This window comes from Raphanus sativus, chromosome 8 (genome assembly GCF_000801105.2).
Source record: "Raphanus sativus cultivar WK10039 chromosome 8, ASM80110v3, whole genome shotgun sequence".
Taxonomy (NCBI): Eukaryota; Viridiplantae; Streptophyta; class Magnoliopsida; order Brassicales; family Brassicaceae; genus Raphanus; species Raphanus sativus.
The window spans coordinates 2,755,138-2,986,457 of NC_079518.1; the positions used below are offsets into that span (position 1 = coordinate 2,755,138).

Below are 231,320 nucleotides of genomic sequence, written 5' to 3' on the forward strand. Positions count from 1 at the left end.
TGCTTCCACTGTCTGAGGCTTACTCATGAAAGGACTAAATGCCCTGTCTTGAGAAAAGACAGTATCATGGAGAAAGAGGCCACTGCTGTTCCATCTAGACAAACGGGTGGTCAGATCATTACTGAACCTGCTGATGGCCCCCCTGGGTTTCCGGTCCTGTTTCCTGAACTATCAAAAGAGGAGCGTAGAAGAGCGACGCTGTATGTGTCTCATCCTGATGAAACCGAACGAAGGGCTCGAATTGAGCGAGTCAATCAGAGTATTGATGATTGTAGAATGGCTACATCTGCTGAGATTCCCACCAGATTCCCGGACCTCTTCCCTGAGCTTCCAAGGGAAGAACGTAATCAGGCGTTGCTTTACATTTCTCATGCGGACGAGAAGGAACGGAGAGCTCGCATTGAGCGTGTTAACAAAGGCATCATTGAAAGCAGAGAAGCTGCTTCTTTGCACTTAACTCGCATTACTAAGGAGCTTGACAAAGGAAAAGGACATGTTTCTTACACAGCACTCCTCGAAGCTCAACATTTTGATACGAGTGATCATCTAAAGGATCAAGTCTTGACCCGAAACGAGAAGAGTGATGATGATACAGAGTCTTCTGCTGCACAGTCTGTTGCTCACTCTATTCCTTTGTTTACGGCGGGTTCGGGTTTTCAGCTTGGCCCTTCTTCGGAAGGGCGAGTCCTTGGGAATGTTGGAGCGAGCAAATCGCAGAGAAGATACTCGTCGTCCTGGAAAAGAAGGAATACTGGGAACAAGGAGAGTGGTGGAGTACCTCAGCTGCCCTTACAGATAACAGATCAACCCCCGAGCTCAAAGAGGAAGGCTGTTGCTCCTATCAATGTCTCGGAGTCCAAAAACAAGAAACTTTCAGACCAATCGGTGGCTTCCGTATTGAAGCCGCTGCTTCCCCAATGAGCGTACTATCTTGGAACTGTCAAGGCGCAGGAAGTGCTGAGACAGTTCGCTTTCTCCGAGCCCTTCGTAGAAAGCACTATCCTGATTTTATTTTTCTAATGGAGACAAAGCAAAAGTCAGAGTATATAGTTGGGTTACAAAAGCAGTTGGGTTATGATCACGTTCTTACAGTGGAGCCAGAAGGTTTAAGTGGTGGTTTGGCTTTATTGTGGAAGGATTCGTATCAAGTTACAGTTCTGTCGAGTGACAAGAGAATTATTGACCTCAAGGTTTCTTATGGGTCAGTGTCTTTCTTCATGTCGTGTGTGTATGGAGATCCGGTTACGGCAAGACGTCAAGGCGTTTGGGATCGTTTAATCAGCATGGGTCTCTCTAGAGATGAAGCATGGGTTTTAGTTGGAGACTTCAATGAGCTCCTCTCAAACGATGATAAGAGTGGGGGTTCGGTTAGAGAGGAATCTTCTTTCTGGAACTTCAGAAGTATGGTGCAAAATTGCAAACTTCGTGAGCTACGGCACACGGGTGATTGCCTTTCATGGGCAGGGAAGCGTGAAAATGGATGGGTCAAATGCCGCCTTGATCGAGCGTTTGGGAACAGTGAGTGGCTATCTCTTTTTCCTCGTGCCAATTTGGAGTATCTTGACCTATGGGCTTCGGATCATCGTCCCATTAGGCTATGTTTCTCTTTGGAAAGAGATAATCCTACGAAGGGGAGGTTCGTTTTTGACAAACGAATGCTGTCTAGAGAAGGGTTTGAGGACATGGTTCGCTTGAGTTGGGAAGGTGGTGGAAGTAATCGGAGCAGTACGATGGATCGTATACGCAGATGTCGAGGTGCGATCATGAACTGGAAAAGAAAGTCAGACTTGAACTCTAGGAACCGCATTACTAGACTACGTGCAGCTCTTGAGGCAGAGATAGCAAAGGTGGCGCCATCTTATGATATCATGGACCGTCTGAAACGAGAGTTATCAGAAGCACTGCGCGAAGAAGAATTGTTCTGGCGACAGAAGTGTCGAGAAGAGTGGCTTAGAGCAGGGGATCGTAACACAAAATATTTTCATAATTGCGTTAAAGGGCGAAGGATACAGAATCGCATACTAATGCTTCTTGATGAGCTCGGCCAGGAACAATTCTCAGAAGGGGCTAAAGGGAATATAGCAGTGGATTTCTTTAGAGACTTGTTTACTAGTTCCAACCCTTTCGACTTGGAGTCTCTGTTTGTCGGCTTCCAGAACAGAGTAACACATGATATGAATCAACGCCTGACTCGTCCAGTGTCCAGTGAAGAGATCAGGAAGGCAGCTTTCGATGTCAAGGGTAGTAGTGCCCCGGGTGAAGATGGTCTGACTGGAGTGTTTTATCAGAGGTTCTGGCACATTGTTGGTCCTGGTCTCATCTCGGAAATTCAGGATTTCTTTCGATCATCTATTATGCCTGAAGGTTGGAACCACACGCAAATTAGCTTGTTGCCAAAAATCGCAAATCCTTCAAGGATGCAAGACATGAGGCCAATAAGCTTGTGCTCGGTTCAGTATAAAATCATATCTAAAATTCTCTGCAACCGTTTGAAGACTATTTTGCCAGAGATAGTATCAGAAACTCAAGGTGCCTTCGTTTCTGGCCGTATTATATCTGATAATATTCTCATTGCGCATGAGATGATTCACGGCTTACGCACGAACACGAAAGTGGCAGAGGGATGGATGGCGATCAAAACGGACATGTCAAAAGCATATGATCGTGTTGAATGGAACTTCTTAGAAGTTTTACTAGAACGCATGGGGTTTGATAGAGTATGGGTCAGGTGGATCATGGCTTGTGTGACTTCTGTCTCTTTCTCGGTTCTCCTTAATGGCAATTCTCATGGGCACTTTAAACCGGAGCGTGGAATAAGGCAGGGAGATCCCCTCTCTCCCTTCCTCTTCATTCTTTGTGCTGAGGCGCTGGTCAGTTGTCTTAACTCGGCTGAAGCTGCTGGCCGTTTGCATGGTATTAAGCTCACGGAACACTGCCCTTCTATCCACCATTTGTTATTTGCGGATGATAGCTTACTCTTATGTAAAGCTAATGTGGATGAGGCGCAGGAAATACTAGAGTGTATCAAACTTTATGGGGACGCTTCCGGTCAACGAGTTAACCAATTGAAGTCATCTGTAATATTTGGCTCGCGTGTACCAGAAGCAACTAAGATTGAGATCAAGGAGGTGTTGGGTATTGAGGCTGAAGGAGGTGAAGGATCTTATCTGGGTCTACCAGAGTGTTTCAGTGGCTCGAAAAGAAAACTTCTTAGTTTCATCCGTGAAAAGCTCCATGGCAGGCTACAAGGGTGGTTCTCGAAGTCACTGTCGCAAGGCGGTAAGGAGATTATGTTGAAATCAGTTGCAATGGCCCTCCCAGTCTTTGCTATGTCCTGTTTCAAACTCCCTAAGGATGTATGTGAAAAACTTACTAGTGCAATGATTGAATTCTGGTGGAGTAGTGGAAATAACAGGAAGAAGATCTCATGGGTTGCTTGGAAAAAACTCTGCACAGAGAAAGAACTTGGGGGTTTAGGCTTTAAGGACATTGAAAAATTCAATCAATCCTTATTAGCTAAACAGGCCTGGAGAATTTGGTCGTCTCCGAACTCTCTCCTTGCTCGCTTGTTGAAACATCGTTACTTTCATCGAGCAGATTTCTTGGAAAGTGGTATCGGTACTCGTCCTTCCTATGCGTGGCGCAGCATTCTGCACGGTCGGGAGCTATTACAAGAAGGCCTGTTAAAGAAAATAGGTAATGGTAGGCTCACGAAGGTTTGGACTGATAATTGGGTGTTTGACTCGTCTCCTAGGCCGCCGCGGTACCGTCAGGATGCAGTCGTTGATCTCACACTTACAGTGGATGAGCTCCTAGACCAGCACACAAGCTCCTGGAATGCCAACCTAGTGCGTGAACTGTTTGTAGATGAGGATGTGGAGCTGATTCTAAAAACGAAAGTTGCTCTGTCTCGAGACGACTCTGTTGTTTGGGGGCTCTCTAAATCTGGACGATACGACTCTAGAAGTGGTTATAAATTCCTTGAATCACTCACAAACAGCAGAGCGGGAGCTACTGTCAACCTCCCTCCTATTGAGAAACAACTTTGGTCCAGGCTATGGAAGACCAAAACGTCTCCGAAACTTCGTCACTTCATGTGGCGTGTTTTGTCCGGAGCTCTGGCTGTCAAAGATCAGCTTCGTACTCGCGGGATACAGATTGATCCTACTTGTCCAGTGTGCCATCAAGGCCCGGAAACTATCTGTCATATGCTCTTCCATTGTCAGGTGGCTAAAGACGTCTGGGCATTATCACAGTTCCCATTGCCTCCGGCGGGTTGGTCTCAGAACTCTGTGTTTCTGAACTTGCATCATTTGATTTCATATAGTCAAAGGCAAAACGTGGGAGTTTCAGTTCGACTGTCATTCCCTTGGCTTCTTTGGCATATATGGAAGTCAAGGAACAAACTCTGTTTTGATCAGGTCCAACCATTGGCATCAGAAGTGGTTAGGAAGGCCAAAGAAGAAGCTACGGTTTGGTTAAATCTTCAAGGAAACCTGCCACTGAGCAAAGAGAATACCTTAGCTGTCCCAATACCCTCCATTGGTTGGGTTAAACCTCCCTGGGCGTCTCTTAAATGTAATGTTGGATCATCTTGGAATTCTTCATCGCAGATTAGTGGAGCTGGTTGGCTCATTCGGAACTCAAGGGGTCAGGTTCTTCACCATAGTAGAAGAGCTTTCACGGGTGTTCTTTCGAAGGCTCAAGCGGCTCTATTAGCCTTATCTTGGGCGACTGCAGCGGTGATTGACCTCAAGCTGAAGAATATCCTTTTCGAATTCTCATCACCGGAAGCCGCAATGGCTCTTTCTAATCCCGTGGATATCCCTTCTTCTTATTACTTATGCTATGAGGTCCTCACGAATATTTACTCTGTTCCAAAGAGTGAGCTTCATGTTGCATTGGACTCTGGTAATATGGCAGCATCGGCAATTGCAGACAGTGTCACTAGGGACCATCGTTTGCAGTCGTACGTCGCCACTGGGGGTCCGTCATGGCTATCTGCGCTTCTCGCCAAGGAGGCTGCAATACGTTGACCCTCTGATTCATGTCCTAAAGCAAGCTAAAACTCTTTCTTGAGTGTCAAGGCATGCTCTTTTTTTTTTTTTTTTTTTTTTTTTTTTTTTTCATTTGGATCATGGAGCCTACTGGTTTCCAAGTTGTTTTCCTTTGGGTTTTTTTTTTCTAGCAGGCATTTGCCTGTTAATTCTGTGAACACATTTCCAGTGTACCTTTATGACAAAAAAAAAAAAATTGTGTCCCCACTCATCATGCAGCTGTGTCATTTGTTAGTATTGCAGCATAGGATAATAAACTGGATACTCGTTCTGTAAATTCATTACATTTCTAGGTAGCCTACTTTCTTTTTTTTGTAAATGGCTCTCTCCATCTGAAAATATAAAATAAAAAGAATATCATTATTATTTTTAAATAGATAAAACAACTCTCTTGATGGCTTATCAAGAGGATGGTTCGAGATGAAAAAAAAATGAAGATGGTGGACGCAAGTGATCATGCAACTAGAAAGTATAAACATGAAGCAAAAGCTGTAATAAGGGTGTGAAGTGGTTGATAACTTTGATATAAATACATGGACATTAAGATTCTCACACGTACACGTAACACGTGTGTGGTGTCATCCAATCACAATAAACATGTTCATAGTATTCTCTATAAAAACCGCAACCGTTGAAAAGGCACCATTAGTGTTGATAAATGGTAAGTAAGCAAGAAGATACTCTGTTTTCTTAATTATTCATCTAGAAAAGAATGCATAATATACTAGACCTTCTGGAAATCAATATGGTCGTCCATGTTAATTTGATCGGCCAATTCCTTCTCACTGTTTTTGTTAATATATATTCTTTCCATTCTCGAAAATAAGATTTTTTAGAGTTTTCACGTTTATTAAAAATTTAATAAGTATTTATATTTTAGTTTACTATTTATTTTTATACTTCTTCAATAACTATCTACTGATCAAATTTAATCAATTCAAATATTTACAATTAATATTTTTCAAAAGTATACAAAAATACTTTAAAAATATAGAAAAATTATTTTTGTAGAACAATAATAAAATTTAAAAGATCTTATTTTTGGGAATGGAGGGAATATATGGAAATGGTATACAAGAGAGGACATCAGAAATAGCTTAAGTAAATTAAACACCAACAAGGGTCATTCATGAGTATTTGGTAATTTTGGCTTTTGGCTGGAGCATTTCGGCTCTTATAGCATTTTTTTCTCATTCTTGAGTTTGCAGAGATTCAATCACGTGGTTTTCGTGATTCAAAAGATAAATACGTTTGTTCAAAGAAAAAGATAAATAAGTTTGTGTCAAAATAAATAAACTAAATGTTATTATCCCTACTTAGATGACTGGAATATAAATCACATGCAAGATGCCAAGATCCTATAGGAGAATTAATGAAGACACAATAATGACGACTCATGGAACTGGGGGCCCTGCTTATATACGATAAGTACGAGCAATCACCAAATTAGCACCAAAGAAACAAAGAAATATACGCAAACATTAGGTTAAAGATGTTCCCACGAAACTTAAAAGAGATTAACACCTAAACATTGGACCAACCCAGACGACAGGCAGTGGGTACTGTTTTTTTTGTTTACTTGGTACTTTAACTGACTAAATTTTTGGACAAAACCTTCTACTAATTGCACGATTTACCTATGGACCACCTATTTGTCCTTTCTTTTACTTTTAACCTTGTTTTATCGTTATTATATTAACTCTTTCCCCTATGTTTGTGATGTATGTCGCAAGTGTTATATTTGATTGCGAGTGAACAACCACTTTTCCCAGCGCTTATTACGTGTTTGCTTTATGTGGCAATCATTTTTTACGAGTGATTAAACTTCGAAAATACAACTTTAAGTTCACTCGCAGTTACGACCCAGCTAAGGCTTATAGCTTGGTGAGATCGATATATACATAAGATATTTAAAGGGATTATCGTGTTAAAATTAATTAACATAATCATATGTGTAGGAAGTCCATATATATAATGTAAGTAGGATCGGCTTAATGATGTTGATTTTGGACGATTTTGGTTGTTAGCCAACATACTACGTAACAGTATGTTTGCTAACAACCAAAATCATGATTCATTTTTTTCATAAATGAAACATTATAATGATGATGGGTCTGAATTGATCATAATATTTTGCAATTATTGATGAACAAAAAGGCTTATTTATTAAATATACGTACGTATGAAGTTATATATAAATATAAGCAAGCATCAATCAAATGAAAGCTATATGATGTGGACGATTGATTAGGATGTAGGTAAGTATGCTAAAAACAATGTACACGGCCATGTGATACTTTCGTACTACTTGTTCCTTTTCTACATATACATATACTATATACACCATCCAACCTTTGAAAATTTAAATCATTTAAAATTTTACCCTTAATTACAATCACCCGTTAACATTAGCAATCACTATACACCCATAACTCCAACTAAATTCTCACACTCTTTCTCTCTAATGGAACAGTAGTGATGAGCCCGAGTCGATGAGTACATCAAATGTAATAAAAGTAGGAACAAGTACAACCGTTTTCATCCACCAAAATTTAACCTATGTATATATAAATACATAACTTTTTTTTTTTTTTTTTTTTTTTTTTTAAACACTACCATATTATTTATTTTTGCCATGACAGGAGTCATGCATAGTTTTTAGAAACTGATTACAAGTGAATGGAACATGTAAAATGAACCATAAGACAATAGGAAAGTGTTCCTATTGAGTAAAAGGTTTAAAATCCAAAAAGGAATCTAGCCACGCCTCCCACGATTTCCACGCCCTCGGTTTCCCCGTCCCCGGCTTGAGTGTTGCGATTGCATCTCCCTAGCCTTTGTTGTCGGTTTGACCGGCCTTTCTCGAAGGATTCTTTTTCCCGAAGGTGTCAAGTAATCCATCGATTCCAATTCATTTTCAGATTCCAGTGTATCTTCCTCGTCATCCACATTGATCAAAGAAGCAAATTTATTAGAACCCAGGTCGGGCTCAACATTACCACTATCATCTCTTGTGCCTGTAGAAACTTCCTTAGGGACAGAGGTGGATGATAAATTTTGGGGAGGCTCCAGATGTAGAGTCTCAATTGAGTCATTGATACAGATAATTGAAGGTGAGTTACACATGTTCTCAAGTACTGTGACTGTCGCCAGAGAAGAAAACATGTCAATAGTAGGTGTAGAAGATGAAAACATAGTTGCAGAAGGGTCAGGCGTGAATTCCACCTCAGTAGACGCATCTTGAACAGAGGATCCAACTAGGCCATCCTCATTAGCCACACTTTTTACTGAAGAACCCACTTTGCTTATAACAATGTTTGTAGCTGAGACAACAGCCTCCTTAGAGATGGTATTGATCACATTCGTTGGTGGTACCTGGTCGTCCATAGAATGAGTGATAGGAATTTCTTTAAGAGAAGGAGCATCAACGATTGGAGGAGATGCAGAAACATTGACAACAACCGCTCCTTGATCCTTTGCTGGAGCCTTTTGCTGTGATATGGATAAACATCTCTTTGCCTTGTGTCCAAGATGACCACATTTCTCACACTTGGAAGGAAGCCAAGAGTATTCAACGTCAATCATAGCATAATTTTCTTGGTTATCCCATGCTGCGATTTTTTGAGCGAAAGGCTTATCAAGCTCAACTTCCACTAAAATCTTTGCTTCTCCAAGCATTGTAGGATCTAACCATGGCTTGTGGGACAGCATTGGTTCGCCTAGACCTGAAACAATCCACTCTAAGGCAAATATTGAATAGAGCTGTGCAGGGATGTTTTTAAGAGTAACCCACAGTGGAATCGAGGTGATTTCCGGTAGAGATAGTGATTCAGAAGAATTCCAGGCCGCTACAAACATCAAACAGTCATCCACATGCCACAGACCACGTTCCAGAACCCAATTTCGAGTATTTTCGTCCGGTATGTGAAAGATATAGGAGAAATCACTTATCTTCTTGACAAAGATGTTGCATTTCCTTCCCCAAATCTTATTCAGAACAGCATGAACCAACCCACCAGATGGTACTAAACATCTACTGAACTGACCAACCACGTACTCTTTCTGATTTTGCAATCCATTAAGAAGTACATGGTTTGGAATTGTTACCTTCGGTGTACCATCTTCCATGTACTCCGGGATAGTCACACGATGAAGATTCCTTGACAGCGGGTTCATACGTGCAGTCCAGGGAAAGCGCTTTTTATCTGTTGGGATTGCTCTAGGTGGTGGAGTTGCATTTTTTGGAGCTGTTGAAGTTCCAACAAAATCATGACGCTGAGCCTTTTTCCCCACCGTCTTTGTAAGAGCAGGCCAGTTGACTGATTCTTGGGGAGCAACGAACGGAGCCAATGATTTCTCAACCCAAGCTAAAGGTTTTGCCCATGCTCCAAGAGGAGCAATATTTGAATTAGGCGGCGGAGGAGGGTCAGCAGTACCCTGCGATGGTAGAGGAGCAATAGGATCAGTAGCTCGGACTTCCTGTGGCTGAATTGGAGAGAGATGTCTTGGTATTAGAAGTTCCATTCCTTCTGAAACAATGGCTTCAGACAATGGGGTCTGTACTTCCGAGCTCTCGACAACCTTGGTCGTTGCTTCCGGTTGCTGTAACTGAGCTGATGGGAGTTGGACAGAGGCATGAAGAGAAGCAATGTCTGAGCCTAGAGAATGATTAAAGGTCTGTACATGAGCCATTCCACTGTTCAACAGCTCCGACGACAATGAAGTCATCGAATCCATAGACACAGAGCCACCACAGACCTGATCAGTCTGAGCCGGTGATGCCGTAGCCGACGATGAAAGTAGGGACTGAGAGTTCACGACAGTCTCATCGACGTCAACATGTTCAATGACTTCTTTTGACGAAGGCAGAGGAGGATCAGACCCTGACTCCATGGAGAGAACAAGAGAGAGGATGGTGGAAAGGAGAAAAGAGGACGCCGGAGCTTCCCTATCAACGGCGATTCACCGCTGGATCGCCGAACTTCATATAAATACATAACTATTAACCAAACATCCATCGATCTTACATATGTTACTCATCACCAACCATTCTTATTTTCTCTCTAACAGAGTAAGTAAGCATGGTACAAACGAAGAAGTTCAGAGGTGTCAGGCAACGCCATTGGGGTTCTTGGGTCGCTGAGATTCGTCATCCTCTCTTGTACCATTCTTCTTTCTTTCCTTTTCTCTGCTTTGTTCATTTATTCCCTCTTGCTGATGCATTCAATTAAGCAAACCAACACACACGCACGCACGAATATATATATCATGAATGATCATTTTTACTCATTACGTTCTTTAGCTCACAAATGAAGTACTCCATTTTAACATTTCTATATTTTTGGCTACTTAATGCTGGTTAGTTTACGACTTATACGGACTATATTCTATAACATGCATGAAAGGAAACGGAGGATATGGCTTGGGACGTTCGAGACTGCGGAGGATGCAGCAAGAGCCTACGACGAGGCCGCCGTTTTAATGAGCGGCCGCAACGCCAAGACCAACTTCCCTCTCAACAACAACAACACCGGAGACACGTCCGAGAGAAAAACCGACATCTCAGCCTCCCCATCATCTTCATCACTTTCTTCCATCCTCAGCGCCAAACTGAGGAAATGCTGCAAGTCTCCTTCCCCTTCTCTCACCTGCCTCCGTCTTGACACGGCCAGCTCTCACATCGGCGTCTGGCAGAAACGTGCCGGTTCGAAATCTGATTCTGGTTGGGTCATGACGCTGGAGCTCGGTACGTCCGGCTCCTCTCAGGAGCCAACTAGTACAGTTTCAAAAGAAGTTGTTGGTCCAGCCACTGACGTTGGCGGCGGCGGAGAAGAGGGATTGATGGACGAGGAAGAGAAGGTTGCTTTGCAGATGATAGAGGAGCTTCTCAATACAAACTAAGTATCACTTGCTTATATATATATACTAATATACGTATTTTATTGCCGATATACACCCATAATTATCGTTTATACCCTCATATTTTATATATCGTGCTTATATTTGTTTCCCATATTTCCTCATGTTGTGACCAATATAGTATATAACTACTGTCCCGAAATAACCTTTTAAGTTTGTATTATCTATGTCCTATATAATATCATTCGTATTAAAAAAATAGCACATGATATATAAGTTTATTGCAAGAGGACATTATTCATAGCAAATTCCTAATATGGAGGTGAATTTGTCTCCTGATTGAAGCAGACAGTACTCTTTCTAATTAAAAGTGCATTTGAATCTATATATGGACGATGATTACTAAGTTTATCTTCCTCCTTTGTTTTATGAACCTAATAATAATACAGGGAAATTGAATAGTTGGTCAAATTAGGTCTGTAATGTATGCATGTACCCCCACAAAACACATGCATTCAGATTTTTGTAGTGGTGTTATCTAAATTTATTGTACGCATATGAGACGTGACAATAACATATATAATGGATACAGTTCAGATAATAATGAACTTTCCCAGGAATCCACCCCGGTAGAATCTTGTGTTTTTCCGTGTCTATAATCTCGAATGAAGATTACTGTTTGTTTTAGCCTAACTAGTACTCTAATTTAATAAATGCAATCATATGCTTAATTTAATTTATTTCATAACCTAGATAAGTTCACATGACCAGTATTTAATCTTTATTATGGGGTATAAAACCTAGCTACACTCGGTATATAGTACGTATGATTCATGATCACTAGACCATCGAATAAATCAAATACTCAGCTTGAGTATAATGGTAGCGTTATAAACTGCAATCGATATATTCACCAGCTGTAGAAAAAGATGCCTTTTGTCAAAGAGAAAAAGATGCTTACACAAACAAAAATAGACTACTCTAGCCTCTACAAATTACAAAAAAGTTCATTGTCTAACCGAGTGAGGATGGTGCATTAATTAAAACCAAGGATTTTTATTGATCATACTCCACATATCTTTCATTTTAATTTTTACTCTGTAAATCAATATAAGATAATTAAAATGAATCAGAAGAAATATCAAAATAATAAAATTATTTAAAACATGCTCAAAAAACAAATTGTCTTTTTTGACAATGCTCAAAAACAAAAGGTCAATAAGTTATTAGACGACCAAAAAATCAACATCTTATTATTATTTCAAATACATTTTAAACATTTTTTGTCAACCTTTAAAATATTTTAAACAAATCATTTTGACACACCCCAAAATATCGCAAACAAAAGTTTTTGCTAATTGGGACAGCCTAAAATGAGCTGGATTCGGCAGCGCAAGACCAAAATATTTTAAGTTCTCAAAACGACCAAAATCTTTTATACACAATACAAGATAAAGAGTTATGTTTAGTAATTGCGGACGCGTCCAGAATCATGTCTATCTTATAATAACATGTTTTTTTTTTGTTTTACGTGTCGAACTCATCCTGACAGCAACAAGATCACAACATTTTCCGAATGAGGTTGCCCAATTTCACAGATTTTCACCTTTCCTTTTTTTACAAACCACATAAACTTTTCAATTGTTTATATATATATGTCCTAGTAGTTATTGTGTATTAGTGTATAGTAGAGCTAGTTGTTGTTCATCACATTATTGATTACTTTCTATTAATTTCATTACGTAGTATATAACTATACCATCCTCATTTCGATCACGAATTGCATTGATTTCCTTTTCAACATCATACATTTTTTATTCATTTATACTACGTACTATTGTTAATCATGGTGATTAGTTTCTAATATCCAAATCCTGTAAAGGCTAAAACAGTTAATAAATTATGCAGTTATAGGCCTAATTTATGGAGATTAAATTTCGTAAGAATACATATACCATTTGCGTAGACTCCTTCTACAAATACACCAGCTTGGTCAAGTGGTTGATTATCAGATAAGTTTCGCAGTTATCCAATTAACTTCCTTCTACACGTCTATACTTACATATATATATATATATATATATACACGTGTATGTGCATCACCGTTGTATTTGGATTGTTTTCTTGTTGATCGGAGGCAGCGTTGCATTTTGTTTCTTAGGAGTTATCTCGGGAAGATGAAGGAGAACGCAGGAAACCCTCTCCATCTCACGTCACTGAACCATGTGTCTCTCTTGTGCCGATCCATCGAAGAATCTATGAACTTTTACCAGAAGGTCTTAGGGTTCTCCCCTATTCGAAGACCTGAATCTTTAAATTTTGAAGGCGCTTGGTACCCTCTCTTAGTTATATCTGAATTTTGAAAGAGTTTACAAAAAAACACTATTTAATGAGTTTTAAAAATGTTTTTAGGTTATTTGGACATGGAATTGGAATACACCTCTTGCGTGCCCTAGAACCTGAGAAACTTCCAAAGAAGACTGAAATAAACCCCAAAGATAATCATATCTCTTTCCAGGTTAATTTTTTACCCTTTTTTGTTTTTACTTTTGCCTTTTAAATCCAAAACATAATTTACAAGCTCTAAATATATATGCTCCCTTAAGATCAATAAAAAAATGTTCCTTATAATTGCGTAAGTAGAACTGTTACCGTGGATTAGACAACAAACCATTTGGTTGTGAGAATTGAAACATACATTGTGTGTTGAGAGAGAATGAGACTAACATCAGATATTATTCCAATACATATGGTTGTTACTCTGTTTTGGCATATATGTGGTGATTGTTGTAAGGTTTAGTGTAAAGAAGAAACTTGTTTAGCGTAGCTTAGAAGTCAAAGTTATACTTATTATTCTTTTGTAAATGTCAGTTCCCTTAAAGGATGAATAAATTTGAAATTTCATCAAAAAAAAAGAAGAAACTTGTTAATTGTGGAAATGCAGTGCGAGAGTATGGGAGCAGTGGAGAAGAAGCTTGAGGAAATGGAGATAGAGTATGTGAGGTCTAAAGTGGAAGAAGTAGGGATCCAAGTGGACCAGCTCTTTTTCCACGACCCTGATGGTTTCATGATCGAGATCTGCAACTGTGACAGCCTCCCCATCGTCCCTCTCGTAGAAGGAATGGCTCGGTCTTTCTCAAGAGTCAAACTCCATCAGATGGTGCAACCGCAAACTCAGATCCACCAAGTGGTCTACCCGTAACGATCTCTGTCTCTGTTGTCATTGTGTGTATATGTATTGTCTACTTGATTATAAATGTAACTAGATTTTAACCCGCGCACCTGCGCGGATGTATTTTTCAAAAGTATATTGCTATTTGTTTCTATGTCAATATTAGGGCTGGACAAAAGATCCAAATCCGAAGAATCGAACCGAAGCCGATCCGAAAAAATAGTATCAAACCCGAACCAAAATTGATCAAATATCTGAACTATTCAAAATTCTGGTATTCAGAGAACCAAAACCGAACCGAAATATTTTGAGTACCCAAATGTATTTGAAATAGAATTAATTTATATAAAACATCCATAATATACATGATTTTTTAATTTGGTTTTAATACTTGAAAATATACACAAATAGTAAAAAGTAAAAAATCCAAAATAGTTAAAGTATACTCAAAACACCAAAATACTTGAAAAAAATATTGATTTTCTATCCAAATATTTAAACCAAACCAATTTATATGTTAATTAAGGTATTCTTACATATGCTATTCGAATTATATGTAAAATATTATTTATTTATAAATTTTGAGAAAATTAAAGTATATAATGAATTTTAAAAATTTTAAAAATAATTTAAATGATTATCCGAACCTCAACTGAACCTGCAAAGATCAAAATCGAATTCGAACCAAAATTTAGAAATATTAGAATAGGACTGAAATTTTTGACCCCGGAAACCCAAAACCCAAACAGACCCGAATCAAACCTGAATTGGTACCCGAACATCCATCCTTAATCACTATTATATATCATATATGTGTCATCATATAATTAATCGTAAATTTAATAGTATTTTATATGTACCGTCGTATAAGTAATCATAAATTTAATAGTATTTTATACGTACCATCATATAAATAATCACATATATTATATTTTAAAACTTAATGTAAAGTATAAAACCCCTAATTTAAGTTGTTATATTAAATTGGGTTTTGTATTGTATTTTTCCATATATATATTGAAAATGATTTTTTAATAATGATTAGTGGAAAATATTTTAGTAAAATTTAATTTTTGAATATATGTATATTTCTCAATTTTTTATATAAATCAACATTAAATTATCTTCTTGTTTTGAAATATGTATATAAAGTTTAAATGTTGTTTTATGATTATTTTAAACAAAAAAAATTAAGTAATTAAATTGATCCATTTTTCGTATATTTTAGACGGGTTCAGATAGATATTTTCTGATAGTATAATGAACTTTCAATTTTTCTTAGTAGCATAGACTAATTACTTTTTTATAATATACTACTATCCAAAATAAAATATTTATGTAACTTAATACGTTATCCTTTTAAAATATTAGACATGTCTCTAAGCTTTATAATATTGACAATAAATTCCATTTCTATATTTATTTTGAATTTTTGGTTGTATTCTTATAATTCAAAATAACTTTATACGTTTTAATAAAACATGTATAGTTTATATTTTGCAGGTGAAATCAAATAATATATATATATATATATATATATATATATATATCATTTAAAGATTGTACTTTCATTTTAATAAATTTAAATAGAAGATTATCTGTGAATCATAATTATAAAATCTTCATTTTTTAGATATATAGAGATTTTAGGAATAAGTTAAAAATATGTTAGGAACTGTTAGGGAATATATGTTTCTTTTTATAAATCAAATCAATAGCAATATTCAAAACCTTTACGGTTTACAACAAAAATATTCAAAACCTTTATAAAAAGAAAGTTTATATTAAATGTATCTCGTCAATCGTAAAAGTTTGAATAATGGCAGATACATTTTTATTTAATACAGGTAGATACATATACAAAACAATCGGGTTTAGTATTACTGTGAAGGTTTGTAGCTACATACATCGTAACTTTGGTTTGTAATTTACATCAAGATTTATTATTATTGTGAAAGTTTATATAATTTTAGACACTGGTGTAAATCAACCGGTTTATTATCTCGAGGTTTGGAAAAAATACACATGATGTTCTTTTTTTGGTAAGTGAATAATATGACTATTTTGGTTAAATGTGTTAATTGATTTTTGGTTAATTAATGTAGTGGCATTCAGTGGTAAATATTTAGAAAAAGTAAGGGTTATTTTTTATTTGTACTTCACTTTTAATAGGATAGATGAATAAGAGACCGACGTGAATCAATGAATTTAAAAGAGCATATATTAAATAAAATATAATTTCTCTTATTGTTTTATTATGTTCTGTTGATGTTTGTGAATCAAGTGAATCACTGCATTCTCTACGGCTGTGACCTCCTCAAAGAGAACCTAGGAAGAGTTATAGGAAACGGTCAGACAACGAGAGTGTGGAAAGATTCATGGATTAGTCTTGACTCAAACAGCAAACCATTTGGCCCTGTCCATGAATCGGCTTTGGATTTTCGTGTCTCAGATCTCCTAACCTCTGATCTCCAATGGAATAAAAAGAGAATAGAGGAAATCTTACCAGATTTCTCGCAGCAAATCCAGTGTCTGAAGCCAAGCCTCACAGGAGCAGAAGACTCTTATGTGTGGCACCCACTCCAGTCGGGAGTATACTCAACGAAGTCGGGGTACAATTCCAAAGCAGCCTCTTTGCTGCCAATGCCTCTGGGCCATGCTGCCGAACCAAACCAGAACCTGGAGTTCAAATGGGTAAAAGATGTTTGGTCAGGGAAGTTCTCTCCTAAGCTCAGAGTTTTCTTATGGTCAATCATTCAAAATGCGTTACCTCTTGGAGAAAACTTACAACGTCGAGGAGTAACTGCTGATGCTCTATGCCCTCGTTGTAAAGAAACAGAGACAGCTATGCATACTTTCTTCCTCTGCCCTTTCGCTAAAGAAGTTTGGAGACAAATCCCCCTATCAACACCAGTTCACCTAGCTGAGGAGACAAACTTCAAACAAGTAGTGGTACTAGCCAGGAGCTTCAAATGCCTTCCGCCAACAGGAATCAAACACAGTATCCTCCCTTGGGTCTGTTGGATGATCTGGACGGCTCGCAACCGGCTCATCTTCGAAGATAAAACGGCGCAACCGATGGAAATCGCGACAAAAGCGCTAGTGGCAGCTCGTGAATGGGATATCGCTCAGGACACTAAGGAGAAACCCCTCGCACCAGATCAAGAACATCGAAGCCACCGACGCCCACAGCAACCCCCGCCATCGACGATCACTTGTAACATTGATGCCGCTTGGGATTCATCCACCAGGAGAGCTGGACTAGCGTGGCTGATTAAGGATACGGCCTCTAACATCCAGGAGTCAGGATCACAGACAATCGATAGCGTCGCCTCACCCCTAGTGGCAGAAGCACTAGCTCTTCGCCTAGGACTCCAGACCGCAGCATCGAAAGGAATCTCAGAGATTCTCTTTCTCTCCGACTGCTCAACGCTCATCAGAGCTATCTCAAGCAACTCCCAGATCAAGGAGATCTTTGGTATCCTCAAAGATATCAACCAAATCTCTTCTGCCTTTGCATGTTCTCGTTTCTCCCACATCTCTCGTTCTCAGAACAGAGACGCGGATTTCATCGCTAAACAGGCCCTTAGGGCTTTTCGTTTTTCTGCTTCTGTTGTAACCCAGTGATGGGCTAGCCCGTTCAGGACCCAGACTCTTTTGCTTTCTATTTAAATTTAAGCCGTTGCACAAAAAAAAAAGATTTTTCATGGAATGTTATTTTTTTTTTTTTTTTTTGAACAAATCATGGAATGTTATATTTATCATGAAATTTAGGATGAAACATAGCTACCCTCGGTATATAGTACCCGAATTCACAACAGACTAGTATATAAATAACATACATGAATTTATTCATTACCAACTAATTTGAAGTCAAAACCATATAAAACTGGCTGTTATTCTCTCTTGGTTAATGCATTCTAGACCGTAGTAGCTAGTCAGCGCATATAACAGAAGGAAATAATACATGAGGAGTAATACATACACACATACAAGTGTTTATTAACAAACTAGTCTTAAAGTCCCTTGGAGAGCATGTTTTCAATGGATTCCAGACGCTGGAGAAGAAGCTGCTTTCTGAAATTTGTGATGAAAGCTTCCGCGCACTGGTCCACGTCCATTGATGCATTCCTCTCTACCTTCTTATTCCTCGTCTCTGTAATAACGATGTTTGTAGTACTACTACCACTTTCTTGTGCTGAACAGCCTGAACTCATCTTTATATTGCTCTTTTTGTTGTTCTTCATTGCGTTTATGTAAGATTGTTTTTGTTTCCGGGTTTGGTTTTTTTCTTAGGATGCTCGCAAACCTATGTATTTATAGGGAGTGTTGATCATATATTTTCTTATGAGAGAAGGAAATAAAATTTAAATGTAAATACTCAAAACCACAGGTGCACTTGATGTAAAAAACGTTTTGGCTTGAATAAAATTTAACATTTATTCAAAAAAAAAATATATATATATATATATTTTCTTATGAGAGATGAGAAGGAAACGATTGACTTTTCCTCTCTATGGTAACCATGTTTGAATGTTGAAGGAATAAAAATGGAATCTTGAGTCTCCAGTTTATATACGCGACTCAGAAGCAGAAGAACCATCCACAAGCCACCGCATATACTTTATGCAATGATGTTGACCAAAGCAGAAATTAGTGATTTTAATTTTACAACTTCAGCTTATTTTTGAGCGATATCTCATCTCTTACACTGAACACAGAAATCAGAGAGGTAAATACAAAACGTATGAGAGTTATTTTATAAGTAAATAGTACATACATTGGCATGCATTATAATCATGTTTTAACTATTGAAAAACATCATTAAAATCTAAATATTCTGCTTGGACGAAATGCAAGAGATGTTGCCTAACTATTGAATTTGACTTTGTTAATAATGAGAAACAAGGAAGCAAAATTCCAAAAAGATAAATAAAATTGGGATTTGACCATTTTTCATAAAATTGTTTACACGGCAAGAATTACGGTTTAAGCGGAGATTAGCTTCCTTAACTCGCACGCTTTAACTTTCGTCGCTCCGGTAGCCCCTCCCGCTTTATTTTAAGTTTTAACCAAGAAAATAATAACATAACAAAGGTTAAGAAGATCACAGCTTAACTAACACTAGGTGATAACCTGCGCCATGCGCAGGATGAATGAACTAAAAAATTTATAAATTTTAATATATATGTATTGAAAATGTAAAAGTCATAGTCTCAATCCCCTAGACTATATTTGAGAAGTGATTTTGCCACATGTCTTCTCTACAATCATTCTCACAAAAATAATATGACATGGCTACTAAAATTGATGACATGTCTTATAGATTAATATGACATAGACAATTTTTGCCACATGTCTTCTCTACAATCATTCTCACAAAAATAATATGACATGACTAATAAAATTGATGACATGTCTTATAGATTAATATGACATGGATAATTATACTTAATGTTAATTTATATTTTTGGTAAACTTTTTAAAATATGGTAATAACTCATATATTACATTTATTTTCGATTTATATTTTTGGACTTTTTAAAAATATGATAATAACTCATAAATCATCATTAAAATAAATATATTCAATTATGGCATTTCAAATTTCAAAATATCATTTAAATTAAAAATATTTCAAAATATATACATATTTTTAGAAAATTACAAAAATTAAATCATAAAATCAAATTAAACCATAAAATCATTAGTTTCTTATATATCTACAGATTTTATAAATATTTTTTTATTTTAATTTTTGAAAATTATGAAATTTTCATCCCCTAGACTATATTTGAGAAGTGATTTTGCCACATGTCTTTTACAATCATTTTCACAAAAATAATATGACATGGCTACTAAAATTGATGACATGTCTTATAGATTAATATGACATGGAAAATTATATTTAATGTTAATTTATATTTTTGGTAAACTTTTTAAATATGGTAATAACTCATGTATTACATTTATTGTCGATTTATATTTTTGGACTTTTTAAAAATATGGTAATAACTCATAAATCATCATTAAAATAAATATATTCAATTATGGTATTTCAGATTTTGAAATATCATTTAAATTAAAAATATTTCAAAAATATATACATATTTTTAGAAAATTATAAAAATTAAATCATAAAATCAAATTAAATCGTAAAATCATTAGTTTCTTAGCGCCATGCGGATAAATACAAGATAAAAACAAATCTACTAAAATAATCCTGTAATATATGATTATGATTTTTTAGTTGAATTTAGTAAATATATAAATATGTCAACAAAAATAATCCTGCGCTTTCTAAGCGCAGATCAAAATCTAGATATATATATATATCTACAGATTTTATAAATATTGTTTAATTTTAATTTTTGACAATTATGCAATTTTACATATTTAATTAAAATAAATAGATTGAAAAATCTACCTAAGATTATAATTTTAAATATATACATGCACATTCTTAAATATATTTCAAAATAAACAAAATTGTTTTTATGTTAATTTTAATATTCAGTTAAATCAATTTAAATTAAAATATTAATAAGAAAAAGAAAATTTATAATATTAATAAAAAATAAATATAATTTATATTTATCTGTTAGAAAATATTTTTAAAAAAATTTACTGCACATGGTGCAGGAAAACACCTAGTACTATATATTTTATAATGAATGATTGGAGGAGATTGTGTATATCTATATAAGATAAGCTTCGCTTTTAAAAAAAAAACTTGTGTTATTGGTTGTGTGTACTTGAAGTATAGATCATGGGAGTGAATTTATATGAGTAATCAAAATTTATATAAAATTAGTTATTATTCTCAAAAATAAATAAAATGTATTTATATTTTACATCACTATGTCATTTATATTTTACATCTTTTTATTTTTGAGAATATATAAAAATAAAAAGAAGGAAAGTTTGACTAAAGCATGATAATAAAGTTTAACATTAAAAGTTATTCCTTATATGATAGCATTTCACATTTAATCTAATATACAATCACATTAAATACTAAAATAACTAATTTCTCGCATGATTGGATTCTCAAAAGATAAATGGTCAATCAGTGTCAATCACAAGTATTTTCTATATTTGTATGATTCGACGGTGCATATGAAATAATAATACTATGTCAAAATTATTTTTAAAATTTGAAATACAATCAATATGTAGTCATAACGGGTTTTACATTCCTAAAATATGATAAATAGAGGAGAATACAATTCCAAACCAGAAATATTCCTACGTGATTGACAAAGGATTGAAGATCTTTTATTTATTATAAACGAATCAAAGGCATAATTAAGCTATTAATGATATAATTAACATAGGAAGATTTTTCAAAATCATGTGGGTTTTACAGTAAAGAACTCTGTGATTGAGAATTCATAGTTCTAACTTTACGAAAATACATCAGGCTGAATAAATGACCGTAAACGTACGTTTTAATTTTTTCAGTAATCAGATTCTTTTAAAAATAACTTGCATCAAACTTGACTAATTTAAAATCAGCATTAAAACATAACTTACAATGATTTTGATGATTACATAAATGGATGGTTTGATTTCATCAAATCAAACCATCCAGTTTTATTACGATTTTATATTATGGTTTTAAGTTACAACATGTCATCATCATTGGTCCGAAATTGTATTTTATATACTTAGGGAAACCATATGATTCAGAGCCTCAAATATGAATGACTTAGTATATTAGAGCATCGAATCATACAAAATACATAATCGCTTAATATCACATGAAAATAATGATTCTGGATCGTTTGATGATAACAAAATATTCTACTCAATTATAATAATTTTAAACTATGCTTTTGAAATATTCTACTTAAGTGTAATGATTTTAAACTATGTTTTTAACGGTTGTATTGGTCGTATAGTGAAAAACATTGTAAACTTCATAAAAAGTCATTTAATAATCAAAATAGTATTTAACCACGTACGGTTTAATCATGAAAGCTAAAAACTGTATAATAGAATATGTTCCAGAGTATTTTTGGTCTCTGGTAAGACCGAAACAAACAATCGTATTTACCATATTTTTGGTTTGGTAAATAATAATGCGAAAACCATGTAAATAATAATGGAATGCATCATAATTAAACCGTGTAATAGCATATGGTAAATAATAACTGAAACCATAAATCGTAGACATGATTTATTTGGTTAGTCAATAAGTAAAAGTTTAGAGTATATTAGTTAAGTTTCAATATAATGACTAATGGCAAGTTATTGTAATTAGTCTAGTTAACTAAGGGGTTTTGAAAATAGATGGTGAGAGAGCTTGTGGTGATGACACCTAGGAAATGGCACATTTGTAAATCACACATGAGTTAAAGGTTACTTATTTCTAATGCTCATAAAATAATATATAAGGGATACGTGGACCACGTTACAGTAACGTGGTAGGTTTGTCTGTGAATCGTTATTGCATTTCCCGTATTTGACTGTTGATGAAGGAAATGTAAAAAGTAAAAATTAATAGTGGAAAAAACCAAAAAATTGGTTGTTCAGCTGGGTACGAGCCAGCAGGCCATGGTGGATCTGAGTGGCGTTGAGCCGTAATCCGTCCACTGCCGAGAGAGGGAGGTGATCGCTGCTCTGTGAAACCAGCCTCACGCATTGCCCACCACTTTAGGGACCGCCTGGGTCGAGCTTTCGCTCAACACACACGGACCACTCTCGGCTTGGACTGGGCAGCCCAGAACAATGCCACAACAGATCCGACCCGAGGACCGGGCCAGTGTTCAACCAACTTATTGTCCCCACATGGGTCACAAGCACTTGTTACTGAGCTCGACGTACATCTTTGGTTTAAGGACTTATTTAAACAACACAATTTTAAGTCAAGAAACCGATGTGGGACGAAAAAAGAAGTTTAGAAATTTTCCCTACTGGATCGGTTCTTACTACTCTACGTGTTTCTCCTTCACCAAAACAACTCTCCTTTTCCCTACTGGAGCTTTTCTCAGCTTTCATGTCTACCCTAAGCTGTTTATGCATTTTCCGTCCATTTCAGAAGATCATCATCATCATCCCCTGTTGCAGATCTTTGACAAACTGAAACGTCTCTGAGAATTCCTTTTATTGAGGGAATCATTTCACTGATGGAGCACAAGGTGATCCCATCAATAGAAGCGGTGCTTGAGATAGAAAGATCATTCCCAAGACTATAACCAAAGTCTCAATATTTCTTCTTTTTATTTTGAATTCCCAAGACTAAAGCCAAGTTTTGAACATGTGTTGGGTTGAATGTATTGTGTGGATCCCTTTATTTTTATTACAGATTGGTTAGTGGAATTAAAAAAGATGCGTTTTGTGAAGAAAACAAAGTTAAATATCGGAAGGAGGATGACCAGGCATGCTTGGACAGGTTGTGTTGTTAGGATTCTTGTTCTTATAATCATTGGCATTGTTCATCCCCAGTTTGTTCTTCACTGCATCTGTTGAGTAAAAGTTTGGTTCTTTACTCTGTTTTATGCTCTGTAAGTTCGCGATTTCACTCACCTCTCTCGTTTGTTCACTCGTGTGTATTACGTTATGAAAGTAAAGCAAAGACACACACAATTTCACCCAGTTCACGCCTCAGTGTAAGGTCGCTACGTCTAGGCCGAGGCTTGCTCGGAAATCCACTAGAAAGCTTGGTTACAAATAACCTTTAGAGATATAACGAAACGCTAGCCTTGCGGCCGTTATCTGCTTCTCTACTTCCTCTCTTAACTTTAATGTTTCAGCTCTTTGTCGGCTTTATAGCATTGCTATGACGGTGCAACGCTCCTCTCTCTCTCCTCTGTTCTCCTTTTGCTTTTCCCGTACAGAGGAAGAAGACAAAGGCCAACTCGCAGTGACTGAGGTTAATTACTCCTCTGTCTCTCTAAACCGTTAAAACATCACGTGAGCTCTGCATGCTTTCTTTTAGTCTTAATGGTAACTCTGAAACCTTCTTCTTGGGTTAGAGACTTCTCAACACTTAGGCAAATATCAACAGCATCTGATGCTCCCTGTGCCATGCTCTTCACCTTCTCCCCTTTCTGATAAAATCACCATTCTTAACCAAAAATATAAAAGCAACATGTATAGGGTTTATGTGTTAGTTAACCTGCTGGAGAAAGCCTGAAGTTTGAGAAGAGTTGGTGTTGTTGTCTACTTTGCAATCATCCCTCTTCACCTGATATCAAAAACATAAGAATTTTCATTTTTTCCACTTCTATTAAATAAAAAGTGACAAGTAATGGGGGGGGAAACTGAACTAAAAGACCACTGACTTGTGCTTGGCCCACGTTTTGGCCGGCCTTCACACTGAACTCAGAGGCAGACCCATGTGTTAGGAAGGGGTGTCACCTGACACAGGTTAAATACAAAACTTCCAAAGTTTGGTCTTTGGACATGAAGAAATTGTTGCCTCGTTGGCTAAAAGCTCCCTCTATTGACCCATCATTCCCGAGTTCAAGTCCATTATAGACCATCTTTTTACTAATTTTTATAAAAAATGTTTTATGCTAGACTGAAGCTTAAACTTCTGACACTCCTAAACAAATGGGCTGGGTCCGCCACTGACTGAACTCCTCCTTTTGTCCGCTCGCCAAATAGACAATATATTTTCTTCTATAATCAGCTGTGCTCTATTTTTCAAGGCTTTTCTCATTTTATGATCCATCGTACGTTTTCTATACCATGCTTGACGGTGACTACGCAAATCATGGATGGGCTGGCAGCATCGTGGCAAAAGTTCCCTATCTCCCAAAGCTACATCTGGCAGAAGCGTGTCATTCTGGAGTGAAGTGGTGGACGTGTGGCAAGGATATATAAATCGCCAGCCATCTAGGAGCACCTTATTGTGTCCAATGCTCTTTTGTCACTCCAGAGCAGAAGTCACTCTATTCAGCATGTGACTCACCATGCTCTCTCAATGGACCAAAGCAAACTTCATCAATATGAGTTTATTACTTTATCAAAGTTGTAAATGATTGGAAATGGATTTATTTAATTAAAGCTTATTGGAAAATGTAAATTCTATACCATGCTTAACTTTTCATATTGCCGTCAAACCTTTTTTAAGAAAAATAAACTCTCTCACAGGACAAAGTCGAAGAACTGATTCAACCATTGCGTATTACAAAATTCGTGCCGAGACTTGTACCTCACACAAATCAAAACTCTTTCCGTTTAAAGGAAGTCTTCTCAATCGCTCATGTCGTCAAAATCTTCAAAACTATTGACACCATCAGCAGCTTCTTCATCCTCTGATTCGTCTGCCTCTTCATCTGTCTCCATTGCTTCCTCTGCTCCTTCTCCTTCTTCTTCTTCATCACTGTCCTTGTCCTCATAGATCACAGGACCTTCATCTTCTTCTTCTTCATCCAAGTCGTCCACAATCTGCCATAATAACAACCAACAACGAATTAGTAACATACTCTACTGTCCAAATGTCAGCGTTATCCATAAAAAGCGACATCAGGACTCCCTATGCGTTATTCAAACAAACACCAAAACCTCCTAATGCTACCCCTAGGCTACATACTGAAATCAGATCATTCCCTCGTTTCAGGGGAAGACAATACATACCAAGTCCAATTCGCTTGAAACTTGTACAGCAGTGTGAAGAGTTGATATCCGTGATTCAATGAGCTGCATCCACAACCACAAACAATCAAATACCATATCAACCACTCCGCTATGGTGAGCACTGAGCATAGTCATACAAATAAACTAATGTAGTTCCTAACCTGGTACATGGAGTTTAACGCAAGCAACGATGACTCCTGGGACATAATCCCACTGGAATGAGTAAGTAACAGACACTTTATCCAAGGAATCGCACAAGCTAACACTGCACCCCTGGCAAACCAAGAAAGTATTTTTAAAAAAAAGTCAACACTTGAGATCAGAGTCAACAAACACAAAACATATAATATCTTCAAACTCTCACCTTGATTGTAATATTGGTAAAAGAGAATTCAAAAGGTTGAGTACTTCTGCTGAATTCAACTTAGCAACCGAATTAGCAATCACCTATACAAAAGCATACATACATACATAAACTGTAAGCATTAAGAAGAAACCAAAGAGCGAAGTAAAAAACAGACAGAGGAACCTGTTCATCTCGGTTGTACAAGCAATCAAGTAGAAGCGACCGATCATCAGCATGCAATGCTTGTCTCAGAAGAACATTAACGGAAGCTGCAGTAGGAGGCTTATTATCATCACTGATAACTTTCTCTCCGCCTAGTAAGTTAAGACTCTCGAACTTATCACCCATCGTTGGCTCGTCGTCTACTAACACTCCGTCTCTATCTTCATCAACAACACCTACATCAGATTAAGAACCCTAACTTTAAAAATGGAGCCTTTATAAACCACCTAGCTTGACAAGTACAGAGCTAAAGCTGTAAACTTTTTAATTATCTCTTACCGGAATCACGCGTTGAAGGTAAGTCTGGATCAGGTTCAGATCGCTTCTTGTTGTTCTTCTTCTTATGCTTCTTCTCTCGGGGAGGAGTCTCTGCGATTTCACCTGTTGAATTAACACAGAACAAAACGAGAGTAAGGTGTTTAAGCATGTGAAGGAGCTGCGCAGCGTTAGAATTGAGTAAAGCAAACCTCCATCAGAGGTGAGAAGAGGCTTCAGTTTTTCTTTAGCCATCGTCGGCGATGGAAGAGAGAAGAGAGAAGAGAGAAGCAGAAAGAGAAGGAGAGAGACGACGCGGGTTTAGGGTTCAAGTCTTCACTACTTCACAGTTAAAAGCTACGGGTCGGGTCGGGTTTGACTAGATTGGGTGGGTTGTATGGCCTTTTTCTATATTGGGCCGACATGACTCGATAGTTGGGCTGAGTTTATGATGTAATCTGTTCCCGATAATTTTTTTTTTTTGGGTTTAAATTTTATAAGAAAAATGGTATGGTTACATTTGCTCAATGATCAGACTAATTCCTTACACCTGTATACAAGGATTATGGTATGTACGTTTATACTGGACATGTATTTTGCATGAATGTAAGATAATCTTGTACACCTTACAGATGTCATAGATAATATGTATATACATTATACCTCACAAGAAGAAAAAGACTGTGTATATATATATATGTTAGCTAATTTGATTATATATCTTCCTTCATTCACCCAACTAAATAAGAAAGATGATATATGAAAGTTGGTTAGAATGAGATAATTGATTATCAACATCTATAGAGATCCCAACAGCTGTAGAATTGATATGAGAGTAGATAACCACATGACTTTAGATATTATGTTTGTTTTTATATAATATATATGGAAACAAATCATTGTCAAAAATAAATATATGGAAACAAATATGATGAATCTAAATAAAACATTCTAACAGATTTGAATGAAAAATACTTAGCATAGTAGCTTGTGTTTTACGTGCGACACGTACTGAATGTGGCAAAAACAAAAAAAGCACGAAAACTTTGAGAAGCCGTTTAAAAGGGAAAAGTAACGGAAAATAAGTCAAAAAGACAAATGTGGGTTTTAATGGGCAAAGGAAAGTAGAAGAAGAAGGTGGACTTACAGAACAGCAGGGCACTTTCGTCATGTCTGAAAAAACGTATCTACGACGCCTATAAAAAACCTGAACTCACAGGCAATCTCACATTCACGCACGCGCATCCATAATCTTTTTAATTGTTTCTCTCCTCATCTTCACCGTTTCATTACGTAACTCATTACGATAATACTTTTCTCTCTCAAAGCTTCTTTTCATTTCTCCGACCAGGTAATAATTTCTTTATTATATCTTTTGTTTCTGTGGGCGATGAATCTCTCGATCCGAGTGGTTTAGCGGTCTGCGGATGTGATCAAAAAATTCTGGCCATCCATTTCTCGTTTGCTTTGTTGTTTTGGTGAAGATTTCATCCAACCGTTGAATTGTAGTCGAATTGATCTGTTTCATGCTTAGAAATCTGCAACAGAATCGAATGTTAATGTGTTGATTTAGAGGATCCTCAACTCTTACAACTGTTTGTGATGAAATAAATAGCTTTCAACATTTAATTGAATATCATCTTTCTAGTTTTGATTTGAAAAAAAAAACATCATCTTACCTGCTGCTTTTGTTCATTATTTGTAGATAATGTAACGTTCACAGTAGGGGAACTGATTCATGTTTCTATGCCTTCTCTATAATAGATTTGAGTTTTAACTCTTTTTGTGTTGTTTTCAGACTGTGAGATGCTCAAGGAAAGACAGGTTTTACCGGTTTCAAGCACCAGGAAGAGGGCATCTCCTTACCCGCTTCGCTCATGTCGGAGCAAGAAACAAAAAGAAGCAGAGTCGTCACCACCTCTTGTGCCAGAGAGTAGTGTGAGTGAATGGGAAGATGTGAGGTGTGCCATCTGCTTGGAGCCGCCACACAATGCCGTCCTCTTGCAATGCTCTTCTTCCTCCAAAGGTTGTCGTGCTTACATGTGCGACACCAGCTCCCGTCACTCCAACTGCTTCAAGCAGTACAGCAACAACAACAAGAACAACAGAAGCAAGACTCTCAAGTGTCCTTACTGCAGAGGAGAGGTTCACGGGACGATGAAGTCCACTCCCGCACGGAGGTTCATGAACGCGAGACCTAGGTGCTGTTCTGTGGACGGGTGCCATTTCTCTGGGACCTATTCTCAGCTCAAGACTCATTTGAAAGCTGAGCACCCTGGTTTTATTTCGCCAATGTTGAGCCGTTTGGAGCAGTTGCGGAGAGATAGAGAAGCGGAGTACATTGATACGCTCAACGCTCTTCGTAGATGGGAAGTAGAAGAGACACCACCATTGTTGGATCGCCCTCTCTATCAGTTTCCTCCACACTACAACCAAAATCCCTTGAGCCATCTCACCTTTGATGCTTTCATCAATCCTTTTAATGGTACAAGGAGACAAGCAAGTGCTGTCGATTACCCCCATGGGACCATGTACCCCAGATGGTATCCGTGAAGACTCCAAGTGCCGAGTGTATAATGAATTCGATCAAAGTTTTGAATATTATATTGTACACTCAAAAGTCTTTAGGTTTTTATAGAGACATCTCAGCTCAGCCTCTAGGCACAATCATCTTTATATTGTTTGTATTTTAGCATATTAGATTTGCTGCAAGCTCATCTTAGCATATTCAATCAAAAGATTGTGTCTAAAATCATTTTTTCAAACTTTTGTTAAGGTTGCATTTTGTATTGAGCATTCAAAACTTATCTTAAAAGTGTTTCCCCGAAAAGGAAAGATGAAAATTTCCGAGGAGAACATACTCAGTGATTGTTAGGAACAGAACACAGGTAACGAAGCGTATACTCGTTGGAAGAACACATATCTGCAAGATCCTGGTGAGCTCTGGTGATCGCCTTCTGCAGCGACTTCAATGCAGGAAGTAGGTTTCTGTAGTTTCGCTGAATGTAGCTTCCGTGTACCTTGCAGATTTCCTGAACACACAAAAAGAGTCTGATCAGCTAAGAGCAGTTTGGGTAGAGACTAGAGATCAGTCATGGAACAAAATGAGCATACCTGACACCAGTGAAGTAAGAACTCAAGATGAGGGCAGTTCTCAAGCAGATCCACCAGAGCTTCCATAAGCCTTTCTAAGTATTTCTGGGGGACAGACATGGCAACAGCTTTTATGTCTGCAGGAGATACAGCAAAGATGCATTTCTTTATGAGGCTGTCTTCGTTCAAACGCATGCTAAGTGCAAGCGCTCTGCTCACTTCATCCTCCTTTATGGCATCCTCAACCGCCTACACAAAACAACACATTAATTTAGCTTTTGAAAACATATCATCAGAATTATAGAGATGCAAGAAACCTCACCTCTGGTGTCACGTCTATGTCAAGATCGGTGGGATCAAAGATGAAGGACTCGTCGATAGAAAATATGAGAACTCCTTCCGTTGTTGCAGCTGCAAAGCTCCTCCCAGTTGGGGCTATGCTGAGGCCTTTTGTCCGGATAATGGGTCTTCCCCGGTTAGGCTTGGAACCAGGCAGATCATAACCCAAATTCCCACGAGACTGTATATCAATGCCATCTTCTTCATCGCTGTTGTCGTCATCAATCAGATCCATTGGTCCTGCTTCTGTCATCTTCTTGGAGCTGAGGAAGTCAAGAACCCCATCTAACGAGAGATTATGTGATATTTGGAAACGACGCAACAGAACCTGAAAAAGTAATATTGCAGACCTTATGACTTCATTCATAAGCAAAGCACTAGCTTCATGCATAGGCAAAGAAGTACTGATTAGCTAACCTGATCAGAGATGTCATACATGCAAATATATCTGCTATTTCCCGCAGCTAGAATATAGCTTCCATCAGCGGAATAGCACAGTGTTGTAAAGCACTTTCCAGAGCTTGAATTAGCAGCGGACTGACGGTCAGTCATGTTGCGACCTCCAGCAATATCTCTCCTCCCCTCTATGGTGTACATCAACACACCGTCAACAGTGTCCCAGAAATGGATTTGCCCATCTAGCGTACACGAGGCTAACTGTTTGCCATCAGGACGGAAGGTGACTGTCAGAACATCGTGGTTGTGTTGAAACGTTTCCACTGTTCCTTTGCTAGCAAACACATCCCACAACCGAACCGTCTGGTCCCATGAAGATGAAGCTAAAATTTGCTGCAGAGATTGAAATATGGATATAGTTCTCAGTTTTTTTCACATCAATGTTTTGAGCCAAGAAACAAAATTATATTTGGACCATAACATAATATCCTTTATTTACCGTTAAGGGAGAAAACATTAACCCATGAACTGGAGCCTCATGCCCATTCAGAATATCCTTTATTTGCCCTGTCTTCTTGGACCATACAAAAATCTGCACATAGGCAAGTAAAAAAGTGATTCAATATTTATGAGCATGTGACTGGAAGCAGCAAAGGCCTAAGTTGAATTACCTCAAATGAGTCTAGAGTCCCAGCACAGACGACGTCACCACTCGGGTCAGCTGTTAAGGAAACAAACTGCCGAGGTGTAGGGGTTGTATATGTTTTGTAGTTCTTGTATCTTCGAAAATCCCACGCACGAACAGTGCCGTCCAGAGATGCGCTTAAGAGGGAGTGGTTGTCAGCCATAAAATGAAGAGCAGTAACTGCATTGGTGTGCTCTGTGAAGGTGATGAAACATGCTCCTGATGAAACGTTCCACACCTGTAAAATGCAACATTAAAAAAATCTGGTTAACGTAAGAAGCAGATGAGAAGCGTGGTATAGTCTTTGAGATTTTTTAAATACCTTGACTTTGTTATCATCAGCACCAGTTGCCAAGAACTGCGAATCAGATGAGTAAGTGACGCAGTTCACATCAAAATAATGTCCTTGCTGCTTCAGTATATAGCTTTCAGATCGCCACTCCCAGACCAACAGCTGCCCAAGCTTAGCGCAACCAAAAGTCAGCCAGTTACCACGCCCGTTAAAGACAGCTGTCGTCAGCTTCTCCCTAGAAATAGACAGCAGGTGAATACAGATAAAATCAGGCATCTGATAAAGCCCGAAAACACCGTTCGAGAACCCCACAACAACCATGTCTAGCCCCTGGTGATAGTCACAAGCTGTCACCTTCGCTGATCCCTGATTAAACCCATCTTTCCTCAACAAACTCCATTTCCCTCTATGCATATACTCCTCCCCTTCATCCTCTGAATCAATACCTCTACCGTCATACTCTTTTCGTTTCTTAATATCAGGAGACATAACCTCATCTGCCCTCTCAGGAGTATCAGGAGACATCGGCTCAGAGCGGCCCCCTTCTGATTCATAACCCCAACTAAACATGTAACCATCCCTTGCAACGGTGAAAGCCCTGTTGACCTCATTAGTCACTTTATCAACACCAAAGAAGCAACCCACAACAGAGTCTCTATGCCCGAGAAACAAATAAGGCTTATTCAACACACCCTTCAGCTTCCTAACGCAAAACAACCTAGCCGCCAAGTCCTTCGCGCCGACAAGCAAGTACTCAGAGTCCAAGCTCCACTCCAAGGTGACGACTTTATCATCAGAATTAGCGAAAGTCCTCACCTTCCTAAAGGCGAAAGCAGCTCGGCTGAAGCCAGGCGACTCCCATATCTCCACCAGCTTCCCTACCCCGACGGCGAAGAGCTTCCCGTCGGGGCTGAACTTCAAGGCGCCGACTTTGCCGTCGAACCTCATCCTGTGGAGCACCACGCGCCGAGGGACGTTGACGAAGAGGCACCTGTTGTTCTCGTCGACGGCGATCAGGAAAGTGCCGTCGGGAGAGGCGGCGAGGCGGCAGATGTTGGAAGAGGTGTTGAGGGGGAGAGTGACGGTGTGGTGCTTGGTGAGGTCGGTGACGGAGACGCGGTTGCCGACGGGGGAGATGAGCTGGGTGTTTTGGGTTATGACGGCGTTTCCGCCTCTGTAGGGTGCGCCGAGTAGGTTCTGGAAGCGGTAGTTCATGGCCTTTTTCGGAGGTGGAAGTGCCCGGCGGCGAAGTTTTGCGGCGATAGGGTTTAACGAGGGTTTCAAATTTCAATCAATTTTTTTCTGATTTAAATTGTTTTAACTACAAATTGTTTTGAACTTTTGACCAAAAAAAAAAAATGTTTTAACTACAAAAAGACAACCCAAAAAAAAAAAAAAGAACTTTTATTGTATGGACGGACAACTTCTGCAATGTGAAGGTCCAGTGGGCTTTGTATAAAAAGTTTTTGAAGGCCATAGAAGGTTAAACAGAAAAAAAGTAAGGACCAAGATTCGGGGGATTGAACCCGACGTGAATCGAACACGCAACCTTCTCATCTGGAGTCAGACGCGCTACCATTGCGCCACGGATCCTTGGTGCTCAATAACTCATCTATAATATATCTAAACGGAAGACTAATTCAGTGTGCCTCTTCATATGTGAGGGTTCGATGGCCGTTTCACGGTGATATAAGGCAAATAATCCATTTACAGAAAAGGTTTGGATCACCTGTCTTAACATTGAGGATAATATGTGTATGGGGTTTAGTAAGATAAAGCCCAGTTAGTGGAGTATATTACAAAGGGTAGCTGGGCTTCACGTGAATTTCCGAGCCCGACTGACATCACTGATTTTATATGCCACGCGGAGGCTCGGAAGACTACCACGTGGGCCCGTTTTGGAGTGTTGTTTAAATTGAGGGAAGGGTGAAGGATCCTTCGTCACAGTCTCCCAACAACCAATTGAGCCATTTACCAAGTTGGTGCACGTAAATCAAAGCCCCCTCGTTTTCTCCAAGCTTATCGATTTGATTTTTTTACTAGATCTTTTGTTTCCTTGGCTGATGTCCCATAGTGGCGAAAACACATGCTTTTCCCAATATATAATACTACTACAGTACAATCACCGAATTACGGGTGGGCGGTTGGTTCTTCGGTTCGGATCGGTTCTTTCAATTTTCAGTTTTTTTGGTTCTTGAAATTTAGTAACCACTAAAAAACCGTGAAAATTTCGGACCAGATTGGATCTGTTTTCGATTTTTTCGATTCGAAGTTTGATAAACATATTAGAACCAAAAAACAGTTCCAATCAAGTTCGTTTCTAATTACTTTGTAACAAAATATTATCCAAATTAATCTGATATAGTTACAAACAAATAAATCAAAACCAATACAAAGATAATATTCACAAGATTTTTTCATTAAGAAACCAAAATCTAAAGTTTAGACCGTGAAAGTAAAATAGTCAAAAACACACAACGTTTTTAGACAATCAAACACCAAACTGTTGAAAATAAAACATTTAAAAAGCTAGCTTGAATTATTAGTTGAACTTGAAATAGAAAATAAATTATAAGAAAAAAATGAGAAAGATAAAAGTAGAGAAACACTAATCGAGCAAAAAAAACATCAAGCATCTAAGTACATTTTACAATTTGTAAGGTAAATGTATACAGGTTTTTCATCCGATTCTATATGAGTATTATTCGGTTCTCGATTAGGTTCGGTTCTGGTTCTTTGGATATAAAATTTTAGTATCCAGTTGAATAATTCACATATTCATTCCAGTCCCATTCGGTTTTTTCGTGTATGTACAGTTTGGTTTTTCGGTTTCGGTTTTTTGTTTATCACTAGGTATAATGGTAAGAGGCCAAGAGGGACGCTCTTTAGCATGTTGCAAACTTGTTCATTCTCAAATTTTTCATAGTAGAAATAGTAAGTAATTAGCAAGCAGATTACCAAAAAAAAAAAAAGTTGGCACACCTAATAAAGGTACGTAACGGACAACACTCAAATTATGAGGGTCCGATGTATAAATTATTTTAAAGTATATGGGTCTGCAGTGCAATTACTGAAAAAAGAATCCGCCCTTTATTCTTTTGAGATATTTTAGGGACGACTGTCGTTAAATATTAAACAAACACTCTTTCTTCTCTACACAGAGCCTCCACCTTATCATCTCTCTATCCCCTCCTTCTCCTTTTACCTAGAGAGAGTGTGCGGGAGAGAGATAGATAGAGAGATGGAAGGTCTGATTCAACCCAGAGGAATCCTCTCTTTACCCACCAAACCCATCGGAGCCACCAGAAGCAGCCTCCTCCCACCGTCTCCCGCCTTAAAGCAACGCTTTTTCACCAGAAACCTACCTTCTTTATCGATTTCCTCCAATGGGCTCCCCAAAGTTCAATCCTTTCAGCGAAACCCACTCAGGATTTCGATTTCCCACAAGGAGAGAAACAGAGGCTTCATCTGCAAGGCGGAGGCCTCCGCCGCCGCCGCCGCCGGAGGAGACGGAGACTCGGCCCTGACGACGACGCCGAACATCTTCGGAGTTGAAGTCACGACTCTGAAGAAGATTATCCCTCTGGGTCTAATGTTCTTCTGCATTCTGTTCAACTACACGATCCTCCGAGACACCAAGGACGTCTTGGTCGTGACGGCGAAAGGAAGCTCCGCCGAGATCATCCCATTCCTCAAGACGTGGGTGAACCTCCCCATGGCTATTGGCTTCATGCTCCTCTACACCAAACTTTCCAACGTCCTCTCCAAAAAGGCCCTCTTCTACACCGTCATCATCCCTTTCATCGCCTACTTCGGAGCCTTCGGTTTCGTCATGTACCCTCTCAGCAACATGATTCACCCCGAGGCTCTCGCTGACAAGCTCCTCGCCACGCTCGGCCCTAGGTTCATGGGTCCTCTCGCCATCCTGAGGATTTGGAGTTTCTGTTTGTTCTATGTTATGGCTGAGCTTTGGGGTAGCGTTGTGGTCTCAGTTCTCTTCTGGGGATTTGCTAATCAGGTGAATTTAGACTCGATAGTATATTAGGATTTGGAACCCTTTTTGAATATTGACTCAATCCTTTTGGGTGTGGCAGATTACAACGGTTGATGAAGCCAAAAAGTTCTATCCTTTGTTTGGACTGGGTGCAAATGTTGCACTTATATTCTCAGGGAGAACTGTGAAGTATTTCTCTAACATGAGGAAGAATCTTGGTCCTGGAGTTGATGGTTGGGCTGTTTCGTTGAAAGCTATGATGAGTATTGTTGTGGGGATGGGTCTAGCCATCTGTTTCCTCTACTGGTGGGTCAATAGATACGTCCCTCTCCCAACTCGTAGCAAGAAGAAGAAGGTAAAATAATAATAACATACAAAGTACTAATGGTTCTATGTAATTTAATTGAATAGCTTTTGATTTTTTTATTTTTTGGTTACAGGTGAAACCACAGATGGGAATGATGGAGAGCTTGAAGTTCTTGGTGTCATCACCATACATCAGAGATCTCGCTACTTTGGTTGTCGCATATGGGATTAGTATCAACCTCGTTGAAGTCACATGGAAATCAAAGCTTAAAGCTCAGGTGAGTTACACTATTTACTACTAAGCTTTCATCTTTATCATCTAACGATCATTTCTTTTTTTAACGCAGTTCCCTAGTCCGAACGAGTACTCAGCGTTTATGGGTGACTTCTCTACCTGCACTGGTATTGCAACGTTCACAATGATGCTTCTCAGTCAATACGTATTCAACAAGTATGGTTGGGGAGTAGCTGCGAAGATCACCCCAACCGTTCTGTTACTGACCGGAGTCGCCTTCTTCTCTCTGATACTATTTGGTGGCCCGTTCGCTCCGCTGGTTGCGAAGCTCGGTATGACGCCGCTGCTCGCAGCTGTGTACGTTGGAGCCCTCCAGAACATTTTCAGCAAGAGCGCCAAGTACAGCCTGTTCGATCCTTGCAAAGAAATGGCTTATATCCCATTGGATGAGGACACCAAGGTTCTGTTTCGTGCCTTTTATCTCTTTCCTAAAAACAAGTCTTTTGATGTTTGTTCTAAGAGTTTGTGTCATTTGGTTTTGTAGGTTAAAGGCAAAGCTGCAATTGATGTTGTCTGCAACCCATTGGGGAAATCAGGAGGTGCACTGATCCAGCAGTTTATGATCCTCACGTTCGGTTCACTGGCCAGCTCCACTCCTTACCTTGGAGTCATCTTACTAGGTATAGTCACTGCTTGGCTAGCCGCGGCTAAGTCTCTGGAGGGACAGTTCAACACTCTGATGTCTGAGGAAGAGCTTGAGAAGGAGATGGAGAGAGCTGCATCGCTCAAGATTCCTGTTGTGTCTTCGGAAGAAGCGGCGGCGTCAGGAGAATCCGCGAGTCAATTACCGGAGACATCTTCCCCGACTAGCATTTAGATGATGATGATGACGGATAAAAGTGGATTTTGAGAGATTGCTTACGTGAGTTTGTGTTTTTTAAGGGTTTGGTCGGAACAAGATTTTGATAGTGAGAAGACTTTTAAGTCAAACCGTTTAGTCATGCATTTTTCTTTTGGTTCTCTTGATACCAAAAACATACTAAATTTATAAATTTGATAATGTTATCAATAATCTCCTCTGTTTTGACTCTACTTAATTTCATCAGTTCTTAATTATTTACACAAGATGTGTCATCTTTATCTTGTTAAGGTCACACCTACACTAAGCACTAGTGTCCGTCTGACCATCTCCTCGAGCTTCGCAGGTTTACTGGTTTAATTACTCTATCTTTTAGCTTAATTTTCTAATAATTTTTTTTTGAAATTTATGGTAATGATTCTCCAACCCCGTGCCTGCATTGTTGTCCTTAACTAGAACGTTAAGAAAAGGAAGTCAATCCATAAGGTTTCAGCTCTGATTCATGTGATTTGCTAAGGTTTCTCACCATCTGTTCGTTTTCCAAAGAAAATGCGTCTGCATTTGCCTCCCATTTTTTATTATTTTTTATGATATTTATAAAACCTAACAAAGAAAGAAATAAGATTCACGTATATTCGTATTCCCAAATATTTGTTTCTAAAATTTTTGGTGTAATATTTCCTATAAGATTACGCTATAAAAGTTGGGTATGTTCTCTGCATCACTGTTTGATATGGAAATGAAATAACTGTTGATCTTGATTCTACTACCATTGAATCTTTACCGGAGTTTGAAAAAAAAAAGACCAAACCTTGGAACTTGTTATGTATCTCTCTCTCTCTCCTTGATATTCTTGGTTCATTGCACCCATTCTATTTGAAAGTTTCCATAAAAGAGTCATGTGGTGATGATGAGTTTCTAATAGTTGACCATCCTTTTCTTCACACCATATTTATATGGATTGTTTGCAAGATGAGTAATCTCACCTTGTATAGTTATCTCTCTATTGCTTTAACAGTTTAAGTTGTGTTCTCATTGGCTTCAATCTCACAGACTGGACGAAGATGATGCTGTCTTAAGACTCAAGACTTCAAGGCTGTGTCTTCTAGTGGGTTGGGGGTTTAAAAATGGGTAAGGAAAATGCTGTCTCTCGTCCTTTCACTCGTGCCCTTGCCTCTGCTCTGCGCGCTTCAGAAGCCACTTCTGGTACACAGATTCAACAGAGAGCAAACACTAAAAGACCAGCCTCTGAGGATAAGGACGTCACTGCTGCACCCAATAAGAAGAAGAAGCGAGAGGTTCTAGAGGATATCTCAAATGTAACCTTCAATGCACCTAAACTTGAGGTTGTTCAAAAGTGCATAATGTTCATTTTTGTTTGTTAATGCTTTCCTTCCTCAGATATCTGTGAAGATCTTGTATAAGTAAAACATGCATATCTTTAACATGAGTTTTTGTCATTTTCAGGTCAAAAACATCAAACAGGTAAAGAAAGGACGGGGATTAGCGAGTAGATCCAAGTTGAAATCAGCTTGTATTACTTCAGAAACCGCTGATCTTCAGTTCAGGACCGATGCAAAAGCTGAAGCTGTATCAGTGACAGCAGGAAGCATGTCTCTTTGTAAAGGCACAAATGACACAGCTGTTAACTGTAATTTCAGATTGCCTCCAAGACCTCTTGGGAGATCAGCTTCTATAGGTGATGAATCTAATAAACACAAACCCTCATATGATTTTAGCTCCTATTCTTGAAAGGAGTGGTATTTAGTGATTTATAAATCTTTTTTAAATGGTTACAGTTGAGAAAAGTGCTGTTATTGGTAGTTCAACTGCACCTGATATCCAAAAATTCATAGACATTGATTCTGATGACAAGGATCCTTTGCTCTGCTGCCTCTATGCCCCTGAAATCTACTACAATTTGCGTGTTTCAGAGGTAATTTTTAAGCTTGGTGTAAGCCTAAGCCCTCAATAGTTTGATTCTGTATCACTTCCTATCCTAGCAGCTTAGGCGCAGACCGGTTCCGGACTATATGGAGACAATACAGAAGGATGTGACTCAGTCCATGCGGGGGATTCTGGTTGATTGGCTTGTGGAGGTTAGTGATTAGTTTCACTTATAATCCTAACTTTTGCAGTTTTTTATGCCTTTCCTGATCAGTTTTCACAAAAGTCCTCATCTTATTCACAGGTCTCTGATGAATACACGCTCGTACCAGACACTCTTTACCTCACAGTGTACCTCATAGACTGGTTCCTCAACGGAAACCACGTGGAAAGACAGAGACTTCAACTCCTCGGCATCACTTGCATGCTAATTTCCTCGTACGTAGTGTTCCCTCTCCAAATCTCACTAGTAAAAAAATCTCGTCTCAGATGATTTCAACTAAACCTTAAACTTTATACAGGAAGTATGAAGAAATATATGCGCCACGCATTGAAGAGTTCTGCTCCATCACGGATGACACCTACACAAAAGATCAGGTCCTGGAGATGGAGAAGCAAGTACTTGCGCATTTTAGCTTTCAAATATACACTCCCACTCCAAAAACGTTCCTAAGGAGATTTCTTAGAGCAGCACAAGCCTCTTACCCGGTATTAAAAATTAAAGATATAAACATTTTATAGGTAGGTACTTACTTTGATTGCTGCTTTTTGCAGCAGAGCATGTGCCTTGAACTAGAGTTTCTAGCCAGCTATCTAACGGAGTTGACCTTACTAGACTATCATTTCTTGAAGTTTCTTCCTTCCGTCATCGCTGCTTCAGCAGTTTTTCTTGCCAAGTGGACATTGGACCAGTCAAACCACCCATGGGTCTGTAATGTTTGCTTCTATATGCAAGACACAGTTTAGTTCCACAAATCTTTAACTTCTTTTTGTTTGTTTTTTTTATTTCCAGCAGAATCCAACACTTGAGCATTACACAACGTACAAAGCCTCAGAACTGAAAGCATCTGTTCATGCATTACAAGATCTGCAGCTTAACACCAAAGGTTGCACATTGAGCGCTGTACGCATGAAGTATAAGCAAGAGAAAGTAAGTTGATGTACAATTAGACCAAATACTAAACCGGGTTAGGTATCCCTGTTTTCTCCATTCTCATGAGACTTTTTTTTTTGGATTTGCAGTTCAAATCTGTGGCGGTTCTCACATCTCCTAAATTACTTGGCACACTATTCTGAAGGACCAAAACGAACGTTTCAAGTCTTAACCGAAAATAGATTTGTAACATTAATTGGTCGTCTGGTTCATCTTCGTTCATAATGTTACTCTTTTTGTTCATAAAACAAGTTTCCACAAGGCATTATTTAAATGTGTGTTGTTTAACCTTTTTACCATTTGCTTGTCTAATTTGTTGGTCAAAGGATTTGGCTTGTTCTGCTCTAGTCTTGGTGGAGTTAAAAGTTAAAACTCTTCTAATTACATTTGGTTTAACTTGGTCTAGTGTGATATATGGTTTCGTTCACCCAGAAACTAATCGATAACAAAAGGTTAATTTTGGCTTGGTTTGTTTCTCGTTTCGGTGATGACTGAATGTATATAAATAATTTTGTAACTTCTTGTTCATCAAAAAGTGGACGTGCCGGAGTGGTTATCGGGCATGACTAGAAATCATGTGGGCTTTGCCCGCGCAGGTTCGAATCCTGCCGTTCACGTATTTTTTTTTTGTTTTCTTTCTTTCCTTTTTTTCTTTGGCCTTTCAACAATGGCATTGGAAGCTGTAAATCCATGCTTCACCGTGTTTTGCCAAATTCTGGAACAACACCCACACGATTGTTTATATGTGTGTTGGTATATGCTTGTATTTTCATGGACCACAGAACTTTCTACAAACTAAGAGAATCCCACTAAAGCCCAATCATTTGGGCGTAAGCTTATAAATACTCTGATATAGAGACCCACATAAAATGATATTGAAGACAAGTTGCATAGTTTAGCAAAAAAAAAAAAGAAAGTCAAGTTGTATAATAAACGAAAAAAGTTTGGCGGGCATCTGTAAATGCCAACGGATCTCGAATATTCCATATATTATCTGTCATTTCCCTTTCTTTGATAAGCTATGAACGAAACAATACAAGAAGGACAACCATTTGAGGTTACACCAGAAAAACAAGCTATTACCATTCCAAATTTCATGAGCAATTGAATTTATGCGTCAATTTTGATTATAACAATGGCTTTTAAAACAAATGAACTAGTTATGTATGATTCTGTTAAGACAAATGAGAAAACAAGTTAGTCAGGACTAAGCCAGTTTACAAAAAAAAAAAAAAAAGTTAGTCAGGACTTTTGTCGGTGTGAGACCGAACTATAGGAATGGTTTAGAGAGATATTGAACGTTGGGTCAGGGTGAGGGGACCTATATATGCACCCACGAATCCAAGGGTCTGTCTATTTGAGGTGGTAATGGACCCGCAGGAATATCAGGGGACCGCTCCTTAACTCTTGCAAGGAGTTTTTTTTTTTTTTTTTTTTTTTTTTTTTTGCAAGGTCACTTGGGTTTGGTTGGTGTAGTACTACTGCACTAGTGCCCTGTGATGTATCCCTTCTCTCTTCAAGATAAAGCGATAACATACATTCAATTATTTTTATTTTAATACACAATTTCCCCAAGATTTACTATCTCCCGATACGCAGAAAAATATATAGATATTATACATTTTTCGATACCATCATACCAATAAGTATCTGACACTATGGAATGGATGAAATCTATAGAGAAGTACCCATATAAATTATCCCTAAGTTTTCAAAGTTATTTACACTATTATACCACTTAAAATTAAATTAAATTATCTAATTTAATGCTTGTCTTTTTCAGTTGAGTTAATGTGTTGTCCTAATATAAATTAAGTTCCCTATTTTAATGTTTGTTTTTTTAAGTTGAGTTAATGTGTTGTCCTAATATAAAATTTAACTTTCTTTCTCTATTAAATCAATTTCAAAATTATGTATAGTTTTATTAATGCTGTCTTTTCAGTTTAATAAACACATTTCATAATTCTAAATTTACCATATTTAATGATAATAAAAATCACATATGGTATGGTAGGAAAATTATTGTGCCCTCACTATCTTTTAGTATCGAACCAAACCAATTTTTATGTTAAGTTTAAGTTTTGGCATACATTATTCAAATTTATTTGTTATATATATTTTTACTTTTATATTTTAAGAATTTTAATTTTTTAAACAATTTAAATGAGTTATCCGAACCAGAACATGAACCGAAATTATAAATACCCAAATGAGGCTAAAACATTTCACCCCGAAAACCTAAAATCCAAAGAGACATGAATCAAACTGAATGAATATCCGAACGTACATCCCTACTACAAGATATAGAAATTGAATCAACTTATTTATTTTCGAAAAATTATTTTCCGTTGACTTTCTCATCAGTCTACAGTAATTATGAAAACTAATTGTCAAATCCAATCTGAAAATTATTGAACACGTAAGCCCATTTATAATAAATTAGCAGTTAGATCAAATATATATTATATTACATTTCATTTTCTTACAAATTTTAATCTTAATTTTTATATGTCACAAATTTGTTAAAAGTCTAACAATTATTTTTTCTTACAAATTTTATAAGTAATGTATCATGTTTAATAGCATACTAATCATATTTTCTATTTTTATATTTATCATCAAAAACTTTGTTTGCTATATATTTACACATACATCTAATCATATAAATGTTAGATTTGTTTAGGTGATCTCCAGTGTCGGTGATACAATTTACGTTAAATGCAAAAATATAAAATTACTTAATTTAATATGATTACATTTACAAATATAACATTTAGTACACAAACAAATTAAAATTTAAAATTAAATACCGAGTGAGATTATTTTTTAACAAATTTATATTAATAGAAATTCCAAATATTTGGAATTCGAAAGCATTATGACCCACACCTATACTATTTTAATTAGGACAATTTAATTTATATAAGAATATCTTATTAAAATTTTAATTTTAATTTTTGTTTCAACTGGAAAAATAGTTTTTGATCTAAATTTATGATCAATTATTACAAATATATTATTTAATACAAACTAAAAACTAAAAACAGAAAATAAATACCCGTACGGTCGCACGGATGAAGATATAGTAATAGATTAAAGGACCACATGCACTTAGACTTATAATTCACGTCAATAAATTAAACAATACAACATATCTATTTATATAAAGAAATGTTCACTCTCTCCTCACAGCGCCACGTCACTAATTAGCTTAACCTCGGATCGACACGTGTCTCATATCTCTATACGCTGCGTTTGATTTTTTTGGGCCTCAGTTATCAATTTTCCGGCCTTTGTGTTTTTCTGAAACTCAGCACGAAATGATTAGGGTTCATGTTCTTCTTCCTTCTCTGAAACTAACGATAGAGATTCAAGGTAACAACAATGGAGTTTAGAGATGTTAAATCAACATTAGGCGTCACTGTTTGAATCTTCAATCCCGACGTTAGGGTTCATACTATTTCTGAAACCAAAAGTGTTGATCTTCGTTCTCTGTATCAACAATGGAGATTCGAGATACCAACTATGGAGTTTCGAGCTGTTCAATTGGCATTAATCTTTGTGTAAATCTTCAATTCCAACGTTTTGGCTTCCGTTCTAATCAATTGAAACGGTACAAGCTATGGATTCATCGCATTTATCATACTTCTTTATTTCATCAACACAAGTCGACCACGATCTAACATTGAATGCGGCTTATCCCTTTCCAAGGCGGTGTCTGTACTCCTATAAAAGGTAAGCCTTCTTTCTTGAACATCATCCTCTCAACTAAGAAAACTTACTTTCTCTAAAATGGCCAACTCATCAATCCTTCTTTTCGGTTTGAATGGGGCCGATGTTCTTCCACTGAATTATGGCAAGCCAGGAACTTCAAACGCAGTGATGAGCTTATGATGGTGGATATATATGTTCTTACTGGATTCAAAGGTGATTGTGTTCTTAAACTCATGTAACATGTTCATATCAATATATAAAAGTATTTTGGCGTGTATTATTAACATTGTCAAGCTGTTTTACTCAGATCCTTATTAAGGTAAGACTCCTGTTCATCGTCTTCTTAATGTAGATGGAGAGGAAGATAAGGAGAAGCATTCGTCTGCAGTGCCAACAGGTGGAGATGACAGGTTTCAGGAGTTGTCTGCTGGCCGAAGCAGGTATACACTCTTTTGACTATGTTTTGCTTTTCCACAATCTTCTTCATTGTAATTGCTTTTATTGGAGAGGTGAATACAGCGAGAGGTGGAGTTTTTGCATTTGGGTTTACTGAGATTGATTTAGTCAAGTTCATGGTATTGGCGACAGGAAAAATAAAAAATTCTGAATACTATCTAGCTCTTACTGCTAACCTTCTGTCAATTCACAGTAATGTTGATTGATATACTCCTTATTTTGGTTTTCAAAGGTGAGGGCAGGGTGGAAGGAGATCATGGGGATCTGGAGATGAAAGAAAATGGGGACATGACAATTACGAGGAGATGAATACTGAGGAAAAAAACATCATGATGTACAGCTTCCCTTTGTACTTTTTAAGATCGTTTTAGATCCCTCTATCTATTTCTTTATGTATATGTGAATATGTTTTTTTTTTGTTATTTATATGTTTTATGGTTGCACTTTGTAAATTCAGCAGAAGGCTTCGAGAGGCGGATTCAGAGGCCGTGGTTGAGGTAGGGGACAAGGGCGTGGATACAGTAGAGGGAGAAAGAAGCTCTAACGCAGCATCCAGAAATGGACATCAAATTTTTTTCCTAAAGCTACCACTCGAGGGGGAGAGCCCAAAGAAGATGAGGTTCCTCTTAGCAAAGGCAGTCAAGCACATTGCAGCAAACCGTAAGTTCTGTCATTTGTTTTTAAATAGTTGAGTGAAGGTTTTATCTTTAATATGACACCACGACTCATCGCGTTCACCATCTGCCCCTGCTCAAACTGGGAATGAGGATGCCCATACCAAAAAGAACGTAGTTGTTTCTAGAGCAAAGCAGAGAAACGAAGAGATTTCACACTAGAAACATTGTTCAAGCTTTCATTTCATCCTTGGTAATTTGCCATCCTATTTTTAGCTGTCTTCCTCGCTCCGTTTGTGAGTATTAAGGTTAGTTCAGGGAGAATTGTGCATAAGCATGCTGAAGGATTCGTGACAGATTGAGTGAATTTTCATAAATGAGTTTTTACACAAGAAAATAAACAAATCGTGAGTACGTTTATAATGTCGAGATGCGATAAGATCATGAAATTGTTCTCATGACTCCTTATAAGTTTCAATATTTGTGTTCGCAGTTTTGTTCTTTATTATCATTTTGTTATACTACTTATTTTATTTATCTTTTCTTCTTCCAGTTTGTATTTTCAGTTTCTCTCGAGTTATAATGGTTTTCATATTTTTATAAAAGACTAATGTTGGATGGAAACAAAATAAAACAAGAAGGAAAATTTGCTAAAATTAGAATTGCATCCATACATCATTTCATGGAGTTATAATAACCAAACTTCACTTTTATTTGACAAATTATAAAAATATAATAACCAAATTTAAACGTTATTTGACAAATTATAATTAAGAGTATAAGAGAAACAAATATATGCCTTTGGTGCAACTTTGAAACCGGTATATACATTTTAATACTACAGATGAAAGATGACGTTTTTTCATAATTTAATCAAAAAAGGTGTAGCAAAATGATACTACTAAAAGTAAATGATAAAGTTTATTTTCATAATTACATCAAAATATGTTAGCTCATAGTGTGGGAGTACAATTTTTTTTTAAACAAAATTAATTGAATTTAACAAATACCAAAGTCGGATTACAAGTTCAGCATTAAAATTTAATAGTTGTACAGTTTGGAAGTATGCAATTAAACCAATAGCGCAAGAATTATGCAAAATTTGTTATGTACCAAAGAACATAATCCAATAAATTTAAAAATATATTTCAAAAATATATTTGAAAAACTATCAAATTGTGCGCGAAGTGCAGGTCTCCTCTACAATCATTAAAAGAAAATAAAATATATACAAATAACGATCTACAATATAGGTAAATACATTGTAAAATCAAGATGAACAAATGCTGGTGTTATATTTCCTGCTCGAGGTACATAAGAAGCTTCAAAGAACTGTCTCTTTTTTTTGTCAACGCTTCAAAGAACTATCTCATATTTTACTTGCATGTCCTACAACAATACAAGCGTTATTGGAGTGCTTTGGTAGATCGGATCATCTTTTTGAAAATTCTCACATATAATCATCATTTTTTACATCCCGCCCGTAGGGCGGGTCGGTCCTAGTCTATTACTATAAAGAAAAGGGGACTCCCTTCTCCTCTTGCCACGTAAGAAAATAAGGTAAAGAGTGGTCGACACGTGTCTTACTTTTATTTAAACGGTGCGTTTCTTTAGTTATTTCTGATTTCGTTTGGGCTTTTTTATCATTCCAGGCCCAGAATTATCCTAGGTTTCTCCGACACTTCGCATATGGAGTTTCAGCGCTCTCCTCTCCGTTGTGATTTTGTTATTGTTGATCGGCTTTATGTTCTCCTCTCCGTAACGGCGCATTGATTCATACAACAAAATTGATCTTGAAACTCCTTGAGCTCGAAGCTCCCATCAAGATCTACGGTAATCAATCTCTTTTTCTTTTGATCTTTTATCTGTGTTTTGTTTCGGAATCTTAGTTCGACATGATTGCTTTCATGGCTCTAAGTTTGTAAGTATTTTTTCTTAGATCAGCTCCTCCAAAGAAAGTTTTTATTTTTATCGGTTTTGAGTAGGTTTTGTGAAACGTGAATTGGTTCTAGCAGAATGTGATTGTATGTTTGGTGAAGTTATAGACAAGAAAGAACAAAAAAGGTTTTTTGGGTGGATATGTGGAGTAAGATATGTTTAATCAATCATCTGATTGCATCAGATTCATCTCAAAACAGAGAGAAGTTAAAGGAGTCATAAAGATCACTTGAATTAAGGATCTTAGACTATTGTTTTGCAAGGATTAGCTGAGTATCGTGATGTAACCTAGGATTGCTTTTCTTTGGTCCTTTTTTTTACAAAGAACAGATATGGTGATGTGTTTCATTGGTCTCTTAAATTCACACGGATCTGTAATGTTTTTTCTCAGGTGATATTCATGGACAGTACTCGGGTTTGTTGAGGCTGTTTAAATACGGAGGCTTCCCTCCTACAGCTAACTATTTATTCTTAGGAAATTAAATGGACCGAAGGTAGCATCTTTGATTTATTTACACATCCCTAATTTGAATCAGACTCCTATTTGATATCCCTTCTTCTGTCTGCAACATAATTTTAGCGTTGTGGTGTTTCCTTCCCATTGATCTTTATATTAAGCTTCTTTGATAATAAAAGCTATTATATTTCTATATATTTTGATTCAAAAACGAATTTGGATTGGTGCCATGATTCTAAGGAGATGCCGGCCAAGTAATAGGGTTCTAAAACCTTGGATCAATATTAACTTTATGTTTCATGTTGCCTATCCATAGCTGTCAGGGACTGTTCTTTACTTTATGTTTCATGTTGCCTATCCATAGCTGTTAGAGACTGTTATTTTTAATATTGTCCTTCACTAATCGTTTTATGCCTTGCGGGTTCTGGATATAGTATTTAAAGATATTTAGTGGTGAATATATGATCTTATTCCTTTTTCATTTTGCATTGCAGAACCAACCTGATGAAGTTGAAGCAAAGTTGTTCAAGGAGAGCTGGAAAAGACAGCTTAGAAGCTAAATATCAGAAGCTGTATCAGCCTTTGTATACTAAGTTATAAAAATGATCTTCAGTTCTGTAATCTCATGAGATCTTAACTGATAAAAGTTTGAATATTAAGTCTTCTCTCTGTTGCTTCTTACTTATAACATCAGTAGTATTGTGTGTTTCCTTCTTATGTATCATACATGCTTAGAAATTATATCGAAGGTATTCTGGGGTTGGATATTCAGAAATAGGATGGATAATGAGTAAGCAAGCTTCCGGGGAAGAGTTCCAAAAATCAAGACGATAGAAATTAATACACAGATAAAAAATGATAGTCTGAAAGGTTGGTGTGAAAATGGTGAAGATACTTATAAACGATTATTTGAAATGAAGGGTAACAAACTTGAGAAACATGTCGAGAAGTCCTAAGCTAAGTAAAGCTAAATCAGAAACTCTTCAGATGCCGACGGCGAGATAGAAAGAAAACGATGGAGGTTGCAGGCGGTCTGATAGTAGTTGAGAGAGTAGAAAACAATATGGCATTATGGATTTGATAGTGCAAAAGCAGAGTTAAAAATAGGTATAGATGATTATGAGCTCTACAATTGGTACAAGTGGAAAACGAAGAGGAGAAACAAGAGCAATAACAAACTTCTATAAATAATGAAAAGTGGCAGAAGATCCATATGTCAACGATGTTTTCACTTTTAATATGCAAACCATATGTTAATGATGCTTTGACTTTATAAAGATAGAAATGAGAAACCACATAAATGAGAGGATGGACACTAGAAGAAAAATTGGAATTAGGGGAATTTTGTTACCTACGACATTTTGATTCCAAGTTCTGTGCAAATATAGCAACGTCCACTACTCTACTGTATTTTTCTTTCTTCATGTAGTTTGAACAAAACCTGTTAAGGACTACAGACTGTTTTCAGTTTAAAGAATGGCAGGAAGGTTGAAGTACAATTTTCATTAAGAGAAAACTGTCACATTTTAATTAAAACAAACATAGACCAAGCTACTCACACTAGCAACACGTTGTTTTGTTTAGATAATATGTATAAGGTTTTCGTAACATATTTCTCTTGCATGATCATTGCAAAATTTTATTCACATGAAGGGCATAACTAATCCTATTATATTAGATTGTTCCTTGATATAATAACGAAGGTTACTGTCATTTTAATTCAATCCACAAAAAATATTAAAAATAATAACATGATCTCCAAATTCTATTCATTTTTGTTTGTTTTATAATTTCATTTTCAATTTACAATTTTTTTTTAAAATGCTTCACAAAACTAAAATAAATTCATATAAAATAGTTTTTTCTATAGTTTTCCATTCGTAGGACAGACCGACCTCTATAAAAATCTCCACTAAACCCAGTTCAAATAGAATTATTTAGCGTTTCCATAAAAAACTGTTTAAAAGTTCAGAATAAAATTACACAAATGGTAAAAGCATTAGTTTTTTTAATGAAAAATCTCTTTTAAAATAAAAAATAGTTTATTTCATTAAGTAAACATATAACTCCACTAAACCCAATTGACTGTAATTTTAATACATAGACCAAAGTAAACATTGAAATATTTTGAAATTATATAATAATTAGATAAGTATATAATCTCTAAATTTAATAGTAAAATAAATTTAAAATTGTTTTGAAAATATTATGAAATTTAATACAATTTTACTTAAATAAATAAAACATGTTAAAGTAAATTTACATTATTAATTTATTTATTCGTCCGCCCGTAGGGCGGGGTTACCCTAGTATATAATATTTTTTACAGTATTAAACTCCAATGGAGTCGCACAACAAAAAAAACTCCGATGGAATTTTCCACAATTTTACAATAAAGATAGACTGATACGTATCACCATTTTATGGCATTGTCAATATAAACACCGAATCTTGGTGAGCTAATTTACTTGCACTAATTAGATAAATCATTATAATCACGACAGTGACGATGATCACCTCTAAATCTCTAATCATATCTTGGATATTCCACAGTGTTATGTTACCACTTAAAATCATTCATAATCCAAGTTAATTATGCTACCGTATAAAATCATTCACTTCTCTTTTATTCGATGATTATAGTTAACTGGATTAGTTTGAATTCTACGTTTACATCTCAGATCCACAGCATATGGATAATGATTAATCAAGGAAACTAGATCGTGATTGAAAGATACAAGTCACAATGCCAGCCACATAACTAGGAAAGATTTTTATGATGTGGTAATTTTGAAGATTCATTGACAACATGCAAAAGGGAACAAAAGATAAACATGAGTGGTCACTACTCACTTACTGATAAAATCAAATAACTAACAAAATAAAATTTTAATCAAGATATTTTTTTAAAGAGTGTTTATCCGATTGGAGGGTTGCACACCATTCAAAACACATAAATACAAATACGTCATAGCCGATGGAAAAAACCTCTACTATTATATACTCTCACAAACTCGAATATTATTCTTGCTCTGCGGTATGCTGCATGGTGTCTTGTGATACGCCTTCCTCGTATGAAGATGAAATAAATTTAGTTTACAAAAAAAAAAGATGAAATAAATCATAAAAAAACGTCCTATAATCAAACTTTTTTTTGAGATAAATTTGCAAAAATTTAGTACAACGTGGAATCAAGTTTGTAAAAGTACAGTGTACTACTGTAGAATCGATTCCCGTTATACAAGTTTTATTCAACTTTTAAAATGAATCGAAAGCTGAAAAGTTTTTATTCTCTCAATGGTTTTTTATCTTCAATTATTGACACCTAGATATTAATCCCCCAACGCATATGTTTAGTTAAAAAACTGAAATAAGGACTGTATATCCATTGAATCCTAAATTACCAAATAATCATCAAATGATTTAACCATAACCATATCTGATAATGGTAAATACATTGAATCCTCTTTTGAAAATTATTATGTAATTGTTTCAATTATTATGGTGAGAATTTAATGATATAGTTTGGTGAATGTACAACCAATAAGGTGAATATACCATGACTAAGCATAATTAATTTCTAACTATTTTTTACACGTAGGAGATGACTAAGAGTGTTTATCCTGTGACTTCAAGATCGGACGGATGTTAACGTATCAATGCACACGTTACCCTAAAACCAACGGCGAGGATTGACCAACGGCGTTCGTGTCTGAAACAACTGACTTAAAACGAGATTCACTTTACTGACAACTTGCAGCGTCACACCCACGCGCCTTCTTATCAAAAAAAAAATCCTAGAAAGGGAGGGGGTGTATCGTAAAGTACAGTGTAACTAACCGCACTGGATTGCAACTTTCATTCTAGTCTCCGATAGAGGTAAGAGTGTTATAAAACGACACGACTTCATCATCTTTCCTCTCTCATCGAAACACTTCCCATCTCTCGCGTTATCTTTGTGTGTTCTTTTCATTTTGCTTAAGAGATGGTGGCGTCAGCTTTTCTCCCGGAGCTCTGGACGGAGATCCTCATTCCCGTCTGCGCGGTGGTCGGCATCGCTTTCTCCCTCTTCCAGTGGTTCATCGTCTCTCGCGTCAGAGTCTCCGCTTCTGACCAAGGCGCATCGTCCTCTTCTTCAGGAGGTGCGAAGAATGGCTACGGAGATTCCCTTATCGAGGAAGAGGAAGGTGTCAACGACCAGAGCGTCGTCGCCAAGTGCGCCGAGATTCAGACAGCTATCTCCGAAGGTAATAAGATCTTATAAAGACTTGGACTCAGATCTCACGGTTTGTTTTCTTAGATCTGGCTCTGTTCCATATTCTCCTAGGTCATGTACTGTGTTTTGTAATGTTTTTAGAACGTAACCGACACAAAGTGTTGTGTAATGGAATCTAGTCGTGTCGGAAAAAGTGAATAACTTTGGGATCTGATTGGTTTCTGTGTTTGTTTGGATACATCTGTTTGTGTTTTGTATTGTTTTAGAACACAACTGAATCTAGTCTTGTCGGAAAAGTGAGTAACTTTTGGGATCTGATTGGTGTGTGTGTGTTGTTTGGGAACAGGTGCAACTTCGTTCCTGTTCACGGAGTACAGATACGTCGGCGTATTCATGGTCATCTTCGCCGCTATAATCTTCGTCTTCCTCGGCTCCGTCGAAGGGTTCAGCACGGAGAACAAGCCTTGCACCTACGACGAGACCAAAACCTGCAAGCCCGCGTTAGCCACCGCGGCTTTCAGCACAATCGCTTTCGTCCTCGGCGCGGTCACCTCCGTTCTCTCTGGTTTCCTCGGCATGAAGATCGCCACCTACGCCAACGCGAGAACCACCTTGGAAGCGAGGAAAGGCGTTGGAAAGGCCTTCATCGTTGCCTTCAGGTCCGGCGCCGTGATGGGGTTCCTTCTCGCCGCGAGTGGTCTCTTGGTGCTTTACGTTACCATCAATGTGTTCAAGATCTATTACGGTGATGACTGGGAAGGTCTTTTCGAGGCGATTACTGGTTACGGTCTTGGTGGTTCTTCCATGGCTCTCTTTGGACGTGTTGGTGGTGGGATCTACACTAAGGCGGCTGATGTCGGTGCTGATCTCGTCGGTAAAATTGAGAGGAATATTCCGGAAGATGATCCAAGGAACCCAGCTGTAAGTACCATCTTATGACAAGAGACCATGCTTTTTGTTTCTTTAATCTTATGTTGTTCGGTTATGTTATTACAGGTCATTGCTGATAATGTGGGTGACAACGTTGGTGACATTGCTGGTATGGGATCTGATCTCTTTGGATCATACGCTGAAGCATCGTGTGCTGCTCTCGTTGTTGCTTCCATCTCTTCCTTTGGAATCAACCATGACTTCACCGCCATGTGTTACCCGTTGCTCGTCAGCTCGATGGGTATCTTGGTCTGTTTGATCACGACTCTATTCGCCACCGACTTCTTCGAGATCAAGGCTGTTAAGGAGATTGAGCCGGCGTTGAAGAACCAGCTCATCATCTCGACTGTTATCATGACTGTTGGTATTGCTGTTGTGTCATACGTCGGCTTGCCTACTTCATTCACCATCTTCAACTTTGGAACACAGAAAGTCGTTCAGAACTGGTAAGAACCACCCTTTCTCTTCCTGCATTTGTGGGTGAATAAAGGTTTGCATTAATTCTAATTGTGTTTGTCACAATTTTTTTGGATTTTTCCAGGCAGCTGTTCTTGTGTGTTTGTGTTGGTCTTTGGGCTGGACTCATCATTGGTTTCGTCACTGAGTACTACACTAGCAACGCCTACAGGTAAGAAACTAATTTCATCACATTTGATTACTACTCCCTCTTTAAGTGGTGTTTAAGGGTGGTGTTTAAGGTTGCAAGTGGATTAAAAAAATACAAACTTCTATCCAATTTATCTTGTTTACATAAAAATATCATTAATGAAACAAATTCAGCCAATAAAAAAACTCAATATTTTGTAGTTGGTCTTAAAGTTCAAATAATATTAAATTCTACCTAGAATAATGAGAACATTAATTATTTTGAAACAATTTTTTTTCCTGTAAACACCATTTAAAATGATAAACAAAATTTATTATTTTTAGGACAAACTCTAATGTCCTTGTTTTGTTCTTGCAGCCCTGTGCAGGATGTTGCAGATTCATGCAGAACTGGTGCAGCCACCAATGTTATATTCGGACTGGCTCTTGGTTACAAATCCGTCATTATTCCGATCTTTGCGATCGCCGTCAGTATATTCGTCAGCTTCAGCTTTGCTGCTATGTATGGTGTTGCTGTTGCTGCTCTTGGGATGCTCAGTACCATCGCCACCGGTTTGGCGATCGATGCTTACGGTCCCATCAGTGACAACGCTGGTGGTATTGCTGAAATGGCTGGGATGAGCCACCGTATCCGTGAGAGAACCGACGCTCTTGATGCAGCTGGAAACACCACTGCCGCTATTGGAAAAGGGTTTGCTATCGGCTCTGCAGCGTTGGTCTCCTTGGCTCTGTTCGGTGCCTTTGTGAGCCGTGCGGGAGTCCACACCGTAGATGTTTTGACACCTAAGGTTATCATTGGGCTGCTTGTTGGTGCCATGCTTCCTTACTGGTTCTCGGCCATGACGATGAAGAGTGTGGGAAGTGCAGCTCTTAAGATGGTTGAAGAAGTTCGTAGGCAGTTCAACACCATCCCTGGACTCATGGAAGGTACCGCGAAACCTGACTACGCAACATGCGTCAAGATCTCCACCGATGCTTCCATCAAGGAGATGATTCCTCCGGGTTGCCTTGTCATGCTCACTCCTCTCATTGTTGGTTTCTTCTTTGGTGTTGAGACTCTCTCTGGTGTTCTCGCCGGCTCTCTTGTTTCCGGTGTCCAGGTATAGTCTCTTCTCTGTTCTCTTGTGAATAACTTAAATGTCCTTTAAACACATTGCTCATCAACGTATGTAAACAGATTGCTATCTCTGCGTCTAACACTGGTGGTGCCTGGGACAACGCCAAGAAATACATCGAGGTACGTAACTGATTATTCCATATAAGCTTAAGTCTAATCATTTTAAGAGAAATCTTAAAGCATTGAGATTTGTTTTCAGGCTGGTGTATCAGAGCACGCAAAGAGTCTTGGACCAAAGGGTTCAGAGCCACACAAGGCAGCTGTTATTGGAGACACTATTGGAGACCCGTTGAAGGATACTTCAGGACCTTCGTTGAACATCCTGATCAAGCTCATGGCTGTTGAGTCTCTCGTCTTTGCTCCCTTCTTTGCCACTCACGGTGGCATCCTTTTCAAGTACCTCTAAACTCAACCCTGAGTGAAGAAGAAAGATGATGATGAAGATGGTTACAATGCCTCTTTTTACCATTCTTGTTTTCATTTTGCGTAGGTGGTTTTAAAACATTTAGTTTGGACTCATTCCAAAGAGCCAAACCGAAAGATGTTTCTCTCTCTTTTTGTGCTGTCTAGATTTTAGAAATCCACCAAGTACTTTGAGTTATGTTTTGGTCTTCTTCGAGACGAATGAGGTTTAAGTATCAGTCTTTTGTCGGCATTGGATGATTGAAACTGTTCTCATGATGTTTTAATTCTTTCAGTAACATATCACCCAAACAACAAATGGTTTTAACAAAATTATAGTTTTTTTTAACTAAGACTATAATTTTACCTCTTTTTTACCATTCTTGTTTTCGTTTTGCGTAGGTGGTTAAGTATTTTCCTTTAATTTGTCGATGAGGCGCTCATTTAAAGAACCAAACCAAATGATGTTTCTCACTTTTTGTGCTGTCTAGATTTTAGAAATCCACCAAGTACTTGAGTATTTGGTCTTCTTTCAGACAAATGAGTTTTAAGTATCAGTGTTTTGTCGATGTTTTTATTCTTTCATGACATTGTTACACAAACAACAAATGGTTTTAACAAAAATATAGTTTTCTCCTAACTAAGTCCCTCGAAGAGCTTCGGCTCCAGCCACAATCTCCAGCAACTCCCCAGTGATCTTAGCCTGCCTCTCCCGATTATAAGCAACCGTCAGACTCTTCTTCAACTCAACCGCATTATCCGTCGCATTGCTCATAGCACTCATCCTCGACGCCAGCTCACTCGCCAAAGACTCCTGCAACGCTCTCAGAATCTGACTGTTCAGATACAATGGCATCATCGCGTCAAGAATCTGAACAGGGTCTTGCTCAAACTGCATCAACGGCGAGATCATCTCCGGTCTCTCAACAACCTCAACTTTGGTCCTCTCCACAGCGAGCTTCCCGTCTTTGCTCGTCAGCCTAAACATCTCATCCTCCATAGCGTCAACACACTCTCCATTCACGTCGCGAGACTCTCCTTTGACAGACAACGGTAACAGAGTGTGGATCACAGGATCTGATTTCACTAAAGACACGAACTTTGTGTACACGAGCTCGACTTTATCAACCTCCTCGCTCACGAACAAGGAGAACACGTCGTCTGCGATTACCTGAGCTTCTTTCGCCGTCGGATAAACACCTCCTCCTTCGATACATTTATCGACTTCGACATCGTCTCTCCTACTAAAGTAAGCGTTCCCTTTCTTTCCTACGCTCACCACAACGCAGCTTACACCTCTCTGCTTCAACTCGTCGACCCTTAAATTAGCTTTCTTGATCACAGCGTTGTTGAAACCGCCGCACAAGCCTTTGTCACCGGTGACGACGACCAAAGCGACTCTCTTTACGGGTCTGACGTTGCTGAGAGGGAAGTCTACGTCTTCCGATTGAGCGCACTGGTTGATGGAATGGAGGATACCGACGAGGGTTTCGGTGAAAGGTCTGCAATTGATGACGGCTTCTTGAGCTCGGCGAACCCTAGCCGCCGCCACGAGTTTCATCGCCTCTGTGATCTTCTGGGTGTTTTTTACTGTGTCGATTCGCTCTCGTAGCTCGCGTATTCCGGCTCGGATCTGGGTTGTGGGTAACGGAGATCTCGGTGAGAGTCGAACTCGGGGCGGGAAAGAGATGGACTTTGAGATGGCGTTGGATTTTGAATTCGGAGGAGACGACAAAAGCCATGAGGTTGAGATCGAACCTGTCATTTTCGTTTGGGCAAGACTTCGAGATTTGAGAGGTTGATCCTCTTTGAGGAGATAAGTGTAGAGAAAGAGAACCTCAGGGTCTTTTTGTAATTATATTGTTTTACGAGGGCTTATTAATTAAAATATAGAGCTATCCTATGACTAACGTCTAACGGTCTACATGAACATTGAGGGAGATTGGACATGGCCTTTGAGTCCATCAAGAAAGGAGCTATTTGGGAGATTGCATCAGGTTTGCATGAAACAAAATGTTTGGTGGTGAGGAGGTTCACTCTACAGTGGTGTCTTTGTTCCCATGAAAGACTATCATCTTCATCATCATCATCTTAAACTATAAGTCGTACAGATTGGTGGATTTTGATACAGAACACAACATTCCCATGAAATACATTCATTAATAATACAGAACAACATACAGTATTTGAAAAGTATTCAGTTATACAGCATATAAATAAGCTTTGACTTATGGATAAAGCTCCCAATCATTATCGTGGAAGATTACAAACTTACACTATACAACAAACGGTGGGTAACGTGGGATTTTCTACAGTTTTGACATTGGTTTAAATACTTTTTGATAACAAGTATATCACAAAGTTTACCGTTTATGCCATATGATGATTCAGGAAGCGGCTACATATTTCTCCCAGGTACCGTACTTTGAGCTGAAAGTTCCACCACCAAACTGCTGTGCGTACTCGCAGATCACCGTCCGAGCGCAAGAGTCCCATGTCTTGGCTATGTCTTTGAGCGACATCGGCTGTGACAAACTTCTTAGCAATATGTTGAATCTTGCCATAGCTTTTGATGAGAGGTCCTCGTTCTCTTTGCTGTTCAAGAAAGAACCACACCATGTTTTACGTTAAGATCAGAAGATGATGCAGTTTCTTATAGACATGAGCTAGATAATTTTGGACCACGGTAAAAGTTTTGGCTTTATGCTCATATATACTAGAGACTAAAGGATTTTTGCTTGTACCTGGTTTCGACCGGGAGTTTGTCCAGGAGAGATGGAGAGCCGTTGGGGTAGCTACAAGGGACTAGCAGACGCAATGGTTGAATAGGAGACTGCGACAGAAGCACACAACATATTTGAGAAAAAGATAAACGAAATGATTTCTTTTCCACAGAATCTTAACCATGCTTACCATTTGGGTTGATGAGAGATGAGCCTTCAATGCTGGGCTGAGAGAAACAGCTATAAACGAAAATTTTACTGTTGTTCCTTCACACCCTTTCCTTGCTGTTGCTCCCTCACTCAGATCAGCACCATCTTCATCATCACTAATCTCAACAACTGTATCTATCAGCCGCTGGTTTATTTCCTTGATTTCCTCCAATAGGGCATGCTCGGTCTGCAGTCCAAGATTGAGTCTCTCAATATGAATAATAATTGAAACATTGTGCTTAACTAGCGGAAGTCTAACTGAAAACCATACCTCAGTTCTTGCCTTCTTGCCATCAGAAGTCGCAGTAGATTCCAGATCTGATGTTCCCGAACATGCAAACTGCTTGTAGTTGTCACCAACGCTTCCTTCTAACGAAGAAACGCTTAATGGCATCGCGGTTGTGTGACGCTTCATTTTCTTGGTCGCCATCATTCCCTCTTGCGTCATGAAGTTTCTTGCTTGGAGGCGACACTTAGTCATTGCAACCAAGTCCTCGCCAACTGAAGCTCTTGAACCGTTTCCTGGGGCTGAACCAGCTATTCTATCAACCATGCTTACAACAGATCCGATGTCGCTTACTGCAGAAGAAAGTGCTTGTGGTGAGATGGACTTCACCTGAAAACAACAGAAAACATACATCATGACCAGAACAATGTTTCTACTACAAAAGAGAGATGGCAGCAATAGCGCCATACTGTTGCAGTATACCCTTAAAAGTTAGTAATGTTACTTACGACTCTGATAAGGCGTTCCATAGGCAACTCAGTCCCACTTGGTTTTCCAGATGTACTTATCAAAGGATTTAAATTATTTCCATCAAACTCCTGAAGGAGAGGAGAGGCAGAGATCCCTGGAGTGCCAATTGCAAGGGACTGAACTACACCTTGCATGCCAGTTGCTTGGTGGCGTGCAGTATTTCCCATTGACAACGAAGAAGCTCCAGAAGGTTTCTCAGAGTTAACTTGCATAGGGGACGGTGCCAAGGGGGTTGAAGGAGATGGGACAATAAAAGGGGAGTTTGCAGGTTGCAATGGAGTTCCCATCTTGTTGACAGATGACATCACATTTTTCTGGTCGATCTGAGGAGACATATGTTGTTGTATCATCTGAGGAGATGCACCTTGCATAAGTTGAGGCGACGTAACAGGAAGCTGGGATCCTGGTTTTAACTGTTGAAGGGGATAATTAGCACGCTGACCCTGCAGAGAATGTTGCTGAAACATCCCACGGCCGACATTCATTCCCTGCCTCGCTGTCGAATCATTCATATCATTTTGCGCCCCTTGCTGTCTTGCTTGCAGCTGTTGCTGAATTATCTGCTGCTTCTGTAGCAGCTGCTGCTGCTGCTGCATCTGACGCTGTTGCAACTGCTGTTTGAACTGCTGCGTCATTTGTTGGTCTTGCTGTTGTTTCATGTGTTGTTGCTGAAGCAAACTAGAACTTAACTGGGTTTGATTAACATTAGACTGCAGTGTACTTAACCCACTTTGAGTAGATACAGAACTGTTATTTACTTGTTGAGGAGTATTTTGTTGCATGGATCCCAGGGCAATCTGCTGGCCATTGTTCAGTGCATTACCTTGGCCTGACTCTAGACTAGAAGCTGGTATGGAACTTGGAATGTTCTGCTGTGGAGCTGAAACTCCAGGACGAGATGATAGAAGACTGTTCTGCATATTTGTCAGACTACTCTGTTGTGCCCTTTGCCCAGAAGAACCCGGCATACTCATTGATTGCATCTGCGGATTTGTTTGACTATCATGAGACTGATCTTGAACGTTCTGCGACTGTTGTTGCTGCATAGGCTGCATCTGAGATTGCGGAAGCTGCCCTTGCTGTACTGGTTTCCTCGGTCTGTGCATATTTAAGAAAGTTATAATCTGCTTCTCATAAAAAGTCACCTTATCCTTTAATGCAGGCACGATATTGCTCTTTGAAACGGATAGGAATTGTATCATTCGTTCCAACATTGTCTTGAATTGTTTCAATTTCTCAAACTGCTCTGATCTTTGTTGCTGTGGAAGAGAATCCTGCTCAAGAAAAAAAAAGGAATATACTCAACAAGAAAAAAAAATCGTATAGACTCTGTGGGTTAGGAAAGAAACATAGATATCCGATATTTACTTTCTAGCGGACAGTGTAAGAATACGAGTCTCAAGGGCATTTTTGGTTAAATGGACAACAATATTCCAAAATTGTATGATTTTCTTTTTGCAATATAGAACCGACTGTGCAATGAATTCATTAGGTACTTGCTACTATTTCAAAGGACATATAAATGCAAACAATTCTCCAAGTAAAAAATCGTAACTTACTTGCTGCAACTTGGCTGTAACTCTCTGATAGATTTCATTAAGATCTGGCAAGTACGCCTCTTTCATTGTTTTGATCTGCAAAAGACGAGTAATATGGTCATACGATTACTCGTTACGGAGATATTTATGTTAGATTGCCTGCCTTGATGTTAACCCCCCAAGTACTTCTGGGTGCTGAGCAAGACTAAGAAGCCAGAAGAATTACCAACATAAGAAGAGAAAACTACCTTTTGGAAAGCCTCCTCTTGCCAATCAACTCCGTTTGCATTTTCCGTCTGTGCCGTCGAGTCAAGCGATGCTAAAATTAATAAAAATGGCGTTTCTCTAACGTCAGATCCTGCTGAGATATTATGTAAAATATGAGAACCTAAAGTATTCACAAGGATGCAAAAACATACACGATGGCATCTCTGGAAGGGCTCTTTGGGATTGATATAGTTGTCTCTGGTGGTCCACGACATTTTGAGGTGGAAGCAGGGAACCTGTGACTTGGCCTGAAGATTGTAGCCTTTGTTGCACATCCTGTTGTAGCAGATTAGGTTGCTGTTGCAAACCTAACTGATGATGCGACTGAAGGGGCATCATCTGCTGTTGGGATGGTTGATTCTGCGACTGTTGGCCCTGAGAAGGAAACATGCCATGGCCAGCCTGATGTGTTCGTTGCATCCCCGTTGGCTGTGATAACATGTGCACCGACTGCTGGTTAGCCTGCAAGTTCGAATTGCCAACCTGGGAATTGAGTAACTGTTGTTGTGGTTGCTGCAATCCGGTAACATTGCTTTGCTGCAATCCGGTAACATTGCTTTGAGTGCCCAGCGGTTGCTGATGCGTAGCCTGAAGGCTGTTTTGTTGATTAATCAATTGCTGGGCCGGTGGCTGTTGCTTCTGCTGCAGCGGTTGCTGCTGGGTCTGCTGCTGTTGCATGTTCATCATATTATTTTGTTGGTTCAATAACCTTTGCTGATGTTGCTGTTGCATATCCCCAACAAGATGCTGTCCCATCATCTGCTTCTGTTGGATCCCTGAGCTATTTGCAGCTTGTTGCCGTATCATTTGGGATTGCTGCTGTTGTAGAGGAGAAATTGACTGCTGCGGCAATGAAGTTTGCTGCTGATGGATTCCAGAGGCTTGTTGTGATTGCGGATGTTGCCTTAGCAGCGAAGATTGATGCTGACGAAGCATAGCCTGTGTCGTAGTCTGCTGCCCAGGTAATTGGGGACTTGATTGCTGATTTGTGTGGAGACCCTGTAGAGGAGCTGAGCTCACAGAGGAGGGCTGCGTCGCAGATGTTGGAATACCAGACTGCTGAGACGAATGCATTTGATTAGGCTGCAGCACATTTTGTTGTTGCTGCTGTTGTTGCATGTGTGATGGCAAAAGCGAACTGGGATTAGGAACATTCCCTGACTGAAAATTCTGCTTGAGAAGTTGCTGCTGTAGCTGTTGCTGATAAAGATATTGTGCACTCTGAGGCTGCTGTTGCTGCTGCTGCTGCTGCTGCTGCTGTGAAGACATATCATGCGGCCTGCCCATCATCTGCCTTTGGGATCCAGAATACATGTTGTTCGATGAAAGGCCATGTTGCCCAGATGAATCTTGCAACATTCCGGCTACATTTTGCATATTGGAATTCTGGTTCACAACGTTTGTGACGTTATTATTATGGGTTATGGAAGAAACCGGCGGCATGGAGGATGGTAAAGCAGAAGAACCCATCATTCCAGAGGCTGTATTGTTCTGCATGGTTTGGGGCAGCAACGGCTGAGGTGCTTGAGATTGATTGTTTGGTAACGTTCCTGGAAGAAGGTTCCCTTGATTGGTAGGCACTATTCAATGGAAGGATAGACAGCACAAAATTAGAGAAACGATCATCCAGAAAAACGGATGAACAGAGAGTTAAGCAGATACATAATTGGTGATTACTTGAATCCATAGATGTGCCATTATTAGCGGCAGGGATAGATGAGGAAGAGCCAGCTGCATTTTGCGATTTAGTCTCCATAGTCAGCATCTTCATGGATATTTTCCGAAGGTAATCAGTCTGAAAAGTCCAAATAAAAAGAAAATCAGGAATTTAGACTCCATAGTCAGCATCTTCATGGATTCTTTTCCAGGTTTATCTTTATATTTTACCAAACACTAACGAAACAAAAAAAAAAATGTTCAGGAGACGATTAAAATTACCTGGTTAACAGCGCCGCTGAAAATTTTCTCCTCGAATCTGGCAGCAATCCTCCTGAGCTCATTTATCCCTTCTGGTCCAGAATATGGAAGGTGCTTCTTTAGTGTTTCCATTCTACGCAAGTGGCAAGTAAATAAAACCGAATTACAAGTCAAGGAACTATAACACCATATCAACTTTGAGAGAGATCATAACACCAGGTAAGGTAATATTAAAAAGCTTACATCTTGTTCACAATCTTCTGGCGAGAATCAGGTGGAAGTTGAGCTCTCCAGTCACCAGTTTCCATGGCAGGATCTCCATTTGGAAGAGAAGGCCTCCAATTGTTATTATCCATTCAAGTGTCTTCCTACACGTTTTTACAAGCCCATGAAGAAGCAAAAAAATAGTAAGTAGACTTATAGATCAAAACCCATTTCAGGAAACCAGAAGCTTGCTCTGCTCCCATCATCAAACAAACCATATACAGATCAAAAACCAACTCTTTTTGTTTTGCTCTGTTCGTAGCTCAAAGCCACAGATTTGAAGCTCAAGTAGCATAATTACAAAAAACGCGAATCCAAGGAAAGCAAATAAGCATATACTCAATCACCACCAACAAAGATGATTCATTTATTTATTCTCTTAATCGTAAGAACTGAGAAAACTCAAAAAAAAAAAAGCGAGATTCGAAAATTTTCACCTCAAAATCAAGAGCCTATCGAGGCGATTTTTCGCGTTTTGGGCTACGGCGATTACGGGTTGATTTGAGGAATTGGTTTTTTTTTTTGTTGGGAGCTAGATTTAGGGTTTAGCTTGATTGAGAAATGAATTGGAGTGAAAATAAGATCTGGGGACCAAATGGTGAGGAAGGAAGGAAACTTCTTTGTCTCAACTCTTTAAAGCATACCAATTAGGAATATTTGCAAAATAAATACATTATTTTAATTGGCCGATGTTTCACCTTTTTCTTGCCGGTAAACAGTCGGGAAATTGGCCAATTCCTACATCAACAAGAACCAACGGTCCCGATCAGTACATCAACATGTTACATGTGCGAAAACATACATCAACTAGTACAAAATTTAATTTTCATACATGAACTTCAAAATTTTGGTTTTAGCATACATTAACATAATTTCCGTTAGTCAAACTTTAAGTTGTCGTTAACCTGTAATAGAAAATTGGCCAATTCATACATCAACAGGGGTCAATGGTCCCGATCAACACATTTACACTTCACCTGTGCGAAAACATACATTAAGAGGGATGTATTCAATTTAACATTTGATATGATTTTGTTTTTAATGGAGTTTCAGATGATTTTAATAAGTTGCAGAGATTTAGGTGATTTTTGTTAAACTACTCTAGAATATCACCTAAAACAATGGGATTTGAGTTTTATTTTTTTTAACTAAGAAACTCCACCCAAACACTCTAAAATCACTTCAAAACTTTAAAATCTCACAACTTAAAATATTTTCAATAACAGTGGATTTCAGAGTACTTTACGAAATGTCAAGTTTAATAACAGTGGATTTTAAATGAGTTTTTAAAATTCATGTTTGAATAACAGTGGATTTGCCATTTTAATACAAATCACCTGAAACTCTCGGTTGAATACACCCCCCTAACTAATTCAAAATTTAAATTCAATACATGAACTTTCGAAATCTGGTTTTAACATACACTCTAGTTTTTACTGTATTATGTGTTAATTAAACTGTATTACGTGATATTAACTGAGAAAAATAAATCATTTAGATAAAACTATTTCGTTCTCGTGTAATTTATTACTTAGTTTAGATGAAAGTGATAATTTGAAGAAAATTTATTTTGAATATTTATATTAGAACTTTAAAATAATATTTAATTTAATTTATATATGTATATATTTTATATACATTTATATATGTATAACTATATATGTGTATATATTAATGTTTACAAATGATATTGAATAGTTTTGATTTATTTTTTTTATAAAATAAAGTTATACTTTTAGTGAATTTAAATAAAAAATAAAATATTTATTATTTATAATATTTAAATTTAAAATATTTTTTAAAATATTTTTTAAAATATTTTTATATCTATGTATCCACTCACAACCGTAAACGCAAGTGAGAATCAACTTATGATTTTATGATGTTGGAGCGGTTTGAGGCGATTTGTAGCGTCTTGTGTGATTGTTACAAAACGTTAATAACCGCTACTAACCTAAAAATCTGCGTTTGCGGGTGGTAGCGGAAAAACTAGTCGCATCCTTAATCAACATGTGACAAACAATTTATCTTCAGTATTATTTGACTAGTGGAAATAAGATAAATCTATTTTATTAAAATTAACTTACAAAATAAAACTAACACTATTTTCAACAGATTTATAACATCTTTTATTTCCTTATTTTTGCTCATCTTAACTATTTTATTAATTGCATTTTTTCTAAATAATCTGACAGCTTTTATTAAGAAGTGTAAAACAAAAATTACCCATTTTCAAGTGTTTTATTATTTGACTTGTGAAAATTAAAGTGTACGTTAAAACCTGATTTCGAAAGTTCATGTATTGAATTTAAATTTTGAATGAATTGATGTATGTTTTCGCACATGTAAAGTGTTAATGTGTTAATTGGGACCATTGGCCGGTGTTGATGTATGAATTAGCCGATTTTTTGTTACAGGTTAACGACAACTCAACGTTTGACTAACGGAAATTAAGTCAATGTATGTTAAAACCAAAATTTTGAAGTTCATGTATGAAAATTAAATTTTGTACTAGTTGATGTATGTTTTCGCACAGGTAATATGTTGATGTACTGATCGGGACCGTCGATCCTCGTTGATATAGGAATTGGCCGATTTCCCGGTAAACAGTCTATGTTTTGTTTTCTTTTGGTCAAAAAAAGTCTATATATTAAAACGTTTCTGTAGGAGAATCTTCCACTAAAGATCAACTATGTAATACTATTAAATTGCATGTAATCTTTTTCATAAGCATAAAATCAAACTGTAAGGAGGGCAGTAGCAAAAAAAAAAACTATGTTAATACTTGCGAGTTGGACTCTGGACTTGATGGTAATGATACAAGAAGATGGGAAAAATAGATTTTACATTTCCCAGGCATTTCTTTTCACATTTGGATTGTGATCATAATCATGACTTGGTGACATTCTAAAGCAATGATATGATCTTTCCCGAAATGTCACGTTGACCAAGAGTAGAAACAAAAGTCTATCTACAGACACAACAACAAGCATTACATGCTCACAAACCAAGAGCACCTAGAGGCGTTTTACCCTGCCCGGCCTCGAAGTAAAAGATCAACACAGCAAGCATCGCCAACCTAGAGTGATTAATCTCCGCCACTTTCAACCTCTCCAGCTTCTCGAAATCTCAGATCTCTGACCAATTAGAAGTCAGAAGCAACTTCACCATAATCCACATCACTCGCACTTGTTGTCTTCTACTTGCCAACTCAATATTTTCATTTTTTTCTTAATTATCTAGTCTAATTTATGGAGGAAAAAAATGGAAATAATGCTTGGAGACTTTCTTTTAGAGGCAAGTGCAACTAGTAACCTTATCCTGATTATATAAACTTATTGAAATAGCAAAATCACAGCCAGAGATTTTGTAGTACTGTTGAAGCAGGAGAACATCTTCCAACACGGATCATGGAACCAAATCTGTCTAGGGCTTTTATGGGTAAGTATTATAGCTGAAAAATTACATTTGAAAAAATCACAAACATCAGCCTGTGATGGCTGCTGGTATAAGATTTTAGGGGTTTTCCATGTTTTATGTGTAATTATGCTTGGGGATGAACATGTATGATCTTTGTTTGAACCTACAATTGTGCTCATTCTACTTTGTGATCAGAGAATTTTAATTGCTGTTGCTCTTTGTTAACGTTTCTGGTTTTGTTATGACTTTTCTTTAACCAATTTTTCTTATTGGTTCAGTTTCGAGTAGGACTACGGCCGAACTTGAACTTGAACATGAACTTGAAGGAATAGTTGATGTGTTTCATCGGTATTCCATTACAGCTTCTAATCTCATCGGGTAACCATCATCTTTTCAAGCCAATGTATGTACCTTCCTCCTAGTATCCATTCAGCTTCTCTCCTAATATATGTTTTGGTATGTTACATTAACAAGCCCGGAAGGAAAAGAGGAACTTTGCTCCGATTTGGATGTCTCTCATATCGATATCAGAATCTTGATGCTTGCTTGGTAACCACTAGCTATCCCTCAAACTTGCGGAATTAATGTATTTAAACTAGAATGAACGCAGGAAAATGAAAGCTGAGAAACAAGGTTACTTCACACAGGAGGAGTGGACAAGAGGCCTTGTGGCTTTAAGAGCTGATACACTCGATAACCTGAAGAAAGCCCTTCCCGAGCTCGAGAAAGAGGTTCAGAGTTTTTATGCTTTCATATTCATTGTCATCTTCTCAGCACTCAACCATGCTATATAAGGCTTTTTTTTTCTTCTGCCTCTTACAGGTCAGGAGTCCATCAAATTTTGCAGATTTCTATGCTTACGCCTTTACCTATTCTTTAACAGGTAATATTAATCAACGCTTTATCTGCGTGAGGGAGATTTGTATGCCATGGATTATTTATCACCTTTATGTGTTTGTGTGATGTTTGTTTACTGTTCAATTCAGAGGAAAAACAGGGAAGCATTGACATAGAGACTATATGTCAACTCCTAGATATGGTCATGTGATCTACATTCCGACCCCAAGTTGATTAATTTGTCGAGTTTTTAAAGGTCTTTACATCGCTGATAAAATCTCCCATACTTTCTCATGAGCCAAAATGTTTTCTTACCCCATGATTGGGTTTTGTATGTTTGAAAAACAGATCCAAAACGAGTACAAAGTCATAAACATGGATCAATGGATGGGCTTTTACAGGTTCTGCAATGAGGTATCTTTCCTTAAATTCTTTTTTATTTCTCTGCTTGGTTGGCAGTTTCATCAACTAACTATATAATTGTTTATAACATTTACAGTTAAGTTTCCCGGAGATGACGGAATACAATCCAGAGCTTGCATGGCCATTGCTTCTCAACAATTTTGTTGAGTGGGTTCGCAAAAAACAAGCCTGAAAGGAGCTTATCATCTTTACGAGTACTTGAGTGAGTAATCTTTTCAGACCTGTATTTTCAGTCCGGTATTGAATGACTAAACTCTATGTATCCGTTTGGTTTGCAGGATCATTGGGCTCAAACAAACAGATTCAGCAAAAAAATTATTCCAGTTCTCATCCTTCAAAACCTTTTATCAGTAAAAACACAATATATGATTGTTGTTTGAAATATTATATCCAGTTGTATTATTATCCAGTGTTGAGAATTGGCTTAATGTGACAGGGAGAGAGTTTGCTTGCTGTACACAAAATACTATATTTTTCATCTTTAGATTCTTTTTTCTTGTAACATTAATGGATCACAGAACAAATTAACATCATGAGAAAACCAGACGTGGCCAAGAGATGAAATCAGACTTTTTTAACTTGGTTAACCAGTAGATGAATATGAGAAATGTGCATACAGCCGCAACGAGTGAAAGAATGATTGTATCCATGGACTTTTTCCTCTTTATAACTGACAGAATAGTGTTAACCTGAAATAGGAAAAAAAGAAGGGGTGACAGAAAAATTACTCAGTGAGATATGGAATGCTAGATCTGTACACCACTGATTTGAATAGATAGAACTTCCACTATGGAAATTTAACTCTAACATAAACACACACGATGTCTAAAGCATTACACACTACACACAATGCGCTGATAGTGCATAATTAAATCACACATTCTGCATCTCCTCATATGGTATATATGACTGTGTCGCCAGTACAATATGTTTTTGTACTTCTGCCCTCCATAACTGTGTTGAATGCAAACGTCTATGCACCATGTCCCATACAATCTGCATCGTTAGCTCAGACGTTTTTGAATCCCGCACTCCATAGTGGCGTCACTAGTCCAAACATCTCTGAATCCCTGACCTCGCACATAATTCTTACTTATAACTATATATATCATCACTTAATATCACACAATCCAATCAACAATTGAATTCTCTGAGTTGAAAGTCAAATTTTAGACTTTCATATTATTTTATTAGAGGGGACAGTAGATGATGAGAATCTATAAGATGAAATCTCAGAGGCTGTCGTGGATAGATATCTGACCAATTAGAAGTCAGAAACAACTTCACCATAATCCACATCATCACACTCCATTGGATCACACTTGTTTTCTTCTTGCCAACTCAATATTTTCATTTATAAAAAAAAAGAACTATATGTGACCCAATTCGGAGGGACAGTCGATGATGTTTTGTTTTATGGTTGGGTTATGTCTCCATGTAAGTTAGGGCTTTGTCTCTGGAGGTTTAGAACCTACCAGCTAATGTATTCCATCACCGAATCCTACTCTGTATCCAAACTATGTATCCATCCCTTTGAATGAATCAGTGAAATCTTTCGTGTGAAAAAAAAACTGACCTAATTTAATGGATGAGAAAACGAAAATAATAAGTGGACACTCTTATTTTTCACAATCTCTCTCGTTTTCTTTGAATGTGCTTCTAAGTGGGAAGTGACCCATAATGCAAGAAAAAAACGTGACTCGTAAAGTAATGCACTCAAATAATAAGTGGACACTTTTCTTTTTGCACTGATAATAAGTGGACTTTCTTAGTGGACACTCTACTTTTTGGAGGCAACTAGAAAACCTAATCATCATGACTATATATAATAGAACTTATTGAAATGCAAAATCACAGGCAACCATAGATTTTGTACTGTTAGTTGTAGCAGGAGAACATCTTCTTCCACCACGGAACATCGAACCAAATCCGTCTACGGCTTTTACGCGGGTACGTATTATGCTGAAATTTGGATTTGAAAAAATCGTAATCAGCCTCTTGGCTGCTGGTGGTGATAGAAAACATGTATGATCTTTGTTTGAACAGTTGAAGCTCACACTGTATGCAGGCCTGACTGTATGTAAATCAATATGCTTTGGATTAAACGTTTCTGCTTCGTTATGACTATCGTTTCTGCTGCTGCTCCGCTTACGGAATTGGAATCCGCCTTAAATTCGTTAATTGAAGTCTATCATAAGTATTCCAATACAAGTACCAACCTCATTGAGTAACTATCCCATTCACTCTGCTTTTCAACCTCGGTTTAGTATCTATCATCATTCAGCTTCTTTCTAATTATATATTAATTTTACCTGGACAGCCATCAAGGAATAGAGTTACTTTGCTCCGATTTGGATGTCTCTCCTACTGATGTCCGAATCTTGATGCTTGCTTGGTAACCCACTATTATCCATCAAAACTTTCGTAGCATATATATATATTTTTAATTGTTCCTTTAGCACAATATAAACTCTTTACATCGCAGGAAAATGAAAGCTGAGAAACAAGGTTACTTTACACAGGTAAGAGAGCTACAGATCCTTTATTCCTTTGATGCTTGGAATCAAGTTTGGTACTTTACCTTTTTCTTCTCATGTTACCTCACTGTGTGCATCTGTAGGAGGAGTGGACAAGAGGCCTTCTGGCTTTAAGAGCTTATACACTCAGTGAATTGAAGAATGCCCTTCCCGAGCTCGAGAAAGATGTTCTGAGTTTTCTTTCTTTCTTTCTTATATTAATTGTCATTTTCTCAGTACTCAGCCATTACTTAGGCTTTTTTATTTTATTTTTTGTCTCTTACAGGTCAGGATGCAATCAAATTTCGCAGATTTCTATGCTTATGCCTTTACCTATTTTTTAACAGGTAAACATTAATCAAAGCTTCATCTGCATGAGAGATATTTGTATTTCTTTATTATCATTTTTTAATGTTTGTATGATTTTTCCTTTGCTTTTTAATTCAGAGGAAAAACAGGGGAGCATTGACATAGAGACTATATGTCAACTCCTAGATACGGTCATGGGATCTACATTCCGACCCCAAGTTGACTACTTTATCGACTACTTAAAGGTGTCTGCATCACTCAATAATCTCTTACTTTCACATGTCCAGAATATTTAATAATCACATTCTAATTTCATGATTGGTTTTGTATGTTTGAAAAACAGATCCAAAACGAGTACAAAGTCATAAACATGGATCAATGGATGGGCTTTTATAGGTTCTGCAATGAGGTATATTTCCTAGTTCTTCTTTAGTTCCCGGCTCGGTTCAGCTAACTAGAAGGGTTTGTAACATTTACAGATAAGTTTCCCGGACATGACGGAGTACAACCCAGGGCTTGCATGGCCGTTGGTTCTCAACAGTTTTGTGGAGTGGATTCGTGAAAAACAAGCTTGAAAGCTTAACACACTGGTCCTCAGGTCTTTGCAGGATCGTTTGGCTCAACAAACAGATTCAGCAAAATTTTATTTCAGTTCTCATCCTTCAAAACTTTATTAGAAAGATACATAATATATGACACGTGTGTTACATGTGAATTGTGATCAACTTCGATAGAGGGGATACACTACACATTATTATTATTACGTTTGAAATATCGTATCCAACATTTGTATTTCTGATGGTTATCCAGAGCCACACCCCATAATAAACATCCTCCGTTCATCATCTCTAAGGACGGTGATGGCGCTCTGCTTGGCCTGATACTCATTATTTTCATTTTTTTAATTATCTAATCTAATTTATGGATGGAAAAATGGAAATAATACGTGGACACTCTTCAGTCATATCTCCAACCTCTGTTATCTTTTAAATATCAGGTGGGAGTATTATTGACAAAGCCTTCAGAATGTTGTAGCAGGAGAACATCTTCTACCATGGATCAGGATCAGGTTTCTCTCTCTCTCTTTCTCATATTTATTGAATCAATTCCGTCTATGGTCTATGTTTATTTATTATGCTGAAAGTTAGATTGAAAATCACGAGCAGCCTTTTATAGGAGCTGGTGATAGAAGAACATGTATGAAATTTGTTTGAACAATTGAAGCTCACACTGTAAATCACTAATTGACAATTTAATTGATTAGCCTCCCCTCCCCTGCTTTGTTTTAACGTTTCTACTTCGTCATGACTTTTCTGTAACTTTGTTTTTTTTTTTTTGTCATTCATTCAGCTAGAAAGAAGTATAGAAACTATAATTAATATTTTTCATCAGTATTCCAAAACAAGTTCCAAGCCCGGTTAGTACCATTCAGCTTTTTTTACGTGATCACAGACTCTTAAGTTCAAAGCACGTAGTCTTCACTTCAGTAACCAAAGCTTCTTCAGTGAGATATCTGTATTTCAGTACTGTATCACCTCTTTTATGTTTGTATGATCTTTTGTTTGCTTTTCAATTCAGAGGAAAAACAGGGGAGCATTGACATAGAGACTATATGTCAACTCCTAGATACCGTCATGGGATCTACATTCCGACCCCAAGTTGGCTACTTTGTCGAGTATTTAAAGGTGTCTTTACATCACTAACAAAGTCTTATACTCTCACATGACCAAAATGTTTTCTTATCCCAATGAATGGTTTTTTTGTGATGACAACAGGTCCAAAACGACTACAAAGTCATAAACATGGACCAATGGATGGGCTTTTACAGGTTCTGCAATGAGGTATGTTTCCTAGCTTTCGGCTTGGCTGGCAGTTTCACCAACTAACTATAGACGTGTTTATTACGTTTACAGATAAGTTTCCCGGACATGTCGGAATACAATCCAGGGCTTGCATGGCCATTGCTTCTCAACAATTTCGTGGAGTGGGTTCGTGAAAAACAAGCCTGAGAAAAGCTTAAAACATCTTTATGAATCCCCTCCAAGTCATTTACTTGGGTGAGTAATCTTCTCAGACCAGTCTTTTACAAGCTATCTTTAGGTCTTTGGTTTAGTCCGGTATTGACTGACTAAACTCTATGTATCGGTTTGGTTTGCAGGATTCTTGGGCTCAAACAAACAGATTCAGCAAAAAAAAATTATTTCAGTTCTCATCCTTAAAAACTTCATGAGAGAAAAAACACATTATATGATTTCTGTTAAGTGTGAATACGTGATTATTAACTTGAAAAGAGGGGAAACACATTTTAAGTTTTGAAACATTACACATCCTGTTGAATTATTAGCCAATGCTGAATTGGTCCAATGTGGCAACATACTACACAGATGAAAAAAATATCTAGAATACGATGAGAGAAACAGATGGTTGTTGTATAAGCTTCGTCTAAACTACAAAGATAGGGACAAAGTTTGCTTGGTGTACAGAAAATGTTTATGTTTTCGATCTGTACATGCTTTACTAGAGATTAGAGAACATCAATGATAACAAAATAGCAACACGGGAAAACCGGACGTGGCTCTCAACACAGAGAGATGAATCGAAAGAACAGAGCAGATTTTTTTTACTTGGTTAACCAGTAGATGAATATGAGAAATGTGCATACAGCGGCGACGAGTGAAAGAATGATTGTATCCATGGACTTTTTCCTCTTTATAGCTGACAGAATAGTGTTCACCTGCAGTTAGTTATTAACCATAGTAACGGAGAGTGAGGTATAGCCACACAAAAAGAAAAAGAAAAATAAAAAGAGAAAAAAAAGTTTGTTGTACCGTGGGTAGACGGCTAGTGACATTGCTAAGCTTTGAGTTGATTCTTCCAAAAGTTGAACGTTGAAACACAAGTGTACCGAGCGTTGCTTGAGCTTGTGAAATGACACCATCCATCTGTAGTACCGTTTTATACAATTGTCAGTTCACATAAGCCATGGGGGTGTGTCGTACGTGTGTGATGCAGCTGTGTAAATGACTAAAACAAACGGTACCTGCGCTGTATTGCGGTTAATCCCCACATGTTCGTTGAGCAGCGCTTGCTCTGTCGACCCATCCCCACCAGCTTCTAAGTCTAATCTAGTCCGATCAAATTCTTTAAAGTCTTCAAGAAGTGAAGCATGCTCTTGCTTTGTTCTAAGATTGGAGCGGTGTCGGTAAAACTCCTGCATTTTTGAATTGAGTCATACATACAAGGAACAAGACTGATTGTTGAAAATGTAATTAACCTAAGCTAAACAAAATGAAGTAAACTATTAAATGGATCATTATTTACCTGTGTGAGATCTTGAAGGATCTCCTGATGTCGAGTTAAAGTATGGGAGACCATCTCTGAGCCACCAGAAGAAACCCACGCTTGCATCTGAGCATTAACCTGTTGAAGTTGCCTTAATAGCAAGTCAATCCCAGCCTCGAGATCACTCTCTGCACCACCATCAGACTTTGCGGAAACAAGTCTGCGATATGAATGCATCTGCTCGTCAAGCTGAGCTTCAATCTTTCTAGCCTGTGGGATTCAGAACAGAGCATCTTTATTTTAAGTATGATAAGGTGATTGCATATTAAACATTGCAACTAGATCCAAAAACCAAACCCAATATTCAAATATCTCAGACACTACTATTTCTAGTTTCTAGTTCTGTCTTTCTTTTTTTTTTTGTAACATCTAGCTCTGTCTTAAAAGAATTATTCACTAGCTTCGAATTTCAAGAAAGATTACTTTACCTGTTTCCGTAAATCATCCCAAGAGCTAGGAACGTCCATGGAGTCCTATGAATCAATCAAAAAACTCTACTTTGGGTTCGTCTAGATATAAATCAGATCAAGGTTTATTCTTCCTCCTCTTCCTCTTGACCGAACCTTCGAGTTCCCCTGGAAGATGCGATCCAATTGATTGATTCGATTACGAGAGAAGTAAAACCGGGTCAGATCGAAAGAAGAGGGAGACAATTTGTTCGGAGTCGCAGACATAATTTTCTCTGTGTCGGTTCCATGTTACGTAACCTGTAAGTAACTCAAAGTTGACGAAGATTATGTGGGGGGGGGGGTTGCGATCAACTGTTTGTGGCCCATTTTTGGCTTCACAATGTTTGGGCCTTTAAGACAATACCTCCAATTACTAGTTATAATGCCTTCCGGAACATTCAAATGGACCAGTAAAAGCCCATATTACGTGGCCTAGCTCTGCAAACGACACGTAGAATATTTTGTTTTGGTGAAATTAGGGTTTTAGTTCACTGATTAGTTAAAAGTCTCTCTCTCTCCTCAACACTTTCCGTGCAGCCGTCTTCGTCTCTGAGGTACGCACCGATTCTAATCTGGGCAATGTAATTGATTTGCCTAATTTGTTCTTCCTACGCCGCTTTAGATACGTTACAGTTTCGTTGGAGACTGATCTGCTTTGGTTTTTTATTGACAGATAACAAAGACTTTTTTTTTTAAAAGGCATTTGAAAGAGACAAAACATGTCTGGGTAAGCTTCTCTTCCGTTGTGGTTACGGCTTTGTCTGAATATCCTTATATTAGCTCGTGTACTTTGTTTGTATGAGGATCTGTCTTTTGTAATGAAATGTCTACTTTTATATAGATATATATATATATATATATATATATATCTATATATATATATATATATCTTTTTTTTGGTTAGAACATGATGAGATACAATGGAAATGTGTTTGAATGTGGTTGGTTGTGTGTTTGGTTTAGGTTTGTCTGAATCCTGATTCTTTTTTTATTTATTTATTTATTCAGTGAAGAGGCTGCTGCTCCAGTTGTTGTTCCTCCCGTTGCTGAGCCAGCGGCCATCCCGGAGGACATGGATTTGTTGACCGCATTGGAGTTGACTCTCAGGAAATCACGTGCTCATGGTGGTGTTGTTCGTGGTCTCCACGAAAGCGCTAAGCTTATTGAGAAGCGTGTGGCCCAGCTCTGTGTATTGGCTGAAGACTGCAACCAGCCTGATTACGTCAAGCTTGTTAAGGCTCTCTGCGCTGATCACAACATCAACTTGCTTACTGTTCCAAGTGCCAAGACCCTCGGCGAATGGGCTGGTGTAAGTCCTTCCACTGTGGCCCTCCGTGTATATTCATGAGCTTACTAAAAGCTTCCTTATTTTTCTGAATGAAATGTTTGAACCCTGATGTTGTTTCAGCTCTGTAAGATTGACTCTGAGGGTAATGCTAGAAAGGTTGTTGGATGCTCCTGTCTTGTGGTCAAGGTACATACTTATCAATCCATACAATTAATTTCGTTTCTTTTGGTCATTTACTTAAATGAGTTTTCGTGCTTTGCTGTTTCTAGGACTACGGTGAGGACACGACTGCACTCAACATCGTCAAGAAGCACATCGAATCTAACTAAGTTTTAAGAAGGATTTGAAATCTCGATTTACAAATGTTTTCGTTCTCAAATTCTCTCAATGCTGTTTTCTACTGGTTTTGATATTTACTATGTTAGCAGACTCCTCTCCACATTTGTTTGGAATATAAACAAGTTTTGCTGTCATGTAGGATCTACTCTTCCAGTGAATCTACTTTCTTAGGTTTTCTCTACCCAATTTCATTAGAAGGTTGATAAGTTTTACAGAATAATTTTAATAAAGTTTGTGATAATTATATTTTGGTGATATACAGTGGGTAGATTCTTAACAAATATATAAAAAAAGATGTTGTATTATCAGTTTAGAAAATCGATTGTTTTGTCAGTTATATAACAGTCAATCCACTTAATTTTCATATCATATTTTTCTATTTGGATTTCATCTGTTTATGCTGTTACTATTTTCTTACACGAATGCAAATAAACATTCAAAATTTCAGTTTTTGTGAAGTGAAAAAAAAAAGTGAAGTGAAAAACTTCGAAAGAAGGGCGGAATAAGTCAAAGACGACCCCTAGCTTCGCACTGGTTAGCAATTCTTGTATTTTTTTTTCTTTTAGTAAAGAGTATATACTAATTTATGATTACAAAACAGAACACAAAATTGATTTACTTGTGATCAAGATGAGAAACACATGCTTTTAACTTTTGTCAGATATGTCTCCACAGCAGATATGTCTCCACATCCTTGACTTTTGTCAACAACATAATTGAATTTATAAAGACTTACGTTTTTTTTTAATTTTTTTATATCTTGGTACCGGTTAATAAAGCCAGTTCTTGCATGTTGATATAAAAAGCGCATCAGACTCGTTAAACTTGTGTTACCTTTTGTCTCTTTCTCCTCTGCTCGTACGACTTTGGATTTCGAGACGGCGAGGAGAATTCGTTTTCTAGGGTTTTTGAATCCCCCCGCACAAGGAACAAAAAAAGATGGGTCCTCTTGTCGGAGAGACCGAGCTTACCAAAGCACTCCTCCAAGCCGGAAACGATCTACACAACCCTCGTTCTTCTACTGATGCCATCTTCCACCTTCTCAATGTACGATTCCTTGTCACATTCTCTGTTCTTGTTGTAACACACTATACAAAACGGTATCTGTTGATTGCGTTTGGTGAAATTACTCTGTTCTTTTTTAGATTAGGGCACAAGAATCGATTAGGGTTTCTTCTTTCTTGCCGATAAGGGAAAAAATGTTAGATTTTTGCTTATTATCTCTGTTCAAAGTTTCGGAAAGTTGAAATCTTTTTAGGGGTTTTATGATTTGTTTCAATCAATCTGTTTTTTTTTGATGTCAGAATGTGGAGTCTCTGCTCCTCGCTGTTGAACAAGATCCTACTCTACAAGTGAGAAACGCCCTGAAACCGTCAACGCAGGCTTTGGTATCTCCTGGTCTCTTGAGAAACCCTGATTCTGATGTTAGGGTTTACGTCGTCTCCTGCTTAACCGAAATCATGAGGATCACTGCCCCAGAGGCCCCTTATAACGATGACCAAATGAAGGTTTGAGTTTCTTCACACTTTTGTTCAAATGTTTATTCTTTAAATTTTCTTTCACATGGCATTCTCTGGCTTTACAGGAGGTCTTTGAGGTGACTGTAGAGGCATTTGGAAAACTTGCGGATGCTTCCTGTGACAGTTATAAGAAAGCTGAGGCCGTGCTTGATACTGTTGCTAAAGTCAGATCATCCTTGGTGATGTTGGACTTGGAGTGCGATGACCTTATTCTTGAGATGTTTCGGCAGTTTTTGAAAATCATAAGGTAGAAACTGAACCTGAGTTGACAATTTCCCAGTGAACTCTTATTTGGTTTATGTACTGCTACTGATGGCTTTTCTTTTGTGTATAGTCTAAGACCGGATTGTCCTCAACCGGTACTTCTCTCAATTGAAACGATAATGGTCACTGTTATAGAAGAAAGTGAAGAAGTGTCCATGGATTTGCTCGAGATTCTCTTGGGTCCTGTCAAAAAAGAGAGCCTGGTGAGTTTTTTTTCTTTTCCTAATTCATATTTTAAGTCTACAAGCTTTTCAAGAGAGACTTGAGAACTGAGATTTGATTTTTTTCTCTCCCCATGGTGTAGGATGTCTCACCAGTGGCATCGAGGCTTGTGGAGAAGGTTCTCATTAGTTGCGCCTGTAAGCTTCGACCTGACATCATGGAAGCTTTGAAGTCCACAAGGATTAGCTTGGACATGTATTCTCCTGTAGTTTCTTCAATATGCCAAAGCGAAGCTCCCACTACTGAAGCACACATTGTTGGTAACCTCAAAGAAACCGAGGTATTATTAATGCCTTGAGCCTCTTGGGTTTTGACTGTTTGTTTATAAAGTAGTTTTGTGGTTGAATCTTAACTTTTTTCTTCATCATCGTTCGGTTTTCAGAGGGAAGAAAAGGTATCAGAAGAACAGGTAGTTCCAAGTAATTCATTGCAGGTAATATATTTGGGAAGGCTTTTTCATTGGCAGCTTTCATATTGTTTGTTGCTTAACCAAATGTCTTCAAAATATTTTGATTCAGGGAAAACTGGATTTGGGACTTTCTCCTAAGGGGATTAGGTCCAAGAGAACTGCAAGAGGTGGAGCTCGCGCCAATGGAGATGACAATGTCAAAAATGGAGACGGTTTGAAGAAAGGGCAATCTGAAAGTACAGACGGAGAGATTGAAACAGGGTCTACTAGGAAGAGAAAACCTAATTCTCTGATGAATCCTGAGGAAGGCTATTCATTCAAGACGTCATCATCAAGCAGAAAGAAGGTGCATGAAAAAGAACTTGGGGGCTCGTCGCTTGTAAAGCTGGCTGCCAAGAAAGCATCTGAGCCAAGTAAAGTTGGTCAAACGAATCAGTCAGTTGTTATTTCTCTCTCACCTTCTAGTAAGGCTGGGAAGGGATCACGGAAACGAAGCAGGAGCAAGATGGAAGAGACAGATCTTGATGCAGGCTCTTTAGCTACACCAGCGTCAAAGAAACAGATTGTGAAGAAAGATGATCCTGAAGAAAAAGAAGATTTTATGAAAACTAACCTTGAGAAGCCTGAAGAGAGCACTAAGCTTGCAAGTAAAAAGGAGAAAGCACAGAAGGGTTCAGCGAAAACAACTGCAAAGCAGCCATTAGCAGAATCTAAAAAGGAGAAAGCACAGGAGGGTTCAGCAAAAACAATTGCAAAGAAACTACTAGCAGAATCTAAAAAGGAGAAAACACAGAAGGGTTCAGCTATAACAGCTGCAAAGAAGCCACTTGTAGAATCTAAAAAGGAGACAGAACAGAATGGTTTAGCGAAAACATCTGCAAAGAAGCGACTTGATGAATCAGTCCACTCAGATTCTAAGAAAAAGAATTCAAAAGGTGCAAGCATGGATATGCAGACTCCTGAGTCATCAAAGAACAAGGTACTAGAACCATAAATTTTCTTGTCAGTATATGATAGTCTAGAACCCTATTGCTTGCTCGAACTACTTATAATTGGATAAACTGTTTCAGAAGAAGAGTTCTCGTGCAATGACGCCTCCGGCCAAAGAATCTGAACAAACTCTCAAGAGCCATCCCAAGAGGAAACGGACAGCTAGAGAGGAAGTGGTGCGAATTTTTTTTTCCTTCTCTGTCTTTTCTATGAGGCTTTGATTTGTCTTGTGTTTTCATACGGTCTGTTTTCCTCTTTTGCAGGAGTCCACTAAGAGTGAGCTTGGCGAAGAGTTGGAGTTGGTTGGGAAGAGAGTTAAAGTCTGGTGGCCACTTGACAAGAAGTAAAGTGTTTTCCGAAACATGCTAACTTTCGTTTTGGTTACTGTGTGGTGTGTGATCAACGATCTTTATCATTTATATATTTTCATAGGTTTTATGATGGCGTCATTAAGTCCTATTGTAGTCTTACGAAGATGCATAAGGTGACTTTCTCTTAACTGCTACTTCCAAATTCTCACTTTGTTGCATATTTGATTCGTTTATAATTTTCAATACTACTGCGTTCGTTTACAGGTGTCTTATTCGGATGGGGATTCTGAAGAGCTTAATCTTGAAAAAGAACGTTGGAAGATAATCAGTGAGGTGAAACTTTTCATACTTTGAGAAAAAAAAGTAAAGAAATCTAATTGACATGTGTACTAATTTGTCTCCAATATGTTTAAGCAGGAAAAGGAGGAGATTGATCTACCTGATTCTACTCCTTTATCTGAAATGTAAGTGAAACTTTCATGGGTTTATAACTTAGCCGTTTGGCATCTCTTTAGTCTTGAGGTTTTTGCTTTAAAATGCAGAATGCGAAGGCATAAAGCCAAGAAGAGGAAAATTGCGTCTATGAATGTGGAGCCGAAAAGTTCTTCAGAAGTCAGGTGTGAATTTTTTTTTTTACAATCGTTGTAAGATTATTAGTGTGGAAGTTATGATCCTTGAATGAATATTCTCACATTAATGGATACAGATTCTCGAAGAAGAAAGACCTTGTAGCAAACTCCACTAAACAAGGGAAAGTAACCAAAGAAGGGGTGAAGGGCGGAAGCAATGAACCAGAAAGGAGGGAAGAGATAGACCTAAAATTCTCAGAAGATTGTGATGAAAAGGAGGAATCTGAAACCAAGGTTGAAGACGGTCTTGAAATGGGGGAAGAATTAAATGCAGAGCCTGAATGTAAGAGAGATCACCAAGAACTGCCTGAGGATTCTAATGCAGAAGCCAAGTCTGATGGAGAAGAGCTGAAGTCTGCAGAGGCCGAAACTGATGGAAAAGAGCAGGAGGAGGTAGAGAATGAGCCAACTGCAGAACTCAACACTGATGGAGAAGAGCGAGAGTCAGCGATAGAGACAAATGAAGAACCTGAAACAGTGGTACAAGTGCGAGAATCAGCAAAAGAGCCAACTCCAGACGCAAAGTTGATTGAGGAGGATGTTTCTGAGGAGAAGGAGACTGGTAAAGTCGAAAATGAAGCTGAAGATGAGGAACAGAAAATAGTTGAGGAACAGGAAGAAAAGGCTGATAAAGGAGAAGGTTGTGGTACTATTCCTGTTTCAGGTTGATAGATCCAGGAGAAAAAGATGTCGTTTTTGTGGTGTACCTATTAACTTTCGTGTTTAGTAAAAGCTAGCTGCTAGTCTAGAGACGTAGTGTTACTGTTAGTAGAGTCTTCTGACATATTTCTTATTATGAAATCAGTTTGGTGACGTACATATATTTGAAATATATATTAAGACACGTCTGCATTACTATTTGCTATCATTCACACACAAACTTAACACTCAAGAGTATTGGTGCGGTCTACAAATACTTAGGCTTAGAGTTAACATCCACCAGGCAAAGTCTTTACGACACAGTTAAAAGCTTGCAAGAGAAGGGTCATCTTCTTCCTCCTTCGACAGCACAAGAATCCAGCCAAAACAAATGTTTGGTTATGTTTTGGTTACTTTCTCTGGTTATGTGAAACATTTGTGTTTACAGTGATCAAAGCTGTAGATTCATTTCAAAGAACTAAACACGTCCCGGTCTAAAGAAGAGACCCTCGCAACATTCTGCGCACAACCAAAAACATCTATACAACGCTAACACAAGAACACATCACGGTACGGTGGCAAAATCTCATTGCGTCAAACAACTTTGCAAGCAAATACATTGAACTACTCAAACACGTCAATTAGCTTTCACAATTTGCACTTAAAAACTTATTTATCACTCTCGTTCAGTCTTCTTGGCCTTGGTTATCGTTGTCTCTGCAACCACGCAACAGTCTTGGTGTCTGAAGCAGCCTATGAGGTGGTCGTTTGTAAGACCAGCTGCTTGCATGAAGGAGTAAATAACCGTTGGACTCACGCTGCGAAAGCCTCTGCGTACAAGATCTTTGCTTATAAACTCGGCCTTTGATGTCTTCACAGGGACTTGTCGCTGATACCTGAACTGGCTCTGTGTAGGCTTGTTGCTCACAAAGTTCCACATGTACTTCTTAAATGATCCATATTCAGCTATGATCTGGAAAAAAGAAGCAACGACTTAATCAGCTAGAATGATTTAATACAAGTTGTGTAAGATCAGAAGCTTATATTACCTTGCGCACCTGGCGTGCGTTATCGAGGATTGACCTTAGCTTGACCTCTGAGAGTAAGGAAATGGCAGAGGTTACCGTTTTCTCGTTGAGTTTGGAAACAGCAACAGGATCGAAGTCCATGAAAACTTCCCTGTTTTTAAGCAAAATTCGAGATCAGAGCTCGTATAAAATAGTTTATGGCTTGACATCAGAAGATTTAAAACGTCATCATTACAAAGAAGTTAATGTTTGGTTTACCTGAGTAATTGCCTTCTGGAGAGAATGTCAGTCCAAGAGAGTTCGGATAGAGCACCAGAGAGACATAATAACTCGAAAAGCTTCCTACACAAAGTTAACCAAAGTGGTAAGAGACTCTATTATAATTAATTAACAAAGTGCATCTCTCTCATAAAAGGAAAATAGTTTTTTTGAGTATGGCACGGCACTTACTTGTCTTCATGAACAGGAACTCCCCATTCTTCGTCGTGGAAAGCAACATAACACGGGTCTTTTGCAAGAACAAAAAGAAAAAACAACAACCTTATTAGCCAACAACCACTAGAGAAGCAAAGAGAAAAGATATGGCACATAAGAGTAGTAGAAACAGCTTCTTGGCATGAAAACTTTTTAAGTAACAGCAAAGTGACAAGAAAGCTAACAGATAACCTATCTTCACACCTCAGAAACAACATACAAGTGATTCAGATATGCACACGCTTTAACAAACAAATCACAGGGAAGACTGAAAGGTGAAAAAGAAGATTCTCACCAGACTTAGGAGTGATCCAAGCACATCTTCTCCGACCGTCAGCGAAGCAATCACCGTTACTAACACCACCACCAGCAGCAGCAGCTTTATCTTCTTTCTCATCAACCTGCTTCCTTCTCGCCACCACCACCGCAGACGTAGTACCAACAGAAGAGACAGACCCGCTTCGCCTCGCAACAGCCTTCTTACGGCAAGAAGAAGACGCCACGCTCAAATGCGACGACTCGCAAGAAGACGAGGCGTCAGAGGAATACGAAGCAGTCATGGAGGAGGCACCACTGTTCCGTCGTCTGAGTAGCGAAGAGCAGAGAGAGGAGCATTGCTTCAGAGTCGTCGTCGGCGAAGCAGGAGGATCTGGTTTCTTCTTCGTTTTCTCATCTTTTGACTCGATGGTGTTGGTCGTCGTCATCTTCTTACTATTCTCCAGCTTCATCCCCGGTGGTTTCCTCTGAAGCTTGTTCCCGGTCGGACCGAGAACCGATCGGAAGTCTCGCTCGTCGGAATTCACGGACCGGAATCGAGGTGGAACCGACATTGAACCGATTCTAAACCGAAAGAATAGCAGATCTAAACACTGAAAAGCTACAAACTTTGCTCGATTCAGAGAGATTAATATCGAAAGGTCTAACACTTTACAGCTGCATTAACAGCTAATGGAACTTTTTTGGAATCATCTAGCAAACCACGCTTACGGTGTTCACGAGAAAAGCGAGAAAAAAATCACAGAGGAAGTTTTGGAACAGTCTTTTGACTTCAGGAAAATAAAAGAAGAAGCTTTTCTGATGGAGGACGAAACGAATCAAAAGCCAAGAAGAGAGAGAGAGCGAGAAGAGAGCAAAGAATCGAGAAGAAAAGGTCGTTCGCCAATCACTGCTTAACACGTAAGCATTTGGTTCTTCTTTTGCTGATCATTTACTCCGACCCGACCCGGGAATGAGATGGGTTTGATTACTGTAAAGTTACTTGTGTTTAGTTTCATAATCATCATATTAATTAATGCCTTCTCAGATTAGGAATGTCTGCCTCGTGTAATCATGTCCGGATCAAGACAAAGTTTTGATTGGTCGATGAGGCAAATATTTACGAAACTGCCATAATTTATTTTACTATTAGCCTTTATTAAATGTATATTTTGTTCTAACGTTGAAAAATAGCCACAAAAGGGACCAACGCACCTCGTCTTCAATTTCTTCAAAGCGGCTCAGTTCAGCGTCTTTCCTTTTTGAACGATGACACCAAACAGCTTGGACTGAAGCAAGAAGCCTAAGTTCTCGCTAATGCTTTAATTAGTGTTTATCATTAACTATGCGTCGGATGATTCCTCGTGTGAGCAGAGGTGAAGAGCTTCACACGGCTTTGACACTCTCCACGATGTAACAGACACTGTTAAAAGATTCAGCAACTGGTAAACATATTGGTACTTGCGAACTAAATATTATGAGGAAAAGGCAGATAACGTTATTCTACTTCGAAACAAACTATCATAAGAGTACACCATACAACTACATTGCTTTCATCACTATCAAAACACCTATCGACACTCTTAAGATACTACAGACACAAAAGTACAACACAAAGACTCGCCACTTTCTTGTCTCAACACTCCCCACCGCTCTAATCAACCTCTTCTATCTTTGGACCTGCACCACCACTACCAGAGCCACCTGACCCACCGTCTCCTGGCACACCATCACTAGGAACTCCAGCACCACCACCTCCCTGATACATCTTCGATATAATCGGGCTGCAAATCCCCTCAAGCTCTTTCAACTTATACTCAAACTCATCAACCTCCGCAAGCTGGTTCCCTTCAATCCACTCAATCGTCTCATCAATCGCCTTCTCGATCTTCTGCTTATCTTCCTGATCCAGCTTCCCAGCCAGCTTCTCGTCCTTAACCGTGTTCCTCATGTTGTAAGCGTAATTCTCCAGCGAGTTCTTGGCCTCCACTCTCTTCTTCACCTGCTCATCCTCCGCCTTATACTTCTCAGCGTCCTGCACCATCTTCTCAATCTCCTCTTTACTCAACCTCCCCTTGTCGTTCGTGATCGTGATCTGGTTCTTCACTCCAGCTGTCTTATCCTCCGCCGACACGTTCAAGATCCCGTTTGCGTCAATATCAAAACAGACATTGATCTGAGGAACCCCACGCGGCGCAGGAGGAATCCCCTTGAGCTCAAAGGTACCAAGAAGGTTGTTGTCTCTCGTCCTCGCACGCTCTCCTTCATACACTTGAATCAAAACACCCGGCTGATTATCCGAATACGTGGAGAACACCTGCTCCTTCTTACAAGGAACCGTCGTGTTCCTCGGGATCAACACCGTCATCACCCCACCAGCCGTCTCGAGTCCAAGACTCAACGGCGCCACGTCAAGAAGCAGCAGATCCTGCACCTTATCACTCCCTTCACCAGTCAGAATCGCAGCCTGCACGGCAGCTCCATACGCAACGGCCTCGTCGGGGTTAATACTCTTACAAAGCTCCTTCCCGTTGAAGAAATCCTGCAAAAGCTGCTGGATCTTCGGAATCCTCGTCGATCCTCCAACAAGAACTACCTCGTGAACACGGTTCTTGTCAATCTTAGCATCTCTAAGAACCTTCTCCACGGGGTCCATACACTTCCTGAACAGATCCATGTTCATCTCCTCGAACCTCGCGCGGGAGATCGTCGCGTAGAAGTCAACCCCTTCGTGGAGAGAATCGATCTCTATAGTAGTCTGAGCCGTTGAAGAGAGCGTCCTCTTCGCTCTCTCGCAAGCCGTTCTCAGCCTCCTCAACGCCCTCGCGTTCCCGCTGATATCCTTCTTGTGCTTACGTCTAAACTCCGAGACGAAGTGGTTCACGAGCCTGTTGTCAAAGTCTTCACCTCCGAGGTGAGTATCACCAGCCGTGGCCTTCACCTCGAAGACGCCTTCTTCGATCGTTAACAAAGAAACATCAAACGTCCCGCCTCCTAGATCGAAAATCAAAACGTTCCTCTCACCGGTTTGCGTCCCCTTTTTATCTAAACCGTACGCAATAGCCGCGGCGGTCGGTTCGTTAATAATCCGTAAAACGTTTAAACCAGAGATCGAACCGGCGTCTTTAGTCGCCTGTCTCTGAGAGTCGTTAAAATAAGCAGGGACCGTTACGACGGCGTTTTTAACCGCGTGGCCTAAGAATGACTCAGCGACTTCCCTCATCTTGATCAGCACCATGGAAGATATCTCCTCGGGAGAGAACTGCTTCTCTTCGTTTTTGTATGAGACGACTATCATCGGTTTGTCTCCGGGTCCCGAGACGACTTTGAACGGCCAGTGAGTCATGTCGCTCTGGACGGAAGGATCGGAGAATCTTCTCCCGATGAGACGCTTCGCGTCGAAGACGGTGTTGTGAGGGTTCAGCGCGACTTGATTCTTCGCGGAGTCTCCGATTAGACGCTCGGTGTCTGTGAAGGCGACGTAAGAGGGAGTCGTGCGGTTTCCCTGGTCGTTTGGGATGATCTCGACGCGGTCGTTCATCCACACTCCGACGCAGCTGTAGGTTGTGCCGAGGTCGATTCCGACGGCTTTCTCCGATCGTGTAGTCATTGTTGCTTTGCTGTAAGTGAGATTTCGCTAAAATGAGAAAAGTTTGTTTGATTTGTTGTTCTTCGTTAGCCTGCTTGATGAGGGATGTGAACCGGTGGAAGTAGCTATATATATATATATATATGGATATGATCGGAGTAGCAAAGACATTTCGAGAGAGGACTCGACACGGAGATGTGGAAAGACGGAGAAGTCGCCACGCAAAAAGTACCAGAGACTTCTGGATTCGCCGGCGCATTTGAGATAATTATCAGGCAACCGCTTCGGATTGATTGTGGGCCTATAAGAGCCGGTTAATATTTTAAAAATGTAAGCCCATTTGTAAATAAAAAGGCCCAATAGCTTTTTTTCTACGTCTTCTTCCTAGTTTTGATCCCGAAGAAAAGAAAGCCATGAAAGAGGCTAAGAAGACAGAAACCTCCACTGGAGATGGTTCTGGGGGCGTTTTTTGTTTATTTGATCACTTGTTTGTTTCTGGGGGTTGGGTTCTGGGTGGCGCGAAACATATTTTCCGTCGATCTCGTCTCTGATCCATCTCTCACTCTGTTTCTCCTCTGGGTACTGTACTCTACTTATTTGCATTCATGACTTGTTTAATACTGCTCAAGTGTTAAATATTATAGTCTTGCTTTGGTGTTAATTCTCAGATTATTGAGTTTCCTGTCGTGGCAATCATCTACAGCTTTTTACGGAAAACCCCAGAGAAATGTTCGGTGAGTGTGAATCCTTTCTGATTTGTTGTGATCTCCGGCGACGTTGGAGGGGTCATAGAAGCTGACTTATGCAGAGAGAACGAAAAGCACAATGCTTTCGTCTCTTGTGCTTAACTCTCTATTAATCAATCATTTTGCTAATTTCTTCCCAGTGGTCTAAAGCTGTTGGGCGAAGCGTACAAGGACTAGTTTCCGGTTAGTATTCTACTTATCATAGTTGCTAATTCTTCATTCTTTTGCTGTACAATAACAGAACCAATCAACTTTAAATTCAAGTGATTTAGCATGTGAGTGATCTCCCCAGCCCTTCAAGTTAGCAATACGTATTAGCTTTTGTTGATAGTCAACCCCAAGAAGGATCGATGTCTGCTCATTTTACTGTTTTAGTGTCCCTTTATTGTGACTTGTGAGTTCTCTAAGCCTCTTGTTTTGTTTTGATCAATAGGGGCTTTTATGAATGCTTTGGGTGCACCTATTGGGATGCGGTATGTTTCAATAAGATCTTGTTTATCTAAGTATTCTGATATCTTTCTTTTGTGTGGAAGTATCATTTTTGTAGTCTGGACTTTTCAGATTGCTGACAAGGCTAATTATTGTTGATTGTGATCACCCTTCTGCTTGCTAACATTAGCACGACGTCTCATCTCATGCAGGTATCTACCAAAAACAATTCACTTGTCCTTTCTCATGTCTGTTTTCACGGTAAGCTGTCTCCTGCTGCAGTTCCTATGAATTAAAAAAAAGGTTGTACTATTGATTATACTGCGCATATGTATGTGTGTCTGCAGTTTGGAACACCCCTTTGATTGTCTCTAATAATGTTTAAATTCCATAGTTCGTACCACCAACTGCAGTTTTTGGTGCATCGTGGACAGATTGGCATCGAGCATTTGCTTCGATGAAGTAAGTTATATATTTTTATAACTTATATGATAGTTCGCACAATTCTGTACTTAATCCATCCTTTTTTCATTCTTTTAGACCAAGTGGAAATACAGAATATATGATTGTTATTCCAGCATATGGAGCAGTTGTTGGAGGATGGTTTGGAGCTTGGCCTATGCCGCTCGACTGGGAAAGGCCATGGCAGGTTATATAATCCAAGATATTGGTTCTTTGTATTGGTCATGGGGGTTTGAGTTTATGGAATGAATATATATATAACTAATCCTTATATTATTGGCCCTTTTGGCACAGGAGTGGCCTATATGTGTGTTTTATGGAGCTATAGGAGGCTACATTGCTGGACAGATTCTCTCCTTGAGTTTCATGTTCTTGTTTAGGAAACAAAAGAATTTGAAGGTGGCGTAGAAGACCTGGATCTGCAAAACGAGTTTCACAACAATAGGGCCAAATTTTTTTCGTTAGGTTAGAACATACGTTTTGTTATGTAGAGAATGAAGCAACTGTTTCAGATTAACAAAATTCTAAAGTCATCGATCGCAGACTTGAGAGATGAAATCCAACCATGTTTTGGCAAAATGCAAATGAAAGAAAACTTTGTATAGTGTAGTTGATCTTTTATGTCAGTCTGTATCATCAGACGTTGTCTATAAAAGTACTCCCCCACTGCATTTGGATAGTAGCATAGATTAGGAGCTATTATCACACAACGGAGTTAACCAGAAAAGGAAAAAAAGTTATTTTTCAAAAACAATTGCGCCCACCGTGGGGCTCGAACCCACGACCACAAGGTTAAGAGCCTTGCGCTCTACCAACTGAGCTAGACGGGCTTGGTACTTACCACCTATTTTATCGGAATCTTAGCTAAAAGCTACCAAATGTTTTCAGCCACTGTGACATCATAAAGTGAAAATGTTTCGATGTTTCAATTACAAATCTCTGGCTTATCACCATGTAATGGGAACAATACACACAAATGGCATTATACAATCAATAAAAGAACAAAGAATGTAGTAGTACAAGAACAAATAACTAAAACAGTTTGAGTTTCCCTTTAGAGATGGCTTGACAGATAGCCTTGTCGTTCCCAGTCAAGCCATAACACGAGGAGTTGTTCCTAGCACCCAAAGTGACTGCAAAGTAAAGATAAACAGTGCAGAGAAAGCCCAAAAGAAGCAATGCTGTTAAGAGATACCGATGCCTGTTAATAACCGTGGAGCAGCTTCCCAACTCTCCCCACTGCTTCTTTAGAGACTGGTGTCTCCTCAACGGTGAAGATACGATCCCATCAATAACCATTGCTTTTGATTTTAACAACCTGTAACAAAAAATGAGAAACACAGTGTAAAAAAACCATCTTAGATTTTTATCAATCAATCATACAGCAATTCAAATCTCGAGATCAATTATGTGAACATTTCGATCAATTAGTCTTTTATAATTGGCATCAAACATGGTCCATGGATCCCATCGTCAATGCACATTGGAGAAAGAGAGATTCGAGGAAACAGACGATGTCAATCGAAGGATTCTATAATCAGAATTTCATGTCGATAGCTGAGGAAATGGATCCCTGTTATGTAGAAAACGAACCGGTGAAACAGGAAGAGGTGAGAGAATCGGTTAGAGATCTGGAGAAGATAAAAATAGCAGCTGCTTCCAGCTCCGTCAACACGCAGATTAGTCCTTCGCTAAGCGTTGATTCTCCGGCAGCGTTTCCGATATATAGGTAGAGAGAGCTGAATCGATATCCTCCGTAGCTTCGAGCGGTGGCGATTTGCCGGATGACGCCGCGCGCGGTTTATTAACTCCGTTGCATACGACACGACGGGAATCTAGTGATTTTATATTAAATTTTTAAAAAGATAAATTAGAAAATCTATACTATAATGAGGCACTTGAATCACTCCTGATGCGACATGTCAGCGTTTTCTTGAAATCCACTTTTAAAAAATGTTAAAAATTGTCAAATCTATGATTTGAACCCAAATTACTAAAATACAACCTCCACCATTTATACCACTAAACTAATGGATAATTTATTCATTGATGGCCGAAACTAATATATATTTATGAAGGTTGGAAGCTATTACTTCATGGCTTTCTCTCAGAACGGGTCTGCAAATATATTATGGGATTCATTTTTAAATGAGCTTCATCACGTTATATTAAAAAATAGCTTAAGTTTGCAACAATTATAGTTTTCTCATATTGTAAATCATCATTGTTTAACATGAGTTAGAATTCTTTTCATCATTGTATCAGACTGAGTTATAGAGTTGCGCTGTTTTTCTGTTCGTAATTTTTTTTTACCGGTAAACTATTCATCTCCCCATCTTAAATCGCTTGATCATAAATATTTCAGATTTGTAGCCCCTCTGTAAACCATATATATATATATATATACTCGATCGGATCTCGGTTCGGGTCCGGGTCCTATCCGATACCCGCGGGTCTAAAAAAAAGACCCATATACCTATAATTTTTCGGATCGGTTCCGGGTCGGGTATTTTCGGGTCGGTTCCGGGTCGGATCCTCGGATCTGGGTAAAATGCCCATGCCTACCACGATTACTAAACTTTACAATAAAACATTAGGGAAAACAGTTTCAATATTATGATCAACAATTCAAATAATTAGAAAGACAACAAAAACAAAACTCCACAACTCAAATAAACTACTAAAATAAATATTTATATAACAATATGAATAGAATCCTCATTTTGTATTGAAGATATTTCTTCGATAAATTTGAAAATAAAGATATACGTTAAGCAATTGTGAAGGTCAACATTTTATGCAAATAAAAAATATTAATATTTTTTATGGATTATTAATGTTATGAGAAAAATTTACAATTATTCTTATTTGACCATTTTAAATATCATAACAAACAAAGAGAAAATTAGTCTTCATAACAAGAAGAATTCAATTAATCACCGTAATTAAATACTAAAACACTAATTTCAATATTTAACATCATAGTAAATGCACTATATAAACAAACGTAAAAATAAATAGGCAAAAATAACATCAATTCCTAACGACCTATAAACATATCTACAATGTGATAAACTTTCACAACCAAACACAAACATGAATAACAATTCACTTCTTACCCATCGACTCTCACACCAAACAACATCAACAAGAGCAAATCCTAGACAATTACTCCAGGTCTATATACAAAGACCAAACACACAACAATCATCGATTTCCAGGTACCATCAATTTTTGACAATCAAGGTAATTACAATAACTCAGTCGCCGAATCATTAGATTTCATGTTATCATATCATGACATTCATCATCACTACTCTAGATTCTTTATTGAGGAGACTAACCAATATGTGATGAATTTAATGAGGGAAAACCATAATATTATATTCCAACATCTTCAAGTTACTCTCGCCATTAGAGACTACAATCTAAATGCAACCGCAAGACTTGACGTTGATCTAATCATCACGGATCTAAAAGTAACCCGACAACCGAAGAGGAAAACCATATATGCACCATCTGCTTTGAGAATTATACCAATGTAATCAATATTTCGACATTCGCCTGCGGCATAAATTTCATTGTCTTTGCATTAATCATTGGCAACGTACAAATATAAGTTTTCCAATGTATCGGAAAAGTAATTTATGAGCCAAAACAAACTAATAATAAAAAACAATTTCATGTTTCAAACTCAAAATTCATTGTCTCATTCCTTAGTATTCCTGGTATAATCATCAAACAACATTCGGTAGATATTCAAGGGCATAATCAATGGATAAAATCACATACACAAAATTACTCGATACATCAACAACGTCACCGGCCCGGGGCTATGCAACTAGTAGATATAGAGATAGAGAGGGAAAAAATGATAATGCGTGTTTAGCTGCCACTTTGTTTTAAAAAAGATGATGATGGGTAATGGGCATGCATGTTTTTGGGTTGATTGGCATGTTCTACATGGCTTTTATTAAGGATGTTAAAAATATAAAACTCACCCCAATTAAACCCACCCCATTTAATTTTAAACCCATCCCATCTAAGACCCACTCCACTTATAACCCATATACATTTAGATTCATTTAAAAATAAGTTTATTAAAGGTATCTAAAAAACCTGTGCATTTACATGTACCCATTTAGACCTATTTAAACTATTATTGATTTAATTTTTAATTATTTTAATTTTATACTTTCTTAACAAAAAAATAAATAAAATAAATAAAAAAAATTAACTGATTTTTATTATATAAACGTAAATTAAATTGTCCTGGTAAAACCGTAAAATCATGTATTTCCGTCAAAACTGCAAAATCGAGTTTTTTGCTAAAACTGTAAAAACCATAAAATCGAGTTTTTTCGTCAAAACCTTAAAATCAAATTTTCTCGTCAAAACCGTAAAACCGAGTTTTACGCTAAAACTCGTAAGAAATGAGTTTCCCGTCAAAACCATAAAACCGAGTTTCCCGCCAAAATCAGAAAATAGAGTTTTCATGCCAAAACCGTAAAATGAAATTTTTCCGCCAAAACCGTAAAACTGAGTTTTTCTGTCAAAACCAGAAAACCAAATTTCTTGCCGAAACCATAAAAATCGAGTTTTCCGCCATAACTGTAATCCGACCTGATATCCATGATTATTCAAAAAATTATCCAATAGGTAAATTGATAAATACCAAAATCATACCGAACCGATCTATTTCGGATTGGATCCGGTTCGGGTAAACGGTTCCGGTTAAAAGTCGCAGGCCTAGCCTGGATACACTACAAAAGCAAAAGTTAAAGGAAGACACGGATTCTTCTTCTTTTTTTTATCATTCTGCATCACTGATTAGTTAGTTGGCATATTGGGTATGTGTTCGGTCATTAGTGGGCTTAATATTGGGTGATTTAGTAATGAGCATTCGTTGGGCTTTCAGTGGGCTTAATAAGAAAGGTCCATCAAATTTGAATCGATGGTTTATTACCAATCATTCCATGTTAGGTAGCGAGAATAAGGAAACATCGAGGTCTTATTATACTTTGAAGGAGAGAGGAAAGCTCAAGACTTTATCAATAGCCAAAAGGTATTTTCGATCTTCTATTTGCATGAATCAATTTGGGGTTTTCTTCCTTGAGCTCAATTTCGATCAGTAAAACTAGTTCCTCTGGGTAAAGCTTAGATCGGCAATCAAAATTAGTTTTTTTTTTCTGTGTGATAATGATTAGATGATGAATTTTAATGATGAGTGTTTGTGTGTGTGCAGCTGAATATTGAATCCAAACCTTTGATCCTCGAAGGATGTGGGCAGCTTCTTGTCTGGCATCGTGCTGTGCTGCTTGTGCATGCGATGCTTGCCGTACGGTGGTTTCAAGCATCAGCAGACGTTCTGCTAGAATTGCTTACTGTGGTCTCTTTGCACTTTCATTAATCGTTTCGTGGATTCTCCGTGAGGTTGCTGCTCCTCTCATGGAGAAGCTCCCTTGTAAGTCGTTTTCTCTTCTTCTTATGTTCTTTGTTTTGTTTTAGCTTATGGAGCTAATGATTTTGACATTTGTTTTTGGCCAGGGATTAACCATTTTCACAAGACACCTGATCGGGAATGGTTTGAGACTGATGCGGTCCTGCGTGTCAGCTTGGGGAATTTCGTGTTTTTCTCGATTCTGTCGGTTATGATGATTGGTGTGAAGACTCAGAAAGACCCTCGTGATGGTATTCACCACGGTGGCTGGATGATGAAAGTGATCTGCTGGTTCATTTTGGTCATCTTGATGTTCTTCGTTCCTAATGAAGTCATCAGCTTTTATGGTAATTGCCATCTAATATCAATGTTTTTAATGTTCCGATGAAGTTATTAACTTAAGACTTATCATCTTTTTCAGAGTCAATGTCGAAGTTTGGTGCTGGATTTTTTCTTCTCGTACAAGTTGTGCTTCTTTTGGATTTCGTTCATGGGTGGAATGACACATGGGTTGGCTACGACGAGCAGTTCTGGTTAGTATAAAAAAATCCATTATGTGACTTCAATAATCTTACTGCTAATCTAAGCAGTGGACTTTATATGTATGTAGGTATGCTGCGTTGCTAGTAGTTTCTCTTGTATGTTACTTGGCAACTTTCGTCTTCTCTGGACTTCTCTTCCATTGGTTTACTCCATCTGGACATGATTGTGGTCTCAACACTTTCTTCATCCTCATGACTTTGATACTTGTATTCGTCTTTGCTGTTGTAGTCTTGCATCCCGCAGTAAGTTTTTGACATTTTTAAAACCTTTTAATTTCTTGTTGCTCTCATCTTCAGACTCGATGAAGCCAAATTGTTTTGCAGGTCGGTGGAAGCATTTTACCAGCATCAGTTATATCCTTCTACTGCATGTACCTCTGTTACAGTGGTCTTGCAAGTGAACCCAGAGATTACGAATGCAATGGTCTACACAAACACTCCAAAGCTGTCTCAACAGGCACTATGACCATTGGGTTACTCACAACTGTTCTCTCTGTCGTTTATTCCGCTGTTCGTGCTGGTTCTTCCACTACCCTTCTCTCCCCTCCTGATTCTCCCCGCGCAGGTATATACTTCCACAACAATCATTTTCCCAGATTCGGTTTCTTACTTTGGTTTTTGCTTAGTTCTCAACATTGTTAAAAACATCTAGAGTAGACTGCTAGTGGAAAATTTGCTACTTGCAACTGAGATTGTTAAGGATTACCATAAGGATGACATCTCCCCTCGTTGTGCCATGAAGATTGATATTGCTAAGGCATTTGATTCAGTAAATTGGTCTTTTCTTCTTGGTACGTTGAAAGCTTTACACTTGCCGGATCAGTTTATAAGATGGATTGAGCTTTGTGTATGCACTCCATCTTTCTCTGTTCAAGTCAATGGGGAATTAGCGGGATTCTTTCAAAGTAAAAGGGGGTTGCGTCAGGGATGTGCACTTTCTCCTTATCTCTTTGTTGTTTGCATGAATGTTCTATCTCACATGATAGACAAGGCAGCTGCTGGAAACCAGATTGGATATCATCCTCGGTGTAAAAATATTCTCCTAACTCATCTATGCTTCGCTGACGACTTATTGGTTTTCACTGATGGAAGTAAACGATCCATAGAAGGGGTTCTTAAGATATTTGAAAAGTTTGCTATGATGTCGGGTCTTAAGATAAGCCTAGAAAAATCTACTCTCTACACTGCTGGGATTTCAAATAGCCAAGAGGAGGGCATTCTTGCAAGATTTCCTTTCGAATCAGGTAAATTACCTGTAAGGTACCTGGGTCTCCCTCTCCTTACTAGGAAAATGACTATAAATGACTACATGCCTCTAGTGGAGAAGATCAAGAAAAGAATGAAGTCTTGGACAGGTAGGTTTCTTTCTCATGGGGGTAGACTGCAGCTAATTAACTCAGTCATTACTAGTATGGCAAATTTCTGGCTCTCTGCTTTTAGTCTCCCAGGAAGTTGTTTAAAGGAAATTGAAAGGTTATGCTCTGCTTTCCTTTGGTCTGGGCCAGAACTTAATACAAGTAAGGCTAAAGTAAACTGGAAAGATATTTGTTTGCCAAAACAAGAAGGTGGCTTGGGGATTCGACCGCTTAAAGAAATCAACAATGTTCTATGCTTAAAGCTCATCTGGAGATTGTTTTCAAACAGATCGTCTCTTTGGGTGAGTTGGATTCATTGTTATCTTATTCGGAAAGGCTCTTTCTGGTCGGTTAAAAATAACTCTGTTGCTGGTTCTTGGATGTGGAAGAAGCTCTTGAAGTTGAGGGATTTGGCGAAGCTTTTTCATAAAATGGAAGTAAACAATGGCAAATTTACATCTTTCTGGTATGATATGTGGTCTGATCTGGGTTGTTTGAGAGATTATCTGAGAGATGGTGGAAGTATAGAAATGGGAATAAAGGAAAATGATTTAATGGTTGAGGCTTTTAGAAGACATCGGAGAAGAAGGCATCGATTTCAAATCTTCAATGATGTGGAAGAGGAGATAGAAAGAATCAGAAGAAGTGTTAACCAAGAAGATGATATTCCATTATGGAAACAACAAGACAATAAATTCTCCAAGCAGTTCTCTACAAAGAAAACTTGGCTTAGTCTTCGTCAACCTCAACCCGAGTGTACTTGGAGCCGAGGTATTTGGTTCCCTTATTCTACACCAAAATACTCCTTCCATATGTGGCTTGCTATAAAAAACAGGTTACAAACTATGGACCGAATATTACAGTGGAATAGTGCAGTCGATGGGGTTTGTGTGCTGTGTAAAGATGTGCAGGAAAGTTGTCATCATCTATTCTTCAGTTGTAGTTATTCTAGTAAAGTATGGAGCGAAGTTGTGGGAGGGATTTTGAAGGAAGATTTCACTACTCAATGGCAGGAGATAATTGAGATTGCATCCCAGGGTAGAAGGAACTCTACTGAAACTTTTCTTTTCCGTTATGCTCTACAAGTGTTAGCTCATTCTATATGGAGAGAACGCAACGCAAGAAAGCATGGTGAGCAAGAGGTGGACGCTAGAACACTTGCAAAGATAGTTGATAAGATGATTAGGCTGAAATTACTCCTAGTGAAAGGTAAAGGAAAGAAATATTTGGAGGAAAGTCTGTCTACTTGGTTCGCTACAAGAGGTTGAGTAGGGTCTGTTGGTTCTTGTTTTGGTCCACTCTCTGTGAGGAGAATCGTATTGATGATAAAAGGTAGCATGGAGAGCATTCAAATCTTTTGGTTCTGAGATTTTGTTTTCTCTGTTGTGGGGAAGAGAGGTAAAGTCTCGTCAGTAGCAGTAAGGTTTGAAGTTTCCAAGTTTGCTGAGTCGTTTGTTGAGTTGTTTGCGGGGGATTTCCGTAGGGAGTTTGAAGCTAGGAGTAGTTGATTCTATCCCCTTGCTATGATACTCTTGCTCTTTTTCCCCCACTAGAGTTTTGTCCCATTTGGGTTTTCTCTAGTGTGGGTTTTAATGAGGAGAATATCATAGATTCCCAAGTTTGACTTGTTTCACATGGTCAAGCTTGAGGGGGATTTGAATTTTGAGATTGTATTGCTTGTTTTGAATTGGATTTTGGAGCTTAGGTTTTTCCTCTTGCTTTGTTTCTATTCTTTAGTTTCAATTATGATGCACTTGATGTAAAGAAGTTTTGTTTGAATAAAATTTTACATTCATTCAAAGAAAAAAAAAAAACATCTAGAGTGGTTTTGAATCGAAACCAAACTGAACCTGTCTTCTGTTAAATTGCTTGCAACTATTTTAACTGATTTTGCTTTGTTGACATTGTTCAGGGAAGCCTCTGCTTCCGCTAGACGGGAAAGCAGAAGAGAAAGAAGAGAAAGAGGAGAAGAAGCCAGTGACATACTCGTACGCATTCTTCCACATCATCTTCTCCCTCGCGAGCATGTACTCTGCGATGCTCTTAACCGGTTGGTCAACTTCGGTTGGTGAAAGTGGCAAGCTGGTGGATGTAGGGTGGCCGTCTGTGTGGGTCCGTGTTATCACCAGCTGGGCCACCGCTGGTCTCTTCGTCTGGTCACTCGTTGCTCCGATTCTCTTTCCTGACCGTGAGTTCTGAGCTACATAAAATCCACCGGAGATTCTCGAAAAACTTTCCATGAATCTTCAGTATGTAAAAAAAAAAAAGAATCTATGTTTCGACTATAATACAGTCTCTCCTGTGCTGCTATCTTCTCACGCATGGCCTTTGTTGGTCTATTAGTAAAATAAATATAAATATAAATATTTGCTTTCTTCTAATGCAGTGAACATTCTTACTCTTGCTTAGATCCTATATCGCTATGTTGATCACAAAGAATAACCAGTTCTTCAATGTTCACGTCTCGCGCGTTCCCATTTGTCCTATTAATTATCTTCGAAAGTGAAACGACGTCGTTTTGTACAATACGTCGAATGTTAGGGGTTAATAACTATTTATGAAAGTAAGGTGCTACAAAACGAAAACATATATAAGTGAAGGACTAGATAAGTATTTCGACCCATTTTTAATGGATCTATCCATTTCGGTTGTCTTCTTCTTCCACAGTCTTCGTTTTCCAGAAACTTGATTTGCTCTCCGAGGTGTGCTTGGTTCGACCTCTAATAGATCAATCTGATTGTAGATTCCCTTTCGCTTATTCGTTCGGTACTGTTAATGGTGTTTTGATTCAGTAAAGTTGATAACTTTGGTTTTGTAAAGCAAGTTCGAGAAAGGGGATCGCAAAGTACATTCACAAAAATCTCTCGAACTCAAAATCATGTAAGCTATCTCTTTCATCAGTATTAATCCAAAGATGTATACTTTTTCTCGTATAACCGAATCGATTTATATATCCAAATATAATCGTTATGTCCTCAGGGACTCCATAGAACAGTCTATCATCCCAGGCTTACCCGACGATTTAGCTTTAAGATGCATAGCGAAGCTCTCTCACGGCTACCACGGAGCCCTCGAGTGCGTCTCCAGAGGGTGGAGAGACTTACTCCGCAGCGCCGATTACTCCTCCTTCAAATCCAGAAACGGATGGTCCGGCACTTGGCTGTTCGTTCTCACCGAACAGTCCAAGAACCAGTGGGTTGCTTACGACCCCGAAGCTGATCGGTGGCATCCTTTGCCTAGAACCAGAGCTGTTCAAGACGGATGGCATCACTCTGGCTTTGCCTGTGTCTGTGTTTCGAATTGTTTGCTTGTGATTGGGGGTTGCTACGCGCCGTCAGTGTCTTCGTTTCCTCATCAGAAGCCTGTTGTTACTCGAGATGTTATGAGGTTTGATCCGTTTAAGAAAGAGTGGAGGATGGTTGCTAGTATGAGGACGCCGAGGACTCACTTCGCTTGTTGTGCTGTCTCTGGCAAGGTTTATGTTGCTGGTGGTCGTAATCTAACGCATTCCAGAGGGATTTCATCTGCTGAGGTTTATGATCCTGTTGCTGATAGGTACTCTAATCTTGTTCTTTTTTACTTTTTTTTTGTATTTGGTAAGAAACTATCAAAATGGGGGCTGACGTGGCAGTGTTGTAGGTGGGAGGAGTTACCAGCGATGCCTAGACCACAGATGGATTGCTCGGGGTTATCTTACAGAGGGTCGTTTCATGTTTTGAGTGATCAGGTTGGGTTCGGAGAGCAAAGTTTCTCTGAAGTGTTTGATCCTTTAGAGATGAGCTGGTCAACCGTGGAGGATATCTGGCCTTTCTCCAGAGCCATGCAGTTTGCTGTTCAGGTGATGAGAAACGACAGAGTGTACACGATTGTGGATTGGGGAGAGAGTTTGATCAAGACGAGGGATACAGAGGAAGGACAATGGTACAATGTTGGTTCGGTTCCGTCTGTTGTTCTCTCTAATCACCCGAGAGAGTTAGAGGCCTTTGGATACGGCTTCGCGGCTCTGAGGGATGAGCTCTATGTTATAGGAGGGAAGGTACTTAAATGGGAAGAATCAGGGGCAGGGAGGTTTGACATTGTGAGATTGTCTGTCGTGAGGGTGTGTAACCCTTTGGATATGCCTCTGAATTGGAGAGAGACCAAACCGATGTGCAGTCCAGCCGGTGGGTCCATCACTGGTTGTGTATCCTTGGAAGAATCTTCTCCCCCTTAACCGAGGCGATAGAATCTCTCTGGATGCATTTATATAGTTACAGTGGATGCTTCAACTGTGGACATGGTTAGAAGAGAAATCTAGTAAAGGAGGGGCCATGGAAAAGACTTGGTTTTCACAAACAAGTATCTGCTTTAAGCTTTTTTTTCACAAACATGTAACTTTGCCATTCTATTTGGGCATTACTACTGCATAAGTCTTGCATCGCTTGTGGATAAGATAAGAAGAGCAAAATTAGCATATATTTATTTTCATGGCAGCTTGGATATTAAAATTATAGCCTTGCGTGCTGCTTTGCTGTCTATTATGGTGGTTGCTTATCTTCAAGAGGTGTATCATGTGTATGAACACGTTAAAGATTATATGAGAGTGATGCATATAGTTTGCTTCTTTTGTAGTCTCGTTTTTATTTCTTTGAATTTGCTGCATATTGTGCAGATAAGGGGAATCCCTTAGAGACATCCGGTAAAATAAATTATACACAGAGACTACAGTCACTGTGTCATCTCTTTGTTGATCTTGGAAGGTGAAGAGCATAGGTTCTCCAGTCACTGTGTTTTGTGAGGCATCAGTGGTTTTGAGTCCAGTGAGAATGAGCTGTTTTCAACGACTATGTCCGGAGAAGTGTAACTGAGCGACATGGACTCTGGTATTGCGATATGGATGATGTGGTCATGCTCTTCACTATTCTGTGCTTGGATTTGAGTGCCTTTTCCCTCTGTTTGCATCCTATCAAGCTCAATAAAGACGTCTCTCATGGTAGGCCGATGTTCTGAGTTCAAGCTCAAACACCTTTGTGCAAGTCTGGCTACCGCAAGGACTTCTTCTTGATCACATTCCTCCTTGATGCGAGCATCCAGAATATCGTGAAGTCTGTCACTCCTCATGGCTTCGAGGAAGTAAGCTCCCAACATCCTGACTTCTTGTGGCCTCAGAAGGGAGACAGGTTTTCCTCCAGTTACGAGCTCAATGAGCACAACTCCAAAGCTGTAGACGTCACTCTTCCCTGTGAAGTGGTTTGACTGGAGGTACTCTGGGTCTACATATCCAACTGTTCCTTGCACCACTGTCGTCAAGTGAGTATCATCTAGAGGAACAGATCTCGAAATCCCAAAATCAGATACTTTTGCACTGTGCTTTTCATCCAATAAGATGTTTGTTGACTTGACATCTCTGTGATAGATTGGTACAGAGGCTGCTGAATGCAGGTAGGAGAGAGCATCTGCAACTTCCCAGGCGATGCGGAGACGGACTTTCCAAGTCATTGGGAAGTCTTCTGATGGGTTATGTAGATGGTCGAAAAGGTTGCGGTTGGGAATGAACTCATACACCAACATAGGTACCTCTGTCTCAAGACAACATCCTAAGATCTTGACAACGTTTCTGTGGTTGATCTGTGATAAAAGGATGATCTCATTGATGAACTCTTCAAGATTCTCTTCTTCCAATGCTTTGGACTTCTTGACCGCAACAATCATCCCATCTTCCAACATCCCCTTGTAAACGGTACCTTGCCCGCCTTGCCCTAGTATCCTGCTGGGGTTGAATTTATCAGTTGCCTTCTCCAGGTCACCGGAGCTGAACAGCTTGGTTCTGTTGACACTGCATTGAAGGACGTGTGTTTGTTGCTGTAACAACAACCCTCCATTTCGTTTGAAGAACTTCCTCTTCTGCTTGGCTGCTTTCCGCTTTCTGTGAACCTTGCATAGCAGCCACATACCAACGGCCAGTAGAAACAGTCCAGAACTTAGAGTTACACCTGCATTGTAAGCTAGTTAAAACTTTTCACTTTCAACAAAGATTATGTCAAAAAATATGTTAAAAACTTACCTAAAATGGGTGTGAAAGTTTTCTCACATCTGTATGATCCAATAACATTCACACACTTGTTCCTTCCACAGTTATTTCCATGTGGGATTCTGCATTCATCAATGTCTATGGACAATACAAGTTCACAAGTTGCACACAAGTGACACAGTAATAAACCACACTTAAGCTCTTTATTCGATCTGAGAAGGAAGTAACATACCCTGACATCCACCAGGTATGTAAGGATTTCCTTTGTAACCATCTCTACATGAACACTGATAACCATCTTCAGCAAATGTATTGTTGTTGCAACGCACACCTTCTGAAGACGTCTTGGAAAGATCAAGACGCCATTCTAGCTCCATTGTCGTGTATGCATCGTACTCCGATAACTCATGGGACATGAACGAGGACCCTGACAAGGTCCACAGTGTCAAAAAGGCAACCTGACATCCTTCTTTACCTGGTTCCAGTTCTCCCACGGTTGCATCAAACACTTGAAGATCAGGTGGTATAGGCATCTGACAGCATTTATAACCAATACAGCGCTTGTTAGCATCTTTGTAAGACCGTATCTTATTGCCACAGGTCGCTTCACATCCCAGGATTTGTAACCCTGTAGCGTTCATAGACGCCTTGTTGTTACATCCAACAGCTGTGAACATATTACTCTCTGTTATGAAGAATGGACTCCCCGTCAGATTCATTGATGAATCAGCATCTCCAATGGAACAACCTGACTGTTTCAGTGGACTCTGAATGTAAAACTTGCTGAAGACCGATGTGGCAAAGAAGTTTCCAACGTTGAAGGAAGTAACTTGCCGTTTGATGCTTGGCAAGAAAAGTATTTTCCCTTGGTCTGATGTGCTGTTGCTGCAAACAATCTCGAACCATCTGTTCTTGTAACAGCCTTGGCCTATCCCAAAAGGGTAAGGAACACTAACAGCTCCACAGTGGTCTTTGCAGTTGCGTAGTGCGAGAGGGAAAGAAGTAGTAGAAGCAGCTGCGTGTTGGCAGATTCGAAACAGAATCAATGCTACAAAGGAACGTTTCAGACCACAACACATTTTCTCTTTCTCTCTCTGTTTGAGAACTCAAGAAGCTCAACAAGTTATTTTTCTGGTTCAGGCACACTTCTCTTTCTCTCTGTCTTGTTAGACAAAGATAAGTCAAAGATTCAACCTTTTTTTTAATTTGCTTCGTGTTTGCATCAACGAAGACCTTGACTCATAAAATTTAGCCTTACCATTTATTATGAGTGGGCTCGGCTTATTCATACAATATGATAAAACCATGGAAAAGACTAAAAGAGGATAATATACATCTCTAAATTGTCAAAAAAAAAAAAGCTCCCTCTTTATTACTTTGAAGATGTTTAAGTTTTTTATACAAATATTAAGAAAATACAATTTTTTATACAATTTATCTCGGTTACATAAAAATCACATTAAATAAAACTGATTTAACCAATAAAAATAGTATAATATTTTATAATTGGTCACAAATAATTTCAAATGTGATGTAAAGCTAGTTTGGTATTGATTGCTAAAACAGCAACACTAGTCGTAAACAGTTTTTTTTTGGTTGAATTAATTTAACATTCTTCAAAAAAAAAAATTGATCACAAATTTTGAATAACATTAAATTTTATTTAGGATAGTGAAAATATCACTTGTTATAAAACAAAATAAAAATTGTTAAAGATCTCTTAAATTGATAAGGAGAGAGTAATATTCTTTATGAAAAATGCAAACTTTCTTCTTGCTAAGCCTCTTCGAACAAAACAAAAGGCAGAGTTTTAGAGTGATAGTTCGTACCGTCACCATCAAACAGACGATCACGATGTACAGTTTTTCCTTTCGTAGTAGTAGTTGTTGACTTCCACGTGTCTACTAATGCAACTCAAACCTTTAAAACTGTAATACAAAACCGGTTCGAACCTTCCACCTCTTTCATCATTCATTCATATTCATGTCATAGTCACTAGCTTGACAGCTTGTACGTAAGAGTCACTGAACCAACTAATGGACTTGCGAATGTTTCTTACCTGACTATTCTGAAAATGTAGCCAATCAGTTTTCTTCTGCAACTAAGGATCCCTCTATCCGCAAGTGTCTTGGAATCCATCGTCTAGCATCTTCATCATTGCCACCCTTTAATTAGCTTTTGATACCTACAGGATTCAGAAACTTGCATAAGCCTCATTAGGCCATTGCTCGAAGTTAAGATGCATGGACAACATATCTCATGGCTAATAACTAATCTTCTTACTTTCCTCTTACACCAATTACCATGATGAACCGAAGCCTAATAATACTAGAACACCGTGGTGAAAGAAGCTAGTATGACTATTGTATAAAATTGAGCTAATTACACATAACAAGTACTTTAATGTATATCACAGAGCGAAAATATCAATGATTTCTAGTCGAACAGTTCCATCTGTTTTCCAACTTCCGCTTCTATTTCATGAATAAGGTTCACATCAGTCTGCAAAAGGAAACTTAAAGGTTAAAGTTCTAAGCAAACCGTAAACAAGCCATGTATATGAACGATTGAAAGATCGGTGTATTCAAAATCTTTGAACGTTCTTGTCCATGGGATGCACATTGTATGTTGTCTGAGTTCAAATGAAAAGCTCGCCGTCTATCGTCTGGGAAGTAAACTACGTGCTGTTTAGAGCTCGGTGCCGTTTTTGTTTCTCTTTTTTATTAAACCGCTCAAAAGAAAGAAAGAACTGGTTATCTCCGGTTATCGCGATCTTCCAACGAATTTCCATGTATCATTTGTCAGGGCTGTTCAATGTGTGTAAAATACCGAATCGGACCGAAATAGACAATATGGTTTTGTTTTGGTATATACCATTTAAACCGAATGGATATGATTTTTTAAAAAATAGTATGATCTGAATATAGTTTAGTTTATAAGAAACATGTATATATTTTACAACGACACATAAAAATCTATTTGCTATGCAAGTTACCTTTTTGTTAATAACTATTACCATATATTTATAGTAATAAAGAAGTAACATTTGAACTATAATTAAATAAAAATTAATCACAACTGGGATTTTTTATTTTCTTAGTTTTCTTTTTATAATTTTTTCCTTTATTTTAGAATTGAATAGAAAGAAACTTATAAACTTGATAGACAACAATTAGTGAAAATTCTTCACAGTTTTTTTCTTATATTCCTGTTCATTCAAAGAATGATGATTTTGATAAACAATAAATAAGGAAGAGTGGAAAAGAAATTTCTCTCATGCTTCTGTTTTGTTTTTCATTTTTTATTTTCTATATTTTGAGTTTTGATATTAATTCTAGATTTTTATTTTATTTGATGGTAAAAGCGTTTTACTTTTTGTTCTTTTATTTGACCATATTATATTTTTTAAATAAATGATCGTATTGACAAAATGACTCTAAAATTCATATAATATGATCCCAAACTAAATAATTGTGTTTTTGGTATAAAACCAAATAAATATAAAAAAATGACGCTATATAAATTGAACTGAACCGAAATAAATATAGATTTAGAATGGTAATTGTATTTTACTAACTGAAATACTAAAAAACCGAAAAAATCCGAACCGATATCCGAATTGAACAGCCGTAGCTCTTTTCAACCACACACACATTCTCTGCCTCAGAATCTTCGCCATGAAAACGTAAAGAAGAAACAGAAACAAGCTGAGAAATCTATCAGCTATGGCTTTTCTTATTTCCAACCTATTTGTAATGATCGTCTTATCCTCTGTAGAATTTATACCTCTTATCTTCACCAAGTACAAATATCATTTCATTTTGAAACATCAAAGCAATAAAAATAAGTTGTTAAGTTCGTAATTATTGAAAGCTTAAGCTATATGTTATGTGAAGCTAAACTGCACACAAAAAGCACTTAGAAGAAGAAAAAAACATCAGTTTTTTGAACTCACACTAATCATCATAACGAATAACATAAACAACTCCCAAAGTCTCATCGCAGAACACGTGGACGGAGCAGTTGCAGTGTACCACAAACGCTTGGAAGCTGTTACCCTCGAGAATACCCTTTACCACTGGCTGGATGGGAGAGCCCTCGATGTGAAATATTTATATTTGCTTCGCATAATCGTAGCTGTGATCTCAGAATGACAAACACAGTGGATAATCACATGTGTTAAAGTGGGATTACATGTAAAATGAGTGATGCGCGGAATTTGATCTGCCATTTTCCAAAATTTAAGGTAGAAAAACAATTGAGTCAAAAGGAGAATCGCTTTCATATTAATGTATACAAACCGATCAAACTTTTGTCAAATCTTAGGAACACAAAAAAGACAGACAACGAAGACCAACAAGTAAGGGTGTTAATGCTAGTAAAATAAAACTGAACCAAAATAAAGAAAATAATTTAGATTTGGTAATATCGAATACAACGAATGGATGTCATTTTAAGAAACCACAACATATGGATATGATTTAGTATATAAACCGATCAAACCGAATAAATCGATCAATTAAAATATAATAATATAACTATATGTAACTTTTATAAGATAATTAAGAATATATACATAACTAGATGTGTTGCCCTCATATGCAGACACAATTTTCTTACGAATATTTATTAGTTTATATATTTTATTAAAATATGTATGCTTATTATTGTATTAAATTTTTGAAAAGACTAACATATTAAAATTATTTTGATTTTGAAATCTTATATTTTTGTTATCACCTTTTGTATACTTATTTTTACTTATATTTTGCTCATATTTTCCATTTCTTTTCCATTATTTATATTTTTCATTACATATATTTTGCTCATTTATACTATTTAAACATAAACAATAAAAAAATAACTTACAAAAAGTAATAGTTGGATCAATATATTTATTGTTAGATTGAAATAAAAATAATATATATTTTTATTAAAATAGTATGATTAATATAAGTTCGTTTTATTTTAATATATTTTTATATTTTGGATAATTATTATTAATATTAATTTAAATATTTTATCTAATCAAAAAAAATTGTTTTCTACTTTGTGCTTTATTTATGTTTTATTCATTAAGGGTATAAATGATATTGACCACTCTAAAAATTTATTTTAAAATATATTTTTAGATTTTGGATAATTCTTATCATTATTAATTTTATTTACTTATGTAATAAAAAAATCGTTTTTATTTTGTAGGTAATTTATATATTTATCCATTAAGGATATAAACAATATTAATTACTCTAAATTTTTATTTTTTAATTTTTGATAATTCTGATCATTATTAATTTTAATCAGTTACCTAATCGTAAAATTAAAATTCGTTTTTATTTAGGGATAATTTATATGTTTATTTATTAAGGGTATAAACGATATTAACCAGTATAATTTTTAAAGTGAGAGCTCCGTTGCGAAAAATCACTTCGCAAATAATAGTATAGAAATCATTTCGCAAATAATATTATAGATTTATTTTATTGATATGATATTCATATTTAAGATGTTGATTTTAATAATTTAATATTTTATTTTAAGTTTGGAATTAATATTAAATTTTATTAAATAAAATAAAACATAAATTTTACCTCTTTGTTAACAAATATGTGTGCTAATATTTAGTTATTTATAATATTATGGATTTCTAATTGTTATCATTTTTATTCTATAAAAATATTAGAATTATTAACTTAATATGTTTACTAATTATTTTTTAATATTAAAAATAAAAATAAAAATAAGCTATTTAAAAAACAAAATATCTTTATGTTATATAAAAACCGATATCTAATCATACAAATCAAAATTCATAAAATATTTTATAATTGATAAATCTATAGTTTTTTGGTAATAAACCGAAAAAATAATTGAATACCAACGATATATAAACCGAACCGAACAAAATTAAATATGATTTTAATATGATACATATTTTTATAAATGAAAATACCGAATAAACCGAACCCAAACAATATCCAACTGAAACACCCTTACGACAAGCGATGAAGTTATAAAACGATAAGAGCTACTAATCAGGAACCTGAATCAACTAGTAATACAACTTTTTTATTAAACAAACCTTCGTCGAAGTTGTGGAAGAAGATATCTGTTTCTAAAAATCAACTTGAGAACAGAAAAATCAAAGAAGATAGTAAGAAGCTGTAGAAGGCATCCTCTGTGGAAAACGTGCTAGCAATAATGCAACTGTAGAATTGTCATAGGTTATCAGTGCTAAAAGATAATGGTGCATGGCTGTGAAAGAATCTCTAGAGTATATTCCTTTAGGTTAAAGCAATGTCGCCTCTTTGTTATATAAAAGAGACTCATCAATATGTATTTAGAGAGCTCAAAGGTTAATATGAACGAAAGTATAAGTATCTTTTACAGAACTGTTTTTTCTCATCTTCTACCCGTTTTTGTTTCTAGGTTTACGCATGACATACGAAGTTCACGATGCAACTAATTTAATATTCAACCCACATCCACGGTAAACACATCCAAAGAAAATATTTTAGTGGTCAAGTCCATCTCTTCCTCTGAGATTTTGAAACAACAACGTTGTTTAAGGGATGCGGATTGATCATAATTTAAGAGAGCTTTTGACTCGCGTTCATCTTCATGGATTGAGTTTTATCAAGCGGTGAGACGGACACTGGGCCAGACAGAGGATGTGCTTATGACAGACAGTTTAGTCACATGCTCATAGTGAAGTTGAGATACACATAGTCAAGGACACACTGTATATAGGTTTTAACATTTGAAGATTTTATATATACAAGTAGATATGGTTGACTTTTAGCTTCTGAGGAAACACAGAAGGGCAATGTTATTCCAGAAGCTTTATACTAATTTGTCAATACATTGAAGTTTTGTTTTTATGATCATTTGAACACTAAACATTGTTAAGCACACTAAAAACCAACACACCTAATCAAGAATCACCATTAGCCTTCTTAATATGTGGGCTAGAGTCCATGTAGATGCATCTCCCTGCAATTTCGGAGTAAGCATGAACAAGATCAGTCGCTAATAGAAAACAAGTTTCAAGCTACATGAACATACCCATTAGCTTGGCAAGGCGCGCCATGACTTTGGTAGAGTTCGACTTAGAGAGGAAGCTTGTCCAAGGGTTTCAAGAGTGCGATGTTACTTCGATCTGGACTCATGTACTTGTCATAAGTGACCCTCAGTTTTCCTGTCTTCGCAGCTTTATGGAACCCTAGGATCATGTCTGAACAATCCCTGTGATAAAAAAAAATTGTACACGAGGAGCTTAACCAATGCAAACAAGTCAAGTGATCTGCAAGATGGTGATATTAAAGAGATCCAACTTACTTCATTTGAGAGACATTGTAGTGGGTATGATTGTTTAGGAGCGGGGTCCAAACTGGAGTCATGCGCAAAGTGCAGCGGGCTACGTAGATGGCTGATGCGCAGAGCATTGACGGCTTGAACTTCAAGGCTTCATACTCAACCAAGCACAGCTCAATCAGGTAGAAGGCGAGTTGTTCAAGCTGATAAAATAGTAGTATTAAATGTCTGCCTAGACTTGCATGTTTGATTTTATAGGTTACATAGCTTATGCAAGTTTTGCACATACCTTCTTGTTTGATCGAGCAGCTTTTAGGAACCTCAACATGAAAACGTAAGGGGTCGCTTCATTCAAACGGAACTTTAACTGTTTAAGCATAATCCTCTCCTGAAAGAAAAAAAAAACGGTTAAACAGTAAATAACCAATTATTATCAAACTGGATTCAGAAGTGATAAACAGAGTTTATTTTTACCATTCCCAGGATTTGTTGTCTTGTGTATGCTTCCGCTGAGATGCTAATCAAGTCTTTGATCTGCAACATGAACATAGACCATAGATTCTCGAAAGTTAAGTTTGATGCCATATGGAGCTGAGGAAAGGCTTTGGCTTTCAGGATCATTGTCACTTACCCTAGGATGCCAATAGTCCTCGTATTTAGATGCTAGTAAGAGTGCAGTAAGACCAATCAACTGCATCTCATTTTTCTGTATTGGAACTTGTGAGAGGTAACGATCCAGTAAATTCATTGTGAGGTAGAGAGTCTCATGCATTAGATGAAATTTGAAATGAACCTGCAAACAAATAGTTAATAACGAGATTCAAAAACCCAGTAGGAACAATATCAAGTTGAAACCAAAACGATCAAAACTGCACTCACTTCGATAAGCCAGTTGATCAAAATTCCACGCGTCATTGGACTAACTTTTGTCTGAGTTGGCAAGTAGTATCCTAAAGCGGGATTTAACGCCTGCAGCAGCATTTCAAGTTAAAGCTATTGGAAAGCTCAAATTCCTCTTGTGGAATTTATTCAGTATTCAAGACTAAAGAAAATAGACTAATGTATATGGGAAAGCGATAGTTGCCTGTATGTGGAACAAGTGGATTACCTCAGCATTCCAATAGAACTGATATATGTCGTCCACGTATTCTGCAACTTCCAGCTGATTGGACTCATCATCAATGCTAGGAAGTTTTTCTTGCTGTTCAGTTTCATCACTTTTCCCATCGAACTGCAATTGAAGTTACCAAATTAGCAACAATAGAGAGAGAAGAAAAAAGTCACATGGAAGCCAATAGCTGGGAGATTTGTGAACCTTCGATCCAGCCACTAGTAGAGACGTGAAAGACTTTCTACGTTTTGATTTTGGCCTCGCTGTAACATCCAACACTTTCGTCACTTGGTCTGTTTTTTCATTGGATGAACTCCCTTCTTGAGTATCTTCTTTGAGACCTTTTGTTTCAACCTGTTCCGGAAGTGACAATGCCGAAGCAGCCTCTTCAGTAGAAGGGATTGAAGAAACAGATCCTGATTTACTTCTGCCGACCGGGGGCTTCTTAAGAGGACTACGGTTTTGCAGCGAGGTCTTCAGAGTTGTCTGGATCTCGAGTGACAGAGAAAACGTATCAGAAATTTACCAAACAAAACATCACAATATTTCTGTGACTATTGACACATGAAATGATCAGAATAACAAGAGAAAAAATTGTTCAGATAGCTTCAAATGGTGTTGGCTTGTTATGAGAAGGAACCACTTGCATTTGCATACATAGAAAAGAAAGGAGTTAAGGTATACAACCTTGATAGATTTCCTTCGGATACGAACGTTGTTCTTACTCTGGTTGTTGAGGTCCCTGACCAAGCAAACAAAATGAACTTAGCAGCGTATATCTCAGGCTGCTGCTCGCAAACAATTATAAAAAGAAAACAATATTCTGGTTCTCTCAGATGAGAAGCACCAGCTTCACTTCTATAATGATGACATCACAAACAAGCATAGTTACTTACGATGGTATAGAACCCACACTTGCCCGAGTTCTCCAAGTATAGCTTCTGACACTGCTTTGCTGCGGGAGGGATCTGTTTCCGACTTTACTGGCTGAAACAATGCAACCTCACTCATATGAGATACCGAACAACTCTCGTTCCAGCTTTAACATACACATTTCCCTCACACATGGGAAGTTTAGAAAAGAAATCCATGTTACCTGGACCTTGACCCAATTGTTTTGAATCTAAGCTTGAGGCATTTTCCTGCACGAAAAAGGAAGCAATCAGAATCAATGAAAGTGAGTAGAGTCGTGTCAAATTAAGTCAGATATTCTGACTGGAAGAAAATACCAATATCAAAGTATATTAATAACAACCTTCTTTGTGTTCTTGTTTGTGAGGCTTGTTCTTTTAAACACTGGTAAAGATTTTCTGCAAGAGCAAACAAATCAAGAAAGTTAACCAATGAAAGATGGTTTTGCTATGCTGAATGAAGAAGAGGTCACTCCTTTCTTTAATTTACATCTCGAAAATATTATACAAACTAGACTGGAAGGGGATATTCTATTAGGCATGCGATTAGCATAAATGTACCTTGTTCCACCAGCAGTTGATCCAAGGCTCAGAGTTCTGTTTCTGATGATTTTTTGATCTAACATGTAAATGAAATCGCCCAAAGTTTAGATAAATGGTAATACCAACTAAAGCTATAGACATGAAAACAAACATAACATTTACGAATTCACCTGTCTTATAAATGCCATTGTTTCCAACTTCAGTTATTCTTTTACTCTCGTTCACCTGTATCAGAAGAAAAACTAGAATCAAGGCTTGCAAGAAGGATGAAGGAAATAACAACATCAGGTATTTTGATTAATCAAACGTATATGCATACATGTTAACTATGATATTTTCTTGAACTCATGTGCATACATATTAACTGTGATACTCATCTAGTCATGGTAATTTGAAAGTATACGCCTATTTTCGAAAACAGTTGTTGTACCTTGGTAGAATTTTTCAGTGAAGTATCATTGACTCTGGTAGTACCAACTGAAATCCTACACACAGAAATTACAGTTAGAGCAGCATCTTAAACTCGTTGTCAAAAATGAGATAGTTTATACATGGAACTCTGCGGATTCTTTCTGCAAAAGATTATTGACCAAATTTATGAAAACGAAAATGGCTGAAAGAAAATGGAAGAGGACAATCTATTGACAAAAAGTCTTCAGAAGCAAAGGCTTTCATTTCTTAGAAAAATACACCTGATGCAGAGAAGCTACTAATCCAGATTCCAAATGTACAGGTTTAACGCTACTGTAGGTATGTGATGCTTATAGCAGCAGCTAACGATTATTGCATACCTTCGCGGATTTGAACATTTTACGCCCTTCCATTTCCTGCATTGTTGCATATTCAATAGAATAATTTTAGACCAGAATATAAAGTTAGTACAATCAAAGCCTATAAAAGATATTCTTCCTAGACATAGAATCAGTTTGATTAATTAAGAAGACAGTGGGAAATAACCACTCTGATCCACGAAAAAGCAGGAAAAGAAGCCCTTACAGTTAAGAAAACTTACACCGTATTGTTGCCAGACAGTGTTGGCCTTAAAGTGTTCCCACCAAGATTACTTAAATCAGCCAATACTTTTCTTGTGACCTTAGTATTTTTCTCTGGAAATGAGACAAAACTTGTGAGTGAACTTTCAAATCTACATCCCGGAAATGTAATGATAACTCTCTGCGATAAGATTACCGGAAATTTCATTACTGCTTTTCTCCTGGCCTGTGATTCTTGAATTTTCCTTCTTTTCAATCAGAACAAAAAACGCATTTACATGTTAAATAATTGCATAAGATCCTACAATCCATTGAACTCATAAAAAGAGAAAAGGAGAAACCTTCGTCTTGTTTGTGTTAGAAGTTGCTCCACTGCTAATTGTCACAGATTTTTTCCTAAACAATGTAAAAGCAGAAGATTTAGTTTCTCAACATTCGTAATGATCAAACCCAAACATGCACTAGTAAATTCATCAGTTAATAGATGTAAGAGGTAGGGAGAGAGAGAAAAATTGTGAAAACAAAGCCCACAAACCTTAAAGGAACACGAGTCTTGTTTGCAACACCACTGCATAAACAGCAATAGCATATTACTCAAATTGAAAGAAAAAAAAATGAAAAAAGAAAATAATGCTATAAGAGATGCATTTACACTTTACAAGCTGGATCAGTCTTTTGATTATCGGAATAGAATTTGAAACTCCTATTCACCGCTGTTTCAGAAGCAATGCACATATGTTTAGAACTGAACCATTGTTTCAAAAAGCAGAACATGATTCACCAAGAAACAGAGGATAAAAGATAACTCTCTCTCTCTTACCTCGATTTCCAAAAATATCATCATTACTTAGCCGTGGTGCCTACAAATAAAACCCATAGTTAACTGAAGTAAGAACGAAAACTTAAATCGATTCCTTTCAAATCAAGTCCCTCACTTCTTTTTACACCAATCTGAGAGGGAAAAAATCAAATAACCTAAATAGTCTCTTCTATCAGTGATTGCAGACCCTAATCTCATTTAACAGTAGCGGAAAAAACAAGGTTACATCAATGTGTAATCGATTGAAAACAGGAACATGACCTACATCTCAAACTCAATCTCCAATGAACGTAATATCAAACCCTAATTCGTTTTCTAAAACCAAAATCTCGACGAAGTTTACCTTAGCGAACGCCATTCTCCTTAAATCACCAGATCTTCCGCTCTCTCTTTCACGGGAGTCTCGACGAAGAGTGTTTTTGCCGTTGCAATTTCCCGAAAATCGAAAACAGCGAGCGAGTCCGCTTCTACTCAGATTTTGAAATTGAGCTTCGTGGAATTGACGGTAGTGTCCCTCTCGAGTGTATACTCATTTACTGCAACACTAGGCTACTACTCGTTATCCGATTGTATCGGACCTGGGACAAATCAGGCCCATTAACTAGGCCCACATCAACCTATAATTCTCAAATAAGTGAATAACAACCATTATTATTTGCTTTTTGGCTTGTTTCCATATACTATCAAGTGCACAGACAGTATATTCAGTGTATGTAGCTTATCAATTCTCCTGTTTGGCTGTTTATATGTTTTCAAATCGTGATGTATGTCTTGATGGAAAAAAAAAGAAGAACTAATAGAAATATTGTTGTGTAAAACTAAAGAATGTTTGCTAAATATCCACAAAGCTATCAAAAGAGTGTCTATGTCTTTGAACTACTAATACAGAAGCATTTACATCCATATTTGATGAAGCCAAGAAATCTCCGACCGTTCCTAGCTCCGGACACTCTTCCCAATCGTTCATCCCCGACGTCATTGGGCTATCGCCTCTGTTTTTTCCTACCACAAACAGTGAATACATATCTCCTATGTCTCTCAGAATCGTTAGTGTTTGTGTCCCGTTGCTTACTCGCTTCTCTATGAATCCAACTTGGCCCGTCGTTACAAATCTGTCAAAAACAAACCAAAACACAAGTCCGGTAAATGGAACATGCAAATGTTTCTGGTCTAGAAAAAATACATAAACCTAGTCATCATGAAAAACATGACCGGATCTGAGATTTAGGGCTACTAAAGAAAATGTCTACAATTTATCGAAGAGTAGCAAATTTATCGACACTAGAGAAGTTTCAAACCTGTTATAAAATTCTTCTAAGAACCTTCGATCAATTTCATCTTTGGTGTGATCTTCACCAACAATCTCCAGTAAAACATCGTTGTTTTCTTTAGTCGCCGCGTCTCCAACAAGTTTCTCTCCCTTTGAGCCATCCGGGACAAACTGTATGATAGTGAGATGAATCTGAGAGTTACTAGAAAGCCAATGGCACAAGGAAAGAGCCTCACGATCATCAGGACCACCAAAGAACAATGCAGCAACGTGTTGCACCGAATCAAACCCGTGAAGCTGGTGAAACCCGGTTATGTTTCTATCCACAAATATACCGACCGAACACTGTGCGTGCTTTAAAACCTTGCTGTTCATATCCCTAAACGCTTCCCCATCATTTGTAGTTTTCCCATCGATCCTCTGGTGTTTATGGAAGGGAAGAAACACTATCGAAACGCGGAGATCTTCAGTACCGTCGCAGATCTCTTCGTGCATGTTCTCCATGTGCGCCACGAGTTTCACTTGCCGGATCATGATCTTTCTGTCTCTAGTGAAAGAATCTATCGAGTCATTGATCTCTAGTCCTTCGTTGGTCCCAAACTCATCGTCTCCGCCGATGGCGTTCACTCCATCTTCGTCTAGTTCGTGGTACAGTAGCTCAGTTTTCCGCTTCTTCGGGAGCGGTATCAGGTGCATGAGATAAGGTGTGAAGAGTGAAGAAGAAGCTCCATGTAGAGCAGAGACTAAGGAGATTAGTCCACGGGCTTGACGCACACCGTAGACGCAAGTCAACACTCGTAGCTCGTCTTTGGTGTCGTGGTACTCAAGCGATGTTTTTTGGTGTGAGAAACCCTTTTCTTGCGACCAAAGTAATAATGACGATAGTACTCCGCTTAACAAAGTCGTGATCACCAATGACGCAACGAACATATCATGTATAATAGGAGTAAACCATTTCTACAGACAGAGATATAAAAAGAAAAGAAAATCAGTAAATAGAGAGTAAACATTTTTAGGTTAATCTTAATAATAAAATATAGACAATCTAAAGGTCATGCATGATAAGTTTTTTGAAATTTAGAGATCATAAACATTTTTAGGTTAATTTTAATTTAAAAAAAACTTAGACGATTTAAAGCAATGCAAAGCGAATGTTTCATCCGGTTATGTCTAGAACCGGCCATGTAATACCTTGTAAACCAAGTTAGAGTCGAGGAGAACCAGACCCATATGACCTTTGACTGAAAGAACAGTAGACAAGAAAAGCCAATACTTCTTTGGGATCTTAAGAAAAGAACAAGCAAATAAAACTCCAAGAAGCTTCCCTACGATGCTTAAAGCCACTGTCATACCAAGAACGAGGTAATGGCGTCTGGTTAACGAGCTGACGCTGAACCTAAACCCGATGTAACCGAAGTAAACCGGAAGAACAAACTCGTGAATCGGGTAACTCAGCCGGTTGATCAACGTTCTGTACGTTTTGCCTTCTCTCGGAAACAACAACCCGATGAAAAACACGAACACCGTGGAGTTTATGTTGCTGGACTCGATGGTCGACGCGAGTATCAAAATAAGGATAAAGAAGGCAAGCGTTTCAGCTTTGGAGAGGTACTTCTCTTTAGGGTTTCGTTTCGGGAGCCATGCAGCTAAAAATCTATTGATCATTATGATAACCCCTGTGGCGAATATGTAGCCGAAGATATCGCCACTCATCGTCCCTGATATGTAAGAGATGACGAAGGTGTAGAGGAAAATGTTGGTTATCTCGATGAATAATCCGCAGGAGATTGCTAACCGTCCGATCTCAGACGTGTGGAGTTTCCAATCGATGATCGAGCGGATGACTACAGGAGATGCCGTGTTGGATAAGGTAACGAGGAAGGCTAGGTAAAACGTTAAGAAGTCTTGTTTGATGTGAAGGAAGTGGACGAGGAACCAGAGGAAAGGGATCCAGATTATGCCACAAGAGAGTAAGGAGCCGAAGGTTATGAGAATGGAGTTCTTCAAGTTTCGTTTTACGAAGTCAAGATCGAGCTCGAGACCGATCAAGAACATGAAACATGTACGTAAAAGGAATGAGAAGAAGATGTAGTAGCTTGCTGACTCCTTTTGTAGAAAGAAGTCGTGAACTTTTTCGATTATTGTGAGCAAACTCAACACGATCCCTGCCTGATCATACAACAATCAAAACGTTAGTTTCTAAAATATATATGTTAATATATAAATGTTTCTTGTTGCACTTGGCGAATAAACTTACGAGAATCTGAGCAACGGGACCGGCTTGGCCACAGGGTTTAAGGAAGAGATAGAAGAACTGAGAGAAGACGAGAATGCACGCCATTTGAATAAACATGGTGTTGAGTGGATTAAACAAGGCATCTCCTTCTGGTAAACAAAACAACGTTTTTGGATCCATTTTCTTGATTCGGTTATGAGCATTCTTCAAGGATAAGCGCGGTAAAAAAAAAACAGAAATTCTGTAAAAGAAGCTTAGATTCTGTGAATCGAAGAATATATATTTTTTAGAAAATACTCTCAATTTTTTATTGATTTAGTTGATTTTGAGGGGTTTGCATTTACTGATTTTACGTGATTATCCTTTGATTACTCCATGCCATTAACTTTTTCCACTTTTTCTTCTCAAGATTCTAGTGTTCCTCATTAAAAGAGGATAAAATTACTAAAATCGAAAATGCATGTAATACATAACCTTTTGGTATTTTTACAGCTAGTGCGTCCATCTATATATTGGTATACAATAATGAAACAAAATTATATGCCTCCATGAATTTGTATATTTAATTAAAGATTACTTTAACATACGTAAGCTTCCAAATAAGCAGACCATATACATTCCAAAGACATTCTTCTCCCATGTTCTCTGTTATCAGTGGCGAATCCAACAATATAAAAAAAATTGAGGTTAGGACAACAGTCAAACGCTGGTTTTTAACTTTAACCAAAAATGCTTAGAGTGTATTTTGCATATACATCTGTAAGAGTTGTCATGTGATCCCGTCTTTCGTTAGTCAGTCCGCCACTACCTGTCAAGCAAAAGATTAAGCTTATCTTGTCCAGGTGCAGCAACTAGCGCAACTTGGTAATTATAGTAACATAAGAATATACAGTGGTGTTGACAAAAAAAAAAAAAAAAGAATATACGGTGGTTACACAATTTTGTACTCGTCTTACAAATAATTAAGATCCGTAGAAAATAATGAATATGTTTATATGATGATAATCAAATGAACTGGTGTTTTTTACACAGCCACATCAAAGATAAGTAATAAGAAATGGAGACAAAAATCCAGTAACTATAGTGTATGATCACAGCCAATTAGCGGCGAGGAGGTCCTGAAAAATTAAGCCATCTTCAACATCATATCGTTAAACAACGTACCGTGTGTAATTTGAGTTAAATACCATCCTACGTCATAGAAGTTTTGTTACTTTCTCTTTTGTTAGAGGTGGACAAACAAATTTTGTTCTTTTTTGGTTGGCCTGAGGAGCTAAGAGCATCTTCATTTTGGTGTGTTTAAGGAGTTTTTTTTTCTTTTGTTAACAACATTTATATATATAGCTATTCAAGAATTCAAACCGATAATGTAACTTTTCGTATAAAGTATTATAAGAAACGTTACGAATACTTCAAGCTAGTTTATCAGGATTTGTGTTATTTATAAGTGAAGTTGTGTGTGTGTTTTTTTTAAGTTAAAATCTTTTTTAGTTCTTCATAAGTTTTTTGTTAAATAGGAAAAGTAACCGGTGTCATTATCATTTCCAGTAACTGAGAATAATTCATTAAAATATTACCGACGTTTTATGTTATAGGTGATTCAGACCATAATCAAAATAATTTTTTTAACTCTTCATATAAAAATAATGTTTTATTGTAGATTTGTAGCTCCCATCAAAAATTCTTCTAAACTATCCTAATAACAAAGCTAACCTAAACCGAAACATTAGTTGGATTCTTTCATAAACTATTTATAGGACATTAAATATTTCGGGTCATCGTGACATCATGCCCATGATTAAAATGAGAGTAGAAGTTTCATTTTGGAAAAAAAAGTTTTCATTTGAAATCTTTTAAAACACTCATGAAAATCTGAAATACCATTTATCTATTTGATTTTTCATAAAAGTAAAGTTTAACAAGATAAACTTATTTTAAAATATGTTTAGTTTCGAGAAATTAGTTGAAATTCTTAGTTCTTACCAATAAAAAAGATGCATGAGTCATGACCCATTGCTCATATCTTAATGTAAAAATACTAATAAATGTGTTTTTGGTAAGTTAAATCATAACTGTTAGTTCTTAAAAAAGAGTTGATTATAAATTTCATATTAGTTTGCAAATTTATCTTTAGAAACACCTACAACATCGCAGACATATCCTGCTGGATCCTAGTCATGAACATATAGTGCATCCAAATATTACACGTTGTAATGTGTTATCAACACATCTCATTCTTTTTTATTAATAGCTTCTATGGAGCGACGTAATTGTATTCTTGTATATTAATATACACGCTCAAATTGCATCTTACCCTCTCCATATATAGATCACTTTCATGCAAATCAAATTACACATAAAAAGGAACAAAACAAAAACCCAAGCTTCTTCCATATGGCCGTCTCAACTCGGCCGCTTCTTACCGACTCCAACTCGTCCGAGTCAAATCTCACCCCACCAAGATCCCTCGACGAGACGATCGAGCAGTGCATCGGAAACTTCGGGTGGGCACAGTTTCTCCAAGCTGCTTTGGTCTCATTCGCATGGGTCTTTGACGCTCAGCAAACATTCATCACCGTCTTCACCGACTCACAGCCCACGTGGCACTGCGTCGACTCGGACCGATGCAACTCGTCCTCCAGCTTCTGCACCTTACCTAACCAAACCTGGTCTTGGGACTTCGACTCACACGTGTCAGTCATATCCGAGTGGGGTCTACAGTGTGCCGGCTCGATCGTCAAGGGCTTGCCCGCAAGCTCCTTCTTCCTCGGCTGTCTGATCGGTGGCTTAGCTCTGTCTACGCTAGCTGACTCATCCCTCGGTCGTAAGAACATGCTCTTGTTGTCATGTCTGATAATGTCTCTGTCTTCGATGCTAACAGCTTTCTCGACGAGCATTTGGGTTTACGCGTTCTTGAGATTCTTGAACGGGTTCGGTCGTGCCACGGTGGGGACTTGCGCGCTCGTTCTATCGACGGAGTTAGTCGGTAAAAAATGGCGAGGACAAGTCGGTGCGATGGGTTTCTTGTGTTTCACGTTAGGGTTTCTATCGCTTCCGTTATTAGGTTACATCAATAACGGAAACTCGTGGAGGTATCTCTACGTATGGACATCGGTTCCAACACTAATCTACTGCTGTCTAGTTCGGTTTTTCGTCTGGGAGTCTCCTAGGTGGCTAATCGTAAAGGGTCGTAAAGAGGAAGCAGTCTCTATTCTCCGAAGCATTGGTTCAAACGCAATCACTATGAGCTTCTCGGACTTATGTCTGGACGCACAAGAGTCGTCAAACCCTGACGTTTACGACGCGTTAAGGATCTTGGTGAAGAATCCGTGGTCGCTTAGGAGATTATTAGCGATTATGGCGGTTGGATTCGGTATTGGTATGGTTTACTACGGTATGCCGTTAGCATTATCGAATCTTAACTTTAATCTTTACTTAGGCGTTGTGCTCAACGCCTTGTCTGAGCTCCCAGCGTTTTTAATAACGTTTTTCTTCATGAATACAATCAAAAGAAGAGACGCTTTGATCGGGTTCACGGCTCTAAGCGGGATCTCTAGCGTCCTGATCGCGTCGCTAGGACAGCAAATAGGGTCGTTGCAGATCGTGTTAGAGCTGGTTTCGTTTTTCAGCGCGTGCACGGCGTTTAACATGACGCTTATTTACACGATCGAGCTGTTTCCGACGTGTGTGAGGAACTCGGCGCTTGCAATGGTGAGGCAAGCGTTGGTGTTTGGAGGTGTTTTTAGTCCGGTGATGGTTGCTGCTGGTCGGGAAAATCAGTTTTGGTCGTATGGAATGTTTGGTTTGGTCATAGGGTTGTTTGGATTGTTTGTGGTTGGATTGCCGGAGACTAGAGGAAGTGTTCTATGTGACACTATGGACGAGGAGGAGTCTAAAAATTTGACAAAGGAAGATATTATTGGTTGATGATGAATATAATGTTTTAGCTTCATTTGATGTAATATTAAAGGTTGCATTTGTTAACTGGTTGATCAGTCTTATTCAAATCATTCTAGTTTTAATAATACGTACTATGAATCTTGAATATTATAGGCTAGTTACACAATACAAAAAAAAATCCGCATATATATGCTATATAATGCGTGGTTAATTGCAGTCTAAACTAGTGTACACTAAGTACAACAACTTGACGTGATACAGGGCACATGACTCATTGCGATCCAAGTGAGCAACTCCAATAAGTTCTTAGTAGGTTTCTAGTGATTAAAAAAAAAGAATTAAGAGAGTACGAAAGAAAGTGTGAATATGAAGTTGCAATCAAAACGAAATTAGTAATTTTATAAAATTTAGTTATTTAAATATCAAAATGATAAGTTTAATTGTAAGCTTACATGTGTGCATAAAGTTTATATAGAGCATCTTTCCTCTTTTTTTAATTTTTCTTTTTTTTTCCTTTTCTTTAATTTTTAAAATATTCCAAACATATCACCACTGGAAATGCTCTAAAAGTTCTACTTTAAACATTTTTTTTTGTATACGGACTAAAACCTCATATAGCACATGTCACTTTATTATTGATTCAATTAATACTATAAAACTAGAATCTACTTGGGTAATTATAAGATTTATTTTTAAAAGAAAATATAGCTGTTTGTTACCCATAATGCTGCTCTAATTGCATTTGTTTATTCACTACCAACAAAAATAATAATAATAATTATAATTATAATTTTAAGTGTAATCATGCTTTGATAGTATATATAAATTAAAGGAAAATAATTGTTTATAATCATAAATAGAGAAGATGTGCTGTATTTGTTACACAGGTAATTGAGTGAGTAAAATTTATGTTTCACAAGTGAAACATAAATTTCAAAGTAGATGCCAAAATTAATATAAAATTTTAGAGGTAAAAGATTTAGTTATTTTTTTTGTCACAAAAGACAGTAACTGGTTATCAATTTAAGGAATATCTTGAATGAATGAAATTAGAAAAGTTAGAATGCAAAAAATGAACAAGGAAATTTATAGAATAAAAATGGATGTTTTATAATTACATTTCATTTTTTTCTATACATTCCATAAAAACCTATTGTAATGAGTTTTTCTTTATTCCAGTCAAAGGTTAGAAAATGAAATCAACATGAATATATAAGTCATTATGTACAATTTGATTTCAAAAATTTGTAATCAATCCAGTTGCATCTTTGGAGTATAATCGTTTATGGGAAATTGTGTTTTTTTCCATGTTTTGAACGGGCTAACCCAAAAAAATAGAACATTTCCATAAAAATTTTAAATCACAGAAAAAGTAAACCGTGTTATTACAAATTTACGACAAAAATGTAACATAATGAACTTCATGTGTCTAGCATATAAACGGCTCATTAACATAACGGTCATGACAATACAAACCTGGCCGTTGTCTAAACTTCCGTCTCTTGAGAATATCTCTAGCTTTCACAACTATGTCTCTGTTAGTAATCTTCTTATCCTTACCAGTCGCCGACAATATAGTCTGAATCGCGTCACTGAATGCTCCATAAGCTTTCCCAGTGCTTACCACATGAACATCCTCTGATTTTTGATCTGTTTGGCATCCACTTAACAAAATCCCGTTGTCCGGATGCTTACTTCCTGCACCATTTATCTTCATCGAACTGGAGAGCATCGCCACATCAGGGCTTGAGTCTTGGCCGAATACATCGGCAAGTGTTTGTCTGATTTTCCCAGGTTTAACATCGGTTTGTCCGGTTTGTTCCTTGAAAAGAGCAATGTAGCTATCTAGAGGTATAGATCTTGTCTTCCTATCGACTGTCTCACCGTCCTCTGATTTGAATTTGATATCTCTGGTTAATCTTTCAGGGCTGCCTCCACGCCCTCTCCGGGAACTTGAGGTTCCACAAGTCGCTAGCATGCAAGCAAATAAACTAGCAAACCAGGGTGGTTTCGGATGATTTACGTGGCTCTCCCCTATCTGTTCCTTTGCTTCCTCTATGAGTCCACCACTATGACAAGAGTCCGAGATTATCGTCAATCGACATCCTTCTTTGACCTCTGCCACCATATCTCTAAACTCATTGTCTACAAAAAAAACATAATCCGAAACATTATTATATATGCATGTTACATAAACAATTTGACGTAACGGTCAAGCTTAGAAAACAGAGTGCTCTGTTTTTATCATGAATCGAAAAACAGAGGATTATGGTTAGTCCATAACATTTTACATGCATCTATATAAAATTTTAGCTCAGGAAACGTTACACAACTCACATTAAATGATTACTTTTGAGCACATACCAGTTATCAGATTCATATCGCAAGGAGTGATACACTCGTCAAAACCTGTGGCGTCGAGTACTCCTTCCTCTGTCGGGAGTCTCGTGCCATGTCCACTGTAATGAACCACCAGAGTATCACCAGATTCCCCGTCAGCGATGAGTTTATTCAGAGCGTCGCGGATGTTCTTGCCGGTCGGTTGGGGACCAGAAGTCTCTGTGTCGATGAGCACGGTTATGTTGTCGTTGGAGAATCCGTAACGGTCGGTTAGGCATCTATGCATGCGACGGACGTCGTTGACACAGCCACGTAGCTCCACGGAGGTCCCTGGGTAGTTGATCCCGATCAAAAGCGCTCTCTTTGTCATTGACGTATGAGTAAATACTTGGCTTCTTTTAGAAAAAAAAAATACTTAGCTTCGTTTTTAGTCTTTTTGGGGAAGAAGAAGTCTATGTATTTTTTTGTTTGTTTGTTCTTCTATGAATTGTTGCTATTTATTTTATTGCAAAGCCATCAACTATGACCAATCAATGATCCAACAACATTTTGACATTCTTGGCTGTTAATGGCCTTGACTTATATTATATTTCCTTGGTCCTTCTTAATATCAAATAGTAATATAACTATGGTCATATATTAGTACTAATACATTTTTTTTCCAAAGAACTGCTTATATTCAGTGTATAATTTATAAACGATCTATCATTCGACTACGACCGTTAATACAAACTAACATTTTTGGCTGTTATTTTTAGTCTTTTCCTTTCTAGGGGAAACTTCGGTGGGTGCTATTGAAGGTCTTTGTTTTACAAGTAATCGGTCCTTTAAGAAATCTATATATAAAATCAAGGATATAATACATATAAATAATATGTTCTACATACAAACATACAAACAAACAAACGTGAGAGCTATTATTAAGCTAATCATTTAAGAAGAGGTGATGACACCACTATCTTTGCTGGTATTCATTATCCTTGCAAGTCGTCTATCTCAGGTTAATTTATTAATTCTTTCTTTAGGAGACATTGAGTGATTTCAAATGTTTGAATCTCTGAAGCATCGACGGGTTTTGTTTTGCTATAGCTTATGCCCTCTAACTGAGTTTGTTTCTTGATTAATGATTGTGGCAGGTTAAAGCAGCTGATTCTCTATTGAAACTTGTATCGTAGCTGAAGCAAACATCAATCTTCTCTGGATTTGCGCATCACTTGAAGATCATGTCGATCATAGAATTGCAGAGTTTGAACAAGACTCCGACAAAACAAATCGATTGTTGGGTAGAGTAGGTGATGAAGCATCTGCCAGGGCATAAGAGCTTGAGTCTCACTCATTATTAGTCTTCTTCTCAGAAATCGACTCTAGGCATCTAACTTGATAGCATTACATGATGAACTTCTAACTTGCAGAGAAATTTCGCAGATAGTTTGAACTTTGATCCCATTATTGCTCTTAGAATGTTGCACAGGATCAGAGTGAAAATTATACGTATATTAAAAAATAAAATATAATCGACCACGGTGGGACTCGAACCCACAATCTCCCGCTCCGGAGGCGAGCGCCTTATCCATTAGGCCACGCGGCCTATCACGTTCAACCTAATACGTATGCTTATTTGACTAAAAGCAGGCCCGGCTCAAACCTTTTAAAGGCCCGGTGCTAAAACATTTAGTTTGGACCCTTTTAAAACATTTAGTTTCTGAAATTAGGACCCTAAAATCCCCTGAATTTTTTGAAAAAAATTGTTGGACCCAGTGCTCTTGCTCCATCAGCACTACCCTAGAGCCGGGCCTGACTAAAAGTATACCGAACTCCCTTTGTCAAATTGAATTTTTACTTCAGAAGGATGACTGATTCAATTTGAGGATATAGTAAATATACATAACATATGATTTTTGTAGCGCCACAAAACCAACAAAGTCATAAGTAACTGGTAACCTATCGAGGAAAACTAAAAGAACATAATCGGATAAATTGTGTGTTAAATACCTGATACTACATTATGTCAAAATCAATACTAGTTCCTTAATTTACATGTGATATATGACTAATTCACAAATTAACCTTTGTTTTATTCACTTTCTACGAGTTTCAGAAAAAGATTTTGGAAGGCATTAGCTGATCACACACCCACTTTCACTTCAAAAAGTAAAATAATGTTAATTGATTCCTTATAATAAAACAACTGTCCTCAAACTTCAACAGTTATCCTTCTGAAGTTAAATTCAATGTCAGAGACAATACTGCAGAAGAATTTAAATACAAACAAATGAGTAGAACTTTGTAAACTATACTGTAATCAAGCTTCTCTGTCACCAGTAATCCTTACAAGAACACACACCACTCTCAAAATGGTGAAACCGATACTGATCTCTCAACACGATCCTACGTCCTATGACTTTACTAACAAACTTGTAAACAGAGTGGCAATCACTACATATGCGAAGGTTCTTAAAGATTCTAACCGTACAGCCTTCAGGAGTAGTCATCAAGGCGTAAGCAAGAGCGAGTCTTTCGCTATGATTCCAAAGATTCTGCTCTTTCTGTTCCTCATCCGTGTCTTGCAACGCCTGGCTTGTATCCGCTACATACCCAGATTCTTTGATCAGCTTCTTGATGTCGTCCAGCTTCTCGTATATCTCCAACGTTTGCGGATGAGTTCTGTCACCGATACCAAACTTACTCACTTTGTCTTTTTGTTTCACCCAACTGCAAGCTTGTTTCTTCTTGATGTTCTTGAAACCCATTTGGTTTCTCACACTCTCTACATCTTCCCATCTCCCTGTTGTTGCGAACATATTTGAAGACAGGACATAAACAGAATCATCCTCTGGTTCAAGCTTCGAGAGTTGTTCCGCTGCTCTTCTCCCACGGTCCAAATCCCCGTGGATTTTGCAGGAAGCTAGCAAACTACGCCACACCAGATCGTTTGGTTTCATTGGCATATTAGATATAAATGTTTCAGCTTCTGCTAACCTCCCTGACCTTCCAAGAAGATCTATTACACAAACGCAATGTTCAACCGACGGTTTTATACCGAAATCTCTAGCAATCATGTCGTAATACGCAAGGCCTTGGTCTACTAATCCTCCATGGCTACACGCTGTAAGAAGAGAGACAAATGTTACATGACCTGGTTTGACTCCACTTGCCAGCATCTCTTGGAAAGTCTCGCACACTTTCTCGAAGTAGCCGTGTCTTCCAAAAGCTGATATCAGTATGTTCCACGAGGGAAGTGATCTATTGACAGATGGTGGAAGCATTTTCACCGCTTCGTCTATTTCCCCGCATTTGTTATACATGTCCGCAGCAGCGTTGAAGATGAAACAATCTTGTTCAAACCCGAGTTTTACAGCTAAACTGTGAAGCTGTTGGCCTTCCTCTAGTACAGCTAGCTTCGCGGCAGCGGAGAGTCCCTCAGAGAAACTAAACTGGTCTAGATTCAATCCAACGCTTCTCATCTCTGAAACGAGTTTTAGCACCTCTTCTCCATGACCGTGGTGAGCATTTGCCGCAAGCATAGCATTCCACGTGATAATATTCCTTTTCTCTAATCTATTAAACAGGTCATGACTCGAGCTTAAATCACCACATTTTGCGTACATAGTGATAAGCGAGTTTTTCACGTGTTCATCCGATTCAAATCCAGCAGATACTATGTAGGCGTGTAATGGCTTCCCATGTTCAAGCAAATCACTGGGCGTTAAGCAAGCACCAAGAACACTTACCACTGTGATATAATTTGCAGGAACACCTTCCATTCTCATAGTTCGAAAAGCCTCCAGTGCCTTGTTAGGATCTTCATCCTCAGCATAACCACCAATAAGAGCATTCCAAGCCACTTCATCTCGTCTGGGCATCTGTAGTAACACCCGTCTGGATTCGCTCATCTTGCCTATCTTTCCATACATAGAAACTAATGCATTACCAATAATCTGATTGTCGAATAAACCGGTGACCATTACAAGCCCATGAAGGATCCTGCCTTTATCAAGAAACTCAGGACTAAAGCAAGCAGCCAATGCGCTTGTAAAACTTACATAGTTTGCTGATTTTCCAATCCTTATCAACGAGCAGAGAAGCCCTAAAGCATCTAAGCTCCTCCCATCCTCGACAAAACAAGCCATCAAAGAGTTCCATGAGATCAAATCTTTAGCAGGCATTTGTTTAAACACCAACTCTGCTTCTTCTGATCTCCCAGCACCTGCGTACATTCTCAAAAGAGTATTGCACACGCAGACAACCGAATCAAAGCCCATTTTCACAACCAGCGCATGGATTCCTCTACCCCATTTTTGGTAATCTACATGACCCAAAGCTGATAACAGAGTTGACACGGTGGTGGAATTCACTTCATCATGAAAGTGACGCATCAAATGGAACACCCAAAGCGTTTCCTCACAGTGCCCATTCTGAGCATATACTGCAGCAATCGAGTTCCATGAAATAGTGTCACGTTCAGACATTTGATCAAAAATGTACTTTGCACAGTCAACGTTTCCCAGGTTACCAAACATGGATACAAGCGCATTCTCCACTGCCAGCTTGCTCTCCAGTCCTGACTTGATAACCTGTCCAATAATCTGACGCCCCAATGATTCATCTTTAAGCAACCCGCATGAACTGATTACCAAAGACATGGAATTTTCATTACACCCAACTCCTTCTCCCCTCATACCTTTAAAGATATCAATCACTTCCTCCGGCTCACCCTTATCCGAGTAACCAACCATCAGCGAAGTCCAAGACACCACATTTCTCACGGGCATCTCCTCAAAGACTTTCCTCGAACACGAAACCAACCCATAAACCCCGTACAGATGCAAAACAGCAGTACTCACGTAAACATCAGAAATCAAACCATACTTAACCACAAAGCCGTGAACTTGAACCCCTTCTCTCAACATACAACCTTCCCGACCACAAGCTGTAACCAAACTAGCAATCACAAACCCACTCGGCCTAACACCGAGACCACACATCCCCCGGAAAAAGCCAACCCCTTCCCTGTACAACCCGACACGGACGAGTCCCGACATCATGGTGTTCCAAGAAGCTTCGTTTCTCACAGGCATTTCGTCGAACAGGTGGCGCGCGGGTTTGACTCGGCCGAACTTCGTGTACATGTTGATCAAAGTGTTGATGTGGAGAACACTCGTACGAACCAGTCCCTTGACGCATAGCGCGTGAACAGCTCTTCCCGTGGTTTCGTTACTGATCTGAGAGAAACCGTTCTGATGAAAGGAAGATACTTCCGGGCTCCAATGGTCTGAGAGCGAGAAGAAGAATCCACTCAAGCTGGTCACTTTTCTCCCTTGTCCTTGTTCTTCCACGTTTTTCAAACATTGCAGTGTCGAGAGCCGCCGCGTTTTGAAACGGCGGGAGAATAAGTTATGAAGTAGTAGTCGAGATTCGTCGCCGGGACGAGACAGGAGTTTGCGGTGACAGGTGGCCAGCTTTGATTCGTCTGTAGTTTCCCGGGAAGTTCAAAACGATTTTCACTCTAAACTCCTTAGATCAGCGGCCTTCCTTCATGAACTAATGTTAATGGGCTTTCTTTTTGGGTCACGAGTTAATAGGCTTTCACACTAAATTCCTCAGAAATTTTGATATCAGTCTCATTCAGACACATGCTTTTCCTAATCTTTTTGGTGTTTTGAGACAAACCGTTGTGTTTACCCAAAAAAAAATTGTGTGGAAAACAATCAAGGCCACCGACTTTGATTTTCCTCTTTCATCAATCCGCAGTCTGAGACATGACCTGCAATGCATGGATATCTTATGATGAGCAACAGTCCAACAAAAGTATGTGTGTCCATTACTTTTTGGTTACTTCTTTAGTTCATCAATATGGTAAACAAAAGATATTTCTTCACTCGGCTAAACAACTAAAGAAGTAACCAGATTTTCTGTTACCTGTGTGAAAGAGATTAGAAAGAACTAATCTAGATTGAAGAAAATACCTACTCACGAGGCTGATCAATACAAAACTCTGGCTCTGTTCTTCAATATATAACATTATCGCAAAAGAAATCAGAATCGCACAATATTCTTCACTTCAGAACCAAAATGTTACAGGCATATGATATATGAGCAATTTCATCTTACTTCACTCCCCAATTCAGATCCAGTTCATGTTGCATTGCTTTTGTCACACATAGCGAACTGTTACCATCTTTCCATAATGCTTCTCAAACCTAAAGCATACAAATAGTACTACTAGTATATTGTTAACATTTTAAATATTGAAAACTTTGACTAATATTTTTAATCATGAAATTGACATTCATATTACAAAAAAATATATTCTAATTTATATATTCATCTTCATCAAACAAAAGAAATAACATGTACTATTGGCAAAAGTAGAAAAAACTGACATGTTATTATTTTTACCAAAATACATGTCAGCATTTAACCTAATGAATAATTAAATTAGATTGGAGATTTCTTTGTAATACAATGTTAATTCGATGGTTAAAAATAATAGTAAAAACTAAAAAGTTTCAACATTTAAAATGTTAGCTAGTATCAATTTGATAGGTTTTGAGCAATTTTTTTTTTTAAAAAATGCAACTTCAATTTAACTAATACTTTTTTGAGGAATTCAGAAAAATTGGTTGGATATAGGAGTATTTTTTTACTATAAAATATAAATCATATCCGATCTTTATATGCTTAATAAAACGTCAAAAGTTTTTTAAAATAATATATTCAGCATATAACAACGACAAACTTTTGAGTTCATTCAAGAGAAATCTTCAAATTAATGTGTTTCAGTTTCTGATGAATGAGACCAAAAATAATAAAGTAGAATTCCGACTTACGAGGCGGATGACAAGGATAAGACACAAAAAGAAATGAAAACGAAGAAGAAGGTATGGTATGAATATGATAAAATTAACAATTGTATAGACAAAAAATTTACGGTCGTAGACATTTTATGATTTATCAATTACAGAAACAAGAAACAAGCACTTCTTGCTGGTGACACATTTTTTCTATATAGAAAACCCAATTGCCCTTCAACCAAATTAATTAAACACTTATAGAATGCCCCAATAGATGAGGAATCTTGGCTATGATCAAGTTACTTTCGTCTCAGACTGCAAACGACCAATTGATGGGGAAACCATCACCAAAAGATGTATCACCGACACGTTCTCACTGATATACAATATCTATGAAACGTCGAAATCTTGTTCTTTTAATTTTCGGTACCTAGATAGAAAGTCACTTACACATGTTGATGTATTAGCTAAAAATGCTAGAATTAAGAGTCAAAACTATGTAATTAATTGGATATCTTAATAAATAAAAAGTTAGACAAAAAAATGCCGGCAAGTGTCATCTGCTTCATTCAAAAGCTATCCACGTCTCAAGTCTTCATCGAAGAGAAATAGCTACGTACCATACCATCAATTTACGTAATCAATCCTCTTTCTCTTTCTGACATTTTTTTTCTCTCTCTCTCTTACATGCATCCTCTCGTTAGTAGATATGCATCCTCTCTCTTTTTTTGGTATAATATGCATCCTCTCTTTGGTAGATAGAAAAGTGGCGATCGAATGTAAAAACTTGTGAATATATATAATACCATCTTCTTCTTTTTTTAATCAGCAATATATAATCTTCTTCTTCTTTTTACTTTTAAGTGGAAAATGTGGAGGTTGAAAATAGGACAAGGGAATGGAGAAGATGATCCGTATTTGACAAGCACTAACAACTTCGCTGGTCGGCAAATATGGGAGTTCGATCCAAATGGTAGCACGTCGGAGGAACGAGCCTCAGTCGAAGAGGCTCGCCATAGTTTCTACGAGAATCGCCATCGAGTTAGAGCTTGCAACGATCTTTTATGGCGCATGCAAGTATGTGGCTTTTTTTTCCTTAAGTAAAAAAATACTTCTGTTTTGATTCGTTTTACTCTATTTATATAAAATATCGAAATTATGTTTTCATGAAATTTCAAGAGTGTTGCAAAAGATGTTTTAACATATTAACATTTTAAATACTTTAGTTTCTAAAGGAGAAGAAATTTGAGCAAGTAATCCCACCAGTGAAGATCGATGACGCCGAGACAATCACCAACGAAGCATCGACCGATGCATTACGAAGATCCGTCCACTACTTCTCAGCCTTACAGAGCAGCGACGGTCACTGGCCAGCTGAAATCACTGGTCCACTCTTCTACGTTCCCCAGATGGTAATTTTTTTTTTGTTTACTTTATTGTTCCCGGGGTTGGGATTTAATGACCTTAGGGTTTCTATGTTGCTTGGAAAGGAAGAAATGGAGTTTTTGTTGTTGTTGTAGGTGTTCTGTTTCTATATAACAGGACATCTTGAGGAGTTACTCAGTGCAGAGCATCAGAAAGAGATGCTTCGATATATCTATTGTCACCAGGTACAACAATGCCTGAAAGTGGAATACGTGATCTTTATATGAACTGTGTGTTAGCATCTCCAACCCTCCTCTATATTTACCTCTATAATAGTATTTAGAGTCAAATTTACTCCATCCCTACTATATTTCTTCCTCTATAATAGAGATTGCTATATTTTCCTCTATAAATAGAGGTAGAAATAACAATACTCTATTTTTTACTCTATAAATAGAAATTGCTATTATAGAACAATACATTGGAGTAAACTCCACCTCTATAATAGTTTTCCTCTATTTTAAAATCAAAAATAGAGAAATACATTAGAGAGTCTTATGTTTTGGTTTTCAGAATGAAGATGGCGGGTGGGGGTTACACATAGAAGGCAAGAGCGGCATGTTTTGCACCGCACTGAACTACATATGCTTGCGTATTCTTGGAGAAGGTCCAGATGGAGGACCAGGACAGGCGTGCAAGTCTGCTCGGCAATGGATTCTTGATCATGGTGGTGTGACTTACATTCCTTCTTGGGGGAAATCTTGGCTTTCTGTAAGAGTTGAGACACATGCGTTACGTATGAAAGAACTAGAGACTGTGTTATATTCATAGACCATTCAATTTATTTGTGTAGATGCTCGGAGTCTATGATTGGAGTGGAACCAACCCAATGCCTCCAGAGATGTGGCTGCTACCTTCTTTTCTTCCAATACATCTTGGTTTGTTTGTTTATTTCCTTTAGTAATATACTTTATGGCTTAGCTTTAAAACATGTGATATGAACACAGAGAAAACTACATGCTTCTGCCGACTGGTTTATCTGTTCATGTCCTACTTTTATGGGAAGAGATTTGTTGGTCCAGTAACACCTTTAGTTTTCCAACTCCGGGAAGAACTCTACGTACAGGCTTATGAAGATATCAATTGGAACTCAGCACGGCATCTATGCGCAAAGGCTAGTTCAATACTCTTCTTTCTCTTCAGATTCCTCTTTTGTTGGTAGAAGTTTGCAACAATCTCATCTCTTGTTCCGTGTGTAGGAAGACATGTATTACCCTCATCCTTCTATTCAAGATTTGCTATGGGACAGTCTTCACGTTTTGGTTGAACCTCTCCTTTCACGTTGGCCATTGAACAAGCTTGTGAGAGAAAAGGCTCTCAGGGTTGTGATGGAGTACATACATTATGAAGATGAAAATAGCCGGTATATCAACATTGGATGTGCTGGCAAGGTTATATATCCTTTTAACAATTTGATAATACATGTAATAATGACATTTTTATATGTCTGAATCATATCTTTAAGGTGTCTCTATGTCAGGCAATGTCCATGCTTGCTTGCTGGAATGAAGATCCAAAGGGGGAATATTTCAAGAAGCATCTCGCTAGGATTCCAGATTACTTATGGATTGCAGAAGATGGGATGAAAGTGCAGGTATTAATAGAGTTCCACAGTTTTATGTTCTAGGGTTACAGCACTTGTGGTTCCTTGAGTGACAAGCATTTATGCAGAGTTTTGGAAGTCAACTATGGGACACATCACTTGCCATCCAAGCTTTACTTGCTAGTGATCTCTCTAGTGAAATATCTGATGTACTCATGAAAGGACATGATTTCATCAAGAGATCTCAGGTAACTCTACCTTCTGAAATCTTCATTATGGTGCTCTAAAGAGTTAGCTGATCCTAAACCAAAGAACTGTGAAGATTAGAGAAAACCCTTCTGGGGATTACAAGAAGATGCACAGGCACATTTCCAAAGGAGGATGGACCTTTTCTGATAGAGATCAGGGATGGCAAGTTTCAGACTGTACAGCCGAAGCACTAAAAGTAATCAATCACTCATCAAAACAGAACACTTTATCTGCTGTTTCTAAAAGAAACGTTTCCCTCAAGTAACAGACATCTTCTTAACTGGTTTCATAGTGTTGTCTTCTGCTCTCCATGATGCCACCTGAGGTTGTTGGCCCAAAAATGGATCCTGAGCATCTATATGATTCTGTGAACCTCTTACTCTCATATCAGGTGAGGCTATAATCCATAAAGAAAAATGTTTCACAAAATAGATACAAATCATAAAATTGTGACTATTGCTTTGTTGTAGAGTCAAAATGGAGGTATGACAGCATGGGAGCCTGCACGTGGATATGGATGGTTAGAAGTAAGAAGTCAATTTTTTTACTTTATTTCCAAAGAATGTTTTAAAACTTTTATCATTACAATCAACCTAAACCCTTTTATAAATATGTGTGTTTAGTTGTTCAACCCTACAGAAATTATGGCTGATATTGTAATAGAGCGTGAGTACGTTGAATGTACTTCATCGGTTATCCAAGCATTGGTTCTGTTCAAGAAACTATATCCAGATCACAGGACTAAAGAGATTGATAGAACCATTGAAAAGGCGGTGCAGTTCATAGAAAACACACAAGAGGCAGATGGTTCATGGTACGGTCCCTTAAAAACTCAAAAGAGTGTGTATATCAAAGGGCAAAGCATGGTGATCAGGACAAGTATCTGATGTATAAGGAGTGTTTCTTTACGATCGACAGGTATGGAAGCTGGGGAGTTTGTTATACATATGCAACATGGTTTGCTCTGGGAGGCTTGGCGGTAACTGGTAAGACGTATGACAACTGTTTGGCTATGCGTGAAGGAGTTGACTTCCTTCTCAAGAAACAAAACAGCAATGGAGGTTGGGGAGAAAGCTACATGTCTTGCTCTGAAAAGGTAATGTTACTTCTGTAATCAATTCTAAAGATCTAAGTTCCTTAAAAAAATATGTTTCCAAAAACTCTTGAATGTTCTTGGATATGCAGAGATACATAGAACTAGAAGGAGGAAGATCAAACCTGGTGCAAACCACGTGGGCATTGATGGGTCTGATTCAAACAGGGCAGGCCGAGAGAGATCCGTTGCCTCTTCACCGAGCTGCGAAACTAATCATCAATTCTCAGTTAGAAAACGGAGACTACCCTCAACAGGTACTATATTGGATCAAAGAAATGATGTATACTTAGATTATCATAAAAAAAAATATGTTTTGTTGGTGGTGGTGGTGTGTAGGAAATGACAGGAGTGTTCATGAAGACATGTTTACTAAACTATGTAACCTACAGAAACATCTTCCCCTTATGGGCGCTTGCAGAGTACCGTAAAGTTACTTAGCTTTTTCACCTGCACCTAATGAAGATTTTTAGTTCGACACATTGATATCACATATATGTATGTTGTTAGAATTTCTTAATTGTGGTCTCATATCACACTTTCATCTTTTTATTACATTTCAACAACTTCTCCTTAACGAGAGAAAAAGTCAAAGAGTCTGTCGTCTTAACTCATAAGACTACTGAAATCCAAATCAGATCGATAATGGGAGATACACAAAAGAAGCTTTTAAAGAAAAGATCAACACTATAAAAACTACATACCCACACTCTTGTTTGGTCACTGTTTAAACTTCCGACAATGCTCGAGAGAGGAGGCAGCAAACGAATGTAGACCAAGAACCGACTGGAAGATGGAGATGTCAGATTGATGCGTCTTGGACAAAGCAGGTCAATGGGACTGGTTTGGGCTTTATTCTATTCAAAGGGGACGCAGATACCGTTGTGGGTCAGAGAAAAGCTTTTGATGACAAAAAAAGAAAGAAAGATTAAGAATGCTAATATGCTAGTATACTTGTCTAGCATATCTAAATGTTTTATTTCATGCAAGTAAGAATGCTAGTAAATTAGTAATGCTAAATGTTTTACTTAGCATTGTCTTTTTTTAAACACTATTACTTCAATATAAGAGGAAAGATGATAAAGATTTTACAAGGATCTGATTCAATCAAAAAAGAAAGACAAAATCTATGAACAAAATTTAGCAAAAAAAGGGATCTATGAACAAAGACCTAACAAAATAGGTGCTTGAGCCAAGATGGCAATCCTACTGCAATGTATTATTGAAACCGATCCTCTTTGATCACACTTTCAGAAATGAGCTTTGCTCGTTTGATGTTCTGATGAGAGTGAAATTTAACACTCGAGTCCAAAAAAACTTGCAACATGGATATAGCTTTGGAAGAGTAAAACTTAAGAGAAACTGACCTTTGTGATTCTTTTCTCTTTGTGGGGACTGGGGACTAATCATTTCTAGAATAAGTGGCCACTTAACACTTATGTGAGTTTTAGTAATTAAAAAATGCGAATTCAAATAATACACTCTTTACTTTCTTATAAAATTCGAAAGTAAGCAAGACAGGTATGAATGATGCCAAAAGTTTTGGTTCGTCCCACGTCATACAATCAAGGCAAATACTTAAACTAATAAGTAAGAATGCTGGTAATGCTAATTGTTTTACTTAGCATTGTATTTTTTAAACACTATTACTTTAATATGAGAGGAAAGATGATAAAGTTTTTACAAAAATCTGATTCAATCAAAAGAGAAAGACAAATTTTATGAGCAAAAATTAGCAAAAAGAAAAAGGATCTATGAACAAAGACCTAACAAAATAGGTGCTTGAGCCAAGATGTAAATCTGGAAATCCCATTGTAATGTATTAGTGAAACTGATCCTCTTTGATCACGCTTTCAGCAATGAGCTTTGCCCCTTTAGTTTTATAATGTTCTAGGGTTACAGCACTTGTGTGTTCCTTGAGTGCCAAGCATTTATGCAGACTTTTGGAAGTCAAGTATGGGACACATCCTTGCCATTCAAGCTTTACTTGCTAGTGATCTCTCTAGTGAAATCTCTCATGTACTCATGAAAGGACATGCTTTCATCAAGAGATCTCAGGTAACTATCTACCCTCTGAAATGCACATTATAATGTTTCTACAGAGTTAGTTGATCCTGAATCAAAGAACTTTGAAGATTAGAGTACCGTAAAGCTACTACTTAGCTTTGTGCACTTGCACCTATTGAAGATTTTTAGTTCTACCCATTCCATGACTCCATGTCATGTATGTTGTTAAATTTGCTAATCCCGTCTTTCCTCTTCTTGTGGCTTTTTCGATGGAACTGAACCGTGAATAAAAACTACTTTGAAGAACTTCATTCTCTTCAATGAACGCTTCCATACTCAAGAGGTGATAAATGGAAACTTCTTCCATTTTTTAGTTCTCTTTGCTTCTTAACGGGTGAGAAAAAAGCCGTGTTCTTTTGCCGGACGCTGCCGCAGCGTCCGGCGTCAAAGAAAATACAAAGGACACAGATTTTATCGTGTGGAGAACACCGCAGGCAGCCGTACTTTCCCCCATTAAAATCAGACGCAGCCTCGTTTAAATGTGGCAGGTTTATACAGCGTCACGGAAAACACCGGCGGCCCTCTGGCAGCGGCAGCTTGTTTGCTTTCCACCATTTATTTTCCCAATTTTTATGTGTAATTTTGAGACGCTGTGCGCTGCGTCAGCGACGGTAAAACGAACAGGCCTAAAAATCAAAGAATCTGTCGTCTGAACTTATAATACTACTGACATACAAATCAGATAGGTGACGCGAGTTACACAAAAGATTCAGCACTACTGTTAAAAACTAGCCGAGGCACAGATAATATGGCGTCAATTGGGAGATGGATACCGAGCTAAAAAGACAAATTTTTGTTTTTCTTAGATATAATTTTTATTACATTATGCTTTGCGAGGAGGCGGTGAGCCGCTGCTGCTGCTGCTGTTACTGCTGCTTCTTTTTCCTCTCAGTGGCCTACACATTACGTAACAAAAACCCCCATTCTCTGTCATTAGACTTTCATAGCTAGCAGATTTACACTATATATGTCATATGAACCTATATTTCATCAGTCTCATTAACTACACATCACTTGACAGTTTTACAGTTTTACACTAATGCATGCTACAGACTATAGTGTTCCAGCTTTAAGATGAGGACTAGTGTTCAGCAAAGAAAATTGTTTACCTCTTAGGACTGCGGCTCCTGGAAATCTTCCTAGGAATCTGTAAGTTATAATAATCCACACAGGTTTTGAAAGTAAAAAAAAAACACAACAAGGCACCAACATTTTTGTAGCTAAAAAAGGGATCCCGCATCAGGTACTTACCCTTCTGGGACTTGGCGAACTGGAGTAAGAAGATGACCTCCCACGTCTCCCAGCTGGACCTCGTCCCCTGCTTACAATTAAAGACAAATTTACACCAATAACAGACTCCACATAGATCTTATAACTTAGTCATATTTGATATCAATATGTCACAAACCTACATACAAGGATAGCACAACGAAAGAACTTAGTATACTGGTAAGTTATGCAAGATTATAAACATTCATAACTATCGTCTCATCATATGTACTATCTAAACTATGCAACAGCAACGAAATAAAATCCAAGAGAGAGCACCTATAACCCTAATAACACTTTAAGTCGGCTAAAACTTACCTGCGGGGTGAGAGGGATTTTGAGCGAGAGCGAACAGGCCTACGAATCGGGGACCGGCTACGTCTGCGGATTGGAGATCTTCTGAGAGGACTGCGTAGTCTCCTTGGAGGTGACCTGAAACACGTCCAAAAATATTGATAAAACTGACTGTACTGGGTACCATAGCCTAATAGACATTCTTTGTGTAATGGCATATACTTACCTTCGCCTTAGAGGAGGAGGAGACCGTCTTCGAACAGGACTGCCACGGATTCTTCTAGGGGAGCCCCTGTTGACATATAAAAAGGTGAGCTATTGATTGATTCTGAAGACACCACATTCAAAACAGATGGTACCATAGCTAACCTTGGAGGAGATCTATGTCTTCTTGGAGGTGGGGAAGATGGAGAACGGCCTCTAGATGGCGATTCTGCCCTGCGTCTGGGTGGTGTATCACCACGACGGCGGATAGGAGGGCTCGGCCTCCGGCGAGGGGAAGAATCAGGTAATCTCCTAGGTAGTGGTGATCGCCTTCTCGGAGAAACTAATCACATTATTGATGATAATAGTCATTGACATCATATAAAGTATATATATATCACAGCAATAACAAAAAGTTACCAAACATAGACGTACTCTCTCTTGGGCGTCCGGCCCCATCTTTCTCAACGTTAGCAGCGGCATTATCAGGTTTTGGAGCCTCTCTCTTTGGTACACCTGAGACAGGTTTAGGGGATGGTGAAGATACTTTCTGACGCGCTGGTAGTGTGAACTTTGCTTTAACAACCTTTCCGTCAATTTGACCCTGCGGTAAGGAAGCAAAAGAAAAATGCATGAATAATTTTCTCAGCCAACATGTTAAGGGCATTTCATATATGGGGGAAGAGACATACACCATCCATAAACAGCAGAGCTTTCTCAGCATCAGCTCTCGCCTTGAACTCAACATAAGCATATCCTTTTGGAAGATTAACCTGTCAATATGCAAAAGAGTTATGAACAAAATTAAGTGCCGTAAAACAACAGAGAACAGCGAAACAGCAACTTACAGCTCGATCAATTGCAAGTTCTACGTGTACAACTTCACCATAGTTGCCTAGACATACGACAAAAGGCCATTACTAATACACAGTGTGAAGACAAAACAAAATACAAAAAAGAAAAACATAATGCCAGTGATGATCCATGGTGCGTAATGACCTTTATACTACCGAACTTAGTTTATGTAACAAGACAAGAGTAAGAAGAAGGGATATGGAAGACCAATCAACATTACCAAAAATTTCTTTAAGATGCCCTTCGTTTACATTCCTGCTAAGAGAATCGACATGGAGAACAAGAGATTCTCGAATAGGTGTAGCATTCCTGAAATTAGAATTCGATTGTAAAGTCAGCAAAAACCGAGGATCATCTTACAAAAGTATTCAAAACACTCAAGCAGAGATAGATACCAACACGATAAAATAAAACGGCAAATCAGTTGATGAAACGGTACCACCATTGTCAAATGTAATTGCAATTTTCCAACTTAAACCTCAACTCTCAACTCTCACCTCACAACACATTCACGTAACACTACGGATAAGCTATTTACCCAAAGAAAAAAAAATGTTTATGTTCAATCTCAAAAATTCCATATTTTGGATTCAACCCACTTCTTTAACACAGAGCGAGAGTACCAAATCGAAAGAAAGGCTTAACCTTTTTCCACGAGGTGGAGGAGGAGGACTACGACTCCCGGAACTGACGCTCCGCGAAGGAGATGAAGAAGAAGAAGAGAGCGATCTAGATCGGGAACGAGATCTGGAGGAGCTGGACCGAGATGAAGACCCTGAGACGGAAGGTGAACGACGGCCACGGCTTGCTTTCGCCATCGGCGGGCGATTATCGCGACTCACAAACTTGCTTCAAAACCCTAGCCGGTAAAAGATCAAGAGGAGAGAGACTGTGAATTTTTTATTATTATTTTCATTGTGGTTCCTTTATTACAGGTTTATTACAACCTGTAATAAAACAAAATATATACCGCGATTGGCGGGTATATATTTAATTTTCTTATTTTTCTAAGAATTTTTTATTTATTTATCAATATCCATATCATTAGATTAAGTGATAGTGTAAATTAAGATTTAAATTAATTTATTTCCAGAAAAGCTGCCTCCAATTTTAATCTATACGAGGATTCCACTGTTCCATAGCAAAAGAATCAGCACACATATTTTTAGACTTTTGGAAATATGGAGAAATAGAATGCTACCATCTTGTAAAAAGTGGAAGAAGACTATCGGTAATCATTGTTTATGGATCACATTAACTATAGTCTATTATTAGTCTATAGGTTCTTTTTCCTTTTTGCCATCTATTAGTTTATAAGTTCTAATTACTTTTTTTGAAAATGTCCATTCAAATTCCCCAATTCTCAGTTAGCAACTCCATTTCTGATGTGTTATACACGTTTTCCCATTATAAAACTTTCCATTAGGCTAATAATATATACTATTAGTCAACAGATTGTCATGGTTATTTAGTATGATTATTATTTAATTTTTTGAACAAATTAATATGATTAAAGTGTGTCTTTTATTTGAGAAAAGGATTAAGTGCATATGCATTTGATAAGCTTTTGACCTACATATCAATTTTGTGTGTTATATAATCAAAAAGACAAATAGTTGGTTCATCCTTAATGGATTACAAAGTGTGCGTATGAATGAAGCAGATAACGATAATTTTTTTTTTTAAAAAGTTGTTTCATAAATCATTAACGAAAAGAAAAAATTTCTTTTTTTTCTGTCAAACATAAGAAAAGAAATTTAAAACATGAGAAAGAATAAGAAAAGTACAAAAAGAGAAGACTGTAGTGTTGCTTAGTCGTCGGAGCAACGCACAAGACATAGTACCGACGTGTGCTTCAGATTTACAATGACCCCTCTTCCTCCTTCTTCATCGGTTCCTTCTCCTACTCCATTTCAACAAATCCTTAATCTCTGATATCCACACACACACACACACACACACAAGGCGAGGAGGATAAGTAGCAAGGAGACAGTCAGCGATTCCGATCGCGTAAAGGCAGAGCCTTTTTATATACCCAAGTTAGCAACTTCTTCTTCAACCTGCGATCTCGATTCTTTCTCTCCTTTTTCTAAGGTCGGTTTTGTCCTCGATCTTAAGAAACCCAAATTCATAGTCGAGGGCTTTTTTTTAGTTTGCTTTAACTTCTGAGGTTTTTTGGTATCCCACTATGGTGTTTTGTCGAGAGAGGTTTCTTAGTTTAATAGAGAGATTCTACTGAGTAGTAATTGAAACCGATCTATGGCCGGCGGTTTACTAGTTACAAGTCAAATCTCTGAACTGCTTCTCGTTTTTTTTCCTTCTTCTAAATGATGGCAGCAACAGAGTTCACAGGTCTGTCTTATTACATTGACGATGGGTTGCTCCTGGTTCTCTTGCCACAAGAGTGGAGGAGAACCTTCAGAAGTTCATAGAGGTATACAGATACATACAATCTACGGTTTACTAGTTTCCTCTTTACTTAGTGTATATCTTTCTTTTTGCATACAGAACTTTCAGTGACAGGCAAGGTAAAGATTTACAAATACAAAGAGATTCGTCAGGCCACCAATGATTTCGATGCCCTGAATAAAATTGGAGAAGGAGGCTTTGGCTCTGTGTACAAGGTAAAATGAGAAAAAAAAAAACTCAGTTCCTTGCTATTCTCTCTCTCTCTCTCTTCATCTAATCACAATGTCAATGATCAGGGCCGTCTTAAAGATGGAAAGATTGCAGCTATCAAAGTCCTTTCCGCTGAGTCAAGACAAGGCGTGAAAGAGTTCTTGACCGAGATCAACGTCATATCAGAAATACAGCACGAGAATTTGGTTAAGTTATATGGATGCTGCGTTGAAGGGAGTCACAGGATTCTCGTTTACAACTATATGGAGAACATGAGCCTCGACATGACGCTTCTTGGTGAGATACACTAAATGACGCTCCTAGTTTGTTCTGTACAGTTTCTTTAAATGTCATATTCTAAATGAATGAAATGTTTTTTTTCTAGCTGGGGGATACATTAAGAGTGGGATACAGTTTGATTGGAGAACTCGGTCCAGAATCTGCGTTGGGGTTGCTAAAGGTCTTGCCTTTCTTCACGAAGAAGTACGTCCGCATATCATTCATAGAGATATCAAGGCGAGCAACATTCTACTTGACAGAGACTTATCCCCAAAGATCTCTGACTTTGGACTCGCCAGGCTTATGCCACCGAACATGACTCATGTCAGCACTCGTGTCGCCGGTACAATGTGAGTTTCTAAATGTTTGTTTTTGTCTTCTTTGAAAAGTCCAAGTCTTTGACATCTGTGTTTCGGGGGGCAGTGGTTATCTAGCGCCAGAGTATGCGGTCAGGGGGCAGGTGACGCGCAAAGCTGACATTTACAGCTATGGAGTCCTTCTCATGGAGATAGTCAGTGCAAGAAGCAACAAAAACTCACGGTTACCCCAGGGTTATCAATATCTTCTAGAAAGAGTAAATCTTGCTTTTTATGTTCATTCTCGCATTCACTGTGTGTGTTATGTAGTCTAGTTCGCAATGTTCTAAGCTCTTACTTGCATTCCACAGGCTTGGGATCTTTATGAGCGGAGTCAGCTCGTGGATCTTGTTGACACAGGGTTAAACGGAGTCTTTGACGCGGAGGAAGCTTGCAGGTACCTAAAGATCGGTCTTCTGTGCACGCAAGACGACCCTAAGCTAAGGCCGAGTATGTCCACAGTGGTGAAGCTGTTAACAGGGGAGAAGGATGTAGAGAACCGGAGGATAACCAGGCCGGGTTTGATCTCTGATTTCATGGATTTGAAAGTGAAAGGACCGGTCGAGAAAAAGACAGAGGAAGTGAACAACAGAGTCAACAACTACACGAATCTTTCTTCAGATAATGCCTCGTCTAGCACCGGGACTAGAGATAGCTCATACGCTTACTCGTCAGGGGCTTCATCATCTACTACTGCGGTTACTACACTCAGCAGTACCATTTAGAAAAGTAAAAAAAAAAATTATGTTTGATGTTTCTTTGTGTTGCATCTTCTTCTTCCTTGGACTCAAATAGAAGCTTTCTGTTAAGATTTTGAATCGGTAGGAACCGCAAAAAATGGCGGTTTTTCTGTCTCAGTGTTGTTTACGTTGTCTTCAGTTGCAAAAAAAAGATTTTGAGTGTGTATATATAAGGTTGAAACTGAATCTGAATTGGTGCCAAAAATAGTTAGGATCCTGTATGTTGTAGCTTTGTTCGTTGATTCAATTGTATTGAATGAGTCTTAACCGGGATGTTAAACCAATTATCATATTCTTCCTTTTCTTGTGTCTCTGCCTCGGTACATTTCATAGTTTAGTGATGATGTGGAGCTTGCAAGTTCATACTGTTGGTAAAACCGGTTTTGGTTTTGATTCTGGTTTGAGCAGGGATGGTTCACAACATACCAGAAAGGCAGAAACATGAAAAGGTCTGATTGATTCAGTCAGTGTCGGTACAAGCCAAAGAAAAAGTATTCGTATCTTTCCACGATTTCTCATATCCTTATGTTTGACTTTGCCTTAAGAGTTTAGGCGTGCAAAGATTGGTTTGGTTGGTGCTTCCCGCTGGTGATGGCTCCAAAATCAACAGAAAGGGCTCAATACTTTCTAAACCAACAGAGATGGCTCCTGTTTCTAAGCTTCGCACGGAACAGAGATTGTGTCACCGTCAAGAAACTACGGAGTGATCATCACAAGGGCAGAGATCCTCAGTGCATGCCAGCTACGAGCTACCTTCAGCAACAAGCCAACGTCTGTGCCCTGGCCGGTTTAAAAATCGAAAGCAGTCCAGTGGAGAAACCTCCTTTAGCATCAAATGACTCGGTATCCGCTCCTCCTGCTGGAGCGGTTTCTGGTGCCACTCATTGTGCTGATACTTCAGACATGTTGAAACTCCGAGAGTACATGCGAGAGCTTGTGTAAGCTAGACGATGCATCAAAGGCCAAGTATATGACTGTTGCTAGACGCTTAGAACAGATGCTATTTAAGATGGCTATCTCAAAGGTATACCTCAAAACATTTCTGTGTGTGTATTTAAAATGAATGATGTTGTTGGGTAGTTGACATTTAGGATTTTAAGACAAGACTGGCTGCATCTGGCTCTAGCTTGTTGACTCATGTCCTCACTTTAAAAAAAAATCTTTCTTTCATTTTTGTGACGGTTATCAACTTAATACTGTAGGAGGAGTACATGAACAAGTCTACCCTCGAGTCTAGGATTGCAAGTTTAATAAAAGGCAAACAGTTGAATAACCACAATAAGCGACATGCTAATTATTCTTCTGTTGGAAGGATGGTACCTACGACTACTACAGGATTATCAAACACTGGGGGTAATCCTAGCTCGATGGTTACGTCCTCTGCTTGTGCTAGTAGTGTTGGCTTAGCGCCTTCACGACGTAACCATGATGTTTTGGAACTTCGAGAGTACATGCGAACCCTTGTGTAAGCCTTCTGCACTGTTTTTTTTCTCTGTCAGTTTATTATGTCTCCATCTTTTCTGGGAATAATGATTCCAACTTATTACTGGCTACAAATCTGCACGGTTTCTGATATGTTACTTTCTTTCTCAGAGTATTTTACTTTTGAGAATCTATATCGTTTCTAACTAATCTTTCGTTCTTTCCAGCTACAGCGAGTTACATAAACACCACCCCTGTCCAGATGATGATGCATCAAAGGCTAAGTATTTACATGTTGCTAGACGCTTAGAGGAGGGTCTTTTTGAAATGGCAAACACAAGGGTATTCTCAAAACTCTACTTGATCCAGATATTCAGTGATTAATTAGCAATCTTGTCCTCACTTTATAAAAAATCTTTATTTCCTTTCTGACGGTTAATAGTTTAAAATTTACAGGAGGACTACCTGAACCCATCAACCCTTACTTCTCGCTTGGCAAGCTTAATAAGAGGCAAAAAAATTGAATAAGTGCTGTCAGTTTCAGCAAAATGATAATTCTTCTTCGCCTGGAACAATGACTACACTCGCTCCTGAAGTTCATGCTGAGACCACGATGGTAGTGGTACATCATATATAGACCTATAGTAACTTACTCATGAATTTAATTAAACTAAGAGACGACATGCTGAGCTTTAGGATGTTTGGTATCTGCAGGTGATCGGAGAGAAGGTTCCTAAGAGCGAAGATCAGTTGGAGACAGAGATCGCAGACAATCTGAAGTCTATGAGCCTCTACAGCTGAATATGATCCGTAGTTTTTTCATTACTTGTGTTACAAGATACTCTTAAGATTTGCACTGCTACTGTATTGCTGCTGCTTCAGCCTTGCTTGTGAAGACCGTGCGTACCAAATGTAAAACGAGTTTCGATTCGTTTCCGGTTTGAGCTTTGGTTTATGATTGTTAAATTAATTAACATAAAAATATGTTGATAGCTGTACTAAAAGATAAACAAAGCAAAACTAACAGTGAATTCGTAAATTATCAGATATCCCGATCAGACGGACAGGAATGTAATCTACCTCCGACACTTTTTCTTGTCCGTTCGATCTTCAACCGTAGTTAATGATGTGTATGAATTCAGACTAGTAAAGAAACAATAAGGTGAATTCATTCAGATAAACTTTGAAAAGTGATCATCACTTCACCCGTTAAGTCGACTTTGTATATTTTATATTTTCCTTAAGTAATATAAATAGGCAAGAAGAAATCAAATTATCAGAACTCCCTCTCTCCTTTACTTTATCAAACAAAAATACTTAAATAATTAACTCTCCTAAGTCCTAACTCTCTTCTAACCTTAGTCACAGCAAAATGTTATTTAACGTGACTTTTGTTTACTAATTCCAAAATCGACAGCTACAAAATCCCCAAAATCGAGTTGTGACAGGGAAGATAACAATAAGGTAAATGTTATTTATGCACTTCGGTCTACTAGAACCAAACCGGTTCACAAACAGTTTATATACAATTAAACTTCTTCTCCAAGTTCTCTTTCTCTCTAGCATCACCACCACCATCATCGTTTATCATCATCATCACACGGATTCAGCAATCTTCGAGTTGATCTCTCTACCATTTTAGATCCTCTCTGATTTCTGAAAAAATGGTCTATAATTCGTTTTATCTTCGCCTTCTAGGTCTGTCTTTTTTTTAATCTGCTCTTCTTGTTTGATCTTACTTTGTGCGAGTTCACACGTGCAACATCGTCTCTTTGTAAGATATTGAGTTTCCCTTGAAGAGTTATGTGTATTGATATCAAAATATATAGTACAAGTAGTTGAGTGATTATAGGGATCGACTCATAACAGAAGAGAATATACGGGGAATAATATCTATGCTATACAAATGATAGTTATCCTCTAATACTCTTCACCGACTTGATTGCCCTGTTACACTGCGTTTAGGATATTTGATGATTGTAATCCCTACTTGTGATTTGCTTCTTTGTGCATCATCAATTTCAAGGCTGAGAGTTTTAGGTTATTTATTTTATTTAGTTTGCTTTCTCATTTCTCCTCTTAGCTGTCTGCTTTGATGATCATATTTGTATGATTCTCGTTCGACTGTATTGAGACAAAGTTATGCCGCTACCGATTTTATGAAAGCATGAGATTGTTTTGCTTGCAGGACATTAGGACAACAAGGCGACGAAGGTTTAAGAATTATAACATGAATGTTCAGGATCACATGTCGGGACATCTATCTGGCCAGGCTCCAAACCAAGGGACAGTGCCGCAGAATAATAACGGAAACTCTCAAATGCAGAACTTAGCTGTTCCTTCATCAGCTGGTGCTGGTACCATGGTGGACCCTGATGTTTTAAAACTCCGACGGCACATGCTAGTCCTTGTGTAAGCCTTCAACATTTCATCTACACCGGTTGTGTCTTCCCGCTATAGCATGTCTATGTTTCGTTTATCTTGATTATGGTGCTATCTTAAAGTGGGATCATGGGCATGATCATGATCGGCTGCATCACTGTAATATCTTTTTTGTTGTTGTTGCGTAAGACTTTTTTTAGTGTTTTGGTTCCTTGAGGTTTTTCTTGATAATTACTTGCATGGCGGACTGTTTTTAACTGAGCCTCCGTGATGATCTTCCAGATTTAAAATTTTAGAGGAACGACAACCATCTCCGGGTGATGCTGCATCAAAGGCAAAGTATATGGAAGTTGCTAGACGCTTAGAGGTGGGGCTGTTTAAGATGGCAAACACAAAGGTATCTCAAAATATTCCTGTGTGTGTGTTTAAAAAGGAAAGGAAAAAATGTTTTGTTTCCTAGTTGGACATTTAGGATTTGGTTTGCTGGTGAATTATTCCAAGACGAGACCGGCTGATGCTTTTTTTTTTGACATGTTGCATCTGGCTTTATAGCTTGTTGAGTCATGTCCCCACTTAAAAACAAATCTTTCTTTCATTTTGTGATGTTTTTCAACTAATACTACAGGAGGAATACGCCAACGAGTCAACCGTTGAGTCTCGGCTTGCAAGAATAATAACCGGCAGAGACTTGAAAAGCTCCAATCCGGGACATACTAATTCTTCTATGGTTGGAACGATGGTACCTACGACTACAGGATTATCACACGCTGGGGGTAATCCTAGTTCGATGGTTACGTCATCTGCTTGTGCTAGTGTTGTTCCCATGGTGGACCATGATATTTTGAAAGTTCGAGAGTACATGCGAACCCTTGTGTAAGCCTTCCAAATTTTCAGCTCACAAAACTCTCTTTGTCAGTTTATTATGTCTCCATTATTTTATTGGATCTGTATTCCTGGCTGCATATCTGCTCTTTTTTCTTATTATATTGGTGTTTCTACTCCTGATAATAACTTTATTGGATCCTTGTCTCCCTGTGGGTATTCCACTTGAGGGTTTGTATCGGTTCTAACTAATCTATCATTCTTTCCAGCTTCAGCGAGTTAGATAAGCGCCAACCATGTCCAGCCGATGATGCATCAAAGGCTAAGTATTTACATGTTGCAAGGCGCCTAGAGGAGGGTCTTTTTAAGACGGCAAACACAAGGGTATTCTCAAAAACTCTCCTTAATCGATAGTCTGTAATGCGCCACAATGATTGACTGAGACAAGACATATATGTGCCCTGTTCGTTTGGTTGCCGCCGGTTTTAGCGTCAGCGTCGGCGTCAGCGTCAGCGGATGCGTCAAACTCGTTTATTTGATGTTCGTTTCATAGACGCTGACGCCGACGCTGACGCCGACGCTGACGCCGACGCTGACGCCGACGCCGACGCTGACGCCGACGCTGATTGTTGTTCGTTTCGAAGACGCAGAAAATTGACGCAGCCGCAAGACGCAGACGCATGACACTGTTTTGGGTTGTTCGTTTGATTGACGCTGCGACTATTTTCATTTATTCATATTTTATTTTTAAAAATTTGTAAAATTGTATTTTAAATAAATAAAATGTAGTTTAAATATATTTACATCTATAAAAATATTATGTTTAATTGGTAATAAATTTTTGGTCAAATATAAAAATATAAAAATATTTGATGTCATAAATCATAAGCTAAATAAAAATAAAAATATTTTTGGTTTCTTTTTGGGATTGATAAAAAATTAACAGATGACACAAACAAAGGAAAAAACGATAGTAAACGTTAGTTGCCACATGTTTCACTCCGTACACATCACTTCTTGGTTTCTGTCTGTACAGAGAGATACAATAACAAACACCTAGCTTTTATGGCTCAAGCTTCATCTGTAGTGTTGACATTAACTACTAACAACTACCTCAGCTTGAACAAACCCATCACCCGAGGGAAACTGTGTGTCTGAGTATCTAGGCATGTGTCTGAGAAGCCTTTGCTCTGAGCAAGCCATTGCGTGATAAGAGCAAGCAACATTGTATCAGTGCAAGCTTACCTCTGTGGATAAAGCAGGATTAGCATTAAACTCCATCCTTGGATTTACAGTAGCCAGTTTCATTGACAAGAACTGAAGAAAAACAGACCAAGAGTTTCAGATTTCTTGCAAGTATATTAAACTCCGACTCTCAAGAAACGTTGATACTGCTGTACATATGAAGACTTACCAGAAACAGAGTGAGCTTGGGAGAGCTTGAGTGAGAGAAGCTTGGGAGAGCTTGAGACCTGCAAAAAATAGAAAGATTAAGCAATGAGAACATGAAGGTTATGACTTATATACAAGCAACAGTATAGAGGCTTGAGACAGAACACAGCTTTAAAAATCATCAGAATCAGTCTCAAGAAACAGTGTGAGCTTGAGAGAGAGAGCTGAGCCAGGAGAAGCTGCTCAACTTTCCAAATCAGAAAAAAAACATAAGAAAAGCTACAGATCACTAAAAGCCATACCCAACGAAGAAGAGGGGCTATATCCTTAACAGTCACTTTCTCTAGATTCGATACTTTTGTTAAGTATGATGGCAGAAGTGAAACGAAGCCTGCACATCAAATTAGCAAAGGTATAAGAAAGAAAAAATAGCTTAACACTGCAGTCAAAAGGGATACAGTGAATGTAAAGGTTTCAGCTATTATATACTGAAAACATGTGACAAGACTCACCAGGAAGAAAGAAAGAAAAACAGTAGTGAAGAGGGTCTCACTTATGTAGCTTCTCTCTTGACCAAGCTCCTACACACAATGTAAAACAAAAAGCAAGTTGAGACATGTATTCTCATCATCTGATGTATTTGTATATGTAGCTGAAAAAAGATCAGACCGGAAGAAGAAAGAAGCCAAGATCCTGGAGAGTAGGAGCAGGGCGATGAATATAATGTACTCCTTTAGCAGCTAAACCATGAATGTACTGCACATACAAACCAAAGTGTCATTACAAAAGTAAAGTGCACTCCAAATAAAGGCACAAGCTGTCTCTCTAACCAAAGTGTATAAACTAAAAGAAGCAGGAGAGTCATCATTAACACACAGCAGCATAAAACACAACGATCCAATGTAATTTGAATCTGACAACAACAATGAAAAAACAAGCTCAAGACTTTAACCTGTACGGCGTCGTCTGTGGAGGAGACGAGGGAGCTCGAGAGGCGTCGTCTGTGGAGGAGAAGAGAAAGCTCGATATGGGTTTGGTCGAAGCTCAAAGAGAGGTGATGACCTTGAGAGTGATGACCTTGAGAGAGTGCGTAAGATGGTCGTCGAGAGCTTGAGAGGGTCTGAGCGTCGTCGAGAGAGTGAGAGCATGAGGGGTCTGAACTTGAGAGGAACGCCGATAGGGAGAGGCTGAGACGAGATAGATCTACGGAGAGCGATGACGAAGCTGAGACAAGAGAGATCGACGGAGAGAGATGGAGAGAGGCTGAGAAAAGAGAGCTATGGCGAGACTCGAGAGTGAGAAGAGCTGCAATGGAGAGGCTGAGACAGAGAGAGATGGAGAGAGCTGCGTCAAAATGAAACGTCAAACAGCGTCAATAGAGAATTAGGGTTATGTTTTTTTGTAAATAATCAAATATAATAAGGGTAAAAGTGTAAAAACATACCTCAGACGCTGAATTTTTGACGCCGACACAGGTTTTTTCGGCGATCGACGCACAGACGCGGCGTCAGACGCAGCTACTTGCGTCAACTAAACGAACAAGAGTTGGCCGCATGAACAGACGCTGACGCCGACGCCGGGACCTGCGGCGACCAAACGAACAGTACTATGGTGTCTCTGATCTACAAGCTTACTGAATCATGTCCTTTCTTTTATTTTTGACTTTTTTATAACTTTCAATAACCACAGGAGGATTACCTTAACGAGTCGATCCTTGACTCTCGCTTGGCAACCTTAATAAGAGGCAGCAAATTGAATAATCAGCAAAATGCTAATTCATCTCCGCCTGGAATGATGACTACACTTGCTCCTGAAGTTTCTCCTGAGACCACGATGGTACATGATCATAGACCTCTCCCTATAATAACTGCTCATGATATTAACTAAACTAGAAGAGACAACATTCTGAACTTTGTGACGTTTCATATGTTTGGTTGGTCTCAGGTAAGAGAGAAGGTTTCTGAGAGCGAAGATGAGTTGGAGACAGCGATCGCAGAGAATCTGAAGCTCATGAGCCTTTACAGCTGAACATGATCCGAAGTTTTTTTTTCCATTACTTCTGTTACAAGCAATAAGATGATCATCACATAAGTTACAAATTGCTTCAGCATTTGCATTACCGCATTGCTGCTTGCTTGTATAATTGTATGATCGTATCGTACGTACCAATGGTAAACCGGGGTTTGATTTGTTTCGGATATGATTATTAAATTTCAATGGGTTTTGTTACTCTCACTACTCGGTCGGTATAACAACAGAAACAAAATAGCTGTAAAAGATAAGGAAAGCAAAACTACAAGGGTAAGTTCGTAAATCACAATACCCAATCGGACGGACAGGAACGTAACAATTCTCCGACACTTGTTTCTTGTCCGTTCGATATTTCGACTTTTGTTCCTTAACGATATGCATGAATTTGGACTTAAAAAGAAACATACGGTAAAGTCTTATTTTATGTGAATTTTGTTTATTTACTGATTGCTAAATCAAAATTGAAATCCCTAGAAAATTTACAAAATCCCCAAAATCGAGCGAGCTCCCGAAAAAATCTCCGATTTCTGGGAAAATTTGTCGATAATTCGTTCTATCTTCGCCCTCTAGGTTTTGCAATCTCTTTCTGGGTTTTCTCTACGTTGCTTATTTGATCTCTAATTTGTGTGAGTTCGCACGTGCGACATCGTCTCTTCACCGATTTATTGCTCTGTTCTAATCACGTTTTGTCTCTTTGACAAGTTTGCTTCTTTGTCCATCAATTTCAAAGGTTGGGTTTTTAAAAAAAATTAATTTATTAGTTTGCTTTGATCATCATAGTCTTTGATTGTAGTTTAACTGTATTGATAATGCCAGTTCCTTTTTATGAGAGAATGAGATTGTTTTGCAGGACGTTTGCACGGTGCTAGGTGTATTGTGTTGTTAAGAGCTGCTTTACTGAGATCATTTGAAGAATAATTAAGAGCTGGAAAATTAGCTTTCAGTCTCCTGAAGAGTTAGGACAAGGCTACGAAGGTTCTTAAGAAATAAGATGAATGTTCAGGCTCACATGTCGGGGAAACTATCTGGGCAGGCTCCAAACCAAGGGACAGTGCCGCAGAATAATGTGAACTCTCAAATGCAGAACTTAGTTGTTGCTTCAGGTGCTGGTGGTGGTGCTAGCGCAGGGCCTTCACGTATTGGTCCCATGGACCATGATGTTTTAAAACTAAGGCAGTACATGCAAATCCTAGTGTAAGCCTTCAACTTCTTATCTTCTACACCGTTTGTGTGTTTCCGGCTATAGTATATCTATGTTTCGTTTATATTGTATTTGCTTATTCTGGAGTTACTTTTATCTTAATGTGCTTGTGCTAGAGCTGATTACTGTCTCGGCTGCATTACTGTATATCTTTTCTTTTTTGTTGTTGCTTAAGACTTGATATTTTAGTTTTTTGTTCCTTGAGTTTTTCTTGATAATTACTTTCCATGCCGGACTGTTTCTAACTGAGCCTCCTTGATCTTCCAGATTTAACGTTTTACAGCAACGGCAACCATCTCCAGCTGATGCTGCATCGAAGGCAAAGTATATGGATGTTGCTAGACGCTTAGAGGAGGGGCTATATAAGATGGCTACCTCAAAGGTATCTCAAAATCTTTCTGTCTGTACAAAGACAACATACTTTATTTGTAGTTAGCATTTGGGGTTTGGTTTACTGGGGAATTCCAACAAGATTGGCTGATGCTTCCGGACATGTTGCATCTGGCTCTAGCTTATTAACTCATGACCTTTTTTAAAATCCTTTTTGTTTGTGATTTATACTACAGGAGGATTACTTGAACCGGTCAACCCTTGAGTCTCGGATTACAAGCCTAATAAAAAACAGACACCTGAATAACTACAATCAGCGACGTGCTAATTCTTCAACGGTTGGAACAACGATGATACCTACTCCAGGATTATCACACGCTGGGGGTAATTCTAGCTCGATAGTTAGACCCTCTGCTAATGCTACAATAGCTGGAAACAACAGCAGCACAAGTACAGCTGTGAATACTGGAAACGTTCTAGCTGCTCGTGGCATGCATGGAGGTTTGTTTTAAGTGATCGTAAATACTTATTCCTGAGATTTCTCATCTGATGTGTTTCTGACCCCTTAGCAATTTGTTTGCAGATAATATGTCTAATGGATACCAACATTCATCGAGAAACATGACATCCATGGGTCCTCAAAGAAGTACTACCCAGATGATTCCTACACCTGGGTTCGTTAACAATGGTACTAATAACAACAGTGGTGGATTTTCTGCTGAGCCCACAGTGGTACCTCAGTCTCAGCAGCAGCAGCAGCAGCAAAGGGAGGAAACTGGTGGTCAGAATAGTCACATACTGTCCAACCAAGTGACTGCTGGCCGTAGACCCGGGATGCAACCAAAGGCAGGTGGTGTGGCCAATAACTCTGTAAATGGTGGTGCTCGAGTGAACGAAAAAAGTGTAGACAAAGGTAATTCTTCAACAAATTTACAGCAGTCCATTGATAACTCTCCCCTGTCAGGAAAGCAGAGTACCATTGGTCCTTCCTTGTGCTCTGGTGATTGTGAATCACTAGTACTTACTAGTCAGAATACTAAAAGCATGTTTCTTCATATTTCAGGAGAAGGTTATAGAAAAACAAATCCTGACACCCTTGGACCTGGAAATTTGCATGGAGGTGTAACATCGGTTGGGATGATGACTAATGCTCAGAATATCAATGCCGCAAGTCTACAGTCTGTGTCCAGAGCTAACTCTTCTCGGGTGAGGAACAATTCACTCCATTTAAACATCTATCACTTTTAGTTTTCGGACTTCCAATCTTCTTTCCATACATTATCTGCAGTCACATCCACAACAACAATTTCCGCAACAGCCTAATCAGATTCAACTGCAGCAGCAGAAATTTCTCCAGCAGGCCGTGCAGCAACATAAATTAATAAGCAATGAGGATTCCGGGAAACCTCAGGTGGCATTTGACATGGTTACGAATGTTAAGTATGAACCTAGAATGGAGAACAATAGTGAAGCTATGCACTCGCAAGCATCTGAACGGCTCCCGCTTTCTCAGTTGCAGAATCAATATCAGAACTCTGGAGAAGGCTGCTATGCAGACGCTCAGCATCTCTCAGTTACAAGTCAGAATGATGTAGGCACGTCACTTCCTCAAAATAGCGGACAGATTCAGCAAATGCTGCACCCGCAGAACATAGGTTCTGATTCTGTCAACAGTTTTAGCAACCCTGCTATTGGAGTTAAACCAGATTCCAATGGTATGTCAAGTCAACAGAACGTTCAGGAGGATTTCCGTCAAAGAACTACCGCGATGAATGAAGCTCAACCTAATAATTTGACCGAAGGGTCTGTTGTTGCTCAGAATCATACTTCTACTGTATCCAGTTCCCATAGTCTGCAGAATCCTATTGGAACGATGCGTAGATATGGGAATCCCGATCCCAAGATCCGAAATCAACAGAGGTGGCTCTTGTTTTTACTTCATGCACGGACCTGTAACCCGCCAGGAGGGAAGTGCACAGACCGAAATTGTGTTACTGTTCGGAAACTATGGAGTCACATGAACAGTTGTGTTGAAACTCAGTGTTTATATCCTCGGTGTCCTCACGCAAAGTTACTGATTAGCCACTATAAAAACTGCAAAGATCTTCGGTGCCCTGTCTGTATGGCAGTGAGAACCTTCCGTCAGCGACAAGTTAATGCGTGTGCCCAGACCCGTTTAGAAAACGAAATCAGCGCAGTGAACGGAGCTGTAGTATCAAATGATTCCCTATGCGCTACTGATGGAGCGGTTTCTGGTACCCTTGGCTGTGCTGATACTTTAGATAATTTGCAACCTCCATCAAAACGGTTGAAGGTGGAACCGTCTAGTCAACCAGCGGTTCCTGAGACTGAAAGTTGTAAAAGCTCCGTTGTTTCCAAAACAGAGACAGAATTATCTCAGGATGCTGACAGAAAGGATCATAGGCACAGCGATGCACATGTGGCATTGAAGTCAGGGAAGTTGGAAGTGAAAGAAGAAGTTTCTGATAATTCTGTTCAAGCAGGAGAGATTAAACATGACGCTTGTGAAAATGTTCCCAAGCCTAGTCATGATTTATCTGGTGTCTCGACAAAGCAAGATAACATAAGAATGAAGCAAGAGCTGAATAAAGAAGATTTGGTGAAGTCTCTTGAGGATGCATCAAAATATGGAAAACCAAAGATAACGGGTGTTGCTTTAACTGAATTGTTCACTCCCGAACAAGTGAGAGAACATATTCGTGGTCTTCGTCAGTGGGTTGGCCAGGTGTGTATTGACTTAAAAAAGTTAGAGAAAATAAGTTTTTTTTTTTTCAGATTTATCTTTTTATTTACTCTTCGTTGCATTGGATTTATTGTTGTTATTCGTTCAAGATGAATTTCTTGCTATTATAGAGGCGCAACCAGTTCTCTGCACATTATCTCAAAGTATGTGATCGCTGATGCATAACTTTCCATTTAATTTATATTTGTCTGCAGAGCAAAGCCAAAGCAGAAAAGAATCAGGCCATGGAAAATTCAATGAGTGCAAATTCATGCCAGTTATGTGCGGTGGAGAGGCTTACATTCGAGCCAGCACCTATTTATTGTACTCCGTGTGGTGCACGTATCAAAAGAAACGCAATGTACTATACTGTTGGAGGTGGTGAAACTCGTCACTACTTTTGTATTCCCTGTTATAATGAAGCCCGAGGAGACACTATACTCGCCGAAGGGACTTCAGTACCAAAGGCAAGACTCGAGAAAAAGAGAAACGATGAAGAGACTGAAGAAGCGGTAAGACAATCCACTCCATAGAGTTTTATAGTCATGTGCATCCCGCTTTGTTGGTTTTTCTGAGCTTGTCTATTTCATTCCATGTGTTTTTGCAGTGGGTCCAGTGTGATAAATGTGAGGCTTGGCAGCATCAAATATGTGCTCTATTTAATGGGCGGAGGGATGATGGGGGGCAAGCTGAGTACACCTGCCCATATTGCTATATAATCGAGGTTGAGCAAAATGAGAGGAAGCCTTTACTTCAAAATGCTGTTCTTGGAGCGAAAGACCTGCCGAAAACGATTCTCAGCGACCATATAGAGCAGCGTTTGTTTAAAAGACTGGAACAGGAAAGGACCGAGAGAGCCAGGGCTCAAGGGATAAATTATGATGAGGTAATCTGGCAGTTAACTTGTACAATGTTTAAGGTTTCATGTGGTTTGCATTTTTGAGTCCTATCTTCTGTTAGATGACTGTAGTGCTTCTTCACTGGAAACAATAGATTGAAGTTACTGGTTGGTCACTCATTGTTTTGCTTCTTTAACTGGCACTGACAGGTTCCAACTGCTGAATCCCTTGTGGTTAGAGTTGTTTTGTCTGTTGACAAGAAGCTGGAAGTCAAATCTCGATTTCTTGAAATTTTTAGGAATGATAATTTCCCCACAGAATTTCCATACAAGTCTAAGGTAAAGAATGATCCACGGATACCCCTATTTTATTTGTTTCACGTCTCACATTTTCAAGATTTCATCCTTCAAATACTACATTTCACTCTCCACATTTTATTTTGCCAGGTGGTTCTATTGTTCCAGAAGATCGAAGGCGTAGAAGTATGCTTGTTTGGGATGTATGTCCAAGAATTTGGATCCGAATGTTCGTCTCCTAATGAACGCCGTGTTTATCTCTCGTATCTGGATTCTGTGAAGTACTTTAGACCTGAGATTAAATCTGCTTATGGAGAGGCTCTGCGCACTTTTGTATACCAAGAAATTCTTGTAAGTCCTGGTTTTAACCAAGATTGGTGTGGTCTTTACATTGACTGGAGGATTCAAGGGTATATACGTTGATGTTTTTTTCAGATTGGTTACCTGGAATACTGCAAACTGCGTGGTTTCACGAGCTGCTATATATGGGCTTGTCCACCACTGAAGGGTGAGGACTACATCTTATACTGCCATCCAGAAATTCAGAAAACGCCAAAATCTGATAAACTACGGGAGTGGTCAGTTCAAATGCCTTTTTTTTTGTTTTTCTTCATAAGTTTTTTCCGTTTTTTCCTAAATAATTTACATCCTCCATGTGCTCCTGGTGCAGGTACTTGGCAATGTTGAGAAAAGCTGCAAAGGAAGGGATTGTAGCGGAAACTACAAATCTATATGACCATTTTTTCCTGCAAACCGGTGAATGTAGAGCTAAGGTTACGGCAGCTAGGCTCCCGTATTTCGATGGTGACTACTGGCCAGGTGCAGCAGAGGATATCATACACCAAATGGGTCAAGAAGATGATGGTAGAAAAGGAAATAAGAAAGGAATACTCAAGAAACCTATTACAAAAAGGGCTCTAAAAGCATGTGGACAGTCTGATCTGTCTGGGAATATGTCCAAAGATCTGCTGCTAATGCAAAAAGTAATCATATCAGCTTCAGTAATTCGTTTTTTTTTGGTATAGTTTCGTGTTTTACTTAACATTATTTATGTATGTTTTTAGCTTGGTGAGACCATTCACCCCATGAAGGAGGACTTTATCATGGTTCACTTGCAGCATTGTTGCAATCATTGCTGTACACTGATGGTTACTGGAAATCGTTGGGTCTGCAACCAATGCAAAGATTTCCAGTTATGTGATGGGTAAGAATTGTCCTTTCTCTTTTTCTCTAATTATTTTTGTTTTCTTTCCGTCGTGTTTGTTATTGGGACTTGGTTTGTGTAACTTGTGGTTTTTTATCTTGTTGGAAGAGACTTATTGGTAAACACGTGTGATTTTACCTGTGTGAGTGCTGCAATCTCTGATACGTTCTTCTTCCTTTTAGGTGCTATGAGGCTGAACAGAAACGAGATGACAGAGAAAGGCATCCTGTAAATCAAAAGGATAAACATACACTGTATCCTGTAAGTTACATTTTCTTGTGAGACAAGTTGCGGTTTGAGATACAACCAACGAGAGAATTGAGATATGTCTCTTCTCCTTTCTTTACTAGTATGTATTGAGGTTTTGGTGTTTTTTTAATTTGTTTTGTAGGTTGAGATCACCGGTATTCCTGAAGACACCAAGGATAGAGATGAGATACTAGAAAGTGAGTTTTTCGATACGAGGCAAGCGTTCCTGAGTCTTTGTCAAGGGAACCATTATCAGTATGATACACTGAGGCGGGCAAAACATTCTTCCATGATGGTGCTTTATCATCTTCACAATCCAACTGCTCCTGCCTTCGTCTCGACGTGTAACGTGTGTCACCTCGATATTGAAACTGGTCAAGGCTGGCGCTGTGAAGTTTGCCCTGACTACGATGTATGCAATACTTGTTACCGTAAAGAGGGATGTATTAATCATCCTCACAAGTTGACAAATCATCCATCACTAGCTGACCAAAATGCTCAGAATAAAGAAGCTAGGCAGTTGCGAGTCTTGCAGGTCTGCACCTTCTTCTCTTGCTTTAGGCTTCTTCTGGTTGCTCTGAAATTTGAACTAACGTTTTTCAATTGTTTAAAATTTGCAGCTGAGGAAAATGCTCGATCTTCTGGTGCATGCGACGCTATGCCGTCGTGCGACGAATTGTCAGTATCCTAATTGCCGCAAAGTGAAGAGTCTTTTCCGACATGGTCTAGGTTGCCAGAGACGTGCTTCGGGAGGGTGTGTTCTATGCAGGAAAATGTGGTATCTCTTACAAATCCACGCCCGGGCCTGCAAGGAATCAAACTGTGCTGTACCTCGATGCGGGTAATCTCTCTTTTCTTAAACGGAGGCGACGGTTTTTTCTTTCATGCGTCATCTGTGTCTCTTGGACATTTAGAACTTTGGCAAAGCTTTTTTTTTTTTTAAATGAATTGTCATTGTGGCTTGTGTTGATCATTGTGAATCTGTCTATGCAGAGACCTAAAGGAGCATCTGAGGAGGTTACAGCAGCAAGCGGATTCACGCCGCAGAGCAGCTGTCATGGAGATGATGAGGCAGAGAACTGCAGAAGTCGCGGGGACTTCTGCTGATTAATTTTGTATATACTTAATCGCATTTAGGAACAGAAGTGGAAATCTGAATCTTCTTTAAAAGGCTAAGAAGATAGAAGAAGCTGATATCTCTGAGCTCCAAATGAAGAAGTGAACAACACAACCTAGTGAGACACGTAAGAAGCAGGAAACAATGAGGTTTAACTTGGATAGATTCGTATTTAGCCTTCACAAGTCATGATGATGATGATAACTTGGAGAGCAAGGTGGTGATTTGATGAGTTTCTCAGCTGAAGTGCCACTGGAGTAAGTAGAAGAATTTTCATAGATGCTAACTTATACCCTGGTCGCGTCACAAACAAAGGAAGAAGTCAGATTCCAGGCTCTTTAACTTAGTTCAGTAGCTTGATCTGATTGGTGATTCATTGATTGTATATATACACACACACACACTCTGTTTCTGCTTTACCATAACTTTCCTCTCTTTCTTCTGGTGTTCTTTTTGATCGCTTTGTGTATTTAAAAAACGTCTTATTTCTACAGATACGTCTTGACATTTTTGATTCATAATATAAATAACATTCCAGATAAGCCTTCACTCACTGTAACCAAACATGACACTTCAGATTCTCTGCGTCGTATCCATCCGTCAAAGCTTTGAGAAAGTTAACTTTCCGGCGGATGCATCTTGCGAGCTCTCTTTTGACTTTCTCTCATCTTCTTCCTCTCCGTTAATGGCTTCCTTCTCCGCATCGTCCACGATCTACTCACAGAAGAAGAAGAAGCACGACATGGTTTCCGACAGATAAAAACAAACAAAAGTTTTTAAAAAAAAGTTATAAAGACCTAAACCTTTCCGGTGACTGCAGGAGAGAGAGAGGGAAGAATAACAGCGAGATGGGTTTTAATCCGGTGCAACGCGTCTTTAGTCATCCCCTGCGCCGCTCCAGCCAAGTCCTTAATCACACCTTCCAGAAACTGTTTAGCGTTTTCCAGCGACTCCGACGGAACCGCAGCGGCCGCTAGCTTCTCCAACACTTTATCCTTAACCGCCGCGAGACTCTTCAGCCCCAACATCCTCTCCTCTTCCTCCTCAGAGTTAGTAAGCTTAGGCTTCTCGGAGGAGATTTTGATTGCGTGGTCAGGAGAATAGAGTTCCCCCTGTCCCACGTTCTCGTCGACTTCCGCGGCGACTTTGATCGCGTGGTCAGGAGAGTAGAGCTTCCCCTGTCCCACACCTTCGGGTTTCGTGGCGGAGATTCGTTGTTGGTGATGATCCATCGGTTCTCCTCCTCCCATTTGTGTACTTTACACTTCAAAAAGTCTCTCTCTTTGGAGGTTTTTTTCTGTGTGATGATGTCGACACGAACAGAGCAACGCCACTTAATAGTTCTGTTCTTTCTGTTTTGTCTGTTTCCCGGGGAAAATAAAGCGGATGTGAAAGCTTGTGGCACGTGTAAAGTCTCTTCATGACGTGGCAACACGTGTTTTTTAGTTTGGTGATAATGGAGCGAAGCCCATTGGATATTTATGGGCTGTTGACAAAAAAATGAAGATAGGTATTGGGCTTTATTTAATTGTGATCGGATTTGACTTGGATCGGATCCGATCGACCCGGAATCGGAACACAAGGTAAACACAGAGGCGGCGTTTCAGGGGAAGGAGGAAGGAGAACAGGAAGAAGAGGAGTAGAGAGAAAGATGAACAAGAAGGAGATCTTCAAGCTAGCCAAAGGATTCAGGGGAAGAGCGAAGAACTGCATAAGAATCGCGAGGGAGAGAGTGGAGAAAGCTCTTCAGTACTCTTACAGAGACAGGCGCAACAAAAAACGTGAGATGAGAGGTCTCTGGATCGAGCGTATCAACGCCGGCTCTCGTCAGCACGGAGTAAGTGTTCCTCCTGATTGCTTCCATTGACTGCTAGATAGATTCCTTTGATTCGATTTCGTTCTAGCTACAGGATGATTATGGTTAGTAATGTGAAACCTAGTTCAGCTTCTTTAGTGTTTTGTTTTGTTAAAATTGAGTGCTTTATTTCTCAGGAGCTCGTTGTTTAGGGTTTAAGGTTTAACGATTTAGGGGTTTAGAGGTTTAGTGGTTTAAATTTTTCATTTTTATGACTTCTGTTAGCTTCTAGCCTTGGTTCCATTGATTAATTCTATTTTGAAATGACATGTTTGGTTGGAATGCTAACGGTTTAAAGCTTGGAAAAACAGGTGAACTACGGTAACTTTATCCACGGACTGATGAAGGAGAACATCCAGCTTAACCGTAAAGTCCTCTCTGAGCTCTCTATGCATGAGCCTTACAGCTTCAAAGCACTCGTGGACGTCTCCCGCAAGTCCTTCCCTGGAAACAAGAACGTGGTCCAAGCGCCTCGGAAAGTGGACATTTCATCTATCAATGCCTAGTTTATTAGGACACCAAGTTAGTTTCATCTCTACCTTCTTTATTCTCTTTCAAACAGAACACAATAATACCATTTTGTTATTTGTCTGAATACAATGTATGCCGGCCGCCCCGGTGATTACTATTAAATTTTTTTTTTGCAATCTTGAAAACATTTCGTCTTTCTTATTTCTTTTTTAGCAATTCTTAATTCATTGATTAGTTTATTAGAATCACCTAAATAGCCATAGGCCCTAAACCCCGAGCAACGGAACACAATGTGTGTGTGTGTGCTTCCATCATTAGGGAAGAAACAGATACCGGAACCGTGAATCAAAAGGAATCACACCGCATTTGCTACTAGATGAATCCAGAAACCCCCAACGTTGTCTCCGGTGAATACACTGCTCAACAAATGCGGCCTGGCGAGGTGGCAAGTGCCGTGAGATCCACAGAGCAACCTTGCTGTCGTCGACAAAGTTCTTGCCGAAACAGTGAAGCATCTTGGGTACAATCAACTTCCCCCTGGGGCTCACTCCTACTGACGCCTGGATATAATCTTTCTGAGCGTCTTCAAGTTCCTCTCCTACGTTCTCCGCTGAGTATATCCTCACCTGCAGGTACTACTCTCTATGAGAGACTTGAAGAAATCTGATCCAGAATCCAGATAGATATGGAAGGATTACCGCTGGCGATGAGTGCATTCCGCAGCTGAGAGCGAAAGACACTAGAGGTTCATGTTTACTTATCCCTGCCTGTTCCTGCTCTTCTGATACTTTCAGCTTGAGAATGGAGAGAAGCAGAGCCTGAAACTCCCAGTTTAAGGTATGATGTTTAAGATTAGTTAGTGAAAGATTGCAGAAACTATAGAAGATTAAGCATAGTATAGTACTATCTGAGGTCGATGCAGAGGAGGGTTCATCTGTAGAGTCATGTATTCAATAGTAGCTGCATTGTATGAATGCCCACCAACTGTATAAGCAGCCTGATAGAACAGAGACTTACATTAACCTCTAACCGAACCAAACCGAGTAGTGTTTTTGTGTGTGGACTGGGGACCAAACCTTTTGCATCAGTGAGAAGAACTTTAAGTCGGTTTTCGGTACGCCATAAGCCAAGTATGCCTGAGTCAGACAATCGACTGTAAATATGTATATGGAAATCAAAACCTCAGTGAGATTTGGAAGACATTATTTACATGCATGATCAAGGCATTGTATATGTTGATCCAGAAGGCGAGCTTCTCGTTGTGGCTTAGCTCTGTCGGATTGACTCTGGCAAGTCTTTCTACAAGGTGTCTGTCATGAAAACACCAGATAAGAGTCTTGTCAAGATTCTCAGAAGCTGCTTAAAAAACCCTGTGTTAATAGTAGTAGTACCTGAATCTCCATAACTCATCTGAAGCATATCCGAGCCGTTTCTCCTCAACAGACATGGAAGCCACTTCAGTTGCGGATCTGTAGCTTCCTATATCAGCCCAGCTCAGCTTTCCTTGGACTCTATACGGATCAAACACGCTGCTCTCTGTTGCTAACACATCTGAGTTCTTCTTGATATCGACTCGTGGACTCTGCACCCACTTGGAGATCCGCGAGTGTTCTGAAGGCGACCACCATGTTGATGATGATGATGCATTCTTGCGAGTAGGTGAGAAAGCAACAATCTGTTGAGAGGATTTGGAACCTGCAGATGTCTCTCCGAGTGATACAAATATGTTTCTCATGCATCTTATCATCTCCTTGGATAGCTCATTAGCGTTCTCACAACTTTGCAAAGACCTAGGCACTTTGCTTCTGTGAAGATCTTTGCGGCGTAATGTTTCTTTCTTTTTGGTAAACTTAACCAAATCTGTAACATTCTGGGAAACAATCTTATAGTCAGAGCCAATCGCAGCACACAAAGATTAGACAACACCATTTAATTAACATACAGGTGGAGAGAGAGAATGTGTGAGGTTGTACTCAGCAAGTTTTCTCTCGTTCCGTTCTTGAATCAGCAAGAAGTGTAGAGACATGATCTCTTCTTCGAGCATAGAGACTGTAGCTTCCATAGTTACTATACTGGAGAGAAGTTCTTGAACCTGGTGGAAACGAGGAAACATTCACAAATCACAAGGTTCATTTGCTTAAGCTTTAGAACGTAAGAGAAGCTGTAGGAAACATTACGCTACGTGGAAGGGAAGAAGTGTGAGACAGCTCAATCTTGTGGCTTTGATCAGAAGCTTTCAGCAATAGAGCGCGCAGTGCAGTCTCTTTTTGCAGTTGATCTTTTAATCGCTTCACCTGTTTCATACCAGACTTAGACTGAATCATTCTTACAGGTTTCTTCTCTATAGGGTTACAAGAGAGGTGACTGAAACTCACATCATGCTCGAGTTCGAACTTGTAGAGGTGGTGAAACTTGGTGTTCTTGGGAGAATCAAGACCCTTAAAACAGAGTCATAAGAAAGTGAGTTTCAAGCAATGAATGGGATATAAAGGTTTATTGAGTTGGCAGCTTGAGGAGCAAGTTAATGGAAACTATTTCATCTTAGTTATATAAGGAAACTGAACCTGAGAGTGATTAACTGCTTTGGTCTGAAAGAATCTGGACAAAGAACTTCCTCTGCAAAACATATCAGTGAGAACAAAATTAGGAAGAACCAGAGAGAGTAGGAAGAGAAGAAACTGAAACAAAAGGAATGAAATTTTACTGTTTAGAAGCGAGCAGAGAGTCTCTAGACATTGTTATGATAAAAAAACCTATTCAACGTTGTGTCGGTGCAATAAACTTAGTCTCAATCTCCTCTCCAGAGGGGTTAATGAATGACTCAACAAAATGAGGTTGAGACAAAGAACCTTGTGATCAAGGAAGAGGAGAGAGAGAGAGAGAAGAGTGGACAGAGAGGAGAAAGAGGTTGAGACATCTGTGAAGATGAGTTGAATGGGATCGGGTCCAAAAGAGACTCAATAAATGCAAAGAGAAAAGTTTTAGCTATTTGTCACTTTCATCACAGCCCTCCATTGCACGAGTTGTTGTTCTACTCGAAAAAAACAGAGTAAATATTAAAGGTTGAACCTTTATCTTCCCAAACCGTTGAAGTAATTTTAATAGATTGGTTAGGCTCTTTTTGAAAAAAAAATGATAATGATGTGTGTGTTGATTGTGTTTGTTTTGTCACTTTCATCACAGCCCTCCATTGCACGAGTTGTTGTTCTACTCGAAAAAAACAGAGTAAATATTAAAGGTTGAACCTTTATCTTCCCAAACCGTTGAAGTAATTTTAATAGATTGGTTAGGCTCTTTTTGAAAAAAAAATGATAATGATGTGTGTGTTGATTGTGTTTGTTTTCATGTAATGGAAGTTGGAATATAAAAGGAGATGATAGCTTTTTTGCAAAAAGAGGATTCAAGAAGATATGATTGATCTTCATGGCTTTAAAGCCAAATAACATAAATGAGCAAATACAATAAATGTTGTTGCTAGTTTTTTTTTTTTTTTTTTGTCATCAAACATACAGACTCATATTGAATCTGTACACCAAACTGGTAGCTCGGCATCCATGTGAATGACAAAAGACGATTGTTGTCTGGCACTGCGTGCTAAACGATCCGCCCTTGAATTTGCCGTCCTTGGTACATAGATGAGCTGTGAGTTATGGAAACTACTTTGTAAGCTTCTGATATCCTCCAGATAACTTGCGAACGCCGGCCACTCTTCTGGTTCCGAAACCATCTTCACCAACTGAGAACAATCCGTTGCAAATGTAACCTGAAACTGACGTAAATTCCTCATACATTCCATTGCCCAAATCAATGCTTCCACCTCCGAGTGAAGGGGAGATATACTTGCCCGAACATTTCGTGCTCCCATTAATCCCTCATATCTTTCCAGAGTACTGTACCATCCTTGTCCCGAGAAAGAGTTTTTATCCTTCCACGAACCATCTGTGAAGCACCATCTCCCTGAAATTGAAGGAGGTTGATATGCTTACGGTGGTATAGTTAAAGTAAAAATATTCAAATAAATATAAAAAGATAAAAATGGTAGGAAAGCTGAGGAATCTTGCATTAAAGCACCTCTTCCCACTACATGTACGATACAGTCCATAAGACAAATAAAGCTTTACATTTTTATAGTAATACTCATCACCTCCAATCGATATTGCTATGATTGAGAAGTTGATAAAAGTCGAGCAAACAAAAAACAATTCGGCATCCGGGGATAATCCTCTTACTCTCTCGTAATTGAAGTTTGCATGAGCCTCTTACTCTCTCGTCATTAAAGTTTGCATGAGACTCGTAGAAAAAGTCGAAACAGAAAGTTTTAAAGGCTTTGCCTAAAAGTTACTTGGAGATAATCTGGAGCTACTAGCTTTACCAATAAAAACATGTTACCATAAGTGCCAGGTTCAAAGCCTATTAGCGACGGGAAAAAAATTAAATCGTTTTTATTCTCTGTGGATTATAGACTTCAGCCCAAAATTTTTAGAAACAAAAGAGTTTCTTTTTCTTTATCTTGGAAATATATCAAAAGAAACATTTAGAACAAAATGTAATTTATTATGTCAGGAAGAAATTAGCATTTTATTATGTCAGGAAATTAGCTGTTGAAAATAAGATTGAGACTTATTATTCGGGATCTGGATTCGATCCGAATTCGATTCGAAAATATGATATTCGGAGTCTCATTTCAAGACTGAGACTGTTCCTGAAATGAGATATCATTAGAAATAGTTTTAGTTTATAAGTGTGTGCTCTGAAATGGATATATATTAACATCTTAAATTTTAATTGCCGATGGAAAAAGTTGATCGAAAAGGGAAACTAATATCAACTTCAGCAGCAACAGATAAAAAGAAAGCACTAAACAGTCTAAAAGATTGAATGATTGATCTCAGTGGTCCTTGGGTTCTTTTCAGTATTTTCTAAAATATTGTCCACAAAAATCATATAAAACATAAGAACTAATTATTGGAGTAGTACATTTAAACGATGTTTTAAATTTTTAAAAATGGCCTTATGATGTAATAACTTCTTCTTCACAACAAAATAGGTGGCTTGCCACAACTATGTAAACTCAGAAAATTGGTATTAATCTTAACATTATTTACCAAAAAAAAAACTTCTTCTTCACAAATTAAAAAAAAGTACTACATTCAAAAAAAAAAGTACGTAGTTCTCTTCAAAAATCTAGAAAAACTGAGACCACAGTGTAGATGTTTATTATGAAGCAAAAGAGAGGTACTATGTAATTTGTGATATGTACATGTTATTTTATACCATAAGCTTTATAGTTTCCACACATCTAAATTAAACAAATTAAATTAAAAAAAAATTGAAAAATTTCTGTGGTTTGTGTTTAACTCTGAAATTAGATGTTCATCCAAAAACTAAACCCTTCCTAAATATTATCCATCAAATTAGAAACAATGAAAATAGAAAACTTTCTCAACCCATTGCATTATCTATTTTTTAGATTTTCCAAATATAACATTTACTAAACAAAAGTAGGAAAATAAATCCATTTGTGTTATTTTTCCTTGTACGAAAAGAAAAAGAAAGAACAAGGAGAAAGACAACAATGTGGCTACCGAAAACAGATGCGACAACCAAAGGAACAAGAAGTGGTTCAGTTGCTATTGCAATAGACAACGACAAAACTAGCCAAAATGCTCTCAAATGGACAATGGAGAATCTTACTTCTCGTGGTCAAACTCTTGCTCTTATTCATGTCGTTCCCAAATCTCAATCTTCTTCAGGTTAGTTTATCAACATTCTCATACACTTCCATTATGGAAATGATTTCAAGCCTTCATGTTTGGTCAATGATTCTTGTGAAAAGTTCTAGTGATTGTTTTTTTTTGCTTTGTGGAAATTGCAGATATTGAAGAAGGAATAACGCATAAGCAGCAGCTGGAGAAGCAAACAAAACATCTCTTTGTATCTTTCCACTGTTTTTGCAGCCGTAAAGAGGTAATCAATAACGAGTTAACCTAATGGTTAAAATTATATTAGTCTACAGAGTACAGACCTAGAACCTCCTAATTATTCAAAACAATAATATTTTATAGTAATAGTTGAAATCAAGATCTTATTATTACACAGATCAACTAATGTTGGAAGCTCTTTTTTTGTACTTGCGCAGATTAATTGTCTGGACGTTGTGCTTGAAGATGTAGACAAAGTCAAAGCAATAGTCGAATACGTTACAGTTTCTGCTATTGAGAATTTAGTACTTGGTGCTCCATCAAGAAACAGCTTTATGAGGTAAATAAATTGATTAGGGTTTAGATTTATTTGTTGCGTGCAGCAGAAGAATAACCAAAACTAGGGTTTTATTTTTCAAAATTTTGATCACCAACAGAAGATTCAAAACGGATTTACCAACGAGTGTATCAAAAGCAGCTCCAGATTTCTGCAATGTCTACGTCATTGCCAAAAGCAAAATCTCTTCCTTACGAAGCTCCTCACGTCCTGCTCCTTACCATCCTTCAGTTCTCAGCGAATTTGACAATCACGAAACCTCTGAGAACAGACACAAAACACGTGAGAGTTTTAATCTTGAGAATAAATTTTGCTTGCTTGCGTTTCAAGTAACATACTTTTTAACTTGTTCATTTATCTTGTTTTCAACAGCTACCACGCCAGCATATTCTAAGGCACGAAGATCAGTCGATTCAGATGTTCCAAGGTATTGATTGTCATGTTAGATTACTGTAAAAGTTTCTCTATGTGTGATTACTTAACAATTTTTCCAAATCTTGGTTTCTATTTTTGGATGTGTAGATCAGTGTTTGCGAAACCACCACAAGGACATATGAAAGTAATGGGGGACTTCTCAGATTCAGAGTCCGAGTTCTCATTCATAAGTGCTTCACAACAAGGATCTGACATTTCCTATATCAGCTCAGGGAGGCCGAGTGTAGATCGGTCCTCATTTACCTACGACTTACCAGACTCAGCAAGAACCTCAAGAATGTCAACAAGCTCAGAGCAGAGCATGGGTTCAAATAGATTAGGAATCAAGTTTACGGATTTGGGTTTTCTCAATAACGCTTCTTCGGCTTCTGAAGAGAGTGGCAGAACTTCTTGCTCCTACTCATCTCAAAGCTTGGTATATAAGTTACAATCATATTCACATTTGTTAGATCTTATTTAGTATTTATATGTGACATTTGTTTTGTTTGCAGGGTGATGTTGAAGCTCAAATGAGGAGACTGCGTTTAGAGCTAAAACAAACCATGGATATGTATAGCTCGGCTTGCAGAGAAGCTTTAACCGCAAGGAACGAGGTATTATACATTACATCTGTTGTGAAGAAATGCGAAATAAACATTTAGAAAGAAAAGACAAATATCTGTATTAGGGTTTATATATTTGATTATGTGAATAAACAATTTATAATTCTTTAGATTCTTATTTGAATCCCTCCTATTATCAACAACATTTTTGTTGCTTTCTCAAGTGGTTGATTCATTAAAACCTAATTGAAATCTAAGTTGTTTAAAATCATGTTTTAATTAGGCAACAGAGCTGCAGAGGCTAAGGTCAGAAGAGGAGAGAAGAATGGAAGAACTAAAGATGACAGAGGAGACAGCAATGTCAATGGTGGAGAAGGAGAGAGCAAAGGCCAGAACAGCCACGGAAGCTGCTGAAGCTGCACGCAGGCTTGCGGAAGCAGAAGCAAAGAGAAGACTAAACGCAGAGATGAAGGTATTGCAAGAAAACGACTCTTTCCCACGACATAGCATCGTCCGATACAGAAAATACTCTGTTAAAGAAATCGAAGAAGGAACTGCAAACTTTGCAGAGTCAAGGAAAGTGGGAGAAGGTGGATATGGACCTGTGTTTAGAGGTCATCTTGATCACACAAGTGTTGCTGTTAAGGTCTTGCGTCCTGATGCTGCTCAGGGAAGATCACAGTTTCACAAAGAGGTAAAATGAAATGATTTTTAGATGCATTTTATAGCTAACTTCATTGGCAATCTCTCCATCAATTTTTTTTTAAACAAAACAAATTTACTTGTGTGGCAAGAAATAATATCGTAAACAAGGGTTTTCTTTTATAGCTAACTTCTTTGGCAACCAATCCACCTAAATTTAAAATAAATTGAGTTTACTTGTATTACAAGAAAGAAGTTCCTAAATAAGGGTTTTTGTTTTATTATTTTGGGTTCTTTGTATCTAACTTGAATGACAAGAAACAGGTCTTTGAATGACAAATTTTGAAACCTAATGTGTGTGTTTTGATCACTACATAGGTTGAAGTACTAAGTTGCATAAGGCATCCAAACATGGTCCTTCTCTTAGGAGCTTGTCCAGAATACGGCATCCTCGTATACGAATACATGGCCAAAGGAAGCTTAGACGACCGCCTCTTCAGACGCGGAAACACTCCCGCCATATCATGGCAACTGCGTTTCAGAATCGCAGCCGAGATCGCTACGGGTCTCCTCTTCCTACACCAGACCAAACCAGAACCGATCGTCCACAGAGACTTGAAACCAGGAAACGTCCTCCTCGACCACAACTACGTCAGCAAGATCAGCGACGTGGGGCTCGCGAGACTCGTCCCGGCCGTAGCAGAGAACGTGACACAGTACAGAGCCACATCAGCTGCAGGAACGTTCTGTTACATCGACCCTGAGTATCAGCAAACAGGGATGCTGGGTGTGAAGTCGGATGTTTATTCGCTAGGGATCATGCTTTTGCAGCTTTTGACAGCGAAACAGCCAATGGGTTTGGCTTATTATGTGGAGCAAGCGATCGAAGAAGGGAAGCTTAAAGAAATGCTTGATCCTGCGGTACCGGATTGGCCACTAGAGGAGGCTATGGATCTTGCTAAGTTATCGTTACAATGTGCTGAGCTGAGAAGAAGAGATAGGCCTGATCTTGGTAAAGAAGTGATGCCTGTGCTTAATAGACTAAGAGAGATGGGTGAAGAGAGCCTTGAGAGTGTGTATTATGCTGGACATGGACCGATGTCACATTCTAGCCAAGTCTCTTATATATCGGTAAGATTTTGTATTAAACATCGTATTAGATTAGATAATATATATATCTCTATGATGTTTGATCTTCTTCTGTGTGGGGAATTGCAGGAAGGTAGGAGTGCTCCTTATATATCGAATGCAGGATCCTCTATATCTAATGGAGGGTCTTCTATGTCAAACCCATCGGTTTGAGCACAGACAAGGAATCTGGTAAAGATATGACTCTCTTGTTTCAAAGACTGTTAAACAAATCTTATTTTACCATCAAAACCGCAAAAACAAGTTTTTTTTAGCAAAATCGTATAATCATGTGATCGCTGGTATGATATATTCATGAATGAGATTGTGATTTGCAGGAGAAAAGTATCAGTAGAAGAAAAGCAAGAGCAATGTATATATATATATATATATATATATTCAGGAAGAGAGTTGTTTGTTTGAGCTTGAAGAAGAGAGGTGTCTAGGGGCCAACAAAAAGTTGTGTTTTCAATTAAGAAACAATGTATGTATTGATAATAAACAAAAGACAATATGTATATATACTGTGAGTATGAATTTCAGCGCACGTTTAATGTTGGAGAATATATATAATATTTAAGATTAATCTTTTGACAAAGTGACATGTTCGTTCTGTCAAAGGACATGTGGGATCATATAACGTCGTCAAGTGTTATGCTCAAGACGACCCACATGTGGATCACATGTTCGTCCGACACAGTAACGAGGACGTGGGATTTAGTGACGTTGTCAAGTGTCATGACTTGGAGACAAAACTGTGTTGTTTTGGTGTTTAAAAACAGAGTTTTTTCTATTCTATTAAGGTAGAGTGAATCTGTGTTGAGAAGTACAACGATGGGACAAGGTAAAGAAGTAAAGACGAGACCAGATCCTCAAGTGGAGATTCAAGAAAGAGGAGAAATATTCTTCTTTTATAGGCCAAAGGTGAACAAAGAAGAAGCTCACAGCGTGGACGATGTTCAAAGGTTATACATAGTGATGCGTCCAGAGTCGGGCGAGAATCCCGTTGAGGAGAAACAAGACCCTCTCTCTGGTAAAGAAGGTTCCGAGAAAGAAGATTCTGAAGAAGACGATAATAAAAGCTCCTCCTCTGGTTCCAAAAAAGGAGGTGAAGGAGGCCACGGCGTTGAGGTAAAAGACGAAAGAACACTACACTACACGAGATCATAAAGATCAGTCTCTTACTAATTATGTTTTATTTTTTCTTTTCTTGTGTAGAAAGTTAACATCGAGAAACAGATTCTGTTACGATTCATAGTGATGGGTAAGAAAAGCCTTCCCGATCCGAGCAAGAAGTCGCAACCTTTCTGGGGTTTCGTGGAGTTGGTGACTACGAACGTTGAAGATGTAAAAGAAGCTCTTAAAGGAGGTGACAACACTTCATGATCTATTCCTTTTTTTGTGTGGATAATGTTAAAAAAACTTTTATTTGTTCTGCAGAGGAATATCAGACGAAGACTCAAGGTCATAGACACAAGCCTCCGGCAAGAGCTGTGGGAGAAGGAATCTACAGAATTCTCCGACATAAACCGACTCCGACAAGAAAACACCACACACATCTCGTCTACAAACTCGAGTTTCCATCGAGGACGGGAGAACACGAGCCGCAAGAGTCGATGAACATTGAACCGGAAGGCTCGTTCTTGATCCAAGTACGAAACCCGGAGCAAGGAAAAGGAGGGAGAGGGTCGGGGTTCAGAGGGTTGAAGAGGAAAAGAAAGGCCCAGTTTCCAGCCCATCTACAGGCCCATTTAGGTCACACCCGGTTCGGAGCAGCCGACCCGCCTGATTTCTTGAATTATGAAGGGTGTGAGTTTTTACTGATCTCGGCGTCTGATGATATAGAGGCAGAGTTGGGGATGGAGTTGGAGCCTGACGGTGAAGGCGATGAGTCCTCGTGCGATCTTGTGAAGACTTTTGGGGATGATGTTGATGCTACTCCTCTACTTCGCGGTACATGGGACTGACGGTGGTGGAAGCTCACTAATAGCTTAAAGTTAGATCATGGATGATAGTTAGTAAATGGTAGCTAAATGGGTCAGTGTGTACGAGTAGGACTCTAGGTGGTTTAACTTTTTGGTTGTAAAATGGTCCCCTTGTGTGAAGTTATGTAAATAGCTAATGCTTGTAGACGACTTTACGTTGTTAACTTTTGTGTTGTTTTTTCTTTTGTAAACAAGTGGTGTGTTTTCTTAGTGGTCTAATAGCAAGCTAGTATGCAAGTGTTTTTCTTAGATGAACAAAAAAAAATGAAGATAGGCTCTGTTCATTTACCTATCGCGCGACATGTGATCAGTCGCATGCTGTTGTTCATTTTGTTACGCGTGTTCATTTTGTTATCGTGTAACATGCGATCTGGACCAATCGTAGGTTCTAGTCCAAGTCGTCCGAAGAAAACATCGTAGGTTCCAGTCCAAGTCGTCCGAAGAAAACAGCGTGAAATTAAGAAAATTTTTGGTCATGCGACACGTAAATGAACACATAATTTTAGTCGCAAATCGCAGGTTTAGTCGCAAGTCGCAGGTCGTACGACATATAAACGAACATGATCACATATAAACAAACCGAAACGAACAGAAACGAACATGATCACATATAAACGAACCGAAACGAACAGAGCCATAGTATTAGATAAATAACTGTCAAGATACTCATTTGCCGCTGTCAAGATACTCATTTGCCATGACAGCTGCTTGCGTTTTGGTATGATAAAACTAATAGAAACATGGTGAGAACCTTCTATAAGATACTTTGACCTTGGCGTTAAGGTTGCTCTAAAGCAAGTCGTGAAATTTTTATAGCTTGTTTATTGCAAAAGAAGAGTAACTTCCTTTTTTTTTGGGTAATTGTGGCTTGAAAGATGTTGTCTAACGTGTCCTTATGGCTGTAGTCAAGTGGTAGGCCTTACGAATGTGTTGAAACATTTCTAGCCTTTCTTGAAACAAGATCACATGTCTTGGAATTCGAATTAGTTTGGTAAGTAACAGACGATAAGGCATATAAAAAGCGTGCGTCTAAAGTTATGGTTTTGAATGTAAATGTCAGTTAAAAGTGCATGGTATCAAAATTTCAGACACCACTCTCACAGTTCTTTTCAGAAAAGGCAAGGAAACAAAACTATTAAGCATTAGGAAAGCTTTTATTAGTTTCTTCCTTAACCTTCGTTTTTAGGCGAAAACCATACAGCATTAGGCAAAATCATTACTGTTTTTCATGAGGTGATACTTTTTCTATGTAAAAAATGAATATCCCTAATATATAGATATATGATTTGAAAACCAAAATCAGATAAAAACATGATTAATTATATTATTTTGGTGTATATTCTAACACCAAAGAAAAATAGAAACATAGCTTATTTTTTTATTCATAAGATGAAATAAGAACTTATAGCATAGCCAAAATTATTCTATAATCCAATTGTACATGAATTTTTCAGGCTTACGATTTTTTGATAAGTAGATAGCATCTTCTCGTGCGTTCCATGCGTAAAGTGCACCACATCTGAAAAAGACAGGACCTATATACGCTACAAACTTTTGATGATATACCTTATTTGCTCTCATCCACGACAAGTAACAGTAGAATTCTGTAGTGAAAAGGACATTATCATGAAAACTAAAATTATATGGAGGATCCTTAAATTTCACAAAGTGATCGTCTAAATCATCGTCTTTGGATTTGCAATGGACTTTGAGAGTACTTTGAGTGAGAGTTAGGCTATTTTGGAAAACCAAAGTGTTTTTGTGGCACTTAGTAATTTCATTAGACCCAAAACATAAAGCAAATATAAGAAATGAAATACTAAACAGGAGATTCATTACTTTGAATAAATCAATGATTCTTAAACCTGTTTATACTTGCGATTTTATACTGTAATATATATATATATACACACACATATATGTAATTCATTGGTTTCTTGGCTCCTATATATATATATATAATTCATCGGTTTCTGGGTTCCATAGAAACAAATTTTGAACAAGGTAATGAATGGCAACAGCGTTTTTATCACTGCGTTACATTTTTAGTGGGACCTACTCATTTGTTACCAATCAACAAAACTTTGTACAACTGCGGGACGTTTTAAAAACCGCACATAAAATCAAATGTGGCAGTGGGGTCCAACTTTCGTGAAGAAAAACTGTATTTTTTTGCTAAAGTAATAACCAAGGTTGCATGGAATCAAAAAACGTATACGCAGAAACGAAATATTTCGAAACATGGAAATGTGATTTTTGATTATTTTTGCCTAGGAAACGTTTTAGAAACGTCTATAATATAAACATATATATATATATATATAAGTTATTAATATGTGAATTCAATTTTATTATGTTTAGTATATCTACAAATAAATAAATAGATGTTTTATATAATCATACAAAAAATAAAAATAGTCATTATTAAATATCAAATTCATATAAAAATTCAAAATAACAAAAATTCAATACTTAAATATTAAATAAGTTGACGAAAGATAAAAATCGTAACTGCAAGTTAAAGATGAATAACTTCATCTTTAACTTTGTTGTACCGCTTCCAACTCAGGTTCATCACCAAAAAAATTCTCAAACTCAAGTCTCTATTAATCTCAACTAGTGAAATAAATTTATCACCTCCAACATTTCACATATAGACCATATTTGTATGCAAAATTTTGACTATAGGTAGAAGACGAAGATTATAAATACCAAATCTTCTGCTTATACTCTTCCAATTAATTTATTTTTTAACTTACTAAAACAATAAATTAATCTTTATATTTATTAATTATTTATAAAAAGTCTAAAATAAAAAATAGTTTTTACGTGTTTCCAAAACATAATTGTGAGTTTCCAAAATAGAAACACATAGTTTCCATTTAGTTTTCAAATTGATTTTTTCTAAAAAACGAGTTTCAATGAATTTTTGCGAGTTTTCTGAGAGATTCCGATTCCAAAACGTTTCCGAAACGTAAAACGGACCTTCAACCAGGTTTCCATTTTTACTTTTGATCAAGAAAACTTATTATCTAACGATTATTATTTGAGCCCAAGCCCAACAAAAGGTCCACGAAAGAAAATATAACCCAAAGTTGATGGCTGAGCTGCAGAGAAGAAGATGAAGCAACCGGCGACACCGAACGCGGCGGAGGAAACCAGAGCAGAACAAAACCAGGCCGGAGCAAAGCATAAACCCAAGAAACTCCCAACAGCAGCGGAGCTAATCTCTCACTACCAGAAACGGGGGCTCGAGCCAGCCGAAGCCTCGGTCGAGGTCATCGAAGACTTACAAAACGCGCTCGTCCGAGTCGTTTCGTCCTCCAAGAGCAACGCCCCCAGTAAGGACAATCTTTTAACCGACGCGAGGAAAATCGACGCCATCAACGGAAGGCTCGCCGTCGTCGACGCCAAGCTGGAGACGAAGCCTGGATACGTTGAGACTTTCGTGTTGGGTTTAGCTTCTGGTGCAGCACTTAACGGGATTAACGCCGTCTTGCCTCACGTTACCAGAGGCATCGGTCAGGTTTGGTCCGCCGTTAAAAGTGGGACAGATCCGTCATCGGCTTCTTGAATTGGTTAGAGAGGAATATCGGCGACTTCAGTTTTTTTTTTCTACTGTTTTTTTTTGAGTTTGTAGTTAATAGTTAGTTGAAAGGTTTCCCAGCTTTCAGACATAGGAGCATTTGAGACAGAACATCAGCTATGAAGAGATGTATGTAATGAAATTTGTATGCATTTGTTCGCTTTTGGCGGGTTTATCTGGGTGTGACTGCTTCTAATTGAACTTGGGGACTATGGTCTCTTTTTGGAGGTTTGGGCTTACGCTGCTGTTTCTCAGGCTCAGTAACATTGTTGGGATGGTTCCTTCTTTTTTCTCGCCGAACATGACGTTGTATGTTCCATCAGGAGCAGAGTGAGTGTAACTCTTACAGTGGATAACACCAAAATGCGAAACCGCTGCTACTTTGAGACCCAAGTGCTCTTGAGAAAGCAAAACCGCAAGCTCACGTTTGCGGTTACTAGGAGTAACGATGCCATGCCAATCCTTGCAGCCACAAATTCAAAGAGGGAACTGTCGGCATAGAACATTTTCATTTGATTAGTACAGACTACATTCTACACAGCATCAAGACTAGTAACCACGTATTTTGTGGTCATTCATTCCTATCGATATATATATATTTTTATATTAACAGCCGGACTCAGAACTTCACTTTATATTTCCTAAGTTATTTCGTAATTTAAATTATCAATATCTCTATGTATATGCTTTTTCGGCTTGACTCAATCATTATAAACGAGTTGCATTATTAGCTATTACGTGTTGTCTTTAGCTTGTCAAAGTTTTCGCATAATGCATAGTACTAACGAATGTTCTGAAAAAAATGCTCTTAAATACTTTGCATATATAAATGCTGATTGAAATAGGTCATCTAAACTATTGGATCGGCAGAGCTTGATACGGGTAAATAGATTGACTAACCAGTCGATGTGACCAATCATTACTTTTTTCGAATTTTACTTTGCTTGAAAGAAAAGCTTCCAATAATTAACAAAATCGGCAAAACAAAATTAGCAAAATCATTAAGTCGTACGTACCAAAAGAAAACGAAACATTAACAAATCCGAATCACCAAACAAAATATTAGCATGTGCATATTAAACACACACGTAAAATGAATTGTTTTAAGAGATAACAACAAATATATGAAAAAAATACAAATTTCAAAAGAAAAAAAGAAATTGTATGAAAAATACTGCTGAACAAGCACAATATCATTTACAAAAAAGAAACTGTCAATACAATTTGGAAACTAATGCATTTATTTAATGAAAAGTGCACATTTTAGAAAATATATCTCACTTGTGGCCTCAAGAACGTTGCTGCAAAATTGGTAATATACTAGAAAAGAAAGACCAGCTAACTTTACCATGATTAGGTGGAAAGAAGAATACATAGACATGTTACGTATTTATATCAAATGGTTAAATCCTTGTAATAATGATAAAATACAGTTTTTACAGATGTCGACACCAAAAAAACATTATTTTTGAATTTCAAATATTACAATTCCCATTTTATTTTGTTTTCTCCTAGAAACAAAAAGAAAAAAGAAAAAAGAAAAAACAGAGTGTCCCTTCTTCTTCCTTAGCTCAGTTTGGTGGACAAATAAAAAAAAAAAAATCTTAGCCCTTTTAGAGAGAGAAAGAAAATAGAGAGAGAGAGAGAGAGAGAGAGAGAGAGAGAGAGAGAGAGAGAGAGGAGACTGAGACACCTCATCAGCTGTTAGTTACAGCTCAGAGATAGAGATAGAGAGATCGAGATCTCCAACACGACGGAGAAGAGAGCTCACCGGATCTCTCTCAGTATCGCTTCCGTTTCGTCTTCTTCTTCTTCTACTGTCACTCCCAGAATTAGCAACTAACTTTCTCGTCGTTGACTACATTTTCCCGGAAAAAAAAACTCACACACTCTCTCTCTCTCAGGTACGATGAATCTCATCAGTCCTCCTCGATTCGATTTCTCTCTCTTTTGAGTCATCGTCTTCTCTCCTGTATCCTGCTTAGGGCTATTTTAGGGTTTTTGTTGAGAAAAAATGGCGATCTAGGTGTTTCCTGATTTCGAAAATCTGAGAGACGACACACTTAGGGATCTGAGCCTAGAGTCAGTGGTCCAGTTTCTTCGTGTGATCATCTTTGTACCAATGCCTCTTCTGATTTCTCATTAACTCTCTCTTCTGGCGTCTTACCTTTTTCGCCAGAACCTTTTTTCCTTTTTTGTATTTTTCCATTGTTGTATTAGCCATTCTTTAGTAGCCTGTCACACTCTCTATTTTTCTCTTCCTTTATTATAATGTTTTCATTTTTTGTGTATATAAATGTGCTTGCTCTCACTTCTTTTATGTGTTGTTGTTTCTGTAGGGATTTGGAGGGTGTTGCTTGTTTTGTTGACTAACTTTAAAACGAAATGGGTTCGAGATACACATCTCACCAGCTCGGCAACGGGCTGTTTGTGTCTGGTCGTCCTGAGCAACCCAAAGAAAGGCCTCCGACGATGAGCTCAACAGCCATGCCTTACACGGGTGGGGATATCAAGAAATCAGGAGAGTTGGGGAAGATGTTTATTCCAACAGCACCAGATGGGAGTAGTACTAATAAGTCGAGGAAGTCTGGTCCCATACCCGGTGCTCCTTCCAGGTCTGGCTCATTCGCCGGGAATAATGGTCCTGGTGCCGCTCCTAACGCCGCTGGTCGTATGTCTGGGTCTTTAGGCGCTTCGGCTGGGTCTGTTTCCATGAAGAAAACAAATTCTGGACCTTTGTCCAAGCACGGAGAGCCTCTGAAGAGAACGTCCGGTCCGCAGTCTGGTGGCGTGACGCGGCAGCATTCTGGTCCTATTCCTGTTCTTCCGGCTACGGGTCTTATAACCTCTGGGCCTTTGAACTCGTCTGGCGCCCCCAGGAAGGTTTCTGGACCTCTTGACTCTTCTGGTTCGTTGAAGACGCAGCATATGCAAAAGTCGTCTGTTGTTGTCCACAACCAGGCGGTGACTACACTTGGTCCTCGAGATGACTTTTCCAGCCTGAAGAGCTTCCCCAAGTCTGTGTTGTGGCTGGTTGTTCTTATATTTATAATGGGGTTCCTTGCCGGGGGTTTCATTCTTGGTGCGGTTCACAATCCGATTAACAAAATCGGCAAAACAAAATTAGCAAAATCATTAAGTCGTACGTACCAAAAGAAAACGAAACATTAACAAATCCGAATCACCAAACAAAATATTAGCATGTGCATATTAAACACACACGTAAAATGAATTGTTTTAAGAGATAACAACAAATATATGAAAAAATACAAATTTCAAAAGAAAAAAAGAAATTGTATGAAAAATACTGCTGAACAAGCACAATATCATTTACAAAAAAGAAACTGTCAATACAATTTGGAAACTAATGCATTTATTTAATGAAAAGTGCACATTTTAGAAAATATATCTCACTTGTGGCCTCAAGAACGTTGCTGCAAAATTGGTAATATACTAGAAAAGAAAGACCAGCTAACTTTACCATGATTAGGTGGAAAGAAGAATACATAGACATGTTACGTATTTATATCAAATGGTTAAATCCTTGTAATAATGATAAAATACAGTTTTTACAGATGTCGACACCAAAAAAACATTATTTTTGAATTTCAAATATTACAATTCCCATTTTATTTTGTTTTCTCCTAGAAACAAAAAGAAAAAAGAAAAAAGAAAAAACAGAGTGTCCCTTCTTCTTCCTTAGCTCAGTTTGGTGGACAAATTAAAAAAAAAAAAATCTTAGCCCTTTTAGAGAGAGAAAGAAAATAGGAGAGAGAGAGAGAGAGAGAGAGAGAGAGAGAGAGAGGAGACTGAGACACCTCATCAGCTGTTAGTTACAGCTCAGAGATAGAGATAGAGAGATCGAGATCTCCAACACGACGGAGAAGAGAGCTCACCGGATCTCTCTCAGTATCGCTTCCGTTTCGTCTTCTTCTTCTTCTACTGTCACTCCCAGAATTAGCAACTAACTTTCTCGTCGTTGACTACATTTTCCCGGAAAAAAAAAACTCACACACTCTCTCTCTCTCAGGTACGATGAATCTCATCAGTCCTCCTCGATTCGATTTCTCTCTCTTTTGAGTCATCGTCTTCTCTCCTGTATCCTGCTTAGGGCTATTTTAGGGTTTTTGTTGAAAAAAATGGCGATCTAGGTGTTTCCTGATTTCGAAAATCTGAGAGACGACACTTAGGGATCTGAGCCTAGAGTCAGTGGTCCAGTTTCTTCCTGTGATCATCTTTGTACCAATGCCTCTTCTGATTTCTCATTAACTCTCTCTTCTGGCGTCTTACCTTTTTTGACAGAACCTTTTTTTCCTTTTTTTGTATTTTTCCATTGTTGTATTAGCCATTCTTTAGTAGCCTGTCACACTCTCTATTTTTCTCCCTTCCTTTATTATAATGTTTTCATTTTTTTGTGTATATAAATGTGCTTGCTCTCACTTCTTTTTTGTGTTGTTGTTTCTGTAGGGATTTGGAGGGTGTTGCTTGTTTTGTTGACTAACTTTAAAACGAAATGGGTTCGAGATACACATCTCACCAGCTCGGCAACGGGCTGTTTGTGTCTGGTCGTCCTGAGCAACCCAAAGAAAGGCCTCCGACGATGAGCTCAACAGCCATGCCTTACACGGGCGGGGATATCAAGAAATCAGGAGAGTTGGGGAAGATGTTTATTCCAACAGCAGCAGATGGGAGTAGTACTAATAAGTCGAGGAAGTCTGGTCCCATACCCGGTGCTCCTTCCAGGTCCGGCTCTTTCGCCGGGAATAATGGTCAGTCAGGTCCTGGCGGCGGCGGCGTTCCTAACGCCGCTGGTCGTATGTCTGGGTCTTTAGGCGCGTCTGCTGGCTCTGTTTCCATGAAGAAAACAAATTCAGGACCTTTGTCCAAGCACGGAGAGCCTCTGAAGAGAACGTCTGGTCCGCAGTCTGGTGGTGTGACGCGGCAGCATTCTGGTCCTATTCCTGTTCTTCCGACTACGGGTCTTATAACCTCTGGGCCTTTGAACTCGTCTGGCGCCCCCAGGAAGGTTTCTGGACCTCTTGACTCTTCTGGTTCGTTGAAGACGCAGCATATGCAAAAGTCGTCTGTTGTACACAACCAGGCGGTGACTACACTTGGTCCTCGAGATGACTTTTCCAGCCTGAAGAGCTTCCCCAAGTCTGTGTTGTGGCTGGTTGTTCTTATATTTATAATGGGGTTCCTTGCCGGGGGTTTCATTCTTGGTGCGGTTCACAATCCGATGCTCCTCATCGTTGTTGCAATCTTCTTTACGGTTGTTGCTGCGCTTTTTATTTGGAATGGTTGTTGGGGGAGACGTGGGGTCACTGATTTCATTGCTCGTTATCCTGATGCTGACCTTAGAACTGCCAAAAATGGTCAATTCGTGAAGGTCACTGGGGTAAGTTGGCGTTGTCTCTCACTTTGATTAATTTGTATGTTTTCCTTCTGCTGCTTGTTTGCTTACCAGAAATGGAAACTTGATTGATGTTCATACGGTTAAGTATATGTTCCATACATACTGAGAGCATTCTGTAGGCGCAAGACCGAGTACTAGTTAGTAGAAGAATGGGATTAGCTGTTGAATGCATCTTTAGTTATGGTTTGATATGGTTATGATCTTGATTCACATTTTTATAATTGAAGGTGGTTACTTGTGGTAATGTGCCGCTTGAGTCATCATTTAACAGAGTTCCCAGATGTGTGTACACATCCACATCTCTATACGAGTATCGTGGATGGGGTTCAAAGCCAGCCAATTCTTCACATCGTTTCTTCACATGGGGACTGAGATCATCAGAGGTTAGTGATTCCCCCAATGTTACTCATTTACGCAGAAGTAATGTTATTATACCAACCCCATCATTCCTTATAAAAGTTGTACCATAATGTTGGCAGAGACATGTGGTGGACTTTTACATATCAGATTTCCAATCTGGACTCAGAGCCTTAGTCAAAACCGGTAATGGTTCAAAGGTAACGCCTCTTGTAGATGATTCTGTTGTCATCGACTTTAAGCACGGAAGTGAGAAAGAGTCTCCAGATTTTGTTCGGTGGTTAAGGCAGAAGAATCTATCAAGCGATGATCGAATCATGCGACTCAAAGAAGGGTAACAAATAAACTTTTGTTTATTATTAATAGAAGCTTTGATCATGAATCTCTCGGTTGGGTTTCAATATTAGGTATATAAAAGAAGGAAGCACAGTGAGTGTGATAGGAGTGGTGCAGAGAAACGACAATGTGTTGATGATAGTGCCATCATCTGAGCCGATTACAGCTGGTTGGCAATGGAGTAGATGCACATTCCCAACAAGCCTTGAAGGAATCGTGTTGAGATGTGAAGACTCGTCGAACGTTGATGCAATACCGGTTTAAGTCCATCATCATCATCATCGACATCAGAGTTTGGGTTCATTAAATATTTTATGAATCTTGAAAAATGTGGTTCTTTCTGGTGCTTCCGTTTGGTGGGTGGTTGGTCATTAAAAACTTCTTTCAACTTCACTATTCTTTTTTAAATTCAATTTTTTTTTTTGGTTTTCCGAGTTATTACTGTTAGGGATGATGGTGATGAGATGGCGATGGTGGTAGTGGATATGGTTTCATATTCCTAAGATGAGCTAATTGTGTTGTTCTTCTTCTTTGTATAGCTCTTTTAAGTAAATTCGTTTTGGATAGAAACTTGTGTACTGAAGATGTTATATGTTATGTTCAAAATCTTTTATTTTGTGAAAAAAAACAAAATTCACTTTGGTAACTAAGTTGTTTTCATTTATTCATGTTATGTTTTATGCTAACAAGAGAGCAGCACAAGCTCTAACTTGTGAGTTGCAATCTATATCAGAAGTTCTGTTAATTCAACGACAAATTTGTTCTTTTCTAAATAAATTTTGCGGTTTTCCCATTTTGTATTTTCTATATAATCCAAATATCCAATGTTGCACAGTTTTTACGTTTTGTATTTACATTGTAAATTTGTGAGTCACTAAAAGGGAAAACACATAATAATTTGCTGAACATAGAAGAAGAGATCACTAAGTACAACAAAGAACACACATTTAATTTACACTCACTAGGCCACATGGGAGGATCAGCAAAGCAATGCGTCTGAAATTATCCCTAAGATCTAAGAAACTTTTCCTCACAAGCTAAGCACTTCTCTCTGATTACTGGGCCGTTAAGTTATTATGGAAAGTTAGACCCAACATATAAATGGATGACTTATCTATTTAAGTTTCCTTTAATCAATAATTCATTAATCCTAACTTTAATAATTGGAAGATTTTAATAATAGGAGAGAAGTTTAAAGAAAATCTTCAATATAAACGATCAGGTGTGACTTTTCATTTAAAACTATTGAACATTAATTATAAGAAATGCAATTATTGGTTGGCTTCATCATAATTCTCCAAATTAATATTAAAAAATTTAACAGTAACCAGCGAGTCTTTAAATACTCGCGTAAAGACAAGCTCACAGATTAATACCAATAAGCATGCCACATCCGATACACTGGGACTAATTTGTCGCATTTGAAATTAAAAATGAAAAAAAAAACAATAATTTAAAATATAAATTACTTTTTTTTGTTTGAAAGAGAAAATATAATTTACTAAAGTGTTGAAAAAGGAAAGCAGGATGGAGAGGTGGGTGGCGATCTATCCTAACGTTGAAGATAATAAGAAGGAAAACAACGGACATAGTTTTTTGTTTTGTCCCATCTTTCTTTATTATCCTCTCAATGGCGGATAACACGAGAGCTGTCCAAATCCAAAGGCTTGTGTTCACTGCCCCTCTCTAGCGTTTTCCTCATTCTTTCTTGTTCTTTTGCTTCGGATTCAAGTCAGATAATATGGTGGCTGCTGCTATGGCCTCTGCTTCTGGTTCTGCTCCTTGTTTCACTGATGCTCGCGTTATCAGACACGATGCTGGAGCTTTCTGTCTTGCTCCTAGGACAGTCACGTTCGGTGGATTCGTCGATAAATCTATTACCAATCTCAACAGACTAAGGTTTCTAAAAGCATAGATTGTTTGGAGCTAATCACTGATCCAACCAACTGATTCAATTCTTTTTTTTTGTGTGTCAGGTTATCTGGTTTGAAGACTAAAGCATCAAATGCTACTGCTGTTGAGGTAATGAACTGATCGGATTACATAAAAGATACTCTTGAGAATACAAAAAGTAGACTTTAACTTTTGTTTTTGTGTTTCTTGAAGAATGCAAATGCTGCTGATTCTGACAAAGTTCCAACACCAGTGGTCATAATCGACCAAGATTCTGACGCTGATGCCACCGTCGTTGAAGTTACATTCGGAGACCGTCTTGGAGCTCTACTTGACACTGTAATTAATGACTCATTCTTCCTTGCTGTGTTCACAATCACACCCTCTCCCTTCTTAATTTGATTAAAAGTCTTTTCTCCAGATGAATGCGCTCAAGAACTTGGGTTTGAATGTCGTCAAGGCTAATGTCTACCTAGACTCTTCCGGCAAGCACAACAAATTTGCCATTACTAAAGCGTATGTCTCTCTTTTTCTTCTTTAGATAATCTTAATAACTTTGAATAAAGTCAGGTAGAGTCGTAGAGAGAGAAAGTGAGAGTTGAGTTTAAGATTATTGAATCTTGTTGCAAACTGAAACAGGGATAGTGGAAGAAAAGTAGAAGACCCTGAACTGCTTGAGGCCATCCGTCTCACTGTCATCAACAACATGCTTGAGTTTCATCCTGTATAATAACCACCCACCACTTGTATCCTAATACAAAAAGCTCCTTTCCTGCATAGTTTCTTAAACTCCTCCGACACATTGATTTGTCGATTACAGGAATCAAGTTCTCAATTGGCAATGGGAGCAGCTTTTGGTGTTCTTCCACCAACTGAACTGGTAGAACCTCATGCACGAACTTGGAAGTTAGCCTCAGAGATCATTGTCTTCTTTGTTATGTATTTTGGGATTTGGGATGTGTTGACAGGTTGATGTGGACATTGCAACACACATAAGCATTGAAGATGATGGACCTGACCGCAGGTACAATGAAAACCTTATCTCAACTATCAAATACTTTTAGGTTTGATCATTGATTCATATCTGTTATCATTGTTGAGAATTGCAGTTTACTATACATAGAAACAGCAGATAGGCCTGGGCTGTTAGTTGAGCTGGTGAAAATCATTTCTGATATCAGCGTCGCTGTCGAATCTGGAGAATTTGACACCGAGGTACACACTTACTAATCCCTGAGTTATTATATATTAGACCAAACTTTCCTAAATTATATATAATCAATCACTCTCCTTCTGCTCATCTTTGCTCCTTGTTGTATGTGAAACAAAACAAAACAAAACAGGGTTTGTTGGCTAAGGTAAAGTTCCACGTAAGTTACAGAAACAAAGCTTTAATCAAGCCTCTCCAGCAGGTAAATATTTCAGATGTCACAAGTATATTCTTAATCTTAACATTGCCGTTAACATAAAATCACTTTTTTTTTTGTATTTGTAGGTTACTGCTAATAGTCTGAGGTATTTCTTGAGGCGTCCATCAACTGACGAGTCAAGTTTCTGATCTATTTACCAAAAAAAAAAAATGAAGTCACATTCCATATGACTGTTTTTTTACCACTTCTTTTTTTTTTTTTTTACATTTTGACAAAAATAAGCTGCTTCTTTTTAGTGGCCTTTATCTCATACATCTGTAGTAGCAACATTCTCTGTTTCAATCATTTATCAAATTTACTTTTCATTTACGACCTGTAAAATCTTATCTTTAACATGACAAAAGGATCAAGCCAAAGCATTATTTGAAGAACGTTAGTTTGCATGGATAAACGAGACTTCAATTCTTCTAGTTATACAAAGAAGATTCAGAGAGTACAAATCTTTTTCCCAGTTTTTTTTTAAGAAAAAGGATTCAGATAAAATAACCTTAAAGAGTTTCACCATATATAATGTTATTTAAATGACAACGATCGTTCTCCTTTTGCGACTCCATCATCAAGCGCCACTTGCATATAGACGAGTCCACTCCTTAGCTGCAACATTGATATGAAATTTACCAAATTAGAGAGAGAGGAACAAAGATTAAAAAAAAACATTTTGTGTGTGTGTTTTAGATCGTTAGTTAATCACCTGTCTCCACGGCTTCTGCTTCATTACTCTTCCAATGCTTAGCTATGTTCTCAGAGAGTGGATCGTCTGGGTTTGGTGCACTTAGAAGAGCTTGAATACTTTTTTGGGGGCATTGGAGAATCAGAACAGAAAGTGCCAATAGTTAATACTAGTTTCTACATTGTTCTTGGTTTAGTAGGGAGAGAGAAAGAGAGTTTATGGAAGAATTAATTATACCTCAAGAGCACAGTTCTTATTTGAAGCGCAGGACTCCACTTGTCTTTCAGTATGTCAAGGCAGATCCTTCCGAGCTATATACATAAATAAAAGGATTCAAAAGGATATTCATGTTGATGGTAAGAGAGAGAGAAAAAGAAAAGATTTTACAACGAACCTTGTCAATGTTAGGATGGTATATCTTGGTGAGAAACCTAACCTGTGTTACAAATGATATCATCAATAAGATCCCCCGAAACTCGATATCAATCAATATAGAAACTTGGGTACCTTGTCTAATCTTACAAGTTAAAATGAATTTGAAGCAGTCATAACAACACAACAGTGTAAACCAATCTCATAAATACCCACTCGGTATGAAAACAAAAAAAAAAGACAATCACAATGTGTAATGACAATCTACCTGAATAACCACTTACAATGCGTTCATTTCATATAGTTGGGTTATTACAGTTACCACACAGAATGTAGTGAATGGAGCCAGGACATCAGAACCATGAAATGAAAAAAAAGAGAGTAAAACTGACAAAAGTAACTTACTTTAGGAGCTGCCATAGGGTATTCTTCAGGCAAAAAGAGCTCCAACTTGAAAACTCCTCCTAGAAAACGAGAATGAAATAAAAAAAAAATGACTGGTAAACAAATAACTAATAAAACAATGCAACTGATGAAATTGAAGGCTCACATAAGACTTTGTTAATCCAAACCATAACCACCACAATCCAAAAATCATCTTAAATCTAAACGAACATATTTGGTGTAAGGCATCCTCTAGAGTGTTGAAACAAAGGTTTATATACTAACCTTCATAAGGAGACTGGGTAGGACCAAGGATCATGACATTGAAATAACGCATATTTTCCTCTGACGGAGACGCACTTATCCCCGGAGCTGCCAAAAGACACACAACAACCCCCTTTTATATTTACTCAAATAAAAAAAAAGAAGAGAAATTTCGAAATCGAAATCAACAATTCGAGCTATCGAAAAAAGGATGAGAGAATGAAACGAAGAGGTTTACCAGGTTCACTAAGTAGACGTTGAGTTTCCTACCAGATCGGATTCACACACAATAAAAAAAAAAAGAGAAAGTCATAAGTTGTTGCTTGTTTCGGATTTCAGATTTAAAAGGAGGAGGAGCTGAGAGAAAATTTAGATCGGAGGAGAAGGGAAGGAACGCACCTTGATGATTCTTCGCGGAAGATTGCTATTCGCCATTACTAACGGATTCGATCGATCTCCTGAGAAGAATTTAGGGTTTTTGAGAGAGAAAGAAAGAAGGAAGGTAAAGGTCGAGACGCACGGTGGTTGGTTATCGAGTACGCTTCCTCGTCGTCTCGTCTCCTTTTTATTCTTTTTCCCCTTTTTTATTTTTCGGAAAATGTAAATAATATATATTTTTTTCTTTTTTTCTATTAACTGTTTTTTCATTTAATAATAATTCATTTAAGATCATAATTTCTTTTTTAAAATATAACTAATTATGATATTACAATTTTGAAAAATATTATATAAACGATTTTATAGTTGATAATTCTATTACTATATACTGAGTCACTCCGAACTGTCTTATAAAACTCATATTCGATGATATCCTATACTGAAGACTTTTGGTAATTTTTTTCTCCATAATTTTTAGATTCTGTGTTTTCTAAAATTTGAATCTTTGTGCTGTAAAATCATTAATGAATGATGAATGTTTAACTGCCCTAACCACTGCACCAAAAAAGGCCTTCACCATAAAATTTTCTTCAACTTTCCTTTTTTTTTTTTGGTTTTATAAAGTCAACTTCTATATTCAAATTTTTGTCTTACATATAAATAGTTAAAATCTGTTAATGAATTTGATATTTTCTTTAGAAAACCAATTTGTTTTGTGTTAAATTATTTATTTCCAAGTGTCCTTTTTATTTTCTTTGCCTTTTGCGTTGGTTAAACGCCAACTTGTTCTCATTTCATTCTCTCTTTCTTTCTCAATAAGTCCAAACTGGAATCGCAAAATGAAAACAAGGATAAGAAAGATAAAGACATTGCAGCATTAGTGTCAACATCAACAACATGACCTTCCTTTTTGCGTTCTGGAGATTTACTACAAAGCCATATCTTGCCCACTACTAGCTGTGACCGTGAATGAAAGTTAAAAGACCATTACTCATCAGTTATTTAGTTACTACATTCACCTCAAAACTTGGCTAAAGAAGAGTTAAAAGCTACCGGTCTACAGATTTTTTTATATCATTTTGGCACTCTTCTAAGTATTACGTACTTGCCGAACACATTCATCTCCTGCCACTTGTAAGGGATGAAGAACGATCTATACTTCGCTGGCGATAGCTCTCTGTCCAGATAAGGTAACACCGCTATAGCCTACCAAAAAAAAAAAAATTGTAGTAGAGAGCAAGTTAAATTTAAGAATATACTAGATTTTGACCCGCGCTTCGAAAGTGCGGGTATTATTTTTCACTTTTATAAAATATATAATTTTTTGTTATTATTGAATGTATTTATCTTAGTAAAATATTTTTTATAATAAATTTCACACATAAAGTGTCTCTGGTAAACTATGCATTTCTCTGGCTTTGTTTTATTCCATTTCAAATCAACATATTTATTTAGTTTATTGCTAAAATAAATGATTATAGACTTTGATCTAGGTGCGCTGATGCATATTTTGAAAAATATGATGATATTTGTTTTTTATGTAATTATTAGGATTTGGCAAAGAACATAACCGATACCGATCCAAAAATATAGTATCAAACCCGAACATAAATTGATTAAATATTCAAATTATTCAAAATTTTGTTATTTAAAGAACCGAATCTAATCTGAACCGAAGGATTCATGTACCTGAATTTATCTAAATAGATTTATATACTTATAGATATATATATATATATATATATATATATATATTAATTATTTTTAGATTTAACGTATATAAAACATCAAAAATGATACTTTTAAATTGGTTTAAAATACTTAAAATATATATAGATAGTCAAAAATAAATATCTGAAATTGTTAAAGTATATTCAAATCACCAAAAATACTTAAAATAATTATTGATTATGTATTCATAATTTTAAATCAAGCCAATTGTTATGTTAAGCTTAGGTATTCTAAGATATGTTATTTAAACTTATAGGTATTATATTATTTTATTTAAAGATTTTGAGAAATTTAAAATATATAGTGATTTAAAACTTTAAAAATAATTTAAATGGGTTATCCAAATCCGAACCAAACCCGCAAAAATCCGAATCAAACTCAAACAAAAATTTAGAAACATCTTAATAGGGCTGAAATTTTTGACCTCGAAAAACGATCATAATCAAACCCGTATGGGTATCCGAAAACCCATCCTTAGTCATTATTATATATCGTATATTTTCATCATATAATTAATTGTATTTTATATGTACCATCATGTAAGTAATCATATAATTAATAATATTTTATACGTACCATTATATAAATAATTACATATATTATATTTTAAAACTTAATATGAAATATAAGAACTATAATTTGAGTTGGTATTTCAAACCGGGTTTTGTATTATATTTTTCTTATATATATTGACAACACTTTTTAATAATGGACTTAAGAACTTAAGAACCCATTACTTTTTTTTTGCTTAATACTACTATCTTTGTTTCCAAACAAAATTAATTTTTTTTTAAAAAGACTACAATCCATGTTTCCAAACACTTTAATTCTTTCTAATACTCCTATCCTTGTATCCAAACATCTCCATTTTGTACTACAACTTTAATAATATAGATATATTGTTACATTGAAGATGGTTCGATTCTTATTACCTCCCATGTCGATAAGTCGCTGCCTCTATATCCATAAGGTCTGCTAAGCTGCAGCTCAATCAGGAATGTGCAACTTTCTATATTCCTCAACTGAAAAATAATATGGAGAAAATCAAGCAATGCTCAGCGTTTTATGAAAGTATTTTTAATGAGATGGAAAGGGTGTGAGTTTTTTTTTTACAAATTGGTCATCAGATGCTTGGTTCTTGTTGTTGAAGTATGGAGGTGATGCTGCAGTGCCTCCAAGTGTGCTATTAAACGGGAACGGAAGAAGACCTCGGAACCCATCATCGATCCACCGAACTTCGCTTATGTAGTCAGGCACGAAAAACGACGATGGGTATCGATGCCATTCGCTTCCCACACACAGAACAGAACCTGACAAGACTTTGTTACTATTCCAGAAGTAGAAGAGATGTGATCTTCACTTGTGTTGGCATTTGTAACGATTGAAGAGTTCGGTTTATACCTGGTCCAGCATCATCATGGTGCTCCAGCAGCTTGTAGACCTCTAAGGGAGCGGAATAGCCATTAATCAGAGAGAATGTGCGAGCATGTGAAGCACATAAGACAAGACCAAGGATCACAGGTCGGCTGTATTTTGTTATCTGCATATTATAAACAAAATGAGAATCATCGCAATCTTCCAATTTGTGGAAAAAGAATAATTTCTGGAGACTGTGATATATTTTAAGTTAGAACTTTACCGTCACCAGAAGACTTTCCCTTGTGCTATACTTTTCCCGGAACAGCTCAGGGATGTTTTCAATAACAATAGAGGCAGAAACACATATAAGAGGGTATATTGGATAAAGGAACCTGTCAGACAATCATATTATCAGCTTCCTATAGAAGACTACCTTATAAGTGGATTACAAGATGAAAAGATATAGAAGATGACCTTTCTTCTTTGTGTGGCTGAAGCGACATGAACGCCAGCCAAATGTACATTGGCGAAACAACAACAAGCAAGCAACGGTCATACTTTCTTCTGATGACAGGAAACAGTGCGATGAACAGAATCGCCAAAACAAAACCCAAGTTGAAGTTGTTAAAACCGTTTTTTATATAAAACAGCGGTCCTTCAGTCCCGTAGAGATGGCTTTCTCCACCCCCTAAGACATTGTATATCAAGAGATTCAAAACCGAGGATGTCCATCTCTTGTAGTAGTAGTGATCCACAAGTACTGAGAGTCCCTGGGGAAAAGAGGCAAACCTAGTTAAGATAGAAAACTACAGATGCGAATGAAACTCAGCAAACCTAGGATTGGTGTTTTGACTTACAAGGAGAAAAATAGAGGTGACAGCGCCAGAGATAAATGCTTGCTTGAATCTCTTAACCAGAGCGTAAATAACGATAGGTAAGAAGGCCAGGATGGAAAATGGCCAGCCAAGAATCACACCGAGAACCGAAACCGCAACAGCCATGGCATACTTGTCGAAAAGCAATAAACCAGATGAGAGACTCATCGCATACATAGAGAACGAACTCGGGAGGAAACCTGGCCGATTTCAAGGAAACATGTATTAAATATTTTGCAAGTATCACAAAGGTAACACAAAACAGAAGAACACTCACTGGTGCTAGCAAAGAAGCAGCCACTGGTTAAGCAGAGCATTGCAACCGCGTACGTAGCAATACGTTTCCCATACTTTCGTGAGAGTGCAACAACCAAGACAGTGTCTGAAACTGCAGAAACCAGTCCCAGGAAGAGTCTCACCGCATAGAAAACTCTGACCTATTCCACCACACGAAGCAGATAAGAGATACGCAAGTTGCATATTACCAATACATCAAGAAATCAGCAAATTCAACTTACCTTATCATCACCAAACCACCAAGAAGCTGGCCGCCCAGATAATTCATGGAAAAGAATGTACAAGTAGGAGCGTAGAGCAAAGTTCGAACTGCAACACAAACAAAACAAAAAAAGAAACTAATCTTATGAAATATGAGTTCACATACAACTCAAGTTACTGATTCATCTTTATACATGACATAGGAGGCACACTGGTTCACATCAACCAAGCAGAGTCAAACCTAAAGTACTAACAAGTAAGTTATCCAAAGTCTAGCATCAGATACTAACAAACAAGTAAAGGAGAACAAAGCCACAAAGTGTTGTCCTTTTTAAAAAACATTATCGAACAAAGCTCAATAAATAAACAACGACTGCCTCGAAATCAAAGCTCACAACTTTCACATTTTCTGATTTCAATTTCAAACATAAAGGTTGAGACTTTTTCAGACAGCTTCCACTCAAACACCATCTACACACATCTAGACTCGTTTTGAGCTAACATGGTGTCTGTTACACTAAATTTTAGGCAAAAATGAAAAACCTGTATTCCCAGGTTTGAAAGCCAGACTTGTAGAGAAGATAGTGGAGAGGCTCCCAGTAGTTAAACACTTCGTCGCAGTCGTGAATGATGTTCGAAGTCGCGCTCATGTAACGAAGGTAGCATAGGGCGATAAACGGCAAGAACCACCCGAGACCGCGATCCTCCTCATCCCCGCCGTCGGATCGGCGCGGCTTGTCAGTCTTCGAGTATGGCCTGGTCGAAGACGAAGAAGAAGAAGAAGCAGAGAGAAGTGGGCGTCTCTGGCGAGTCGTCGTCAGATCCATCGAGCTTTGAGGATTTCACTCAGCACACCAGTGCGGAAAATGGTCGTGATTGCAGAACCTCTCTTCTCTGCGCATAGCAATCGAAAGTCTCTCCCGGATACAGAGGGTTATGATGGGGAAGCTCAAGTTGTATTTTTGATTTATACTTATTGGCCCATCGTAATATTTTTCCCACGCTAATAAAAACTATTTTTGTAACGAATGTATTATATTAAAATAGAAATCACAACCTTAGTTAATGTTTGTTTTTTTTTTAAATGGACTTTTAACTAGAATTCACTTATCATTCATTAATTACTAAAAATATGGTTCAATAATATAACATTCCTAATAAATTATTCATAAAAATCAGGATTGGTTAACAAACACATATTTGAATATTTAATAAATGATTCATACTGGTGTAATTTAGTCTATGTTTGCAAATCAAACAATCTGTGAAGATAAATATATGATGGAGAACATGTCGATATATGTATTTAATGATATGTGTTTTATTTTATTTAATTTACTTGTTATTAATGATTGAAAATGTAATGTGACAATTCTAATAGATAGTCCATTATTTAAAAAATCACACATGAATGAGAAGTCATGATTTTTTTTAATATATAAAGATGCCTCCACTGCCGAGGAAAAAGTGAATACCGAAGCTCACTAAAAAAACTGGAACAATGAAACCCTAGGTAAAACAATGAAGAAGAAAGTTATGGGAACCAGTTTGTGGAGGTGGGAGCTGTCCGTGTTGATGGTAACGGGATCTAGAATCGCTTGTAAAAGCCTTCTTCGATTGATCCTCTGCGTTCTACATATGTGTTTATGGTCGTATCATCGACTTCTCTATGTTTTGTATCACGTCAGATACATTGCGAGATGGTATTTGATATCTTGGTTAGTTGTTGCTGCTTGGGAGATTACATTTGGAAAGGTTCAGATAGTGTTGGATAGTCAAGCGATGATGTAGATTGAGAAAGCTCTCAGTGCCATAGCCATAGTCCTCTCCATTTGGCTTGTGAAGTCTCTAATGGTCATGCCATTAGCTGCTTGGTTTCACCTCAGCAAATATGACGAGAAGATCAAGGATGCTCTCTACTACGAGTGTATCCTCGAAGTTCTATCTGCTCCTCCAACGATAGAAATCAGCCCTTACCTGCCACAAAACGCAACACTCAGTTTGATGATCTGCATCCAGTTCATCTATCAGCATGGCAGAGGAAGAGATTGATGACTGGAAAGCAAACAGGTGTTACTGCGACAATTAAGTGTGATTCAGATGCGAGAAACAAAGCAGAGAAGATATTTTAGCAGGTGGCGAGTGACTCACAGTAAGTTTCACATGCATTATGTGTATTTTTTATATACGTTGTGGAAATTACAAACAAGTTCTTTCTTGTTTTGTCAGATTTATAGGCTTGGAAGATCTCAAGCGGTTCCTTTCCATTGATGATGCTTTGAAGAAGATCTTCCGGAGGACATACGAGGACAACGAGAGCATCAAAGTCAGTTTATCATTCCTGCAGGAATGGATGGTACATATTCCCATTGTTTAGCTTCTTTCAAGACTTACAAATATTGATTATTTTTGTTTGTGGATATAAATTATGGATGTTCTACTTTTCAGGTTCACTCTTTTAAAAAAGATAGATCCATTCGCTTGTCACTGAAAAACACAGGTGCAGTATCCAGAATAATTGGCAGGATTTTCAGCCTCGTGATTGCGTTTTTGCTTGTTGGATTTCGATCCCACTACTTGGATGGGGCGGGGCAATATCTACGGGGTGATTCTCACTAGTGCCTTTGCCACCACATTTTTTTGGGGACTAGTATGGAAAGAACACTTTTTCTCCATGCAGTTGTTGTTAATTAGACAACCTTTTGATGTAGGAGATGAGGTTGAGATTCAAGACATCAAGGTACATAAACATGTTTTATATTATACTTAACCATTAATTGGTGAAATATGAAATCGTTTTAAAGTGTGTGACATTGTGATGTAGCTGCGTGTGGAGGAGCTGAAGTTGATGCATACAGTGTTCATAGGAATGGACAGGGTGAGGATACAACTTAGTAATTTTGGACTATGCGCAAGTTAATAAAGAACTAAAATTACTAAAGATATACTAAAAAGGTCTAAAGTTTTACTTAAAATTTACTAAATTTTTCCTACAAATTTGCTAAATTTTTCCTACAAATTTACTAAATTTTTCTTGAAAATTTAAATTTCCTTTTGTAAATTATGTATTAGAAAAAGAATATATATAAATAAGATAGCTAAAACAAAGATATATACATGTAAGTTCTATTCTAGAACCTCTTAAATCAATTTTTGATATTTAAATATTTTATATACTATATATTAATCATGATATCTGTATTATTAAAGTATAATTGTAAAAATAATTTATCCTTAGTTTTTTAAGTTATTTACAATCATATGTCACTGAAGTAATAAATATATTTACCTTTTAGTATTTTTGTCTTTTACAATTTAATTAATGTATTTTTATAAAATGAAGTACAACCAATTATGTACTATTTAGTTAAGAAATACTTCTTATAATCTTGCTAAACAATAAATTATATTTATTCAATACTGAAAATGTAACAATTTTTTATTACGAGTTGATTATTTTTTATTTTTGTATATTAACTATGTCAAAAAACATAAAAGGGTTATAAAGATACATAATATAAAACACAAAGTTGTAAATAATATATTGAATTATTTGATCATATAAATCAAATACAGTTATAGATAACAATTTTATTTTACATTAAATTTTTGATCCATAATAAATATAAATGCAAGGGCACACATGAGATTTATCGCCGTCGTCTTCTTGAGTGTCTGAGATTTGACGGATGGTGTAGTTTGCTGACCAGTCGGCGAGAAGGTAAGCGAGCCATATGAGGAAGACGAAGAGCTTAGCTGACGTGCGTTTCTGCTTGGTGAGAAAACGACGAGAATGGCTTGGAGGGAGAGACTCAAGATGATGAGAACGCGAATGTTCCATTCTTCCCAGAGATTCTTCACATCCTTCGGAATCGTCTCTACTATATCCTCCTGTTCATTGATTCCAAAAGTCTTGCCTCCCTAAACTTATTTTTCGCTAAATACTATATTGCCCCTGACGTACCAATTAGTCTTTTTAAAAATATTTTTTTACTTTAAAATTAACACACTAAATCACATCAACGGTTAGAAACTTAAATGAGTTTTTAAAATTATAAATATTTTAATTAAATTCGTTGAATAATTTAATTTCAGTTTTCTTTCTAAATTTAATAATAGGCACATTTGTCTCATTAGTTTAAAAAAATTTGTTTCACTCATTAATTAAAGATTTTCTGATTGGTGCTGCTATTTATTATACAGTTCCATCCATATCTCCATGTGATGTGGTAATTAATGACACTGCTTTTGACTACAGAAAAAGAAAGAGACATTAATAAGGAAATACTACTAACCTTGGCGCCTAATCTCGTTAACTAAACTATTCATTGACTTAAATGGCCCTTGTTTCTTGTTTCTTTTCCACCATTAATCATCCCTAACATATAATAGACTTAATAAACTAAGATTCTCGCAATCTTGATTTGGTACGACTTTGTTGTTGACTTTACCACCATGAATAAGATAAAAGCTAACATCTTTTCTTTCTCTATCCAAATTAAAGTACCATGATGAATTAGAAAGTACTTCAAAATATTTCACATGAATTGATGAATTAATGAGGTTCAACCCAATATAGGTGAGGGTGTAACAACTCTAAGTTCAATTAGTGACCAATGGATACAGCTTCTTTCTCACAACAAACATTAAACTTTGGTTTACAAGAATATGTCCCCACTTAATTGACAATTGACATAGGTTAACGATGTCAAAACAAATCAAACATTAGGGGTTTTGATATAAGCCACTTTCTTAGAGTCGGACACTTTGACTAAAGTCCCAAGCTCGTAACTAATCCAACACTTAAACCTACTCTTATCGTAAAAATACCCCAAACATTTACAGTCCCCAGTACACAAACCACGACACTTACTCTCTCCAACAGCAAGACCAACGTTATACTTGGTCATGAAATGGTCAACACCTCCAAGTCTATAATAACGAAAAGTCTCTGGATCACAACTCTTCACCTTCTTGGGCTGACAAGCTTTACTCCAGCCCAATAAGCCCAAAGCCGACGGACAAGCCACACACTGACTGTCCTCACAAAGCCCAAACTCTCCGCATTTCGACGGTAACAAACACTCGTTGCCTCCGCGGTTAAATAGCTCAAACGTTACTTCCCACGCAAGAAAACTAACCTTGAAATCAAAAGTGTAGATCCTAAGATTTCCATCAGCGTCAAGCCTGAGGAAACTTTGCGAGGCATTAAACCTAGGCCTCGCGAGAAACTGCTTGTACGGAAACTCGGGCCTAAGACCAGGCGTGGCTAGGCCCCAACTGAGTCGCGGTTCCTTGGTCTTTTGCCGCGTAAAGAGTCGTGCTTGGAATAAACCGACCTTCTATAACGTGATAAACAACGGTTCTGTTGTTACTCCTAGGGATTAAATGACTTAGAACGAGCCGGTCAGGCTCTAAGGTAAGAGTATATGACCCATTGTCACGGCTCACAAGCTTGTTAGGGCCATCAAGTGTGAGAGACTGACCAACAAGGAGTGTATCTGTCGGAAAATCAAAACTCTGCCACACAGACCATCCTCCATCGTCAAACAGTACAAGATTACCGTTCTCGTTCATGGTTAAGCCAATAACGCCTTTGTTTTCTGTGTTTGTCTGCCAGACGACTCTACCATCTGGCTGGGACAGAACAAGATTCCCCTCTGGTCCGAAGGAAAGAGAAGCCTCTTCGTGGACTGGTGTTCGAGGGTTAGCCTGCCAAACCCAGCGGATGATGGAGTCAGAAGTTCCCGTTCCCATACCTATGGCGAGTGTGTATGCATTTGGCGTGGTGTTGTAGAAACATAGACGGAAGTGATTACGGATGACGCCTACGTCTCTGTAGCTTGCGCCGTACTCTATTTCAGAGTCTCCGAAGTCGCCGCGGTTTAGGAATTGGAGTTGCTCTGATGGAGGAACTTGTGGTTGGACGAGTGTGATCAGAAGAAAGAGAGAAAGAAGAGTAAGAATATGTGATGCTAATGCCATTTTTTGTTTTTGTTTTCAAGGTCTTTGGATAGAAAGATAGGGAATAAAATGGGATATGTATTTATGCCACAAGATTTAGTATAAATAGTATGAATTAAAGAAGTCAAACCGGCTTAATTAATTAGGTCAAGTCAAAGTGTTTATATTCTATGACAAATTGTGTAGTTTCTTAAGCCGTGCTCTACGAAGTTGTGCATGTGTTTATTGTCATAGCTAGGCTTTAATGGTTGCCATGCGTTAAGTATAATACAAATGGCTCGAAGTCAAATAGCAGGCAGAATGGCAGATTGATAAAGTAGATAAGCCAGGAAACATGTTGCAGATTCATTTCTCTACCAAGACATTTGGACCAACATTGAATCAGTTTCTCGTTGACGTCTCCTATCCAAGACAAGATTGAGATTACTACTCTGGAACAAACACTGTCTCTGTTGCGGATGTAGTCTGGAGCTGGTTGACTAACAATACTTGAAATAAACATTATAAAGTGTATAATAGTCTAGAACTCATATAGATGTCAATATTATTACAAACCAAGAAGAGAACCAAAACAATGGACCTTATAATTCTCACTCAACAGATTACAAAAATAAAAAAGACTTTCAATTTGAGCAGCACCCGAGTTTCTTCAGAGCAGAGACATCGTTTTTAACCTCGATCTTCTCACCTTTAGGAACAGATCCATTCCCATCTTCACCAGCTTCCATTTGCTTCTTGCTTGTTATACGGTAAATCTGCGTCAAAACCTCTGCAAAGGCGTTCTCGACGTTGGTGGATTCAAGGGCAGATGTTTCCATGAAGCAAAGCGATTCCTGCTCGGCATACGATTTCCCATCTTCCGTGGGGACAGCTAGCAAATGGCGCAGGTCGGATTTGTTACCGACGAGCATCACCACGATGTTAGGGTCTGTGTGGTTCTTGAGCTCCTTCAACCACCGGTCAACGTTCTCGAAAGTTGCACGGCGGGTAGTATCGTATACTAGGAGCGCCCCAACGGCTCCACGGTAGTATGCACTAGTGATGGCACGGTACCTATGACCAAAAATCAAACAGAGTCTCTTAATATGGTGCCGAAGAATCAGTCATAAACCAAGCAACTGTGATAATAGTTAAAAGGATAGGCCTCCTCGCAATCATTGGTCTTATAGGCTTTTTTAACTTCCACTATCTTAATCAGAGGCAAATGCCAAATCTAGATCAAAGACGTGCATACTGAATCTCTAGTTACAAAGAAAGACAGTGGAAACAAATAGTAGTTTCAGTGGAGGGAGACAACCCAACTAGTAAAGAGAGCAAAGTTCTTTGCTTTTCTAAAGTAGCCTGTGTTACTGAAACCTAGTCTCTGTGTTTGACTCAGTACGACTATTATGATTTGCTTGAGTTCTACTGATCATTAATCACATGCTACTGTTCATAGATTCAACTCAAGCAAATCATGGTCGTACTGAGAGTCAAAAACAGAGACTAGTTATTATTTAATCTACATTTACATTATTAGCTATACCACTTCATAATCTATCCTTCAAGGGTGGTCAAATGAAGTCAACAGTTGTCAAAAGAACAACATTTGAGTACAAAAAAAGTCAACGGAGAGACTCTTCACTACTCAAAAATGCTAAAAACTAGACCTTTGAATAGTCACACCATCTTCTATACCTAAGAGAAAGATCACAACCCATCTCTATAGAAAGGTTACCAAATAAAGTGTAAACACAGATTGGATTCATAGATTCAATTCAAATGTAGGCTCATGAGCTAGATCTGAGCTAGTGATCTACGAGACAAAAGTTTAAAAAATAAAATAAAAAAGGAACCTTTCTTGACCAGCAGTATCCCAAATCTGAGCCTTGACGACCTTTTCATCGACTTTCAAGGTACGAGTTGCGAACTCGACACCAATGGTGGATTTAGACTCGAGATTGAACTCGTTTTTGGTGAATCTGGAGAGCAGATTCGATTTCCCTACACCCGAATCGCCTATGAGGACGACTTTGAAGAGGTAATCGTAGTCGTCTTCCACTCTGTACCCTGCCATTTATCTCCGCCGCTGCTTGCTTCTCCTCCTCCTCACCAGCTATTGATCTGAAGAGAGAGAGAGAGAGGAGTGTGTGAAGGTGTAAACTGAGATTTGAAATGAAACTCGCGAAAGTGGTGGTAAGAGTTTTAACGTGACTGTTGGTGATGGTCTGTGATTTATAAGAGGAGATCTGGTCCGTTGATCTGTTCCAGCCGCGTAGGTGACGTATGGGGATTTTGATTAGGTTTTGACGGATGTACCCTTGACGTTTAATGGCCATGTGACGTATAGTAGTTAATAATCACTGTAAAGGAAGGTTTAGTGCCATAAACACCGTTTATACAAGTGTTGTGCATGTGTGTCTCTTTTTGAGAATTTATGACATTTTCGGCTAGTTCAGATTAGTTTGGAATTCAGTTATCTCATGTCGGTCAAAATCTTACCAGGGTGAAGAAAAGATATTTGGTTTTGTTTGGTTCAATTTTTGGTTTTAATTTTTTTTATCAGTTTTTAGTTTTCGGTTTGAGTTGAATAAAATTTGATTTGTTTTGTTTAAATTCGGTTATTTCTACTAGAATTTTAGTTGAATTCAAAATTTTGGTTAAAATTAATATTGTTTGGTAAAAAATATTCTTTTAGAAAATCGAACTTAATTGGTTACTGAACCAAAAATCGATTTTTTAGTTACTGAACTGAATCAAACTTTTTAACTGAATTGAACCAAAAAGTAAGTAAATAGCTGCATGTCTATGAGAAACTATACGATTAATGTATGTTTGAAACTCATGTCACTGATAAAGGAATCTTGGAAATAAGAAATCAAATCAACTTTAGATTATATGTTGCATATATCAACAGTAAAATTAATACTCCCTTTGTTTCATATTAAGTGTTTGTTGTGAAAAAAAAATTTGTTGCAACATAATAGTCGTTTTAACATTTTAATGCATATTTTTTTAATTTTATTATCTACTTTATTTTTCTATTGGTTAAAATATGAGTATATATATTAGTAATGATGTTTTTATATATAAAATATACAAAATTAAAGGATTTTTTAATTTGTGTACATAAGTATAAAATAACACTTATTATGAAACATATGGAGAATATAATAACATTCTTATTAGTCGATAAAAGAAAACAAGAAGATGTGAGAGATTGGTATAGTGTCACATAAATTACAATCTTTTTTTTTTTTGAAAAAGTGCTTATAAATTACAATATTTCCCCTACGCCTTTCAGTTTTGTTTCTTAATGTTTTATGCCTTGTGATCATTTATCTTGCACTAGTGGAGTTTGAATAGGCTCTTGAAATCTTCCATGTTTGCTCTCGATTGGATTCTATTGAGTTTATTATATATATAACTAAGCATAAAATCGATGAACTCCAAGGTAGAAAACCTCAGCTTTTTATTTTGTGTCCGTCTTATAGATCAGGATATATACTACTTATACCATGTTCTGTTTTAGCAGCAAGAGTCTTGATTTACTCATTTGTTGTATGAACATATACTTTGCTGAACTGTTTACTTTACCCGCTAATGTTCATCATTACTTGCAGAACAACAAAAGTAATTTCTGAACCCTAAACCTAGGCCTCTTATTGCTATTGATAATTCAAAATTTCAATATATACCAAAATAATGAAAATCTATATAATATCTATTCAACCAAGTTTATGTTTTCACAAGATCAATTATAGAAGTACTAGTAAAAGTTGCCCAATACTTTAAACATATAATTGTGTCCCATGGATAAAATTTTGCTACAGACACACAAAAGTTCAAAAATAAAAAGCAGTCTCATAATAGTAATTCGCCACACTAATATGAGCCATAAAAATAACTTTTCGACAACGAACATGAAGAATATGAAGAAAATAGCACTCCCTCAAATTTTCTGGTCTCTAACGGAACACGTTTTCTCAGTCAGGAACTTGCTAAGATAAGTATATAACTGATGTATATCTTAATGTTTATAGTATTGAAATTTAAACAAATTTGAACTTTACATCTCAATGTGGAGCTCAGTTTTGCTATTTATAATAGTAAATTATATACGGAATTATTATACAAAAATGCTAAAATTTACGGGTTTTTTTTTTGTTTTGTATATACCAATCAGAAGCATGCAGATTGAGATATTTATGGGTTTGCTGTTCTTAATTGGAGTTATAAAAGCAGAACATAAATATATATAATTATATATTAATTGATCATCCATCCATTACAATCATAACACTGTATTCTGTATATATAAGAACGATCACCAATTTAGTTCATATGTACCTAACCAAATTACCATTGACCTAGATTTACTCCATTTTCTCCCTCTATATATAGATCCACTCTACCATTCACAAAACACACTATACAAACTCCAAAAAATAAAGCCATCCTTGCTTCGCCAATAATTAATCCATACTATTACAAAGTTAACTATAGGAATGGCTTGTCCAAGGGTCTCTATTTTGACTTTTTGCTTATTACTTTTTGTTGTAGGCTTTGTCTCGCAATATTGTGAAGCTAGAAAGGTTTTAATGCCTTACAATGCAAGCGAGGGTTTGTTTCTTAGTACCTTACCAAAGGGTAATGTGCCACCTTCGGGTCCAAGCGACAAGGGTCACACTTTTCAGCCGGAGGATTATTTGGACAAGCATATGGTGTCGGAGATTCATCGCCAACTAGGATCGGTCCCTAGCCCCGGCGTTGGTCATTAGGCACATTGATTGCCGACTTTATATATATTTATTTTGGCTTTCATTTCATGATATTATCATATATCATACCGTACGGCGTCTTATGAAGAATGTTTGTGCCTGTGTGTCTTCATATGTGATCTAATACCAAGTACTGAAATAGATGTGTTTGTGTGTGTGATCGGTGATTAAGTAATAAAGATAAAGAATCATTATTTTACACTTTACTTTGAGATCTGTTTTAACATGTGCTATGGAATATGTATGTAACTACATGCAGCTCCTTGTCGCGTTCAAATAGATTCAAAACAAATAGTTATAAGCCTATAACTTTATAAGTAAATAACAATTTAAAAGCTTCGCTTTGGCACTTGTATAGAAAAAAAATTATTCTGGATCATATTAATATAAACATGATACGTACGTGAACATTGGTTTGGTGCCCACAATAATTGGGATAGTGTAAATATGTTGCGTACGTAAATTAAATTCATCAGGAAGGAAGAAAATAGTTCTAAGCCTATATAAGTGAACAATAATTCAAAAACAGCTCAAAAAATAATAATTCAAAAGCTCCGCTTTGGCACTTTTGTAGAGCAAAAGTTGATGAATTGACAATAATCTATTAATAATTATGTTTATACGTAACGTCTTCCTCTATCTTTTTAACGCTTATTTCTTCTATAAAAAGTTTCAAAGTTCAAAACAAAAGTTTCACGTGAATACGCTGCTTGACCTCAGGGAAATTATCTACCCATGGATCAGGAAGCAAATTCACAATGGTGAAACCACTTACTTTTGGACATCAAACTGGTCTCCTTATGGGAAGCTATCTGTCTACCTCAACGCCTCTGTATCGATGCGTTTTCCAGTTTGCTCGACCGCTACTCTAGCTGAGCTTTGGGACAATGGAGGCTGGATTCTACCAAATGCACGCTCTGATCGGCAACTTGAGGTGATTACTTACTTGTCTACTCGGTCCTTGAATGATTATAAAGATGAGATTGAATGGTGGCCGGGAAATCAAAGGCAAATGAGCTACAAAACAGGGGCACTCTACGACTTGCTTCGTCCACCTGCTCCTGCTGTAGCTTGGCATAAGGAGGTCTGGTTCTCGGGAGGGATTCCCAAGCACATGTTCTTGGTATGGTTAATGGTCAGAAATAGGTGTCCTACTCGTGATAGAATATTAAGTTGGGGGCTGCTCACTGATTCTCGATGCTTACTGTGCAATGCCGCTGACGAATCTATTGCTCACTGTTTTTTCGACTGTAATTTTGCTTGGGAAATCTGGAAGCCAATTGCCACCAAGTGTAACTTCACTTCATTGAGACAATGGTCTGTTCTACTGGCACAACTTAAAGGCCATCCATCAAATAGGGTGCAGAAGACTCTGCTGCTCCTATGCTGGCAAGCAACTCTTTACACGCTCTGGACTGAAAGAAACAATCGATTGCATAACTCCCGGTTCACTTCCTCACAGGGACTGATTGCTCAGATCAAGCTCACTGTGAAGAATAGAATCTCCAGCCTCAGGATAGAAAGACCCAAATTCTCCTCAGCTCTTCTTCAGTTATGGTTCACAAACTAGACTTCTCATCCCTAAGATATCTGATTCAAGTTTGTATCTTTCTAGATATGTAAGACCAGTTGGTCTACTGAGATAAAACTCTGTATAACTCTTATTTCTCTTGCATTTTAATAGTAAAATCTTTGTCAAAAAAAAAAAAAAAAACAAAAGGGAAGAAAAAAAAGGGAAAATGAAAATGGACATGCAATAATATAAGGAACACCATTATTGCTCATCTCCGGATCATACTTTCTAAGGACTAACCTTTTGTCATGAAGCTTCTTCTCTCACTTTCATATTTTGTATTTTCTTAATAAGTTTAATTAACTAACCAACTAGTAAGATGGAGCCGCTTATTACACATTATATATCCTCGAGTACTTATAGATGTGTATATACAAACCATCTAAATCCGAGTGTCTTACATAAAACAAAACTATTAGGTATCAGTTTAGATTATATGGCACGCAAATGTTATATCAATGTTGAGTTAAACGTGGTTCTAAATCTGTCGAAGAGACGTTTTATAATTTGTGTTTTACTTCAAAACCCAAAGTCGACTTTAAATCGTTCAGTTGGGTCATTATCACAGTCTATAAATGTTGGTAAATTTGCAATATTCTAGATTTGTTTTGAAACTTGTAAACCACGTTAATTTCATTATCAGCATGTGAATCGTACCAATGTAACTTTAATAACATTAGTGGTTCGTATTACACTATTACTTAGAAGAAAACTCATTAGTTTTACTTCAGTTTCTTTGATAGTGATGTATCAATTGAAGTTCACTTCACTTTACATGGTATAGTAAACTACGACATCGGCCAGCTTGATTTGACATGACTACACACAGCTTGGTTGGTGCATATTCGCACATATACGTACATCTAAACGGAACCATTGTTTGGAATCTTATTTGGGTTGTTTTGTAGGGGATATATATATATGCCATTGCCATGGTCATAGTTTTTAAGTGGTTAAGGATGAGCTGACATTGTATATTAATTCACACCGTAGGTTAATTAAGATAACCCTAATTTTTTTAAATCATGGCTTGGTCATATACACAGCACTAATTCAGACATTAGTGTAAGTAAGAGGGTGAAACTGCATGTCGGTGGAAATGCCAACCAAAAGCCCAAAAAATACAAAAACGGTGTGCAACTCGTCGCTATTGAAAACAGCATGTTGTTCGACTTGTATTATTTTAGTTCTCATTTTGAAACGACACGCTGTGCTCATTCATAAATAAGGGACAACCCAATGTGTACGTGAAAAAATGACCCCAGGTATTTTCTTAACATTTCAAAACAACTCTGTTCGTCCCCAGGTTTAGATTTAAATACCAGAAAAGAGGGGAAAAAATCAAATTCTGAGTAGATGTTTTTATTTTCTTTAACGTAAAACTACAATTTTTTTTTGTAATGGTACATAATAATAAAAAGTAACTTTTTTGGATTTGATTAAAAGGATATATATAGAACAACAGAGTAAGAAGGATATCTAGAAACATTCTCTACAATATATGCTTTACATATAGGTATTAGTACATATGAGTTATATATAGTATAAAATATTCTATAAGATATTGTAGTAAAAAAGGTATGATCTTATCTTTAACCATAATTAGGTAGATGATGAAATTCCAAACTACCACACATTTGTGGCTCACGAGTTTCCCACTTTGAACAGACCAAACATTATGTATTGAAAAAGAAGAAATAGAGCAACCTTGTGATCTCACGAGATAACGCAAACCATTGTCTCTTATCTGTACAAATTAAAATATCTCTCGTTCTCTTCTACACCTGTCTACAAATCTTTAAAGCTTTGTCTTTCTCTCTTTCTCTCTTTCTCCGTTCGTTGTTGGTTATCAAAGGAAGACAAATGGGTTGTTCTAGTTCAACAGCCAAGGCAGAAGGTACAACCTCACTCTCTCTTCTTTCTAAAGTTTAATAAATATATGAATCGGATCAAAATGATAGTAAGATTATCATATGCACACACATCTTCTTTTTGATTGTTCTTAGTTTCTAGGCGTCCGTTTTCAACGTTTTAGGGCACCACATATATATAGGAGCATGTATGTGGTGTGGTGTGTGATGTGATGTGATTTTGTGTATGTTTGTAGGGAGAAAGGAAAAGATTCGAAGACCAAAATCATGGAAACATCCTCAGCCAATATCAAGAGCTGAGCTCACACAGATGCGAGAGGAGTTTTGGGACACAGCTCCTCACTATGGAGGCAAGAAAGGTGATGATCAACATTATCTAAACCTGAAATAAAAACACATTCATCATAGATGTATCTACTCTCTCCATTTGGGCAAAGTGTTCACAACTTTGTGTTGTATGTAAACAGAGGTCTGGGATGCGTTAAGAGCTGCAGCAGAAGAAGAGGATTTATCTCTCGCTCAAACCATAATCGAGAGTGCTGGTGTGATTGCTCACAACAATGACCTCACCATTTGTTACGATGAGAAAGGTAAAATAAAATAAAATAAATATATATATTCTATAAAAGGTTATTGGTTTAGTAGTTGAGGCGTTAACTTTTGCAGGTTCCAAGTATGAATTGCCTAAATATGTTCTAAGGGATCCTTCAAACTTGATCAGAACCAAATAAATTAAGAAGAAGATAGGAGGCAAGCTCGTTTGTGTATGATTGTTTGTCGTCCAAGGAATCACGAATCATGTGTGTTTTAGCATAGTTATATGGTTATCTTTGCTTGGATTTGTCGTTTGCTGCTAGACAATGCGTATGTGAGGAGTGACATGGATGATATTACAAACTTCCATAGAATTCTTCTTTTTTTTTTACATATAAAGAAGCAGCTTTGATTAATAAAATAGTATGAGTCTCTTTAATTACCATCATCTTAACAATAATTGTGATTTACATACTTCTCTATCTTGTCTATCTATATTCGCCAGCTCCTCTTTTTTTTAATGCGAGTAATTCGATATGGAAAACTAATAAATTTTGCACTAATTAAAATCTGCACTGACTTGAGACAAATTATTCAGTTAAACGAAGATAACATAATAACAAATAGTTTCATGATTGACCTGACTAGCAATTACCTCAAAAGTGACACATTACACTTGAATCCAAAAGCTTTGTGGGTGAGCCAAAGACGTTGAACAATGAACCAGGAGTAACCATGTCCGGCTAACTGTAAACTGAAATGTAGTTTCTCTAGCCGGAGCTATAGGATTCTCAACTCAACCAAATAATATCTGTAAATATATAAATGTATTAATATTTAACTGTGAGTGTCTCAAAATCAAAAGAACTCCATGCTAAAGTATCTCATACTTTGTTTATTCTTGAAAGGATTGATTAGCTGATTAGCAGGCTTCACATAATGTTTGACAAAAGAAATTAAATGCATCACTCTTGTTTGTTAATACACACAAATATTTTTACTGCATGTCATAAAAGGAGTAATAAAAACAGCTTACTTTGTAATATTTAGATTTGGATCTGCTTCTTATATACAAAAGCACCCCAATGATATCTAGAGAACATTATTCTTCTACCTCCTCTAAACTTTTCGAATGATCAAATGAGCTCCATGTTGTGGGAATGTGGTTGCAGCTGGGAAAGGAGCATGTGTATACGATGGAGAGAGCTCTACACGAAACCTCTGAAGAACCGTTGCCACAAAGAGCTTAGCTTGCAACATCGAAAAGTTTTGGCCAATACAAGTCCTAGGTCCCGAGCCAAACGGCAAGAAAGAGAGTCTTCCTTTGGTTGCGCTTGCAACTCCATTAACGAATCTCTCGGGCTTAAACTGTTTTACATCGTCTCCCCAAAGATCAGGATCATGGTGCACCAAGATCATTGGTATTGTGATCACAACTCCTTCGGGTAACGAGAATCTCTCTAGCTTCACTTCTTGTTTAGTTATTCGACATGTGAAGTAAGCTGGTGAGTAGAATCTTAGAACTTCATGGAGGATCATTGATACCTAATGGCCCAAATCAAAAGAAAACAAAAGTTATAAATAACCCTTTTAATGGTTGTCCGTTAGTTTTTGAAAATGTCTACTTACAACTTTAAGGTGGCTTAGCCCTTCGAAATCTGGCTCGTTGTTACCAAACACCTGAGAGATCTCGTCTCTTGCTTTCTTTTGCCATTCTTGGTGTTGGCTTAAAGCAACAAGTGTCCAAATAAACAACGAAGCAGTCACGTTTTGACCAGCTAAATAGAAAGCCTTACAATCATCAATCAGATCGTCAAGACTCAGCCCTGAATCTGGTCCTTGTTCTTGTACTTGTTTTGTATTTGAAGCCAACATGGAGCACAACAAGTCGCTATTTTTGTTTGTACTTACTCTTTTTATCTCCTCTTTTGTCTCAATCATAGCTTTAAACATAGCCCTCATGTCTTTTTCAGTTTCTCTCAACCTCTTGTTGAACTTTGTTGGCAAATATCTGTAAATTGCAAATATCAAAAAGGGTTGAATCATCAAATTATATAGTTTTTTTTTTTTTGAAAAAGGAAGAAGATGGAGAACGGACCTTAATCTAAAATATCATCAAAATATATTAAAAATCAAATTTGACGTACCTTGATCCAGGAATGTAGACGGAACGAATAGCTTGGAGACCAAGATCGATCTGTTCTTGGTGGATTCCGAAGATTTTGATGCCATCTTTATAGGAGTCACCAAAAGAAGCACGAGCAAGCATGTTTCTTGCTAAGTCATGACAGTAAGTCCACGCATCAAGTTCTACTGTTACTTTTGCTGAAGATAGCTTCTCCCATTCTTCTAACATCTCTTTGCAACTCGAATTGAATGCTGGAAGTATGCTCTGTCCATTTTGAAAACATGAAAAATATGAAATATGATTTCAGTTAAAAACACTAAAACCAGTCTCATACAAAATTTTACAAAAATGTTTTTTTTTTTGATATATCAATATCACCATTTATTCATTGAAAGCAATGAAATGATGGCCTAACAAAAAGATGATGTGTCGGACATTCTTAATTTCAAATAGTATGATTTAACCTTTTTGGCATGTTCTCTTCTTTCCTTTAAGACTTTAATAATTGGTGTTGGCTTCTAGTTCTTTGCGGACTTGTTCTCTGTTTATTCTTTTTCCTATAAATACCCTTTTAGTTATTTTTTGTTTTATCTTGGAACCAAAAATACTAATTTGATCTTTTAAAATATATTTATTGTTGTTTAAGTGATCAAAACTCTCAGCTACGAGCAAAACAAGTAAAGACGTTACTCATTCTTTTCGGAAAAGGTGGAAAAGAGAATGAATTTGATGAAAATCACAGAATGAGACGAAAATGACGTCCATGAAGTTCACTTAGTGTCAGAGTTAAAAAAAAAAAAAACTGATTATTTTTGAAAGATAGTTACTGGAGTCAAAATGCGCAGTACATAATACTGTGTACTCTGTTGGGATATTCTCTAATTATCTGTTGTAAGAAAACTCTTTAAAGTTTAAACCCTGGCTTAGTCATATTCATTCATCACATCATTTTACCAAATTAAAGAAAAATACCTTCAAATTGTCGATTCGGAAAGCAGGATTAAGAATGCTTCGATGCTTTGACCAAGTAGGACCTTCGTGATTGAGAAGACCACTGAGGAAAACATGAAACCCAATCTTTGGTTTTGGAAAGAGTTCATGTCTCGACATTATCTCTCGTAGTGTCTCTGGATCCATTACTATCACGTTCGGGTACGGTCCGCGCCATGTGAAACACTTCTTCCCTATCAGACAGAAAATATATATTTGGATTATTTTCATTTCTTAATTTAGCTTCTATATTTGAAACAAAACAATACAAGTATATGGGTTGGTTAAGGTAATTTGATATGATCCTCTAAAGAGTGTTATTATTATCATACGCGAACTAGATTTTGATTATAAGTAGGAAATATATCAGATTTAGATCTTAGTTAATGCAATTAGACAAATAAAAACATTATAATATGTATACACAGTTAATTCTTGTAACCCTTGCTCTGAGTCCCTCTCTGTTCATACCTTAAAAATAATAGGAACCCAAGATGAGAAACTCCTAACCAAACGAATAAATATTTTTCTTATGAATCTAACACTAGACCAAGTTTAGGTGGTTCTTATTTAGTTAGATTCATATTTTCTTCAAGTACTATATATATAAAAAACATATAAAACTTGAACATACCATAATTAAGAACAGTGTGATGGAGAAAAGGCATCATTCGAGGGACAAAATCGGCGGTGAGGGGGAGAGGAAGAGAGTGAGCAACTTGATCCATCTGGTTACTCTCTCTCATGTCTCCCATCAAAAATCTGTAAGAGTTCCCAGAAAATCCTTGTTTCTTCAGATACTTCTCCAGCCTCTTTGGCCTAAACCAAACCCAATTCACAACTCTCCATACCCAGTTCAGTATCAAGATCAAGAACCCCATCAAGAACACTTTTCTTACTGCAGTTATCTCCATCATCTTTATCTTTTTGTTCCTGATCTATGAAGAAGAGAGAAAGAGAGAAAAGAAACGAGACAAGACTATAATGATGATGCTTAGTCTCATCAGTTGACTACATATGATGGAGCCATGGAGGTAGCTGTATATATGTATATATAGAGAGAAGATATGTGTAATAATTCGATGAATGAATGGCTAAGTTCAAAAAAAAAAATAATAATTCGATGAATGGCAATAAATTTATAACAACAAGCTCTTTGGTGTTTCCAACAATTAAATTTTGTCTTCCTTACGCTACATGCATGTGGCTTTTATTGTATGAGTATTTAGTGTAGTTTTAATTTTTTATTATTTTCATTTTTGATATATACTCAGTGAATACTTTTCTAGGTTCCACTTTATTTCCTTTTTGTTTGCATCTGTTTTTGGCGTAATTACCTATGTTAGAGAAAGGAGAGTTCTCACGCAATTGTCACCTAAAATTAATATTTTATTATTTTTATTCCTTTGATTTTCATGAGTGATGATTTAGGTAGGTATTTTGAAATTAAATAATATTTGCTGGATAAAGGTAATTTAGTCGCAGACAAAAAGTATGTAACCAGGCGGCTTTGTTCGTTGGAGACGATGAATAGCAATCTACTCTTTTAAGAAACGTAGACAAGGTTCATTATCATTTACTAAATTGCATGGCTCAACCAATGCGTGCGATTATGCTGCACATATTTCTTTATTGTGGATACAAGTTTAGTCATTAAATTCAATATTGTAACAACGTTTATGAATAAATAACCTAAAAGTCGAGTCACAGTCGGCTCCATTGTTATAACATTTAAAAAGGTGGGACGTCCCTTTCTTTGTGTTATGTAGTCCAAACCTCCAAATCTGTGTCGTTTGTACAGAATAAAAGTTGTTTTGTTCGGTTCATACCGAATATAGCAACTCTTCTTTTAAGACATAGTGAGGAGGTATATACTTATTGCAAAAAAAACAAAAGTTGGTTAGAGAAAATAAATTATTCCTAAAAATTATTGCCTTTATACTAATTAGTAATTTGCTGTGTGAACCAATTTTTTTTTTTTTTTTTTGACTTTTTAGAAGAAAGAAGATTTGAAATTAGATAAATGTACTAAAAAGGGCAAACGTTTACTGCCTTCATCCGTCTAGAATCTAGATACGATTTTGGACACTGCCTAAACTGTCAACTGATGTTGAGTCTTGGGACCCACGAAGGGAACTTGTTACCATCCATGTTTGGGTGCACCCTTGGTTGCCAATACTTGGTCAAAGTCAGTGATCCATCTCTTATGCGACGTTACATAATTCCCAAACTTCAGCGGGCCTTGCAAGAGTTTTAGATAAACCCAGCAAACCATAATATACACCAGTGCAGTTGTGTTATGAAGTGGGGATCTGCAATGCCGGTACCAATACATATAATGGCTGATTTGATGGAGAGGTTCTTCTTCCCCAAGTGGCCGGATGTGTTGTACTGTACCATTGGTTGTGTTCTAAACCTCAGTTTGAAGAGATCCATAAATGGTGTTATGATTGGAAAGTATTATTCCCACAAGAGCTTTCAGCAAACGAGAGGATCCAAAACCACTTGAAGCGTGGTTTAGATATATTGATGGAAGCTATTGAAAGAGTTGAACTATCACAACCAAGGGCAAGTGCACAAAAGCAGAGACACATTTGTACAAGTGAAGGAGTTGCTTTTCAGACCTAAACCGAATAGAACGCACAATGGTTTCAATATGTTTATAGACTCGGTGAACCAGAAGCTATTGGCCAAGAAACAATAAACAAACCATCTTTAATCTTATTTTTCTTGCAAATAAAATAACTCGAATCTTTTGTTAAGTTTACATCTTTTTTTTCCAAGCACCACGAATATATAATAATACAAGACCAAATGTTTGTCGACACCTATACAAACGTTCTGACTTGACCACAACAGACTGAAATGATCACCAGTCTTCTGCTCCTTTAGTTACACCAAGAACCACAGCAATCGTTGCAAGAATAGCCTGAAAGTGTTTTTTACACATCATTTTGATCAACGTCCAATGCAATCAAAGGACAAACATGAAAGACGAGAGATAGTATTGAATAACTTACAGCGATGGTGCAAGCAATGTATCCTGGCTTCTCCCTATGGTCGATCCTCCTTCCAACTATCATGATGAACATTCCAACGTACCAAGGGATTGCTCCAAGGAAAAACCCAACTATGAACCTTCAGCAAGATCAAACACAAACTCTTATTATGAGATAACTAACAAGTGTAAATAGTGTAGCAGCCATGTGCAAGAGAAAGTTCAGAGATTCAAAACAAAGAGGGAACTTACAGGAACCATCCAAGACCAATTCCACAGCAAGGAAGGCGGCGTTGTCGCACATGCACAGGTCTTCCTTCGGCAATACCATATACTGAAAACAGAGAACAACAAGATATGTTTAAAACATAAGAAATGATGAAGATGCATCGATTCATGCTCTTGCTTTTGCTTTAGACTTGAACAAGAATGAGACATGACACAACAACGTACTTTACAGACTATATAACACAAACAAAACCAAGACAATTAACTACTGCTGGAACCTAAAGCTCCTGAAAACTTTAAAATCTCAAATAGTTGAACATACAAACCCTAAATTCTTAGCCAATAGCCAAAGATCCAAACTTTAAAATCTTTTGCTCAAATTGTTGATTATACAAACCCTAAATTCTAGCCAAAGCTCCAAACTTTACCATCTTTTGCTCAAATTATGCAAACCCTAAATTCTAAATTGTTGATCATACAAACCCTAAATTAGTTTCTACTGCAACAGAAAAAAAAACACGATCTTGAGGTCAAATTATCACAAAACAAACTCCCAATTGAAAAGAAAAAACTGACGAGATCGTCATCAATTTTCACTAAAATTCAAACCCTAAATCCCTAAATCTGAATCAGCAAAAATTCAATTCAGCAAAGAGAAGCAATATACCTGGAACGGTTTGATACCCGTGGGCGTAATGAGGAGCGGGTGGATCGTAGACTCCAGGTGGAGCAGAGGGTTGAGGAAATCCAGTGACCGGAGGAGAGTTCTGCGGCCGCGGAGGAGGATAATTGGAAACACCTTGAAACGTACCGTATTGATGATGATGATGCTGGGTACCTGCTTCATCAGCGAAGCCTTTGCTTTTGTCTTCTTCTCCTTGACCCATCCTTTTAGCTCTTCAGCTTATCTTCTTCCTCCTTTTCGTCTCGATCGCTCTCTCTTTCTCTCTGACTAATCGAGATGGAGATATTTTTTGCAACGCGTTGAAACTATCGAAGAAGTCTTTTTAATTTTTTTTATTTTATTTTCTTTTGGACCCGAGATAACGTGTATTTTTATGGTTCGGACACGGAAGTATTATTTGTGCCTTAACAACCACCGACTGAAATGTTTGACTAGGGTATTTAATAATTACGATTAATTAGTAGTATTTTATTAAAAATCTGTTTAAGAAATATGTGGTTGTGGATTATGAGATTAATTAATTTCTCTTAATCATTAAAGCTTCATATTGGTTTCTTATCCATCTAACTTTTTTTTATCAACAATCAATCTAACTAATCAATTATCAAGAAATGATTTATGTGACCTAATTTTTTTTATGACTAGTGAACAAAAATAATACTGCTACCAAATTGGAGAAAATTCAGAGATCTGAATGTATAAGCAAATTCATTTTCTTGTTTTCTCCTTTTCTTTATTTAAATTTCGCAGTTACAATTGTCAACTATCAACTATCAACTTCATTGTTAATCTTTATATTATACTTTCTTTCTTTCTTTAAATTATACTCTCAGTGAGTGCAATTTGTTTTCTCTTCTTTTTCCCCATCTAAAAGTGGAGCCTTTGGCCCTTTGCCTTTAATTCTTAGCCAGAGAAAATTAGACTTTGAACAATTAATTATGTTAAGAAGAAAAGAGTTATTAATTCAAATATTTGAAAGCAAAAAAAAATCAGTGGTTTCAAATGGTAACTGTTAAATTGAATGGGAAAATTAATAAAATACTGAAAAAATATTCAGTCAAAGAAATGAAAAATCCAGAAATATATGACTTTGTGTTCATTTCATTCCTCGAGGAAATTAAAGAAAGATTTTTTTTCATAATTTTTTTCATTCATAAGAAAATGAAAGGAATAGAATAGATCCCATAAATCTACAATCTGATTAAAAAATTAAACAGAGGAATGAAAAATTCACCATCACTTTTTTCCTAAAGTGTGGTCTGTATTCAAGAAAGAAAAAGGTTTCATTACAGAGCATCATGTATCAAAACATGGTGAATATACGTATATATTGAGATGTGATACTCCTACTCCAAGCTTGGTATTGAACCATTTACAAGTAGGAATGATCAAAGAAAAATTGGAAAACATGATTGTATAATGAAAATAGAAACCAAACTTTCTTCAACAAGCACAAATATCCTGAGAGCAAACTTGGCCACCGCAATCATCACCATCTACGGATTCAGAGAATCCTTGGTTACTTGGGACTGCAATGACTATCACCTTCTCATCATCTCGTTTACCTTCTTCCCGTTCAATAAGATTCTTCTTTAGGTCACTCAAATCTTCGTTTGTCTCTGTCACGGAGCTATGAAGAATGGAGAAGCAAGTGAAACAAGAAAACACTAGATTGATAGCAAACAAGGCGATGCAGAAGATCACGACGATACAAGTGTAAGTATCCATTCTTTTTGGAAACTGATCATGATGGTTGGCGTACAAAAATCAGAATCAGTTATATGTGTATATTGTCTCCTCTAAGAAGTAAGAAGAAAACGTAAATCTGAAAATGTTTGGTGTGTTTACATCTCTTTTATAAGAAGGAAACAATTATATATTTCTTTTTGGGTCTACGGTTGAGAATATTTATCAACGGATAAAGGTGGTAAGCATGACAAAAGCATGTCTCTTTCTTTCCTTTTCACCAAATCTGTTTTCTCACCAACTTGATCTTCGGCTGGAACCCTATGTCCAAACAAGCCTAGCTAAACAGTTAATATGAAGACTCTTTCTTCTACTAGTGAAGATGATGGCATGCTAGAAGCAAGATCGATATAAGTATTTCTTATATCGACTAAGAAGAAAAAGGATATCATGGTTTTTGAAAATATTATACTTTACTATGCATTTCCAAGACAACAACTTCTATTGTGTTTTCAGATAGTGAACTTGCGTTTGCAGTTTATTTGGTTTCACCCGCACAGTTTCCTTCACTCAGCGTTTGGTAATAACATTTGAAAAGATCATCTCGTAGATGTATACATCAAGAAAAGCATCACTACCACAAATAAAACCTTCATTTTAAAAGGAATTAGCTTGTGGCAATCTGAATTAACAAACTAGACTTGTTCTTCCACTTATCTGATTCACAGATTAATTTATGGCCACAACTTTATCATTGACTACTTGCACATTTCTGCTAAACAGCAACCCTACATTATCTTAATTTTTCACTAAACTACAAAGAGACAGAATGTTCTAACCTATTAATGACAGCTAGGCATTGGAGAGACCTGAACAAACAATTAGAATATGAAAAGCTTAAAACTATACTTGATTTTAATCGTTGTCAACTCTTCAGCTCTTTGGATGCTCAGTATCACTCACCGTTCGATCAAAAAGATACAGAAACAGGAGAACATGGTAATATGAGATTGAACAGTTGCCCTGAACCAAATTTAGATATATCATAAAGACAAAAAGAAAAAAATTGGATTAGGGCACTCGAGTTAAGTATCCCTAAGAGAGATCTAAACATATTTAAAAATCATGGGAGGTTCAAAACAGAATCCTCTCTACTCTCTTCTACTACTACTACAACAACTACTACCAGTTTTGTTCATAACTGTAAGTTTGATCCTGACAGTTAAACCCTGGGTTGTTCTCATAATTTACATACATACTCTGCTGGTAATAATCCAGGGATGATGGTGGAGAGTCCATCACGACCGTGTTGTTGTGGTTCGTTTCTTCCTCCACGAAATACCTGGTTTCAGGCTCGGTACCTGAGAACATTCTGCAGGCGACCGTGTTGTGTGGTGACGGCTCCACGTTTTGGTGGTATAAGTTGTTGAAGATGGAGAAAGGAGAGTTAGAGTCCAAGACGCTGCTGCAACCGTCAGTGTAGTCCACGGTGCTGAAAGAGTCTCTGGTTGATTCTGTGGTGAACGAAGCTTCGTCTGAGCTCGTGAACAGAGACCACTCGCTTGATGACTCTACGTTCTTCTTGTGGTGGTCCGCTCTCGGTTTGATGAAGCGGTTAACCGGTTTCCTCTGTTCCTTCATCTCGTCTCTTGGTTGTGATTGTGAATGCCGAACCTGAGCTTTTCCGTTGTGTTGAGGACGCGGATACGATCTGCAAAAAAAGATTTTGCATTTCTCAGAATCTTTGACACAGGAAATGAAGAAGAACTGGCATGAACTCTTACCTCATGTAGAACAACATATAGGCTCCTTCTGACATAACTTGAGTCATTGGCACTTGATGAATCTGCAGAGTTTTAGTAGCATAAGTTGAGAAACAGTTAGGCTCTAACTGCATCTAAGGAAGAGGAGGAGGTTTTACCTCGGAATCGTCAATCCTGAACCAGTTGCCTCTCAAATCTTTGACATAAGAAATGTAATGACCGGAGAAAGAAGCGTTGAGAGTATCCAAGTGAACTATAACAGCGTAAAGCATATAAAGCGGAGGAACATCTCCGGTTCTCGTCATGAATGGTATCATATCTAGCATTTCAGGAAAGCTTATACACTTGTTTATTTTCCCGTATCTTCCTTCCTACATATACACAAGATTTAAAACTAAATACAAAAGTAAGCCAAGAGGAAAAACATGTATTAAGTAACTAAAACCTGGAATCTCTTGAGAACAATTGTGAGTATGTTTGGTGCTTCATGAATGCTCAGTTCTTTCCTTGCTCTAACATATCCAGCACACCTGCTGCATCTATACATATTTTCTCCATCGAGATCTTCTGGTCTAGTAAACTGAGTGAGAGCATCTTGAAGAGATTCTACCCATCCGTATATCTCTAGTGTGAGATCCATTATGTTCTCGTATCTTTCTGATTCGTGACCACACCTCAAGCATTTCACCTGGTTTTTCAGAGAAAGAAAGCAGCACAAGGAAACAGTGAGAAGGTTATAAAAAAAAATTAAATCAAAAGCTAGGAAAGATTCAAAGACCTTTGAGCGGAGACGTCCACCAAACATATGTTGAACTAAGGTGGTTTCTTGCAGTCTTGGATCCACTTTAGTCTCGCCTCCAAGTCTCTCCAAACATATGGATTGCATAGACGCAACCAAAAGCCTATACATCCAAAGTAAAAATGGATATAAGAGAAATCAAAATTAAAATGTCAAATCTGAAAAGGACTAGGAAGAAGAAAAAAAACCTTAAGAACTCATGAGCATCTTCTTGACTCCCATCACCAATCTGACAATTGATACTCCGCATCTGCGAGAGGATTCTGCTAGCAGAGAGTGGACCTCCAGATTCTCTAAGCATCATTACATGTTGCTCAAGTTCACACATAAGGCACCAATCCTTCCCAGAACCTACACCGAAAGAATTAACATTATCATTATCAGAAGAGGTCAACTAAACCTGTAACAACTTATGCGAGAAGATTAACTGGGGAAAAAAGCATTACAAGATCTTGAATGTGATCGTTGAAGCAAATAAGCAACAAGTGGTTTGGTACATGTTAATGACTGCAACACAGCGTTTGCATAGCAACTGGAGAAGAAAAAAGTTATAGTAAAGTTAAGAAAGCATATAGGCATTACACAAAACGGAACTTCCTGTTATACAACCAATGCTCAATTTTGTAATTAAAAATATTGAAAAAGAAGTAACTGAGGCAATACCTGTTTCCACAATTCACAAGGCCCCTAGGTGATAAGTAAAACACTTCACACTGAAAGAACTTGACAAACTCCTCGTATGGAAAAAGCATCTGAAAAAACAAGAGATATTGACTCAGAAAAATAGGAAACTTAGAGATATATATATATATATATTTTTTACAGGGAACTAACTCTCAGGTGTTGATGTCGATCATCATGCTTTGTAGAGTTTCTTAAACCCATCATTTTCATTAACCCCATGGTTGAGGAGATGCCATTGCTTTCTTCAACAACGCATGTATCCTTAGACCTAACAGTCTCTGGATTATACATAATAAACATGAGACACACTACTACAAAAAGAACACTATTGTGTCAAAGAAAAACCACAGAGAAACACTTACTTGATACTGCAGCGATTTGTCCCTTCCTACTCGTCTCTGTGCATGACTGTTCTCCAGATTTGCGCAGTGTAGCGGTTCTGGTCCCTGGTTTAATTTCAATCCACATTAGAAAATGCAAATCTTAAAACTGTATTAGCCTCGACTAGAGTAACTTTCATTAGCTTGTGGATATAGGACTCACCGTTTGCAGGAGATTGTGCGTTTGGACAACCAAAAGAGCTTCTTGCTCCCATATTGCTTTCACAACTTTCTTGCATACCATTACCACTTCCAAAAGTTTGCCCATTCATTTGCATACAAGAGTTATCAACAGAATGCCTTCTAGCATTTGTTTCCACAGCACCGATGTTGCTTCTCGACTACAAACACAGTCACTAGGTTTAAATTTCAAGCACCATGGAGACTTTTAGCAAGAGACAATAACTGTCTTGGCTAACTAATACATGGAGATAAAAAAAAATGTTTTGAGAACAGCTTTACCTTAAGTCTAGTGTGACCCTTCTTGTTATTGCCATCAGGACAAGCAGCTTCACCACTAAACGATTCTCGGTTGGACTTGGAAGAAGGATCTGGTTTCCCTACGGTTTTTCTCCCTTGCGTGTTGACTTGTGGTGTAGAGACACCCGAGCTTGCAAATTCTACAGAGCTTTTTGAAGTCTTTCCCTTCGCTTTCTGCTTAGTACTGTTACTACTATACATTGAAGCATCCATGTCTTGGTCATGCAAAACAGAATCATTCTCAAAGGAAGCCCTCTCAGATGAAGAAGAAGGGCAAGTCTCCACAGGGATACATTCGTCTTTATGAGCTAGCCTCCAGTGAATTATTTGGCACTGCCCAGAGCTGCCAAAAACGTCAAAAAATCAAGTCCTTTCATGGGTTAATAATGTCATCTCTTAAAACGAATCTGAAATTAAAAACGGGAGGTGGAAATATATATTACCAGTATCTAACAGATTTGCATCTCGAGCAGCGAGTCTTAGCAGGACTAAAACACCTTGCACATACATGAATCTCCTTATTAACAGGGACCCCACACGTAGCAGCTATAGACTCAGATCTCTGCTGCTCAGCGACAGTCGCACTCACACCAGCCACAAAATCAGCTCTCACAGCAGGAACGGACATGGTCTTGGTTCTTAGAGCTCTATTCTCAGCCACAAATCTTACACCCCTGTTCACATTAACTTCAATCTCAGCCCTCAAAGCTTCTTCAGCTGCCATCTGAGCCAGCAAGTTAGCCCTCCCTCTCTTTTTAGAAATATCACTCCATTTTCCTAATAATATGTAAGCTACCACAGGAAACACAACCAAAACCAAGAACAGTAAAGGTATGTCCGCTCCCCTTGGTTCGAGCATGTCCCTCCTAGCCACGCATTCATGACCCGGTTTTACAGCTTTGTGAGTGTCTCTCTCTTCGGACTACAAAGAGTTCACGCAGCCATAAAATCTCCAAAAAAACACTCTTATGAGACGCAGTAAGATCTTATCTCCAGGTTATCTCCAGGTTCAGGCTAGTTAATCTCCCAAGATGGACAGCACTGCAATTAAATAAACCAACTGAATCAGTTCATTTTCTACTCATTAAACAAACATTTGTCACAGAACACTGAAGAGTTTCATAGATTGATTCCCAGGCATGCAACCATCTGATCTACAGATTCAATTCACTCACAAGTGCTCTCTGAACTAACAAATCGAAGTAACCCCCAAAATAGAATAAAAGCAATATCAGTGAAGAACCCAGTTTTTACTAAATCTGAAGCAAAAAGTGAGTTCCAAATGTAAGAAATAGAGCACGAAAGATCCTAACTTTCAGACACTAGACAGCTCCATAGATTAAAAAACTAGAGGGAAAACACTCGCGATCCAAACGAAAGGAGCTTAAATTCATAAGAACCCTAACACATTATCCCACGAAGCAGCTCAAAATCACTCTCGAGCGGACACGGATCTAACTAAAGCTCGTAAAAAAAAGCCTCCTTTGTTCTACCAGTCTAAGATTCAAACACTCACTAACCCATTTTATTACAGTAGCTCAACAAGAAATTTTGACAAAAAAAAGAGTAAAGCTGAGAGAAACGGTCCAACATACATAAAAGAGTTGAGCTTTGTACCTCTTATCTAAAGAGATGATGAAATGCGAAATAAAAAGAGAGAAACCCTAATTTCACCCTTATCTTCTTCTTCTGCCCCTCTCTTGTCTTCTTCTTCTTTGTGAGAGCTCGAGAAAAGATGCTTTGATTCCTCGAATGGGTAACGCACACAAACAGTCTCTTTGTCTTTCTCTCTCTCCTCGTCTTGTGCTCTTCTCTTCTCACACTCTCCGTCCTGTTAAGGCTGCTGTTTTTTTCTTTTTTTTAAAGAACAAATTATAAAGCAGACAATTTAGTTGATAAACTAAACTAAAATTAGGGCATAGTTTGAGACGATTAATGTCGGAATATTTCTTTGTAATGTCATAGATCTGGATTGAATTATTACGTAACTACAATTAGAGAAAGTAAAATTAAACTTGCCTTGTCCTAAGCATACATGTCACATTGGATTTGCTAATTAATATGATTAACTTTATACTTTTGCCAGGAATACGTAAGCTCTAAAAAGGGTATGAAAATGACTTGTTGTTGGATGATCTTAAAACTCTATCCGACGGTCATAAGTTTGTTTCGCTTAAAAATATCAACAGAATAAAAAGAAAATATAGATCAGAAATGTTATTTAACTTATAATCGAATGTCAAATCACAAAAATGAATGATAAAACACATTTCCTACAAATCAATAATAAAAAAAAACATTTTATCATTTGCTCTTGTATTAGTCTTTTGCTAATGGATTTTATTAGTAAATAAATTAGCCAAGCTCATCCCACAAACGTGACATGTCATGTTATAGACATTCGCTATAGATGACTCTCATTTTCAATAAAACTTGGTAATTGGGCTTCATGCGGTTATCTTAGCCCAAAACTAAACACAACCCGATAACCCGAGCCCAGGACCCGATTTCTAATAGTTATGAAAGGTGCTAAACATGATTTGAATTTGATAAATTTGGCTTCTCATGAAGCCGACCAACTTACAAAAGTCTCCAAATTAATACAATACAAATGGTAAGCAAAAAAACATAGTCATTGCAATCTCACTTGTGCCCTTTCTTCTTCCACAAGTCACCAAACATCTTCATCCCTGAGCTCTTCCTCTTCCCACTACTTCCCACTGCATCATCAGAATCATCATCCATGAACCCAACCACCGCACTCTGGTCAAACAACCCACCACCTGCTGCCCCTGACCGACCTTGACTGTTCGTCTCAGACTCTCCAGAGAGAACAGCTGCTGCAGCATCTGCCGCCTTCCTCCACTGCTCGGTTTGAACTCTGAGCTTCTTCATCTCAGCTTCTAAAGCTTCCTTTGCTTCTTCCATGGACTCGAGCTTCTCCTCTAGGTGAGCTGTCTTTGCTCTGCTTTGTTCCAGCTCTTCTCCAATCTGACTCACCTTTGAAGCCATTTCATCTTCGTTACCTTTCACTTTAGACATCTCAGAAGCTGCATCACTTAACTGATTCTTTAAGCTCTCGTTCTCTTTGCCTAGTGACTTCTGTTCTTTCTCCATATCATACAGTCTAGCTTTCAACATCTTGATCTCATCTTCCTTCACAACAAGTTTCCCATCTTCTTCTTTCACTACCGCAACAGGAACCTCAAACACATCTGTCTCGTTCTCCAAATCACCGCGGATTTCATCTCTATCAACTGCTTCTGCCTCAGAAGCAGAACCCTCCACTCCAGCCAGAGGATTTGGTTTTGTGGAATTGTTGTTGTTATCATGATGAAGCTCATTTTGAGCTTGTTTCTTCACAGCTTCAGCATTAGCCAGTTGCTCCTTTAGCAGTCTCAGCTCCTCTTGTGCTTGCCCTAACTGTGACTCTAGATCCGATATTCGGCCCCCAAGTTTCTTCTGACCAAGCGGAGGAGGCCCACCACCACCGCTTCTAGGAGATTTACGGTCAGCACCAAACTTAGAACTCAGCAGACGGTTGGGATGATTTGAGTTAGAGTTAGACGTAGAAGAGGAAGTCCTCAGCCTCGGAGCTTGCCCCTGAGACAACTCTGAAACTCTAAAGAAATAAAAACTAACTTTATTAACCACATCATTACTTTACTCATATATCATATCAGATCATAAACAACTCAAGATCAAATGTAGTGAAAATATTTACCTTGGTCTTGGCATTTTTGATTTTCTGCAGAGGATTTACGTAAAAAGTTGCAGGAAGCTCAAAGGGGTAATGAAGCAGTTATGAAAAGCTGAAGCATAAATAAAAAAAGCAGAATGTCATTTATTACAGCAACTATCAAAGTCATTAACTCATGTCGGGGAAAAGGTAATAATAATCTTCAAACTTTTCAAGAAAATAAGAAGGAAAAATATAGAAACTTAACTTTGAAGTTGAAATTCAGGAGGTGACTTAAAGAAAATATGGAAATAGAAAGAAAAAAATGTAAATTAAATATGAAAAAGAGAAAGCAAGATAAAGAGCTTCGTTGGATGATTGTGAGTTAGTTAATAATAGGAACAAGGACATAAAACCAGAAGAAGACCCACAATGACAACAAACAGCTTCATTTTAAGAAAGTCTCGAAAACCAAGAAGTCTATACTCTATAGAGAGGGAGAGAGATAAATGTGTTTTTGAAGATTTGAAATAAAGCTGTCGGTGAAATGGGGGGTAGTGAGATTTTAAAAATCGATGGACCATTGGGGGAGAAGAAGGGTCAAAAAAGTAATAATTTCAATTTTTGAATAATTTCAACTTCTTCTTTTTTCAGCATGCAAACTACTCCTATTAGTGTGTAATAAAAAGATACACGAGTGGATATATTTTATCATGGGTAAATTGGATATTCTAGACCACCAAAAACTGGCAATTTCTATGGGTAGATTGGATATTCTAGACCACCAAAAAACTGGTAATAGTGAGAAACTGAGGATGCAATTATGTATGAAAAGTTCGAGAACTGAATCTGAGACCATCAGTGTTGTATCATTTGACTTTTACTAATATGAATTTCATGATAGATATATTTAGACAAATGCATATATACAAATGGGGATTTATAATAATACGCACACATGCATTTACCTACAAATCAAACATTTTCTGTCAGTTTCTTTTTTGTCGGTTTTCTACAAATTTCAACTTACAATCTTATTTTACTGTTGATAAAAAAAATCTTATTTTTACTAGTCTTCCCTGATTTCGACATTTTTGTGATCTCCAACACCTCGAGTAACCAATATGGTGTTTATTAAGGTAAAAAAAAAATTCAACTAATTTGGATTCACTTTTTGGCCAGTGACATTATATAGCTAGTGTTGTAGACGGGCTATATCATGTAAAATTTAGATGTTAATGTGAGAAACAAAATTTAGTACAAGCTTCTAATGGTATTTAAAAATAATTTTATTAAAAGTTGATAACTCTACCATTTGGAACATAACCCACGCGGCCAGGATAAGGTTTAAAGTAACATATGACCAAATTTCAGGAAGTGACTATAATAAACAACAGTACTCACATTTACATCTAGAGAAAACATTTTAGATTTATTAGTTATAGGAAATTAAATGTACGTGGACAGACGATTTTCCAAAGTAAGAGAAGTAAAAAAATGTACTTGATAATATTCAAGAACCAAAGACAAAGGCATGTGAAAATCTATAAAAATCTCTAAAACCCTGAAGCCCCAAAGATGACCACCACATTTCAATTCTTATTTTATCTTCTCATTTAATACCAAAGAGACCAAAGCATGTGAATCTTCATTTTCTCGTCCTTCTTTGACATCTCCACAACTACTAACAATTCTTTTACTCGGTCCCTTAGCATCATCCTCCACTATTCTATTTCGATCCCATCACAATATACAGCTCGAAGTCTCTAACTAATAATCAAGACACTGCTGAAACATCAAAATCACATCTTGTAAAGTCACAATTCGTATATTTCATAGCTTTGCATGATCATTATAACCCCAAGTTTGCAAGATATCCTTCCTCCAAGCATGCTTTTTTTTTTGAAAAAAGTGCATGACATTAGTTTCCTTGTATATATTAACATCTCTTATATTTTCTTTTGTCATCCAACATATCCCTTATATATTAATTAAGAAATATTACAACATTTTTTTGTAAGCTTTCCCACAGCTACATAGAAGACTAAGACAAAGTGATTCGATTTTGGAAACAATACTAAGTTACTGGCTTTAAAACCATTAAAAATGGTTCCAGTAATGTTAAAGTAAAATATAATTTTTTTTTGTAGAACTTATTTTATGATAAAAGTTCACTTGATGACCGCATTACATTTTTATAGATATAAATAGATTGATAAAATTTTAAACTCAAATCGATTAGGTTCATCATAAATTCAAAATAGATTTCGATCTACAATTATAATTACAAATAATTAGCTCAATATATAGATGATTATACATATTAAGAAAATTTAAACACATATACATATTTAGTTTGCAAATACTATATATTTTAATTTTTATTATATAAGTTTCTCTACTAAATAAAGATTAAATTTTTAATCTATAGATATTAGAATGATAAATGTTTTAGTCACAAATATTACATACATATTATATAATGAAACATTGAAGGACATTGTGCATATTATATAAAGTAAGCTTCAATTTTTTTAAAAACTTGTGTAATAGGTAAGATGTAGTTGAAGTAAATTTTGTGAAAGTAAATCAATAATAGTAATTTACAACTTGTGTAATTGGTTAAATTTATGTTTAACTATTTAAAAAACTTGTTTAATAATGTTTCTCAATAAAATCCCCGAATTTTGTGAGTGATTTTTTAATTAGTTATGAGAATTTAAATAAATTTATAGTAACTTTTTTTTATTAACCGAAACCAAAATGCTTTATGATGATTGCGTACATCAATTTTCTATTTTTCCATATTGCATAAACTACGGTCAAATTTAAATTTCCTTAATATATATCTTTTCTTAGAATACTATTATTTAAATTTTCTTATGAAACTTAAATTTAATATTTAATCAAATTTGGTTAAATTACGGTCATAGTCTATCTTTTTGATTCATATGCAAATTGATGAACAATAAAATTATTAATCTATTAACATTTATTGGGATTTCTTAGTCTCAATGTCTTGTTGCTTAAGTTAAAGGATTTCAATTTATTATAAAATTTCATTTTAAAATTTATGTACTTCATAATATCAATTCATAATATTAAGACTAATGACATGATTGACATTGTGATTCATCTAAACCCATAAAATTGAATGAATATAGACACAATTAATGACATAATTATGATTTATAGGGATGATAGCCATTATCATAATGACATGATTATGATTTGTAATGTATTATAAGAAATAATAGGTGTCTTTATTTCGGTCAAAAATATAGAATTGCATACCAAATTTAGTCAGAAAGAGATTGAGATGATGTAAAAAACACGTAGAATATGTAATATATATGTCACTAACTTTTTATGATAACATATAGATTGCTATTCACATTTTTAATATTTTTTTAAAAAAATTTGTAACTAATACTTTTGTAAAGTATTAGCTGGTTCTAGAATTATTTTTTTATTTTAAATATAAATTAAAATAAATAAATTTACAAATTATCGACCAAGTAAATTATTATTTTTAATATAATTTTAGAATATTTGGAAAATGATATTAATTGGTTCTAGATTTATTTTTTATTTCCTTAGTAAACATTAACTAACGAACAGACTAATAACTGAAAGTGTTAATTTCACCTCGATTTGAAAGAAAACATATATAATATCGCCAAAAATTTAATCTGAATAATACCTAACTTTTATTTTATGAATAAAAATCAACAAATATGAAAACAATATTAACTATGAGATTTGACCATATTAAAGAATCTAATAATTTATGTGGTCAAAATTATTTGTCTATTAGCATTTATGTTGATTTCTTAGTTAAAAAATCTTGGGATTAAATTATGGGATTATCTCTCTCTCTCTCTCTCTCTCTCTCTCTCTCTCTATATATATATATATATATATATATATATATATATATATATATATATATTTAAATATAATATTCCCTTATTTAGTTTAGTCGAATATAAAAATTTTGAGAGTTTAATTTTGAAATAAATAAAATATCATAAATAACTCATAGAAAACTAATGCAAAAATTAGTATATTGTTTCATTTTAAAATAAATTTACAAAAGAACATGTCAATATATGAATAGTACAATTGCATCAAATTGCATCAAGTTATAGATTTTTAATATAATATTTCGTACAAATAAAAATATTATTATCAAACATCATAATATATTCTACTATGTATGTAAATTGCAAATATAAAAATGTAAATGAGTTTTTCTTATAAAACCAGCAGTTTATGAGTTTACGTTGAACAAAAATTAAATCAACATCCATGCGGAGGCGTAGATCAAATTCTAGTTTTTATTATACTTTGGACACTTTCAAAATTTATGTATAAAGTATAATATCGAAATTTATGTTTCCATAATATCATACAGCATTTTATAGTATAAAGTATAAAACGATGATCCGCACCCTACGCGGAGTAAATAGACTATTAAAATTGTAATATTTATACTATTTATTTTCAGAAAGTAAATATGGGGTCACATATATTACATGTTATACAATAACGGAGTGAGTTAAATTGATTTTGTTTGTATATGGTTAGTTACATTGTTTCTTAAGTATTTTGGATCATTAGTTAGATATAATCTTAAAAACGTAAATAAATAGTAAACACATATATCAATTAGTTATGAGTTGAATATTAAAAGTAAAATAGAGAATCCAATTATTTCTTCCATAAAAAAACAAAACGTAGACATTATAATAATAAATTATGAAAATTAGAACTTAAAAAAAAAGTTCTGCAGACAAAACAATCAATAACAACAACTGATGTGGAAAGTATCTTCAAAACTCTCTGTTTGCAATCCTATAAAGAACAATAACAAAGAATATAAGCTTATCAAATTACAAAGAATTATATAAATGTGAAGTAATTAAGAGAAATATATTACCTCTTTCTGAAAGCATCAATTTCTGGAACATCATTGGGTTCAAACAGAACTTTAAAAAAACCGATCAATGTTAGTCAAATTCTTGAATCGACCTTATCATGATAAAAAAAACATTTAGAAAAGTATACAGATAATATTATCTCAACCGGTTTAAAAGAATATAATAAATTACCTTTTCCCCAATTAATTTGCCAAAACTATAAAACACAAAGTACGACGTTAGCATTTGTCGAATTCCATAAATTTTTAGAAAACATGAGTAAGTGTTCCATAAGCAACACACTTAATGACGACATTACTGTAAGTTTTGAAAAAAAAAGAATTAAATCAGTAATCAGTCGCATATTTTTTTTAATTTGAAAATTTATTAGGTTACTATCATGTATCACAATCAATCCTTATATTTTCATCTAAAATTGGTAATAATATAATAGACTACCATAATTGAAATACCGAAAATAATTGATTGATAAAAATTACTTTACTGTGAAAGATTTCATAATATCGCTGTTGTTATTGTGATCATTTTTGGCCTGTGATTTACGTTTCTACATCAGTCTAGCTCTAAAATAGGAAAGAATACAATATAGACTAAACATAATTGAAATCTCATATATGATTGATTAACTCAAATTTTGTGACTAATATTTGACTTGACACCAAGATTTACTTCATTAAGTTTATTTTTGATTCACTTAAATATAATTCATTGACTCAAACATAATTGAAATCACGAAAAGTGGCTGACGATTATAAATGTTAATAATTTACAAATATTATTTTAGTTTTGAAGTTATCTTTGTAATCATGGTTCCGAAAACATTATACATTGACTTAACATTTCATAAAATAGTGTAAACTCAAACTCTCAACGATTACATCACTCAAAATATTGTATATAATATAAACAATAAATTTCATTTCGGAAAATCGATCCAAAGTTTCCATTGTTTTAAAACATTTTTTGAAAGAAACAGAAAAGACACCCACAACTAATTCATTTTTTTTTATTGATTTCGAGTATCCATTTTCTTAAATGGTTAAATAATAACCGAAGAATATAATTATTGACAATATTGATATTTTCCTTATCTAGCAACTCATTAAATTCCATTGTTTGTCTTTAATGAATATGGATAAAATGAAACATATACTATATATTAAATGTAATGGCATGATATGTAATTAGTCTAGATTGAAGAGGGTTTTTTTCAAAAAGGTTATGAGGTGGATTGTGGTTGTGACACCTAAGAAATGACACACTTGTAAATCCCACATAAGACAAAGGTTTATTTTTAAATGATCTCCTCAAATAATAATAAGAAGGGGATTTTAGGTTCACTCGTGTTTACATAGGCCTCTTAATCTAGTAAACAAGGGCTTTGAGATACAAAGATGAGACCCCATGGGCCATGATATCCACGAGAAAAATAAACTAAATAATTTTTTTTTTTTTCATATTCAAGTTTCTGACCATAGATTATACAATTCGCCGACCCGAGGCATTTCCCTGAAAAATCTATCGAACTCGGTCGCCTCTACACCTGCTTCTGCTTCTCTTCCGCCGCCGAAAAAACTGCTGCGGTGAATCTTTTCCACCGTACCCTTGCCCGGAGAATTCGAAAGGCCCCTCAGCGACGACAGCGTTTTTACCGGTGAGATCTTGAACAATTGACTTGAAGCTCCGAGCATCTGTCTGGACATACTGTGTGTTAATGAAAACAACTTTCGTCGGCTCAGACCTCACTCTAGACATACTTTGATGATCTGCTTTTTCTGTGATGACAAAAAAGAATTAGTATCTGGTATTCTTGTTTTGGTCTCTGAGTAATTTGCCTTTTGAATCTCGAGATGCTTGTTGTATTTATATGTGTAGACAAATATATGCGAACATATATACACAGAATGAAAATATATATGTTGTCTTTTTTTTTTTTTTTTGAACTGAGGCTTTCTTATATGTTGTCTTTTTAAAATATATGTTCCAGAAACATTTAGTGTTGCGATTCCGTATGAACTATATGGATAAGCCCAGTTCAAAAAAAAAAAACTATATGGATAAGCGCAGATTTTTTTTTTGAATCAGCATAATTAAAAACAATTATGCAAACGCAATTATTATATAGGTTGAATGATTTATTGGTTCTGGAACATACTTACGTATGGTGTTACGATCAAAGGCTTTCATGTATAACGATTTTTTTGGCGAAGATATTCCACTTACTATAGAAATTAGACTCAGTTAATTAACGTTGCATTATAGAAAGGTTTGTAACCGAATGGATCAAATGAAACTTGGAGATTGTAACTATATTTCAAGGATTTTTGTACAGATGTGAGGTTTATTTTGCTACCTTTACACCAACAGTTTTCACTGTAAATGCAGATAGATTTGATGGATACCTTTTTTATACAAATTTGATAGGTGTTTATAACTTTATATGAGTAATAACAAAAGCTATTTATGTTTTTTTTCTCTTAATTTTTTGGGGGAAAAGGTGATAAATTACGGTCAATTACGGCGTATTATTTAAATATACATGTGGCCTTTGACGTGATTCTTGTATGAGGTAAAACAGGTTAGACCGTTATTAGTCTAGCAGCCTTGACTGACCAAGTACTAGATAGACTTGATAGTATTATCTGAAAACTGTTTATCGATATACTACTGTAGTTTAATTGGTCAAAGCACACCTTAGTTGATCGAATATGTAGAATCACAACATCACGTGAACTAGTTGCTCTTATACTAACTCAACGAAACAACAGATTGGATCCTTACTAATAATTGGGTCATGGTTCAGGCTTTTTAATTCTATGTTTAATCCATAAAGGGCCGGCTTTGTTAACGTTTCGGGCCGAATACTGCATGTCTAATATGTCTTTTTGGCAATCACATTTGCATGTCTAACTAAAACAAGTTTTTCAAACTGTCCCTTACATCAAATTAGTTTTGATCTTTGTGTTTATGTTGCCATTCAATTTAAATTTGAAGATTTCATATATATATATACTAGGTGATTTTCCCGTGCTCATGCACGGATATAAAATTTTATAAATTAAATATACTATAATAATTAATTGTTATTTATTTTTAATTTAAAATTAATTTATAATTTGTATGCATAGTTTATATTAATAATATTATATTACTTTAATTAGAGATATGAAATTAGATATATTATATCTAACCGGTTTTGATTTTTACAGTCGATTTAGTTATCATTTTGGTATATTGCATTTATGTCTCTAAATTCAAACTATAATTATCTTTATTATAATTAAGTAAAATAAAATTAATTTTATTTATCTTTTAAATTTGCATGTATTTTCATAATATTTATCGTTGGTTTAAAGGAAAACTATTATTAGAAAACAAAGCGAAGAGTTCTAGGAAGTTACATACATATACATAAGTAACTAATACATTTTTGGAAACTCATGAACATATCAATATTTAAAATAATTAAAATATAATATAAATTCTAAATAATTTTATGCTTTAGATTTATTAAACAATGAACTGAAATTTATTTTAAATAATCTTACAAAATTAGAATTCAGTTCCGCTTTGGTATTTTGATTATGGTTATATTAAGTTCCAAAAACATAAAAAATAAAATTAAAAACAAAATTTAATATTAATAAAAAAATAATTTTAATAACGATAAAATATAATATATCTACCCAGTTAAAAATATATAGTGTTATGTTATTTTAAAATGTTTTATAATTATTTGATCAAAATATGTTTATCGTTAAATTTTTCTATTTTTAATATCCAATAAAAATAAGCAGTTTACAAAAACTATGTGATTGTATTTTAGAAATTATATTATATAAATAGAATATAATTTATAAAATTTGTTTTGCTGTAATTCAAAGATCTAATCAAATAAATATATGAAAAAATAAATAAAACATTTCAATAATACTAACTGATCATAAACTATTTGTAGTCAATCAAACATATATCAGTTTGTGTTACTTAATTATTTTATGTAATCATGTAAGAAAATAGTTAGATATATAAAAAATATTTCTATTACTTTGAAAAATATATATTTTTGTATTGTTTGAAATTGTGAAATGACATTATATACAATATATATATATTGTTCATCTAAGAAAATAAAGATATAAAGAAATATTTTTATTTCAAAAGAATATATATTATGTTATTCAAAAATATTTTTAAATGAAATTTTCTATTTTGTGAACTTTTCTTTTTAATGAAATCATATTATATATACATATATTTTCGTTTTTGAATTTGTTTCTTAAACATTATAAATGTTTCCTTTTTATTATATATGTTATTTGGAAAACTTTAAAAAGGAAACTAAATAAAAATTTAATAATAATATTTAAATGTAATAGTTTTAATTCATTAAGGGTAACAGTGTAATCAACCACTGTGAGAATTAACGTGAGCACGACACATACGAAACTGACTTCTCAAATAATATTATAGATATATATATATATATATATATATATATATATATAATATATATATATATATATATATATATATTACTAAAACTGAAATACATTTGAGAATTGTTTGGTAACATTAATATCAGTATAATGTTGTTTGAAAACATGAATAACATTATATTAAAAAAAATAATACTTATGTTATTAAGAAAAATTGGAAGTCTATTATAATATGAGAAACTATCTATTTGAGTCATTTTAAAATATACAAAAATGGTCTAATCAAACAAAATTTAAATTTTATATATATTTCAAATCAAGATAATAATTTAAAATTGGTTTATATCAAAAATTGATTTTTACTAAACTATTTTCTAATAACCATTATAAAAATATTTTCAATATATATAAGAAAATACAATATAAAGCTCAATTTCAAATACCAACTTAAATTATGGTTTTTATATTTTACATTAAGTTTTAAAATATAAACTAGGTGTTTTCCTGCACCATGCGC

General features: G+C 37.3%; 57 protein-coding genes, 5 long non-coding RNA genes, 4 other non-coding genes and 1 pseudogene across 87 annotated transcripts; 34 read left to right on the plus strand and 33 right to left on the minus strand.

Moving 5' to 3' along the window:
• Positions 1-7,814: 7,814 nt before the first annotated feature.
• LOC108859002 (uncharacterized) lies at positions 7,815-9,950 on the minus strand. The gene has a single exon (XM_018632838.2). The coding sequence runs from the start codon at positions 9,948-9,950 to the stop codon at positions 7,815-7,817; it is 2,136 nt and encodes a 711-aa protein (XP_018488340.2).
• Positions 9,951-10,061: 111 nt separating this feature from the next.
• Positions 10,062-11,109, plus strand: LOC108821492 (ethylene-responsive transcription factor WIN1-like). The gene is made up of 2 exons (XM_056991907.1): positions 10,062-10,218; positions 10,463-11,109. The coding sequence occupies exons 1-2, from the start codon at positions 10,139-10,141 to the stop codon at positions 10,956-10,958; spliced, it is 576 nt and encodes a 191-aa protein (XP_056847887.1). The 5' UTR covers positions 10,062-10,138; the 3' UTR covers positions 10,959-11,109.
• A 1,505-nt stretch (positions 11,110-12,614) lies between these two features.
• On the plus strand, positions 12,615-14,172 carry LOC108821584 (glyoxylase I 4). The gene is made up of 3 exons (XM_018594588.2): positions 12,615-13,248; positions 13,329-13,434; positions 13,861-14,172. The coding sequence occupies exons 1-3, from the start codon at positions 13,094-13,096 to the stop codon at positions 14,116-14,118; spliced, it is 519 nt and encodes a 172-aa protein (XP_018450090.2). The 5' UTR covers positions 12,615-13,093; the 3' UTR covers positions 14,119-14,172.
• A 2,184-nt stretch (positions 14,173-16,356) lies between these two features.
• Positions 16,357-17,715, plus strand: LOC108835502 (uncharacterized). The gene has a single exon (XM_018608747.1). It carries the CDS (start codon positions 16,357-16,359, stop codon positions 17,713-17,715), a length of 1,359 nt encoding a protein of 452 aa, XP_018464249.1.
• Positions 17,716-17,905: 190 nt separating this feature from the next.
• On the minus strand, positions 17,906-18,359 carry LOC108835504 (uncharacterized). Its single transcript, XM_018608749.2, has one exon. It carries the CDS (start codon positions 18,333-18,335, stop codon positions 18,105-18,107), a length of 231 nt encoding a protein of 76 aa, XP_018464251.1. The 5' UTR covers positions 18,336-18,359; the 3' UTR covers positions 17,906-18,104.
• Positions 18,360-23,690: 5,331 nt separating this feature from the next.
• On the minus strand, positions 23,691-24,662 carry LOC130499186 (uncharacterized). Its single transcript, XR_008938052.1, has 3 exons — positions 24,378-24,662; positions 24,212-24,280; positions 23,691-24,143 (listed from the first exon to the last, which is right to left on the minus strand). It is a non-coding gene; the product is annotated as an uncharacterized LOC130499186 (long non-coding RNA).
• A 414-nt stretch (positions 24,663-25,076) lies between these two features.
• Positions 25,077-26,838, minus strand: LOC108820736 (uncharacterized). The gene is made up of 7 exons (XM_018593743.2): positions 26,713-26,838; positions 26,525-26,626; positions 26,207-26,421; positions 26,042-26,124; positions 25,839-25,950; positions 25,678-25,740; positions 25,077-25,488 (listed from the first exon to the last, which is right to left on the minus strand). Exons 1-7 carry the CDS (start codon positions 26,753-26,755, stop codon positions 25,294-25,296), a joined length of 813 nt encoding a protein of 270 aa, XP_018449245.2. The 5' UTR covers positions 26,756-26,838; the 3' UTR covers positions 25,077-25,293.
• A 790-nt stretch (positions 26,839-27,628) lies between these two features.
• LOC108822978 (uncharacterized) lies at positions 27,629-29,161 on the plus strand. The gene is made up of 2 exons (XM_018596193.2): positions 27,629-27,851; positions 28,299-29,161. The coding sequence occupies exon 2, from the start codon at positions 28,307-28,309 to the stop codon at positions 29,051-29,053; it is 747 nt and encodes a 248-aa protein (XP_018451695.2). The 5' UTR covers positions 27,629-27,851; positions 28,299-28,306; the 3' UTR covers positions 29,054-29,161.
• An 88-nt stretch (positions 29,162-29,249) lies between these two features.
• On the minus strand, positions 29,250-32,649 carry LOC108822976 (periodic tryptophan protein 2). The gene is made up of 7 exons (XM_018596192.2): positions 31,336-32,649; positions 31,000-31,251; positions 30,828-30,920; positions 30,350-30,721; positions 29,916-30,260; positions 29,615-29,842; positions 29,250-29,532 (listed from the first exon to the last, which is right to left on the minus strand). The coding sequence occupies exons 1-7, from the start codon at positions 32,518-32,520 to the stop codon at positions 29,362-29,364; spliced, it is 2,646 nt and encodes an 881-aa protein (XP_018451694.2). The 5' UTR covers positions 32,521-32,649; the 3' UTR covers positions 29,250-29,361.
• A 177-nt stretch (positions 32,650-32,826) lies between these two features.
• TRNAW-CCA (transfer RNA tryptophan (anticodon CCA)) lies at positions 32,827-32,898 on the minus strand. The gene has a single exon. It is a non-coding gene; the product is annotated as a tRNA-Trp (tRNA).
• A 1,547-nt stretch (positions 32,899-34,445) lies between these two features.
• On the plus strand, positions 34,446-36,912 carry LOC108822709 (ADP,ATP carrier protein 2, chloroplastic). The gene is made up of 5 exons (XM_018595854.2): positions 34,446-35,323; positions 35,400-35,654; positions 35,740-35,883; positions 35,953-36,300; positions 36,385-36,912. Exons 1-5 carry the CDS (start codon positions 34,547-34,549, stop codon positions 36,715-36,717), a joined length of 1,857 nt encoding a protein of 618 aa, XP_018451356.1. The 5' UTR covers positions 34,446-34,546; the 3' UTR covers positions 36,718-36,912.
• Positions 36,913-37,044: 132 nt separating this feature from the next.
• LOC108822710 (cyclin-A2-3-like) lies at positions 37,045-39,919 on the plus strand. Of its 4 annotated transcripts, none has more exons than XM_056992627.1 (10): positions 37,045-37,525; positions 37,753-38,045; positions 38,167-38,398; positions 38,499-38,635; positions 38,706-38,798; positions 38,891-39,024; positions 39,108-39,294; positions 39,361-39,513; positions 39,599-39,736; positions 39,829-39,919. In XM_056992627.1, the coding sequence occupies exons 2-10, from the start codon at positions 37,827-37,829 to the stop codon at positions 39,880-39,882; spliced, it is 1,347 nt and encodes a 448-aa protein (XP_056848607.1). In that variant the 5' UTR covers positions 37,045-37,525; positions 37,753-37,826; the 3' UTR covers positions 39,883-39,919. The 4 variants fall into 4 exon arrangements, with proteins under 4 accessions (XP_056848607.1, XP_056848608.1, XP_056848609.1 ...); XM_056992628.1 differs by having other exon boundaries at positions 39,602-39,736; XM_056992629.1 differs by having other exon boundaries at positions 39,364-39,513.
• A 355-nt stretch (positions 39,920-40,274) lies between these two features.
• Positions 40,275-40,356, plus strand: TRNAS-AGA (transfer RNA serine (anticodon AGA)). The gene has a single exon. It is a non-coding gene; the product is annotated as a tRNA-Ser (tRNA).
• A 5,842-nt stretch (positions 40,357-46,198) lies between these two features.
• LOC130498368 (uncharacterized) lies at positions 46,199-47,659 on the plus strand. The gene is made up of 3 exons (XR_008937271.1): positions 46,199-46,356; positions 46,853-46,955; positions 47,413-47,659. It is a non-coding gene; the product is annotated as an uncharacterized LOC130498368 (long non-coding RNA).
• A 3,172-nt stretch (positions 47,660-50,831) lies between these two features.
• Positions 50,832-54,442, plus strand: LOC108822185 (pyrophosphate-energized vacuolar membrane proton pump 1). The gene is made up of 7 exons (XM_018595212.2): positions 50,832-51,165; positions 51,481-52,055; positions 52,131-52,510; positions 52,606-52,692; positions 53,029-53,770; positions 53,848-53,907; positions 53,987-54,442. Exons 1-7 carry the CDS (start codon positions 50,904-50,906, stop codon positions 54,191-54,193), a joined length of 2,313 nt encoding a protein of 770 aa, XP_018450714.1. The 5' UTR covers positions 50,832-50,903; the 3' UTR covers positions 54,194-54,442.
• Positions 54,443-54,739: 297 nt separating this feature from the next.
• On the minus strand, positions 54,740-56,086 carry LOC108822186 (ATP synthase gamma chain 2, chloroplastic). The gene has a single exon (XM_018595213.2). It carries the CDS (start codon positions 55,952-55,954, stop codon positions 54,830-54,832), a length of 1,125 nt encoding a protein of 374 aa, XP_018450715.2. The 5' UTR covers positions 55,955-56,086; the 3' UTR covers positions 54,740-54,829.
• A 243-nt stretch (positions 56,087-56,329) lies between these two features.
• LOC108822172 (mediator of RNA polymerase II transcription subunit 15a) lies at positions 56,330-62,477 on the minus strand. The gene is made up of 12 exons (XM_018595199.2): positions 62,303-62,477; positions 61,845-61,969; positions 61,623-61,734; positions 61,362-61,479; positions 59,837-61,264; positions 59,666-59,736; positions 59,439-59,513; positions 57,858-59,153; positions 57,394-57,738; positions 57,103-57,309; positions 56,934-57,022; positions 56,330-56,784 (listed from the first exon to the last, which is right to left on the minus strand). The coding sequence occupies exons 2-12, from the start codon at positions 61,955-61,957 to the stop codon at positions 56,577-56,579; spliced, it is 4,062 nt and encodes a 1,353-aa protein (XP_018450701.2). The 5' UTR covers positions 61,958-61,969; positions 62,303-62,477; the 3' UTR covers positions 56,330-56,576.
• Positions 62,478-64,806: 2,329 nt separating this feature from the next.
• Positions 64,807-67,049, plus strand: LOC108823002 (uncharacterized). Its single transcript, XM_056992277.1, is given in 9 exon segments — positions 64,807-65,306; positions 65,564-65,663; positions 65,760-65,834; positions 65,896-66,016; positions 66,108-66,168; positions 66,272-66,378; positions 66,471-66,536; positions 66,622-66,747; positions 66,824-67,049. Coding segments are annotated over 8 exon segments (657 nt in total). The 5' UTR covers positions 64,807-65,275; the 3' UTR covers positions 66,718-66,747; positions 66,824-67,049.
• Positions 67,050-68,361: 1,312 nt separating this feature from the next.
• On the plus strand, positions 68,362-71,693 carry LOC108823007 (uncharacterized). Of its 5 annotated transcripts, XM_056993105.1 has the most exons (14): positions 68,362-68,495; positions 68,614-68,772; positions 68,866-68,940; positions 69,031-69,067; positions 69,166-69,249; positions 69,348-69,408; positions 69,509-69,615; positions 69,714-69,779; positions 69,850-70,439; positions 70,721-70,787; positions 70,949-71,055; positions 71,146-71,211; positions 71,284-71,427; positions 71,529-71,693. In XM_056993105.1, the coding sequence occupies exons 2-9, from the start codon at positions 68,636-68,638 to the stop codon at positions 69,943-69,945; spliced, it is 663 nt and encodes a 220-aa protein (XP_056849085.1). In that variant the 5' UTR covers positions 68,362-68,495; positions 68,614-68,635; the 3' UTR covers positions 69,946-70,439; positions 70,721-70,787; positions 70,949-71,055; positions 71,146-71,211; positions 71,284-71,427; positions 71,529-71,693. The 5 variants fall into 5 exon arrangements, with proteins under 5 accessions (XP_056849085.1, XP_018451733.1, XP_056849084.1 ...); XM_018596231.2 differs by having other exon boundaries at positions 70,721-71,055; XM_056993104.1 differs by lacking the exon at positions 70,721-70,787.
• Positions 71,694-71,778: 85 nt separating this feature from the next.
• LOC108823006 (Golgi SNAP receptor complex member 1-1) lies at positions 71,779-73,433 on the minus strand. Of its 2 annotated transcripts, none has more exons than XM_018596227.2 (5): positions 73,141-73,433; positions 72,692-72,922; positions 72,411-72,581; positions 72,199-72,312; positions 71,779-72,085 (listed from the first exon to the last, which is right to left on the minus strand). In XM_018596227.2, the coding sequence occupies exons 1-5, from the start codon at positions 73,177-73,179 to the stop codon at positions 72,080-72,082; spliced, it is 561 nt and encodes a 186-aa protein (XP_018451729.1). In that variant the 5' UTR covers positions 73,180-73,433; the 3' UTR covers positions 71,779-72,079. The 2 variants fall into 2 exon arrangements, with proteins under 2 accessions (XP_018451729.1, XP_018451728.1); XM_018596226.2 differs by having other exon boundaries at positions 71,779-72,104.
• A 182-nt stretch (positions 73,434-73,615) lies between these two features.
• On the plus strand, positions 73,616-74,922 carry LOC108819354 (40S ribosomal protein S12-2). Of its 2 annotated transcripts, none has more exons than XM_018592368.2 (5): positions 73,616-73,715; positions 73,835-73,888; positions 74,170-74,470; positions 74,570-74,635; positions 74,719-74,922. In XM_018592368.2, the coding sequence occupies exons 2-5, from the start codon at positions 73,881-73,883 to the stop codon at positions 74,776-74,778; spliced, it is 435 nt and encodes a 144-aa protein (XP_018447870.1). In that variant the 5' UTR covers positions 73,616-73,715; positions 73,835-73,880; the 3' UTR covers positions 74,779-74,922. The 2 variants fall into 2 exon arrangements, with proteins under 2 accessions (XP_018447870.1, XP_018447871.1); XM_018592369.2 differs by having other exon boundaries at positions 73,690-73,742.
• A 263-nt stretch (positions 74,923-75,185) lies between these two features.
• LOC108823104 (sister chromatid cohesion protein PDS5 homolog E-like) lies at positions 75,186-79,952 on the plus strand. 3 transcript variants are annotated; one of them, XM_056992792.1, is made up of 15 exons: positions 75,186-75,322; positions 75,390-75,835; positions 76,093-76,296; positions 76,374-76,555; positions 76,643-76,775; positions 76,877-77,074; positions 77,177-77,227; positions 77,313-78,182; positions 78,274-78,369; positions 78,457-78,536; positions 78,626-78,677; positions 78,769-78,837; positions 78,922-78,968; positions 79,047-79,121; positions 79,211-79,952. In XM_056992792.1, the coding sequence occupies exons 2-15, from the start codon at positions 75,728-75,730 to the stop codon at positions 79,800-79,802; spliced, it is 2,757 nt and encodes a 918-aa protein (XP_056848772.1). In that variant the 5' UTR covers positions 75,186-75,322; positions 75,390-75,727; the 3' UTR covers positions 79,803-79,952. The 3 variants fall into 3 exon arrangements, with proteins under 3 accessions (XP_056848772.1, XP_056848773.1, XP_056848771.1); XM_056992793.1 differs by having other exon boundaries at positions 75,250-75,835; positions 78,277-78,369; XM_056992791.1 differs by having other exon boundaries at positions 75,253-75,835.
• A 268-nt stretch (positions 79,953-80,220) lies between these two features.
• LOC130498931 (uncharacterized) lies at positions 80,221-82,394 on the minus strand. Its single transcript, XM_056992794.1, has 5 exons — positions 81,570-82,394; positions 81,251-81,308; positions 81,059-81,142; positions 80,822-80,951; positions 80,221-80,745 (listed from the first exon to the last, which is right to left on the minus strand). Exons 1-5 carry the CDS (start codon positions 82,102-82,104, stop codon positions 80,449-80,451), a joined length of 1,104 nt encoding a protein of 367 aa, XP_056848774.1. The 5' UTR covers positions 82,105-82,394; the 3' UTR covers positions 80,221-80,448.
• Positions 82,395-83,004: 610 nt separating this feature from the next.
• On the minus strand, positions 83,005-85,326 carry LOC108822520 (heat shock 70 kDa protein 5). Its single transcript, XM_018595623.2, has one exon. The coding sequence runs from the start codon at positions 85,137-85,139 to the stop codon at positions 83,184-83,186; it is 1,956 nt and encodes a 651-aa protein (XP_018451125.1). The 5' UTR covers positions 85,140-85,326; the 3' UTR covers positions 83,005-83,183.
• A 65-nt stretch (positions 85,327-85,391) lies between these two features.
• LOC130498932 (uncharacterized) lies at positions 85,392-87,356 on the plus strand. The gene is made up of 8 exons (XM_056992795.1): positions 85,392-85,697; positions 85,787-85,852; positions 86,005-86,047; positions 86,298-86,337; positions 86,506-86,554; positions 86,688-86,755; positions 86,834-86,942; positions 87,050-87,356. The coding sequence occupies exons 1-8, from the start codon at positions 85,569-85,571 to the stop codon at positions 87,161-87,163; spliced, it is 618 nt and encodes a 205-aa protein (XP_056848775.1). The 5' UTR covers positions 85,392-85,568; the 3' UTR covers positions 87,164-87,356.
• A 156-nt stretch (positions 87,357-87,512) lies between these two features.
• TRNAK-CUU (transfer RNA lysine (anticodon CUU)) lies at positions 87,513-87,585 on the minus strand. Its single transcript has one exon. It is a non-coding gene; the product is annotated as a tRNA-Lys (tRNA).
• A 94-nt stretch (positions 87,586-87,679) lies between these two features.
• LOC130498326 (uncharacterized) lies at positions 87,680-88,633 on the minus strand. The gene is made up of 2 exons (XM_056991595.1): positions 88,349-88,633; positions 87,680-88,073 (listed from the first exon to the last, which is right to left on the minus strand). Exon 2 carries the CDS (start codon positions 88,052-88,054, stop codon positions 87,788-87,790), a length of 267 nt encoding a protein of 88 aa, XP_056847575.1. The 5' UTR covers positions 88,055-88,073; positions 88,349-88,633; the 3' UTR covers positions 87,680-87,787.
• Positions 88,634-91,718: 3,085 nt separating this feature from the next.
• On the plus strand, positions 91,719-96,492 carry LOC108819170 (uncharacterized). Of its 2 annotated transcripts, none has more exons than XM_018592159.2 (7): positions 91,719-91,820; positions 92,001-92,219; positions 92,303-92,542; positions 92,617-92,728; positions 92,806-92,980; positions 93,062-93,302; positions 96,005-96,492. In XM_018592159.2, exons 2-7 carry the CDS (start codon positions 92,036-92,038, stop codon positions 96,289-96,291), a joined length of 1,239 nt encoding a protein of 412 aa, XP_018447661.1. In that variant the 5' UTR covers positions 91,719-91,820; positions 92,001-92,035; the 3' UTR covers positions 96,292-96,492. The 2 variants fall into 2 exon arrangements, with proteins under 2 accessions (XP_018447661.1, XP_056849306.1); XM_056993326.1 differs by having other exon boundaries at positions 91,797-91,905.
• A 257-nt stretch (positions 96,493-96,749) lies between these two features.
• LOC108819018 (F-box/kelch-repeat protein At1g16250) lies at positions 96,750-98,696 on the plus strand. Its single transcript, XM_018592002.2, has 3 exons — positions 96,750-96,972; positions 97,072-97,647; positions 97,732-98,696. Coding segments are annotated over exons 1-3 (1,152 nt in total). The 5' UTR covers positions 96,750-96,970; the 3' UTR covers positions 98,306-98,696.
• LOC108819017 (wall-associated receptor kinase-like 8) lies at positions 98,690-101,390 on the minus strand. Its single transcript, XM_056993056.1, has 3 exons — positions 100,335-101,390; positions 100,136-100,240; positions 98,690-100,064 (listed from the first exon to the last, which is right to left on the minus strand). The coding sequence occupies exons 1-3, from the start codon at positions 101,179-101,181 to the stop codon at positions 98,854-98,856; spliced, it is 2,163 nt and encodes a 720-aa protein (XP_056849036.1). The 5' UTR covers positions 101,182-101,390; the 3' UTR covers positions 98,690-98,853.
• On the plus strand, positions 99,930-100,576 carry LOC130499135 (uncharacterized). Its single transcript, XR_008937992.1, has 3 exons — positions 99,930-100,071; positions 100,207-100,349; positions 100,443-100,576. It is a non-coding gene; the product is annotated as an uncharacterized LOC130499135 (long non-coding RNA).
• Positions 101,391-106,163: 4,773 nt separating the features above from the next.
• Positions 106,164-106,977, plus strand: LOC130498570 (uncharacterized). The gene is made up of 2 exons (XR_008937458.1): positions 106,164-106,592; positions 106,673-106,977. It is a non-coding gene; the product is annotated as an uncharacterized LOC130498570 (long non-coding RNA).
• On the minus strand, positions 106,923-112,282 carry LOC108820757 (putative cyclin-B3-1). Of its 2 annotated transcripts, none has more exons than XM_018593765.2 (24): positions 112,137-112,282; positions 111,794-111,833; positions 111,626-111,686; positions 111,509-111,541; positions 111,315-111,369; positions 111,170-111,221; positions 110,994-111,087; positions 110,773-110,808; positions 110,412-110,466; positions 110,152-110,206; positions 110,000-110,057; positions 109,783-109,837; positions 109,624-109,669; positions 109,424-109,514; positions 109,215-109,269; positions 108,732-109,013; positions 108,525-108,647; positions 108,296-108,385; positions 108,048-108,209; positions 107,891-107,950; positions 107,706-107,804; positions 107,441-107,619; positions 107,168-107,347; positions 106,923-107,095 (listed from the first exon to the last, which is right to left on the minus strand). In XM_018593765.2, exons 1-23 carry the CDS (start codon positions 112,149-112,151, stop codon positions 107,212-107,214), a joined length of 1,932 nt encoding a protein of 643 aa, XP_018449267.2. In that variant the 5' UTR covers positions 112,152-112,282; the 3' UTR covers positions 106,923-107,095; positions 107,168-107,211. The 2 variants fall into 2 exon arrangements, with proteins under 2 accessions (XP_018449267.2, XP_018449266.2); XM_018593764.2 differs by having other exon boundaries at positions 108,732-109,019.
• A 343-nt stretch (positions 112,283-112,625) lies between these two features.
• On the minus strand, positions 112,626-115,479 carry LOC108821714 (cation/H(+) antiporter 1). Its single transcript, XM_018594706.2, has 4 exons — positions 115,321-115,479; positions 114,255-115,232; positions 113,092-114,020; positions 112,626-112,905 (listed from the first exon to the last, which is right to left on the minus strand). Exons 1-4 carry the CDS (start codon positions 115,477-115,479, stop codon positions 112,626-112,628), a joined length of 2,346 nt encoding a protein of 781 aa, XP_018450208.1.
• Positions 115,480-117,604: 2,125 nt separating this feature from the next.
• Positions 117,605-119,330, plus strand: LOC108821012 (organic cation/carnitine transporter 3). The gene has a single exon (XM_018594057.2). It carries the CDS (start codon positions 117,694-117,696, stop codon positions 119,224-119,226), a length of 1,533 nt encoding a protein of 510 aa, XP_018449559.1. The 5' UTR covers positions 117,605-117,693; the 3' UTR covers positions 119,227-119,330.
• Positions 119,331-120,625: 1,295 nt separating this feature from the next.
• LOC108821308 (metacaspase-8-like) lies at positions 120,626-121,996 on the minus strand. Its single transcript, XM_018594352.2, has 2 exons — positions 121,564-121,996; positions 120,626-121,344 (listed from the first exon to the last, which is right to left on the minus strand). The coding sequence occupies exons 1-2, from the start codon at positions 121,907-121,909 to the stop codon at positions 120,629-120,631; spliced, it is 1,062 nt and encodes a 353-aa protein (XP_018449854.2). The 5' UTR covers positions 121,910-121,996; the 3' UTR covers positions 120,626-120,628.
• A 1,058-nt stretch (positions 121,997-123,054) lies between these two features.
• TRNAR-CCG (transfer RNA arginine (anticodon CCG)) lies at positions 123,055-123,127 on the minus strand. The gene has a single exon. It is a non-coding gene; the product is annotated as a tRNA-Arg (tRNA).
• Positions 123,128-123,694: 567 nt separating this feature from the next.
• LOC108820586 (pentatricopeptide repeat-containing protein At3g24000, mitochondrial) lies at positions 123,695-127,044 on the minus strand. Its single transcript, XM_018593555.2, has one exon. The coding sequence runs from the start codon at positions 126,666-126,668 to the stop codon at positions 123,855-123,857; it is 2,814 nt and encodes a 937-aa protein (XP_018449057.2). The 5' UTR covers positions 126,669-127,044; the 3' UTR covers positions 123,695-123,854.
• Positions 127,045-129,056: 2,012 nt separating this feature from the next.
• LOC108819456 (beta-amyrin synthase 1-like) lies at positions 129,057-133,241 on the plus strand. The gene is made up of 16 exons (XM_056991634.1): positions 129,057-129,410; positions 129,560-129,745; positions 129,854-129,943; positions 130,272-130,469; positions 130,552-130,636; positions 130,706-130,872; positions 130,958-131,149; positions 131,239-131,352; positions 131,430-131,549; positions 131,624-131,746; positions 131,843-131,941; positions 132,021-132,077; positions 132,174-132,364; positions 132,469-132,646; positions 132,736-132,900; positions 132,983-133,241. Exons 1-16 carry the CDS (start codon positions 129,204-129,206, stop codon positions 133,082-133,084), a joined length of 2,274 nt encoding a protein of 757 aa, XP_056847614.1. The 5' UTR covers positions 129,057-129,203; the 3' UTR covers positions 133,085-133,241.
• A 2,100-nt stretch (positions 133,242-135,341) lies between these two features.
• Positions 135,342-138,241, minus strand: LOC130498344 (serine/arginine-rich splicing factor SR45-like). The gene is made up of 11 exons (XM_056991633.1): positions 137,978-138,241; positions 137,553-137,641; positions 137,326-137,372; positions 137,170-137,250; positions 136,913-137,081; positions 136,643-136,820; positions 136,500-136,565; positions 136,298-136,411; positions 135,962-136,028; positions 135,820-135,857; positions 135,342-135,606 (listed from the first exon to the last, which is right to left on the minus strand). Exons 1-11 carry the CDS (start codon positions 138,148-138,150, stop codon positions 135,534-135,536), a joined length of 1,095 nt encoding a protein of 364 aa, XP_056847613.1. The 5' UTR covers positions 138,151-138,241; the 3' UTR covers positions 135,342-135,533.
• An 870-nt stretch (positions 138,242-139,111) lies between these two features.
• Positions 139,112-141,512, plus strand: LOC108822746 (cold-responsive protein kinase 1). 3 transcript variants are annotated; one of them, XM_056993320.1, is made up of 7 exons: positions 139,112-139,426; positions 139,676-139,766; positions 139,841-139,956; positions 140,038-140,248; positions 140,337-140,580; positions 140,654-140,804; positions 140,898-141,512. In XM_056993320.1, exons 2-7 carry the CDS (start codon positions 139,706-139,708, stop codon positions 141,309-141,311), a joined length of 1,197 nt encoding a protein of 398 aa, XP_056849300.1. In that variant the 5' UTR covers positions 139,112-139,426; positions 139,676-139,705; the 3' UTR covers positions 141,312-141,512. The 3 variants fall into 3 exon arrangements, with proteins under 3 accessions (XP_056849300.1, XP_056849301.1, XP_056849299.1); XM_056993321.1 differs by having other exon boundaries at positions 139,112-139,371; positions 139,670-139,766; XM_056993319.1 differs by having other exon boundaries at positions 139,113-139,426; positions 139,670-139,766.
• A 115-nt stretch (positions 141,513-141,627) lies between these two features.
• LOC108822749 (histone acetyltransferase HAC12-like) lies at positions 141,628-143,687 on the plus strand. Of its 2 annotated transcripts, none has more exons than XM_018595907.2 (5): positions 141,628-142,350; positions 142,529-142,791; positions 142,976-143,090; positions 143,205-143,370; positions 143,463-143,687. In XM_018595907.2, the coding sequence occupies exons 1-4, from the start codon at positions 142,297-142,299 to the stop codon at positions 143,274-143,276; spliced, it is 504 nt and encodes a 167-aa protein (XP_018451409.1). In that variant the 5' UTR covers positions 141,628-142,296; the 3' UTR covers positions 143,277-143,370; positions 143,463-143,687. The 2 variants fall into 2 exon arrangements, with proteins under 2 accessions (XP_018451409.1, XP_018451410.1); XM_018595908.2 differs by having other exon boundaries at positions 143,205-143,364.
• Positions 143,688-144,112: 425 nt separating this feature from the next.
• On the plus strand, positions 144,113-149,565 carry LOC108822747 (histone acetyltransferase HAC12-like). 3 transcript variants are annotated; one of them, XM_056992236.1, is made up of 7 exons: positions 144,113-144,415; positions 144,937-145,160; positions 145,413-145,527; positions 145,756-146,003; positions 146,222-146,336; positions 149,034-149,180; positions 149,289-149,565. In XM_056992236.1, the coding sequence occupies exons 1-7, from the start codon at positions 144,413-144,415 to the stop codon at positions 149,370-149,372; spliced, it is 936 nt and encodes a 311-aa protein (XP_056848216.1). In that variant the 5' UTR covers positions 144,113-144,412; the 3' UTR covers positions 149,373-149,565. The 3 variants fall into 3 exon arrangements, with proteins under 3 accessions (XP_056848216.1, XP_056848217.1, XP_018451408.1); XM_056992237.1 differs by having other exon boundaries at positions 144,115-144,446; positions 149,289-149,541; XM_018595906.2 differs by lacking the exon at positions 144,113-144,415 and adding an exon at positions 144,460-144,788 and having other exon boundaries at positions 149,289-149,541.
• On the minus strand, positions 146,913-148,746 carry LOC108822751 (uncharacterized). Its single transcript, XR_001944913.2, has 6 exons — positions 148,297-148,746; positions 148,014-148,100; positions 147,857-147,925; positions 147,647-147,735; positions 147,367-147,424; positions 146,913-147,269 (listed from the first exon to the last, which is right to left on the minus strand). It is a non-coding gene; the product is annotated as an uncharacterized LOC108822751 (long non-coding RNA).
• Positions 149,566-149,815: 250 nt separating the features above from the next.
• On the plus strand, positions 149,816-157,845 carry LOC108822205 (histone acetyltransferase HAC12). 3 transcript variants are annotated; one of them, XM_018595232.2, is made up of 18 exons: positions 149,822-150,105; positions 150,226-150,569; positions 150,844-150,958; positions 151,143-151,407; positions 151,490-151,819; positions 151,970-152,112; positions 152,195-153,652; positions 153,865-154,161; positions 154,257-154,535; positions 154,698-154,826; positions 154,935-155,135; positions 155,220-155,362; positions 155,455-155,767; positions 155,849-155,988; positions 156,171-156,249; positions 156,380-156,772; positions 156,858-157,078; positions 157,231-157,845. In XM_018595232.2, the coding sequence occupies exons 2-18, from the start codon at positions 150,367-150,369 to the stop codon at positions 157,346-157,348; spliced, it is 4,827 nt and encodes a 1,608-aa protein (XP_018450734.1). In that variant the 5' UTR covers positions 149,822-150,105; positions 150,226-150,366; the 3' UTR covers positions 157,349-157,845. The 3 variants fall into 3 exon arrangements, with proteins under 3 accessions (XP_018450732.1, XP_018450734.1, XP_018450733.1); XM_018595230.2 differs by having other exon boundaries at positions 149,816-150,105; positions 151,490-152,112; XM_018595231.2 differs by having other exon boundaries at positions 149,847-149,945; positions 151,490-152,112.
• Positions 157,802-158,675, minus strand: LOC108822208 (uncharacterized). Its single transcript, XM_018595237.2, has 2 exons — positions 158,158-158,675; positions 157,802-158,068 (listed from the first exon to the last, which is right to left on the minus strand). Exons 1-2 carry the CDS (start codon positions 158,602-158,604, stop codon positions 157,955-157,957), a joined length of 561 nt encoding a protein of 186 aa, XP_018450739.1. The 5' UTR covers positions 158,605-158,675; the 3' UTR covers positions 157,802-157,954.
• A 227-nt stretch (positions 158,676-158,902) lies between these two features.
• On the plus strand, positions 158,903-159,858 carry LOC108822209 (uncharacterized). Its single transcript, XM_018595238.2, has 2 exons — positions 158,903-159,191; positions 159,521-159,858. The coding sequence occupies exons 1-2, from the start codon at positions 159,006-159,008 to the stop codon at positions 159,713-159,715; spliced, it is 381 nt and encodes a 126-aa protein (XP_018450740.1). The 5' UTR covers positions 158,903-159,005; the 3' UTR covers positions 159,716-159,858.
• Positions 159,857-162,700, minus strand: LOC108822207 (uncharacterized). 2 transcript variants are annotated; one of them, XM_018595235.2, is made up of 11 exons: positions 162,385-162,700; positions 162,245-162,296; positions 162,056-162,118; positions 161,858-161,974; positions 161,623-161,772; positions 161,072-161,550; positions 160,891-160,990; positions 160,757-160,816; positions 160,585-160,677; positions 160,379-160,498; positions 159,857-160,306 (listed from the first exon to the last, which is right to left on the minus strand). In XM_018595235.2, exons 1-11 carry the CDS (start codon positions 162,414-162,416, stop codon positions 159,995-159,997), a joined length of 1,578 nt encoding a protein of 525 aa, XP_018450737.1. In that variant the 5' UTR covers positions 162,417-162,700; the 3' UTR covers positions 159,857-159,994. The 2 variants fall into 2 exon arrangements, with proteins under 2 accessions (XP_018450737.1, XP_018450738.1); XM_018595236.2 differs by lacking the exons at positions 162,056-162,118; positions 162,245-162,296; positions 162,385-162,700 and having other exon boundaries at positions 161,863-161,980.
• A 2,555-nt stretch (positions 162,701-165,255) lies between these two features.
• Positions 165,256-168,878, plus strand: LOC108822206 (U-box domain-containing protein 35). Its single transcript, XM_056993119.1, has 10 exons — positions 165,256-165,433; positions 165,556-165,647; positions 165,820-165,941; positions 166,039-166,226; positions 166,311-166,365; positions 166,461-166,788; positions 166,865-166,966; positions 167,199-167,609; positions 167,936-168,688; positions 168,776-168,878. Exons 1-10 carry the CDS (start codon positions 165,256-165,258, stop codon positions 168,857-168,859), a joined length of 2,313 nt encoding a protein of 770 aa, XP_056849099.1. The 3' UTR covers positions 168,860-168,878.
• A 294-nt stretch (positions 168,879-169,172) lies between these two features.
• On the plus strand, positions 169,173-170,915 carry LOC108821669 (uncharacterized). The gene is made up of 3 exons (XM_018594661.2): positions 169,173-169,816; positions 169,904-170,054; positions 170,126-170,915. Exons 1-3 carry the CDS (start codon positions 169,520-169,522, stop codon positions 170,650-170,652), a joined length of 975 nt encoding a protein of 324 aa, XP_018450163.2. The 5' UTR covers positions 169,173-169,519; the 3' UTR covers positions 170,653-170,915.
• Positions 170,916-173,506: 2,591 nt separating this feature from the next.
• Positions 173,507-174,796, plus strand: LOC108821340 (uncharacterized). Its single transcript, XM_018594383.2, has one exon. The coding sequence runs from the start codon at positions 173,792-173,794 to the stop codon at positions 174,242-174,244; it is 453 nt and encodes a 150-aa protein (XP_018449885.2). The 5' UTR covers positions 173,507-173,791; the 3' UTR covers positions 174,245-174,796.
• A 1,046-nt stretch (positions 174,797-175,842) lies between these two features.
• Positions 175,843-177,482, plus strand: LOC130498471 (uncharacterized membrane protein At1g16860-like). The gene is made up of 2 exons (XM_056991860.1): positions 175,843-176,160; positions 176,596-177,482. The coding sequence occupies exon 2, from the start codon at positions 176,642-176,644 to the stop codon at positions 177,425-177,427; it is 786 nt and encodes a 261-aa protein (XP_056847840.1). The 5' UTR covers positions 175,843-176,160; positions 176,596-176,641; the 3' UTR covers positions 177,428-177,482.
• Positions 177,483-177,980: 498 nt separating this feature from the next.
• On the plus strand, positions 177,981-181,011 carry LOC108835293 (uncharacterized membrane protein At1g16860). Its single transcript, XM_056991858.1, has 5 exons — positions 177,981-178,286; positions 178,724-179,654; positions 179,900-180,055; positions 180,152-180,363; positions 180,437-181,011. The coding sequence occupies exons 2-5, from the start codon at positions 178,770-178,772 to the stop codon at positions 180,627-180,629; spliced, it is 1,446 nt and encodes a 481-aa protein (XP_056847838.1). The 5' UTR covers positions 177,981-178,286; positions 178,724-178,769; the 3' UTR covers positions 180,630-181,011.
• An 867-nt stretch (positions 181,012-181,878) lies between these two features.
• On the plus strand, positions 181,879-183,995 carry LOC108835294 (ACT domain-containing protein ACR11). Its single transcript, XM_018608568.2, has 10 exons — positions 181,879-182,264; positions 182,342-182,387; positions 182,472-182,597; positions 182,680-182,774; positions 182,898-182,982; positions 183,079-183,138; positions 183,227-183,282; positions 183,368-183,473; positions 183,602-183,670; positions 183,754-183,995. Exons 1-10 carry the CDS (start codon positions 182,107-182,109, stop codon positions 183,814-183,816), a joined length of 864 nt encoding a protein of 287 aa, XP_018464070.2. The 5' UTR covers positions 181,879-182,106; the 3' UTR covers positions 183,817-183,995.
• Positions 183,996-184,047: 52 nt separating this feature from the next.
• On the minus strand, positions 184,048-185,975 carry LOC108835295 (ubiquitin-conjugating enzyme E2 36). The gene is made up of 8 exons (XM_018608569.2): positions 185,778-185,975; positions 185,617-185,644; positions 185,400-185,486; positions 185,136-185,194; positions 184,753-184,794; positions 184,596-184,669; positions 184,380-184,477; positions 184,048-184,282 (listed from the first exon to the last, which is right to left on the minus strand). The coding sequence occupies exons 1-8, from the start codon at positions 185,811-185,813 to the stop codon at positions 184,245-184,247; spliced, it is 462 nt and encodes a 153-aa protein (XP_018464071.1). The 5' UTR covers positions 185,814-185,975; the 3' UTR covers positions 184,048-184,244.
• A 621-nt stretch (positions 185,976-186,596) lies between these two features.
• LOC108819146 (dol-P-Man:Man(6)GlcNAc(2)-PP-Dol alpha-1,2-mannosyltransferase) lies at positions 186,597-191,169 on the minus strand. The gene is made up of 10 exons (XM_056993090.1): positions 190,763-191,169; positions 190,240-190,327; positions 189,999-190,158; positions 189,704-189,921; positions 189,321-189,616; positions 189,127-189,238; positions 188,889-189,027; positions 188,601-188,797; positions 188,420-188,509; positions 186,597-186,962 (listed from the first exon to the last, which is right to left on the minus strand). The coding sequence occupies exons 1-10, from the start codon at positions 191,044-191,046 to the stop codon at positions 186,831-186,833; spliced, it is 1,716 nt and encodes a 571-aa protein (XP_056849070.1). The 5' UTR covers positions 191,047-191,169; the 3' UTR covers positions 186,597-186,830.
• A 3,768-nt stretch (positions 191,170-194,937) lies between these two features.
• On the minus strand, positions 194,938-196,543 carry LOC108821685 (EP1-like glycoprotein 4). The gene is given in 2 exon segments (XM_018594678.2): positions 194,938-195,495; positions 195,497-196,543. Coding segments are annotated over 2 exon segments (1,266 nt in total). The 5' UTR covers positions 196,205-196,543.
• Positions 196,544-196,692: 149 nt separating this feature from the next.
• LOC108823021 (ras-related protein RABA1b) lies at positions 196,693-198,348 on the minus strand. The gene is made up of 2 exons (XM_018596246.2): positions 198,019-198,348; positions 196,693-197,236 (listed from the first exon to the last, which is right to left on the minus strand). The coding sequence occupies exons 1-2, from the start codon at positions 198,237-198,239 to the stop codon at positions 196,807-196,809; spliced, it is 651 nt and encodes a 216-aa protein (XP_018451748.1). The 5' UTR covers positions 198,240-198,348; the 3' UTR covers positions 196,693-196,806.
• A 2,129-nt stretch (positions 198,349-200,477) lies between these two features.
• Positions 200,478-201,126, plus strand: LOC108821633 (precursor of CEP13). Its single transcript, XM_018594630.2, has one exon. It carries the CDS (start codon positions 200,671-200,673, stop codon positions 200,941-200,943), a length of 273 nt encoding a protein of 90 aa, XP_018450132.1. The 5' UTR covers positions 200,478-200,670; the 3' UTR covers positions 200,944-201,126.
• A 430-nt stretch (positions 201,127-201,556) lies between these two features.
• LOC130498771 (uncharacterized) lies at positions 201,557-202,513 on the plus strand. Its single transcript, XM_056992363.1, has one exon. It carries the CDS (start codon positions 201,557-201,559, stop codon positions 202,511-202,513), a length of 957 nt encoding a protein of 318 aa, XP_056848343.1.
• Positions 202,514-204,159: 1,646 nt separating this feature from the next.
• Positions 204,160-205,363, plus strand: LOC108823040 (uncharacterized). Its single transcript, XM_018596268.2, has 4 exons — positions 204,160-204,413; positions 204,624-204,746; positions 204,855-204,977; positions 205,054-205,363. Exons 1-4 carry the CDS (start codon positions 204,380-204,382, stop codon positions 205,116-205,118), a joined length of 345 nt encoding a protein of 114 aa, XP_018451770.1. The 5' UTR covers positions 204,160-204,379; the 3' UTR covers positions 205,119-205,363.
• A 1,236-nt stretch (positions 205,364-206,599) lies between these two features.
• LOC108823039 (cytochrome P450 72C1-like) lies at positions 206,600-209,204 on the minus strand (annotated as a pseudogene).
• Positions 209,205-210,740: 1,536 nt separating this feature from the next.
• On the minus strand, positions 210,741-212,264 carry LOC130498308 (60S ribosomal protein L18a-like protein). Its single transcript, XM_056991548.1, has 4 exons — positions 211,933-212,264; positions 211,290-211,371; positions 211,060-211,177; positions 210,741-210,968 (listed from the first exon to the last, which is right to left on the minus strand). The coding sequence occupies exons 1-4, from the start codon at positions 212,150-212,152 to the stop codon at positions 210,909-210,911; spliced, it is 480 nt and encodes a 159-aa protein (XP_056847528.1). The 5' UTR covers positions 212,153-212,264; the 3' UTR covers positions 210,741-210,908.
• An 874-nt stretch (positions 212,265-213,138) lies between these two features.
• Positions 213,139-213,814, minus strand: LOC108822393 (uncharacterized). The gene has a single exon (XM_018595454.2). The coding sequence runs from the start codon at positions 213,676-213,678 to the stop codon at positions 213,394-213,396; it is 285 nt and encodes a 94-aa protein (XP_018450956.1). The 5' UTR covers positions 213,679-213,814; the 3' UTR covers positions 213,139-213,393.
• Positions 213,815-214,660: 846 nt separating this feature from the next.
• Positions 214,661-219,594, minus strand: LOC108822388 (ubiquitin carboxyl-terminal hydrolase 15). The gene is made up of 14 exons (XM_018595445.2): positions 219,360-219,594; positions 218,186-218,783; positions 217,725-218,085; positions 217,426-217,603; positions 217,245-217,328; positions 217,033-217,160; positions 216,862-216,950; positions 216,645-216,730; positions 216,387-216,549; positions 216,178-216,301; positions 215,845-216,087; positions 215,558-215,770; positions 215,421-215,482; positions 214,661-215,347 (listed from the first exon to the last, which is right to left on the minus strand). The coding sequence occupies exons 2-14, from the start codon at positions 218,599-218,601 to the stop codon at positions 214,819-214,821; spliced, it is 2,676 nt and encodes an 891-aa protein (XP_018450947.1). The 5' UTR covers positions 218,602-218,783; positions 219,360-219,594; the 3' UTR covers positions 214,661-214,818.
• A 673-nt stretch (positions 219,595-220,267) lies between these two features.
• LOC108822392 (interactor of constitutive active ROPs 1) lies at positions 220,268-221,624 on the minus strand. Its single transcript, XM_018595452.2, has 2 exons — positions 221,467-221,624; positions 220,268-221,364 (listed from the first exon to the last, which is right to left on the minus strand). The coding sequence occupies exons 1-2, from the start codon at positions 221,478-221,480 to the stop codon at positions 220,386-220,388; spliced, it is 993 nt and encodes a 330-aa protein (XP_018450954.1). The 5' UTR covers positions 221,481-221,624; the 3' UTR covers positions 220,268-220,385.
• Positions 221,625-227,679: 6,055 nt separating this feature from the next.
• Positions 227,680-228,310, minus strand: LOC108836421 (VQ motif-containing protein 1). Its single transcript, XM_018609578.2, is given in 2 exon segments — positions 227,680-227,938; positions 227,940-228,310. Coding segments are annotated over 2 exon segments (294 nt in total). The 5' UTR covers positions 228,120-228,310; the 3' UTR covers positions 227,680-227,824.
• Positions 228,311-231,320: the final 3,010 nt, after the last annotated feature.

What these genes read in the sequence shown, in the direction of transcription:
- LOC108821340 (XM_018594383.2), top strand. Translation starts at nt 173,792, where the DNA reads ATGAAGCAACCGGCGACACCGAACGCGGCGGAGGAAACCAGAGCAGAA.
- LOC108822208 (XM_018595237.2), bottom strand. Translation starts at nt 158,604, where the DNA reads ATGGGAGGAGGAGAACCGATGGATCATCACCAACAACGAATCTCCGCC. An exon ending in CTCCTGCAGTCACCGGAAAG is followed by an intron (nt 158,069 to 158,157) that starts GTTTAGGTCTTT and finishes TTCTGTGAGTAG; the next exon opens with ATCGTGGACGATGCGGAGAA.
- LOC130498931 (XM_056992794.1), bottom strand. Translation starts at nt 82,104, where the DNA reads ATGTCGGTTCCACCTCGATTCCGGTCCGTGAATTCCGACGAGCGAGAC. An exon ending in TTGGATCACTCCTAAGTCTG is followed by an intron (nt 81,309 to 81,569) that starts GTGAGAATCTTC and finishes TTCTTGCAAAAG; the next exon opens with ACCCGTGTTATGTTGCTTTC. An exon ending in GTTCCTGTTCATGAAGACAA is followed by an intron (nt 81,143 to 81,250) that starts GTAAGTGCCGTG and finishes AACTTTGTGTAG; the next exon opens with GAAGCTTTTCGAGTTATTAT.
- LOC108823006 (XM_018596226.2), bottom strand. Translation starts at nt 73,179, where the DNA reads ATGGACGTTCCTAGCTCTTGGGATGATTTACGGAAACAG. An exon ending in GGGATGATTTACGGAAACAG is followed by an intron (nt 72,923 to 73,140) that starts GTAAAGTAATCT and finishes TGAATCCCACAG; the next exon opens with GCTAGAAAGATTGAAGCTCA. An exon ending in TTAACCGCAATACAGCGCAG is followed by an intron (nt 72,313 to 72,410) that starts GTACCGTTTGTT and finishes ACGGTACTACAG; the next exon opens with ATGGATGGTGTCATTTCACA.
- LOC108822976 (XM_018596192.2), bottom strand. Translation starts at nt 32,520, where the DNA reads ATGAACTACCGCTTCCAGAACCTACTCGGCGCACCCTACAGAGGCGGA. An exon ending in CTGATGATAACAAAGTCAAG is followed by an intron (nt 31,252 to 31,335) that starts GTATTTAAAAAA and finishes TGCATTTTACAG; the next exon opens with GTGTGGAACGTTTCATCAGG. An exon ending in ACATAGACGTGACACCAGAG is followed by an intron (nt 29,843 to 29,915) that starts GTGAGGTTTCTT and finishes TGTTTTGTGTAG; the next exon opens with GCGGTTGAGGATGCCATAAA.
- LOC108821714 (XM_018594706.2), bottom strand. Translation starts at nt 115,479, where the DNA reads ATGGATCCAAAAACGTTGTTTTGTTTACCAGAAGGAGATGCCTTGTTT. An exon ending in GTCCCGTTGCTCAGATTCTC is followed by an intron (nt 115,233 to 115,320) that starts GTAAGTTTATTC and finishes TTGTATGATCAG; the next exon opens with GCAGGGATCGTGTTGAGTTT. An exon ending in TTAGAAGAATTTTATAACAG is followed by an intron (nt 112,906 to 113,091) that starts GTTTGAAACTTC and finishes TGTTTTTGACAG; the next exon opens with ATTTGTAACGACGGGCCAAG.
- LOC108821012 (XM_018594057.2), top strand. Translation starts at nt 117,694, where the DNA reads ATGGCCGTCTCAACTCGGCCGCTTCTTACCGACTCCAACTCGTCCGAG.
- LOC108822186 (XM_018595213.2), bottom strand. Translation starts at nt 55,954, where the DNA reads ATGACAGGTTCGATCTCAACCTCATGGCTTTTGTCGTCTCCTCCGAAT.
- LOC130498932 (XM_056992795.1), top strand. Translation starts at nt 85,569, where the DNA reads ATGGTTCTGGGGGCGTTTTTTGTTTATTTGATCACTTGTTTGTTTCTG. An exon ending in TTCTCATGTCTGTTTTCACG is followed by an intron (nt 86,555 to 86,687) that starts GTAAGCTGTCTC and finishes TAAATTCCATAG; the next exon opens with TTCGTACCACCAACTGCAGT. An exon ending in CGAGCATTTGCTTCGATGAA is followed by an intron (nt 86,756 to 86,833) that starts GTAAGTTATATA and finishes TCATTCTTTTAG; the next exon opens with ACCAAGTGGAAATACAGAAT.
- LOC108822205 (XM_018595230.2), top strand. Translation starts at nt 150,367, where the DNA reads ATGAATGTTCAGGCTCACATGTCGGGGAAACTATCTGGGCAGGCTCCA. An exon ending in CCAGAGCTAACTCTTCTCGG is followed by an intron (nt 152,113 to 152,194) that starts GTGAGGAACAAT and finishes CATTATCTGCAG; the next exon opens with TCACATCCACAACAACAATT. An exon ending in ATGAAGAGACTGAAGAAGCG is followed by an intron (nt 154,162 to 154,256) that starts GTAAGACAATCC and finishes GTGTTTTTGCAG; the next exon opens with TGGGTCCAGTGTGATAAATG.
- LOC108835504 (XM_018608749.2), bottom strand. Translation starts at nt 18,335, where the DNA reads ATGAAGAACAACAAAAAGAGCAATATAAAGATGAGTTCAGGCTGTTCA.
- LOC108859002 (XM_018632838.2), bottom strand. Translation starts at nt 9,950, where the DNA reads ATGGAGTCAGGGTCTGATCCTCCTCTGCCTTCGTCAAAAGAAGTCATT.
- LOC130498471 (XM_056991860.1), top strand. Translation starts at nt 176,642, where the DNA reads ATGGGTTCGAGATACACATCTCACCAGCTCGGCAACGGGCTGTTTGTG.
- LOC108822207 (XM_018595235.2), bottom strand. Translation starts at nt 162,416, where the DNA reads ATGTCTAGAGACTCTCTGCTCGCTTCTAAACA. An exon ending in CTTCTTCCCTTCCACGTAGC is followed by an intron (nt 161,773 to 161,857) that starts GTAATGTTTCCT and finishes CGTTTCCACCAG; the next exon opens with GTTCAAGAACTTCTCTCCAG. An exon ending in ACAATGCCTTGATCATGCAT is followed by an intron (nt 160,817 to 160,890) that starts GTAAATAATGTC and finishes TGTCTGACTCAG; the next exon opens with GCATACTTGGCTTATGGCGT.
- LOC108835295 (XM_018608569.2), bottom strand. Translation starts at nt 185,813, where the DNA reads ATGGCGAATAGCAATCTTCCGCGAAGAATCATCAAG. An exon ending in ACGTCTACTTAGTGAACCTG is followed by an intron (nt 185,487 to 185,616) that starts GTAAACCTCTTC and finishes GTCTTTTGGCAG; the next exon opens with CTCCGGGGATAAGTGCGTCT. An exon ending in ACCCTATGGCAGCTCCTAAA is followed by an intron (nt 184,795 to 185,135) that starts GTAAGTTACTTT and finishes TTTGTAACACAG; the next exon opens with GTTAGGTTTCTCACCAAGAT.
- LOC108822978 (XM_018596193.2), top strand. Translation starts at nt 28,307, where the DNA reads ATGCTCAAGGAAAGACAGGTTTTACCGGTTTCAAGCACCAGGAAGAGG.
- LOC108821308 (XM_018594352.2), bottom strand. Translation starts at nt 121,909, where the DNA reads ATGACAAAGAGAGCGCTTTTGATCGGGATCAACTACCCAGGGACCTCC. An exon ending in CGATATGAATCTGATAACTG is followed by an intron (nt 121,345 to 121,563) that starts GTATGTGCTCAA and finishes TTTTTTTTGTAG; the next exon opens with ACAATGAGTTTAGAGATATG.
- LOC108835293 (XM_056991858.1), top strand. Translation starts at nt 178,770, where the DNA reads ATGGGTTCGAGATACACATCTCACCAGCTCGGCAACGGGCTGTTTGTG. An exon ending in AATTCGTGAAGGTCACTGGG is followed by an intron (nt 179,655 to 179,899) that starts GTAAGTTGGCGT and finishes TTATAATTGAAG; the next exon opens with GTGGTTACTTGTGGTAATGT. An exon ending in GGGGACTGAGATCATCAGAG is followed by an intron (nt 180,056 to 180,151) that starts GTTAGTGATTCC and finishes TAATGTTGGCAG; the next exon opens with AGACATGTGGTGGACTTTTA.
- LOC108822388 (XM_018595445.2), bottom strand. Translation starts at nt 218,601, where the DNA reads ATGCTCGAACCAAGGGGAGCGGACATACCTTTACTGTTCTTGGTTTTG. An exon ending in TGCAAATCTGTTAGATACTG is followed by an intron (nt 218,086 to 218,185) that starts GTAATATATATT and finishes CGTTTTTGGCAG; the next exon opens with CTCTGGGCAGTGCCAAATAA. An exon ending in GATGCTCATGAGTTCTTAAG is followed by an intron (nt 216,302 to 216,386) that starts GTTTTTTTTCTT and finishes TTGGATGTATAG; the next exon opens with GCTTTTGGTTGCGTCTATGC.
- LOC108821584 (XM_018594588.2), top strand. Translation starts at nt 13,094, where the DNA reads ATGAAGGAGAACGCAGGAAACCCTCTCCATCTCACGTCACTGAACCAT. An exon ending in TTAAATTTTGAAGGCGCTTG is followed by an intron (nt 13,249 to 13,328) that starts GTACCCTCTCTT and finishes AAATGTTTTTAG; the next exon opens with GTTATTTGGACATGGAATTG. An exon ending in ATAATCATATCTCTTTCCAG is followed by an intron (nt 13,435 to 13,860) that starts GTTAATTTTTTA and finishes GTGGAAATGCAG; the next exon opens with TGCGAGAGTATGGGAGCAGT.
- LOC108822746 (XM_056993320.1), top strand. Translation starts at nt 139,706, where the DNA reads ATGGGTTGCTCCTGGTTCTCTTGCCACAAGAGTGGAGGAGAACCTTCA. An exon ending in ACCTTCAGAAGTTCATAGAG is followed by an intron (nt 139,767 to 139,840) that starts GTATACAGATAC and finishes TTTTGCATACAG; the next exon opens with AACTTTCAGTGACAGGCAAG. An exon ending in ATCAATATCTTCTAGAAAGA is followed by an intron (nt 140,805 to 140,897) that starts GTAAATCTTGCT and finishes TGCATTCCACAG; the next exon opens with GCTTGGGATCTTTATGAGCG.
- LOC108822749 (XM_018595907.2), top strand. Translation starts at nt 142,297, where the DNA reads ATGACTGTTGCTAGACGCTTAGAACAGATGCTATTTAAGATGGCTATC. An exon ending in GAGTACATGCGAACCCTTGT is followed by an intron (nt 142,792 to 142,975) that starts GTAAGCCTTCTG and finishes CGTTCTTTCCAG; the next exon opens with CTACAGCGAGTTACATAAAC. An exon ending in TTGAAATGGCAAACACAAGG is followed by an intron (nt 143,091 to 143,204) that starts GTATTCTCAAAA and finishes TAAAATTTACAG; the next exon opens with GAGGACTACCTGAACCCATC.
- LOC108823021 (XM_018596246.2), bottom strand. Translation starts at nt 198,239, where the DNA reads ATGGCAGGGTACAGAGTGGAAGACGACTACGATTACCTCTTCAAAGTC. An exon ending in GATACTGCTGGTCAAGAAAG is followed by an intron (nt 197,237 to 198,018) that starts GTTCCTTTTTTA and finishes TTTTGGTCATAG; the next exon opens with GTACCGTGCCATCACTAGTG.
- LOC108820586 (XM_018593555.2), bottom strand. Translation starts at nt 126,668, where the DNA reads ATGTACACGAAGTTCGGCCGAGTCAAACCCGCGCGCCACCTGTTCGAC.
- LOC108822709 (XM_018595854.2), top strand. Translation starts at nt 34,547, where the DNA reads ATGGAAGGTCTGATTCAACCCAGAGGAATCCTCTCTTTACCCACCAAA. An exon ending in TCTGGGGATTTGCTAATCAG is followed by an intron (nt 35,324 to 35,399) that starts GTGAATTTAGAC and finishes TGGGTGTGGCAG; the next exon opens with ATTACAACGGTTGATGAAGC. An exon ending in CATTGGATGAGGACACCAAG is followed by an intron (nt 36,301 to 36,384) that starts GTTCTGTTTCGT and finishes TTGGTTTTGTAG; the next exon opens with GTTAAAGGCAAAGCTGCAAT.
- LOC130498326 (XM_056991595.1), bottom strand. Translation starts at nt 88,054, where the DNA reads ATGGTTATTGATGGGATCGTATCTTCACCGTTGAGGAGACACCAGTCT.
- LOC108820757 (XM_018593764.2), bottom strand. An exon ending in CACTGAAAAATTCTACCAAG is followed by an intron (nt 110,207 to 110,411) that starts GTACAACAACTG and finishes CTTCTGATACAG; the next exon opens with GTGAACGAGAGTAAAAGAAT. An exon ending in GACAACAAATCCTGGGAATG is followed by an intron (nt 107,805 to 107,890) that starts GTAAAAATAAAC and finishes TTTTTCTTTCAG; the next exon opens with GAGAGGATTATGCTTAAACA.
- LOC108821492 (XM_056991907.1), top strand. Translation starts at nt 10,139, where the DNA reads ATGGTACAAACGAAGAAGTTCAGAGGTGTCAGGCAACGCCATTGGGGT. An exon ending in GAGATTCGTCATCCTCTCTT is followed by an intron (nt 10,219 to 10,462) that starts GTACCATTCTTC and finishes CATGCATGAAAG; the next exon opens with GAAACGGAGGATATGGCTTG.
- LOC108823007 (XM_056993103.1), top strand. Translation starts at nt 68,636, where the DNA reads ATGCTTTGGATTAAACGTTTCTGCTTCGTTATGACTATCGTTTCTGCT. An exon ending in AACAAGGTTACTTTACACAG is followed by an intron (nt 69,068 to 69,165) that starts GTAAGAGAGCTA and finishes GTGCATCTGTAG; the next exon opens with GAGGAGTGGACAAGAGGCCT. An exon ending in TTCCCGAGCTCGAGAAAGAT is followed by an intron (nt 69,250 to 69,347) that starts GTTCTGAGTTTT and finishes TGTCTCTTACAG; the next exon opens with GTCAGGATGCAATCAAATTT.
- LOC108835294 (XM_018608568.2), top strand. Translation starts at nt 182,107, where the DNA reads ATGGTGGCTGCTGCTATGGCCTCTGCTTCTGGTTCTGCTCCTTGTTTC. An exon ending in CAAATGCTACTGCTGTTGAG is followed by an intron (nt 182,388 to 182,471) that starts GTAATGAACTGA and finishes TGTTTCTTGAAG; the next exon opens with AATGCAAATGCTGCTGATTC. An exon ending in TTCTTCCACCAACTGAACTG is followed by an intron (nt 183,139 to 183,226) that starts GTAGAACCTCAT and finishes ATGTGTTGACAG; the next exon opens with GTTGATGTGGACATTGCAAC.
- LOC108821633 (XM_018594630.2), top strand. Translation starts at nt 200,671, where the DNA reads ATGGCTTGTCCAAGGGTCTCTATTTTGACTTTTTGCTTATTACTTTTT.
- LOC108819018 (XM_018592002.2), top strand. An exon ending in TATGATCCTGTTGCTGATAG is followed by an intron (nt 97,648 to 97,731) that starts GTACTCTAATCT and finishes GCAGTGTTGTAG; the next exon opens with GTGGGAGGAGTTACCAGCGA.
- LOC130498308 (XM_056991548.1), bottom strand. Translation starts at nt 212,152, where the DNA reads ATGGGTCAAGGAGAAGAAGACAAAAGCAAAGGCTTCGCTGATGAAGCA. An exon ending in ATTGGTCTTGGATGGTTCCT is followed by an intron (nt 211,178 to 211,289) that starts GTAAGTTCCCTC and finishes ATCTTGCTGAAG; the next exon opens with GTTCATAGTTGGGTTTTTCC. An exon ending in ACATTGCTTGCACCATCGCT is followed by an intron (nt 210,969 to 211,059) that starts GTAAGTTATTCA and finishes AAACACTTTCAG; the next exon opens with GCTATTCTTGCAACGATTGC.
- LOC108819170 (XM_018592159.2), top strand. Translation starts at nt 92,036, where the DNA reads ATGTGGGCAGCTTCTTGTCTGGCATCGTGCTGTGCTGCTTGTGCATGC. An exon ending in TCTCATGGAGAAGCTCCCTT is followed by an intron (nt 92,220 to 92,302) that starts GTAAGTCGTTTT and finishes GTTTTTGGCCAG; the next exon opens with GGATTAACCATTTTCACAAG. An exon ending in TCCTGATTCTCCCCGCGCAG is followed by an intron (nt 93,303 to 96,004) that starts GTATATACTTCC and finishes GACATTGTTCAG; the next exon opens with GGAAGCCTCTGCTTCCGCTA.
- LOC108822209 (XM_018595238.2), top strand. Translation starts at nt 159,006, where the DNA reads ATGAACAAGAAGGAGATCTTCAAGCTAGCCAAAGGATTCAGGGGAAGA. An exon ending in CCGGCTCTCGTCAGCACGGA is followed by an intron (nt 159,192 to 159,520) that starts GTAAGTGTTCCT and finishes TTGGAAAAACAG; the next exon opens with GTGAACTACGGTAACTTTAT.
- LOC108822393 (XM_018595454.2), bottom strand. Translation starts at nt 213,678, where the DNA reads ATGGATACTTACACTTGTATCGTCGTGATCTTCTGCATCGCCTTGTTT.
- LOC108822747 (XM_056992236.1), top strand. An exon ending in CGGCACATGCTAGTCCTTGT is followed by an intron (nt 145,161 to 145,412) that starts GTAAGCCTTCAA and finishes ATGATCTTCCAG; the next exon opens with ATTTAAAATTTTAGAGGAAC. An exon ending in TTAAGACGGCAAACACAAGG is followed by an intron (nt 146,337 to 149,033) that starts GTATTCTCAAAA and finishes CAATAACCACAG; the next exon opens with GAGGATTACCTTAACGAGTC.
- LOC108822206 (XM_056993119.1), top strand. Translation starts at nt 165,256, where the DNA reads ATGTGGCTACCGAAAACAGATGCGACAACCAAAGGAACAAGAAGTGGT. An exon ending in GTTTTTGCAGCCGTAAAGAG is followed by an intron (nt 165,648 to 165,819) that starts GTAATCAATAAC and finishes GTACTTGCGCAG; the next exon opens with ATTAATTGTCTGGACGTTGT. An exon ending in GATCACAGTTTCACAAAGAG is followed by an intron (nt 167,610 to 167,935) that starts GTAAAATGAAAT and finishes ATCACTACATAG; the next exon opens with GTTGAAGTACTAAGTTGCAT.
- LOC130498771 (XM_056992363.1), top strand. Translation starts at nt 201,557, where the DNA reads ATGTTTATACGTAACGTCTTCCTCTATCTTTTTAACGCTTATTTCTTC.
- LOC108823040 (XM_018596268.2), top strand. Translation starts at nt 204,380, where the DNA reads ATGGGTTGTTCTAGTTCAACAGCCAAGGCAGAAG. An exon ending in TTCAACAGCCAAGGCAGAAG is followed by an intron (nt 204,414 to 204,623) that starts GTACAACCTCAC and finishes GTATGTTTGTAG; the next exon opens with GGAGAAAGGAAAAGATTCGA. An exon ending in CATTTGTTACGATGAGAAAG is followed by an intron (nt 204,978 to 205,053) that starts GTAAAATAAAAT and finishes TAACTTTTGCAG; the next exon opens with GTTCCAAGTATGAATTGCCT.
- LOC108822520 (XM_018595623.2), bottom strand. Translation starts at nt 85,139, where the DNA reads ATGACTACACGATCGGAGAAAGCCGTCGGAATCGACCTCGGCACAACC.
- LOC108819456 (XM_056991634.1), top strand. Translation starts at nt 129,204, where the DNA reads ATGTGGAGGTTGAAAATAGGACAAGGGAATGGAGAAGATGATCCGTAT. An exon ending in ATCTTTTATGGCGCATGCAA is followed by an intron (nt 129,411 to 129,559) that starts GTATGTGGCTTT and finishes TAAATACTTTAG; the next exon opens with TTTCTAAAGGAGAAGAAATT. An exon ending in TCTTCTACGTTCCCCAGATG is followed by an intron (nt 129,746 to 129,853) that starts GTAATTTTTTTT and finishes TTGTTGTTGTAG; the next exon opens with GTGTTCTGTTTCTATATAAC.
- LOC108823104 (XM_056992792.1), top strand. Translation starts at nt 75,728, where the DNA reads ATGGGTCCTCTTGTCGGAGAGACCGAGCTTACCAAAGCACTCCTCCAA. An exon ending in CAGTTTTTGAAAATCATAAG is followed by an intron (nt 76,556 to 76,642) that starts GTAGAAACTGAA and finishes TTTTGTGTATAG; the next exon opens with TCTAAGACCGGATTGTCCTC. An exon ending in CTGTCAAAAAAGAGAGCCTG is followed by an intron (nt 76,776 to 76,876) that starts GTGAGTTTTTTT and finishes CCCATGGTGTAG; the next exon opens with GATGTCTCACCAGTGGCATC.
- LOC108819146 (XM_056993090.1), bottom strand. Translation starts at nt 191,046, where the DNA reads ATGGATCTGACGACGACTCGCCAGAGACGCCCACTTCTCTCTGCTTCT. An exon ending in CTGCTTCTTTGCTAGCACCA is followed by an intron (nt 189,922 to 189,998) that starts GTGAGTGTTCTT and finishes GAAATCGGCCAG; the next exon opens with GTTTCCTCCCGAGTTCGTTC. An exon ending in CCATGATGATGCTGGACCAG is followed by an intron (nt 188,798 to 188,888) that starts GTATAAACCGAA and finishes AAGTCTTGTCAG; the next exon opens with GTTCTGTTCTGTGTGTGGGA.
- LOC108822710 (XM_056992627.1), top strand. Translation starts at nt 37,827, where the DNA reads ATGGGTAAGGAAAATGCTGTCTCTCGTCCTTTCACTCGTGCCCTTGCC. An exon ending in CAGCACAAGCCTCTTACCCG is followed by an intron (nt 39,295 to 39,360) that starts GTATTAAAAATT and finishes TGCTTTTTGCAG; the next exon opens with CAGAGCATGTGCCTTGAACT. An exon ending in TGAAGTATAAGCAAGAGAAA is followed by an intron (nt 39,737 to 39,828) that starts GTAAGTTGATGT and finishes TTGGATTTGCAG; the next exon opens with TTCAAATCTGTGGCGGTTCT.
- LOC108835502 (XM_018608747.1), top strand. Translation starts at nt 16,357, where the DNA reads ATGTTTGTGAATCAAGTGAATCACTGCATTCTCTACGGCTGTGACCTC.
- LOC108819354 (XM_018592368.2), top strand. An exon ending in CCCTCGGCGAATGGGCTGGT is followed by an intron (nt 74,471 to 74,569) that starts GTAAGTCCTTCC and finishes ATGTTGTTTCAG; the next exon opens with CTCTGTAAGATTGACTCTGA. An exon ending in GCTCCTGTCTTGTGGTCAAG is followed by an intron (nt 74,636 to 74,718) that starts GTACATACTTAT and finishes TGCTGTTTCTAG; the next exon opens with GACTACGGTGAGGACACGAC.
- LOC108819017 (XM_056993056.1), bottom strand. Translation starts at nt 101,181, where the DNA reads ATGTGTTGTGGTCTGAAACGTTCCTTTGTAGCATTGATTCTGTTTCGA. An exon ending in CATACCTGGTGGATGTCAGG is followed by an intron (nt 100,241 to 100,334) that starts GTATGTTACTTC and finishes TATTGTCCATAG; the next exon opens with ACATTGATGAATGCAGAATC. An exon ending in AACTTTCACACCCATTTTAG is followed by an intron (nt 100,065 to 100,135) that starts GTAAGTTTTTAA and finishes CTTACAATGCAG; the next exon opens with GTGTAACTCTAAGTTCTGGA.
- LOC108822185 (XM_018595212.2), top strand. Translation starts at nt 50,904, where the DNA reads ATGGTGGCGTCAGCTTTTCTCCCGGAGCTCTGGACGGAGATCCTCATT. An exon ending in TCAGACAGCTATCTCCGAAG is followed by an intron (nt 51,166 to 51,480) that starts GTAATAAGATCT and finishes GTTTGGGAACAG; the next exon opens with GTGCAACTTCGTTCCTGTTC. An exon ending in TACACTAGCAACGCCTACAG is followed by an intron (nt 52,693 to 53,028) that starts GTAAGAAACTAA and finishes TTGTTCTTGCAG; the next exon opens with CCCTGTGCAGGATGTTGCAG.
- LOC108820736 (XM_018593743.2), bottom strand. Translation starts at nt 26,755, where the DNA reads ATGGCTAAAGAAAAACTGAAGCCTCTTCTCACCTCTGATGGAG. An exon ending in TCTTCTCACCTCTGATGGAG is followed by an intron (nt 26,627 to 26,712) that starts GTTTGCTTTACT and finishes TTAATTCAACAG; the next exon opens with GTGAAATCGCAGAGACTCCT. An exon ending in TTACCAATATTACAATCAAG is followed by an intron (nt 25,951 to 26,041) that starts GTGAGAGTTTGA and finishes TTGGTTTGCCAG; the next exon opens with GGGTGCAGTGTTAGCTTGTG.
- LOC130498344 (XM_056991633.1), bottom strand. Translation starts at nt 138,150, where the DNA reads ATGGCGAAAGCAAGCCGTGGCCGTCGTTCACCTTCCGTCTCAGGGTCT. An exon ending in AGACATAGATCTCCTCCAAG is followed by an intron (nt 136,566 to 136,642) that starts GTTAGCTATGGT and finishes ATATGTCAACAG; the next exon opens with GGGCTCCCCTAGAAGAATCC. An exon ending in GTTCGCCAAGTCCCAGAAGG is followed by an intron (nt 135,858 to 135,961) that starts GTAAGTACCTGA and finishes TATAACTTACAG; the next exon opens with ATTCCTAGGAAGATTTCCAG.
- LOC108821669 (XM_018594661.2), top strand. Translation starts at nt 169,520, where the DNA reads ATGGGACAAGGTAAAGAAGTAAAGACGAGACCAGATCCTCAAGTGGAG. An exon ending in AAGGAGGCCACGGCGTTGAG is followed by an intron (nt 169,817 to 169,903) that starts GTAAAAGACGAA and finishes TTTCTTGTGTAG; the next exon opens with AAAGTTAACATCGAGAAACA. An exon ending in AAAAGAAGCTCTTAAAGGAG is followed by an intron (nt 170,055 to 170,125) that starts GTGACAACACTT and finishes TTTGTTCTGCAG; the next exon opens with AGGAATATCAGACGAAGACT.
- LOC108822172 (XM_018595199.2), bottom strand. Translation starts at nt 61,957, where the DNA reads ATGGATAATAACAATTGGAGGCCTTCTCTTCCAAATGGAGATCCTGCC. An exon ending in CAGAAGATTGTGAACAAGAT is followed by an intron (nt 61,735 to 61,844) that starts GTAAGCTTTTTA and finishes CCACTTGCGTAG; the next exon opens with AATGGAAACACTAAAGAAGC. An exon ending in TTACAGCCAAGTTGCAGCAA is followed by an intron (nt 59,154 to 59,438) that starts GTAAGTTACGAT and finishes TTTCTTGAGCAG; the next exon opens with GATTCTCTTCCACAGCAACA.